The sequence below is a fragment of the Seriola aureovittata genome, chromosome 19 (genome assembly GCF_021018895.1).
Source record: "Seriola aureovittata isolate HTS-2021-v1 ecotype China chromosome 19, ASM2101889v1, whole genome shotgun sequence".
Lineage (NCBI taxonomy): Eukaryota > Metazoa > Chordata > Actinopteri > Carangiformes > Carangidae > Seriola > Seriola aureovittata.
In genome coordinates, this window is record NC_079382.1 from 4,033,877 (window position 1) to 4,298,530 (window position 264,654).

Here is a 264,654-nt window from a genome sequence, read left to right on the forward strand (position 1 = left end):
ACACACACACACACACACACACACACACACACACACACACACACACACACACACACAAAGACACAAAGACACAAAGACACACAGTTCAGCCCCAGTACCCTATGATATCATCACGGGTGACTGCCCAATATGACAAATGTGAGGAGACAGGCTATAATGAGAAACATTGTTGGAAGAGAGGAAAAGATGGACGGAGGAATGTGTGTGTGTGTGTGTGTGTGTGTGTGTGTGTGTGTGTGTGTAAAAAAGAGCAAAAGCACAAGTAGGAAAATAGAAAGTAGGAAAAGAATTACAGGATGAGAAAGTCCCTTACAAATACAAGTGATGGGCTCCTCCTAATGACTTTCTCTTCCCCTCATCTTCTCCCCATGTGCTCATATCAACCCTGTAACTCACCAGAACTAATATCTAGACGACCAGGAGTATTTCTGGGCCCCCTGACTTCCAATTATAAGTCCATTTGGTCATGGATATTTGAGGAGCGAGAGCAGAGAGAGAGGGAGAGGGAGAGGGAGGGAGGGAGGGAGAGATTTGAATATTTGGATATTCTCCGAGTTCGCTCCTTTTCTCCATCATCGCTTGCCACCAATCAATTTCCCATTCCATAACCTTGGAAACTGTTTAGGGTCACGGCGAATCAATGAGTGCTCTCTCATGAAAAACTGAATAATTATCCAAACTCCATGAATCAGAGAGATTGAGGTTGGGTATGATTTATTCATGCGTTTGTTATTTTATTGAGGCAGCGCTGCATAATAGAGCCGTAACGAATGAGATGGATGCTGACGGCTTTAAAAAAATAAAGAGAGTGAGTGAGAGATGAAAGGAGAGGAGAGGCCGCCTGTCAGGATTGATTGAGTCCAATGGACTGATGGGAATGGATGGATGTTCTGTTTTCCGTCTCCCTCTGTACTACAGAGACATGTGACGGAGAAGCCATGAGTCACCCAAGACACTCATTTATTACATCTGCTCTGCTTTAGTTTGTTTATTTTTGATTTGTTTTGTTGTTTTTTGTATTTGAATGTCAGCTGTTAATCTCATAGAAGCCATTTAAAAAAGAAAAAATCACAGTGAAGTAAAAACAAAGCAAAAGTTAAAGTCAAGAGTTTTATTGTATTTAGTCACCAAACTGATCATTGAGAGTGATAGTCTCTTATTTTGAAGGTTATGGCAGTACTGGGGTTGAATATTGTCTTGTGGATTTTAAACTTTTATTACCATTACTTCCTTGATTACCTCAACTGCCCACCATCACTTAACATTGATTTTGAAAAACAGAACATGAGATAATTAATCAGAAAACAGTCTGCATTTAATTTAACAAAGTAATCAACATAATTCCTGATCTTTAGTTTCCTCGGAGTTGAAGGAGAAACCTGGAGGGGTCAATTTCTTACAAACAAATTCAAATAGAGATTTCTCATAGATTCTTGTCAGTATATTATTGATACAGTTAATACAGGTGATTCCATCAAGAATATACATATTTTGCTTTTTCTGCTCAAAATGAGCTTGTGTGTGAGTTCAGCTGAATTCTGTGGGTGCTCTGTAACTGATGTGACAGGCAAGACTCCAATTTTTCTATTTCTCTGGACTCTTTGTCCTTCCAGCAGTCGACACAGAGAGTCTGGCAGCAGCTACTTGTGGCTGGCTAACTCAGACTAGCCCAGACTGTAGCCTTGGCCTATTTACATGAGGCGCATCTGCGGTCATAAATTCCAACAGCAGAGTTTTTAATCAAATAAATACTTATACTACTTCCTGTCCTGTGCACCTGTAGGCTTCATTTCACATTAACATGAGTTGTCATTTTATTGCCAGTACATGTATCTGTGTGTGTTTTTAACGGATGCGAACAGTAGGTGACCTGCCATTGTTGTCACTGTATGTTGCCATGTTGAGTATGTGACTTCCCTTGTTGTGATTGGCTGAACCTGTATAATTGCAGGCTAAAACATGAGCTCAGAGCCAATAAAATAAATGCTACAATAAATGAAGAAATTTCACCTCGTATTGTTACACTCAGTGAAATAGGAGGTTTTTACATGATGTGAATTAATTGCTCTGTAATTCACTCCCTCCGTGTAAAAAGACCTTGACAACAGCCCCTTACATACGCTCTAATACGGTTGACCCAGCAGTGAAACAAAACTACCGATCGTTTTGTCAGAGGCGTCTTCATGGATCCCTGGGGATATCCAGATTTTACTGTTTTACGTCACTTAAAAGCCTTCTGTGCCTTTAACTCCCCCCTCTGTCAGATTTATTTTTTCATGTGTCTTTGTGCTGCTTGGCTTCCACTGACATCAGCAGGAACATGGATCCATGTTCACTGTCCAATAAGTACAAACGGGGAGAAGTGAAGCGGTTTAGTTTCCTCCTGAGGGAACCCATGGATGATCACATCCAATGACTAACACTGACCTATATTGATCACAGTGGAGACAAGACCCTTTAGCACGCTCTTACAGAGAGGAGGGCTTTGTGTGTGTGTGTGTGTGTGTGTGCGCGTTGCCCTGAAAAGATAAAAAAGTCAGTGTCTGCTGCCGACAAACAGTCTGTAAGATATTATTATGGTCTGTTCTCCCTCTTGACAGCTCTTTACAGACAGGACACCGTTACTCTGTACTTCACTGACTCGCATCATGTTCAGATGGGAAGGAGGCACACAAAAGGGGGATAATAGAAGGTATGAATGTGCTGGAGTCGCTATTTGAGCCTGATTTGTGCACCTTTATTGGCTCATTACCACCACACACACACAAACTTGCAAAAGTGACTTACCTGCAGAGAGTTTCTGCCCTTGAGGGGAAACCCAAACATCAAAATTCAAACTCCGAACTCACTGCGGATCAAACAGAAACGCCATTAGGCCATTAGCTCAAATCTAATTCAGAGTCAGTCAAAATGAAAACGTATGAAAACCATGCTGGATACAAAAATAGAGAGATTCAGGTCTGATTGGCTCTGTGGGAAGGCAGTGCTCAAAGTTAACCACCACAGCGAGCTCAAGATGCAGCCTCCCTCCCTCTCTCCATCCCCGCGACACTGTCAGTCATTTGTTCAACTGCTTAAAACAAACCTCACATTTTCAGTGTTTTGTTTTTAACCATGACGATGTCTCATCTCATTTTAGCTTAAACATGCCAATTTCACATATGCTTTCAAACCAAGACGCTGCAGAGTGACAGGACAGGGGAGGCGAATGCTCAGTGACTGATCAACAGTCTAAACTCAATCTCATGCTATGTCCATGCTACTAAGTTTGCATTTTAAAACGCAGAGTTTTTGAGCACTGAAAACTGAGACTTTTGGAAACGCTGCTGGCCCCGTTTAAGACTGAAAACTCCGGGGTTGATTTTGGGACAGGCAAAAACGGAGACCTTTGGAAAAGTATGACGTAGACACTCACGGTCACTACCTGACTGGGTCTTATCAGCCTCCATGACAAGTGGTGAAAGCAACATGGAAAACGAATTACAAAATGAGATGGGCTTGCCGGGCTAGTTTATTAGCAAGCTAACTTCAGTACAAGAGAAGAAGAAGCAAAACAAGAGTTAACACTGGTGTTGCTTTCCACCTCTGGAGACAGCTCTTGGCCAGTAAAGGAATGAAGTTTAATGCTGAACTTCCAACGTTTCCTCTAGACTGGTAAGTAAACGGCTGTTAATGCTAACGTTAGCTATGTAGCAAGAGCAAAAACGTACATGTAGCACCTTTTATCCCCCATAAAGCCCTTTGCAGTTGTGAGGACCGGCCAAAATGTCCTCACAACAATGGTTTCAAACCAAAATTTGTCCACACAACCATAGCAAGACGTACAGACACAGATTCTCTCTCTCTCTCACACGCACGCACACACACGCACACACACACATTATTTTACACGCTGAGGAACCATAATAATGCATCATAAGAGCAAAAGGAGAATTCCCTAAAGCAAACTGAAATGAAAGCCATTGTAGCCGGCACTAAATCATCTGTTGGCTCTGGTATTTTGCCAGACTGTAGAAAAGGAGGGTGTACAGGGAGAAAAGACTTTCATGTTTAATGGAAAAATGGTCCATTCTTGTCTCATACTGTGACAGCTTTGAATGGTATCACTTTATTTTGACGGGCGACTCTTAAATCTCAACAATGTATGTGCTGATGTTCAACAAGCCGAGCGCCAGCACAAAATCTGTCCACGTACATCCACTGATTCCAGTGGGATTTATTTCCAGGCATCTTAGCTGAATGATATTTAAACTTTCTCACCTGTTTTGTCCCTCTGCTGTCATCGCAGTCTGTAACTGTTCTCCCCTTCACCACCAGGATCAAGGGCCCGACTACTGCTCAATAAATTCATCTAAATAACACAAAATAAGCACAGAAATCTCTAAATAAAAACATCTGCTGTCTTGTTCTACTTACAAAACCAGCAAGACAGAAGAAAATCATTCTGTATGCTCAAAATTAAAAATGTAGACATGTATGCACAGTTGTATTGTGTAGACTACAGGGTAAAACTGCACTTTGAAGAAGCAAAAACAAGCTTGAAGCAACATAACTTCTTTAGATATATGGGCTCATTTTCTGTGGCTTCTGAAAGCATGCATGACATGGTAAAATAAAACCTTATTAATACATTAACTGTATTCTTATTCTGTACTATCAAATCAACAGTTGACATGTCTAGTTTTGATGTCAATGTTTGGTTTGTGTGAAGGAATTCAACATCCCTTGGTGTGTTAACTCTTAAGAGATTGTAGATCCTGGTTTGAAGACACGTCATATCAAAAGAGAGAAAACTGTGATCACCTTCAGATGATGAAGAGATCCCCGTTATCGCTTCCGAGAGACGAGAGGGAACGAGGGAGAAAACCTGAAAGGAAAAGAGGGCGGGTTAGATGACACAACGGTACACAAGGAAAACTAGAAAGTAAGATCAGGTGATTATAATTATTGTCTTTGAGAGGAGGGAGGAGAGGAAAGGTGAGAGGAGGAAAATCAATGAAAGATAGATGAAGGGAAGGACAAATGAAGAGTGACAGAAGTGTCGAGGGAGCCTCGTGGAGAGGTGGGTTGACTGGCTCCTGTATGGCCATGGGAGCAGCCCTCCGTACTGCACATGAAAAGGCTGTGTGTGTGTGTGTGTGTGTGTGTGTGTAATTTACAGTATGTTTATGGATTCTACTCATCATGGCTGGAATTCGATTACATTTTCCTCCAGGTAAATTGACTGAACTGCATGAACTTTTCTGGCTGCAAATTACTTTGACTTGTGGCTACGGAGCAGCACTGCTATAATTAGGGATTAAATGGCTTGTTCGCACCTCAACAGTGGCTGCTGAGGTATTGGAGATGTTACACAAGACTGCTTTTTTAAAAAAAAAATGTATTTATTTATTTATTTATTTTAAACGGTGAGGCCAGCACTTCACTACAAAATGCAAATTGTGGATTTCTCATCCACAGTTTCATCATTTTAGCTCGAGCTACAGATCAAAACCAGACAGACCACAGTTAAGATGGTCATGATCAAAAGATATATCAAGTGAAGGGAAACTGGTATAAAGAAATCTGTTTGAAGTAGAGTTGTAAACATTTCTAAGAATTTATTTTCCTTTGTTGTTTAAGATAAGACTGGAACAAGACATCGTTAGCGGTTGCTCTGCTTCTGCTTGATGTTTTAAATCGTCCAGTCCAGGATTTTCACACTGACATAAACCTGTGGTGTTAAAACTTGTTCAACAGAGAGCTAAGGAACGTACAACAAAATACATTGTATGCCATATATGTCCACCAATTTTATCACGTCTGGTGCTACACATTCTTGATATATAGTATAAGCTTCACATGAGTATCTTCTCGGACCAAAAAATACTCACCCATCATTGCATGGATCATCCTGGAGTCAGTTCTTTGCAGCGCATCCTCCAGCCATAGTTGCACATACAATGGTATTGTTCATGGGTGGGAAGCAGGAAAAGGATCTTGACCTGGTAACCTGCACTAGCAACTCCGACTGGTTGAATACTGGTAAAAACATTGGTGAACAGCAGAGCAAATAAAAAAAAAAAAAATGGTGTTTGAAAACTGATAGCATAGAAGCTAAACCGGGGGGCTGGGTATCAAACTTCCATACTGTTATGGACCGACTGAACTGGTTTGATACTATCGAGGAACGAAAAAAAAAGCATATCTCATCAGCGTCAGTGAGCCAATAAGCATGCAGCATTCTTGGTACAACATCTAATAATGATTGGTGAATGGCTGTTTATTAACACGAACACGTTTGAGTGTGTAGAGAACCCAAGCTTAAAAATAAAGCTTAATTAAAACAAAGATTTTTACCGTGATGTGTATTGTAATTTTCTTGCATAGGTAGGTTTTTCTATGTGAGTAAATACAGATGGGCTGAAATGCACCTATCGTTACATCCGCCATTTTGTCAGATATGCGAGAGTAACAGAGTATTAACAGAAATCTTTTATTTACTCTCATGCCCTTGTTGGAGCATTATCTGTAGGGACAGTTTGGCAGTTGGACTGTACTTTTGCAAATCCAGTTTTCTTTTAATCAATTTTTAAAAATAACTTTGGTCTAACTGTTGCTCATGGAATCTTATCCTTTCTTTCATTTATAATCACTATCATTGAATTTTGTTGCCCTGTAAAATTTGCCTTCAGTGAAGACTTCAAAAGCTAACTCACATCTTCATCCGTGTTTAGCCCGCTGCGTCGCTGTGAGAGGAGTCAGTGTTTACAGCGAGACAAAAATGCCACCGATTTGATTCTTTGATCGTTAAATGATGAAAACAACAACAAAGAAAACATTACACTAGGAAAAAGGAAAGGACACGAGTAAGTAAAAATTCAAACTGGAAGCAGGAGAAATAAGACAACAAAGTAAGGAAGAAAAATAGCTGAGACCTGGCCTTTTGTCTTATAACATTACATAACTTTATTTTTTTATTTGCTTCATACAGACAGGAACTGCAGCTGAAAATCTACAATAGTATACAAGAGGCAAACTGCCATTGTCTCTGGCTGTTTTGGGGTAGCAGCTGTCATCTGGCCCGACCCAGAAGCTACACTTTGTCCCATTTGTCCATAATGAGTCTGTTCTGTACATACATAACCACTTCCTTTGACTTTGGACTTTATGAATACAACTGATAAATCATAAATCTCTTGAGCCAACAATATACTGTATACTCCTCTACTGCCAACAGGCCAATATCCATGATAAACATATCTCTTATATATATTTTTTTAAATTCAAAGACAATATATTTTTCAGGTCCTTGTACAGCTGTCGTTTTCAAACCATGCAACACATACTGAATGTCTGTGGTCAGGACCGCCTTGAATGTGTTCAGGTCTTTGCATGTGTGTCCATGCATTCATATTTATGTGTACTGTCACAGATGGCGGGTATGCACAGTTTCTGGCTGTTATCAACCACGCATACTCAATCAGCAGGTTTTTTTTTTTCTCCATAGAAATGCGCAGTTAAATGCCTTATGCTTACCTCCGTGCTTCATCATTTTTATTTCCGATGCATGTGTGTGAGTTTTCCTTTATAGTCTCACAAATGTTTGCATTCATTGTGTGTGTGTGTATTCTTGTCATGACCTCTCAAACAGGAAACACAAGAACACCCCCCCCCCCCCCCCCACACACACACACACACGCACTTTGCCAGCCTCTCTTACTTTCTCTCTCCTGGTCAGTGGTTTGGCGTTCATCCTTGTGCATTCACAGCCTCTCGATGTCCCTGTATTTCTTCCTCAGGATGGAAACCTGGTCCCTGAACAACACAGGGTCCAACCTCATCTGGGAGTGCACCAGGGGCATGAAACCCAGCCAGTGGCTGAAGGCGTTCATGCAGGTCTGACGCTGGGCGAAGTGGTCCGGGTCGGCCCACCGAGAGGCCTTGGAGCCCTTGATTTAGAGAGACAGAGATGGAAAACACGGAGAAGGAGAGGATGAATGTGTCAGAGCGAGTGAGGAAACAGTCAACACAGCTCTGTTGCAGGTAATAATATAATAACAAGGGGATGCTGACAATAATCCTGACTGTGTAACAAATCTCTCTGATAACAGCAATGAAACATTATAAGGTTATTTAACTCAGCATGTCATAATATTGTATGTCAGACCCATCAACTCAAAGTAATCTTACAGTAAAAGGTCAGGTTTTATTTAAGTGCCACACAAAATGAATGAAAATAAAAATAAGGAACTCAATCATACATAAAGGCATGATAAAGGCTCGGTCACAGCAGAAATAATCAGCACATCTTCACAAAATATTTACCTCTACAGGCTTGGTGACGGAGGGACAACAAACAGGGCTAGTTTGTGAGCTGGTGCGCTAACTGCTAACACTGGACATGCTAGCAGTAGTCAATCATTAGCTATAGCTCCCAGAGCTTCTTTCTATCTTCTTTATACCGGGTCATTAAATCCCCCCTGGCATTTTCTTCTCTGTATTTTACATCATGTCATTTAATAAAGAGTTACTAAACGGGAAATAACTGTCTGAGCCAACAAGCTTGTGAACTGGTTGCTAACTCTCAGTTGTTCTCTGTCAAACATCCCTTTCCTTTGGAACTACTTTTTTCAGCTCAGCACTTTTAAATGCCTCCTGTAAGTACTGACGTCTTACTTGCTTTTAATGTATTTAATTTTACATAGTCAGTTTTAACCGTACTGTATATAAAAAGGTTTTAACATGTTAAAAGGTTATTATTTTTATTATTACCGTATTACTACGTACAAGTGCACCTACGCGTTGCTCTGTCTGACTCAAATAGGCTAGTTGATCTGTGGAGTAATACAGCGCACGGCGCTTGTGTGTAATAATACGATAGTTCAACGGTTCACAAACTGTTGTTCCAAAGTACAGTGCTGTTTCACGGCAAGACAAAGCAGTGAAAATATTCACAATAAAGTATAACTACACTTGAAGTGACATCAGTTTTTTTTCTGTGGGTATCTTTTTAAGTGGATAAAACAGGTTTTTGTGGATGGCCCCGTCAACAGCAGCACATCTTCTATTGCCTATTTTAATCATCCATACCCTTCATAAAGACTTATTGCCTGAATATATATTGCCTTTGACATATGCCTACTTATCAGCCACTAACAAGGCTGGGGATTTTCAGCATCCCAGGTGGTGAGGCAAAGGTGTCCCTCCTGATGTCAGTGTGATGGTGCTTGCTGTTGAAGCTCCTCCTTATCGTGGACAGCTTGTCAGGACATGGACAGGAAGTGCTGCTCATAGTAAAACATGTTCCTCACTATTTGTTTTCACCACCTGCTCCTCCGGAAGAATCCGGGTTCATCATACTGACAGAGCTGGCCGACCCGACCAGCTGGTTCACTCAGTGGGAATCCCCCCGTGTAGCTGCTGACACTCCAGCAAACAGCAGCACCGACAGTCAGACACACAAACAAAGTCTCCTGACATGTCGTTAGGAAGTACATCTTATGTTTCCCCCATTTTTTGGCTCTTAACTAGAGGGTTGACTCACTCTGTCACTATGCAAGAGAGTTTTGCAGAGCAAGAAACTGGTTGCAACTGACTACAACCTGTGTGCTTGGTTTGAAGGTTTTGCATGTTTCGTTTCCCAGCCCTTTTTAGAAACAGACAGACTTTGGTGAGAGTTTTATGAGCAGCGACTGCTTTGTTGTAGACATTTAGCTTTAAGTGCTCCACCTGGCACAACACAATAAGTCCAATTTATAAAATGAGACCACTGCACCTAATACAGTGGCTGCTGCATGTAGTATGTTATCCAGTGTAACAACAGGGGATCCATCTGCATCTTTATGAGCTTCCCCCCCCCAGTCTGGATGAGCCTGATTATGTTGCAAAACTGCACACACTTGACTTTCATTATTTCTCCAGTGTTATCCAACTGGGATCAAAAAAAAAAAAAATACTGCTTTGGTTCCAATAAGTCACAGAGATAACGGACGTCTCTGCTTTCACTGGAAAGATGCAGCTGTTGTGTGTTGTTCCCTTCGACAGCTGAAGTATTTCAAGCCTCTTCAAAAGCTAATGGACAACTATCATCTCCTGCTGCTCTGCGTCCTCACCTGGTTATCTGGAGATGGACAACTGAGGGGGGTGGCGAGGGATGAGGGCTAGGCCCCCGGGTGGCTGCAGGGAGATGAATTGAAGAGGGATGGGGGTGGGGGTGGGGGGGGGATGGGCTATATGAGGGCAAGGTGGAGGGCATACTGTGGCATGGGGGCGTGGAGTCGGAGCAGATTCATCCTGTGTGCTGCAGGAGGGAGGCAGCGGGGGGCACTTGGGGTCAGGTAGAATAATGAAGCTCAAAATAAAGTCAAAGAAATTGCTTGGCACTTTGATGAAACATCTCTTCTCTTAAATATAAAATGAGTGGTTATATCTCAATAAAAAATATATATAAGTCACGACTTCTGTTACTTCATCAAAACTTTATTTCACTGGTCAAAGTTTCCCTAAAGTTCCTGCTCCACGTTAAATGCCTATCTGCTTATGCTTGAAGCGGAGTAACAAATCAGGGGTGAGAGATGAGGAGGAGGAGGGAGAAGAGAGACACTCAAAAAGAAAAAGAAAAAAAAGAAGAGAGAACGAGCGAGGGAAGGAGGGAGTAAATCTTGGTTTGCCATGCTGCCTTCACAATTAAGACATTAATCACTGAGTCCATACTGCCGAGTCATCGTCCTGCCTGTGGTCAGGCCATCAATCAGAACCTGACACAGGGCTGGCCACAAGAAGCACACACACTTTCACACACACACACAACATTCACATATAGGGATCTCCCAAAGAGAAGGTCAGGGCTGTGTATTGCCTAAAGCTTCTCCACTGTCGCTTCTCCAACAGTGAGGCTCATCTCCTTTTCCATTTATAAAAAAAAGGGAGCCAGGGAATTCATCTATTATCTCTACAAGCTTCACACCACTGAAGAACCACTGTCTCTTAAAGGTGAAGCACAAATGAAGCAACATTTTGATCATTTTGTTTGTATCTTGCGCTCTGGTAGCTCAAGGACCGGGAGATTGGTGATGCACACGGTTCCTCACACTGATCAGCAGCTGTACCGAGAAATGAAAATGTGCCAACAAAATGCGGCGGGGAAGAAGAAGAAGAACTGTTCAGAAAAGTCAGCTTTGCAAATGTTCTATGGGGAATGAACGGCTTTCGACATGTTTGTTAGATCTCACTGACTTATTGCATTTTGTAAAGAAACATTAAACTCCCCAGGGGACCTTAAAGAGAAGGCTCATCAGGCCACTTCAGTCGCTGCAGATTCACTTAATTTAAGCATAAATTATAATCAAAGAGCAATATTATATAATGCACATAATTATATCATGTGGTGCCTCAGAAGAAATTCATGACTACAGCTGACTTTTTTTTTTGTCTTTTGTGTGTGACGTCATTGGTGGATTTGTTTTTGTAGGTCTTCAACACCAACCCTTCTTTTAGGAGTGATCTGCCTTAAAATATATCTTTTTATATATATTATATTTGATGTTATAACCTTGGGATGATGTAATTTCAAGGATTTATTACACTGTTGACCTGTCTGGCTGCTCTGAAGTTGGGACAATATCATATTTTTAAGGTTTCACTTGCACCTGGATTCAATTTAAAAACAGGACATTGTGTTTGAAAAGAACAGCAAAGACAGAAAAGACCAGACTCTAATCTACTGATACATACAGTATAAGCAATACTGTCCAATCTGCAGCAGGACGACGACTCCAAACAAACAACCAGTCATAAAGAACGATCTCCAGAGACAAGAAGAACAGCTTAGTGGTACTATACATGTTCATATTGACTTCTCATAGGACGCAACAGTTCGTCAAAGGTCTACAGCGTCCTGCTAGCATCCTGCACATGGAGCAGTGGGTGGTGACAAGTTAAAGACATGTAAATAAAAGCGTCATGATCATTTTATTTTTTAATTTCAACATTTACGTAGCTCATCACACTGATGGGTGAGTAAACCCGCTGCCAGCTCACTGTGCCACCCTGTGTGACTGAGAGTGTGAAGACATCCAGACAACCCTACCTGGGTCATCATGGTTTCCTTGTACTGCTTCTTCTGTGTGACTTTGATCGGCGGTTGCTTGGTAACGGCCGAAACCAGGAAGTTCATCAGGATGTCCTCACAGTTGGCCATGCGGTCCACCATGGTCAGCAGGCTGGGCGGGACGTGGTGGGTGAACAGGTAGTGGTAATATCTGACGTACACACACACACAGAGGAGAAAACACAGGTGAGGATGTTCTTCTATTCTGCTCTGTTGTGTATTGTAGCTGTGTTGCATTCTCAGCAGCATGGGAGCACTAGATCACTGTCAACTCTGTTACCTCCCTGCCACGGTGCGATGTCCCTCACACACTTACACTTACACACACACACACACACACACACACACACTTTCCACCTTTCCCTCCTACACTGACTCATTTATTCAGGCTTGCATTGGCATTTAAGATTCTAAATAACAAAAGGACTAAAGAGTTGCATGGAGCGTCCTAACAATAGAACAATGAGAGAGCTGTTTATCTGCATGACAAGATGCTTCAAATCCCCTCAGAGAGCAACACTCGTCTCCGTTCAATTTACGGCTCTGCTTAATACTTTAGGTTTTTTTTTCTTTCGGTGCTAGCTTCATGTTTTTGACAATCATTTTATGAGATAACAGAGAGGTGGAGGAAGATCATATTATCTCATTTCCTGTTCTATTACCTCAGTGAAAGATAAAATGTGACTGGTGAGAAATGACTTTTAATGCGGTTTGTATCGAGTATTTCTTTGAAGTTGGAATAGATCAACCTCACAGCATGTTCAGACTAAAGTGCATGGCACAATAAAACTGAATGGAGGACTTGACTTCAGAGTACATTATCAATTTACATCAAATAGATTCTTATTTTACATTTTCTGTTTTACATTAACTGTGTTACACGTCATTAAACACTCACACTATCCAACGTATCACTAAAGCTACTTCGAAAAAGTAATTCAAACTACTTTGTAAAAAAATAAAGATCAATTTGAAAATATATATATGTAAATACATATACATATATATGAAATTATAACAAAACATAATGAAAAAAAGTCGCATGCCAAAAAAAAAATGCCACTCAGTTGAGTGTATTGTAAAAAGTACCGTCTCGTTCACAGGTCAAACATAAACCAAAAAATAAAAACCCCACGATTCATGGGAAAGCGTAGGAATGTCAGTGTTGGTTTTGTATACAATAACTGCCTACGCATGGTCATAACTATAGTATAAATTCTTATAGTAGAGAAGCAATTTATTTGTAGTTAAAATACTGGTTTAATTACACGCAGTTCCAACACTCCATATAAGGCAGATTTAAATTGAATTGAATTGAAAATCACAAAAGCACATTTATCGTATATTACTCAATAATCTATATACAGTGATAGTGCTACACGTTTTTGGAGTTACATAAAGTCAGGATTTATAAAAAATGGCTCATAACTGCAAGGTATTAATAAGTATCTATTACTATGTATATTAGAAATATTTAAATGCTTCTTCAAACATAAGTCATGGAATCAGCGTCCATACGTTCACTTCATCGTCTCCACGGGAAGTCTTTATGAAAGTCTTACAGTGTAATACAACATTCTCATTGTTGATCACTTGAATGAACAATGTGTGGAATTGAAAAGCAATTTTCTATAATCAGTGAAGCCCTGCAAATGCTTCACTGATTATAGAAAATTGCTTTTCAATTCCACACATTGTTCAGCAGGAGACCACGTGGCTCCTGTTACCTGTGGTAGAAAGCTGCTCCTGTCAGGACCATGGAGTAGTCATTGGTCCACTTGGAGGTGTAGCCCCAGCGGGATCTGGAACTATCCCAGTAGTGGCTCCTCGCTGGATAACCTACGATACGCTCCGGAAAACTTTGCCATACAATGAAGGCAAAATCCACCTGGAGGAGAAGAAATGAAAGAAGAAGAGAAATGAAGAGGAGGCCGATTGAAAATAAAGATAATATAGAAGGACAAGAGGTAAAAAAAAAAAAACAAGAAAGATAAATGGGAAATAGGAAGAGGAGGAGGTGTGGTAAGGGTTAGGAAGGACGGGGAGGGGGGTGAGAGAAATGTAGGCGAGTTTATTCAAAATATACAGGAATTCATTCAGAATTTAAACAGCTTTTTAAACCGAGGAGGTAAACAGATAAAAACAGCATATTTATATTGCTATCGAATGACATTTAACCAGCGAGGACATCTTCTAAACAACAGCCTCTCTGCCTCTTCAAGACCTGACAAAGGACATTTTTAAATGGCATTTTCCTCCCACCTGAAAAGTCACCATCAAATCACATATTATTCAAGCACCTACACAACCAGTTCCTCCTGAAACAGTCTGAAGCAAGCGCTTGGAATGTCTATTTAGTCTCATTTGTGTTCCTCTTTAAACAACAGCATGTGAAATCTATCAGGTGTGCTGTCGAAATATGTAAACAAACAACGTTTCTCGGAATTCAGTTCAGTATAAAAGCCTTCCAATGAAAATGGCAGATTATGGTCTTTATCATAAAGGAGCTTCAGGAAGTGCTGAGTAACAGAGTTAGGTCAGTTTTAACTGAGGTGTATTCCTTACTGATGTTGACTGAAAGCTACGGATGCAGACTGCATATTCTTGCGGTTTGGGTGATCCTGGAATCCTGAATCTTCCAACACACACACTCACGGTAAGACATGTTCTTAGGTACAAGCACTGGTGAGCTGAACTGGCACAGATCCCGCAGCTTATTACTCTCTAATACATTAATGTGCTGAGAGGGCGGTCATCACCTCTGGAGCTGCACATCTTTTCTAGCGGCTACAAGATTGGACCATGTCTCTCTTGCTCTGTCTGCCTCTAAGGCTCCCAACTTCCTCATAAAGAAGAAATTTCATGTGGAGATGTCTGGAGAGTCTGGTGACCTTGAAGAAGCTGGAGCTACCTGAGAAAGATCCTCTTTTGCATTCAAAAACACCACTGAGACGTACGGGCAGACACACCAGAGATTGGGGATCAGCACATACTGAAATACTTGGTAATACATACACCGACACACACACACACACACACACACACACAAACACACACACCTCAGGAGCCCAGGGAGAAAATTAATTACCAGAATAGTAGAGGCAGAGAGAGGAGTTGGGGAGGGGAGCACCGAAAGTGGATGTTCTTTAGCGATACCTCGCGGCTTCTGTCATGAATCGCATGAGCAATTACCGTAAAGCACCGGCGCTAAGCCGAGAGAAAGGTTGGAGCTGCCATTCTCAGTGTAACCCGCGATGAACGGATGTGTTAGCAGTGTGTGTGTGTGTGTGTTTATACTGTATGTGAGATGTGTCAGATGTCTCCACAGCTGTGCTGAAAGGATTAATGATATCATGCAAATATAATTTTGCCTTCAGAGATTAAAAAGCTCTTTATTATGTGAAAGGTGTGTGTGTTTTTGTGTGTGTGTGTGTGTGTGTGTGTGTGTGTCTTTCTTAAGCTACTACTAGGACAAATTTCAGACTAAAGATGAGTTAAGTGGGCACAGCTTGACCAATTGGGAGTTTTTTGGGTCAGTGGTTCAGGTTGGGGTACGGGTTAGGAAAGAAGTGGGTAAGTCTCAGGAAATGAATGTAAATCTCCAAAGACCTATGACAACGTGTGTGTGTGCGTGTGTGTGTGTGTGTATCTGTGTGTGTGTGTACTCATAAATGCTAAATAGTGAGAACCTACCAGCTTCAAAAAGGAGTTTGAGGGTTAAGACTTGGTTTTAGGGCAACCATTAGAATTAGGTTGTGGTTGTGGATGTGGAAGTGGATGTGGATGTGGTTGGGGTAAGGGTAGGGGTAAGGGGTTCGGTGCTCAGTTGTGATGGTTAGGGTAAGGGGTTAGGGAATGAACTGTCAACGAGTGTCCTCACAAAGATAGAAGTAAAAGTACATGTGTGTCTGTGCATCAGTCAGGGATGGAAGTAACAAATCACAACAAATACTCTTGTTCCTGTCCCTGTCGTTTTTTGTGTATTTGTACTTTTTAAGGTATTTCGAAAATTCAGTAATTTCACTCTCAAGTATTTTTAAAGTCAAGTATTTTAATATGATACATTTAAAGTCGAAACAGTAAAAACATGTCACATGATGAATATGAGACTGACCGCGTGAGAACGCAAGAAAGGAAAAGAGTTGAAGGAGGATTTATTACAGCACTACTGTAGTTGTAGCCAGCTGTACCTAATAAACTGCCAACTGAGTATATATTTGTAATTATCAGTTGTATGCACAGGCTGCAAAGTGCCTGACTAGAGTTTATTAGTTACTTTCAATTGGTTCTCACCTAGGAACTGCATGTGTGCATTGAAATACCAATGCATATACATGTACATCTGCATGTATGCCTGGTAGTCTAAAAATCTTCTTTAATTGAATAGTTTTATCATATATTATTACATTATTATACAACAGTTAGTTCTGACCAAGTAATTTGATTGGACGAGAGGCATTCCATGGATGTGATATAGAGTACAACAGAGAGTACAACAGCACTGGGACTTCTAACTACATGTATCACTCCGCTTGTAAGAAACTTTGCAAAGATGAAAATATTCGGGAAGTAACATTTGAATTAAATGATGTCTGGTGATGTTTTACCCCTCCCCTTCCCCAGTCTGAAAGAGTAATACAGTGACATTTACTCAGAGTACATTTTAACTAACTTACCGTGTACTTTCATCCGAGTACATTTAATTCTACTTGAGTAAAATGTCTGGTAAGTAATAGTATTTTTATTTGAGTACAATTTTCGAGCTCCCTATCCACCCCTGGGGTGTGTGATACATACTAATAGATCCTACAAGGCCAAAATTGATCCGAGGAGCAGAGGGTCAATCCAGCAATAGATCTGTTACAAATCTCTCCTGACATTTGGGTTTAACATGTCCAATGTCATGAGATGAAAAGGAGTTACATCATACTTTAGAGCCCTTATCCTCCCTCAGCATGTGGTCTTTTCAAATGCGTCTTGAAAAGTTGTGTTTTCAATCTGTCTTTTTTATTTTGCTCCCCGTGAAGTGATGCCACTGCAGTGCTTTCACTGTCAACTTCCATCTGATTTCAGGGTGATAAAAGTGAGGAAAATGTGTCTTAAACTGAGTTTGTATCCAGCCGCTTTGGAGTGCTGTGGCTTTGATGATGTTTTACCAACAGTCTCAGTGTGAGCCGAGACAACCAGCTGGGGCGCAGGGGTCTACAGTGCGATTACGAGCAGCTATTGCAGGGTTTGCAACATCTTTTGAATTATAGCTCCTCTCACCAGGTACTCTCAGTGGTGCGTCATTACATCTCTACTGGGCAGCTCTTAAAGTGTTCTTTCAGTTCTCTAACACTTAAAAAGAATACTCTGTCCTGTCAAACTGTCAACTTCCCAAAATTATGTGGTGTCAACTTTCCCCAGAGTTTCTTTCACTGATTGCTTATGGCTTCTTTTATGAAAGTTTGAAATAACAGCGTTGGAAAGCAACTCCATACCTCCAAACAGGTCATACTCAACACTAATAATATGCACATTTTGTTTGTGCCATATTTAGGATTCGCATTTATAATTTAGATTACAAGTGTTGAAAGTTTGAGGTTTGTCTTAACAGTAATAAAATCCTTTTTCTACATATCGTGTGTATTGTGTATATTGTATTTATTAGTGTATATTGGTATAATTTTTGTTGTATATTTCCATAGATGTTTTATTCTATAGATGTTTATTTTCTGCTGTGGTAAATGAATTTCCCAGTTGTGGGATAAATAAAGTTAATCTAATCTAATCTTATCTAATCTTTGTCCCTAACTTGAGTAAGAGCTTGGTTTAAAAAAGAAAGAAGAAAGTATGGGCTCAAATAAAGGTCAATACGATTCTGAGTTTGTGAAATGATGTTCTGAAATCATTTTAAGCCTGCAGTGATATGTCACACCTAAAACCTGTGAGAAATACACTGCACTATACTACTATACTGAAGAAATAAGTTTGAACCTGAAGGGGTTCAGAAGACGACTAGATTTGAAACTTCACATGCTGAAACATCAGTATCCCTGTTTTACAGCTGAAAAGGGCCAAAATGAATATTTTGTGTGAGTGTGTGTGTTTGTGTCACACACAGTTCTCCGCTTTGAATTTGATGTTCACAAAAGAAGGTCGTTTTTGTGTGACCATGTGGTGGATATAATGCTATAGTGCTTGAATTCTATTCAGTTTATTCTTATTGTTTTTCTACACTTACAAATATTGTCCATCCATTTAAATATATTGAAATTTCTTATGTATCAGTCTTTTTCTTTTACACTGAGTGATAAAAAACCACTGCTTTGGAATTGAGTTCAAAGTCTTATTAACCCTTATTTAAGCCATAAAAAAACATTTATTAAACATGGCAAGCTTCAGATTTTCATTTATTTATTGTCATTTCATGTAATGTTGCTGAAAGGAGAGAGAAAAAAAGGCTTACTTTCATTGTAATACATTGTGGATTTTAGTAAAATGTTAACTGTACATTAAAATAAGGCAGGTATGTTTGAAAGGCCATTTAGGTAATATCATTATCTTTTGTATGAATTTACGATCACACTGACGGAACGGTTTATGTCCGTGTTGAAAACCCTGCGTGCTGATTAAAGTGATGATTGCTTTAAGGAGTGCCTAAACCCAGTGTCTACACAGTCATTCCTTTAAATGAGAAGAAGATCGCAATTCTGCCGTCGCTGCTGGAGCGCTATTTCCATATCCACCATATTGAAAATGTCTTCCAAAGGGCATAATGCAGCAGCACGCTTGGCCGCCCAATGAGAGACAAAAGCTTTGTCAGGTTTTTCCAGTCGTATTCTCGTGTCTAATCTCTCTTCATGGAATAACCATACATTTAATGAGCCGAAACAATGTCATTATAAAAATTGGCACGGCGAATTCTTCCGCTGAGGTATTATAATACGGAAAGTCCTAATAAAAGTGTAATGTTCGCTCTAGCACATTTTCACTCACTTGACATATTTCATCTCCTTTCAATAAATCCCCTCGCCATGTTAAAAGGGCAATTAGAGCGAGGGGGTTGTGAACACAGCAAAGGTTCCCTCCACTTCCTCTTTATGATCCCTCTCTCTCTCTCCCTCTCTCTCTCTGTGTGACATCTTCTTCCTCTTCCTCTTGTTTAAAAAAACCCCCCCCCCAAAAAAACAAGCCGTGTAGCCCATAAAAGTTTAGTTGCACGTATTGCTGTGCCACAAATTGTAGTGCCATAAAGTGTAATTGTGATCCCATTAGAGTAGAAAAGGTGAACATTGACTTGCTCTGATCAATAAAACATCTCAGAGTTTAAAGATATATTGGATCTCTCGGGCTCATTGGGCCTCACAATCCATTATGGATCGCATCTTTTACTCGCTGAAAATCTGTAGAGAAACACACGCTCGCTATACTTGTGAGAGTCATTACAAGTAGGAGCTCTAATTTAGCATCACACATGAGCTGTTCCTGATCATTTTACTGCCTAAAAATGTGTAAATACGCGACGGGTGCCGCAACATTTTTCAACATATTTTGGGAAGGTGGTGACCGAGTCATTTTAAATGTAGAAACTGTATGAAAATACAATGAATACGGATAAAAAGTAGTTCAATTACCTTAGTAATGTTATGGGATTTGATATTGAGCCTTATCACCTACAATATATGGACTATACTTACTCAGAATATTGCTTGAACAGACTATGAATAGAAAAGATAATGTATTCTTTTGGCAGAAATTATAGTAATAGTCGAACCTTAATTTACTACAGAAGCCACTCTGACTGAAGCAGTGATTTTGGAATGACATTAAAGACTCCATCTGTCTTTTCTGACCATCATCTCCAAGTGCAGCTGTGTTGTCGTTACAGTGGGTTTATATTTAGCATTTTTATTTAGTCCGATGTTTTTTGTGGGTTTTGCACAAAATGTCAGAAAGATTCCTTGATCTCACACGGTGAAGCTTCGATTAAAAAGAAAATAAAAAGCTCTGAAATAAAAAGAAAATACATATATATCAGACGTCATGGACTAATTCGGGGTACATCTGTGCATTTACCTTGAATATAAAATAGCTTTTTTATAGTGTATATCAGTGGTTTTAGAGAGCTTGTGCTGCTACCTTCGCTAACATGTCAAGGTATTGATTAAAAAAGGGGGAATAGAAACATCATTTCCTCTCTTGACAATGCTGTAGACAAACCACTGGTTTGTAATTTGTTCTAAAACGGTGTGTCAGTGAAACAAACCACCTGGGTGTTTCAGATCCTCTCTCTGAAGTAACAAGTGAGATTTTAATCAAACAGGTACCCTGTGTTTTGACAGTGTAATGATACAGACACAGAGGTAATGGCTCTTGTAAACCTCCTCACTGCATGAAAGCCCTTAGTTTTTCATTATACCCTTCTCAATAAGCCTTTATGCTCTCCCTTCCCCGTTTCCTGTAGCCTCGATTTTCCTTTTCCTTTCTGTTCTTTTGTCTGTTTTTTTTCTTTCCTTTTCTTTTACCTTACTTTTTTCCCTCTACATTTTTCCTTTCTTTCTTCTTCATTTTTGTTTCTTTCCCCTTCCCATGCCTGTTTTTCCTTCTCTGATGTCTTCTTCTTCTTCTGATGTTTTCCTATCCTGTCCTTTCTCTCACTCTTCTACCCTCTCTCCATTCCTCCTCTATTTTTCTTATTTTCTCTACTCACTTTTTCCTCTTTTCTTTTTTTTTTCCCTCTCCTTTCTTCTTCATGTTAAATTAAGAGACTGTGATCTTAACATGATCCATCCAAACATCACACATCGCGCAGTAATTTAATTAAGACTGGGCTTTGAGCATCCTCGCTACACAGTAAATCACTGAGCCTCCACAATAATGATGTCTGTAAGCAGAACCCTTTGTTTTGTGTTTGTCTAACTCTGCTGCTATGCCAGACTTCCTCCTCATCCTACTTAGTTTAATTCCATCTGATGAATTTGCAATAGCCCCTCAAAGGCAAAGCACACTTTGCACCTATAGCTCAGTGGCCATTGCAGTTTGGTTGAGTGAGGCAATTCATTTGTAATGAATGGTATTCATGACTCTGCGTGGACTGAATGCCTCATTTCAGCGAGGATCAATACTGTGTTAAGACATCACCACCTTTTGCCACTGGCTGACATAAAACCATGCAGACTGGAGCTGGTTATAAAAACGTTTCCAGAGGTGAGCTTCCACCGGCTGGAGTTGTGCAAAAGCTCCCATGACTTTTCTCACAGTCTGTTGTCCCGTCAGTTGTTTTTAAATGCATTTTAGTTTGGATTTTTGGTCAAGCATCTTGGCACTTATTTCTCACAAAGTAAAGTAAAATGTAGAAATATATGCAAAACTACAAAAATGTATTTCTGTTTTTGTCAAACTGCCACATTCTTTGTTTCATAAACTGTTACTCAGATGATCTTTATTAAATTTGGGAAAGTTTACACTCCAGCAACATTACCCGGGTTAGTTTTCAAAACACACAGGTTTGTCCTTTTTCTACATTTTGTCTTGAAACGATGAATTTAAAAGTGAAAAACATGTTTGAAAATACAAATAACGCATAACTCTAACTTCTGTCTTGCTTGTTCAAGTGTGTAAGTCAAGCGGCCAAACTGTGTTTTCAACCAACTAATGGAGCATGTGTTAGCTTAATTAGCTAGCCAGCTGCAGCTAATAAAATCTGTCAGTGACAGTGTTCAGTTCAGCTGGCAGATTCAAGGACTGCTAGCTATAAATGAGAGGCTGCTTTTGTAAACCTCTGTCTCAAATTAAGGACTCAGTAACTTAGTAACTTAAGTGTGACTTAGCTTAGATTTACCACCGTTATCATTTATACTGTGTCATGCAAGAAGACAGAAAGCTTGGCAGCTGTAGCAGCAGTGACAGTAAGGAGACCAGGGCTCAGCTAACAGTCAATCATTTCAGTGTAAAGGAGGCAAGCAGCCAATGGTGAATCAGTTTCTTTACTTAAGCTGTTTGTTGAGTAATTAAGTAATTTAGATTCAAATCCAGATGTCTGATAACGGTGTTGTGGTGGCCTTGGGTCTCCAGAGTGAAGCTGTCTCACTTCATTTTCTTGATAAAGCGTCAGCGTCTCAGTTCACCAGTTCGCAAAACGTCAGTGTCGTGCCAACTGGTTGATAAGCTATCAGTGAACTCACCTCATTGGTCGAGAGAACCGAGTCTTCATCCAGACTGAGAACAGCATCAGTGATGATGACGTCGTGGGGGAAAAAACGACTGCTCATCGTCTGTACAGGAAGGGACAGAAAGAGGAGACTGATATTATTGGCATTCATTTTTCAGTGCAATTAACCCACTAAATTTAGCATGAATCACATTTTGATGGCAGTGGTGATGGCCATTCCTCAGAGTCAGAGCCATTTCAGGAGAAATGTTAACAAATCTTGTTTGTCTTAAGGAATTATGTTTACTTCAATAAGCATTTTAAGGTTACAGAGTTGGCGCAGAGGTATGAAAAAATCGTGGTAAAATAAACAGCCAATGAGAAAATGTGTTTGTTTACTCCCTGCTGTGTGTCCATCAATCAACGAGCTGACTTAATAGGTTTTGTGTGAGTCTTTACCAATTCACTGCCTCACTGAAAATGTAGCAGACCTTGATCCATTAGCCTAAAGAGGGCTGCTGATGATATTGACTTGTGATTAAAGTGTGAATTATTTAACTTTTTGTGTAGAAAAGGAAAAAAAAAAGATCTTAGCTGTGTGGAAACAAAGTTGAACTGAGGTTTTTAAAAAAAACAAAAAAAACAAACAAAAAAAATCCCTGAAAACATACAAACAGGGCCAAAGCTGAAACAAAGGAAATAAGATATAGTCACATTATGCATTCTCAACAGACAAGCATGAGTTTTGTTGTGATCTCTTGCTGGTTTTGGTGAATTTGAACTTCAGACTTCACCTTTCTCCGACTTTGACCACGTGCTCAGTCGGGCATAAAAACACTGCTGCACGGTTTGGAAATGAAAAATGTATTTTTCTACAATGCTTTATCACAGTAATGCAGTTTACAGTTTACAAACTGCAGTTTGTAGACTTTTACCAGCATCAGAAACGTGACATCACCTCATTTTTCGGGGCTGAAAGTGGGCAGTGTAGTTGCACAGATGGGTAGTGTGAAATTGCTGTCTCTATAATCAAATAAGGAGTAGCTGTTATTTCTGTTGTATCCAGTAGAGGAGCAACCGTACAGGTCAAACCTTGCTTGACTTGGCTACAATAATGTTGCGGGTTTTACTGTAGGTTTTATGGCCCATTGAGTTTTATAAAGTGTCACCAGGCTAATGTCATGTGATTAAAATAGAACTGACATTGCAAAAGTAAAACAGATGTAGAAAGGATGTAAAAAGGTGATTAAACATTAAACACAAACATGATCTTTCAAGGTCAGTTTCCAAGTATTTCTTGGTTGAACCTGGAAGGTCAGCTAACTAACCACGCAATCTTCAGTGCAGCAGAAGAACCTCAGGTTCACATTACCTAAGCTCAGATCTTGACACCTTCACTGGGCTTCATTTGAGTGTTGTTTTGCTTCACCTGTACATACTTGTACAGGTAAAATCCCCACCTGTTAACTAAACTTATCGCAGTCATATATTTTCTCTCTCTCAGTTTCGGTCAACTACTCCGTCAAAGATTTCATGTAATATCTGAAGTAATGTAAATGAAGCCCCATGTTGACTGCTGTCACAGCAGTGACATTTAATTTGGATGCACTGTGTGAAAAAAAGTAGATTGAATTCACACCCCCAGGGGTAATATTAAGAGGCTTATTTTCCGAAGTAACACCACAAATATCTGCAAGGTTAATGTCTGATTCCATCTCAGCTTAATGAGCCAATGGATACTGAGTGCAAAATTCATCAAGAAATTAAGCGTAACATCAAAACGAATGTGAACGCAAATCCCCTGAATTCCTCCCATCGTTTGAGAGTGGCACATTAAAACTGCCTTATATCACTGCTTAAAGTGAGAACTCTTGGCAGAAAATGTATTTTCTTCGGATGGATGCCCCATAATCAGCAGGATGGTAATTACTTCAGTCAGGACGGTGTTCATAATAGTGTAACACTTTCTCAGCTTTCTTTTGAAAACCACCATCACAATGTAATTGGCTGTAGTAAATTAGCCTCATGCCTGATAATCAACTGCATTCATCTTGGACTAATGGTCTGAATGTAATAAATTTATAATATCAAAGATTTGCATGAGTGAGAAGAAACATATGCATAATCACATTCTTGATGCACATATACATTTTGTGATGGGCAAATCTTGCAGGCTCTTGACTAGACTTCACAAAATCTCAAGCATCCTCTAGGTTACCAGTCACTGACCTTGTCAGAAATTGATTTCAATGGGCCCCTTTTTGTTTGCCTCTACTTGCTGTCAGAGTCTCTCTCATTGTGTTACTTTCTTCTTTCATTCTAATTTGAACAAATCTGTGCACATTTCATCAGTATGTTGGTTTGTTAAAATATTCAACCAATCACTGTTCATTACGTAACTGATAAATATTGCATTGTTGGTCTGTAGTAAGCTTCAACCTCGGATTAAACCTAATGTGACTTGGTCCAGATCTTTAGTTGAACTTGACAATTCATTCTTGGTGTTGGGAACTGGAGCTGACAAAACAATCTTAACTCAGGGTCCACTTACTCCCTTGTTTCAGAGCTTTCAACTCTATCTTACAATTTTCATCAGCTGATTGAGTTTGTTTTGTCAGCTCCTGTTTCCAAGGACAAGAATTATCTGTCGAACTCAACTTTTAAGTCAAGACCGATGAGAAGTCCGAGGAGTTTTCAGAATCATGGGATGATTTCCAACACAAATGAGCAAACTCGTCTGCTGATGAGGAATGGTTGAGAGCTCCAGAACAAGCGAGTAAGTGGTGCTTGAGTTGAGATTGTTTTGTTAAAAGCTCCTCTGTACATTTTTGTGTTACTTTGTCTTACATAATGGACCAAAATCTTTCTCTAGCCTCTTTCTTGTAATGGATATTTTTAGCCATGTTAGCGGCGTGGCTCTTTGGATGACAATGTCAGTCACCCTGTCGGTCCAGCTCTTTGGTCCAGACCTGTGACTGTATATAAACATGAACGACACGCCTCCACTTCCTCCCACTGTAGAAAAAAGAAGCCATAATATCCCAGATACAGACGCTGCCATCTTGTGCAGGTGACGTCATTTGGAGCCAGAGGCTGCACAGTAGTGATCGGCCAGTGGAGCCGCAGTACCGAGATCATGCCCATACACCTTCCCAACCCAACCGCCAATCATGATGGCACACTCCTGAATTATAGCATCAAATAGCCGATTAAAACCGAACTTATCAGAAAGATCACCACTTCACCATACAATCATGGTAACAATTACCTAAAATGACATATATCATCTTCTGGGGAGCTGTCATGTCGTCCATCATTATATACAGTCATTGGTCCAGACCAATTTAACTATGGTGTCCAGAGGATAAATTCTAATAACTGGTAATCTCATCACTTTTCCTTCTTGTACCACCAGCAGACCAAAGTTTTCACTTTGGATTAGCGCAAAATTTGGTACAGATATTCATGGTTCCCAGATGATGTATCCTAATATATTTAGTGATCATCTGACTTTTCCACTAGTGCTACCGTGAGGCTGACAGTCGTGAAATCTCTCAACAACAACTGGATGGATATCCTTGAACTGTGATGTAGACATTCATTAGCATCAGCTCAGAGCAATGCTGTGCCTAAATACAGCCTCACAGAGCTGTGATCTTGCCTGTAGACTCTTGTTTATTATGACTTGTCAAGATTGATTCACGTCACATCCATTTTGAAATTAAAACTATCCATCCAGGCAATATTTTTTCCCCTGGTTTTGATAGAATAATGATGCCCCATGATGGATTAAATGCTGTGTCAGATGCTTTTGCACTTATAAAAATATATATTTGGCTTGAAAATGATCAAACTGAAAGGTACTTAATACAGACTTAAAATATCGCCCTTTGGCACTTTCAGTTCAGTATGTGTCAGTATTGGCACTGGCCTTGAAATCCTCATATTGGCTTAACCCAACAGTATGTCTGTCTCTACCTGTCTGTCATTGAACCCCCAACCTTACCCCCCCCCCCCCCCCCCCCCCCCTCTGGCTGGTTTCAATACTTTTCTGCCTCTGGACAGAGATTAGATCCCACTGAGATCTGTGGCAGTTCAATGGTCTGAACCTTATCTTTGTCACTCTCCTTCCACCCATTTACTCTCTTTATATTTGCTATGACTCCTGCTACTTCAAGGGGGGATATCTGGTCTGTCTTTGTGTCACAGATATACCTAGCTGTTTCTAAATTACACTCAAAGGTCAAAGATCACACGGCTATCTGCAACACCAGCATAAATTATGGGCAGCCCCTCTGTCTCTTGATGAACATTTCACTTGTCATTATTGGTGTGAGAAATGATACACTGACACTTGAAAAATGCTCTTCACTTTTTTCAGTCTTTATATGTCAGAGCAGTTCTTCATTCCCAGTTTTCTGATGTATGCTTTACAACAGTTATCTAGATATAAATAAGTAATAAGTCTTACATATACTTCCAGACACAGCTATATCTAAGAAGTGTTACTGTATTATCACGATTAACTTTGAACCAGCATTGTTGCCCTGAAATAAATTGAATATATTGTCTAGTTTCTTGGGCAAAATGCGATGTGCTGTGTGTTAGAGCTGGCATGGATTACAATTAAAGCTGCACACTAATTTTTAGTTTAACAATTAATTAAATTAGTCATTTGTAGGTATGAACCAACAGGAAATTAAAGATATAAAATAGTAGATATAAAAATGTACAAAATAAAGCAGATCTTTACTAAATAGTTCATTTTTATTATATAGGATTATCTTTATAATTATATGAAACAGGTCTGCATGACCAAAAATAATTAATACAAATTTTTCCATTGACTGGATGAAGACTAAAACAGTCTTCCCAGTCTGTTAAAAATTAAATAATAAACCAAAGGATATTTCGAGGACAGTTCTGCTGTGAGTCAGCTGCCCTGACCTCCTGATCAATCAGGTTTCAACATTAGGTCCTACTTGACCTTTGAACCCTTCACTTTTATGCCTCTTTGGTATAATATAAATGCATAGTTAAAGAGTCAGGATCAATGTTGAAGATTAACTTATCAATATATAATTTAGGGTGAGGGGGCAAGACACACAATATTGAAAGGTAATTGATGAAGCTGAGGTATAGTGAACATAGTAGTGGGGAGTCCGTGGATCAGTCCTTTGATAATATTGATGTGTGAGTCATAAATGCTTAGCAAGCAGGACTCTCCCTACAGCAGGAGGAACCTGATTCAACTGATCAAAAGGTCAGTCACACTTTGTGAATTGTTAAAAGTTAAAACTCTTTAAGATCCTATTTGTAATATTTTTGAAGATTTATCACTCGTTTTGAGTGCACAGATTGGAATGTCCTGTTATGACAGGAAACTGATAAAAGCAAGGACACTGACCTTGATAGAATGGTTGAATGTACCACGGACACTGTAATACCAGCAAGAACTGTACACTGCTTTCCAAACAACAAACCCTGGATCACCAGTAACATCAAGACCCTCCTCAACCAGCAAAAAGGAAAAGGAGGCCTTCAGGGATGGAGACAGGGAGAAGCTCAGGTGTGTACAACATGAGCTGAAGAGGAAATTAAAGCAGGCGAAGGAGGACTACAAAAAGCAAGTAGAGAGGAAGCTGCAGCACAACAACACCAGAGAGGTCTGGAAGGGGATAAGGACCATCACTGGCTATAAAGAGAAGAACAGTCAGGCAACATCAGGTGATGTGGACAAGGCCAATGAGTCCAACCTGTTCTACAACAGGTGTGACACAGCCTCACCTGTTCTCTCTCCCACTGCTTCAGCTGCAGCTTCTCCTACAGCATCTCCTCCACAACCTGACACTGCAGCTGCAACTCCCTCCACACTGGGGTCAAGTCTCCTGTCCTTTACAGCAGAGGAGGTGAGGGCGGAGCTCAAGAGGCTACGTCATGGAGAGGCAACAGGCCCGGATGGTGTGTGTCCAAGGCTGTTGAAGGACGGTGCAGCCCAGCTGGCTGCGCCTGTCCAGAGGATCTTTAACTGAAGCCTAAAAACAGGGAGGGTCCCGGTCCTGTGGAAAACATCCTGTCTTGTTCCGGCCCCTAAAGTAGGACGACCAGCTGAGATAAATGACTACAGACCGGTGGCCCTCACATCACACATCATGAAGACCCTGGAGCGGCTGCTTCTCCACCTTCTGGGGCCACAGGTTGAACATGCACTAGACCCCCTACAGTTCGCCTACAAAGAACATATTGGAGTGGATGATGCCGTCCTTTACATGCTCCACCGGCCCATTCTTACTTGGATGAGCCAAGTGGTTACATGAGGATTATGTTCTTTGATTTCTCAAGTGCATTTAACACCATCCAACCCCCCATTCTTAAAGACAAGCTAGAAGGGATGGGGGTGGATCCCTGCTTCATGTCCTGGATTGTGGATTACCTGACAAGACGACCACAGTACGTCAGGCTGGGTAAGTCAGTGGTGGCCAGTGTACTTTTTCATGCTGCAGTCTGCTGGGGCAGCAGCATATCAGACACGAACACAAGGTCTGACTGGTCAAAAAGGCTGGGTCTGGCTTGGCAGGAGTCTGGACTCACTCAGGACTGTTGTGGAAAGACGCATGCAATGTAAGATTGAAGCCATATTGGACAATACCAACCGTCCTCTCCACAACATTCTGGCTGGACAGAGCAGCAGCTACAGGTGCAGCAAACGTCTCATCTCACTGCACTGCAGAACAGAGAGGTTCAGGAGATCCTTTGTTCCCACTGCCATCAGGCTAAACAACACCTCAGCCACAGGAAGTGGACTAATCTAATTATAATTGTTTATTTATTATTAACTGTTATTATTATTATCAACAATGAGCTAATAGACACATGAATTTCCCCCAGGCGATAAATAAAGTATCTATCTATCTATGTTAAAATTATGGTAAGATAAAGCACCTCTGACACAAGCTTTGAACAGCCAATGTTTAAGTTTTCCTGACAAGTAACACGGGTTGGGGTTCAATATCATTTCAATGAACCTGAATCCAGTATCTGAATCCTTTCAAATCCTTTTCAAGTGTCATTAACTTTCAATTTCATATATTTAATTTTTAACTAAAGTTGTAAATACCTACAACTCAAAGATAAACTTAAATCTGAGATCATCTGCTGCTTGTTTTAGTGGCATTCACTAAATTATTCAGCATCAACATTAATTAAGATTAATTAAGAGCGTAATTCTTTTTCAACACCTGTAGCTCCAAACTGAAAATGAAATGGAGCAGCAGAAGACATGAAATATTTATTGCTGATTGTTCTCACACATGCTGAATTTTACTCCTCCCCCTTTTCTCACAAATGAGCTGATCCAAATAATGGAGGAGCGAACTGAGGACCATGAGGTTGATTATTTCAAAATGTTGATTGGATCTGCATAGAAAGCTGAACTGAGACCCTCCTGTGTCTCTCATGCTGCGATCAGCTGATCGTTTCTCTTATCTTTTTTTTGATACAAGGAAACACATGCAACTGAGTTCTCGTTTCAGTATGAGGATTTGTGGGGTATTAATAAAATACAATAAAGAGTAGATACAATATTTTATGAAAAGGTTATTTTTTAGAGTAGTACAGAGGTTGAGGTTGAGGAAAGTGAGGGAGTAAAAGCTTGCTGTGGAGTGTCTCCACTCAGCATTACAGAGTAGATGCACTCATAACCAACTGCAAATTACTGCTCTAGCGAGGCAAATGACAGAGTTTCTGTGTGTGTGTGTGTGTGTGTGTGTTTCTTTTGTTATTACAGTAGCGACAAACACAGCGAGCGATTGGAAGGAAATACACTTAAGAGCATCTGTCTGGGCTGCACGACAATATACCACATGACTAATTATATGACCATGGGCGCCGCTGGGTACTGACACGCACCAGACACACACATACACACATGCATATTACCTCTGAGATGTGGATTATTGTCACCAATGGAAACATTGTTCTTGTATTTCAAGGGGGAAACATTTACATGAAAACAAACAGAAGCAATTAGACCACAAAGGATCGTGGTTAGACAGAGAGAGACGAAAGATAGAGAGGTTGCCAGTGAGCGAGTAAGTGATCAAGTGTACTTTTAGGATGAAGCTGTATCGTTTAAATTGGTGTAAAAATGAGTCAAATTACATGAGACAACCCCCCCCCTTTATGAAATATCACCCAAAAGTGTGGGTTCGTATGTGCGCCTGGGAAGACAGAATATTACTCTTTAACACTACAAATCAGAACAATCCCAGCAAAGTCACACTCGTAGCTTGACTCTTAATAACAAACAATAAAAAATTCACGTCGCTTCAATCTCACCATCAAGAGTCTATCTGAACTGGAACCAGCACTGCATTGCTATTTAATTAACACAGGAAGGGACATTATCCAAAACACTGTCCAACACTTCTTTATCATCCACTCCCTTCTCTGCTCCAGCAGATTTGTCTCTCTATAGCAGTTACCACAGACAGGCTAGTTTGCTTTGATAACCTGTGTTTTTACCTAACTTACTGTGATAATAGCTATGATACAGATGTCTCTGAGTTGGTAGCAGTTCCACCAAAGACACATTTCTCCCATAAACTTCTCACATAGTTTGATTTACATGCACAGACCGCATACAGGACAGCACACCTACCTGGAACTCTCAAACAACAGGTAAGTCTGTTTTTTCACATAGAACCAGGCTGGATTAAAGTTGTTTTGTTTTCAAAATTTAACATCATTGTTCTTTCTCCATATATTAGAAGCTCAGGTGTTTTCACAACTTTTAACCTGTGTTTTTACTTAACGTACTGTGATAATAGCTGTGATACTGTGTGTGCTTTCACAGTTAATAAACAAAAATCTCCTGACTATCATAGTAGAAAAAACCTGGAGACAATAAAAAAGTATTTAAATCAAACTGTAAAACTTTTATTAGCTAATGCCAACAGGCATTTAAAGTTAAACTGCGGCAGCGAGTCTCTCCAAAGTCCACAGGGCCTGTCTGACTCTGGTACATTATTGACTCTGGTTTGGTAACATATAAAAGCAGAGTATAGGTCACTGCAACGTATGCTTTTCCTTTCATATATGTACCGAACTTGCAAAATGATTTGTTCGTTCACAACTAATTTATTCAAGTTAATACAGTCCTGAGCTACATGTACTTGAGTATTGCAAATCTCTGCTCCAATCTGCACTCCACCACATTTTACAGAGAAATGTTTTACTTCTTAATAAAGGTAGTTTCAAACCTTTTCAAAAAAGCTGCTCTCTTGTGGCTCCTAGTCACTTTTCAGATGAGTTTGGATTGTTAACAGTTCCACCAGAGACACATTCCTTCTTACATAGTCAGACTTAAATGAGAACTGTTTGAAAACAATAAAAGAAACTCACATAAACTGGTTGAGACCCAAAGAGGTAACCCAGCGTGACGCATATTAAGGTGAGCTGTACTAATGAATGGATTGTGTTTGTGCCTGTAAAACAACACAGATCTGTTGAGAATCAAACAGTGAAGGCCCGTCTCACTGCTGATATTTTGACTTGTCATAGTCAGCAGATGGTTGCACACCCCCCCCCCAAAAAATGAAATAATGCAGGGTAGACGATAGATGTGCTAGTATGTGACACTGAAAAAGTGACAGCAAAAAAAAAAAAAAAAAAAAAAAAGAGTTTGACACTGAAAAAATGGGTGTTATTTTTCAGTGGAACCTTTTTCAGTGTCGATATTTATTTCAGTGCAAATACAAGTTTTTCCAGTACAACTGTTTCAATGCCAGTGTTTCCTTTTTCAGCTCGGGATTTTATTTTCAAAATTTAACGTCACCGTTCTACCTCCATATTTTAGAAGCTCTGGCCTCCCACACAGGTGTTTTCACATGTTTGAAATGATTTTACCTCTGCTCAGGCTGAGGCACACAGTCGGGTAGATCTGAGTCTAACACACACCCACGCACACACACACACCTGATGAGGGTTAAATCAGCCAAAATAATTGAAAACACCTGTCAAGGTAATCAGGGCCTTTAGAATACACCAACTATGGCTTTTAAAAAGTCAGTAGTTTGCAGCAGATACAACTGATTCTGAAATATGTAGCGTGAGTTTTTAAGCTAAAAGAAAAAAACCTCATAATTGTTTGAATCTCAAAATATTTTATTAGTTTAACTAATATCCTAACCTTGTGGGAGGAATTTTGGTTCAAATTATTCACTATCATTATGTTAGCAAAGGGTTAGCAATGTGATTCATGACAGGCTTCCAAAAACCGGAATCAAGATACTTGCGAGCAGACAACAGTGCCACCTGTGTAGAATTGTCTGGAGCAAACGCACAAGAATGCAAAGCAAATAAGAGCCTTAAAGTTTCATTGACACTTAGAAAAGTTAAACCTGATGCATTTCAGTCTTGATGAGTTCACTCTTGTTTTTCTTTGGGTTATGATATAATTACAACTTACGCAGCTCAGAACATCTGGCATTCTCAGGGTTATTTGCTTGATTTGCTGAATCATTTATCATGAAGTGAAGCTCTGAACGGTGCAGAGTTGCTCCCTCAGCCTAACTGCACATTACAGGAACATTTTAGCTTGAGATGAGCCAGTTGCTCTGGGGGACGTTGAGGTTTTACGATTTAAGATTTTCAGATTTCTCCTAAGGTTAACTTGTGACTACTGTCTGGGTGCTGTCACACTCTTTTTCTACATGGCTGAGAGACAATCTTGGACAACGACTTCAGTGCAGATACATCTCGTTGCCATGTGCAACGTATCTGTACCAGATCAGCTTTTCTTACTATTTTTGATTGTAGTTTATAAGATTTATCATCAAGCATAAAAGCATATAAATAACCAATAATACACACAATTTACTGTATATACATTATGTTCCAGGGGTAACTGAACTATACTGGAGTCTTTTCCTTGTCTTGTTGAAAATAGTTCAAGGTTTTCACTTGATTTTAAAATGTTTTTTTCCTGGGAATGTATCACTCTTTACCCAGTCTTCTTGGATGTTTGATTTTAAAAACAGAACCTCAGATAATTCATCATCAAATTATCTTTCTTATATTTTCTCATTTTATATTTATTCTTTTTAATTTTAAGATTATATGGATAGTTTTTATCTTAATAAACTCACTGTCTTTCAGGTAGAAAAAACAGAAACGAAATGTCAGTCATAATAATATAATCATATGATCCTTTTCAGCATATCCTCTTCCTAGCATTATGTCTGAGTGGGTATATCAGACATAATGAATTGACCTCTCAGACATAATACCATCGTCATGGAGCTAATCTGATGTTATGTTGGGATGGAGGTTTGATTAAGCCGTTGGCTGAACTGTCTGCATAGTTTGTATTTACGGATTTTGTACTGTGCTCGCAGTACAGCTGAGCGGCCATTTTAGCATGAAATATAACAGGAAAAAAAAAACAGTGCAGCTGAAAAGTGGAAGCACATTTTGGCCAGAAGTTCCAGCAAATAACCAGAATGTCAATTCCTAGTATTTAATCTTAGTGCTAGATGACAACACCCACCTTTCTCTTGAAGGATCTACATGTTACACTTTTCTGTCTTCATCTAAGCATCTCTCTAAACATCTTTTGCATGTTTCCACATACTATATGGGATCCTTGCTTCCTTGTGTATTCTAGAAAACAGCTAGAAGCCATTTTAATTTCAGACACAGAACTATTGCCAAAGTACCTTTGAGCAAGGCTTTATTATGAAGGGGAGATAAATGCCTTCACTAATAAGCAACAAAGTATCTTTTAATACACAAGGGATACAAACAGCCAGCAGCTATTACCTTGGCCTGTCCTTCAACGACAGTGAGAGGCACACTGGTGGAGGGCCACTTGTTCCTCGGAGGTAAAGGCTTGTCGCAGTTCCATAAAACCACAATCTGTGTGGGAGAAGCACAGGAAGTCAGCAAATATTATACAAGTATCCATACTGATATATAAAAGTTTCTGCAGCAGTTTCTGAAACACCTGATATCTCCGACAGAATATAAACACACTGTTGACTCTGTCTCTGGATGCGTTTTTCATCTCTAAGAAGCACATTCAGGCCAGCCGGGGTTGTGTGTGAACAGCTGAGTGATGCATCTGTCAGTTCAGTTCAATTCATATATTTCATTCATAAAGTATTTATAGGAAGTCTTCATTGTACTAATTTCATAATGAAGCTCTATGCTGTATGAGGAACAAGGAGTTATGTTTTCACCCGTTTCTGTTTATTTGTCAGCAAAAGGGACTGAACTGATTCACAGTGAACTTGGTGGATGGATGGAACATGGGCCTGGGAAGAACCCATTATATTGATTCATTTACTATGTATATTTTCCCCTGAAATCTGGTGTATGTACAGAATTATTAGGGCTCCATAATTAGTATTGTAGATAATGGCCATTTCCATATATTGCAGAGTATAGGGGCCACCCACTGTTACAAGATTAAAAAAAATCACTTTTCTTTTCTAACATTATTTGTTGTGTGAGAAAAATGGCTGTACCCTCATCCTCAAATTTCATTACCTGAAGGTTCAAATTGTTTCATTATGATGGAAAAAAAAGAAAAGAAAAAGGACGAAGAAGAAGGAAAAATTAGGAAGCGGATGAACGGGAGAATGAGAAGCATAAAAAGGAGGAGAAGAAGAAGAAATCGTTTATACTTTGCTTTGTGTTTAACTGGTAATATTTGTCATACTGTTTTTCATGATTTTTCTTTGTTCACAGTAAAAGTCTGAACACACTTCCCACCTGTGCACAGAACTTGGACTTGGCTACAGCGATGATGAGCTTCACCACAGGGGAGATCTGGGACTGCAGAGGAGTTACCGTATGGATCACAGCTGTGAACTGCTGCGACGGGCTCTTACCTGAACAGACACACACACACACACACACACACACACACACACAAACACACATGCACGCACACATTACAGAAACAGTTGTCATGGGTAAAGTGTATTTAGGTTCCTTAACACAGATTTGTGCAGATGTAGCTCTCCATAAAGCTCCATCACGGTTAACTGGACACACAGTGCTCTGTGTGGTACCCATCATCCATCTCTCTGACAGCACATATACCCCCTGTCCACATGACTGAACATGAGTAAACATGCCTAATCCAAGAGTGAACGGTTTCCTTTGAGTGTCTCTTTTAGTGAATGGTGCTGATTTATTCCTGTAATGAGTAATTCTATTTTCTACAACCTCACACATAAACCAGCTCTTGTTAGTTACTTCATTGCATTTTATCGAGGAAAACAAAACAGGGCAAAAAGAGAAGTCAAGAAGCAGAACCGAACTTTAAATTACTATCTTCGATAGATGATCCCCAGCATACAGTGCAGCGGATAAATAGAGCTGAGTAAGTGCTTCCCCCTGAGGCACTATATGCCAAACAAATGTATCAATATTATGGAGCATTGGCTTCTACAACTGGATTTTATAAATACATTTTCTATTCAATAATAAATGAATCTATTCACATTGTAACTTTGGATGTAAAGAGCTGATATGAATAGCACACAATGCGAATGTTACATGGCATATTCAGCACCATTCAGTGTGTTTACAAGCACGCTGATAGTATGATTACCATCAGATTAAAGTGATGCTCTGACTGTGGAAAATGGGACGTAAATTCCTTGTTTTGATACTGTAAATATCATTTTGTTCATGATCAGTATGGGAATAATGTGATTAGCGCACAATCGTTGCATTTAGATGAAAGAAAAGATCCAAAAAGATCAGACAAAAACAAAAGCGATTATTAATCTGATTATCAAACAAACCATGTAAACTGAGGATACTGGGCGATATCTGGTAACTGTGAACTGTGTAAACACTCTAATTAGACTATTAATCTGTTTTCTCACAATAATCAGGTTGCAGGGTGCATGTTAATGGTGAGATAACATGCCTGAAGGCTCCATCATAGATGGAGTGGGAAGAACCTCTTCTCTCTAACAGTAACCAATGAGAGTCAATGAAATGAAAACTACGGTAGTGCCAACTACTGTGTACACCTGGTGGAGAGAGGCTCTAAGTCACCTGACCCTAGGCGCCTGTAATCACCCCAAAATATCTGAAATCAATTTATGTTAATGTAATGTAACATTTTTAAAAACCATGAGATCTAATAAATTATCTGTGCTTTCAACATTATATACTTGAGCTCCTTAGAAGCCTTTAGACTACTCTACTCTAACAGCCTGTCCTGGACTCAAACCACCATAGCAGCAATCAATCTCTAACAACACAAAGCTTACACAGCAACAGAACAAATAGACATCAAGAAAAGCAACAACAACTCAATGATATGTCTACACGGTATGAAAGCGTGGATGACAGCACCTGGTCTCAGAATCACTAGCATTTATAGACTTCATCATCAATGACAGCGGCCACATGTTATCACACACACAGATCACAGTAGCTGCGCATTTTCTAACAGGTAACAATTACGTTGCTGCGGATTTAAATCCCTGATCCCGCTCCACAAACAGAGAAACCTGTACTCACACATTAGAAGTTCACTCGCCAGGCCTGGCATTCAGCAAAGTCATTCACAACAATGCTCAAGTCCAAACTCCTGGCTTTGCTGGTCTTTATTGAGAGTGTAGCCTATCAAGCTAACGTTAGCTTCCGGCTGCACGTAAACATTGCTAGCATTCAATGAACTCGAAGCACAGTGAGTAAAAAGTTATCTAATGTCTTCAGCTCGGCAGGAAACTCATCATGTTCTCTCCTGTCTTTCCTCTTCCGACGGCTGTTTTTTTTTTTTTTTTGTTCAACATTATGCTGCTAACTGAATCGTCCATTAACTGAAGAAATCTCGCTTCTTGCTAAAAGCTTTAGAAGGAAACTGACGTAACAAATGGCAGGGAGCAAGCTCATTGGTCAGATTAGGATTTCCCAGTAGAATTTCGGAATTTTGGGGAAGAAAGTAACCAAATGAATTGGTGGTGGGTAGTAATAATATTTATTTTTAATAAAACATTTAATTACCACAATTTCAATAAGGGTAATAAAAATATAATAGACTATGACTCAAAACCGTGTGAAGGGCTCTGACAGCTACTGGGCGCGGTGCCGAACACTGCCCACGCCATGAAGTAACGCCATTGATTTAGGAAGCATATCCCAAATCCAGCTTTAGTCAGTCCATATGTTCCTAATAAGCAAAAATCCAACTGAAAATCTAACTAAAAACAATTAAATGCTCCGTTTGAGCAGCAAAGTACAACGGGTTCAGAAACATAGGGGGCAATTGTGGCAACACACATAACATCCAGTACAACTGAAGAAGGCCAGGGTTGCAGGCACATGGCATGCCAAGTGTTGGGTGGGTATGGGAATAGGGGAATAAGCATCCTCATGGATAAGTGGAGCCAGAGTGCTCTTTAGTGTTGCTCTATCCATCTCTCTGACACTGGGCCCCCTGACCAGCCATCTCAGGTGGGTTTAGCGTATTTATGGAAGCACAAGGTCTGCCCTTGTGGGGGGGTCACAGAAACGGGCTCAGTTCTTCTGTTTCCACGGTGCTTTCCTTGAAAGAGCATTACCACTTTAAATTTTATTAAATTACACAGGCTTCTTTTATTAGTGGAATTCCTGCAGGCATTGTTGTACCAATTAGAACAAGTGTAGGTGTTAGTACTTCACTCTAATGAGGATCGAACAGGGTCCTACACTTCCCACAATGCAACTGTGACGGTGCTAAGTGAAAAGCAAATGGACCTGCTTTAGATTCTTAAAGATACTTTGCCTGTGGGGTCCTTAACCTCATGTTGACTGTGGGGAATTTAATCTGCATTTAATCTCATTGGCGCTGTTCCCACCTTGGGAGTAGTCTAAGGTCACATGTGGATCATCAGTCCACCTGGCTGTCATGCTTGAGCTGTTAAAGTCACATGAATCAAGGTGTGAATGGGTCTTAAACTGCCTGGGAGGGAATGCCAGGATGGCATTGTACTATAAGTGGCTGTTAAGTGGTGTTTTTTCTTTTTTTTTTAAAGTTTTGTCAGTAAAAGCTTCAGCACAGTGAGTGGACAGTTTCCTGTTATTCCTGCTGATTCCTAATTCAAGTAGTAGACACACAGTGGATCAGTAAAGAAGAGACATTATTCTGTCAGAACAAGAGCAAAGAATCTACTGTTCTAAAGCAAATTAGTGGAAATGCATGAAACATAAAGCTTTCCTCCCGATCCTTCACTATCATTTTCTCTGGGAAAAGGATTTTCTTTGTGAATTTCACAAAAATTACACATGAAAACGATGCCAAATGTCACTTCACAGGTCAGTTCAGTATGTGTGTGACGCATACACACACACACACACACACACACACACACACATCAGGAGCAAATTGCAGTTCAGTGTTTCGCACTTCTATAAGGGTCAGAGCTGGGGATCGAACCTCCAACCCTACACCCCTTCTATTAACAATATAATAACAAGTATGTACGATATCAACAATGAGTGTGTAGCTTGCAACAGACAACACACTAATTAAACACAGGGGGTCATATAGTAGCTGGCATTGCTCAACAAGTGCAAACAATATTCAGGTTTGGCTTTGGCTATGTCATATACTTACAGTTGAAATTTTTTTTTAAATGGCTTACTGGATGTAAAATTATCAGTATGAAATGCATTGAATTATGTGTGTTTAGCTACATTTATATAAACACAAACGGAGAATTGCCTTAGAAAGCGTCTGATGTTTCAGCACCATGGAGAGAGACACTTGTATGGAACACCAGCACTATGGGGAGAGACACTAGATTGGAATGCTTCAGCACCATGGAGAGAGACACTTGTTTGGAACACCAGCACTATGGAGAGAGACACTAAATTAGAATGCTTCAGCACCATGGAGAGAGACACTGGTTTGGAACACCGCACCATAGATGTTGAGAGATAAACAAGCTGACTGTTTCAGCAACATGGAGAGGGACAGAGAGAGACAGACTACAGTTTTGTCTCAATTCAGGGCCCAGATTTTTTCAGAGGTTTTTCATCTGAGAGTCATGAAGTTTTAAGGCTGAGTTTGTACCTGCTCACCAAATGGTCTTACTTCACAGAGTCCTACACTAATGGTGCAGTTATCTGATCCTTTTAAAATACTTTAAACCAAAAGAAATACATTCTGAGTTTATCACCCAGAGTTAAAGTGATAAATAGCAGCAGTAAACTCTGGTAAGTTTTGTGACACATAAGTATACACTATCAGCTTGGATTTTTCACTTTAACACACAATGGACTAAGTCTATTCAAGTAAAAACAAAGGCATAAAACTTAAATTGTGATTAAAAAACTCATGTTTAAACCATTAAAGAAATTCAAAGTGTTGTGACATGTTTTCAGTTTGAATTCTGATCCTAGCTCAAAATATGACATGAAGTTTTTGGACTTTAAAAAGGGTTATGATTAAAATTAAGTCCTTCCTGCTTTCCATATTATTTTCTATGGAGCTAGAAATGAATCAAAACATAAAAAAAGTATTGCTACCAAAAGCAATAGCTTACTTGTTCTCAGTAAGATACACATTTTAATTTGTGCAGCACACAGTAGTGACATTGTGACTGCTGCTACAGACTTTGATGAAAATCAGATTTCAATGTTTCAACAGGAGACACATTTCAAAGACAGGTATAGTTAATCTCCACTAAATCATGTACAATCTAGATGCAAAATGTTTTGTTAATGTGTTTATAAAATGTAACTTTATCACTGGATTTTTGAGTATTATTACTCACCAGTAAGATTATTGTTGCCTTTGAGCAATGTTTGCATTTCAACTCAAATCTTTCCGCCAGACAATATCTAACAGGTAGCAACAAAGAATGTGTATACAATAATAATATATATTATTTTGAAAGAGAGAGAATTATTATATCTCATATGTTTACTGGTTTCTCCTCTTTTTAATCAGTGGATCCCCACCCTTCATACTCGCCTCTGTGCAGCCGTGTCCTGGACCTGTGCAGTTTTAAAGCCAGTGGAAATGAGGGTTGTTGGGCTGCTAGCGCGCAGGGGTTGCCAACATCTGTGTCTGTGTGCGCCAAACCAACTAGATGCTCAAAAAGAAATATGCTGGAAAGTGAACACAGACACAGATACAGTGGGATCCAAAAGTATGAGACCACTCTCCCATTCAAGGGATGTGGAACTTTTGGACCTCCTGAGGCTGACACACTATATCGCCAACAAGTGTCTATGTTTGTTTAGATCTCATTTTTAGTTTTAAAAATCTTTGTCAGTGGATCTTGGCTGAAAACACGCCTATTGTAAACTAAACTGATCCAGGTACAGACAACATTTTGCCTCCGGTCTGTTTGTTGTTTAACTCTGCAGTACAACTTTTTCACTAAACTAAAGTAAAACTGAAACTTGAGCCATCAAATCAGGATTTTCTTACAGCTTCTGAGGCCACTCCATCTGAGCAGTAAGTCAAACTTTTTCAAACTACCAGGCAGAAGTTGCAAATGCTTTGCCATCAAAAGTTATGGGAAGGTAGCAGAGTGAGACCGTCATACACACAGCACTGACAACAAGTTATTCCCCGAGAGCAGCATTGGAGGTGGCAGCAGCTAAAATAGTGATTTACTGCAGCGGCATAAACCAAACTGCTCAATCTTTCCTTCTATTCCTCAGTCACTCCCCTTCTCTCTTCCTTCTAACCCCTGTGTCCACAATCCCTCAGAGAAAGACAAACATTGATCTGAGTTACAGCCTCAATCTATTGAGAATCGCTCTTGTCTGTATGCATATCTACACACGCCAACGTATATATATACACACACAAACACACACCAGGCCACTTTCCCTTCACTCTCTGCCTGCAGTATTAAGTTTGCTCCTACAGCAGTCGTACACCGCATATATTTGTGTTTACATACATTACTGCACCTTTTTTTTAATACGGCCCTGTTCATAACCAGTGATGCAATCGAAATCGTCAGGTCAGCTTGCACACTTGGTGCTTTTATGTTTGCTCAGCACCAATCTTTGGTCTCTGACATGTTCTGAGAAAAATCCTGTTGAACGTAGAAAATGGTGCAGCTAATGTCCAGCGACAGCGTCCAGGTGAGCAGCTCGCGGCAGAAGGAAAAACTTCTTTTGAATAAATAGAACAAAAACTTGGATCTGTTAATTAAAATGAAGTGTCAACTGAAAATCTAAGGGCGTAGACCCCACAGCATATTGAGTTGGAATTTTTTGGATTGACACTTCAAAACATACACTCTTTCCTTTCCTTTTTTTCCCATGTGGTTGGGCTAAAGCAGGAGTTTTCAAAATCTCTGACAAAATCTATGGCCATCTATCATGATCTAAGTTTAGAATAAATTGTAGGCATTGCTGGATAATGTAGCCATGGAGTCGATTAATTAGCTGTGGGCTACATAACTCCATTTATTAAGCAAATAAGTGTTTATATTATGGTAAATTTTCACCATTTCGAGGTCGAGGCAGATGGCCGCCCACCCAGAGCCGGTTCTGCTCGAGGTTTCTGCCTCTTAAAAAAAAGTTTTTCCTTGCCACTGTCGCCTAGCGCTTGCTCTTGCTGGGAATTGTTGGGTCTCTGTAAATATCATTATAAAGAGAAGGTCTAGACCTGCTCTGTTTGGGAAAACTTTGAGATAACATATGTTGTGAATTAGCGCTATACGAAAAAAAATTGACCCGAACATTTTCATCCTCAGGAAAACTATAAAATGTGAATCTAACAATATGTGTAATAATATGTGTATCATGTCCCCAGTGTTCCCAGTGTTCAATTCCCACTGAGTTATCAGTCAGTGCAAATTTTGATGCTGGAAATCCAGTGCCAATGGTTTAAATACCATAACTGCCTCCATGAGCTGTGTGTCACCGCTACTTGTGCAGCTTCAACTGCTGACTGTGGTGGTAAATGAACCAAATCAGCAGGCTAACTACAATCATTTGAAAACCTCTGAGCTAAAACCTCTAGCTACACTGTGATTGAAGCAGTAGCCATCCACTGAAAATGTCTTTTTTTGGGGGGAGCAAAGGTGTATAGTTGAGTTTATTAATAAAATCAAACCTTTTTTTCATGTATATGTTTTATAAATGTTTCCTCAAGATTTTTGAAGGCATCATTTTTGGACTAAAGAAATTTCAAACAACTCTTCATTTGATGAGACCAGTACTTACCCAGTATGGCATAATAAAAAGGGAACTGGGCAGGGTCAGTTGAGTACTGGGGGAATGCATAGAGACCACCAGGCAGGGAATTCCACAACAACCGGTTTCTGGACACGTGGGAGTCCACACGGTCCTGGATGATCTGGACGAAAGGGAGAACACATGAAATGTTGGAGGTAAAAATAAATATAAAATAAAAAAGAACTTAAACAAAAAAAAACAAGTTGAGTTAAAAAAAAAAAAGAAAGTCAAAATACATGGGCCAAATGAGAAATGCAAGAAAACACAATGACAAAGATAACAGAGAACAGTCAGGAGACAAAAGGAGAGAAAACAGAATCAGGTGCGAGGGAGAATAAGAAGAGAGGAGTGGAGGAAAGGTGTGACAAGATGAAAAGAAAGATGAGGTGATTAGTTCAGTAATCTCCTTGTTTTTCATTATCAGCCGCTACTGTGGAGATGTTTTCACCTTACAAGTCTGTGTGTGTGTGTGTGTGTGTGTGTGTGTGTGTGACATCATGGCAAAATGTGGTCCTGGAGACACCTGCTGTAGCGGGAACTACCGCAGAGCTGGTATTGAGGCTGTGTCACAACTGTGCAAGATAAAGTCATGAAACTTTACAGGTGTGTAGTTGATGAAGGTTTGAATATGAGTGTGGTCCCACACGAGTGTTGAGTACTCCTGTAATAATGTAGTAATGACTACCGAGTACTCATGGGTCGCAACATTAGCATGTTGATGCTCGTCGTGTCTGGTGTGATCCAACATGGTCTCTAGTTTACAATACCATATAATATCATGTCTAAAGAAAACCATGTATCTCCAAATTAGGCAATTAGAATTTTTTTAACACAAGGATTACAATTGGCTTCATGGTTTTGGTAAATTCTCCTATTTTTTTATTTTTATTTTTTTTGGTTAAATAAACCATTTAAATGCACATTGGTTTAATTGATAATTTCATTGGAGATATGTGGTTTTCACTGGACAGTGATGACCATACACACAGATACTTAAAAACACTTTTTGAGGTTGAATTTCAAACCAATTTAGGAATAAAAAAAAAAAAGCTGGCTGACCAATTATTTCACTGTTATATTCATATCTGACTCAGAAACAATAAATTCACTGTATAAGCAGAAGGACACATCATGTAGCTTGTACAGGCTAACACTACCTTTCTCACAACAGCATCTTCACACTGTCGCCCGTTCCTCCAAACATGTAACATTTGGAAATAAAAATAGCCAGCTGTTTATCTGACAGCTGGAGCTTGGGGAACTGTCTCAGAGAGGAAATACTCCACGGAACAGACCCGAGACACTTGAACTCCTTCACTCGGGGCAGTGACGTGCTCCCGACATGAGCAGTCCATTAGTTATTTAGCTGAAATTATCCATCCGGCTTGTAACAAAAGGTCAAGTTAGTTGGTTGAGTGCTGTGAGTGTGAGCTAAGCCTTCTAGGAGCCCTCAAACCGCAACCTGCTCGTGGGAGTCTGAAAGCACAAATGTCTAAAGATTCTTTACTCGAGTAAAAGGATGATATGGACTTACGTAACTTCTTATGTAACATCACATAATAAATGTAATGACAACATTCCTGTTTGCTTGAAATGCTTAGTATCTTTTATTCTAATGTTTGTGGGGATGTGATAAATATAAAAGACTTCTGGAAGGAGGTTAATAATATAATTTCAAAAACCTTATTTGTAATTATTCCTAAAGAACCTAAGGTATTTTAAATTTCTATCTCACTTCTGCCCACCATTTCTTATTGTAAGAGTGAATACATTTACAGGTATGTGTACATTATAAATTCTGAACTGGAAAAAATATGATATAATATAAATATGATTGGAATAAAACAATAACATGCACTTTTAGAGGTGTTTATGAAGAAATTTGGAAATCATCCAATCATTATTTAAAATCTGGTTATGTTGGGAATATTCTCATGAATCATCTTTCATGAGTCATATTTGAATGTAAATGTATTATTGGTACAACTTATAAAATATAATTGAACATTGTAAGGGGTGAAATCTGAAATTGACAATTTTACTTAAAGGTCCCATATAGGCCCCGCCCACCCCGGACCCACAGTCCAGCCTCGCAGGATTCGCTTTCTCAAAGTATTGACCTGAAATCTGCTATATTTCGATTCAGTCACTCAGAAAACAGTCAGCCAATCAGAAGAGAGGCTCAGAGCCTCCTCTCTTAAGTAAAGTACTAAGTAAAGTAAAAGTACTTACTTAATAAGTATTATCAGTGAAATACGCATAAAGCACTGAGAGTACTCAGTGCAGAAAAATATCCCCTGTGAGTTTCATTCTATATTGTGTCACTGAATTATTATTAATCATGTTTACATATGTAATCTGTATTTTAATGTTGTAGTTGGTCACGATGGAGCTACTTTTAAATATTATAAATACTGCTTGATAGTGTCAGTTATAACAATACTTTATAAGATCATCATATTTTTTGTATGTATGTAAGTAAAACTAGTAACTATAGTTGCAAATAAATGTAGTTGAGTAAAAAGTACAATATTTCCATCTGAATGTCAAAGAGAAAAATACCTATCTAAAGTCCAAGTACCTAAATTTCGTATTTGTGCCCAGATTCCCTGTCGTGGCATGAATGGAGACTTACAGTGACACAAGTCAAAATTTAGAGTGACACAAATACACAAACTGCATTTCTAAAGGATGAAAGGAGGCGACTGACACTGTCTGTGGCAGGAGGATGAACTCGTCGGTTCCTGCCTCAGCTGATGCTGAATTAAAAGAAGCTTTTTTTTGGGATGAAGCAAAAAAGCTCACAACTGCTTCTTCTGCTTCCTTCTTTTATTCCTCTCTAATTTGATTCCTCTTCTTTCCACTTGTCGCCAATTCAAGCGATGACTTCAGGTCCCTGCGTGTCTAACCCCAGCAGACTTTCCAAAGGTGTGATGGCGTTATTTACTTGGTGCTAAAGAAGCCGTAAAAGAATGCTTTCTCGAGTTGGCGTATGCACGAGCGTGTGAATACTAGTGTGTTATACTTACAGCATATAAGATTGTCAAGCGTCATTTTCATTTTTGTTTTTATACTGGTGACAGCAGAAGGAACATTTCTGATATAATTTCGTAAGCATGACAGAGTGACATTGAAAATGGTGAAATACTCCACAGTGTTAAAATGAAGCACATAAACAAAAAAATCTATATTTCCAATCCTTAATTAAAAATGTATTCATGCAATTTAAATGTATTGATTTATTGAGATAACCACAAACTAGGGGATTTATTATGAAGGTATGAAGCATTTTAAAGCAACAAAATACCTATTATTTTTTATTTCTCTAATTTTTGATAAATAATTGATATTTACCAGAGGCAAAAGACTACATTACTTAAATACAATATGTTAATAACATTTTCAACTCTACTTTAACATTTATTTATATTCAAATAAACAGTGATACTGAAAACAAAGTATGGAAGAGGACATTCTTAGGCATTTTGTCTTTTGTTTTCAGTCCTGAGCTGTCCACAGATCTGTGGAGAATTGGCTTGGCACTTACACCCAGTTCTTAACACACACACACACACACACACACACACACACACACACACACACACACACACACACACACACACACACACACACACACACACACACACACACACACACACACACACACACACACACACACACACCTCCTGACACCAACTGTCAGGCTCGCAGTATGTGGGACACTACAGTTATCAACAACGCCTCATTTCACCCGTTTAGCCTGGTGGCGTGCTGGCTCTTGAGTTTTTAGCACATCTGGCCAGCAGTGTATGGCTGTCAGTGGGCCTCTGTCTAATTTCATACCCTGCTAGCACTGGGCATTTGGTGGAGTCACTCGGGTCATATTTGTGCTGTAATTTTAAAGGAGAAAAAAAAGTGCTGCAGTTTTGACAAATATAATTATATTATGTTATCAACTTGAACATGAAGGTGAACATAAATCATAACATCAAGAGTTTGGAAGTCAGTCTGTTAAGAGATGGGTTCATATTCATGCTAGCACTTCAGCGTACAGTGCTTTAGTTTGAATATGACACCTTCAGGCAAGAACATCAGGTCCTTATCTTCAGTTCATATGTCACACTTTCATTTTTATGTCTTCAAGCGAGGGGATGTACATTTGGAAATTAGAAACAGTACAGTAGGACTCACTCTGGGGTTTTGCTGTGTAATAGACTCACTGAGAGATTACTGAGCCAGTTTTCTGACTGCATTCATCGTAATCCTGCAATTCACGTCCGGAGTGGTTGGTCTTGATGACCTGCTTCGTCACGTTTACGGGTCTTACCTGTTAACGACTGCGGTCGTATAGTTTATTTCAGTTGTACTTGATAGTGAAATAGGTTCGTGCCAGGACGAGACGGCGATTGGTTGGGCAGTATTGACGCTTGCAGCCGACTGGCTCCTGTCAGACGTCCTCCAAATATGAGGAACAGAGACGGGCTGCGAGAGGAGAGAACTGCATCTACCTCTCCTCCCAGCAGGTCACACCATTGTTCGCCTCAGTTAAACTTTTGCCATCGGCTGCTGTTGCATTTGACCAACTTTTCTCCTTTGGTTTTGTTTATATTTGGGCATATTTTATGTTGGTGTTTGGTTTCCAGATAGATTTGTTTTGTTCGTTATTTTGGCCTCTGTCTACCCTGAAGGTGAAACTCACTCTCAGTTATTAAAAAGTACTTTGGAAATAAATACACTAGTTAATATCCACTAATAATTTGTCCCTGTGGCTACTTGGGACTTGAGGAAGATGGGGTATGTATGTTGTGTCTTGGCCAGCTCTAGACGGGATTTAACATACCTGTGTGTTGAACATTGTTGCCCTTTTTTTTTTGTTGCCGCTGCTCACTGGAGTTGTTTGCCTGGTTTTTGACTCTTGCTCGCCTCAGCACTCTGTAAAAGCCTTGTTCCTTTTTTTGTTTATAATAAATCATTGGACTGAATAAGCTCTGTCTGGGTGTTTACCCCCTGTGTTTTACTATCCTGTTTGCACCAGTTGTGACAAATGCGTTCTGTAAGAAAGATCACGGTGTTTGTACTGATGTTTTTGTGATGATGATGACGACGATGATGCTGCTGCTGATGGCGAGGGTGATAAAGAGGATTATTATCTTTGGTTTCTTTATACAGAGATGTTACAAAGAGCAAATTGTCCCTGAGGACTAAATCAAGGCTGTTAAGAACAACAACAGAGGAGAAAATAAGAGGAGGGAGGCTCTTTTACTAAAATGAGACAACTTCATCTTCTTCTCTTCAGCCAGCGAGGTCATTTAGCGAGGCCAACCTGTAGCTTTCTGGTCTTGAGAGCAGGCATAAACACCCACACACTCGTACCGCAGCCTCTCTAACCTGAGGGCTGCCAGACAGTACAGACCTGCTTCACACTTGGCAGTTCACACTGCCTCTCATGCACACATTGTGTGTAGATTTCCAGTGTATATGTTATACCAAAATCAAACTTACTTTTCTTTGTCAAAGGTGTCAGAGTGCTGTTTGCATCAGTTTCCTCCTTCTTAGTATTTTACCGAAGACGCTGGTTATATTTCATTATATATTCTTGAAAAAAGATCAAATAAATTTAGCACGTAAAGTGTTTTAATATTTAACTTTTCCTTATACTGCATGTCAATATGATTTCTTTCATGTTAAGTCTTGACCCAAAAACACTATATATAAGTTTTCAATCTCAATTTGTAACGTCTCTTTTTACCCTTCATATGTTCACGTAATTAACAATTTTTGTTATACTTCTTTAAATTCTCTTAACACTCTGATAGGAATGAATAAATTACATTCTCTGACTTCTCTGAAGAAAAATCCTCTCCAGCAGTGTGAATATGTGCGTTGTGGGGGAGTGGCTTTGGAGGGATGCCTGAGGGGAGGAGGTGGGAGTTTTTCAGTTGGATACTTTCAAAATTTAGCTAACTGATGCCAACATCTCCTGGATTACCTACCTATTTTAAGCAGTAAACAAAACAGTATAATTTAAAGCTGTACTAATTAATATTTTGTATTAACAATGAGTCAAATGGTGATATGTAATGTGTGAGAGTATTTCTGCATCTTTCAGCTCATTGTTTTGGTTTCACTGGCTGACAGATGTTCAGTGTTCACTGCTGTCATCAAACCCTCTTTGGAAACGCAGCATACAGATGTTTTCAGCTAAAACAACTCCTGATAAACTGACCACATGGCAGACAACCAATGCATTTAGCAGCTGGTGGTAATTGGTGGAGACCAAAGCAGAGGTAAAAGATGAGTTAATGTGGGACTACAAACAAATGAGAACGTTGCTCCGTGTCTGCTGGAAATGTATATGTGCAACAGTGTAGTGCTGAATTGGTAAAATCACTACAAAAGTTTAGCGGCTTAGCTATCCAGCTGTCACAGTGGCAAAACTGAAGTAGACGACTGCCCGTGGCGGGAAGGTGAAGTGGACTCGAAGCGCAGAGGATGTGATGACACTTTATGGATTCTTGTTATCTAGCAGTCGTCTTCACTATTGGAAAAAAAAACATTCAAACACACTAACTGAGTGCAAAAGGTGCATTATATGATGGCCACCACCTTAGCCATGCTGCTGCCCCCTACTAATAAATACCCAAATAACCTCACCCAAAATTAAAAGTTAGGTGTTGTTCCTGTTTTTACTCTTGTTTTTTGGGGGTGTTTAAGTGTGTGTAACGATTTCAGTAAAAGTAGTAAAATAAAATAAACTAAATAAATATGACCCAGTGCTTTTAAAAGAAGTCAAACATCTGAAGCTTGCACTAATCACACACACAGCAACCTCAGATCTGACCGTTCAAGGGCTTACGTGATGTCTTATGAAGTGTTTGAGATGACTATAACTAAAGTTCGTGGGCTAATTGAAGTTAGTTGAAAAAATCAGTTTTGTAATAAAAAAAAAAAAAAAAAACACAAAACAAAAAGCAATAAAAAGCAATACTGAACTCAAAAAACTCCATCAAAAAACTACTTTCAAGGTGCCCTTGAGCAAGACAAAAGCTGCACTCTGTGGTTAATGTTAGACGACTGGCTGTTCTGAGCTTGTTTCTGGGAGTAAATGTATGAATATGAAGCAGCATGGTGCTGGGAAAGACGAGGCACACTCAACTCAAAAAGGTCAAAAACTAACTGACAACTGGAGTAAGATTTTTATTCTCAAAGTTTAGTTTTGGGAGGTGATGCATAGCCAGTGGCAATGTACAGTATAGAACAAGACATATTGGTTTGGTTGATTAAATGAAGCTCTCCTGACAAAACTAAATCCAAAAATCCCATTTAGACCATTTTTTTGCAGGCTTACCTCCAGAGTAGTTAAGACGATTTTGGCTACAGAAGAAAAGTAGGCGTCCCAGAGGAACTGGGTCTGCTGGCGGAGAGCCAAGATCCTGTCACGGCCCACAGACCGAGTAATGGAGGGAACCTGGAGGAAGAGGAGATGAAATGAAGCAAGAGGACAAAAATGACACTGAGATAGATTAAGTTTGATTTTTAAACAACGTTAGGGAAGGGGATGACAAAACGGTGTGGGGTAAAAAAAAGAGTCAGACACTCAGACAGGTGGAGGAAGCAGAAGTAATTCTGCGGACATGCAGAAAAGATTAGAGGAAATTCTTCCGTCCTTGAAGACTCTTCTACCCCCACATCTTACTGTCCACCAACTAGCTTATCCCCAGGGCAGCATGGTAACTACACCAGCTGCTGTCCACCTTTAATATTCACTCACACCTTACATACTATCAAGTATCTATAAGAAAGGGCCATTAAAACACATTCAAATTTACAAATGCCTCAGAGCGGTGGCAAATTTTTTTTATGAGACATATCCCCACAGCCCTATCAGATTCTTAACTTGATGTTATTTAACACTTTCAATGATACAAAAGTGGATATTTTTATAATATTTTAAATTAATTCATCAATTAGTTAGTCTATAAAATATCTAACCCAACGTCACATTTTAAAACATGCTTCAATTGAGTGATCAACACTGCAAAATTAAAGAGAAACTCGAAAAAAAGCGGCAAATCCTCAGATCTGAGGAGCTGGAACCAGCAAATTGTTTGGTATTCTGGCTTGAAAAATGGCTTAAATAATCAATCTGCCATCAAATGTGTCATCAATTCATTTTCAGTTCATCAATTCAATTTTTAGTTGTTATTACCACATCACAAATAACTCAACAAATTTCAGATTCGAGCTTCAGTGAGTCAGCTATTACAACTTTCCATTCATCATATGTTCCAAAAACGTATTAATGATTATTCATTGGTTTTTCTTTGGTTTTTAGCTGCAGCTTGTTCATCTGGTCCAGAGGAGTTCTGCAAACGGCAATGTACAAACAAACTCTGCAAAACCTGCGAGGAGCCCAGAACTCTTGTTCCAGAGGTCCCAGCTCACATTGTCATGGATGACATGAGCAGCTGGCTTGTGGCTCGCAGCAGTAACACCCTCAGGGAGAGGCAGCGGAGGGATGAAATCAAGGGAGATGAGGATCCTGCCAATCTGAGTTAAACATCCTAATATGCCAGGAAGATGGAGGAGGACCCTCTCTTGATGCTCAGTTTGTAGAAAAACAAACCACCTCCTTGATGAGGTTAGACATGACCTTAGCTGCCCTGCTCAGCTTGACGGTGGAGTTGAAAAAGGAATAAGCAGCTTTGCAGCCAGTGTAAGTGAAGAGCCTCATCAGCCCTCAAGAGGTGGTGGTGGATTTGGAGCCCAGGCCCCTTCTGGTGTTCTGGCCACTGCCCTAAAGCCTCTTCACTCAGAGTTACGGCGCCAAACTGTTGGATGTGGCCAGTAAAAAACCCCCACTCTGGTCTGAAAGGGACATAATGACTGATGGTGCTAATATCAGAGGAACCAGATCCTGAAGCACTAGAGAAGGTAGGGGACTTTCCTCAGCTACTTTGATTGTCTTCAACCTGTAGAGCTTCATGAAGTCTAATGAGGCAAAGACAAGTATGTCTTTGATGTTTTTAACATTTCCACTGAAAAATACCCTCAATTCTGAACATAACACATCAGTTTAAAACAGATTTCACCTAAATATTGAATGGGAACTGACCACTGTAGCTTAGTGTGGTAAGGCCACATTCAGACAGACAACAACGCTGCATAAACTGGAGTTCCCACCTTGTGGCAAACCAGTCCAGTTGCAGTTTACATGCATGATTGTCCAAATTCTTGGGATAAATGTAGAGCAGACTGTCACAGTGACCTTGACCTTTGACTTTTGACCGACAAATCCTAATCATCTTTGAGTCCAAGTGAACCTTTGCGCCAAATTTGAAGAAACTACCCCCAAGACGTTCCTGAGACATTGCGTCCACGAGAATGGGACAAATAGACGGACAACCTGAAAACATTAACCTCCAGCCCTGGCTACCGCTGCCATGGAAACATAATAAATGAGCTACTGATTACACACCAATGTGCCACTAAAAACGGATAAAAACAATAAATGTTAAAGAATGGTTCTTGTTAACAGGCAAGCACTGAAGGGCAAGTCATTTTTTTGTTTTGTTTTAACTGTGAAAAAAAAACAAGAGGCAAGTGATTTTTTTTTTCAGAATATTTTGTTTCATATAAGAAACAAAACAAACAAACAAACAAACAAAAAAATTGCGTGGAACGTGTTTTCTTTTGTAAAACTGATTTTGGCCACAAGAGGATGAAGTGCAAAAACATTCATGTTTCCTTCTCGAGGATTTCAGTTTCTCCATGAACTCTAAACCCAAGGTACATACAGTGTGTGTTAGCAAGTTATGTAACATTCAAGTTCCTTCTTTTGGCTGGATATGTTGAGATTTTAATTAGCGAAGGCTTCCTGCCAATGACGCTTTAGGAAGTCAGGTGAGATAGTACAAGAAGGAATGAAGTCCACAAGAGTAATAAGCTGTGATGGATAAAATGTAATACTCTTACTTCAGAGGCCGGGGTTTGAATCTCATTATGTTTATTGATTTAGTTAACTATTCTTTTCAGTTCCTTATTTTTATTTCAAAACCTTGAGAGCACAGAAATGTTTCACTTGCCTTTCAGGGCTTCTCTATGTTATTAAACATATGCAACATAAATCCAACTTTCACCCGGATTTTAGTTTTCTTGATTTTTATTTGATTTTCAAACATTTTTAACTACTTTTTTTTAACGACGACAAACTTCACAGTTTTGGTTGTGAAAACTGAAAATTGAAAATAAATTAAAATCAGTCCAAGAAAAACCTTAAAATCATCACGGAGTGTGAAAACGAAGAGTCTAGGTTTGTTGTGCTGCAGCTGGTGTCGGTGGGATCTGTCGACAGCAGAGCGAACTTTAATTGTTCATCTCTCTGAGGTGGAATATAAACAACACCAATCAAATCAGCTCAATTCTCTTCCCCTCGATTGACTCTAATAGTGTTTATGTTTCTCAGCAGGGGCAGTGTGTGTGTGTGTGTGTGTGTGTGTGTGTTTGGTGCATGTCTCCTCTCCACGGGGGGAATAGAAACTCTACATATTAAACAGCCAGGTATTGCAGTTCTCTGTGATGTAATTGAAAGTAATGAGATTCAACTCTCTCAGCAGGTGTTAGAGCTCCGGAGTTGTGTTGAACACTGAGTCTGTGTGTGTGTGTGTGTGTGTGTGTGTGTGTTCGTGAGACAAAACAGAATGACAAAGAGGGCAAGCATCCAGAATCTGTTCACCAACCAGAAACCTGTCCTTGTTTGTAATTATATTTTTATTATACTATGCAGATGCTGTCGTTTAGCCCAGATAATTAAACGGTTTCTGGATATTTTAATGCTTTTAATTTGCTTTTTCAGGTGTTCAGGTGACTGCGCAATAAATCCTGAGCATGAAGGAGTCTGCTCTGACTCTGACACTGCGTTTCCAGAAACTGATTCCTGCACCATCCCAGTTTTCTCAGCACAGCAGGAAACAGATTAAGAATGTGTCCTCAAATTAGGAGGTATTTTTTTCAATGCCACACCAATTAACCTCCTTGACTTCTAGTGAACTAAAAAAAACAGATGGGAGTTTATCATGTATAAAAAAAAAAAAAAACTGGGGCTGATCGATATGCAAAGAACAAAACAAAAAAATGGAATTCAGATATATATTTGTGTTGATTTTTGCTGGATGTTGTACCAAACAAACATGTTCCCTTACGTCTGTATGGTTTGTTTTGACACATTTTAACTTTATCCAAAAATTGCAGCTCCAGTGATTTGGATATTGAACTTGACCATTTTGCGATTCCGATAATATTTAGATTTTTGGCCAATAGTTTTGTGTAAATTTGCCCATTTGCAGAAATGAATAATTGTGCAATTTTAAGACCCATAAGTTTGATATTTTTCTCTTGACTTACATTATTGATTAATCTATTGGTTACTGTTTGGATTTGAAGTATATAAAACATTAAAGAAAAAAGAATGAAACATGTGAAGCACCATTTTCCAGAGTCCAAGGTTACAACTTAAAATTGTTTGTTTTCTCTGACCAACAGTCTGTAAGATATCCAGTTTATAAAACTGAAAAGCAGAGGGATTTTTTGCATTTTTATTTTGCATTTTTCCTTTTTAAATGAATTGATTATCAAAGTTGTTGTAGATGACCTTTCAGTCAACCGTTAATGGATGAATCAGCTAAATGTTTTAGCTCTAATTTTGTTCCCACATTTGATTTCTTTATTGTACAATTACAGAACCTGAATTCTGTTCTCTGTGTCCTGCCTTCCTTTCCTTTCCTTGCTTCCTCCATGTTATTTCTTGTTAGTGGTATTAAAGGAAGAAAGGAAACAATCTAGGAAAGACTGTGGGAAGAAAACAGTCTTCAACAAACACTCTTCACCAGATTGGAGGGTTAAAATGTGCCAGAGGTTGCATGGTGTGTGTTCAAATGTGACAGGCCACTGAGTGTGTTGTGCACACCATTAGGTGAAAAAAGTATGTGCACAGCCATCATTGTGTGTTTGATGTTATCGTGCTGTGTGTTTACAAATGTCAGGTTTTATCCTGAAAGCTTTGTTTTTCTCCTCGTCTCTCTATTTTTTTTTTTTTATCAATTCTTCATATGCCTGCATCAAGACCAGGCAAATGAATGGAAAAAATGCTTGTTTGGTTCAACCTCTGGAATAAAATGTGAACACCCTCAGTGTTCACACTGTCAAAACATAATACTTGCTTCACACATTATCTCAACCAACAATTAACATGCTTTTAGATAGGCGGTTTTGCTTTGTCAAAGGAGAATAATGCAAACGACAAACATTAGTGCATCATTGTGGGTCTCAGTCATGTGTAATGACAAAAAGGCTGCTTTATTCTATCTAAAAGCCAAGTCTGGGATACTTTTAATGATGGCTTGTCTGCTATTGTTCATAGAGAAAAACTAAATCATCATCGCTAGGTGCTGATAGAAGGCTCGTAGGGAAGCATGGACAAATTAATTAAAGGCAGACACATACTGTCTCCAACACACACACACACACACACACACACACACACACACACACACACACACACACACAAAAAGAAACACACACTTTCCCATCCCTGAGCTGCCGTCCAGGTGGTGGTATAGGTCATGCAGGTGCATGCATCGTAATATAGAGACTAATTAGAGAATGTAAATACGAGATCTGTCCGCTGCCATAATTAAAGGGAACAGAAGGTGATCCAATTCTAGATAAATCTGTCTCAGATAAAAATACTTCCTGGTGGAGGTGTGAATGACGCAGCTGTCATGTCAGAATAGAAAAACCACGTGACTGCAATTAGATTCCCCCACTTTTCTCAGTTGAACTGAACGTCTACAGTTATGGGCTGACAGGTCCCACTTCTTACGACAGTTTGGCCCAGTTTCTCTACATATATTTCTCTCTCTCTCTCTCTCCCTCTCCCTCTCTCTCTCTCTCTCTTTCTCTTTCTATATATATGTATATATTTTAAGTTTTATCCAACTTATTCTTGCTGTGGTTTTTAGAGTTTCCAGAGATACAATGTGATTCTCTGATTCCACTGACAATGTGAGTGCGTTGCTTTGTTTCCATCCTATTTTAGACCTATTGTGGGTTTTAAGAAAACATTGCAAAAAATAAAGAGGTTTTATATCCTCTATTAAATAGATATAATAATATATATTATTATATTATAATAAATCTAAACAAATATATCTAATATAATGATTTTTGCCAAAAGTACAAAATAATAAATGTTCATAGAATATTCTCTTATATGTAACAACCAGGTAAGAAAGCTGGTCTGAAAATAAATGGGAGAAAAGATCAGCATAATTAAATGAGGGCTGGATTTGGGAAATATTTCCATGCATTCTTTGTATAATATACACTGCATGCCATTTACAAATACACAAATAAATACAAATACATGCACACATAAAAAAAAAAACTGAAATTGAAACTGAAATTTCACAGATACAGTGGATGTTAATGACCAATCGACATGTTTTATCAAAAACCTGTCATTGTTAAGTGACAGTGTGTGATAATCCTGGGAGGATCTGATGGACAGATACTGTTTGGCAAACATTTCATTACGTCCAGTAGCAGTAACACTTTTGCACTGACTTTTTTTTTCGTTGCAAACAACTGAGTAAGTCAACGCAGCCGGGGAGTTAGAAAACTCATTCGCACAATCTGTGAGTCCAGGACTCGGATTTTCAGGACTTGTGACTTGTACTCTGACTCTGACTTTTTTTTGTTAATAGTGAATTTATCTGGCTATCGTGGCACAAAGTAAATAGACTTGGGTTCTGACTCAAACACGGGGGACTCGAGACACGACTTGGACACAAGATTTCGTTACTCGACTACAACACCACCCACAATGTCATGATAGCTTATGTACTGGCATTTTCGGTATTTAGAAACCGTTCCACAGCACCTCTCCACCTTAAGATATTTTTGGAGCATATTTCAACAACAAAAAAAATATCAGAAGAAAATGACATACTGTATCTTTAACACAGCAGGATTCATGCTGACCTCCTTAAATATAAATCAAGCTGAATAAACTCTTGTGGCAGTTCTGTTTTATAATAGAAGCCCTATTTTTACATTGTTCCCATATATTTTAAGAGCCATTCCTGATCTGTGTGTTGTACTTCTATGTTTGAATCAGCCCCAGCTGGATCTCTGTGATTGCCCGGGGGGATCTGGAGCCAGAGAAGACAATTACAACTGAGAAGATGTTGGCATTTCACCACCTAGACACTGAATAAGCCCCTGCTGAAAGGGCACACTTTATCTTTTGATGCTTTATGCTGTACAGTGTGAGGGAAGGTTCGGCCCCTTCAGCCAGGGTTACTCACTGGTAGCTTTTACTAACCTCCATGCACGTACCTGCTGGAACTGTGTAATATAATAATTAATAATTAACTCTCTACCCATCCCTCTATATTCTTTCTTTTTGTATTTTATATTCATAGTCGTTTTTCATCCTTCCATTCCCATCCCATATACTCATATCCTTTATCCTTCCATCTCTGCATCGTTTCATTGGATCATGTAGTATTTTTCCATCATTTCTCTGTACCTGCAACAGCAGTCTCTCATCCCCGATGATAGCGGCTTTCCTCCAGTCGATCACTTCAGAGAAAGGAAGCTCCCAGCCGTTGCTCAGAATAACTGGGATGCAGGCGGCCTGTGCAGGAAGAGAGAAGTGAAACAGTGTGACAAATAAGGAAGCAGCAGTTTGACAAGAAATTCTTCTTTTTCAGGACTGGAGTTGTATAACTAATAGTGGGCAGAAAATGATTTTTACATAATGGTCTGTATGTGGGAGGCAGTAGTCAACATAAGATTCACATTAATAATGTAAATCCACTGATTAATGATAATAAGTCAGAAATTATTTTTGCAGATTAATGCTGGAGCTTTTATACAACTCTACATTTCTAGAACCCACGTAAGAAGAAAAAAACCCTTTCAGTGTTTGGATTTTGAAACTTTTAGATGAGAATTCAGCCTTTGGTCTGTGGTCTTCCAGTGGTGTGAAAGGTTCCTGACTGACTGACTGACTGACTGATTGACTGATCATATTTCCAACATTGGTCAGCCAAATGCCGCATGACTGATAGAGATTCTGGTGTACAGGTCCAATTAGGGGGAGCTTTATAGCCTGCAGTGTTGCCAACTTAGCACATTGTGGCTAGATTTAGAGACTTTTTTTCAAACAGACTGCGTATAAACCTGGCTGGACCATGTATGGAAGCCAGGGTTAGGGTTAGGGTTAGGGTAGTCTGTGTCTCCCTGGTTTCCTGGCTGCTCGGGAACTGCAGGAAAGCGGTGGAGCGCTTCCAATACACTGAGCCTCGCCTCCATTATAGCAAATAAACTACTTTCATTACATGTATCACTGTTACTAAAGGAGGCAGAGGAATAACTAAACATAAGACACACTGAGCAGAGAGAGCAGGAGAGAGAGAACTCATTGATTCCTGCTAAAGTAACTAGCAGATCTGAATAGCATATACACAACAGATAATACTCTTACTGCAGCACATCAATAAAAGCCCTGTTAAGAAATGAAGGGTTTCTGCCCACTGAAATGCTAGAAGGCTTTTAAGTTTAAATGATTACAGAAAGTGTTGAGTTTGTATAAACACACAATGCAGTAAGTTTAACACAAATATCAAACTGAGGGAGTTACAAATGAAGATCTGTCTCCAATAAAAGTCTGTCATGTTCTGGAGTTGGAAGTGAATAAAGGCTAAACTCTTGTGGATCCCAGATGGAGGCTGTGAGCTGTGTGAGAGACAAAATAAGTATGAAATTCTGTCTTTTCTAACTTTCTGTCTGAGTGATAATTTCTTAAGTAAATACAGCTGAAATCACAGTGCTGTCTTTGTCTTTAATTTATATGTTTGGTGATTTTGTCAGATGACGCCGCGGTTATAAAATCAGGATTTGTCCATAGGCAGTCCAGCTGTATACTAGGTTTTGACCTAGTCTTGTTTAACCCTGAAGAGAAGGTAGTTGGTGTGATTGTTAATTGAACATCATTTTCAGTTTTCCAGCAAACTGTGTTGTGCATTTTTTCTCTATAAAGAAAATATCTTAAAACTGTTTACACATTTTCACAGCTTGAAGGAAAGAGGAAAAATCCAAGTAACATATAACCAGGAATCCAAAGCAGAGCACTGGGAGGGAGCTGCTTTCCTTACTTCATTGAAGACTTTATCCTCTTACATACTTTCTGTCTGATGAGACACTTTCAACGTGTTCCAATTTGGAGTTTTTCAGAAACAAATGGAGTTGCCAAAAAGATTAAGGAGAAAACAAACACAAAAAAAGTGGTTTTATTCATTTCCCCTGCATGCCTCAATATTTAGAGGAATCATTAATGTGACTTAATTCATCAGGAGCTGTTTTCATTTCCCACAGGAGCTCTACTGTGAATTCATTTCATGTTGAAGCTTTAAACTGTTCATCTTTTGTGGTTAATGGATAGGAGTTGATTGTGCACTCCACTGCACCGTTAAACTGTCTTTAAAGAGAAAATATGTTGTTTCCTGGATAATGTCTTTCATTTCACATATTATATGTCTCATCTATAAGCCTGTGGTGTTGTTTTATTACATTCTCTGGGTAAATTATATAACAGTTGTTAAATTAATGGTTATGAGAATTAACCAAAGCTTGTTTCATACCAAGCAGATTGTATGAAAACTATTGCATTTCACACAGTTGATACGGTCAAAGGACATGAATTGGAAAGAGTTGTACACACACACACACACACACACACACACACACACACACACACATATATATATATATATATATATACACACGTAGATATATATGTACTTTTAGGTGACATATATCAACATTATTCTTGATATAGAGGCATATATGTCATATATTGCATTTATGTGTGTGTATATATATATATATATATATATATAGTGAGCAGTGAACCAGAATTTTGAAGACTCACTTGGACACTTAATCCTGAACACAGTCACATGTCTACCCAACCTACTGATACATATGTTATGACCTTTGTCTCGCTTCATTCGTCCTTGTCTGGAAATGGATTTGAGAAGTTCTCTCTAGGTTATGCTTTATCCTGAATCCTTACCTATAAGACTGTGGTTTCCCCTTACGACGGATGATAGTGGTGTCTCCATCTGGACAGAAGCTAAACAGTGAACCATTGTCTAACACTATGGGGTCTTTATGACCGTCCCTTCTTGGAGAGTCATAGCTGTTGAAAAAAATCCATGTTTGTACGCATTTAAATATGAATAATAAACCATGTGTCTTATGTTTTTGATTTTTTTTTACATGTTAGATGATCCAGGATGTCAGAAGGGTCACTGTTTCACATAAATAACACATGCTATGATTTGTGTATGTGGTCTGAAGAGCAGAGCAGTGACAGAGACGGATGAAAAAAATATTCAATAAGTCTGGTATTTTCATTTAAAGTTCAAGTTCGACTGGATTCTCAATCAAGTGAAGCTGAGAGATTAAAGGAGATTCACAAAATGCCGAGTGCATGATCAGTGACCTGTCTACGCAAATTCTCCCTGCTTTGATTAGTCTGGCTTTGTGAGATGACTTTCTCTTTTTTTCTTATCTTTTTTTTTCAATGTCATCCTTTAACATGTCTTTTTTGTTTTTCTCTCCTCTCCTCTGGAGTCCTCTGATGGGGAACTGCTTCTTTCTTTTCCTCTTTTTTTTTTTTTTTTTTTACCTTTCTCTTCTTTTCCCACCTCTGGCAAACAGGTTGGATTTGCTGAAAAGGCCATTAAAATAATTGCCACAAATTTAAAATGAAAGTGTAATTGGAAGTATTGCCCATTTCATTCTTCCTATTCCTTTGTGCATCTTACCTAAGAAGATCTTTCCTCATGTCACCGGAAAATTCAGCTTCCTGCTCATTACTTAAAAGAGTGATCATTATGTGGCCAAAAAGACTACAGAGAAATTGATGGGGCTAATGTTTTGTGTGCTTCTTTTAATGTGTAACCGGCCCAGGGACTGCTGGGAGAGACTAAATCCATGTTTCGACTAAAAAGGAGCTAAAAGGTTCCTGTGGCCCATTGTTGTCTGCGTTTCCACCGCAGCCTTACGTCCCGGGAAGATTATACAAAATTGACATTACATTATTTACAGCACTCTGAGGACATAACATGAACGAAAATATGGGACAAATTGTGTCTCGTATATATTCAAGGCGCAGCATTTTATTTTTAAACACGAGATGATCCTGTATTATACGTGTCGGATGGCAAACCTACCCACTCCGGTTGATGTAAAAAAAGTACCACCCCCTGACCACGGATTTTTTTGGGGGTCGATCAATTACCCCGGAACTAAATTTACACCTTGTTCCTGCGGTCAGAAACCGCATGGTTCCTCAAAAGGTTCCTGGTTCCTAAGGAAAGTTCCTGCGGTGGAAACACGGCTTAACAAAGCCTGAGTATCTCACTGCTTGTTCATCTTTGGCAGTTTAAAACATAAATATATAACCTTCTAGCAAATGCTCTAGATGAGTCCTGGATGTGGAAACACGTACAACATATTTATTCTTCAGCTTGTTCGCAGTCCAAGGAAAACTAGAATAACCACCTCGTGTTTGTATGCCTCCACCTACCTCCTTCCTGAGTTACAGCACTAAATAATGTCCAGAAGTGTTTTTGCAGAATATTATAAAGTCACAGTGAAGTTGACGTTTGACCACCAAAATCCAATCAGTTCATCCTTGAGTCGTACCCAATCTGAAGGGATTCCCTTGAGGAGCTCCAGAGATATTGCGTTCATAAGACCAAAACCGTGTTTTGTGAGGTCACCCTGACCTTGACCTTTGACCACCAACATCTAAGCAGTTCATCTCTGAGTCAAAGTGAACATCTGTACCAAATTTGAAGAAATTCCTTTGACATGATACTGAGATATCGTGTTTACGAGAATGGGAAGAACCTAGAGACATACGGACGTACGGATGGATGGATGGATAACCCAAAAAACATAATGCATAGCAACAGCCAAAGGCAGACACAGTGCACAGCCAGATACTTAATGTCAAAACAACAGAGATACACGTTAAAACAAGGTGCTAATGAAAGCTGAACACATCTGTGGTCTGAGGCCACGTATAAACGTTTCCGTTCCCTGTGGTGAATCTACAGAAACAGGTCTTTTCTGTGGCAGGAAGATGACAGATTGTCAATAGTAATAAGATCAGCTGTTGGAAAGAAGAGGCCAAGGAGCGGTTTGATTGGTTGCAGTGCCCAGCTGAAGCTCCACAGGCTGTCTGATAAGCCCTTTCCAGTAATCACGAGCATAACAGTGAGTCCATAGTCACTTTAATGTTCCACAGTACCAGTGCCATGTTCATAGGTATTTAATGACCTGAGGAGCTAATATTGTTTAATGTTGTTTGATGGTCTAATGGTGGATTTCAAAGACTGATGCTTAGACTTGTATGAAATGTTTAAAAAAATCATTATAAAAGGGTTATTTATATTTTTATAGGCTATTTCAATTCGTCCACCAGAATACATCTAAACAGTGTAGAGACACATTGCCTTGTTTGCTACAAATCAATTAAACTGAAGCAACATTTAGACCTTCAATTTATGAGATAAAAGTTGCAGGAAAAAATTGATTTCAGTTAAATGAAACAATGAAAATGAAATTTGTTTTTAAATCAAATTGGTGCATATTTAAAATTGTCTTCGGCAGGTAAATTTGGACTCATGGCCCCCTCCTGTCTACAGCCCTAATAGAAACTTCCAAGTGCTCTCTTAAAAACATACCATACATGGCATCATAACTATGCAGTATGCTGTTACCTAAAGAAAACAATGACCTCTGTGCTGTAGTGATGACCACAACCATGTGACATCGCTGTTGGGTGTGGTTCAACAGAGCACATTTATCACCACACTGTCAGTTGTAATGAATAATCCGATAACTTGTTCAGTCATCCAGGCAGAGAGCAGCGAGCAGTGTTGTGCCAGTTCACACTTAAAAAGAACTAGTTCAAAGTTCAGCTCGTACAGATGAAAATGAACTAAGTTCACGTCCATTTGTTCCGTTTTTTTAAATAAATATGCCGCTATTCTTTTTCAATAGAACCTCCTTATACCCATCCATCACCAGCCCCAAATCATTGCCAGATGATGCGGTCATGCGGCGTGCCGAAAAACTGTTGTAATACGTGATGCGTAATACGTAAGCAGGGTTCACTCGCGTTCATCATTTGCTGTTCACAAAAAATATGAACTTGTTCGATGAACGCCGTTCAGGTTTTTCACAACACTGGCGGCAAGATGCAGGAGAGAGACTTTCAGCGAGGGAAGGAGAAGCAGCACAAAATCATGAGACAGGACAGGCTCTGAATTTAAGAGAGATTTGCCGCTGTCATGAAAAGGTGTGTTTCAGTCTGGTCCACTTCTCTTGTCGGTGTAGTAAAGAGATGAATCGCACATTGAGACGGTGGTTTGTGTGTGTGGTGGAGTTGGTTCTTCAGCTCTGCTTGCCTATCTGTAAAAGTCACCGCACAACACCGGTATGCAATGACATTATCCACACCAGCAGAAACCCACGGTTACTGTACCTGCAAGGCCTCCAGGAAGCGAAAGGATCCCAGACGTCGGCCCCGGGGCACCAGGCAGAAGCTGGAGTTATGGAGCAGCTCCTGGTAGTCAAACCTACACAAACAGAGAAATAAAAATAAAAAATGGTAAGAAATTAAGAGACCAATAGCAAGTAAAAGAAAAAAAAACAAAGAAACTTAACAAAAGGGTTGGTTGCATGAAACAACATTTTTTTCAATGTACAGCTTCATCTAATTGGCTGCACTATAATGTACTGTACTGTAGTTCAGAGAAAGAAGTGAGGCGAAATTAAGTTGAAACACTGACTTCACAAATAAACAACACCATGATTAGACATGAAGAGCAACTGGGGGGGGGGCATTGATCAAAATCAGACAACCTGGCACAAATTGCATGAACAATTTTCACCTAACAACCTCAAACATGAACAAAAGAAATGTACCATCCTTGACTCAACTATCAGAAATAATCAGAACCAACAACCCATCTACAGTGGAAGGATCAAAAACAGCATATAAACAGTGAAATCTGGCATGTGGACCTGACAGCATCAGGATGCTGAGACAGGACCTGCTTCAGTTGTTCAATCTCGTTCTTCAGTCAGGTTTTCTATCCTGAGTTCTGGAGCCAGGGGCTTATTTCTCCAATATATGAGAGTGGAGATATATTAAACCCTAAAAATTACTGAGGCATTGGTGTGAGCATTAATCTGGGGGAGCTGTTTTGCAGCATTGTAAATGACTGGATGCTGGCCTTCCTCATGGAACCCAATGCCCTGAGCAAAGGGCAAACTGGCACTGCTGATTACATTTACACACATTTACAATCACCGCATACACCAAAAGAAAAAGAAGAAGAAGAAGAAGAAGAAAAAAACAAGTTTAAAATTTTGGGATGTTTTATTGATTCTTTAACTCTCAAAAGAGTCTCTTCTGTCAGCTGGTCCTGAGACTTACTCATCAAGAGACCAGCACTGGTTTACAATGACTAATCAGAGTAAAGCAAATTATTAAATTAGCGATTGGATGAATCAAACCAAAGTGCAAAATAAGCTAAACTGGTATCTGGCTGAAAACCATTAATATAAATTGAGTACCTCTTGACTGTCAGAGGAACAAAGCAGAGACGGCGCCTGACCAAATACAGACTCAGTGACCGCAGTCCGGCAAGAAGTCCTGGCTATCAACAGAGGAAAGAGTCTGTGGTCACTGCACAACATGTGAGGTCAACACAGAGATGCACTTCCTCATAAATATATAATATTATCAAATCATAGTGGAACACTTAAAGAAATTGGTTTGCTAATCCCAAACTTCACAGAGCGAGATGACAGTAGATTTTTTATGATGTTCTCTTCCTTTTTTATCCATCTATTCAAATAATTACATTGCTTTTTTCTCATCTCATTATTGAATTGTATTATTTACGCTTTGGCAGTTGTTCACATGACATTCATGCTGATAAAGCATATACTGAATTGAATTGAACTGAATTGGACAGAGGCTAATTCAACAACTTCTAAGAAAACACAAAGCCGTCAAGTGTTTGTCATTTCTGAGGATCCAGAAGGTGAGGGCATCTTCAGGACGTTTCTTGGCGACAATAAGGTCCACAGAGCCGAAAGAAACAAGAGAACAAAGTGAAAAACAACTGTCAAACCTTGAATCTATGTTGCCACTTCACTTCTCCGTATCCGCAACCCATCAATTTCACATAACAATCAAACGTGGCTTACTTCTAAATGGCTAGCAAAGACTTTTTCAAGGACTTGATCTTTTTCATGAAACGTGTTCTTGTAGAAGGCAGAGTGGTACTGTGGCTCCCGCACATCAAAAGATCCACAGCTGTTATATAATCAAACAGCAGTGGCCTTTAACACGTTTCATCTGATCAAGACATGTAAAGAAAGAATCCTCCATGCAGGGTACCTCTACTGGAGGTTTGGCTCGGCTCTGTAGGGGAAAGCTATTGATCTGACAGCATGGTGCAACTTGTCTGTCAGGTGAGATCAATCAGAGTGTTTGAAGGCCGATACTAATATCTCACTGATGAAATTCATTTAGTGTGAGTTAGCCGCCCCTCAGGACGGGGGGAGGTTGATCTTTAGAGATGCTAATATGACTGCAGCGCTACGAGGAATCTGCCAAAAATCAGTTTTCAGTGCAAAACAGCCACTTCCTGCAGCTTGTAATCAGCCTCAATTTGCAGATGTTAAGTCAAGACTTGTGGATAGAAACTCCTGATACCACTCAAATATTGAGGTAGAAGTAACATCTACTTCCTGTCAATGCTAGAGTCCCATTAAACATGCGTCTAATTTAGTTATAGCTTTTTGAATCTATTTTATTGTATCTCACAGCTTTCTTACTACGTTTGTCCTTTTCATTTTAGCATTTTAGCATTATGAAAAGTGCTAGCTTTACAAGTAAAGTTTGATTGATTGATTGATTGATTGATTGATTGAGTGATTGATTGATTGACTTTGGGTTCCACTTTCAATTTCAATTTAAACGTTTCCTGAAAACCTGCCATTAGTCTCCTCTGTAAATATGACCTTGCCATTGTTAGCCTCCTGTAACTCACTTCTCCGCCTTCGATCTGAACGTTCACACTGTTTCTCCACAACAGAACGAAATACACTACTTCACCACGTTGCCCTGTGCCTCCTTACAGCGCCACAGTTGCAACAAAAGTGGGTTGTGTAGCAATTTATTGGTGAAGCACATGTTGTCTGAAATATATACCTACACATACAGACCAACACACACTCTGGATTGCCATTAGAATCCATTGTAATTCCCATTAATTCAAGCTAACAGCTGCTATTATCAGCAAAAGATCAAGGTCAGGTGTTCAGTCACCTGCTCAGGTCCAACTACTTTGGCTACAAACTAAAACAACATCCATGACAGCAGATCACAGGAAAGGATAGCTTCCTCTGAACTGGAGCACACTGGTTTCCACTACTCTGCACCTTACTGGAATGAACTGCAAAAGAAATTGAGACACTAATTTCTCTGAGGGGCTTTAATGTTTGGTGACTGTTCTGTGTGACTGAATCATCGTTGTGATCTTGTAAGTATGTAATATGTCCTCAGGTCCCTCTTGCATATGAGATCGTGATCTCAATGAGACCTGCAGAATAAATAGAGCTGAACTAAGTCTCTACCATCATCCACAGGCTGCTAGTGTTACTTGCTGACCTTATTGTTATGTTGCTCTAATCAGGCCAATATTTTCCATGGTAGCTACCCAATATTGATCTATTTACACTCACAATACACATAATTTCACTAGTTAAAATGAAAATGTTAATACACAGATAACAGCACTCCTCTGATGCTTGCTCTCTTTCAGAATCGCCTCAAAACTGGTAAGTTTTTCCAACTAGCAAGTTACTTCTGTCTGTCCAAAGTCTGCGACTTTAAAGCTGTGTGTGTGTGTGTGTGTGTGTGTGTGTGTGTGTGTGTGTGTGTATGTACACATGATCTCAGGGCTGGCCGGAGGAGATTTTAGATTGAAACCTAATCTGTCTGGGGATCAACTGTCCCCACAACCTCACCACTAGACACCTATGTTTGTGTGTGTGTGTGTGTGTGTGTGTCCACCTGCCAGGAAAATCTGCCTCTATAATGTGTGTGTATGATAAGTCTTCATGATGAGAGAGTGTCTGGCATGTCAGTTACTGTCACTGCACCTTGTGTGTGTGTGTGTGTGTGTGTGTGTGTGTGTGTGTGTCTTGATGCATTATTGTGTTTTTGTGTGGAAGAGGAAAAGAACAAAATAAGATGTCGGGTGTCCAGTTTGTCAGCCAAAGACAAGGGCACTGTGACTGCCGCTGAGAGATACATGCAGACAGAGACAGCCCGTCACATCTGAAGATGGTGATTTGGGAATAAGAGGTCACACGGTTTGGCTACAATTAAATCTCACGTCACCACACAGCTCCTCTGTTTCATGGTTTCATATCAGAACCTCATTCTCGTGACCTTGGTTCAATTCCTGCACGACTGCTTTTTTTTTTTTTGTGGTGTCGTCATTCTTTGGAAAAGTCAGTAATGTCCATCGTTCCTACAGCTTCTCCCTTCTTTTTCCAGAGGCTTTATCTCTGATGAAAGAGCCCAGGAACTGGTCTTATTATAAGCCCGGTTTGAACAATAACATGGTTGTCCTGAGCTGAGGCTCAATCTTTAGACCTGTCAATGAAAAAAAAAGGGAAAAGAAAGAAAAAGAAAGAAAGAAAAGCTAAATTTCATCAAATGTCAATTTCCCATTGGCTTCAATAAGACTAGAGCTGCCACTGTTACACAAGACGGTGGTTAATTGTGGCACCTACAGATTAAACCACCATGTGTTTGGTATCGCAAATTAAAAGGCCTAAATTAAAATAAAGTGTCTTTGATTTGCATATTGTAGATGCATGTAGACTCAAAAACAAAATCACAGTGAAATAGTCTGAATTAACTTATAAGGATATATTGCTGAATATTCATTTTGTCTCCAACTTAAAGCTACAACATGCAAGTTCTGGAAATCAAGCTAACGTTAGCATCAGGCTCAAAAGCAAAGCACTCTTCCCACCCCTCCCTGCAGTCTGCTACGACAACAAATCTTACCTTTCATGACCTTGTATCAGCCAGCATTAGTTTTAGCTAGGTGCCCTGGCGGTGAGTGTATGTTTTTGTACAGACGCATCAATTATACATCAGGATTGGGACCGCACCAAGCAGCTATTCATAAATCTATCAGTAAGTCTGTGCATAAAGTCCTTGACAACTCCTTGGTCACTACAACCTAGTTTCAAACTAATGATTTACTAAATCAGGTTGCATCGTCGAGACTTGAGAAAAGTTTTTAGCAAGAAAATATTTTAGCAAACTTTAGCACCATAACAAAATAACCGTCTAAAGAGGGTGAGCAATACATCAACATTAACTGCCAATCATTTGTTTTATTTAGATATGCATACATAATGAAATATGTTTGTAGTATTCTGGGGAATTAACAACTATATTCTAAACTTGCTGGTGTTATTGAGCAAATAGTTTAACATTACTGGCATGATGCTGTGTAATTTGAGATATATATTATTTTTGAGAAATGTAATTTAAATTTACATCATTATTAAACAGCATTTTATCTGGTGTCAGGTCAGATGTTCTGACTGTATTCCACGTGACTTCTTTCACCCTTTAGACAGGGCACACAGTAGCAAGCTAGCATTACTTGTTGTCAGGTAGCTGGTTCAGTTAGCCCAGCAAAAGTTGCACTTGACAATTACTGGATATAAATATTGTGTAACACATATTCTGTATATAAGAAGTAGTTTGTGAGATGCATAATAATATTATTATCTGTGTTTACTTAGTTTGAACTGGTGCAACCGACTCATGGCTACTGGTTCTCACTGGCAAGAGATTGCTTACTGCCGTCGCTTGCATCATCATCATCATCATCATCATCATCATCAGTGGCAGGCGTCCCCTACAAGCAATGCAAACATATGATAAAACCAGCCAGGTAGGCCAGGTGAGTCGAGGGGAGCTGATGTTTGCCAGGTAACTTCAAGGATGTCCATTAATGTATCTGTTGTCATTGAAGTATTGCTTATGAATTTAAGGGAACCCAAAGAAGAGTAGCCATTGTTATAACACAGTGGCTAATGGGGATCTAACTAACTGAACAAAAAAATAAATAACTAAATACTGCAACATTTTTAATTTCTGTACTTTTTGTCATTTATTTTGTAAAACTTTAACCAAAACATTGATCTCTAAACTTTATTATTCGGTTTTCATTTACAGATCCGATGGGATCAGTCAGAAAATGGTTCTCAAAGCCTGTTAACCAAGCGATACTGTTCTAGTAACAGCTAGGGAGCTAACAGCAGAGTTTTAGAGGCAGGCATCACCTGCAGCATGTTGTTTCAACAGAGACAAGGAGGAACATCTGAGGCCAGAATGGCTGACTGAATTTGTTGACCGACCCTGTCAGTGCAGACAGCTGCACTGCAACCTCTGTATGCTCTTTGCCTCTGCTTTTTCGCTGTCCACTCAATCTCCACACACTGTGTTTACAATTGAAAAGCTCAGTGGTCAAGGACAAGGACTGCTCATTGCTCGTGCTCACGGAGTGACACCCCCCCACACACACACACACACCTTCATGCCTACTCTTCCCCACCACTCCGGGCTTGATACACTGCGAGTGGATCCCCTGAGGAACTAGGACAATGCAGCTTGTCGAGGAAGGAACCCGAGGACGTCTCAAGAGAAGATGGAGACACTTAGTAAAGAGAAAGGACATCTGGGCTGCTCTGCATGATGTGGTGCCACCATGACCCTGACCTAGTTAAGCACCTTGGAAGAGCACAGTCGACACAACAGGTAAGACTGGTTCACCAATAAACCTTTTGGACCGGATTCCTTTCAGCACTAAAAACTGCTCCGCGGACCAAGGAATAATAGACCTGCAGCTCGAGTCTTAGGAGTCTTAGTCCCCCTCTCATTGGCTGGTTGATCCTCTCCGAGCACATTTTCTCAACTCATTACTCTGTCATTATGCTTCACCTCACCCACCTGCTTCACTGTTTGCAGTGGGGGAAGTGGAGGGTGTTTCCCCAGCCTGCTCTTACACCTGTGTGTTTTTCTTACTGCGGGTAGTGCAACTGTAATTGCTGCATGTGTGAGTGTTTTCCTGCGATGTTTTTCCTTAAAGGGGGTTCAGGTGTTTAAGTTTAAAAAACGATTTTAATTCTTGATTTCCGTGCTTTTATCTCTGGTTTCTAGTTTTGTATTTTACTTTTGGTTTTATTTTCTTTTGTCTTTTTTTATTTGTAATTCTCCCTATTATACATTTGTTTGCCTCTCTTCTCTGTGTCTTTCAATGCTTTGTTGTGTTTTTATCGATGTATGTATGCAGCAATTTGTAACTCTGTTTGAAAAGTGCTATATAAATAAAGTTATTATATTATTAATATCAATGTGTCAAAGTAAATGTGTAGTTTGTATGTTTGTGAATTTTAGCATTCAATTGCATATTCCACATTTTCTTTTGCCGGTACTCAGTATCAGTATCTGACTGCAGCAGGACACACAACTTTTGTTTTCATGGGGACTAAAAACCTGTGTGAAAAATTAGCTTCAACTAATCTGTTCTTTTGACAAAATATCTGGTGTTTTTAGTGAGAGGGAATACAGAAAAACACAGGCCTTGTTAATATACAGCACTAGTATGAGTGTGGAACAATGCATGAATTTTGAGTATTTTTCTCTGTGTGTGCTTGAAAGAAACAGAGAGGCAGACAAGAGAAAGGCAGAATTGGATGATAGCTAGTAAGAGGGAATGAAAAATCAATATGTGCCACAGAGAATCACTCAGAACATTTTAGCTGAAAAACAAAAGAAACAGTGTTTTGTTCACTATAAAGTAAAACGGTTCTCTCAGCAGAAGACACTAAATATTTTCAGGAGTGATGGATCAATATGAGGCCTTACAGAGCAGACCCCGAGGTCTGGTTTACACCAGAAAAATGTCTGTTTTCATATCTGAAGAAAATCCACAAGACAACATTCTCCACACAGGAGGAGAGCCCTCTGCAACTAGGCAAAAATCTTTTTTATTTGGTAATTACATGACTGACAGCTAAGTGTGACAATGTGTTGCTCATTGTCTGAATGAGAAAATACCGCAAAGGTTTGTCTTTCGGACGGAAACGGTCTCAACACAGTTTGTAGAAAATAGATACGGATGATGCTGGTTAGTCAAGTTTAGAAGTGATTATGTAATACTTCATAAACCTGCTGACACTGATCACATGGGTGAAGGCTGTGGTGGCAGCAGTAGGGCTCGAGTTGAGCTGCTAGATTTGAGTCTGGTTATCAAACCTTAAAATACTGTTTTTGACTAAAGGTAGGGCTACGGAACTTTTCCTTTTTTTTTTTTTAAGGTTATTTTTCAGGCTTTTTATGCCTTTATTCTAGATACAGTGAAAGAGAGACAGAAAAGTTGGGGGGGGAGGAAATGCATTTACTGTATTTGTTAGGCCTAAAGGAAACACACAATGCGTTTTGGTGATAGACATTGAAAATAAACAGAAACTTTGTTTGTTTACAAGAGAAATATCCACAGGTCTCCTTGAACAAATTGTGGGGAAAGACAGAAATGTGTCCTTGTATCAAAAACAACAAACAACAACAAACCAGAGAGCATCTTGGGATGGCATCACACCAGCCATGAGTGCTCAGTAGTTATTACCACATGATTACAGGAGTATTCAGTCAGCTACACACCTGTAAATGTTCTTCACTGTATGTTGCAGAGACGCTATCTATCTGTCACACAGACATATAAAACACCTGCCGAAGTCCTCAACACACACACACACACACACACACACACACACACACACACACACACACAGGCGCGCACACACTCACACACTCACAAGGTGAAAACAACACCAGCAACACTGTCAAAGCTGGCAATAACTAAAAAGTGGCGTCCAAGGTTTGGTCAGATTCGAAATCGAAAGCGCTTTGCACCTTTTGTCCAGTTGATCCCAGACCAGCTCGATGGGGATCACGTGTGGAGACTCTGCTGAAGTACTCCTTACTTTGAAGCAAAGCTTTTAGTCAGAGGAATGAATGTTCTTTTATTTTGAAAAATGTGATAGACCATACAGAAAAACCAATCACTGCCAACTCCTACACTGTCAGTCACGTTGTGTTGCTGCATTGTTGAACAGCTCGGTCTGAACATGGCGGTGGCCTAATGATTCCTTGTTAGACAAAGAGGAGGCAGGACATTCTTCAGGAGAGCACCCATCGCCTTATCTTACTTCCATATTTGAAGGTTTAGAAACAAAGAAAGATTCCTTTCATTTTAAATGTTTGCAGTGTTTACTACCACACTTCATCAATGCCTACAAACATGAAAGATGAAAACAACACTGGTTTCTTTTGTTGATTCAATTGTGTCTTTATGTCCATTCTCCAGGCTTTGTGGCATATTCTACAGTCCATTTATTCTACATGTTCAACACTCAGTCAGTTCATTCAGCAGGTTGTCATCGGGTTCTGTAAATGGGAAATCAATAGAACAATGCATTGACTTAAAAATGTACTTTTAAATACTTAAAGTTACTTTTATTTTTTACTTATTAGTTATTTTTAAAATAACAAGTTTGACTCGACAAAACTTCACTCGTATTGGAGTAAAACTGACCGGGAGCATCTGTACTTTTACTCCAGTCATGGAGCTGCGTACTTTGTCAACCTCAGTATACGTTATCTCAAGGCACTTTACAGGGTAAGGTCCGTACATTATTATACAGTACTACTTCCTGCAGTACTGTAGTGTCCTAATGATGCATAAGAGGGCGAAATTACACTGTTTAGTCCAACACTGCTTTTGTTCAGACGGAAGGTTTCTAAGTAAGTAATAAAAGTTGCATAATTAATAATAATAACAATTATTATAAAAGCAGTGCAAAAATCCTGTTTCCTTCTTCAGATAGCTAGCGTTACCATGACTGTAACCAGGAACATTCATCTGGCTTTACAGTAACTCTGGGGATTCCAGCTCCAAACATTTATCATTATTACTGCAGTGCACTATTTAGACTATAAATGGCATCACCAGTAATTACTACAAACAGGCACCTCACTAGTACAAACACACACATAAAAGACAAAGAGGAACTGAAGGCTTGTCTTACAGAGAGACTAGTGGTCCCTCTAGGTGTAATTGTTCAGTGTGTGTGAGGCCTCACGCACATTGTGTGGACCCATTAATTATGAAGCAGAGACACTCACAGGGATGTCCTTGAAAGGAAAACAAACAACCTTTGTTCATAAAAGAGTGAGCGGAGCTAAAATGTTGCTCACTCGTGCAATTTAAAGGACAATGGAAATAAATTGAACAACTTGAACCCTACAGTGGAAAATGTTTTCTTTATAACCCCTGTGAAAAGGGGAAAGAAAAATCAGCATGAAAACTGAATGTACAGCGAGCGGCCGGGAGAGGAAGATGATCTCTTGGAAGGGCTAATCTGGTCAGACGATCAGGCACCAAGGTCTTTAAACACACAGTTCAAGCACTGGAGCGACTCTCTTTCCACACTCGCACTGCAGAAATGCTATTTATCTATTCATTCATTCATTCATGTATCTTACAGGAAAAGCTGGTGAACAGTTGAAGACTGATTTACCTCAATTAGTGCTGTTGCATCTGTGCTCAATCAGATGTAAAACTAGAATAAGCACCTCGAGTTACAGCACTGAATAACAATAATAACATGATGATGTCACAGTGAAGTTGACCTTTGACCATTGATATAAAATGTCATCACTTGATTTCATCTTTATAGACATTTGAGTTTAATGTGTCATAATTAGCTGAATGAATTTGTGAGTCATGGCCCAAAAATGTATTCTGTGAGGTCAAAGTGACCTTTGAACTTTGACCACCAAATTCTAATCAGTTCATCCTTGAGTCCAAATGAGTGTTGGTTCCAAATTTGAAAATCCTTCAAGGCGTATTGTGGTCACAAGTGTGGGATGGACGGATGGACGGACGGACGGATGGACAACCTGAAAACATAATGACTCCGGCTCTGGCTGTTGCCGATGTGGAGGCATAGAAAAACAGCAGAGTAGTAGTTAAATCTAACTGCAGAGATCTATAGCAGATCTAAAGGTGCCATATCAAAAGAAAGTGCCAATTGGCTCTAACAGAAGTTGTCTGAAGTTGTCTTACATGGTTGCACATGCACAGTCAGCCAATAAATGAGTTCAGTGAAGTCAAATTTGATACATTCAGGGCCCGTACGTCATTAGATTACAGCAACATGGAGTGTTACATTAGGAACATGGAGCAAAGAAACATAATAACATCCGAACACAATCTTTAAAATGAATTTCCACTTTAATTTCAGCTCTGTAAAGATATAAAATAATTCTAATAAAATAAAAAGGGAGATATAAACAATATCATGACTTTCTGTTTCAGTCCCTCAATATACGTGCAGCTCCATGACGTGTCACAGTTTGTGTGTGAGTGTGTGAGTGTGTGTGCATTCAGGCAATGAACAGTCACATTAAATTTGCACCATTCTCCTCGCTGCCTTCCCAAAAACGTCGTCTCCTCTTCAGCAGACCGAACGTACTCTCGCACCTCAGAGTAGAAGACAGAGATTGGGGTGGGAGTGGGGGGGTGGGGGGGAGTGCGTGGCTTGATAAATTTGTTTCAAAATGGGAGTCACAAGGAGAGGCATCCTCAGCGGCACGACATGTGAAACTATTTGTGATTTGCAAAGTCAGGCCGGAGCTGAGAGGTTTTGTGTGTCTTTGTGTGTGTATGTGTCTGTGTCTGTGTCTGTGTGTGTGTGTGTGTGTTAAAACACACAGCTGCACTAATCACATTTCCATGGATCCGGTGCATGTGTGTCACATGGAGGGTGTCCCTTGTATTGACAAACCTAGAGAGAATTATCACCAACTTCCTTCCGCTCTAAAGAGCATTTTATCATCTTTCAGCCATTGTTTTGGTTTTATGGCCCACAGCTGTTTTGCCTGACTCTGGTCACTGGCATCAACCCCGTGTCCAGCTGCAGCAGGAAACTGTTCTTGTGTTGCTCTGTTTCTGATGGATGTGTATGTAAGCGGCTGTTTGGTAAGACACTCACCACATTACCTTTATAAGGTGGTAATATGCTCGCGTTACATTTACAGGATGTTCAGCTGCTTTCAGCTGCTTAATGCAGCTTTAATAACACAGCTTTCACTTCTCCATACAGCAATTAGTTACATAAGATTAGAGACTATCAAATTAAAAGCACAACATTTGTGTGACATAAGCGAGACTAGCTTAAAGGAACAGCAGCATCTTTCATTTCCTTTGAAGACAATGTAAACTGCATTTGACATTACCAGCCATATTGCTTCAGCATGCATTTTGTAATGGCGATTTCAAATTATTTAGCATTGTAACATAAGTATTGATTGATTGATTAATTGATTGATTGACTCTTAGCCACTATGTAGCAGAAAACATCTAAACAAGCTGACAGAAACACAATCGACACAACTTTCCCATGTGTATAAAGTTCATGCCTGAGACAGATAGGATTTTATTACAGCTCTAATTTTGGTCAAACAATTACTGGAAGTTCTTATTTTTTTTGGTTGACAAGATCTAATTAAATAAAAAAATTTGTCTTTTGCTCCTACAGTGTTTTTATTAACATCAACCCCGCTGTCACATTTCAAGTGTGCAGCCTTTTTACATATTTTTTTTTTGTCTACTTGTTTTCTTGAGAAGAACCAGCTGTGAGTTTGAAATAAAGGAGTAGGTGTTAATAAAGAAACACATGAGAGAAACTGAGTCTAAATATTCTAATTTGCTGTGATTTTTTTCATTCTCCCTTGTCAATCACCTGCCACTGAGGATTGAGTCCAACTAAATCAATCTAGACAAGTCAGATGGGAGATGGGTTGTGAGAAGGGTTTGACATTTGGTTCACGTGTTTTTTTTTTTTCCCATGAAGTGAAAATAAACCCACGCCACTATAAGATTATTTTATTAATTCAGTAATTAGATCTAATCTGTTAGAGCCACACATCTAAAAGGTAGCACAAGAGTTGACGTCAATTAAAACGCAAAGTACAGTAGTTTAAATGCTCCACAGTTCAGTACAGTGAAGAACACTTAAATACACAAAAGTCTTATCTGTTCCTACGGGTGGTTTTAAGGGAGAAGTTATCATAAATCAGGAAACTGCAGGGAAAGGAGTCTCAGTTTAAGTTGTTAAAACAATTCAAAGGACACACCTGAACGTCAGTCTCAATAACACCATGAAGAAAACTGTGGTCAAGGCTAAAAAAAAAACAACTGAGGGACGTGCGTGTGTGTGAGCAGCTACAACATCACAGCCGAGCCTATCAGCACCTGGCTGATGGCTCTGGAGTCTGTTGGAAGCTGTTTAAAAACTCATCAAAGCATCAACAAGCTATTTAGTCCGCCATTGCAGAGCGTGGCGGGGAATGTGTGTGTGAGAACGAGCTGATGCTTTCTGGCACAGTTAGTTTACTAAAATGCGTGTGTGCCCACATTAGTGCGGAGGCGTGCTCATGCATTTAAAAGCATATGCCATTGTCTCCAATCTCACATAATTTAGGGGCCATATGGAAAATGTTTTATACTTTAATGGCTAATGCTGCAAACAAAAGGAATAAATGGGTGTTCGGTTGAGTGGAGAGAGAATTAGTACGTTGAAGCTTTATAGTTTGTCTCTACAGAGATAGAAAGAAGTGGAGGAATCTCAAAAGAAGAAGAAGAATTCAATCGACCAAAGAACATTTAGGCTCCGGGTTCCAGACATTTTTAAACTATGTAAAAATCCTCTGCAATGATTAATATTTAGTTTAACATGGTTAAGAAACTGAGGCCGGAGAATCATCTGCTCTTACTTCCTCATTGTGTATCAAGATGGTGAGAGGAGGAAACATCAGAGAGATTCAGCCACGTTTGAACCTCAGTCAGACCCAGACCCAGGTGAGGAGTCTGAGACCAGAACCAGAGACTAGCAGACGGATCAGAACGGTTAGCACAGTTAGCATCTTTTATCTGTTAATGCCGTTTGTCGGCTCTGAACTGGCAGTGGCTGACACAGTGTTAGTGGTTGTGGTAATGCAAACTCTAACTCTCTGTTCTGACAAGGTCTCAGGTTTATTTAGCCCCGCCCCCCGTCCCTGTGAGGTGACAGGATTGGTTCCTTAGGTTATATGACGTATAAGACTGTTGTTGGTTCACTGGAGTTCCAAGGTGGAAATACAGTCATGGCGTTGACTGCTTTGTATTATATAAAAAAGGGGTTATGAACTTGATTTTCATCAGAGTTTCAAACAAACTGCTTGTTGAATTGTCAAACAGCCAGAAAGCCCCTTCCCCAACACCTGTCACGATATCCTAATTCTCCTAAGAGCAGTAGTAGATGATGCTTTTATTTTTGTCTTCTTTTTCCATAAAAATGTTCCTGCTCCCTGTCATGTTCACTTCTGCCTGTCTGTACAATGTTCTCCGTAGTTGGACTGTCCATCGGAACTACCAGGACAAATCCCAGTGGGCCGCTACGTCATTGAGCCGGTGAACCGTAAAAAAAAGAAAATCCATAAACTGTGTGTGCCTGTCATTTGAGTGCGCATGAGAGCATGTGTGCATGTATAGCATACTCCAGGACTGGGCTCACTTCATATCCAAACATACCCAGAGGTCTCAGGGAGGGCAGGGCAGGCAGAGGAGTCCCAGAGGAGGTTCCTCAAAGTTTATGTTACATCCCGTCAGCATTGAAGGGAAAATACTGTCATTATAGAAGGTCTGCTCCCGTCTAGTTCCACGCAAATACCTGAAGATAGATGGCACAGCTTCACAGAAACACCTTAGCTTCAAGTGTGTGTGTGTGCGCGTGTGTGGGAGACTCATTTGCATGTTCATTGCTGTGTCGGTGTGTCTTTGAAACAGAGAGAAATTTCCATATTTATCACTCTATGTGTGCGTGTGTGTCTGTGTCTATGTGTTTGTGTGTGTGTTTGTGTGTGTGTTTGTGTGTGTGCGTAAACATCACAGTTGAGACTGTTCCATCTCTGGCTGACTTGAAACACAGGTCTCTGGGCTGTATTAAAGCTTAATGTTGCAGACTGGTCTGGCGCAGAATATTAATGCACACTCACTAATACACACGACCACACAAACACAAACACACACACACACACACACACACACACACACAGGAAGAGCTAATATACAGTTCAGAGGACACATAAAAGGTCTGTATGGTTGGAAGACAAAACAGGTTCATGAACAAAGTTGGGTAGTTGCAACAACAGCTTTGGGTCTGAAGTGAGACGTTTACTCCCTTGTTCTTTATTAAACTACAACAATCCTCTTATTTATGACGACACTGATCCAAGTACTGAAGCACAGGAGTCAATCTTTTTTTTCCTAATACCAGTTCAGATCATCAGTGCTTTCTTTCCCAAAGTCATAATCTATGCATTTCAGTGTGTGGACCTCACTGGATTTATTTTGGTGTGAGGTAACTTTGTCGTGGCCCTGAACCTGACTGAATGCACGTGACTGATACAGGGAACACTGAATGCCGTAATGACTGCATTTAAAGGATGAGGACAATTACTGCGCCACAACTGATGACTATTTTCATTATTGATTCATCTGTTGATTATTTTCTTGAATTGTTTCGTGTGTAAAATATCAGAAAAGAGTCTTAAAGGCCTGTTAGAATTTCCCAAGGTAAACTATGTTGATAGATGGTTAAAAATCCCAAAATATTCAGGCTCATTTGGGAAACTGGAACTATCTCGTTAAAAACACTGAAACCAGCAATAAACTTATCCTAACAAGTATTGCCTGATTATTCCAGAGCTCCGTTACTGTCCAAAAACTATTAAAATCACATCAGTGAGACACACTGAGTTGTACTAGGTGACATGTTGGTTGTAGGCACTGTAGTTTAGTTTGTGTAAATCCCTTTCCTGCTGCTAGAAATATTCACTAGTGCAATGTGTCAGTGGTTGAAAAATGGCCCCAACAAATTCACTTTTTTACTTTGGTTTTATTTTACTTACCAACATCTGAAATAGAATAAAAAATGCTGCTCATAACGTAGATCTGTGACCACACCAGCAGCCTTTTGAAGCTGTAAAGCTCTGTTTAAGAAATAACTTACTACTAGTGTTGGATTGACCAGCTATAGTCCATTCTGCAGGCGTAAAGATTTGAGATTCTAAAGAAGCCTCTCTCAAAAATATTTAGATGCAACTATTATCATTATCACAATGAAGAAATAATTATGCGTTTGGGGAAAATGGAAATCTTCATGTTGGTAAATAGTTTTAAAGACTTTAAAAGCCTGCAGGGAAAATGGTTTTAATGATACATTTAAACAGAACCTAATTAATTAATTAATCCAAGATTTGTAAGAGTAGAGCTGGAATAAACTCTATTAAAAGTTATTAGGGGTTATTTTATTATGATGAAGGACTTTGCACAAACAACCTCATATTCACTTTTGTGGCAAATATATTTTTACTGCTTACATTTAAAGTTTAAGGATCGTCCAACAACAGTTTCTCTGAGCTCCTTTCTCTTTCGGCCGTTTTCATCGACTTCAAGTCTTTTTAATTCGATGGAGCAGCAGACAGTGTGCCGCAATAACAAGAGACCGTTTGCTCTTGGACACATATACAAAGAATTTAGTGGTGTCCAATCTCATTCAAGTGCGCTGAACAAGAGGTGTTGTAGGACAAACATTCCTGCACCAAACAAGTGAAAGTTTTTTCCTGTTGACCAATCAACTGTGACCTTTCAGGGTCGACATCGTCTTGCTCCACCACGCCACCGCAGACTAAAAAAAAATCCCTTCAAAGAGGAGAAATAAAAAAGTTGCAAACAATGCATCTTTATTTTGTTGGGGTTTTTTTTTTCCAAGCACAGGCTGACATTTCCAAATCACAGAGGTAGACTGTGTGTTATCATCAGGTATTGTCTGAGATTATGTGTGTGTGTGTGTGTGTGTGTGTGTGTGTGTGTGTGTGTGTGTGTGTGTGTGTGTGTTGTCGGTAGTGAGCAGATTGCATAGCGCAGTATTTTTTGTGTAGACCGGGATAGGTTGTCTGATTTCTGATTGGACTTGAAAGGGTTAAAAAAAAAATCTAAATAAAGGGATTTCTATTTGTAAGTTCTCTCTGAATATCAGCACAAAATACCCACTGAATCCACCCAGCGAAAGAAATTTATGGAGTCTGTTGTTTTTTACAAGTGGGTCTTTGTTTTGTTTGCATTGTCAACCCTGAAATTGTGTTTGTATAAAACTTTTGCAACAGTAAATATGTTTTGTAGTAAATGTAATGCCGCTCTAATACTATTTATATAATGAGGAAATGTTGTATTTATTTGTTTTTTCCCCCGCTTTTATTTATCTGTTCTTGCAATACAATATTTGCTTGTACCAACTAAAGCATTGTCAAATTTCATTCTGGTTATGTTTGGGTGACTCACAGCGCTTGGTTAAGGTTGGTTAATCCAGGGTTGCTATTGTTTCTATCTATTTATCTGTCTGTTCCTCTCACTGCCTGTTAGCTAACCAGTTGCCTTTCATGAATAATGCTTCGCTGAGACACGCACACACCCTGAGGTAGTTTGTGGATGTGTGTGTGTGTGTGTCTGTGCTGTGAGGCACCATTAGCACCCTCCCTGTGCCCCTGCAGGTTTCAGAGGGCCAGGATGTGCAGCAGTGTGTGTGTGTGTGTGTGTGTGTGTGTGTGTGTGTGTTAAAGCACTTCACACATCAGTCTCGCTCCTTAGTCCTCTGTTAATCTGTGGTCTTTTCTCCTCTCCGCTGCTTTCTGAGAAACAGTAGGCCTATTAAGTGGGAGTATATGGAACAAGAGCTGAAAATATTATGAGTTCAACAAATTGACAGTCGCACCTCCTTTTCAACGGGAGGTTTGTCGTTTAATAAAATGGAGAGAATAATATTCACATAACAACTACAGAATACACAGTTAGCATATCGACTCTACCAAGGACACAAAAGACAAAGAACAAAGGTGATCAATTTGGTTTTTAGTTTGACGCGGCAACACTATATGTACAGTATATGGCTAAAAGTATGTGGACACCCAATCATAACAACCATAGGTGATTGATGAACATCTGCTTTCAAAACCATGGGCATTAAACGACTGCTATAAAAGCCTGCACTCTTCTGGGGAGGCTGTAACGATGATTTGATTAACTGCACTGAGGGGCTGCTACTGTGGAAGGTTTTATTGTGACATACAATTCCAGTGAAATGCTCCACAAGTCAATCAACAAAAGTCGAATTCAAATAACTTTAACTGCTCCACAGATAGTTCAAAACGACATGTATGGGCACAAACACAGGCAATGGGGCCTGGGAAAGGTCAAAACCTGTGTAACTCTGTAATGTAGCTTGAGGCCGGGCCCCGGCGTGCTTTAAAAGTGATCAGTAAAATCTTAAAATCAATTCTAAAAACAGACAGGGAGCTAATGGAGTGAAGCGAGGATTGATGTGATGTGATGTCGTCCGTTTAAACCAGTGAAAAGACTAGCTGCTGTATTCTGAATTAGTTGCAGGTGGGAGAGTGACTTTTGATTTATGCCAGAGAGGAGGGAGCTGCAGTAATCCTGTCCTGAGAAGATGAATGCGTGAACGACTTTTACCAGATTGGGTTGTGAAATGATGGGTTTGATTTTGGAGCTGGATCTTAATTGGAGGAAGCAGGGCTGGACAACTTTTTTGATGTGGTGGTCAAAGGTAAGGGGTGAATCAAATAATACTCCAAGATTTCTGGCAACGGGTAGAACATTTGTGGACCAAGGGCATTTTAAAGGAACTGACAGGGTTAGGTAGATTAAACACATTAATTCAGATTTTGTTGAGTTGTAGGAAGTTTTGGGCCATCCGGCACATATAGCTGTTGAGACAATCTAAAACAGCAGCTAGGCTTTCTGGGTTATCAGGTAAGAGGAGAATCACTGAGGTTGGCCACTGAGGTTGGGTGACAAGACCTGGATCGCATTGTGCGTCTAAATTAACCCAAGAATGTTGGATGGAGTTGAGGTCAGGACATTGGGCACAGGCGTGGTCCTTGACTCTGTGGGGCACCAGGCAAAGAGACACATCGAAGAACCCCCCCCACTCCCCATGCAGACTGTTGGTAGAAGCTACAATTTACAGATGTTTGCTGATTGCCTCAAATTCAGGTTTGGGGCAGACAGCTTGCTTTTGGCCATAGTGTTTTTATGGGAGGTTTAAGGGAGTTATCTAATATTTATCACTGAAAATTGTGCCAATATCAGGGGCCATTGGGGGCTCCAAACATTTGCCCTGTTTGCCTCTCCTGATGGTGAAGTAAAGTTCTTCAGAACAAAACTTGAAACAAAATTTCATATGGAAATCAGTTTTGCAGTTTGGGTCTTTCCCAAGCTGTTGGACAAGATTGGAACAAAACTAGTGCAGGTTGCCACTGATGATCAAGTAATTCTAATGCAGTCTATACAACAGTCCTGGAATAAATCCTTATGAAGTTTATAAAGTTCACTTTTTGTTGAAACTGCTTTAGAGAGGTGTTTATTCAACTTTATGGTTATTGTGGAGGCTGCAGTTTGTGGTGCATTTGAATTATATTGCACCATACAGAAAGGTGTTTCTGTTATTTACTCTACCCTAACTGATATAAATGGGTTGGACATAATATTAGAAGCAGAGTATGATGCAATATAATTCAACACCACCACAAACTACAGACTCCAACTTTATAACATTTACAAACAGATGACTGAGTGTATAAAATGTCAGAAAATGATGAAAATGAAAATTTCCCAGAGCCAAGAGATGTCTTTAAGTGTCTTGTTTTATCTGGCAAACAGTCCAAAAGCTGTTCAGTTTACATTTAATAAAACACGGAAAAAAGTAAATCCTCATATTGGACATGCTGGAACCAGATAAATATTTGGTATTTCTGCTTGAAATTTGCCTAAACCATCAACAGGTTATCAAAAATATTGGCAGATTCTTTTTCAGTCGATTGACTGATTCAATGACGAATCATTTGAGGTCTACATGAGAGTATGTTCTAGACTCATAGCAGATGTCAATGATGAATTCCTCGACGAAATCATTGAAATTCAGCAGAGCCAGGTTCAACAGCAACTCTTCAGAACAACAACGCTCTCAACGTTTTGGTGTCGACAAATGAACAAGTATCCAGTTATTGTTAAAAAAGCCCTGGATTTTTTTATACCATTTGTTACAACATATCTTTGTGAGCAATCCTTTTCGAGGATGCTGGACATAAAAACGAAGAAAAGGAACAGACTTTGCTGTGAAAATGACATGAGAGTGGCACTTGCCAAGGTGAAGCCACGCATATCTGAACTGGTCTCTCAAAGGCAACAGCAGAAGTCACACTGATTTGCAGGTATGTAATTTGTTGTGAGTTTATGCATTGTGTTGGTTTTTTTTCTTTGAACAAGGTGATGTTCATGCACGGCTCATTTTGTGTACCAGTAAAAAACATATCTATGTCTTGAATTTGAAAAAAATCATATTTTATTTTTCACTAAAGAGGGGTTCGGTGAATGCGCATATGAAACTGGTGGGGTTCGGTACCTCCAACAAGGTTAAGAACCACTGTTCTAGAGTATGTTCATACATGAACTGTATGTTGTATTTTTATCTTTCACAATTCCCAAAATTGGAACCAATTAGTTTGTAGTCTATGAAACCAAAACTGTGCAGATATATGAGGACAGGGGTATCTACATACTTTTGGCCATATAGTGGAACATATATAGGTATATGGATATATATGTGTGTAGACTGTGAGGATAGAAGACAAAAGCAAAGCATCACTAACACCTTCTTCAACTTCTCCACTTCTCTTCATCTTATAATCTGTCATGTGAACTGTATCATATGGATTAAACCTCAAAGCTTCAGTTTTATTCAGCATGGCAGGCTCCAGTCTGTACATGGAGATCCACTGATGGCCACAGACACACACTTTTCACACTCACACATGGTGGAAAATAAACTTGTGAGGTTACCCCCAGTGCAAGAAGCCAGAAATCAATAATTCTGAATACAGGCCACTTAACTCTCACCCACTCTGCTTCTAACTCAACGTCTCTCTCATTGGAGAAAAGAGGAAAAGAAGAACAACAGACGAGTCAAAGTCACCGCCCCTCCACCTCCATCCCACCTCCCCATATACTGAACACTTCCAAGTCCGCCCTGTTTCCGAAGATAGCGGCAGGCATTAAACAACATCAGGCAGGAAATCAGAGATGAAACAACGTCTTCTTCCTGCTGCTGAATAATTGAACACTACAAAAGGTAGCTAACGCGAACACACACACACACTTAAATACACAAACACACACTAATATGGGATTTCATGCTGATATACTGATGATGACTTTGATAAGAGATGGCCCAGACAGCATGTTACTATATTTTTCATTAACCTCACCTCTCTGTCTCAGCATTAGGATTACAGCCCTGCTCTGGCGATTTCTACCTCAACAGCAGTGGAGAGTTGATTTCGCAGCAAATATATCTATTTTACTTTTTTAAAATCATGTTTCATATATATTTCCCATATAGCAGAGTATATACACTAAATAAAACGATGATGTCTCTAGGACATGTGACTTCACACCCGTACAATGGCAGTAAATGGATGTGTGGTGCTCAAAGCATTAAAAATGATATTAAAAAAAAATTTCTTTGTACAATCAGTGTCTCAGCTACATGAGGTATTCCAAGGACGATGCTGTAAAAAATTCAACACGGACTATTTTTTTGGGTCAAAATTATAGTCCCACTAATTAATTGAATAACTGTTTATAGTGAGGTTTGTGGATTATCCATGGGACATTAATGCTTGAGAGAGGAAGAAATCTAAGAGTAAGATATTTGAAAAAGTATATCTTCATGGTTAAATACCATTGTAAGTGAGTGAACACGCTAACCAGCTAGCTCCGGTCCGCATCAGCCCGTCTTGTCACTTTCTTATAGCGACTCACGCTAGCCTCCAATCTGTCCTGAAGGTGTAGCGCTGCTCAGACGGCGTATTGTAAAAACAACAATGGCTGAAGCTGTTGTCAAGCTGCAATCACCCCCACCTGCTCCTGGCAGGAAACCACGGTCAGCAGCAGAGAAAACTTACAAATAGCCCCTTTCAGCCATCATGTACTTATCTTCCCTGCGCTTCCTTCCTTCCTGTTTTGCTAGTGTGTTCATGAATTGTTTAGTTAACGTCCCAGGCACACCACAGTGTTCATCAACATGTCCACTCAAATTAGATAGTGCCAGACATTTTGTGACATGAGAGCTATCAGCAGGGATAGCTGGTGGCTGACTTGCTATCAGCTAACACAGTACCCAGCTGGGAACATGCTAGCGCTACCCAGTCATAACCATGGTTACGATAGCTCTCTAGCTAACGCATTTATACAATAGTAGCGTTCATTTTATGGTGTTGAAAAATCTGAATGATACAGACTGTCAACCTGTGCAAAACACCCCCAACGGAAAGAAGTCAGGTGACACGGTATAAAGAGCGACAAAGTCCATGTTTGAAGGGTTAACTGCATGTTTATTATCGTAACCATGACGAAGGAGATCCTCTAACCTTAATGAAGTGCTTGATTTAACCCAAACCACAATCTGTTCTGAAACCTAACCTTTCTGTGTTGAAAACCTATCAACTGTTCCACAACCTTAACCATCCACCTATTATTGTTACCATGACGATTACTATTGTTTTCACTCAGCAAGCTCTCATTCAAAAACATGCATCATGCTGTCTTTGTAAATGTATTATCACAGCTGTCTATAGGTCACACACTATTGATGCTGCCAAATAACAATACACATTTTCTCCTATTCACTCATTTTTTTTTTTTTTTTTGCAATCTCATGATGATCATTACTCATTATCGACGGATGGGAAACAGAGATGGTGAAGCCCAGGGCGTGAGATTGAAGGCTGTGCTCTTGTTGGCCGTAGAGTGATTTATACTCAGTCAGTGTTTGTATACAGTGTGTGTGTGTGTGTGTGTGTGTGTGTGTGCGAGCGTCTGTGTCGCCTCTAGACAGACCAGTTCCTCAGTGAGGAATGAAAGGCTCGGGACATCATCAGTTCCCATATTGATTTTCCTGCTCACATGCTTAATTGAAGTTGTTGGGGTATACATAATTGAAGTTGGTTCTCTCAGTTACTCTCTCTCTCACTCTCTTTTTCTCAAACATTAAAAAGAAAAAAGCCATACCTCTTCCTACTCTACATCCTTTTCTCATTTCTTTTCAAGAGACAAGTGTTAATGGGGAGGCCTGTGGCTATGTAGTTTTGATGGAGTGTTAGGCTGCATACGTGCGTGTGTGCGTGTGTGTGTGTGTGTGTGTCTGAAGACTTTGTGTGGACATGTAAGACTGTGTGTGAACTGAAAAACTCACCCGAGTGAAAAGAAAGGAGGAGGCCACAGGTTATTAATGAAATTGTACTATATATATATATATATATATATATATACACACACACACACAAACACACACACATATATATATATATATATATATATCCAGTTAATGATTCATCTCTTCTTGGATAACCACAATCTGGATGACTGAGAATCTTCATAGATAAATTATTGTATTCTATATACCACTGGTTGTCAAACCTTTTCACATCAAAGACCCCTAAACTGACAAATTAGATCCCAGACCCCCATCTGAAAAGATTTTGGCTTTTAGCTGCTTTTAGCTTTTATTACAGAAAGTGTTTGAACCCCATGACTGAAATAGTCATCCATACTGTCATTGTGTCACTTATGGATGGAATCATAGAGGGTCAAAGTGAGGTACAGTATTTGACAACCACTGCTATATACAATGTCAAAAAACAAACCTACCTACTGGTGGTGTTAGGGGAAAACCATGGGGTTTGTCCTCTGGGCACCACGAATGTCTATACAAAATTTCATAGCAATCTATCCAGTGGTTATTGAGATATTTCAGTCTTTCAATACAAATAATTACCAATTAATCCACAAAGTGTTTCACTTCTACCAATGATATGGGTATTTAATGTTGTTTTCAAAGGACATATTCTTTCATTTCATGCTGCAGGTTTTGTGTACTATGTGTTTGAAATAAGTGTTATCCCTTAGATTCACAGTGTGTTGCTGATTCATAAACCATGAATCAAATCAAAAAGGATAATGAAGAATTGAAAAATATATTTTGGGATTAAATTCACAGATAATATCACTGATTGGCAGGCCGTTTGTTACGTTTCTTTCCCAGCCTTTGATCACTGGGTTATAGTTTCAAACGCTTTCACGATTCCCACAGTATGAAAAAACAATGAAAACGATAAATGGAGTTGACACCGTCTAAGATGAGACTCTGTTAACGAGAAAAAGAAAAACCTCTCATGAAACTTCAGCAACCACAGCTGTGGTCAGAGACTACAGCCCAGTAATAAATAGATGTATCTAAATATTTTATTGTGCATGAAGAATCACAAGTGTTTGCTCTGATAAGAAAAAGCCGACATAATTAAATGAGTAGTCACTTCTATAATTACACAGAGGAAAGTGAGCAATAAACCTGCCAGGTGTAATGTATCACAACAGAAGAGACCTGGTTTAATACAGATCATCATTTAGAGGAATATCAGCGGCACAGTTTGACATAAACATGGACAGAAGCTGAAATGGGACCTGTCCACAGTGATGAGGATTATGGGATGGCTTTTGTCGTGTTGGATAATTGGTCGTCTTTTTTCGGACCGGTCCTTTCTTTTCCTCGGATTCTCGTTCTTTGAGATAATCTTCCTCCTCATCTTCGCAGATCTTGTGCCTCCCGTTCCACTTTGATCTGCTGTCCTCTCTCCCCGTTAGATCTCGCCTCGTCCTCCTGAAATATCTTCTTCCTCATCCTCCACAGAGATTTTTTTTTCTTTTTTCTTACTTCTGCCCGCTCCTTTGACATTATCCGTCTCCTTTTAGAGGACTCAAAGATCCTCTTCTCTGCCTTCCAGCTTTTGTCTCGGACAGAAATGGTAAATGTTTTCTCAGATTAAATATTAAAATGTTCTTTCTAGGTCAACCAAGGTAATTTTATTAATTATCTTTGTTTCAGTATAGTTTAAATTTCGCCGTACTGTACTTGTCAGAGTTGCACATCATTTCATTCAAGAAAGAGGAACTGAGGAGTTGAGAAAATCTCTCACTTACCCTACTTATAAGTTAGCGGCTTGTTAGCTCAGGACTATAACTTTGTTAATACAACTGACTTTATCTCACAAACCATTCCTTTTTATGGAGCTGTTCACAGTCAAGCAGACGAGGTTAAATAAAAGTGGATGGTGAAACATGGCTAATAGAGTGCTGCAGGGATGATGTCTTTTTGTAGGCCAACTCGGATGTTAGCGTCAACCTGGTTCCCTTGATGAAAAGCAAATGGGATTTTTACATGGGCTTTTGGATTACTGACAAAAACAAGAACATTTAAAAAACAAAAAGTTTATGATACAGGTTTTGTTCAGCAAGATAATCCTCACAAATGAACACCACGTTATGATTTTTAAAGGCTAAATACGATCAGCAGAAGTAAAAAGCTACTGTTAGTGTAGTTTGCAAAAGTGTGAGTATGAACACAAGGATGTAAAGGTGGACTGGTGAGTAGATCGGTTTTCATGTTTGGTGTGATGGCGTTTAATATCTCACTCTCATTTAGCCACTTGTCAGCAACCAGCCTTTTTTTAAGAGACTTAAGAGAAAGCTTAAATAAATCACTGTAGGGGTATTTATTTTATTCATAGAATAAAATGGGAAAAATCTCTAGAGCTGGTGTTAACCACAGACCTTATTTTAGCCAAAAAACCCATAGACTTCGGTTCGAGGGAACTTAGCACTCTATTATCTATGATATCTTTCTCTATGTTGGACTTTCTGTCTTCCTGTCCCCTCAAAGGTCAACGCATTTTGTCATGAAATGTTGCACTTCTCAAACAAATTATTGTATTTCCCCAAAATGTCAAACTATTCCTTTAACACAGCCACATGGGGATAGTGCTGACTGTGTTTCCTTCTGTCACCTACTCTGTATACAGATACAGTGCATGACACAATACAAAACACAATACCTCAATGTGAAGATTCTGTCTGCCGCTAGAGAAAAGAAAACCAAAAAAACACTCACAACCTATACTGTCGCTCGTGTGTTTCAAATTTTTTAGTATCTTGTTATTTTCGAACCTCTCATTCTTGCGACTAATGGTTAGATATGTGCTGATTACCCATGGGGAAAAAAGATGAGGCCTCCACATCGTGTTTATTTTATCTCGGCGCTGACCTCCTGCTGGTCTAATTCATTAAGAATTCATTCATTAAGGGGAAAGAAGAACTGCAATCATGATTACAAGCCTGGATAGCTGTTGTTGCCATGGTTTTCATTTATTAATTTCTAAACAAGGCTGGTATAAAATGAGGATCCAGAGAGCCATCTGAGATCACACTGCCAGTCAATTTTTCCTCATTTTATTGTAAGGCTTCCACTAAAAGCAGCTGTAATGTCTGATATATAGCAGATAAATCTGCTCTGTACTTGAATTTTATTGAATGTTGGATATGAGCTAATGATGCCATCCACCTCAGATGTGATGGAGGTTCCTCTCTGACCACAGCAACATTAAAACAATTTTTCCTTTTTTCACAGTGGTAATATTTATTATTTCCAACACGTGAAGCTGTAAAGGTGGTGGTCTACATGCTGTTTCACACAGACAGAGTTTTAATCCTTTCGGGGACATTCAGTATCACTAAAATAAAGGAGGAAATTCTTCATTTGTGACTGAAAAAGTATTAGTTAATTGGCATGAAAGTAATCAACAACATCTTTGAAAACAGATTAATATTTTTGGCAATTTAGTTAGAAAAAAATATCAAACATTTGCTGGTTTCAGCTACTTAAGAAGATGCTGTTTGCGGTTCTGTTTCATTGCAAATGAAGTATCATTAGGTTTTGACAAAAGGAATTTGACGACGGAACCCTGAGCTCTGGGAAGTTGACTGCGAGAACATTAGCTGTTTTTGACCCCATTTATTTTGAGTGAACTCTTACTGACTCATTGAATTTGTTTATTAGTTGCTTTGAGGCAAACGGCCGGAACATGAAAAATAAGTAAGACCAAGAAAGAAGAGAGATTAAGAAATTATGATGACTATATTGCACGTTTATAAAAAAAAGAAAAGAAAAAAAAAGGACACCTAACAAGCTTCCATCATGTAACTGTCTCCTAGGAAAAGGTTGACTTTTCTCAAGAGGTTTAACCCAATTACTCTGCAGTGCATGCTGGGAATGCATGCTAAAAAGCTGACAACGTTTCTAAACAACGGTAAGTAAACAATAAGAGTTAATGATAAATGATTTTACAGTGTATGTACTGTGGTATTTTCTGTCACTTTAAACTTGTAAAATCTACAAACAGTGACTTGCAGGCCTGCAGACCTCCTCCTCCATCCTACACACTGCTCCTTTAAGGATTTAAAGATCAGTTATGTTGGCATGATTGAATGAGGAGTGAATCTTCATTGCTTCTTCTTCTTCTCTGCGGTAAAGAGTGCGCCCAGGACCGGATTAATTGCTCCAGGTGTTAATTTGCTGCCCACCCCCTGAACTCCACATGTCTCCATTGATTAAGATTAGCTTGTGTTCTGTAGCTGCTCTTTGCTCATTTAACAGGGTAATTGATGGGGCTGGTTGCCTTGTCGTCTGTCCTGCATTCCTTTTTATCCTTCCTTTTCTGCTTTTTTTTCTCTTTCCTTCTCTCCTAAACACTCCTGTTTGCCAGTGGCCAAGCTCCTACATCATGCTGTTTGCAAGCTGTCTCCTCAGGCAAGAGAGTGCGTGTGGATGTGTGTGCTTGTGTTTTTGTGTTCACTCTCCTGCTCTGAGTACCCATTTCACACGCTAACATTACTGCCTGTCAGTGTTTTGGTTTGGTTTATTAATCCCGACTGTTATATAGGTCAATATAACATGTTACAAATAGGAAAATAATAAGGTGCTGGTGTTCCCTGCAGAGCTTCAGCGGCCTTGCACTGCTGTTGATTTATCTAGATGTGTCCTGCAATTTCATGTAGAATGGGACATTTCGTAGGCATGCTCAGGCGTCGAGGGGACAGCTCCTGCCATTTTTGTCACATCTGCCCTTCGCGGATTTGAACACCAGCGCTATGGAAGCATCACTGGCACGGATCGTCAAAACATCTATGAGCTGAAAGAAGGTTACAATCACTCTGAGGGGCATTTCTCCTGCAGTATTTCCTCCATGCTGCACCCCGACATTATGCTGTCAACCTTTTATGTAAGCACGTGACAAAAAGGTAAAAGTTCAAGTTTCAATCAAACCAATTGCGAAGCAGGAAGCAAGTATTACGGCCTAATGACCCACGGAATTTCCTCAACATAATACATTTCACTTAGGCTACATATAGTATTTTATCTGAAGTGCTGATGACAAACACAACACTGCATTTAGGAGTCTGAAGTTACTGGTTTGTCTTCAACCCCTGGAAAGCCTTGGCTGCTATTGTTTTCAATTATAGATCACACACTGTTGCCCGGGAGACTGTGACAGTCTTGAAATTACAACAGAAAAGCAAGTTTTCTTCCAGAAGACAAAAGAAAAGCAAAAGAGTTTTTGATGGCCAGAAATGGAGTTGATTGGTTGGATACTATCAAAGTATTTGTTGTTGCTCCCGTGTCAATTTTTTTTTTTATAGTCACCAGCTGTTTCTATCAGCTGTTTTGTATTGCATGTCTGTGAGTGCTCTGAACTAAGACAGTGTAACAGCAGAGCCAGATTAAAACAGACAGCTCTTAGTGTGAGGAGAGGGCCCAGATTCAGTCCATTACAGTTAGCTTAGCAGGCCTATCCATCAGCAGCTTTTGACCACGTAGAGAACCACGAGCATTTCCCTGCACCTCAGACAGCTCAGCAGCAGAGGGATTAATGAAGCAGGCCATGACGCCTGTGCATCAAACAGACATGGGAAATGTCTCGACTACGTCTGCAACATGCTGAGCTCTGACAGCTCAGTCTGTGTTTTCTCTTAATCCTGAATAGGGGCTGCCACTGTTGACGTGGTTAAGAAATTAATAGATAGATGATTAAAGCGAGGGACAGATCGCGGTTAGGCTTTATAATATTGTGAAGGAGACTGGTCTGGTCACTGTAGCCGCACCCATACTGGCTTTTTGAGGCCAATAGTGTCATTTGTTAAAACATAAAACACATAAAAAAGAAGTATGGGGTTGGGAGAGATATGGATTCTTTAGATTTTTTTTTTTTTTTTAAGAATTGTGAGCAGGAGACCTCTGGCTGGTCAGTGCTCTCTGGTAGACTAACTGTGTAAAGGTGACAATTTTAAAAGTACCTCAGACCTAGTTTGCCATTTCTGTACATTTCTGTACTGTAATTCTGTGTTATTTACCAGAACAGATGTTTTTATAGGTTGCGAGGAAAAGTCTTTGCAACTCTAGTGGTTGCATCACTTTCCTGATGCAACTACAAAACTGGTATCACATTCTCTCCGAGATCGACAATATCACTCTTCCCGCTCTTGCTCACAAGAAAGAGATCTGAACAAAATAAACAAAAAAAAAGCTACATGTTTCATTTATATATTGTATTCAACTCAACAATTATGTTCAACATTTATCGAGTCATTGTTTGGTTTTGTAAAAATTCAAAGAATAATGCAAAAATGCCTCCACGAGTACGGCACAGCCAGACCGATCCCATCTGTACCAGTAACTCACACACACACACACACACACACACACACACACACTCACTCACGTATGTCAGCCCCCAGAGCACCGCTGCAAGCCCCCTCCCACGACACACCTCGGCTCTCATAAACTACCTTTGAAGCAGAATAGGTCAACAAAGGAACAGCAAAGCATGTGCAGCACATTTCTGATTCACATTAAAATAAATGAACACACTTTATTGAATAACACGTTTGTTTGTTTGTTTGTTTTGTTTCCGTTATTGTTGTTTGTACTGTGCATGTTGTGCTTATTTTAATGTTGTATTTATTGTGGACAATAAAGATAATTATTATCATTATTATTATCATTATTATTAATTAAAAATCAAAAACTGAAATCTCTCATAAGTAATGTTATAAATGACTAACACATGTTAGTACCAGCTGGAAATGGGCTCACAGTGCAAAATGCAGAACAGATAACATCAGTCACAGATTGAACAGAACGGAGGTGACTGTAAGGATGAAGGGAGGCAGCGATGAGGGTATTGCGAGTACAATGAGGAGGAAAGAGGCGAGGAGGCGGAGGAGGAGGATATTAGAGATTAGACCAGAGGGTAGACGATAAAGAATGGAGAGCTTGTGGAGGCGAGAGTGGACTGAGTAAAGTCAGGGCCAGCACATTAGTCACACTTCCAGCGAGCCATAGCGACACACACTTAGTGCTGTGACATGCACTCTGTTAGGGCAACAGTCACCTACGAGAGAAACCGCTATGGCCAAAAAAACCCCCAAAAAAACGCTGTAAAATAAAATCAAAAACCCACAACTACGTCTAACACAGTGTAAGGAGAATGGTGCTGAATCTGAATTTGAGTTATTTAAGACGCAGACTCTGTTTCAGCTCATGATTTGTACAAAAAAAACTTTATTGCATGGGCACCAGCTCAGACAGTCTGTGTTGTGCTTTTTTCATTTATACATGAGCTCTGTCAAAGACAGAAAGTTTCCATTGCCTTCTGATGGAAAACAAACTAAAGAAGACCCTGGATCTGATCTCTTTGGGGTGTTTGTCACTCCGAAATGAGAAGCGCACCACGACAGTTGTTAAATTTCTTTTTGAGCCACAACTCAGCACACAAAAAGTTTTTATGCATCCACAAGAGAATGCAGCATTTTTTATGTAACTCCACTTCTTGATTCCCTTCCCAGCAGGACGCCACTCAGGCTGTTACTTCTTAAAACTATGAAGTCAGAGGAAATGAGAGCTGCTGCGTAATTTGTTCAAATTAATTCCAGGAGTAACTGTCATTGTTCATTTCAGGCCTCTCCACTGCTTCACTTCGATAACAGTTGGCGTGTGACTTGTGGGAATGTAAAGCTGTGAGACTGTGGCAGTTGCATTTTTCCCAAATTCTTTCCATTTGTGGTGCAGAAATCTAAAATTCTTCCACATATTACTTAGTGGATGGTTTGATGTCTCAATTTTGTGTTGCTGAAAGGGCAACAGGAAATAGAGCCCCCCCCCCCGCTTGAGAGCAAGGAAGGATGTGTTGTGCTTAAACGCTCTGAATTTTTGATTTACAGATCATCAAGTGAAGTATTTTGTATTATTTCTGTGTTTGACTGGAGGTTGGTAATATTGATTTCCCCTTTGAGGTCTTCCCTTTGACAACTGTGGACCAGCTGTGTTTTTTGTAATAACTAAGTTTTATTCAATTAAGGGACAAAAATGAGCAGGCAATGTCCAATTTCACCCGGGGGGGGGGGGGGGGTTCCTCTGAATCCAGACGACTTGTTCACCTGCAGCTTCTGCTACAACATCCAGGTGGCTTAGCTGTGTGTTTAGCTTCAGGCTAACAACAGCACGAGCCAGGAGCTGAGCTGTGAGCATGCTAAAGTATTTAAGGACAGTGTTGAGTAAAACATAAAGATTACATCATCTCGCCTTGGGCAGTATAATGCTATATGCAGACTTTTTTATGGCTTTGAGTTGTATATAAATATATATTTGTCAGTGTGTGTGTGTGTGTGTGTGTGTGTGTGTGCGCCACACAGGCTTTGCTGGCAGACGCTCTGGTCTTTGAAATGCTTGCCATTCACCAGGGAAGAACTTTAATATTCCAACAGTAGCACTGACACACACACATCCACACACTCGTTTGTACTTCTATCTTTGTGAGGACACTCATTGACATGATGCATTCCCCAGCCCCTAACCCTAACCTTAACCATCACAACTAAATGCCTAAACCTAAACCTCGACCTGAACGTAATTCAAACCTGAACCTTGAAACCAAATCACATCAAACAGCCCTTTGAAGATGTGAGGACCGGTCAAAATGTCCTCACAACGGCGGTATCAAAACAAAATTTGTGCACACGGTGATAGAAAGACACACCCACCCTCACACACATGATCACGTACACAGACAGTTGGTGGAAGGGTGGCCTGTTCATATGCTGCCTCCAGCTTCAACAGCGGCGGCGCCTCACAGGGCCAGACAGGGAGAGAATCACACTCTCTGGAAACAGAAATGAGTCTCTCTGCATCAAATTCATCAGCAATTCACCCACTTTTAAAAAGCGTGCTGTGTTTTAAAATGTTCACTGCAGCTAGAACTGACTGTACTCACATCTCCACTGGAACATCGCCTCCTCGTGTGACACTGTAAAATGGTTTTGAAGGAACGTAGACGGTGATTTTCCCTGCAAACAGGGGGACTGTTGGAATGTCCACTATGAGTCTCATTCAGGTGTTTGCATGAAGTCAGACTGTTGAGATAACGATGGAGTTCAATGGCACAAAGTCTTACACTGTAAACTATCTGCCTCTGCTAACAATATTTGTTAGCGGGATAATTTGGTTGGTTTTAGTGATAAAAATAAAAGGTTCTTCAGTTTTTTAGTATCAACACTTTCTTGTCTTTTCTTCTTTCCCTCAATAAATGATCCTCACTGCGTCTTCTAATTCAGTGCTGAAAATCTGACACTTCAAAGCCACAAATCTGCTTATTCACTAGAACAGACACCACATTCTTTTTTCTTTTTCCTGGAGAGTTCCCAAAACATGGATCCACATATAAAGCCAACACACTTTCCAAAGACTGTCAGCAGTATAATGGATTGGCAAACAAGGGGCAAAGTAATGTAATATGTCAGACAGGCTCACACAATGATGCAGACTGACAACTGAGTTGTTGGAGCTGTCAAAACACACCAGGAAAGTTGAATATATGAATTTTTACCTCACAGTTAAAACTGTTTGGAGAGTGTTCAATTAATAGAAATAAAGAAAATTGACTCAATGTTTATTAGTACTTTTATTTTAGCTGTTAGGAGAACTTTTGATGATGCCCACCCTTTGCTACCACAAGCCTGACTCACAGTGAAGTTAGCTGCCTTTTAAATTCATCTGTGTGTACATGTGTATTTGCATGTGTACTAAGTATGCGCAGATTTACATTTGCATTTTTGCCTGTATTTTCATACCAGTATAAAGTGTGCAACAATATGTTAGTGATCGTTTTTAATCTCCATGTATTTATTTTTTTCTATTACAAAGGCTCTGTGTTTATTGCTATATATGTATCTGGGTAGACGTTCATGTCCCTGCCCGTGTGTACGCTCTTGTATTTCTACTTTTGCAAGGACAATTTTGTGTTTTAAACTTATGGTGTCAGGACATTTTTGGAACAAGACCTGGTAAATAGCTAGAGTCCCCCACCCCCAGTACAGGGTGGAGTCTCTCCTCATGGAGACACATACGGGAATATGATCATACACAACTAAACAAAAGGTCAAATGTTAATTTAACGTACCAGAAAGAAATCCCCCCTTCAGCACCATGGACAGCCACACTCAGCCAGGCATGCCAAAACACTCTTCATGAACATCAATATTAAATAGAATATATCTTTAAATGCCATAGCACAACGTACTGTCAACATAAAAATAAAAAGGCTATTGTCACAGGCGCGTGACAGTGAAAGTCAACTCCTGATTTTATTGTTGTTTGCACTATTGACTATTCCACAGTCGGACTGGCCATCAGAAGCACCGGTAGAAATCCCAGTGGGCCAGTCACAAAAATCCATAATGTTTTTGCAGGTTCTTTCTGTGTGCCTGTCATTCGTTCATTGAGAGTGTCCTGCTTGTGTGTTCCCTGACTGGGCTCACACATGTAATCAACCCTCACTGACTCGCCCAAGCCACCATCACCGCCATTACTACTTTGGGGGGAGGGGTAACATTTTGTCTCCACCAGAAATAATAAATGTTTTGCAGAGACAGAATATAAACTCCTGGTGCCTGTCATATAATGTTCATGCCAGTTAAGCCTAATGTCCATTTCTACCATGTTAATTAAATAAATTCAACAATATAATAATTCTACTGTCACCACTTTGTTGGCACAGCGGTGGTGTGAACGGTCGGCTTATGGCAAATGGGAAAAATCCAATTCTCAGTCGACAAATGGTGTAACGTCATTCCTCAACTCTATCACTCAGTCAGTCAGTCACTGACATTTGCCCCGCTGTTGCAGTCCAGCCAAAAAAAAAAAAAAAGAGATAATAGAGTCCAAACCTCACTCCTTCAAAGACCTGTCAGAGGCTTAAGACCTGGATTTAAGTTTGATGTAATAATTAGGTTTAAGTCAACTTCAATGTGAGGGCTTATACAAAATAGAATTCCATCAGTGAGAGTCTTCACAAGTATAGCAGTACAAAATTGTGTGTGTGTGTGTGTTGTTGTTGTTGTGTGTGTTTTTCATTTGGCCTGCCGCCAGCAGTTCACTCAGCTGGTCTGAAGTGAAACAAGGAGACAAGCGGAGCGTGCTGGTGGCAACATTCAGCTGTCACTCTCAATATCCCAGTCACACACAAACAACACACACACACTCATTTGCACACACACTGAGAACTGCTCTCGTATTTCTCACACACAATGCTCTGCCTAATTAGGGTTGTAATGTGAACAAAGGCAGCAGTCCTATCTGCCACAGCAGACCTCTGAGTGCTCAAGTTCAGACAGGAAACCTCTTAGTGAAGTCATGTGGGGCCCTTCATTTGTCTCTCTGTCTCACACCCACACACAAACACACACATAAGTGCAGATGGTTTACCAACACACAGTTCAAAAAAGACAGATACTAACTGGGACCTGAAGCTGACGTCACCCCCTCACGTGTCATGGCCCCTTCACACACACAGACATGTCGCTCAGGATCAATGCCTCTGAACCAAACATCTACTTCAGCGGAAGATGCAGCTTGAAGTTTTCTGACAGGGTGGGGCAGCGCTGCATTTTTGGATGAAGCATGAGATGACAGTTGAAGCTGAAAGTAGTTCAACTTTTGAGGAAGTGCAGGAATTACTGTTTGCCACGGTTCCATAGGACTCAATCAAATCACTATTTCATGGTCATTCATCATAGGTTTGCCTGTGTTAAAATACAGTACAGGTGACCACAGACAGCAGGAGGACATGGTGGTTTAACCCATCGTAGACTCAGCAGAGTAACAAGTTCACAGTCAGTGCCATGTGTGTTAGAAACTGTTCATTCCAGTGCAATAACATGTGCTACCCCCCTGCAGTGCACAGAAAAAATAACACATGTGGATACACATGCAATATATACAGTATGCACACACACACACCCCTGTGTGTGTATATAACACGTGCACATCAACGCAAACACACCTGCATTCATACAGCTGTACCTCACCAGATGTTGGCTGTGAAGCACATTTGTGGTGTTTGTTGAAACATAGAAAATTATCTGTTTAAGGAGTTTAGTTCAAAATAAGATATCTGAGAAAATGGCCTGAAAAAACACTGTTTGGATTCAAGCCTGATCTTTACCCCTGAACTAACTTTAGAATTGGACCAAAAATTCTCCCAGACCGGTTGTTATTTGACGTTCCTCGATGACGCTCTCAGGCGATCGATTTGGACTGTTGTCTTACAGTCGGTCTGACTCCTCACATGGCTGCTGTCAAAAGATCTGGATTGTAGAACTGTACTACGTTTGTATAAAAATCACAGGAACTAACTTTGCTGAATGACTGACTTAAACATGTAGTGTGACTTAACACAACATACAAGCTTCACTTGGTGCCACCTATTAAGAAATTCTACTGTTTCACCCACCAGGGCGCATTAAGCCTGATGGTGAAGAGATGGAAATATAGTTCAGTACAGTAACTTAATAATGTGTTTTATTCTGCAGCAGCTCGTGTGTCTGTGGATGCCAGAAAATGATTCTCAGTGCAATCTATTGCTTTGTTTACGTGATATAAAATGTAGAATGGAAAAGTGAATGAGTTTCTAATAAACCAGTGGGATGGGCTTGGTTAACGTTTTTGGCTCACACACATATAGATAGGAAAACACACATCCACACACACACACACAAACACACACACACACTAAAATCTCTCTCTCTCTCTCACACACACACACACATACCACACACAGTCCCTCTCCTCCTGCCAGTAATGAAGCAGATAATAAGCTGCTTCACGCTCTGCTGTAGCAAAACCAAAATCAAAACACTGTTGATTTAAGAATCAAAATGCGTACACTCATGGGTTTTTCATCTTCCATGCTCAGTGGCAATGATGAGGTAGAGTTTCAGTGTGTGTGTGTGTTTGTGTGTGTGTGTGTGTGTGTGTGTGTGTGTGTGTGTGTTCAAGCTGTATATCAAAAGCCTGAGGAGCAGTGGGTTTGCTTGGTGGCGTTGAGAATCCATTCCTCGTGCTTCCCACCTCATTTCAGCTCTCCGTATTTTCAAGAAATGATTCTTTGACTTTGACAGTGATGTCGTCACTGAAAGAGGTTTGTTTTTCTTTTTTCTTTTTTGGGAAATTTTCAGAAGTTGTCAAGGAAAGAAACAGAGGACAACAAACCATGCAAACATTTTTTGATACTGGAAAGAGACCAACAACCTGCAGAAATTAAGTATTAATGAAAACTGTGGCTACACCAGGGACCTGAAGAGAAAATGTTAGTTTTCTGTTGTTGTTCTCATGTGCAGATGTTACATTAATGACCACAAATGAGTTTCTTTGATATGTTTCATGTATTTAAATTAACAAAATAACCACAGCTCTGTACATTAAACTCACTTAAAAGAAACATTTAAATATATTTTTGTAAACGTCTGTGTTTCAACTGGTGGCCCAGAAAAATATATGTTAAATTTCAGGAAGGAGGTTTGTTACTCTCCAGTCTTTGGTATCAGGATCCCTCCTGCGTTTGTTCCTGCTGTTCTCTCAGTGACAGCAGTAAAGGTATAATGGAAAAACACATGGAAGTTGTTTTGGATGACCCCATTTGAAATAAAGAAATATCCAGGTTTACTCACTCTGTCCCACATTGTAGCAAGTGACAATAGAAAAAGAAGAAACATTTGAGAGCAACGTACTTTCACATGAAGCAACAAAAATGTCTTATGTGTTTCTGTTGGATCTAAGTATCTGCCTTTGGCCTGGCAGCCCATCAAGCCTGCAAACAGTCACAGACACATCATATGCTCTATATATGCTCTCTTTCTCTCTCTCTCTCTCTCTCTATATATATATATATATATATATATATATAATTTTCCATGTCATTGATATGTCTGTTTGTTGGGGTTCTGTTTATTATTCCTGACTTGGTTTTATTTCACTCTCCGCAGAGTTTCTTGTGTGTTGATTTATTTGAGGAGCATCCTCTTGAACCAGTTACGCTGCTTCCATAACTAAAATGTTTTTATATGAAAATCCACTGTGGTTTAATAGACTATTGTGGTGTGATAAAAAATATTAAAGCTTGTTCAAATTCTCATTTTGAGACCTCCCCATGCAGTTCAGCTGAGTCATAAAGATAAATATGTGTGTTTTCACGGAGGTACACCACACAATGTCATGGCCAGGTTCATTCTCATAAATACTAGTTTGTAGATGGTTTGTCTTCTTCTTTTGTGTACATACAGTACGGTAAATCCACCAATAGACACTTTACCATAGCCAGAAACAGAATACGAGGTGCAACTCTTCTACAACACCAGAAGAACCTGTAGGACCCATATCAACAGGAAAGCCTCTAAACATTCACAGCACACCAACGCTCACACTGTATATGCTTCTCACTGGCAACACAACACAACAACTCCTCCAACCTGAACAACCATATAGGACTGACAGCGGCGTACCTTTGTCACCATGGTTACTATAATAACGATCATGTCTTTGTTAGCTGAAGGCACTAAAACTGCTCGGTTAGGTTTTGGAAAAGATTGTGATTTGGGTTGAAATAAGTACTTCCTCGACATTGATGGCCCATTGTCACGGTTACAATATAAACAGGTGGTTTCATATGTGAATCCAACACCGCTCTCCTGTGTTTTGTTGACCCATCCATCCATCCCAACCTTTGTCTTTATACGTCACCGCACTTCTCCCTTTGCACCTGTCATAATTACTACGGCCACTAGATGTCGCCTAGCAACAAAACATAACTATGGGTCATAATGCTGCACAAACTACACAGAGCTGTGTATTAATCCATTAACAAAACAAATATGAAGGCTTGTTTTAAAAGACAAAAAGGATACAAAGGAACATTACTCAAGGTCCCCTATTTTACATGTTTTATTGAAAGTTTTGATATCCATAAGAAGATATATTTTTGGTTCAAGCAACAAAAGCTATCTCAGTGTAGTTTTACATCTCCTCTCTCTCACTTATTTCTAGAGCTCTACTTAGACCAGGTTGGTCTGTTTTCTGAGTGACCACTGTATCTTGGTAAAAGCCACCGGTGATGGTGATGGTCAGTCAGTGCTGAACTGAGCCGAACAGACGGTCAAATTCGGACTAAAATGCTCCAGCTAGATTAAGTTGATGTTAAGGCGAGTGCATGGAAGGACGGACATCTACAGCAGCACATATGGGGAGATTATGGGGAGAAATATGCTTTGCCTGGGCAGAAGCTAAGGAGACAAAGCCGTCAAGCAGCTCCAGGAGGTGGAGTAAGTACTTCCTTAACTGTGAGTAAGCAAGTTTGCAGTCCACACACACTGCCATAATAATAGTTGGTTTTCAGTCCAAGTGTAAAAACACAATGGGTAAAATGGGAAACTTAAAACAGCAAGATAAAAACAACGATGAGTAGAAGAAGCTGGACAAAACACTAATAAGAATCCTTAATTGAGATTGAGTAAAAATATCGTAGATTTCAGGTAAACACTCAGAGAAACCAAAATCCTGCAAAGTTGGATGGTGGGTCCAGGTGGGTGGGGCTGCTGTTTCATTGTGACATCATAAAGTTACGGAATACAGGCTGTGTGCATTTCTCTGTGGACTGAGCGCTCTGATACTTTCACAGTATCGATATAGAACCTGGACCTGCTTCATAATCAAAAACGCACACAATATGGGACCTTAAATAATAAGAATTAGACGGATACAGGACACTGGACTGTCTCATGTGCTGTAGGGACACACTGAAGTTTGTGATTGTGTGATGTAACGAGGTGCAAATTACAATTTGTCAGAGGTTTGTCTCTGAACATCATGAAATACTGTCATGAGCAAGATACGACAGAAAAACGTAACTAATTCTATGATTTGGTGCTGAATGGAAAAACAATTTGAGTTGGTATTAAGTACTATACATTATATCATAGAACATTTCCATAATACCACGTTTAAATAAATGCTTCCAAACAGATACAGACTAAGAAACTATGCCAGTGGTCAAAACAAGATGAAAATGTGCTTCATTTGTATCTAAATGGAGCTCCCTCATTATCTTGGCAACAACAGAAACACTGATCCTCAGACTTCTCCCCACTCCAATTCACTTAGACAATTAGACAGGATTTAGCTGAGATTGTGATTCTTTTTTTTTTCTACCTCCATGATGCGCACTGGCACATTTTTGTATCACAAAACACTATGTGCAGTCCACTAACAATCAGGATTAACAGGCAGTTTGTCCACATCCTGTATATTGTAACCAACACTTTTAATTGGCATCATCTAAGACTCTGCAGCCACTTAGTCAAACTTGTGTTATATCATGTAAAATTAACTGTACGACTCCACATTATAAACCTTAATACGTCCTCAAATCAGTGCCACCGTGAGCAGGAAAATCCCTGTTTTAAATGCTGCATCCTGATTTCCTTGACACTTGCGTTATTATCCGGTTCCGGTATGTTGTTGGACGAGTGACTCAAGTCTGGCTGCATTAACCCAGGAGTGTATGTGTGCGTGTGTTTTGCGCCACTCGTCTGTCTCCAGCGAGGGTTTAAAGAGGGATTGAATTAGAGGAAGGATAGCTTTCAAGTAGGGATTAGGCTAAAGCTGGGTCTCTCAGGGTTATTATTCAATAGCCGGTGAGTGGCATCAGGACCCCTAAAACCCAGCAGAGAGCAGGCTGAGAGTGGCTACTCCATCAGTATTGAATGCAAGAGAGCTCTGGAGTGTGTTTGTGTGTGTGTGTGTGTGTGCTGAATACTGCATTGTTTTGGAATAGTTTGGGATAATAACAGCAATAACTTTGAAAAACTTTCTTTGGGTGACAGAGAAATTGGCAGCCAGTCCACTTAGGAGCGCATAATGTCTCTCCCATCTGGTATCTCCAAGTCTAGATGTTTGGTTATCAGGCCGGACCCAACAAGCTGATTTGCCCAGTTATAATGTACAATATAAAATACAAGCTGACCTCAAAGAACTAACGACGACCAGGGCTGACAGATCAAATATCTGACTCTCCTCATGCATTCTCCAAAATGCATGAGAGGAAACAACTCTTCATCCCTGGAGATTGGTAAATGTCTGTGTAGACTTAGATTTTCAAACCAGTGTAAAAGAACTTGCCCGAAAATGACGTTTTGTTTTACGTGATAAATGAAATGTTGAGATATATTTTAGACTTTTTACGTCCATGGTCGTTACTTATGCGTTTTTTTATTACTCATGCCAGAGTAAGCTTTTCTTCTCCGACTTCATTAAATTGTAACTGCTCGTGACACGTAGCAGCAGTGGATTATTCGGAACATGTCATTCGACACGCCTGTGGCTGTTACTGGAGCTTTCTGGTGCATCTGGTTCAGTGTAGCCGAGGCCTGGCCACTGCTCGGATTAGTCATTAGCTCTGTGCTGAAGAGTAAGAGTAGAGAAGAGGGCAGATAGGAAGTGCTTCACCTGCAGATGATATGTGCTAATGTCAATTTTCCCCATTATACCATTGCATCACCTTCAATAAGTAATAAAATAACCTGCTCTGACTGTGACAAGCTGCAATACTGTCGCAAAATTAAGCAAAAACATCTTCCAAGACCATCAGTTGATTAGCATCCACTTTGCAGCTCCTTAAAAGGTATTGCTGAACGTTGCTTTCCTTCTGTTTAGTCTACACAACTAAAACTTAAAGCGCTCATTTGTTTCTGTACCCGATTGCACAATATTTCTTTACCATTTTAGCTGTGGTTTTGATGTTTGTTTTCTCAGGAAAAAATGCTGACTCATGTTCCACTGTGCTGACTTCTGCATATTATATTCACACTATAGATTTTCTGACTTTGGAGATGAAGTGTCAGAAGCTTAAACCAACAGTTGATTTTATCAAATCTATTTTTTTTTTTTTAACTGCACTGGTGTATATTTTACACATTGCAAACTTGTGAAACACTGTGAACACAAGCTTCAAGCTTTTACACAATTAACCGTCCAACAGCCAAATTCAGTCCATATGAAGCAGACATTTCTCATAAAACAACAAAAAAAAAAAACATGTTGGACAGAAGAAATAAACCAGGAAAGAATAAAACAAAGTGCAGAGAGCTGAAGATGGTTGAGTGCATCTATTTTAGCTGATGCTGTGAATTTGCGTCCATTGGAGAATTTTAGCGCTACAGTGCCACTTGACTGAGCCGGCAGAGAGAGGCTTACATGCGGATCAAACACAAACCCTGAGCTCGTGGCTCCCGATTGTCTGTTGGTGCGTCAGGATCATCCTGAGATGCCGGTTCCACGGCATCGGCGATCACATGCCTCTGATATCTCACTGTCACACAGTTCAGACGTTTGCCAGGAGTCGAGCCGTACGAAGGTTCAGATGAACCTCAATGTGAAAATTACATTTCTGTTTTATCACACATATGGTTCGGTCCTTGTGTGATGATGTGGAGAGATTTTAGTTGAAAATGTCTCCATTAAACAAAATCAATATGGCGTATTGGTTTGTGCCATTTATAGCTGAGCAGAAAGGTTTCATCCTACACAGTTTGCTCTCGTATGTTTAGCTCATTTAGGAACCTGCTGAGCGGGGACACCTTTCATTTTTCACCAGGACTTCAACCTAAGGGAACGACAGCCGTGACTGATACTCAAGCATTATTCATGTGCTGTTAATGGGTGAAAGTTAGAGAAGGGGAACTGCCATATGATGGAGGTGACATGATAAAAAAGAAAAATGGAGATGTGAGCAGTGAAAAACTATTGATCATTAAGATAATATCTATATTATCCCTATATATATTATGCTGAGTTACAATTTGTTTTTAAAGTGCATTGGTCATACACACATGCTGTAAAACTACCTGAACAACACCTGATTCCACTGCTTCCACTGCACTGTGCATGTTTCTTTGTGCTGTACATTTTTATTTGTCCACTGTGCAGACCAGGCAGGAAGTCATTTCGCAAACTTTTGTAAGGAGGCCTAATGGTAAAACTAAGGTGGCCGAAGTAGCATGTGATCATTGATAACAGTATAGATATAATGTAAGATATCATGTAAGGGGGTTGCTTATAAATATATTTGATACATGAGCATTTCATGAAAGGTTTTTACATTTGCTCTTTTTAACACAAAATGTCACGTAGCTCCACAAAGATCCTCATTTATACTTGAACATTTCTGACAGAACTTGGACACACTAACAGCAATATCCGCTGTGGCTGAATATATAAAGAGATGAACACAAGCTGCAGAACATTCAAAGAAAAAAACATCAGTTTTTCGCCACCTGCTTGATTGACAAGTGGCCTCTGGAAAGTGCAGGACAAAAACACAGCAGTGGTGAACAGCAAAGATGGATGGAAACTGAAAACCCACTGATTATCACCTCGAATGTGGGGATTTTATAATGTGGAAATTAAATAATGTTCTCAAATGGCATATCTTTGAATAAAAAGTCCAAAAATAACTCAGTAAAAACCATTTACTTATCTCTGTTGCCTGACTTTGAATTTTTTCATATGTGGTTCCTCTAAGTGGCATGAGAAGAGGAAACAGAGCATGAGGAAGTGATAAGATAATAATGAAGCTGTTAACACTGATACAGCAAGGACTTTGCATTGTCATTGCCCCGTTCGGATCAATAGATACCACAGGAATCACACATGTGATCCCCCATGTCCCCTTCACAGTCACACATTCACACATGCACACGCTTGTTAGAAAAAAAAAAAAAAGAAAACAGTAGTAGAAGTGCTGCCAGACTATATGGGAAAATATATGAAATTATACCACAATCAAAATATTTCCCTGATTCTTCATCATATTATGGCAATAACATGTCAAAAACTGTCCAACAGACACGGTTTGTTTGAACCTTGAGTCAGGTTTCAATGAAGCTAAACAGCCTGTTTCTTCCTCTCTATAATGGCATGTACTGGAATCACAGGGGGCAATGTCCGTGTAATAACCATGATACGGTCTGATTTCTAAACCACCATATGTAAACAACTGTTTATCTTCATGTGGGCACCCATGAGTGGAGGCTGGTGTGTAAACATGTAGTGAATGACAATATAGTAAAACACAGTTGCGATACTATAATAATCATATAGAAATTATAATTGCTGACAAATGCTGAACATTAATAAACACGTGCATTGCGTGATTTGTGGAAAATCAGTGAGAAAAAATGACTTGAATTCATTTTCAACCTTAAGACTAAAAAGTGGTGAAAGGAGTGAGTACTGGGTGGAACGGCTTCAGTGTCCCTGTCAAGATTAAATCAGCATAATAACAGTGCATTAAAATATGCATAGTCTGTTTGGTCTGCATCTACTTCCTATATTGCAAAATATTAACCAAAGAATGACGAAATGAATGCATCAATTGCTATATAAAGAGAGTGTATCTCTGAGTGGGTAGATAGGCATCTATCCACTCAGCGATTTGTCTTGTCTTTGACATCAGTTTTTTGACTCTTGACTCAGTCATCAGGAAGGTATGGACTAAATATTTTGTCTTGAAGCTTGCATTGTAAAAAAACAACAACTTAACACTTTATTCAAGAACCATTGAATCGAGGGCAACTGGACTTCTCTCATCCAGAAGGCTTCTTCAGTTCTTCAGCTCACTTCTCAGAACTGAAGAAGCCTCTTGGATGAAAGGTGATGAAAGGTGAAATGTCTTCAAGTATCTAAAACCGAGTGCGGGTTCCCTCGATTCAACCCTTCTTGGATGACCATGACTTGGACGAGGCTTCACAGACCACTGTACACTTTGTTTTTTTAAAGTCAGTGGAACTGTGGCTATGTAATTGTGGCCTCTGTGATGTACTTGTGCTTGTTTTCAGGATGAAGTTCATCGCCCTGTTTCTTGTGTTGTCACTGGTCGTCCTCATGGCTGAACCTGGGGAAGGTTTTTTTCACCACATTCTCTCGGGAATTTTTCACGGTAAAAAGGGTTTTTTATATTTCAACAAAAGCACAATTTTAGTATCAATTATCAAACCGAGGCATTAAAACCAGTTTCTGGTTTTAATGTTGTATATAGGTGTGGAGTCCATTATTGAACATTTTGACATGGGATCAAAACATTGTCTACTACTAAATGATTTTGGAGTCAGTGTTCTTGCTATTTCCAATAGGGGTTGCGTATTATGAGTATTATGTTTCAATGCATTTTTGGTATTGCTGGTATTGACAACATATTGAAATCTGTCAGGGTTATTCTCATTCTTTGACCTAATCATTTAGACACTGATGCATTTGAGAGGTTTGATGTTTTTTTTATAAACGGGGTTTTTGTAGAAAAGTAATATTATGTATCACTTTTGGGTTTTCTATATTATTACACTATGCACTGTTATACTACGCACGAGCATGTGTTTAAAATCTTTATTTATAAGGCCTGAGGACTCATGATGTCAGAGTTAATGTAATTTTTTTCCTCTCCTTTCTGTTTTTGTTTAGTTGGCAAAATGATCCACGGGTGAGGACCTTTTACTATGGTTATCATTTCCACAAACATTTCAGTTACTACAGATAATATTTCAAAGAAATAATATGTGTGTGTGTGTGTTGACATATGTACATATGGTCAATTCTATCTCCCTTCAATAGCGCGATCCAAAGGAGGAGACATGGCATGACAGAGCTAGAGCAGGAGCAGTTTGACCGAGATCGGGCTGATTTTGCCTAGACCTCCTATGACCTATAGTGGTTCACCTGAAGGAGTCACTGTGAAGCAATTCACACACAATTGTCTAATGGTGCTATTCTTGGGTTCTTTGGAAAAATATAATTCATCAATTCAAATAAAATTGCATTTTAAAGAGTTATCCCATTGTCTTTATTTGGCTGTAATATTTATAGTCTTGTACATTGTATCTAATATGCTACTTTAATATAATCTAATTTAATACTTTAATCACATTTTACTTTCATCCTGTGGGTTTTAATAGATGTGCTATGCAAACACAACAAAATCTCCTGCATAGTCCTTAAATCTGCCAGTATAAAAGAGAGCATCATCATCAAAAAGCTTGACTCAGCTTCCACCGTTCTGAGAGCTGCACAGATGTGTGTGGAAACTGTGGTTGCACATAATAAAATTTTACTTCAACAGTCTTACCTTACTAAGCATTAATAGACAGCAGTAGTAAGTAAATAAGCAAATTTCACTGATTTATCATCTGAAGTGGCTATAAATTGTTTTACTAATCACCTTGAGGTGTGTTAGATGACTAACAAAGAGGAGTTAAGGTGTAATGTGGAGCAGCTTTTTAGTAACTCCTTTTGCAAGGACAGCTTCCACAGAGCTGATTGACGTCATTGTTAGTTAATGGTAAATATTTTGAAGATTACCATAGAAGTAATTTCTAGATATTTTTCCTCTATACTGCAGATTTGACATGCTTACTGTCAGTTCAAATGAATAATCCTAATAAACAAAAGGAAGCTACTGAGCTTACTTCAGGCACATTTGCACAGGGCCAAGGATATAATGAAAATGCCTTTATTGTGTTAGCGCATATCAGAGTAATATATATAACAAGAAAATCCCAAAAAGGGCTATGGTTATGGGAGCATCGTGATTCCTCATATAAAGAGATTTCACCGGGATTACAAGTAGGCTATATTGGGACCCACTTAACTTAGCAGTGCTTCTGTTGGAGCCTGATGAGTGGCGTCTGATGACTCCATCCTTTATGTTTGGTGTTGGAAACCAACTGTTATACAATAATGAAAGGAGGGTTGGTTGTTGTTGTTCTTTTTTTTTTCTACAAAGCATGCCTTCTTCCTCTCTTTCTGTCCAACCACTGCAGTTCCTCTTTTCACTGACCAAAGTAAAGACAAAGTAAGATATTAATCACCATCATGATTATGTTCAATTAAAATGAGCAGTCAAAGGATACCAACCATTTTCTAAACAATATTGAGATGGTGTAAACCAGTTTACAAGAAGACTTATATATATAACTCTGAGTGTGTTACTCTGATATCAAGATGAGTCTTACTTGCTGGTTACAGCGAGGAGTCAGGATGACACAGCATGAGAAGGAATAAAGCCGACATACAATGCAAACCTTAACTGAGGAACAAGAGACAACACTGCTATCTATAGGTGTAATTTGACATTAACTCTCTATGTCAATATCCACTGTAATTGCCAATGATTGTCTGCATTACCTCTGAAATGGCTTTGCAAAGGGGATTTTCTTATGACAACAATATTTTAGACAAGCTTCTAGCTTTTAACAAATGAGAGTAGCTTTGTACAGACGACACCATATGCTTTAGATTAACCTCCTGTGGGTTCTGAGCATGAGGCAGACTTGTATAACTCTGTGGTAAAGTATTGTTACAGTCAACAGAACCAAATGATCATCAAAGAGAGTTGTTAATTATCAGACTGCAGCACATGCAGAGGTTTTGGCCTTTTCCCTTCACAAAATAACAGTGACATTAATTATTACCACTAACATATTTGCAGACAACAGTGCAGTGCACTGTCAAGTCCAGACTATTCAGAAAGGGTGGAAGAATAAATCAAGCACCCCTTGTCTTTCGTTCTCTCTCTCTCTCTCTGTCTCTCTCTCTCTCTTACATGCAAAACTTTACAGTTCAACCAGAGGGAAAGTCTGAACGTGTGAAACTCGCATTTAGTTCTTGACCAGGCCTCTGGGTGTATGGGTCTGAGTTGCAGTAATGACTTGGTTCCAAGATAATGTTTCTTACGATGCACCAGTTAAAGCATGCGCACAAAAGTTATTTAAAATGGACAACAAATTGTTTGCACAAGCACTCCACATCTGCTGTGTGCTGGGCCTCAGACATTTCCCGGTCCCTGCCTGTTAGAGAAAACACTCATTCTGCCTCTGGACCTACACGACGCCTGGTTCCGAAGGGAGCATCCTACTGAGAGGGAAGACATCCTGAGTCTTTCACCTACAAATGCTTCCATGAAAATAAACAAGCAAGAATATATAGTATAATAAATGACAACACATGATAAACACAGGAGTCATATGACCTCCAAGAGCACTTGAATTTGATTGGCTGCTGAGAGGGTGGTACTTTCATGTTAACTGCAAAGCTCTGATAAAAGTACACCGCAATTCCTCTTGGTGGAGTAGTGTGTAATAGATAATTTAGTGCATTCATTTGGTTAAAACACATTTAATGTCTCCATCTGGGTCTCTTCCACATTCCCACATATAAATTATTTTGCACATTAATGAATAGAATCACAACCCACCAGTAAATACACAGTCATTGGTCTAATTAGCAGAATTGGATAGAAATGATTGAGAGTTTAGCTCAGTGTTTAGACTACAGTATGTAAGTGATAAGCCAAGACAGGGTGTCCAGGTTTTTCACAACAGACAACGGACGCAACGAAGAGAGAGAAATGAGGGAAAAAAAAAGAAGTAAACTTGATGCAACTAGTAAAATGCAGAAAGCAAACAAAACAATAAGATAATAGCCCCAAATTCAAATTGGATGCAGGACCCAAACGGCAACCCTGCCTCCTAGTAAATTACATTTATACACACCTAAACTGGTATAATAATGATATTATATATTGTATTGTGTGATGGTTAATTGAGTATCAGGAACAGGTTTGCAAGCAGCATGCTGTGAAGACAAAACAGGCAACTGCTGACCTCACAGAGAAGACACTGAGAGCAGCAGCGGTGTCAAGTCAAGATAAAACAGACGACAAGACGACAGCTGCGATGTAATAACGTGAAGAAGACAAACAAGATGAGGTAGACCCTGTAATAGTTTGTTAAACAGAAAAGACCTGGTCCACATACAGCTACATTAAACACAACCCTCCCACAGAGAAAAGATGGCAACAGCAGGTTAGCATGCCCCTTCCTCTCTTATGTGTGCTGTAAAGACACAGGACTGTTATTAGATGAGAGTCTGTGAATAAGAAACTCTTCCTCTTCCTCAAACTATGTGGTGCCATGTACAATTCTATGATCATCACTGTCTGAAAGCACTAGAATACACAGCTGCAGTGACAATGAATTTCGTGGATGTATTTAATGTCATTCATTAGTGTTATCTAATTATTTTTCTGTGATTAAAGGCTCAACAATTAGTTAATAAAAGTAACTGATTACTTTATTTTCCAAGGAAAAGGTTTGTTCGATGTAACAGGTCATCTAACCACATCAGCTTGGACTGTGGGACACTATAACAGCTGTGGTGATATCTCAGTGATGCCTTGGGGGAATTTCTTCAAACTTGGCGCTATTTGATTTTGGTGGTCAAAGGTCACAAAACATGGCGTCTTGAATGTGATCTCAACACCTACCACAAATTTTGCACAAACATTCACGTAGTGTAAAAGATGACCTGATTAGACTTTGGCATTCAAAGATGAAGATCACTATGACCTCGTGACCTCTGACAAAACACGTTTCTGGCCTGTTGAACGCGATATCTCAGTCTGGAGGGAATTTCTTCCAAATTTGGCTCAAACTTTGACTTGAACTGAAACTCATGAACTAATTAGAAAAACACTTTAAGGTTTTTTATGGCAAAGAAGTTAAACAAACTGGAGTAAAAGCAGATGTTTTTAATCAACAATGTTCCTACAATGTGGCAAAAAGTGCTTTTAAAGACTTTACTGAAAGAAGTTGTAGGTACAATGGAATACTGAAAATCAAAGACTTTAAAGAAGTGAAATAAACTTGTTTAATTTTGTTCTTCAAGAAACACATCCATGGCTGATGAAGCCCTGAGGACACATTTAACAAAGCATGACACTGTTAGAGTTTAAAGTTTAGACTAGCTCGACTTATAGTAGAGGTCTCGAACGACATACATTTAATTTTTTCTTCGTAAACATTTTGTGAGTGTAGCATGATTTTCTGCTGTGTTTCCTCCCTCGGACTGGTTGAAACATTTTCTTGCACAACTCTGATCAAAGAAAAGAACGACAGTGCACTGTAGCTTCGAATGAACCATTACTACCTCTTTCCATGGGTGTCTCTCTAGGTGTTACATGTCAAAACATTCATCAGCATCAATGTGTTGATCGCTGATAAAAACGTTCTTGCACAATAACAATGACTTGACATTAATATGACCCCCCCCCTCTGCCATCTTCCTTTATATTTCAGGATGGTGTGACAGCATGTGGAGAGCACTCTCACGGCTTCTTTGTGCTACACTCAGTAGAGTTAGACATATTTAGCTTTATTTTTATGCTTTGGTTGAATGACTCAAGTATAGGTGGCCATTCATGTCATATTATTTGAAGCCAGATTTTCCTACATTCCCCCTCTGACTCAGTATTTCACAAATCGTGCAAAAGCATGCCTGCGTCAACTGTGATGAATAACCGGCACCTGATATTTACTGCGGAAGGGAACACAGTGTTTGTTTCTATTTCTTTCACGCAACACCAGGAGACAACAGAGCAGGAAGGCTTCACTCGCTTGCTTCTTATCCCCATGTAAGACCTACTGAAGTATGAAGGCTTACCAGGCGCATATTGATGTTTAATGTTTGGTGAATGTTTCCCACTTTATGTCAAAATTATGACAAATGTGCTATTTGCACAGCACATTTGATTACAGGGAAGGTTATTGAGGTTCACGGTAAAAAAACAGAGAAATGCAATGTATCTATTAATGCAAAAGTGTCAGAGGAACACAAGAAAAGACAAAGAAAAAAAAGTTCAATGGGTTGGATGGTGAAGAAAAGAAAATGACATAGTAAAAGTCACATAAAAGAAATATTTGGCCGAACTCTCGCAACATACATTTGTGTTTTACTCAAGAGATCATCTGCAAACTCGCTCAACAACAGGATCCCTCCAGCTGTTTTCCATGACTCTTCATTAATGTGTTCCTGTTCATTGGAGCTGATTGTACACTTGTGTGATCAGGCTCAAGACACAAATCCAGACATGGGATTTTTTTTCTAATTTGTTTCAGTGCAGTTGAAAATGAGCAGATCATCAAATTGTTGTTTTTAGTTTTAATTCCAACGTATGTTCTGTTGTTATGTCACAAACTTGAAAGTTGAAAAAAATGTAATTAAATTAAGACCACAATGAGGATGTTGTAAGTTTCACCTCACTGTTTTATCTTCAAAATGCCTCAGTCAAACTGGTTTCACAACATTTGGCTGATTAAAAAAAGCCACCTCATCATGCATCATCAGTTTAATGCATTGGTGATATTTAGCAAAGCCATACAGGCCAGACTTAACAGCCACTTCAGGCCACTTGATATAGATGTGAAAGTCCAACAATATGTGACATTAATGCACATTTCTATCAAATGGTTGTTGTACAGTTTATTAGCTGCAGCTCAATTTAATGCAGAGGGGCAATATACTCTATATACTGATGACCTAATACACAGACATTTCTTAACCAACAATAAATCAGATATTCCCGAGTGGAAAAAATAGAAATTCACTTCTTCAAATTCATTAAACACTGCTAACAGGCTACATCGGTCAGTCATGCACTAAGCACCAGTATGGGCAGGCTGGACAGAGCTATGCAGGGAATTGCATGCTGTTACTAATAGGCCTTTTTTCCCCCCAGCAGGCATTTTGACTCGTCATAGTAGTAATAGTACAGGTGTGACTAATGACATTAATACCAATACTCTGAAACTGAAGCAGCTAAATGGAGTTCATTCATTATTTACACCTGTGCTTTATTACATGGATGTTTCAAAAAAATGTCTTCTGCGAAAAAGTCCTAAAAAGAAACATTAAAGTTTGGGATGTTTCATCCTAAAAACTATAGTCACCCAAGTCTTTGCAAATGCACACAGTCCTGAGTATGCTAACACCTGTTTGCATGGACCATCAGTGTTTAGGAAAAATACAAATTTCCTAATTTTGGAAAATACAGTTAAGATGAACAGACCGATAGCACTCTGTGAAGCTACTGCTTGCAGTGAGTTAGCATTAGCTTAGCACAAAGACAGGAAACAGAAGGTAATGGCTCCTTCAAATGGGAACAAAATCCATTTACCAGTTCATCAATTCACAACGTAAACTGCATATCTTTTGTTTAATCTGTACAAAGACGGAAATGCTGCCCCGTTTTTGATGCCCGTGAATGATATTCTTTTTTTTTTGTGTGTAGGTTAGACTATAATTTCTCTGATGGTTTATCATAAACTGTGTCAACTCAAGAGTTTCCAAAGTCTGAACTCAAAGAAGGGAAGCATTTCAAACTCAACATTACTTCATTTATGTAAAAGCGTCGGTGCAAACACAACACAGTCGGTAAAAACGAAAAACACAGAGTAGATGACAAACAGGTACAGCTCAGCTGGTGGAAAAGAGTTTAAAATAGTAAATGTGCTTAAAATAATCCAAACATAAACAGTAGTAGGTGAGTGGGGTCAGTAAGGTCAAGCCCCAGGCTAATACAGACATTAATGAGTGTGATGGATGTGTTCTCTGTATTTTTGGTCAGTGTTAACGACATTCTTTGAGCTAACATAGGTAAAGACATATGAGCTGCTGACAGGAGTTTGAGAAAATGAAGACCTGACTGAAAACACCTGTACTGACATCACTGATGAGTGTGTGGTTAGAGGTTCATCGTGTTGGAAAGTTCACACCCCAAATCATCAGGAATGTCCAGGTATTTCCACAGTTGTTTGCAGATTTTGCTGAAGTGTGAGCTATGTGTCTAGACTGTCCTAATTACTATTCTGCTACATCTAGCCATAAATTACATAACATTTACTTCTCCTTATGCAAATTTGAGTCTAACCACTTTCTCATGACTTGAAGAACTCGCCCTTGTGAAAATAGAAACTGAATTCAGATTAACACCTACTGGGCGTAAAAGACAACGATTCTGCTGAATACCACACGGGTACTGAGGAACCCACTTCAGCCCCACCCACTGAAAGGCACAGTTTATCACCACAGTTCAATCTCATATCAGCTATAGATCTCACAGCTGCCCTCTCTGACACATCGATTAACTCTGACTATCAATCTGAGGACAGGTAAACAATATACATTGTATTTCTGTTTTATTTATTTAATGCAAATAATTTACGATGTGATGATGATTTAGATAAATTGATGAAGAAATTGATGAAATAATGAAGTGAATGAAGAGATCTGTCACAGTTAAGACGAGATATTACTTATCTAGAGTAACTGATGGCATGGAATACAAATGGGCAGCAGTTATAATGTTATAGAACAGACTCTTAATGTGTTACACTGCTGTTTTACAGGATGAAGTTTGTTATGATCTTTCTCGTGTTGTCGCTGGTCGTCCTCATGGCTGAACCTGGGGAGTGTTTCTTTAAACACCTGAAAACCATATGGTCAGGTGCCAAGGCCATATTCAGAGGTGCCAGGGCGGGATGGAGAGGTAAATCATAACTGAATGCACAAGATGTGTCAACAAATATAAACGATTTGTCCACTCACTGCACTAACCAACTACATATAAGTTGATTTAAGTTAGCAGCTGAATTCGTTATGTACTGATTTTTTTTTCATGTCCGGTAATTTTTAATTTTTTTTTTTTATCTCTTTGCTTTTTATAGGACACAGAAACTCACGCAGAATGGCTGCGATAAGGTGAGAACGCCTGATGAGTATTTTTAGTAGTTAGAAATGAGTAAAAACCTGCATGACATTCTCAAGCTTATAAAACCTTTTAACAAACTTAATAAGAAACACCTACTGAATCAAGTTCAAACTAAATCAAATGTGCATCTTAATTAGTGCTATAGTTGACCATTATTTAGATTATATAAAGATTAACTACTTTTACTACTAATACTACTTTCAGCCCTAACCTTAATTCCTTCCTCTAACTAGGTACAGAAGTGCATGGGCAAATTGCATGCGGTACCAGCAAGGCGGTTATAACCAAAATCGGCGGCCTTATGGGAAGTGAACCTGTTCATTTTAAAGAGTTTGAGCTGCAACTTTCTGCTTTGCAATGCCACAAAGAAATGGATCACAAAACTCAAGAGCGCAAAACAGTGGTCTTGTGTTTGAATAAAGGGCTTGAGATGCAGTGATTTTTTTGCCACAGCTTGAAATGATTTGGAAAAATGTTGCTTGATCAATGTTTAATCAATGCTTGATTTTGCGTTTCAATTAATAAAACTGTAGAACAAAAATGTCAATGCTGCTTTGTGGTATTATTTAAGTAAATAAATTCATTTAAAGTGCGTATTGTTGTTATTACTTTTAAAAATAATTCCTCTTCCATTGTGTTTCTGAGTTTAAGTGTTGTTGTCCATTATATTTCCCAAGAGCCCAAGGTGATGTAAAATGTCTTCTTTTGTTTGGCCAACGGTCCAAAGGTCAAAGATATTCAATATACTAAAATGTAAGAGCAGGAAAAGTGGCTAATTCTTATATTTGAGAAACTGGAACCAATAACTGCTGCTTTATAATGACTTAAAATTATAGTAATCAACTGTCAAAACAGTTTCCAAAGAATTTTCTATCAACAGTCTAATATATGAATCGTGGTAATTCTAGCACAGATGACATTCTCTCAAAGGCTCTAGACATCTAGACCAGTATCTACAATTACTAATGAATAATTAGAGTCAGGTGTAAATTGTGTGAAGCTACACTGCGACTTACATGATGTCAGTAAACTCAACGTATAATAACGGGATAAAGTGTCCTGCCCAAACAGGTAGAACGAAACTAAGTCGAGTGCTGTTTGTAGGTGCCAACACTGTACGGAGAAAAGATCTAATTATACAACGTTAATGTTTTTTTTTTACATGACTAGATAATTAGCGATCTGCAAACTGATATTACCCATACACTTTAAGGACATGGTGCAGGATGACACATACTTTATATTGAATGAGCTACAGGAGAAAGCTTGTTGTTCAGAATGTGTGTTTCAGGCCACAGCGTCATCGTCAGCCTGAGACATATGGTGATGTTTAAAATCAGATGACTTGGTTGGCAGTATGCTAAACAAAAGTTCTGTTTACATGGACGGGGAATCAGTGACATTCTGATTTGATGTTTCTGGGTGAAAAAAAGAGCAGAGGCCAAGTACAGCAATTTAGCTGTAGAAGAAGACCCATATGTTTCCCATATGTGCCTGTTCTTGTAATGTACAGTATTTCATCCAGGTGGCACAAGAGCGTGTAGTCTAAGATGTTTCACAAATGACCAAGACTGAAATCCAACAGCGCCACGCGCCACAGAGAGTGACAGTGACAATGTGAAGAATCTTATTCACCCAAGGCACTTTTAGCACCATTACCCAATGCTGTGTTTTTCATTTCATGTTTCCCTCTACCTTTCTCAAATATCTTGTTCATACTGGTTTCATAACGTTTTGCTAATAAGGTAAATTTCTCTCAAACACTGGCCAGTGCCTGAAAGAAAGTAAATAATAAATAAATAAATAAAGGCTGCTCCACCGGGTCGTCTCCTTAGGCGTGTGATTGACAGTCGTTATTAGTCATTAGTCTGTTTGGGTGTATTTGAATGCACCACTTCTGCTCTGGCTGCCTGAAGTCTGGCCTCTTCAATTACAGTGCAAAATACATGGGAAAACCATGTTCACATTTTAGTTACTTGTTTGGTTGGATCATCGAGCTGAGTCATAACACAAGTTGAGATGAGGTCAACAACTTCCGCCTACACAACTTGATATTGCAAAATACAATGAGAACCACAAAATTACAAAGTCTTGTAGTTGGTTGAGAAATTCATCCCTGACCTTATAAAAAAAGACAGGTGCTCCACAACATTAGACTCAGACTCTCTCATCACCTGGAGATCTCGCACTACTCTCTTCTGTCTTCGACAATAGTCTTCTGTCTCTGACAGTCAATCTGTTGAAAGGTAAGACGCACAATTTCATCTTCACTAATAAATGCAAAGTCTTTGGGATATGTGATGACAATTGGTCCTGGATGTATATCATGACTGGATATGACCGATAAGATACTGTGTATTTTTTGTTTTTCAGGATGCGGTGTGTGATGATCTTTCTGGTGTTGACGCTGGTCGTCCTCATGGCTGAACCCAAGAATATTTTTAAAAAATTCGGAAAGGCAATGAAAGGAAAAGGTAAATAATCTCACCATATTTAGTTTCAACTTGAATAAGTTGAAACACAGTCGGTGTAAACAGGCTACACTCAGTTGTGAACAAAGCAAGATGTGGCCTTGAAATCTATTTTTTTGCAAAAGTTGTCAATAATATTTGGCTATGAGAGTTTGGCTGGAAGTCTGGGAACCCCAGGTGGTTCCCTGCTTTACTAGTTGGTAACATATCCTTGGCTACAGCATATTTTTCAGCTCCATACACCACTTCTCCTGTGTTCTTCTTTAAGAAAAAAAAGAAACCAAAAGAGAGAAAGGACGTTTTATATTTTTTGTTTGTTGTTGTTGTTTGCATTAATATTAATACATTTTTAAATATTTATATACTGAGTGCTAAATATGAGGACTTATTATTTTAAACCATTATTTCAAACATTACTAAACAATCGTTAGTAATGACATAATAATGACTATTATGCTGTTTTGATGTTATTTCATTTTTATCTCGTCTGTTTCACAGGCCAGTATTCCAAAACGTAAGTACTCTTAATTGCTACTTATAACAATAGTAAGTACAGTATTAAAAAAAACAACACCGATTGAAGATTAAACAAAAATATATGATGTATACATTAAGAGCACTTGGTGAATCTGACAAACTCATATCCGTATCTCAATTCCTTACTTCCCATAGACTTGGAAAGGCATTCGCTGGAGCCATTGGTCAAGCCATTGGTCAAGCCATTGGTCAAGGCTACGGTCAAGGCTACGGTCAAGGCTATGGTCAAATCAATGGTCAAGGCTATGGGCAAGGTTACGGTCAAGTCAATGGTCAAGCAGCAGATTTTCATGGATGAAAGTTCATGGAGATGTTCTACTTGGCCTGGCACAAGAATAAATGCAACTTCAATGCAACGCTTTGCAATGAAAAAATAAATGGATCAACAAACAAACGAGTTGTGTCACATTTCTGTAATCATGTAAAGATCATTTAGGGAGTGTTGTCACAGCTTCCAGTGGTTTTAAAAATGTGAAATGGCTTGCTATTAACTGCCCTGATGAATAAAACTGCAATACAAAAAGTAAAAACTGAACATGGTGTTTTAACTAGAGTGAATATGAAGGATGCACAAATCCAATACACTAGTTTGGTATTGACGTTGTATTAGAACTGACCTTATTAAATGGATTGGGCATCAGCCGTGATGTAAGAGATCCACGTTAAATAGTTTTTTGTCATTAAAGAACAAATTACACAGTGATGACATTACCCCACCTTACAACACCTCACATAAAATTTATTTCAATCAATTCTAAACCTTGAGCTGTACAGATTTTAAATAAAAAGAATCTAGTATTACACTCACAGTCGTTTATCTCCATCAACCAGCCAAGTTGCAGGAAATATTGTCACAATCTCCACTTCCTGAGTTACAGTGTTTAATAATGGCCAGAAGGGTTTTTGCAGAACATTATGATTTCACAGAAAAGTCCCGACCTTTGACCTTATGGATATGAAATGTCATCACTTAATTTAATCTTTATAGACATTTGAGTTAAATTGTGCCGTTGTGGCCAAAAACGTGTTTTGTGAGGTCACAGTGACCTTTGAACTTTGACCTTTAACCAAAAAAATCTAATAAATTCTTCCTTGAGTCCAAATAAATGTTTGTGCTGAATCTGAAGAAATTCCCTCAAGGTGTTATTGAGATATCGCCTTCATGAGAATGGGACAGACGGACAACCCTAAAGAAAATATGCCTCTGGCCTCGGCTGTCGTTGGTGTAGAGCAGGGGTCCCCAAACTTTTTCCTGTGAGGGCCACATAACTTTTCCCTTCTCTGATGGGGGGCCGGGTTCAGTTTGTAACAGAAAAAGTGTGACGATCGCAGGGGTGCCTAAACGTAAAAATTTATTGTTTTATAGAAAGCCACACATAACCAAATAACCCTTTCCGGGTTCTTCACAGAAAAAAAAGTCAGGAAATAAATAATAACACTATTAATGAAATAAATAATAATAGTTCAGGGGGCCGGGCCAAATGTGGGGGCGGGCCGTATCCGGCCCGCGGGCCTTAGTTTGGGGACCACTGGTGTAGAGGCATAAAAAGAGTGCAGTGGTATTGGAGTGGCACTGGAGTTGAGCTGAGTTTTCATTAAGTCCTTCTACCTTAACTTTAATGTTGTCATTTACGGGTTCAGTTGCCGTTTAACTATTTATTACAGAGAGAAATGGGTCCAGATAAGGAACACTGCTCCATCTCCTTTGTTGTGTGATTGAAGGTCGATTGTGCCATCAGTTTTGACAGGAGTTGCTTCTCAACCTCTGTGTTGGACAGTGCAGGACTATTATAGGTGACACAAACATCTGGAGGATTTTTCACTATAAAACCTCCAACAAACCAACCTGTGGCAAACAATAGTGTGTTTGTGGCAATATGATACATTACTAATTATTTCTATCAATTAATTATTGTCTTAATACTTTTATTCGTTTCGACAAAAAGATAACATACAGAAGCTTCAGGACATTATCCTCGTGTCACTCTGTGTTTTGTCACTGTTGGCGAGATGTGATTGCAACACCAAGACCACTGTCTCAAAGCTAAAAAGTGCATCTCCTACTTTTTAAACATCTTTTCTTTTCTTTTTTTTATGGTATTAACATTTATTGTGTTAATTTGCTATCGTATGTTGATAGACTTGAGAGAGAGCATAATTAAAACACCTGGAAAAACCGAGCATTTGAGTGCGCTCAGGAGTGTATCTGTGCTTCTTATGTAGCTGAAGAAAGCACTTATGTATTTGAGGGGATTACACACAGGATGATTATGTAGCAAATTACTGAAGAAAAATTAAAATAAAAAGCTCCCAAATATCAACTTGGGCTCTGGAATAAGATAAGAATTCTATTTCTCTGTGGTCAGTACGTGTTTTGGAGGTGATAACATTTAATGTTGAGGTAAGATGTAAGTTATTGACATGACCAGATCCTTAAAGAAATCCTGGAGCTATTGGAAGAATTTACATTTACAGTTTCCAAACAGATGTTAATAGAGTGGAATCACTTCCTGATTGAAAAACTGTTATATTTTGAGGTTAGAACTTACATACATGACATATATACGTGACATTGCAAAACACAATGACTAATACGATGATGCTAAATAGTATCTATAACAATGTGAGGGAACCATTTTCACTGTTAAAGGTCCCATATTATATAAAGAGATTTCAATGTCTGTGTTGCTTATAAAGCAGGTCTAGGTTATATATCCATACTGTGAAAGTATCAAAGCGCTCAGTCCACAGAGAAACGCACACAGCCTGTACTCAGAAACTGAGCCTTGAAACCAGCCGTCAGGACTTCTGGAACTGTTTGATGTCACAACAAAGCAGTCACTGCTCTCAGCCAAGCCCCACCCACCTGGACCAACCGCCAAACCTTCCAAATCTTGCAGGATTTGGTTTATCTGAGCGTTTACCTGAAATCTGCTATATTTTTATTCGATCACTCAGGAAACAGTCAGCCAATCAGAAGAGAGGCTCAGAGCTTCCTCTCAAAGATAATATATGTTCAGCTGTGTTTAAAGTCAGGAGCTTCTTGTTGGTTAAAACAGCCAGGTCGCCCCGTCCTCCTCTGATGCTTTTATTTTTGTCCTCACAAAATGAAAATAAATAAATAAACAAACAGGGGGCGACTTCTTTCCTTTACAGAAACCTAGCTGGTCTGAATCTTTATTGATGATATAGTGCTTTAAGTGAGACAAGAGGCCACCGAGGTGAGACATTACTTCACCAACCACATCTCCAAACACTGATAATGGATGATTCTGCAAAACCTAGATTTACAGTTAATGCGTAGTATTTGCAAGATCATTACAATGTTTTAAAAAATGTATATGACTACAATATCTGTGCATTTGTAAAATAAGGTGTGGGTAATGTTGTGCAGCTAAAATACTCATATATCGTATGGTATCTTCCAGGATGATTCATATTATCTGCGACATTGAGCTTTTTAAGGTTCTCTAAAACTGAAACACAAGTGTGTAATAGCTTTGTCCAGAAACGGCTAAACAAACCAATGTCAGATTATTTGCACGTCATATTCTTTGATATATAGCATAAAAATATGAGCCTGCCCGCTTATGTCACTTCAGGCTGTGTGTGTTCACCCTCTCAGAAGTCACAATCTTTTTTTTTTATTAACAGTTTTAAGCTGATAACACATTGCTACAACAGCACAGTAGCGAATCTTATGATGTATCAGCGGGACTGAATGAAATATTAAACATATATTACGTGGCGTATAAACTGAATGAAGTTCTGTCCTGGTTACAGAAGTTTTCTGGTTGTTATGTCACTTGATTCTGAAACTGAAGAGCCAATCTCTCAAGCAACACACCGCCAGGAAATGTCATCTTTAATATTAATAATGTCTTTATATTACCACTCCTGTGGGTTGTGTGCGAAAATGTATAATTGTTTTTGTTTTTCTATACCTCATAGATTCTCTTTATAAATTGTGGAGGCTACAGGACCACAGCAAAAGACGTTGCTCTCCACTCTTAAGAGAGGAAGTGAAAGCAAAATAGTACATGCTAAGTGGTAAAAAAAAAAAAAAAAAAAATTGTGCTTTACCGTGGAATTATGCAAGAAAATAGGACAATGACCCTGTATGAAATGTATGAATTCATAATATATCTGTGACTATAACCTTAATAGCAAAGAAATAAGAAAATGTAATTTCTTCTGTTGCCTCAATGAGAGAATTTAAGCAGATAATTATGTCCGATAATGCAGAACCTCTTTACAGGCAGACCACTTTATATCTGGTTCTGAATGGGGATTTTCTTTCTTTCTTTCTGTCTCTGGCATTGAAAGAGAGCAGCAGACAATAAAGTTTTAGAAATCACAGAAAAACGACCCTCCAGAATTTGACTGAGAATCAGCAGATTTTTAAGTTTTCTTCAGTATGAGAGGAAATCCAGTGATAGTTGTCGGTACATCACAAAGAAACTTATAAGAGCTAATTAAAGGTCCCATATTTTACATGTTTCCAGGGTTTTATTTGAAGTGTTGATCCATAAGTAGTTTTAAATAACAAAAACCATCTCTATGTAGTTTTAAATCTCATGTCATGCTTCTCTCTGGAGCTCTAGATTTCAGGTAAACACTCAGAGAAACCAAATCCTGCAAGGTTTGGATGGTGGGTCCAGGTGGGCGGGACTTGGAGCATCACAAAGTTACAGAAGTCGTGACGGCTGGTTTTAAGGCTCAGTTTCTGAATACAGGCTGTGTGCATTTCTCTGTGGACTGAGCGCTTTGATACTTTCACAGTATTAATATAGAACCTAGACCTGCTTTATGATTAAAACAGACATGGACATCTACCTTTATACAATATGGGACCTTTAAGCACATTTTTTATAGTGCCAGTTTCACAAAAAACTAGTGTGCTGTGTTGTCCGGACAGGCCAAAACAGTGAGGCTGCAGGCTGTAAAACCAAAACAATGAGCTGAAAGATGCTAAAATCTCTGTGGAGTGCTGCTGGTGTTTCTGTATCCCACCAATGGGGGTGCATCTTTGGAAATGCCGAAGATCCATCATATTATTTAGACATTATTACTTGTTAAATCAAACAATTAGCTCTAAAATTACTCTACCATCCCGGCTTTTTTGCATGTCAGTAAACCCTCCTGCTTCTATCCAATCCCACACCAGCTAATGTGGCTTCAGAGAGAGGAGCCCATGCAGGCTGAGGTGTCAAAGATAGGGATGATGGCTCTCTTTCACTGTCGCCTGAAGACAACTTAAAGGGCATCATGGAGCGACACTGAAATTGACACCTGCATCCCCCATAAAATAAGACAAACACACACCGACCCGGCAAGCAAAGTTTGTTTAGGGGCTTCGCTTAAAACATATCGATCGGAAATGTGATGTGGTCAGAGGAGGGATGAGGTTAGAAAGAAATGTGTGTGTGTGTGTGTGTCTGAGGGTCACCTGTGTCATTGGCAGTGGTTGTTTACCTAAAGGCGATTGCTGGCCTCACACACACACAAGTCCTTCCCAGACAGAGACGCGTGGTAAATAATAGAAGAGCTATGACAGAGGGCAGACACACACAAACACAGATGAGCAGCAAGGTTAAAGATGGGTGTGGGTGTAATGGGAGAGCTCTTTATCGACACGTTATTAATACATGAGGAGGGTTCACCAAAGCAGGGAGGAGAGAGACAGTCAGGTAGTCAGTGTGGATCCTGACATCTGCATATCAAATGCATGAGAGGTCTGTATGTCTCAATGACAGTTCAGTCAATATGAATTCCGCCGCATCGGAGAGTCAGGTGGCTCCCACTTCACTTACTCACATTACAGACTCTCGCCATTCATAAGCTGTTGACCCAGCGGGCGAAGATCAGGTGTAATAATAATAATGATAATAATCATGTGGTTTTTAAAAACCCTCCACAGACAGTCTTCTTCCTTTAAAGGATGCTGTTCAAGCATTTTTCAAGAGGGACAATCCTGCACAGCGTAGTAATTAAAACATAAAGCCACAGCCGAAGTCATCCACTCTTCCGAAAAATCTTTTAAAAAACACGTGTTGAATTTCAAATGAACACTTAGAAATCTACCTATAAAAATGAAGGCGGAACAAACATATTAAAAGACTGTTTATGACAAACCTTCTTTTGCATGAAAGTCGACTTGATTAATCGAACTGGTTTACTGAAGGAAAATGAATGGTTTAAGGCATTTTTCTATTTTCCATCTTATTAAATCTAAGGATTGATGCTACTATTCTTTGGGGTTTGGAGTGCCGGTCCACTGCAAATGTAAAATAGCTATTTTTTTTTCCATCTATTTATAGAGAAAATAACAGATTAATCAACTGAAAATAATGTTGAATTATTTTTTCAAAATCCTGCATTTAAACAAGCCAAATTCAAAATTTTTAATCGTGATGGAGAAGGAAAACTTATGAAAATGTAATGGTAGGGAAGGAATCTGAAAAAAAAAAAGAAAAAAGTCTATTTCTTTTTCTCTGTCCTGGAGTGGCCTTTTAATACAAGCCTGCTGTGAGCAGCCAGACAGGGCAAACACGAAAAGAAGGGGACAAATATGTCATCAATCATAAAAGCTTTAGGACAGAGACACAACAGCACAATCACTCCAGTTATCTCTCCCCTTTTTCATTCTTCTTCCCTCTGTCCTCTCCCCCTCCTCTCTTACTCACTCCAAAAAAAAGTAATTAACCCCTAAACAGCCAACAAACAACCAGATGTCTACTGATAAGATTCAACACTACCAACAAAATGACAATAGTTCGGAAATGTCATCCTGTGCCCACTGGATAAAAAACAGTCACGCTTGACTTGTGTACAGTTTAACTAAATGCACATTTATTTGATTTAATCCAGAAAAGATGGTTTACAGATCATAAACCATAAAGATCATAAAGAACATAAATGACAGAAACAGTGAATGTGGAAAGTGAAGATCTGTCCCAAAGAAAAATATGGAAAGATGAAGATGTGAGGAAGATGAGGACGAGGGAAAGAGGAACAGAGGAACAACAAAGCTTACCATGTTTAAAGTGGGTGTGAGGCTATGGGATCATGTTGTACTCTACCAGCATGGATGTGTTTGTGTGTGCGTGTGTGTATTTGTGTGTTGGTGTTAAATGCATTGATCAATATGGTGGATGTCACCAATCTCCCCAGTAGTGGTCGAATGTGGATACAATCCCCAGGAGCTATTACTGTTCTCTCTCACTCTCTCTCTCTCTCTCTCTGCCCCCCACCCTCCCCCTCACTCGCCCTCCTCTCCCTTGTCTTTCTCCTTCAGTCATTGTTTCTCACCCTCGTTTGCTCGCTCTCATTTTTCTGCTCCTCGCTCGCCTCGACACCCAACGGCAGAGAAATAGACGGTTTGACAGCTAGACAGCTGAGCCTGACATATTAAACACAGACAGGAAAACAGGCAGGAAGATAGGCAGATATACACGGTGGATATCAATAAACTTATCAAAATAACTTCATGGCCTTTCAAATTTTCTGTTATTCCGCTGCCTTAAAGACTGGAATAAAAATCCCTCACTTTACTATTTGCTTTTATAATAACATAATAACGGTAATAATAAGCTTTATTCGTGTAGCACCTTTCTCAACAAAGTTAAAGAACGATAAAACAACAATAAAACAAACTGCACTGGACTGCACAAAAAGCACGATAGCCCTTGGTCACCAATCAGGCTTCTGGGAATGACAAGAAATCCACTACCAACTGATATGAGATGGCGTCAAACTCATTTAGGGTTAGTAGATCGTGGATATAGTTAGGGGTCAGATTGTGGAAAGCCTTGGAAGTCAACAATAACATTTTGAAATCAATGTGAAAATGAACAGGAAGCAGATGCAAGGAGGCAAGGATTGTTACAATATGATCTTGTGTTCTTGAGCCTGTGATGATGCTAGAAGCAGAATTTTGAACCTACTGAGGGAGATGGAAGGAAGTCTGAGTAATACCTGTGTAGAGGGCAAGTATGGACAACCTTGTGTAAATCCTCAAAAGATAAGATTGGACCCGTTTACACACACATTTCTTGCAGCTGGTTTAATGTTATTAGATAGCAAACACAAATTTCCTGTTTGAAACAAGTAGGCTACGTTAAATGAACAAAGCAAGGGAATATCTACAGGACACAACTTCAAGCTGCATTTTGCTTTTTGAGTAAATATTCATGCACAGCAAACAAACTTATGCTGACAGTTGTTTGATGCACTGTGGCAAAAGCGGTGGCAATATTAAGTCCACTGACAAATAGACTCATTCTTGCACTGCTGTGTTATGTCCACCCTCAAAAAGCCTCAAATTACCAGTGACATACAGATATAAACACACACACACCACCACCCCCCACCCCCCTGCTGAGTAAATCCATTAAAAGTTGAAAGAAGGTTTTGATTCTGCTCTCTGGTTTGACTGAGCTCCATAATATCTCTGCAGGAGGCCAGAGCACAACTCTGCCATTCTCAGCTGTCAGCTCCATACATGACCCGGTGAGGAGCCATCAGAGAGCTGTGTATAGCTTCATGTGTATGTGCATTTTTATGTGTATTTACCACCAACACACCAGCAGTGCAACAGCAATAGCTGCAGTTCTCCAGTGTTTTACACTGGATGCAACTGAGGGAAAATGACTTGGAATATAAAAATGCAGCCAGAGTATACAGTTCCATTGAATAAAACAAAAGCATGGACACCACAATGACATCAGGACTTAACAACAGCCTTGGAAACTCTAAAATACTGCTGAATCCATTGTTGCTTAAGTAAATGAACAGAAAAATTAGCAACAATAAATTAGCTTTTTAAATCATTTATCAAGTAAAAATACTGAGCACTTGAACATTTCAGCCTCTAGTTGAGGCTGAAATGTAGAGCCTCTAGCCTCTAGTTCTCAACCTTTTCCACCTCATGGCCCACAAACCACATCCAACCCATAACAATACGGAGGCCACATAATACACTCTCAGAGCATTTTAAATTTCAATGATAACAATTGAACATTGAAAAAACATTAATGTTTTCCATTCATTTTTTTTTAAAGATCATTATGTTTTAAAACAATTAAAAACATTATTTACATTTTTATTTTTTAGAATCAAAAATGAATCCTAAAAAAAGATAATAAATAATAAAAAAATAAAATCTTTTCACCATAATTGTTCAGATTTGCAAATGATTTGTCGGCCCACTTGAAATACCTTCGCGGCCCACAGGTTGGGAACCACTGATTTAGACAAAGAGATTAATGAAAATTATTGTTAGTTGTAGCCCTGACATACTGAGGAAACAGAAGAAGACCGCAAGACACACGAGCAGATACACACAAGCACAAGGCAACAGTTCAAACAGAGTAAAACAGTATTACCAAGAATTTCTGCTCAGCTTCTCTTAAATGGCCCCATTTAAATGTCGAAGCGCGAGAGCACAACATTAAGAGAGACACACTGAGCCGAGAGAAAGGACAAGACTGACTCCTTTTCCTCTGTCAAGCCACGAAAATCCATACAGAGAGAGGACAGACTGTCAGATGAACAAAGACTAACAGAGGAAAGAAGCTTGGTAACAGGAAAAGCTCTGATCCCGGTGTCATGCAGCCTGATCTTATTACAAACCTCATTACGTGCAGCAAACGTCACATGGCAGATGTTTTAATCAAAAGCTCATAAAAATGAGAGACAGTCGCTAAATCGGGGTTAAGACCTGCTACTTCACACCGCAGGATTAAACCTATGAAGCGTGGCAGTCATAACATGACCGCCCCCTTGTTAAATTAAAACAATCTCACTCGTTCATTTACCCCACTCGATTAAAAGCTACTCAGGAGGGAGTCTACTGCCGAACTGAAGGGCTCTCCAGTGACCTACATATCATATGATGCTTTTAAAAGTAGTAACGAAATAAAGTAATGAAGGTATTTAAAAATTCAGTGTGGCAGAGTGTAAAACTTTGTTCACTGCTGTGTAGAGGATTTGTGTACATAAAGTTGAGTGAGACAATATATACAAGTGCAGAAAGACTGATGCGCAGAATGAATGGAGAAAATGTTCAGAGGCCTAAAAAAGACATGATGGGTGTCTGACACTCTGGCTTGATGTTTTCAGAGTGCCGTCTCTAAATGGGAGAGTGCCTATGCTTTGAACTGGCAACATGGTGGTTTACTGGTGCAAACACAGGGATGCTTGTTGTGATGCATCCAAGCAACATGCTTTATTCAACAATATCTGTCCGTGTGAAGACATCAAGGGGTAGGACAGGATGATCCTTTCAAGCTAAAGCAAAAGGTGCAAACACGGAGATACTTTGTATTTGACTCAGATCATCAGTGACAAGTTATAGACAACCAAAAGCAAGTATGCAAACCACACCACAGAGCAGTGGAAACAAACAGAGGAGACACCTCAAACTAATCAAGCAGCTCAAAGACAGGCACCCAGATCTGAACACAGAAGTCGGGGTGAGTGACTTTCATTGGTTAACTTTATATTGATGTCGTCAACATTTTCATGTCCTGAAATGTTATTTGTTAGTGAATTGCGACAGCTGAGATCTGTTGCAGCGTAACTCGACACACAACGTTCACACAAGCTGGGTGCTCGCAGCAGGCTGCAGTCATTACCGTTCAGGCTGTCAATATAATGTTTGACTTTGAATGAATATTTTCACACCACTGGTCTGTCACCTTGTTTATTTGAACTACTGCACGCGCACACTGTATGGAGGTGTGTGCAAGTATGTTAGGCACACTGTGTCTGCAGCAGCCTCTGTTGTTTTCAGTTTTTTTTTGCTGCGATATTGAATTTTGGAATCCAGAACCATGAAATATAATTGGTATTGGTGCCAAAACCTCATTTCTAGTATGGTGACATCCTTACTCTGGTCCAGATTTTATCTTGAGGTTTGGTGCACATAACCCCAGTGAGAGGATTTTACTGTAGACCCATCTAAAAATAGGCAGAGATATATTTCAGACAGTATCCATTAGTGTAATTAGAGCTACTCCACAGACAGTTAAGTGAGGCTATTTTCTTGCTGTTTCCTTGACTTGGCATCACAAAATGCCTTCTTTTTTTTTCTTTTTTTTTCTTTGTTATTTGATATACATAACTGTGGAAGTGATGTCTAACCATCTGTCAGAATAAAACCTGTGGAACAACTATGTTTGTCACTTCTGTTTTTGTTCTTTTTCACACTTTGCTCCATATGGTCCAGAAAAAACACTGATTCGAGCTTCAGCTGTGAGAAAAAACATGTTATCATTTGACTTCTTTAAATGGTAAAAATAAATTGTAATGCAATAATAATCAAAGTTCACATTCAAAAGCTAAAGAAATTTATCTAACAGAATTCAGGTAACATAATATATATATTTTTTTAAGCAAAAATAATTGAAAGAGCATTAACTAATCACATTTAACCCTAAAAATCCAGCCAATAAAATAATAATTCAAAGCAATTTGCCTTTGTTTGTTTTAAATTTACATCTAATTTTACTTGCAAAATCCTAAAACGGTAATTGCCAGAGGTTGGGATTTAATGAACGAATTAACACCCCGATGAAATCCTATCCACGTACATTCAGCGTGAGGTGAGGGATCACCACTAATAAGCCAGCTATTAAACACTTAACACAATGAAAACTTGTATTTAGCAGATTTTATTTTGCTCTCTTCTTCTTCTTCTTCGTCTCCTCTCCAACACCCCCCTCCCCCACAGTGTGCGGAGACCTGTGGGTTGTGGGGGCCAATATTAGTTAAGTATTTATTTACAGATCCTGGCAGAGCTGTCCTGTGAATAATTCATCTTCCATGCTTGGAGGAGTCTGTTGACAAGACAGCCTGACGCAGGAGAAAGGAAATCAATGCAGCTATGATGGGCAGCAGACTCCAGCATATCTGCTTCTGACCTGAACACAGCTATAGGGGTGTGTGTGGGTGTGTGTGTGGGTGTGTGTGTGTGTGTGTGTGTGTGTGTGTGTAGTTACAGTAGTTACAATGCAGCCCTATGTAAAGTGATCAGGTCTTGATCTGCTGATCGGAGCGAAACAGTGTCCGTCGAGGGCAGACAGGCCACAGGGAAATGTCATCTCCATGTTCCTCCTGTTCTACGCTGTAGATGGTAACTCTAGTGCGCTGCTACACCTGAACCCTCCATTACAGACAGCAGAAAGCTGCTGTGGTGTACAAACTACTTAACTGTAAAACCAATGGATCTGCACAGCTGCCTGGAGCCGTCACTTTTTTCAAGAAGTCAAGTTCAAACAAATTTGAAAAACCAAAACATCATTCGGCTCCGTAATAGTCGTCAGTGGACGTGACTCACAGATCTGGGACCAGGGTTTGGAATTTACAACCAAAGACTTCACCACATTTCACTCACAACTGTCATCCTTCATCTCAGACGCTGCCTCAAGGCAGCAAACAGCCTCACCGTTGGTAGAGTTTTCCATCGACGGTGAAGAAGCCCGATTCTTCACCGCACTGCTTCTCAGAGGCGTCGGTGTCATGATTATCTGATCAGTACGGCTTTGCTCACCACTGTCCTCCATTTTATCTCCTGGCTTAGTTTACTGATAGGTCATGAAATCTGCTGACCACAAGGTGAACTACTTCAAATATTCTGTCAATACAGCTTGGATTTCATTTTTAGCAGCAGACTTTAGACTAATGAACTAATCTTTATGGGTAAAATAATCAACTCCTTTTCAGCAGTTACCACATCTCAGGTGTTAACTTGGAGTGTACAAGCTTATCACTGAGAGAAAACATTACCAAACCAACAAAAAGAAGTTGTAATGAAGCAGAATTGTGGGTTGGAGTGAATCTTTACGTCCGACATGTCCCACCCTGAGCAGCTTAGCAGCTTGAAGCGGGTGTCTGAATCCTCTTGTTTTCATCCAGATAACTGCTGTAATCTTCCATTGTCTGAACTGCGACTTTTAAAAATAAAACTTTTTTTTGCGGCTAAAACAGCCCAAAAAAAAAAGAAACGAAACACATTTCCCCATCCGGTCGTAAAGGGGGGAAGCATGAAGACGTCGCATCCGGTTTTAATGGGTGAAAAGCCCTACACAGCCAGACTGTACGTAGGCCTGTGTACCTTATTTATGATATGCGGTATTTTTAGTCCGTCATACAAACAGCACTTTTCCTGTGAAACAGTACAGTGAAAAGACAGTTTTGATGTTTTCAGTGCCTCATCTGTTTTTTTGTTTTTTTTTCTGCCCACACTCTGTCCTCCTCACTTTACTCCCTCATTGCATCTGTAACCACTTCTTTCCACTCCTGTTTCCTATTTATCATCGCTCAGTCAACGTCATCCTCTCTCTCTTCCCTCTCTCCCTCCATCCTTTAAATTTCCTCAAGTAGAATGAAGACAAACTACGAAGAGATAATTGAACACTAACATGAGCCAGAGCGAGATGAATGAAGATGGATGACAAAGCCTTTTTTTTTTTTTTTTTTTTTTGAGGACGTCGTTGTTCTTCACAGGCAAATTCAACAATGCAGTGAGTGAGATGCCACTGGGTTTTCAGTTCACTGATTTCAGTAACAACAGTAAAGACCTAAATTGAGGCCCGTCTCTTTATTCTACTTAAATACACACAAAGCCTCTCTTCTCTACTTAGCAATGTATTGTGCCCTGTGCTTGTTCTTTACCAGCTTGCTTTCAAATATGCGGTTGCTCTTGACAGTTTGCGTTTTCCCCTGCTCTGGTTGAGTCTGCTCAAAGCCAGCACACATGAAGTTACATGTTTTGAAACTGTGTTTTTCTTTTCTCGTATCAAAGCCAAGGACAAGCCCAGTAGTATCACACTTCACTGGATGGTATTTCTTTTAAGGTTTGAAAAGGCTGATTGAAATAATCAGCATGCTTCCACACAACCGCTCCATAACAACTCTGAAATGATGCTCCGAATACAGCAAAGATTCCAATTACCTCTCACTGCTGGAGAGGTAGCGCCATTAGCATTCAGATAGCATCGTTACGTGCGCTTAAAATATTTATACAAGGTGTAAAAGGGTCTTGAGGATAACATATCATCAATGCTTGAGGACATTTACTACAGATAGGTCATTATTATGATATATGTTATTATGTTAAGGGTCCCATGTTGTATAAAGGCAGATGTCCATGTGTTGTTTGATTATAAAGCAGGTCTAGGTTCTATATTAATACTGTAAAAGTATCAAAGCGCTCAGTCCACAGAGAAATGCACACAGTCTGTATTTAGGAATTTAGCCTTAAAACCAGCCGTCAGGACTTCTGGAACTTTGTGATGTCACAAAAAAAGCAGTCACTGCTCTAAGCCATGCCCCAAGCTCCGCCCAGCCCAGGATTTTCTGGAGTGTTTACCTGAAATCTGCTATATTTCTATTTGATCAGTCACCTGTTGTTACTCGAGCTCAAAGAGAAGCCTGAGAGAGGAGAAAAACTACATTGAACTGGGTTTTGATTCTTAAAACCACAAATGTATCTTCTTATGGATCAAAAGTGTAAAATATGGACCTTTAAGACATAAACAAAGAAGGAGGATATTGCAAGAATGTAAAGGGCTGCACAGATGCCAGAATGTTTTTATCAAAAAGATATATCTTCAGGGCATCCATGAAACAGAGCACAGGATCTTTATGGTGAGTTTTATATGAATCTTTTGTTAAATTTCCCTCACATAAGAGTCAACTGTCCTCTAAAACTTCAGCGATCCTACTCAGAATTTATAAAAAAAAAGCCCCAAGGGTACGCTCAGTGGTCCCAGAAAGAGCTGGTGTATTTCTACAAGAACTAAAGGAAATACAATAATAATCACAAGGACGCACAGTAACTGATAATCAATAATTTACAAGTGACAACTCTCTATATCATTCTCTTATTTCCTTATTTCTCCCTCCCTCTGTAGTTGAGTTTCCATCCATTAAAATGACTTCCACTTAACCACTGCAGAAGAAGAAGATGCGACGAGATGACATAATTAAGAGATCTAATGTTTTCGTTGGTCACTATTTTTTTGGTTCTCCACAGCAATGGACGGTACATCATGATTTGTTTGCTAACTCTTTCGATTGCACCTCATCACATTTTGCTTTTATCGATAGACCGACTCACCCACCTCAGTAAAGTAGAAAAACTTTTTTTTTTCCATATGTCCAGTTCTTCCACTCAAATGAAAATGTGTATAACAACAAGTGGATGAAAATAGCTTGTCGATCAGTCTCTCAAACACACACACTCACACACACACAACCCCATGAGGTATATCCAATGTGTGATGTGCCTGTGAAGTGTTTATTAGATTAACCCTAATCCTCTTGAGAGGGGCGGAAAGCCTGTCATCTCCACCTGATCGCAAGGGAAGCTTGTTCATCTCACACACACACACACACACACACACACACACACACACACACACACACACACACACACACACACACACACAGACACACACAGACACGCATGTACACAGATCATATTGGCACAGATTATTACGGTGCCACAAGCATGCATCAATTTGAGCATCTCCTCCATGAATGATTCACTGAAGCTCAAATATGTTCCCAGAATCTGCAACAGCGTTAGAACCACTAACTTTCTCTTTCGTCCATGTTTTTTTTTCCTCCCTCAACCTCCAAACAAACATGACAACAGCCTCTGGATTATCTGGAAATTTGTGCCCTGAATTACTAAGAACAAGTCCAACTCTAGACTGCGTCTCCCCCTCCAGAGTCAGGGGTTAGATAAATGCAAAACAGCTCCAGTCACTGACCAGAAAACTGGACTCCACAATGGCATCAATAAAACACAGCGTCCCTTTCAGCCAGAATCTAAAGGAATTATGCTTCGTTTTGGGAAATACTGCTTAATAAAGTTTAGCACAAAGACTTGAAAAGGGGAAGCAGCTAATCTGGGTCTGATCACAAAATCCCAACACCAGCACCTCTAAAGCTCACTAATGAACACGTTATATCCTTTTTGTTTTATCAGTACAAATATCGAAGTTGCTGCAGTAGAGTTGTGTATCCGACTATCAATCAGTCCCTCCAACCATCACTTTAACATGAACCTTCTTTCTCATTTTCCTTTTCCTGCTTACATTTTCCATCCGAGCCTCCGCTCTGCAGTTTGTCAGCCTAAAATCACGCTGAGAAAGCATGTGACATGCATGCATGTTGTCTTTATTCTCCATCTGTATAAAGTGTGTAGTGTGTGACATGTGTATGTTGCTCAGAAGAGACAGCGACGGAAGAACAAATGAGACAACTGTCACCACCAGCCTCTAAGATCCAACAGTTCAGACATGAAAAAACAGCAAGAAACCTGAAAGAGAATGGGATAAAAAAAGAAAAAAAAGAAATGAGATTACGCAGCTGAAAGATAAAGACTGATGGAACTGGCAGGTGACATATAGAAGATGAATGAAAAGACTATAAGGGATTCCTGAGGAAAATGACAAGAATTAGGAATGAGGCAGGAGGAGGGAGAGACGACAGAAGAGACAGACTATAATCTTTTCCAATCCCTGTTCCACCTATGTTGTGTTCTGAGGAGACGCTCACAGGGATACGGATACCTGAAGATTAAGGTTTTTTTTCACTGTTTTAGAAATCAAAATAAATGAGCAGCACATCACATGGGACAAACATGGGAGATACATAAAAATTAACCCCCTGTACAGTTGTCACAAAGGAGGAAATTAGCTACACATACCAAAACTGTTTTTTGTACCAGGCTGTAAACATGTTTATTTCTGCTGGAAAGTCAGGCATTTTAACATGGGAGTCGATGGTGGTTGACTCAATGTTGGAGCCATTCGAGGACCTGCAGGTGCTTCCATGTTGGCTTCATTTTTCAGCCTCGGAGGTTGCCGTTTGATTAAAAGCACAAGGTTGTTGATATTCTTTCAAAAATGTTCTTTTTGTGGCTTAGATAAGTAGATTGACACTACTCTTATGTCTGTACGTTAAATATGAAGCACAGTACAGTACAGTTGGCCAATTAGTTTACCTAAGCACAAAGACTGGAAACAGTGGTGAAACAGCTAGCCTGGCTATTTCTATTCTTTTAACATCTGATTTCCACCTCAGCTGGTTCTAGACGTCTGAATCGCTGCATAGTTGTTCATAGTTTGTTCAGCGATAGGTCTGGTGTTGTGGCTGTTATTTCTGCTGGTTGGAGGAACAACGGACCAATCAGATCTTTTCAGGGAATCAAGTGCGGCTCTCCTTTTATCAACAGTATTAGCTGCTGACGGTCTGATGCGCTCATAGAGACCGCAGCTTACATTTCGAACAGGTCATTACAGCTTGAATATGAACTATTCACCCCACGTTCAAACGAATGTTCGAATTTTGAATAAAAAGTGACAGCCCTAATACGTTGCCATTACATGTTCTACAACAGAACACTTTTATACAGTTCAGCAACTGTAACCACTCTCAATAGATACTGCAAGTGTTTTTATCACAACGATAAAACGATATGGTCACCAGAGCAAAAACATTCACTATAAGGGAAAGGCAACGTGCGTGATGGTCTATAAAGAAGTCCACTAGCCGTTCATGCTAACACCCGCCATTGCCACAGTCGCTCGCCTCTCCCTCCCCACTCCAGCAGGTGCTACAGAAGCACCTCACTGTATGTACCGTCTGTCGGCTGTCATTGGTCAAAAGTCAGTGGCCTGTGGGCTGAATGACTTCAGCCCAAATGATCAGCAAAGTCAAGGGGGCCTGACACGACACTTGACACTCAAACACTGTGAAGATGAATGGAAGATGATGCTACTGTATAAAAAATAAGCCTGTTCAAATATAAGAATGAGGACGTTATCTTCCTTTTAACTTCCGCGCCACACTCATGAAATAATAAGGGAAAAATTGAAAGTTGCAACCGATACTGCAGCTTCTACATAGACTGAACAGGAGGTGGGCGATATGGATACATCACTTACTACTGATTACGGCAACACAAAACAAAACAGCTTCCTCTCCAACTGTTAGCATTCAGCTAACATAAACACAATATCAGGCCGATTGAATGAAGTGAAATGCAACGGAAATTGAGTCTGATTATAGGCCAATATCCGCCTGGACTTTCTCCGAATTTTGTTAACGCAAATATTGCATTGCATGGTTTTCATCAGATTTTCACCTACTGTTCGATATTCACCACATACACTCAGGAATAATGGGTCCCATTTGTGAAGTGAAGCGGATAAGCACGGACTGAAAGGATCTCACTTCATATCTGGTGGCACTGGGTCAAAGTCAGTCTGCTTCTGCGACCCTCCGACTGCCATTCAGCACATGTTGGATAGAGATTTCTTTAAACCATTTTTGAAGACAAACTGAATGCTGAGGTCATAAGTTAATATTTTTCAGCTGCTACTTTTCAACATCAAGCCATGCCATAGTTCAAATGAGTTGAGCGAGTGTAGCATACACATTAAAGAGAGAAAAAAAAAAGCATTGTATAGAAATGCACAAAGTGATGTGGAAAACTAAGATGTGTTGTGGAAAATGCAGGTCGGCGGAAGCAAGAAAGAACTCCCTAAAAAGGAAGCAGAAAAAGCAGTGAGTGTGCACGAGCTGGAATAGGCATTTTCAATTATCTTCTGAAGTATGCAGTTGGAGTAGACAGAGGAACTAAAGGGGAGAATAGAGACAATCCATCAAACAGACAGTCTGCACAGTCGGAGCAAAAGAAGAAAAAAAAAAAAAAAAAATCGAAGAAAGTGAAAGTACCTCATACGAGGCTGAACACCTTGCTACAAGCAGATCTTAATATGTTAAAATCTGTCACAACACACGAGGAGAACAATGGAAACTGCTCTGTAACGTATGGCGAGACGCCGCACAAGAACACGTATCCTTTCATACTTCTCAACATCAATCACTTTTAAATCACTTTTCTACAATCATCAGCAGAGGTAAGTTCTTAAATTACTTTTTCTTGTTACATCTCCATCGTACTGCTATGTATTGATTGATCCCTGCTCACAACAATTACCCAGTTCTTATTTCTTTTATGTGTTTAAAAAATAAAACTTGAAGAAAACACATCCCTTTCTCTACAGCAGATGGTTTTTTTTTACAGACATTTCAATATAAAACAAAGTCAGGAAGTATTGTTTTGTGCCTGAAAACAGTTAAGATTTCCACTTTTTGTGTTATGAAGTTTTTCTTGAGTTGTAAATAAGGAAACATTTCTCCAGTGTTTTCTTCAAAAAGCAGAACATTTACATTATTTTGTCACACACGCCTTCATGGGAGTTCAGCAGCGGTCAACCAGTAAGACTAACGTCTCTGGAGATGTAAAAGCAATATAAAACTTTTTTCTGTTTTCTCTTCTAAATAAAAATCACAAAATAAATACATTTTTTTTATGATTTTCTGGAGTAACGCTGTACTTTTCAAGACTGACATATTTCTTAATCAACATTAATTTCATACAGTGGGAAAGTGGTCTCAGACTTTTGGACCCCACTGTATCGTGTACAGTATTGTCAAAGGTTTTAGTCACTTTATCCATCCATCACACAGCATCATCAGAGAAGCGTCTGATTGGGCCTAAATTCATTCAGCAGCAAGTCTTGCAACATATGGTCTGGTGATGTCTACATGAAGTCTACATGACAATGAGACAGACTAAATCCACAGAGGTGGAGCAGTTCGTCCAATCATCACAAGGCTAGCAGCTCAATCCCCACCTGTCCTTGGGAAGGAACCAAACCCCTGTTGATCCCGATGGTCAGGTCAGCACCTTCCACGGTGGCTTATGGCCACCGGTGTGTGAATGTATTTTTGACTTAAAGTAAATAAACATTTGAATTGAAGTAAATACAAGGAAAACTGTAAAGTGTTTTGGATAAAAGCAGCTGTTTACCACTTAATTTAGTTTTACTCATTTCACCGTTTAGATTAGTTTAATAATAATTGTTTGGTCTATGGCTGAACGACATGCAAAAAAATGTATGTTGTGATTATTTTGACAGATATTGCGAATACGATACGAGTCACGATTTCAGTTGGAATGATCATTTTTTTCATTTCATTTTCACTGAAAAACAAATATGAAAATGATGATCATATGATTTTTGTTGGGGCTTGTACCAAACAAGTGTGTTCCTTTACATCTTGAGAATGTGATTTGTAGGCCACAATGATTAATTTATCGTCTGTTCTGACACATTTTACCTTGGTCCAAAAATTCCAGCGCTCTGTCTCACGATTTGGATATTGCACTTGGCCATATTATGATTTTGACAATATTTTGATCAACTGTTCAGCCCTGGTTTGGCCTATAAAATGTCAGGAAACAGTGGAAAGCAGACACAACATCCAAAACAATCACTCCTCATTAACAAGGAGAACATCTGGTGCCTCTGTTGTGGTGCGTTGAACAGCTTATAATCAGTGCGACAGTGTGTGTTGTCACATTTTACATAAGGTGGAACACACGACTTTAAAAGTCATGTCATGTTTTGCCTTGTACAGCTTCTTACAAACACACAGATCATGTGCCAGGGTCCTGATCATGCTGGGACAAAAAGAAAAAAAGCCGGCTGGAACACAGAGAGGGATCAAGTCTGGTGGAAAGGACACATAATCTGATTTTAAGTGAAAAATGAAAAATGTCCTCATTAGGGGCAAAATTCTTAAATATAGAATCCAAAGCTGACCGACTCCCAGAGGGGAGTTCAATTAGTTTCCCCTGTAGTTGTTAGCTGTTACCCTTTCCAACAACATGCAAATCACTGGCCTAATTCTCTGGCTACAGTTTGGAAATAGCAGCTCTATTAATCTGTTTGGTAGTACCATCAATCATCAGAGCTCCTTTATAACAGAGCTGCACAGGTCAGCTCTGCAGCCCCAACAACATGATGTATTAATTACTGAAGTTTACCAGCAAACTTCTCGGATGCTTCCCTCTCACCCGTCACAGTCTCTCTTCAATTACTTGACATTATAGACTGTATCTGCGTGTAGGGGTGTGGGTGTCAACGTTTAGCTGAAGGTGATGCTTTTGTAGTCTTACAGTAAGTGGCCTTTAGAAGCATACATACTATGTGGTATAAATTTATTGTTTTATTTATCTTATTCTTGTTTTAATGGTATTTATTCTGTACATTTGCCCATTTAATCTTATTCTATCTGTACTTCATTTTTTACTATTGCTCACATTTTTATTTATTATGTAAAGCCAGTGACGGTTAACAACATCTGAGATATCAAGTTACAACAACAAAATTAATTACCTTGAGGGGCTGTCACTTTTTCAAAAAATCTAAATCAAACAAATTCAAAATGACCCACAATTTGTTCGAATTAATTTGAATGAGTCCCCCTCCCCCGTACACTCGCAGCCACTCCCCAAAAAACACCACAACAGATCATTATATTCATTACTTTATCAACTTTACAGTCAGTCGAACATCACGGTCTCACCATTCTTCCAGCAATCAAATGTTACATTTTTTACGGCTGTACTAACTCATTGTTTTCTTTATGCCTGTCACTTTATACTTTGCTCTCAATAAAAACAACATTTAAAAAAAAATAAATAAAAAATTCCGCACTTTTCATTCCGTGAATGTCATAGCCTCAAAGTGCTAGAGTTACATGGAACACACAGTACGACGCAAAAGCCTCCCCAGAATAAAAGATGTCACATCACAGACAACAAGCGGGAAGCTCCGACAGCTTTGAACTAAAGATGCAGCGAGGTAAAACATGGAACGGATCATCTAGCCAAACGCTCCAACCTAGTTTCTAATCATTATTTGCCAGAAACATAAGTCCATCAACATGATCCGGATCAAGTGCGGCTCTCCTTTTACCAACAGTATTAGCTGCTGACGGTCTGATGCGCTCATAGAGACCGCAGCTTACATTTCGAACAGGTCATTACAGCTTCAATATGAACTTTTCACCCCACGTTCAAACGAATGTTCGAATTTTGAATAAAAAGTGACAGCCCTAATACGTTGCCAATACATGTTCTACAACAGAACACTTTTATACAGTTCAGCAACTGTAACCACTCTCAATAGATACTGCAAGTGTTTTTATCACAACCGATAAAACGATATGGTCACCAGAGCAAAAACATTCACTATAAGGGAAAGGCAACGTGCGTGATGATCTATAAAGAAGTCCACTAGCCGTTCATGCTAACACCTTCATGCTAACACCTGCCATTGCCACAGTCGCTCGCCTCTCCCTCCCCACTCCAGCAGGTGCTACAGAAGAACCTCACTGTATGTACCGTCTGTCGGCTGTCATTGGTCAAAAGTCAGTGGCCTGTGGGCTGAAAGACTTTAGCCCAAATGATCAGCAAAGTCAAGGGGGCCTGACACGACACTTGACACTCAAACACTGTGAAGATGAATGGAAGTTGATGCTACTGTATAAAAAATAAGTCTGTTCAAATATAGCCGGTGTTTTTCTTCTGACTATTTGATGCTGTTGCTGCTCTAGTTTCCACCAAAAGAACATTGTTCTCATGTTTAAAACTAAAGATCAGGACTGTTAGACCATTTATACCAGCTCTCCGTGTGTAAAGCATTATTATTTTACCCTATTTCCACATCTCCATTCATTTATGATCATTTTCTTGTTATTCCTTTTTAAATAGTTGTAGCTTCATTGTTGTCACGTCTGTTTTAGGGCTGCAACTAACATGATCAATACATTTGCAGATAGTTTTCTGACTTAAATAATTGTGTGGTTTATAACAGTGAAAATTAGCTTTTACAATTCCCCAGAGTTTAAGGACCAACAGTGTAAAACCAAAAGGTTCAGGCTAAGTAAAATAATCACATCTGAGAAGGAGAAAACTACATTTTTAGCATTTCTGCTTAAAAAATAAGAAAAATCATCAAAATTGTTTCTGAATACATATCTTTCAGACCACTATTATTTGACTAAACAGCAAAAAGCAAACTCTACCACATGTACAAAGTAGTCTTCAAAGTCAATGTGTTCTGATATTCTGTTTTTCTCAGCAGAGCATCTAAACTTTAAAGTCCTGTTTTAGTTTTCATGTACAGCCCAGGACAAGGTGAATTTGTATTTGTGAATTTTGATATTTATATGTCTTAAATGTTAATGGCACACTCGAGATAAACTACAAATTTATAAGACAACAACAATTGTCATGTACACACAAAAATGATCTACAAAAGGTAAATACCACGTTAACTCAACAAAAAAGTAATAAATCTGACTTTATTTCTCACAGAATTACAGAAAGTAAACATTATGAAGGAAGTAAGGAAAGTGGCGGTGTTTGTACACTTTCATGCATGAACTTCCATCACAGCAGCAGCTGTCAAAATGCCAGACAAACTGCATTTATTGAACATTTTAAATCAAATTAATATTCTGGAAAATCTATTGTGGTGGCAGTTATGTGAATACGAGGACGTTAAAAACAATATCTGCGTATTCTGTCTGCAGTGAGTCAAAAATGCTATTTTAAGATGGTGATATAGCCTTGTGAACAGAAAGACAATAGTTCTGATCCATCATACATGGTACCAATTGTATGGACTGTATCTGAACTATAATGTCCTCTAGCAATGCAGGGACACATTGGTTTGAGCGGTCCAGGGAGGGCGAACATGTTGGAGGGGACAGGGCCATCAATCAGCACATAATCTGAGAAGCCACACTGTCAATGACAAAAGAGAAATAAACAAGACAGCCGAGATAATACAGCAAATATGCTTCAATAAACCGGAACAACAGCAGGACTGTGCGATGAATCTGCTCAGCTGATATTTTCAGCTGCTACATCACCATTCAAACATTAGTGGACGCCATCAGTGCGGTCGGCGGTTTGTGACCAAGTTAATTGTGACCTGAAAGACGCGAGAGTGACGGAAATAAAGAGCCGGAGAGGTCGCAAGGACAAAGAAAATGGAAAAATGAGGCTTAACTAACCTGAGGGGACATGCGACCTTCGGCAATTCTATTTAAAACAGACAGACAGCAGCTGCTGCTGTTTAGTCATTACTGTGAAAGTGGGATCGTGCCTGTCATTCACAGCTGACTCACAAAATGTATCTGTATATACAACTGTCATTACCTTGATATGTTTTGGAGAAAATGTAATTCCCCAAACCCCAGATTTCTTATTTTAAAGGTCCCATATTATAAGAAGGTAGATGTCCATGTGTTGTTTGATGATAAAGCAGATATACCTTCTATATTAATACTGTGAAAGTATCAAAGCCTCAGTCCACAGAGAAACGCACACAGCCTGTATTCAGAAACTGAGCCTTAAAACCAGCCGTCAGGACTTCTGGAACTTTGTGATGTCACAACAAAGCAGTCACTACTCTCAGCAATGCCCCAAACACCGCCCACCTGGACCCACCATCCAAGCTTCCACGATTTTGTTTACCTGAAATATGTTATATTTTTATTAGATCACTTAGGACCCATAATATAATTATGTGAATTACTTTCTTGCAACACAAAGGGATCCTGAGATAACACAATGCTAGCAACAGTAGTAACAATAACACAGAGCTAACAGGCAGATGAAACCACTTTGCGTAAAGTTAGGATTAAAGTTCGGACTAGGTTTAAGTATGTACAACTTTGGTTGTTAAAGAAGTTAGACAAGTAAAGGAATGTAACTTCAGGATAAAAATTTTGGTCATATAAAATAAGAGAAACTTTTTGTGGAAATGAAAAAAACTGCACTCCCAGAATTAAAACTTCTTTTCATAAGTTGAAAACTTCACTGGCAAGTAAAACTGAGCCAGCACTGCCACTTACTTCCAAAACTTTAGTGAGAGGATGTGTTCATGTGCCCATTTGGAAAACCTTAACACTGAAATGAGCAAAAAAAAAAAAAAAAAAAAAATTACCTGAGTGAATTTGTCTTATCTTCATTTTAAAGCAACAAGGGAGCGAGAGATTTATGCACAAAGGTTCTCAAACCTGGACACTGCCCAGTACAACCAGCTTCAAATTGTTGGCAGCGGAGCAGCTCTGCTGAGGTGCGGATTAAATATCTTGCATGAATGCACACTCATATTGCAGAATTTGTGCAGGAAGTGACCCATTTCCCCCGCTCAGCTTCTCCCAACTGGAAAGAATTTGAACCAGCGACTTTCCGGTCTTAAGATCACATGTCTAGACTTTAGATCTCTGCTGCTCATTATCAATCTGCAATCGATCCTCTCGAACGGGTGGGCAAAGATGGTGGCCGTCTGAACCTTCCAACTGTGCGGTATTTTCTTCTTCTTCCTCTCAAACTGCGCTGGCAGGAGTGGATGTTGACTTTCAGATGTACTGAAGCGTGGAATGGGTATAAAAGAAAGTAATGATGACCAGAGGGCCGTTATCTTTTAAGCTCTACATCCGGAGTAGGCCGAACACTCTTTTAATTAAAGAGCATAAATTAAGATACAGGTCAGATGTAAAAATGCATATTTACTTGCTTTTACTTAAGCTCCAACATTTTTCCATCTCTGTTATATTCTGCCATAAAAAAAAATAACAACTGACACTCAAACTCCTCGACTCCAGAGTGTGTTTGTATACATCAATATATGCAAACTGTGTCCCACAAGAGAACAGTGTACCCAAATAACCTCCCTCCATCGCCACATCCAGGCGTACTGAGTTTAAGACTAATCTAATAAAAGCTGACTTTGTCATTAAACAATAATCAAATACCTTTTCAGTCAATGCCCCCCAAGTGATTTAAGTCTCTGAGAATTGGAAGAGATATATCCTTGGCAGAGTGTCCTATCTCATATTTGCAAGTGTGGCTGGCAGCTCTGAATGAGCACTGATAGCAGTCGTTCTAAAAGTGATCCCGCTGTGCAGAGTCTTTGAGGTTGTGGGCCTTAAAAAAAAAAAAAGGGGGTGAATGTATTTATGGGACAATGATTATGAAGCTGACATTGCCAAGTGTTGGGAAAACAGCGAGTTCCCAACCAGCGTTGATGCAATGGGAAGTTTTCTAACACCACAACCGGGTCCCCTGCCAATTTAATACGCTTGAAAAGAGATTTCAATTGTTTAAAGATTTCAGGGGGCATTTTTGCTTAATTTCTTTTTATATTTTACGAGTTATGAAGTTCGTTTCGGAAGAATACTTTCTCATCTCTTCTTTATTCCTTCATTCATCACTCATTTTAAGTCATGTGTCTTGGCTTCCATCCATCACTTCATTACCCTTTGTCTAGAATTTGAAAGGAAAAACTTCTTTACCTTCTTATCCATATAACGCTTGTAGCTGCACTGATCAGTATTTTTATATCAACAACAGATTCAATTACACAAAATTGTGCAGTCAAATTCTAAACACATTTACTGTAAAAAACCTTTTTCACATGGCAGATATCAGCTGTTGGACATACAAAAAATATTCCTGTGTAAGAAAAGCTTTACATCAGAATAAAAAAAGCATTGCTTTCTATAGGCTTCTCACCATGGGATAAATAGTGTCACATAACCGACATGATGGATAGTTTCCACAGCAATGAAATTCTAATTAAAAGAGAAAAAGGCTGTATCTTTTGATATAAATATCCCAATCTTTCTGACAACTCATTCTCTTTCACGTGTTTTTTCATATTTGTATTTGTTAAAATAAACTCTAGGACATGTGGGCATATAAATGTGACTTTCCCTGTAATTCTAACACAAGTTAGCATTGATTATATGCTGGCACACAGCAGCGGTGCACCTGGGAGTTCTGTCAGGTGTCACTGCTAACTTTATGTGTATGTGTCTGCACACACTATGGCTGTGCTGCCACAACTACTGTGGAGCAGATGGTGTTTTTGCTCACAAATTGGCTGTCATGAAAATGGCGGTTGAGATAACAGCAAATCAATTTGCTGATTATTGAATAAAATATGGAAGGAAGAATTAAGACTGAGTGGTTAAAGGTACAAAGAGAACGTCATCAACCTTTGTTCTGACATTTTCTCAGAACAGTTTGTGATGTGTGTGTTTACACCACGACACACATCTGTTCCGTTAAACCTTTTCTTTTACACGTTTCGAGGGAGGAATGGTACAAACTCTAGCACATACTGTTCAAAGTATGCATATAAAAATAAAAGTTAGGTTTTTATATTTGTGTGCATAGCCAGGGCTACGTCTGACAAAGCTTGGTTGAGATTGCTTTGTTCATATTCTTTCCTTCAAAAGGCGCAGATCAGGGCCGCTTTACTTGATGTCCCTTAACACACAACTTAACATGCAGCACTTACAGAGGTTCCAATGGTAAATGTAATTTCCGACCATGGCAACAGGATTACTGTGTAGTAGAAGTTCTTTTCTTTTCTTTTTATTCTGTTTTAGAATACTGAATAGGAATTATTGGACCCCATCAAAAAGGTCAAGGTCGGGGCTTAGGAAGGATGATAATTGTTGGGAGATGCAACAAAAACAGGGGTTCACTGTTTCACAAGCTATGCAAATGCTGCATAACTTCTGGTTAGACATAGTTAATTGTATTAATAACATACTGGAGACAGATTTCAGTGTGAATCCAGCATTATGCATATTGGGTATTTTGCCAACGGAAGTTAATCTGCTCCTCAGAGGTGTGTTCCTGGGTGAAACTAGCCTTGGAAGCAGAACAGTGTTGATGCAATGGAAGTCAAAAGAGCGTGTCAGTTTTAATGAATGGACAGACGAGCTGTGTAGGATGGCTTCTTTTGAGCAGCTAATCCAGAGTTAATAACAGTCTAGATGTATTCAGGAAGATATGAGCAGGCAGTAATATGTGGAGATGATCGCCAAGACAACTGATATTCACGTATCCCATCCCTCATATGATTGTGTATATTCGATGGATGACCATGAAGTGTAATGTTGAAGTCCAATACTCTGTGTCATACACTGAGGAACGTGCATGTGCTTTTTTTATCTTTATCTTTTTATTTTCTGCATTTTTTCACCACCTTTTATTTCAGATAATTTGTCTGTTTAATAAATGTTTGTATACCAAAAGAAGGTAATAAAGAGTTTTAATCACAAAAAATAATTAAAAAAACAAATTTCCATGTTGGTTGTTGTTTGCTCAGTGACCGCTGCTGACCTTACTTAACACGCTGCTATATTTTCCCCTCAGTTTTCGCACTTATTTGCATCTTGTAGACACGGAAGTACACAACCCACACTATTAGAACGCAACCAACATGCGGCATCGTCAAGCAAGTGACTGATCACTCGTACTTAAAAATAAAAGGTTTATATACTGTATGAATAACATTTTTACACTAAATTGAGGTACTAATGTTACTTTATTTTTGTCAAGCCCAATAAAAACTCCTCGCTGAGATCGTGAGATAAGCTTCTTTCAGCACAGATAAAGGAATGATCAAGTTAGTGTCAGTATTTAACCACAGAATAATAAAACTAGCCATTTAAATGAGAAACTACATATTTTATAGTCTGTTCGCTCAGGAATAAATCTTAGAAATATGTTGCTGCTCTTTGTTAAACCACCAAGTGTTGTTGTTTCGTTAAATTAACAGTGTCTATCGATTATATTCTTGTCTTTACTTTCTTGTTTCTGTAACTAAGGCATTTATATTGCATGGTATTTCAACGAAACAGCTTATTTGCTGTAGAGCATTGTGCAGAAATTGATAAAAACATAAACCTATCATTGATTTTCTCTCTCCAACTAATAAAAACGCACTAATAGACATCACAGGTTAAAAAAAAATACCACAACTACAACTTGCAGAGACAGCAAACCGCCGCCATCACATTGGACTTGTTGAAAAGTTCTACCACTGTTATTCTAGATGAAGACTTTGCTGTATATTTATGTCCTGAAAACAGGTGTTTGATTTAGCGTCTGTGCTGCTCTGTCTTTACGTGTTTGTACAGCATCCGGACTGAGTGTGGCTGGAAGACAAGAAGTCAAAATCTCTGTCGCAGAGTTGAAGCTGATAAAAACAGGCACGTAGATCAGTCACAGTCAAGACTGATACCAAGACTCAATAAACATCATCTACCATGTCACCGAGAATTTCCATATCTGTCTCGTCTTCATTTGCCAAGCTCTCCCACATTACCACTGAAGCCAACTTCTCTTTCAATACAGCTTCTATCACACACACCCATTAAACACTGAAGTGACGATTCTCTTGGTGAAAATCTGTCTCCTCCAAGTTTCCAAACGCAGAAAACTGAAGTTTATCAGAACGTATTTTCTGAATTTCTTAATTCTTATCTTATTGTATACTTGTGGTTTTAAGAACCAAAAACCATCTCAATGTAGTTGGAGCTCTAGTAACAACAGGTCGGTGAGCCAATCAGAAGAGAGGAGCCTCTGAGCCTCTCTTCTGATTGGCTGACAGTTTTCTGGGTGATCAAATAAAAATATAGCAGATATCATGTAAACACTCAGAGAAACCAAATCCTGCAAGGCTAGAAGGTGGGTCCAGGTGGGGCATGATTGCTTTTGGCATGATTGCTTTGTTGTAACATCACAAAGTTACAAAAGTCCTGACAGCTCATTTTAAGGCTCAGTGTCTGAATTCATGCAGTGTGCATTTCTCTGTGGAATAAAATAATCAGAAAAGACCTGGAAATCTTTATACAATATGGGATCTTTGATGTTATGTAAAAAATCAGAAGTACTATCCAAGCAAACTTAACCCTTAAATCAAAATATGATTGTTCCCATGATTTGATTCAGAGGAGTGTTTTGTTTTTTTTAAATGAAAAAGGTATTTAAGTCATTCATTCATACAAGGACAGAAATCTGAATAAACAACAGAGATATTAGATAGGAAAAAAAAAACATAACTTTCTGTTATTCCACAGCAATATCTCCAACGCTGCTGGCTTTATTAACAGCTATTATTTAAATATGGTGAGAGCTCGCTGTGCCAACCAGAATTACGTTAAAGGCATTTTATCCATCTGGGAGGGAGACGCATTAACCTTAAACTGATATTTAAATGTCACGACAGTATATGTGTGTGTACCGGGAGCATATAGAGAGTGTAATTCAATAAAGGCCTACCCTTTCCAGCTGCATATTAAATCGGATTATGCAGTCACAGATGACTGATTGCTGGGGCCAATGTTTTCATCAATTAGGACAAATTACCAAACAGCTCCGGTTGCACACGACCTCTACCTTCTCAGCCATGTTGTGCATCTCACAGGTGACGGTGAGATTTTTCAGGGCTGTTTGGTAAGAATGTGTGCAAGTAAAAAAAAAAAGAGAGAGGGAGATTGTGAGTGTGCGCACATGCAGATGTTCATATGATGTTTGCATGTTCATTAAATTCCAGGCGAACATGTACAGAGAGAAGGGCTGTAGAATGCAATCTAAATCAATATTAAATAAATACAGCTATGAAATAAATCCTGAAATAAATAAGAGTAAAGTTATAAATGTAGAAATATATGCATAAATGTAAATATAAATACATAAGTCAATAATTCACATACAATACATAGCCATCAGAAAAAAATAAATAAATAAATTGCTTTTTATTCTAAAAATTCTGTTTTTATTTAATTGTGGGAACTTTTATTTTAAATAACCACAGTGCCACATTTATTTCCCAGCTATATTTATTTCCATCTATTTTATTCAAATGAGGGGACGTGGTTATCACACAGATTCAGACCATAGCTATATTCATTTATGTATTTATTTATTTAATATTGATTCAGATGCCGTTCCATAAAGTGCAGCCCTGCAAGTGAAAAACATAACCTGAATTCAACTCATTTTTATCCTTCTGAGATTTAAAGAAGATTGTCGTTTTGTTTCAACTCCAGCCGCTCCTGTGCTTCTCAAAGACTCACAGCTGTAAGAGAACAAGATATTCCTCTATCACCCGCTGTGACAGCGTGGCTGCTATTGTTTTCACCTTGTGAGTCTGGGTGTGTGTGTCATTATGGCAAAATGTGGTCCTGCAGTGGGAACTACCGCAGAGGCGGTTTTGAAAACTTTGGCAGTTGATTATTTGCACACGTCTTTCCGCTAGCGTCACAGCCGTGCGAGATTTTGTGGAATTTCTTCGTGTAATTGCAGATCTGTTTTATATTTGCAAGATGTTCTTGTGAGTTTCTGTATTTGTGGAATGTGTTTCATATTTACAGATTACACATTTACACTCAGATTTGTCGCTCTGTTCACACAAATAATATTGAGACGAATCTTATCCAATGAAAGGGGACATCTTCAAATGTCTTGTTTTGTCAAACCAAGAGTCAAAAACTCAAAGATATTCAGTTTATAATTAAAGAAACCAACAATAATCAGACAATATTCACAATGCAGAAGATGGAGATTTATTTCTTTCTTTTAATAAGATGACTCAATCAATTAATCCATTATCAAAGGAGTTGCCAATTTTTTTTTCCTTTGTGACCTCAGGAACTCTGGTACTGTGCTCTATTTCTTTAGTATTGTTACTTTTATTGATTACTTTCATTATGATTGTGATTCTTATGTCATTGCTATGATAGTTTTTCCCTGTGTGTGCCAAGAGAACAGTTGGCAGGTTAACTGCTTGTGTGTGCTCATGTGAGTGAACACAGGTCCAGATGAGTGGTCCGGACCCCTCCAGTCAGCGAAACCATCTGGACCTCCAGATGGTCACTGGGAGTACTGGGAGCAGACCAGGTTAAATCGTCCAAATGCTGAACCCTGCGCTGGGTCGTGGGATTGTTTGTTTACTTCACTCTGTCCAAAACTACAAACTATTGAGCATATCCACATCCATCTTAATAATTTGGTCAAATGACTCATTCACTGCAAATGCACTGACAGAGCAACGAGGTAGTGGGTCCTGGTTGGTTCAGCAGTCTGTGTGCAATTTCCGTGTTCCTCTCATGTTTGGGGGTATGCGGCAGCTCAGAAACTACCAAGTGTGTTGTGCAGAAGTGATAACTCCAGGTTCCTCAGACCCAACAAAAACATATACTGTGAAATCTGTGGCAATACATGGGGAATTGGCACCAGGTTGTTTTTTTTTGGCAGTTTAAAGTCAGTCAGGCACTTGAGTTACAGCAAAATAAATATTTGGGGAAGTTGGAAAGTAACTTATCACTAGGCTGTAAAGCAGTGTTTCATTGTCCTCACTGGTTGACAGTTTCATATACTGTATGTTGCACCTCTGAACACACCAAGAATCTTTCATGGACGTGGTTAGATGTGGTCAGAAGTCTACTCTCTTGCATCTGTAAACACCTGCACCAAACAGTGATGTCACAGCATCCTGAAGCACATGTCTACATCATCATCTCGCAAGGGAGGAAGTTAAACCACTGCATGTCAGCAAGTCATGTCAAGCTCCGTTACATCTTTTGTCCGTCAGAGAGCAACAGCAACTGGAAAATTTCCCACTCAGTATATGTAACAAATTATTGATTTCAGTATCAGCCCCAAAAGTCCAGAACTGCTCTGGCTCTGAACACAAACGCAGCTTTCTGATTACACCATGTTCTGCTGCAACGCAGTGACGCAGACTGCGGATCAAACAGACAACCCAGCCTTCCCCTGGAAAACACTGGCAATCACTGACGGAAGGTGACGTTGGCCCAAAAATCTAAATCACACAATGTTTGTACCAAAGGTCTGTAAGGCCTGGAGTCATTCAACACACCCATACAAACATCTTATGTCATTAAAGAATGTTATTTTCTGATTCTGTCATTACAGGAGAGGGCACTAAGTGCAGTTGGGATTGAAGTCTTATCTTTTCCAAGGTTAAGATCTTAACAGAAATCTCTTCTCTAAAAACAGGACACACACATTCGAAGACACGCAGTGGTTTTTAACATCCACTAGAAACACACCCACTCTGAGCAGGTATTGATACAGCTCAAGCTTTACATTAAAGATGAACACAAGGACAAGGACAAGGGCTGTATATTCCTACTTTAAATCATTCATTGTTTGCTAATTTGCAATGATAGAAGGTCTCTGTGTGGCGCCCAGTAGAAATCATGTCAAATATCGTGATAAACTTCTAATAAATTGAAGAATAAAATGTCTCTTAAGATTCACCACCTTCTTCTGCTAATGAAAATCTTTAATAACAAATTGGTTTATCTCAAAATGCACAAAACTTATGAAATAAATATGGCAGTTTGGATTGTTTTTTCCAGAACAATGATATTATATACTGTATGTTCAATACAAATGCAAGTGATAAATGTATAACTGCAGCTCATCTATAATTCAACCTAAAAACCACACATTAGAGGAAGATGTTATTGAAGTGACAATCAGTGCAGATGCCATGAGGGTCTGCTCATTCAGCAAACATGACTGTATCAACTCACCAACTACAATCAAGACACCATCTAAGGCAACATCTAAGAAGTTCATAGAGCTCGAATCAGGTCATAGTGAGAGGGAATCACTGCTGAAAGGACGCAGGCTTCTTTGCACCAGAAAGACTCAACATGAAAGAAAACTGTTTATTAAAAATGGGAAATATTAAGAAAATAACCAAAAACTCAAAAATCCTAACTACTGACCCAAACTGGGTTTTTACACCAAATTTGGAAAACATGATAAAAGGTGTAGCAATAGTCCATTTGGGTAAAACCCTGCAGAGCCACAGTGAAATATTCAGGCAGCTGCACTAATCCAGTGCCCATCCTGTGAGCCGGCATGGACTCGTTGTGGGAAAAAGATTCCCCGCTTCCCCTCTGCAGCTGCAGCCAGCGGTAACACCAGCAACAAAAAGGTATCGCAAATGTTCCTCCATGCTTCACTTGCCAACAGCTCTGCATGGGCAGAATCCATTACTGAAGCCGGCGCATTTAGACACACAGCGGCAAGGCATTATTCAGAACAAAGGCCTGCTGGAGAGGTGATTGTCTTACTATCCATAGATGAAACTCATCTTTCTTACACATAAATAGATCGATTTTTCCTATAGATTTCTTTCGCAGGCCAGTGGGAAAACCACAGTCGACATATTGAGCTGCATTGATATTGTATTAGATCACACAAGAGCTGGTTTGAAACATGCTGAATCTGATAATGTGTCTCAGGTGTATCTTTGATTTTGATTTGCAACGCGTATGGAAACAGTGAGAGTTAATAGACAAAGCAAAGAAATCAAAGCTCTGTATTGTGTGTGTGTGTGTGTGTGTGTGTGTGTGTGTGTGTGTGTGTGTGTGTGTGTGTGTGTGTGTGTCTTATCTTTAACCTGATGCACACATTTACAGCTGTACACCGAAATCAAAGGAAAGCGCTGCAGCTGATGCTGTCAGTTTTCGGATTAATCAACACGCTCCCCAGTTCACTCACTGTGGTTGTTTGTGTGTTTTGTATAAGACAACACTAGTTCTCTTTTTCAAGTTAAGTTCATGTGTATTGTATGGTACATGCAGTGTGTCCAACTGTGTTACGAGCTAAGTAGTGCATTATGCCCAAAATATATGCAAATTATTCATTCATATTATTTGAAGTTTTGAAGTATTTCTATTTAGTCATCACTCATAAATATAAACAATATGAACACTGCAAAACAAAGCTAACAGTTTATGTATTAAGCGTGTATAAAGCAGCTTTTAATTCTTGATTTCATTGCTTTTATCTTTGGTTTCTACTTTTGTTTTTTACTTTTGGTTTTATTATCTTTTGTCTGTTTTATTGATTTTTTAGCTGTAACATATATATTTGTAATTCTCCCCATTATATCTGCTTTGCTAATGGACACTTTGCCTCTCTGTGTCTTTGAATGCTTTGCTTTGTTTTTATGTATGTACAGCACTTTGTAACTGCTTTGAAAAGTGCTCTATAAATGTTATTAATTATTATTATTATTAAGTAGCGACTGAACAGGTTCAGGCGGAAGCAAAATGCCTATATATGCCTATCACTTTAAGACCGAAAAAGATACTTGTAACCTTCAAAATTAGCTCTGCAAACCATTCTTTTGAAAGCCAAAATCAAATTACACATTTTTAAATTTATGTTCACATTTTTTGCAAATTTATATTAGTATTATCTTAACATAAGAAGAAGAAGAACTGTCAGATTCAGAATCATTTCTCTCATATTGTGTTGTCATTTGACAACATTATGCTGTTTGAAAATGTAAATGACGACTCCAAGAAAACTATAGTTAAAAACAAAAAGGAGTTTAAGTTTTAGTTTTTTTGTTCTGAGTTCTGGTTGATGTAAAGGCCTTATAGTGGACCACAGTGAACCGGCATCAATTTTTCATATCATTACCAGGTTGTGATCAATATCTGACAAATGTTCTTATCAATATCTTTACAGTGATTTCAAAACATATCATCCACATCCAACTATAGCAGGTAATAAAGTGCATTCAGTTATGATCATTGATCAGTAAATCGATAGACAAGAAATTAAGCTGAATGGAAAAATATAATGAATGTAAACGTGATAGAACAATATCATGGAGGTAAACTGGTAAATTACAACTATTTTTTTTATTACTGAAGACAGTTGTGGCAGGCATGAATAAATGTAAGTAAAAGTATGCTACTGTAAATTGTAAACTGTCACATCCCACTGACAAACAGATGGCTAGGAAGTTTGTGTGTCTGCATATTTGTGTGTGTGTGTGTGTGTGTGTGTGTGTGTGTGTGTGTGTGTGTGTGTGTGTGTGTGTGTGTGTGTGTGTGTGTGTGTGTGTGTGCATTTCAGAAGTGTGAGCTCAGCAGGTTACTTGCTGTCTGGCGGTCGGCACCCAAGGGTTTGACAAATAGGATCTGGCCCAGTGGTGCCGCTTATTAGCAACATTTGTATGGGACCTCACCTGTGCATATGTATGTATGCGAGTGTGTGTGTGTATCGCTTAACATTTGAATGTGATCTAGGGAGCTCACCTTTGCTAGACTTGCAGTCAGCATTTCTTACATGCAGACACACTCCTCAGGTTGGCGAGCAGCTAATGTTCCCTTAATACCTGCGACTGCTGCACTCCTCACAGTGATAAGTAACTTCTCTCTAGATCAGCGTTTCATGATGACGGAAGAAATGTTGAATATACCTTGAGGATGGTGCTGAGGAGAGGCAGACACAGTAGAGTTTGAAATTAAATGTGGATAATAGTTTGCTGGAATATCCTGAAACTTGCAGTAAACTGTTGAAGACCTGAATACAGAAGTACATTGTAGATACTGGGCCTTAAAACCTCCTCCTATTAAAGACTTAGAATACTAAAAACATGAGGATGGATGGATGGATCATGCACCATCACCAGAAGACTGCCATGACGGGAATTTACATGTTTGAATTTGCAAAATATGATTGTTGATTGTTCAATTTTTTATCTAAACATACTTAAGTGAAGGAGCCTGAGGGTCATGACCATTTCAATTTATACTTGTAAAGTAACTAGGATATAATGTTAGCATGTCCATTTTAAACCTGCCTCCTGACATCTCTTTCTCAGATTAAATCGAAGGCAACTGGACTTGTATTTGTCTGTGGAAGACGTTTCACCTCTTATCCAAGCGGCTTCATCAGTTCTTATGTATTGGTCTCTCTAGTCCGCACTAGTCCGTCTGCGGACTAGAGAGACCAATACATAAGAACTGATGAAGCCGCTTGGATAAGAGGTGAAACGTCTTCCACAGACAAATACAAGTCCAGTTGCCTTCGATTTAATCTGAGAAAGAGATAAAAATGACCTGGACGAATGAGAACTTGCACAGACAGACTGCCTCCTGACAGGAAGTTGAATCAACCAATCAGCTCGTTTAGTCGTACGGCCACACAATGTGGCGTTGTCTTCCCTTCCTACGTCGTCAGGGATGTTTCCATGTAAAGTACATTAAATAAAGTATAGTTCCATATTTGGTTGGAACAGCAAAGCAGCATTAAGAAAGATGACGATCGTTCAAGGTATGGATGGGTGATCATACTTTGGTGGATTATCCACTTTTCAGATGAATCGTACAGATCACGTCATTAAAAAAGTGCTATACTTAGGTATACCAGTCCACTGTTAACTGTTAGCACGCTAAATGCAGCTGGCCACAGCAGTCCTCGATCTGCTCTGCAGCCTTAGTGAGCTTAGTGTAGCAGCACATGTACCAGTTCTCCACCAGAGCAGAACGAGAACAAACGTCAGCAGCTGCAGTCCCAGACGGTGGAGTCACAGTCCACCCACAGGATGAGAGACCTGCTGCAGGCAGATACACATGAAGCAGGACGAGCCAGGGCTAGCTGGTTAGCAACGACTTCACTTTCACCATAAATAAATAACAGCGCTGTTGAAACAAATACTCCATATGAACTAAGCAAAAAGTGCGATTTGTTGTGACGCAGTTCGTAAGCAGACGACAGCATTGTGGGCAAACATCCGAAGAAAGCATCGAAGCAGGGGAAACATATGAATCACAACTCCCGGTCAGGCCTTTCAGAATAACATCTGAGCAGAAAGAGGATGCAGATATTGGTGAGTTGGGCAGCAATATGCACAACGAATCATGTGATCACAGCAGATCACTAAACCTGTGGAGATACTTCAGATCGTGGATTGCAATTCTACCCCAAAAGATTGTCACATGATCTTCTGGCCAGATCACCCAGTCCTGATTCAAGGAATAAAAAACACTGGCAGAGATAGAAATAGTATTAAGTGGGTTTACCAGCTCTTCATTTTCATTTACTATTAACATTTGATATTCTACTGAATTGCATACAGTACCACTACTTTATCTGGTTATTTGTTTTGTTTGCCAGCTGTACTATCTGTCCACTAGACCAGGCCAAACTATTGATTGTAGTCGCTGCTAGTAGTCATAAGTTAATGTAGTTAAGTTTAGTCTCTTTGCTGGAGTACTGGCTGATTAACTAATGAAGTCAAAACACTTTCTCAACTTTAAGCTTGTTCTTCTACATCTGAAGAGGAAAATAAGTTATTTTGGAAGAGAAATTACAACTTAAAACTAGTTTTGAAGCACAGTTACCTGTAATTTCCCTTAACAAAATGCTTACCTAAATAATCTCTTTTGCGTGATTCAGCAATAATTATTTAATGTTAAGCCTGTAAGCGCAACTAGGTTTCCATAGCACCAATGATATCAGCTACACACGCTCAGACATCTGTGACACAAACAGCCCGGTCACAAAGAAATGATCAATCCACAGCCATTCTTTTCAAACATTTACCTAGCTGCAGATGTGGTGTTTCACACTGCGGGTCTGCTTATCTTTAGGAAGAAAAAATAAATAAATAAATAAAGCAGAAATTAAATCATCAGCTGAGGCAGAGGCTGGAGAGAGAGAGAGAGAGACAGAGAGAGAGAGAGAGAGAGAGAGAGAGAGAGAGAGAGAGAGAGAGAGAGAGAGAGAGAGAGAGAAAGAGAGAAAGAGAGAGAGAGAGAGAGAGAGAGAGAGAGAGAGGCAGCTGAATGCAGCCCACCATTAGGTTAATGAGCTATGAAATGAAATGTATTTCTCAGCCTGCAGGCCACATCCTCCTAAATATCAGCTAACATGGCTAATGAACTTTACACTGCCATCAATTACCTGTATCCATCATGGCCTGCTAGGATATTAATATGGAAGGTGAGGTGAAAGAAATTTTGAATTAGTGTTGACTTTACAGACACTGACTTGAGACAGCAGGGGGAACTAAGACAGGCTGAGAAATGTAAAGGAGGGAGGAAGAGCATGGAAATATCACATGCGTTCACCACAACTTTATTCAGCTTCAAATCACTGTTTCAATAAATGTTACATTTGTCTTCAGAGTTTAAAGTTGCTGCTGTTAAAAATATCATCACTATGCGTCAACTGTAACTGAATCTGTTTCTATAGTCGGCTTCTGTTTCCTCTATAGCAATGCGCCTTGTGGGAAGCGTTTGCATCACTTCCAACAGTCCTAGCTATCAGACAGTCAACACATTACAGAGCTTGTCACAGTGCTGTTCTTGTACTGATAAATGGGGGTCAGGTTTTGACATGACATTTTGTCATGAAGAGTTTCTCCACTGCTTGTTAGTTTCAGCTGGCTTCAGAAAGTGCCTGCGGAAAAACAACATGGTGTAATTTGATTTTATTTAAAAAACAGTTTAATCTTTAAAGCTGCACCAGCTAACGCTTAAATATCAGTAATCATTACAGTATATTACGGTTACATCAGAAAAGGAGAAAGGCTGAATGGAAAAATTATGTGGAATTTACCGATTTCTCAAATACAAGGGATGCAACAATGCAAGTGTTTGTCTGCATCTTTTAAATACTATACACAAGCCAGGTGCAATGTATTTGTATTTCCTAAGAGTTAATGGTGGGTTGCCATTTATCAGTAACACTTATGTAAATGTTAATGTTATTGTTGATAAAATGGATCTAAAATTCTACAGGGAAATACAGGAGGCTACAAAAACTGAGGAAAACATACAGGAGTGAAAACAGTGCCATTAACAAGAATTTAGATAATGAAATCTCACTTGTTTTTCATCTTGGTAACAGTTAATATAAGTTGATGTGTTAGCTTAAGCTATTTTGTGTATCAACCCTTTTATATTGGACATTTATCGAGTTTGATGAGGTAAAGAGATAATCAAATACGCAGAATGTGGTTCAACGTTTCCTTAGTCTTCTGGGCATGCTTTGTTTCGCATTCACAAATATACACACACACACACACACACACACACACACAAAAATGCATAAAATACTGTAAATACAGAAGATGCACAGAAAGCCCAGATGGACGTAAGACAGACTGTTAAAATCATTAAATGTTTGTCTCTCAGGCAGAGTTTGCTCTCAATCATTTTTTAAGGAGTTACAAAGTAGTAAAAAAAACCCATGTGCAAAACAAGGATTTGGCAACAGTTCACACACAGAAACAGTTATGGGATTTCAGAGATTAAATTTAACCACACACATCAACACTCACCTTACTTTTCACTCTGTAACTCACCCCCTGCACTTTGTTTTCCTCACCCGTCTGTTTTAACTCCCTGCTCTCTCTTCTCCTCCTCTCTTCCACTTTGACACTAATGAGCAGTGAAAACTGTTGTGCGCTGGAGTCCTATACAATCAACAGTCATCTCAAATAAAATCATACGACCTCAGCTGTGCTATCTTTACACACGAAACCTGTCGTTTTCACACACACAGCCACCAGAAAATGGACACAAAGCGCTTTTGAAAAGTGCGTAGTGATGACACCCCTCCTCCTGCTGAAATCCACTAAGAGATAACACCATAGGCTTGAATGGACCTCTTCAGGAACTCTGTGGATCGCCAAATGGTGGAGAGGCCGATGTTCTGATATGATAATGAAATAAACAGCAGGTATGAACCCACTTTACGACCTTTTGGGGTCGTCCTTATCAGATCCCAAGAGGAGGACAAGACAAGGTAAAAACGCTCCTGGAACAGAGACTGATGTTTCACTAAACAAACTGAAATATATTTCACATCGGAAAATCCGAGATTAAAAACTCAGCAGGCTCCAGTAATGATTTGCAGATGTATAAAACTGACATTCCTCCTTGATTAAGCACATGTCTGGAGTTAACATGAATTAGTTGTCCAACTATTCAGGGATCTAGTTAATATGACTCAGCAAGTGTTTATGAAAATTGGTTCAACTCCCACGTCTGTGTGATGTGAAACGGCTGAGATCTGAAATACAAAATGTAATGTATCACCACGGAGAGTTTGGCCTCTGTAAGCTTTGATTGCAAGTGTATAATCATTATACTAGACTGTAGACTTACTCGCTCACTCGAGGCGAGTTGCAATTCGGGTGTGAAACGCCAGTTCTCTGCCCATAATGCACACTTAGACCTGCCGGTTGAGAAAAAGCACAGACTGACCTTGGCACCTTCACTCTCTTTCTTTTAGCAGTTCTTCTTTCTTTACTTTTGTCTCGTCTTCGGCTCACCAAGCCTCCTCTCCAGACGTATTTTACCTCTTCTAGACCGGTAGACTTCCTTAAGCTGTGCACATATTAAGCTGAAACAAGCCTCAGTTTGTCACCCTTTTATATAATATATATATAATATTTTCGTGCCGCAGTAAATCTCTCTTTGATAGTACTTTGCAAGTTTGTCAGCCGGCCAACAGGATTATTTTCAAGACCATTCAAGTTGAGTTACTGAAAGTGAGAGCAGCAGAATTCTAACAGCCTACAATCGCAACAGACCTGCACCATCTACCAACCTCTGCCTGCTCGCAAGAATCAACCTCAGCCTTAACTCTACTCCATCAACCCTGGAGTGAGATCACCAAGTTCAGCTGACAAGCCCATTATCTGACCCTCACTTCTTGGAGCGCCACCTCACTAGGAGAGCCGAGAGGGAAGTCAGCACCGAAACTTCGTGTGCAGCAGCTGAGAGGGTCCAACTCAGAGATCACCCAGAAAAAGTCAATCACTTCCGATGTCGCTGATAAAAAGTTGATGTTGCACAGAGTTGTGGATTCTGCCGTTCCACCGTTCTCCGGTGACTCTGAACCACATGCTTCATTTCACTATTGCCAAACTAAGTGATCAGTTAATTTTCTCATTCAAAGATCAACTTCATCTATTTGATTCCAACCTCTTTCTTATGTGTTCATTATTAATGCCTCATTAATTCAGTTGCTCGTAGTCTTTTAGCTATAAATAAATCCTCACTCATCGCCAAGTCGCGGTCTTGTGGATTCCTTTAAAGCAGAGACAGATACTTCTGATTATAACACTGATTAATGTCAGTTGTGCTGATACACCTTTTGCATTTCTCAGTGACGGCTAACCTGACATTAGCCAGCCAGTTTTTGGACCAGTCAGTAAACTTGGCTTATTGAGATTTCATTTCTGCAAACTGCAATGTAATGTAATCTAACTTAACTCTAACTCATTTTTGCTTCCCTTTTTTTTTTTTTTTACCAACACGCTTTACCAAAAAACTAAATAGAACATATTCGTCTTCAAATACAAGTGGACCAGTGAAAGACCCTGTGCTCCCTGTCTTGGTGCAGAAGCTACTTGTACACAGAAATCTGTTCTCAAGCACAAGATGAACCTTCGGTGAGTGAGAGTATAAAGGTAGCACCTTCAGAGCCGCTGACCGTCCAGTGCCATCTGATACAGATAAGGTGAGGACAGATTGGTGAGCAGAGCTTCTGGTCAGATAGAGTCAGATTTCCTTTTCCCCAAAAAGGGGGCTTAGGGGGACAACACCACCTTTACTCCTACAGAAAATGTCTCAATGTAGAGGAGCTGAAAAAAAAAAAAAAAAAAAAAAACTGTGGTTTATCTCATTTTGATAAGTAGAAGAGTGGGTGACTGGAAATGTGATGAGAATAGAAAACTCCTCCAAAAGTCCTGGAAAGAAGTGGAAACTTGCCGCAAAAATAATAGACGAAGCAGAAATAGCACTAAGTGAGGGAGGAAGAAGAGGTGGCGTGACGTCCTGACAGGGTCGGTAGACATTATACAATCACTGCTGTCAGAGGAACCACAGACACACTTCACCTGCCAAATAGCAACAACTCTTTTTTTAAAAAGAAGTGGAACATACTCAGGTGTCACTGAAACCTGGTATTCATTAAATACCATTCATAATAAACTAATTAACTGCAAGAGCTGGAGGACTATGGGCACATGGTCTAATATAATATCAAGCTATAAAGCACATTTTCCTGGGAAAGATGCACTGAAATCTGAGTGCTACGGTATGACGTAAAAGCCCTCATGAATTCAGAATCAGAATATATAATGGTAGCATGTGTTTTTGAAAATGACACTGATGATAGTCAAACCTGAGGACTCGAGGGCCTACGGCTGTTTGTCTTTTCACAAACTTCTCTTTTGTTCTCTACAGGGACTCTTCTCAAGGTCTCATTGTATATGTGCCTGGGTAACATAGCAAATCCCTATGACAGACACTCACACACACAAACACACACAAGTGCGCGCACACACACACACGGACACAAAGCGCTCCCTGAGCAGTTGACTCTCAGGCCAAACGCGATTGTTAGAGGCAGAGCGATGGGAACAACTGTTTGGACAGTGTGTTGAGATATAATCCCTTCATCTGGACCCTCTCTCCCTCTGTCTTTTCATCTCTCATGCACTCACACACAAAGCTACACCCCCCCCACACACACACACACACACACACACAAAAAAACACACTCCCTCACTCTTCCTTTGCCGAGCATGGCAAAAGAAAAAAAAAAAAAAGTGTGTAACTCTCTGTCACCTTCCCTTATTTACAGCCTTTCTTGACAGCTCGTCTCTCACTGCCTGGTCTCCACTCATCATCAGATCAGTCCGGGAAAAAAAACAAAGACAATGAAGCCCACTGATGGACCACTGCTTCCACTGACTTGACTGGGCAAGTGTGACAAGCTACATTTCTATTACTAAGGTGCAATTTGTGAGATTGTCATTTTTGATGATGTATTTATAACACAGCCATGACAGATTTATATACAGCTTAAACGCTTAAAAGCTTTATACGGAGGCAGGAAATTATAGAAATTGTGTTTTTTCATGATTTCAGCAGAAAACACAAAGAGCACCATGATGACTGATTGAATCTCCCTCATATTTCAAGTTTACGTCAATGCTTGCATTTGGCTGATTAGCACTTGGCATATAAATTTTGCAGCCACTTCTTGTAAATTCTTCACATCGGACATGTAACCGAACAACAGAAGGTTGCTGCTGTGACAGAGAAAAAGCAACACGATCAAGCTTTACATCCAGGTAAGTGGCATCTTTGTTTCACTGCGCGCCTGGAAACCCAATCCCAGAGCGACACGAGGACAAGTCATACCTGAGGACAATAAGACCTAATACAATGCGGTCAACCTCACCTGAGGGACGCTAATGGAGAGAGTATCAACACTGGCAGCTGAATGATGAGCCACTAATCAACAAGTAACAGCTGTCAAGAAAGAGTAGAAATAAATGTTATTTTCCTGTGCACTTCACATTCTCCATCTCGCTTCAAAAATCAAATTTTTTCCGTAAGAATGAAAATAACACAGACCAAGCCTGACTCAGGACCAAGTCCCTGATACTGGAAAAGAAAAACAACATAATCAAGCTGTTTTGTAGCCTCTATATTAGAAAAGAGAATCCACAAGAAGAGGTTTCGGTTAAACAATCGTCTGTCTCATGTGGTTTCTCCGCAATATGAGAATTAAGATTTGCAACAATTATTTTTAATATCATCATATTATTTTCTTGTTTAACAAATGAATCATTCAGTCTATAAAATGGCAGAAAACAGTGAAAAATATCCATAGCATTTTCCAACAGCCCAAGGTGATTATTTCAAACGTCTTGTTTTGTTCTAGCAAGAGTCCAAAACCCACAGAGATTCAATTTACAACGATGGAAAACAAAAACCCATATTAAGCTACAACCAGCAAATGTTTGGCATTTTTCTTGACATGTAACACAAACAATTAAATTACTTTCTGTCAGGCAACTAAAGGCAACAAATATGTGTCAGAAACAATTTAGATTACAAGTGTTTTTAGCGGTACACACTAAAATCCAGCCTAATATTCACACTAAATGAACATTTTCACCACCACTCTGAATTCATGGCTTTCCTGTTAACCATTCGCTTTTGGAGGACCATTTGGTTTTGCCTTAACAGATCACTAGCGACACATATGAGCCCTTTTCAGTGGTTGCACACATGTAACAGTGGATGCAAAATAAATTAATTCACTGTCTTTACATTTCAAAATAAATTGTTGATCTCTTACTTGGTATCTGACTTATGATTACAGTTTTCCTACAAAGACTGCCATATGATTTACTGTATACCTTCTGCCCTACATGCTGTGCACTCGGCTCAGTAACTCTTAAAAGCAGATGAGGGCAGAGGAATACTCCATGATGTTCTGTATCCATGTGACATGATGCTACATCACGACGTCTCCATCTAAAATAGCACACAGCTTCTCGCTATTGGTGTTCATTATGTGGGAGAAACCTGTTTTCTGGTTTAATGAGATGTGTGTGTGTGTGTGTGTGTGTGTGTGTGTGTGTGTGTGTGAGAGAGAGAGAGTGAGTGAGTGAGTGAGTGAGTGAGTGAGTGAGTGAGTGAAAGAGAGAGAGCAAAGTGTATGAATCCAGAGAGCAGATGGAAGGACATAACAGTAGGAGGCAACAAAAAAAAAAACACACACACACACACACACACACACACACACACACACACACACACACACACACACACACACCTGTGTTCAGTGTATAAAGGAGTAAATGATATGGCCCATAAGCTCAAACCTCAGGTCAGAGAGAGTTGGTAGTATGGTGTAACAACCCAGCGACAAACACACGCACACACACATACATACACACACTTAGTCCCTAAATGAAATGTCATTGTCAGCCTGTGTGTGCGCTGCTGAATGGCTTGACAGTCAGCCATCCCATCGCTGTGTAGCAGAGGCGGCTGCTGCATTGTCTGCCATACAATAGTGATTAGGAGGGCGACAGAGACAGAAGGAAAGCAAGTGAATCTTATTGTGTGTGATACAATGGCATTTTAGAAGAATGCAAGAGAGAGAAAAGGAGATAAAAAGAGGTTTTATTGTCTGTTGTATAAAAGCGTTTAGTGGGATGAGCTCAGAGGAGCAGAGAAGAAAAGAGAGATTTAACAGGAGATTGACTGGATCTGTTCAACGTCATTTCAAAGCAGGGCATGGCATACATACACTTAGGCAACATGTGAGGACTCCTTGAATTTCTAAACATATAAATACAGCTTATTATCAAATTATGATTTTTTTTGGCACTGACCAAAATTGGTTTTGTAGAATGTGGGCTGAATTCAGGCTAAAAAAATACTAAATTGCCACATCTGTAGATGAAGCAAATCTTCTGTTTGTGCAGATGAAATCCTGGTGTCTGCTGCAGCAAAATCTTCTCATCACAAAGGAAGTGACATCTCCAAGATTAAGCTGTAAAGTGGCATCGGGAAGTATTCAGACCGCTTTTTTATGTTGTAGATTTCATTTCAAATAGATAGAATTGCCCTTTCCCCGTCAATCTACACACTTTAGAAATTTTAGCAAATTTAGCAAAAGGTAAAACTGAAATGTCTTATTTACAAAAGTATGTTGACCCTCTGCTGTGTCTCCAAACTGCGGTCATGTGCATCCTCTGCTTTACTTATCCTTGACATGTATCTATAGTCCACCTGAGGCAAATGCAGTTAACTGGACATAATTTAGAAAGGCACACACCTGTGTATATAAGGTCCCACAATTCACAATGCATGTCAAGACAAAAGCCATAACTTGAAGTCCAAGGAATTCTGTGTTAGACCTGTGTGGTAAAATTGTGGCGAGGTGATTGTTGTCTGACAAAATCACCAAACACATCATGTAAAGACAGAGACTAAGACTGTTCTTAATGCAGTACTGCATTAAGCAGGTGCGGCTTTGCTCGTCATCAGCCTCCAACATTACTGTCTTTTTGACTCTGGAATGTGATGAGCATTTTTTACTGCAGTCATGACTGATACACTCTACTGAAAAACACCTGATATATATATATATCACAGGTTAACAAATTGTCAGCTGAGGGTGTAAGATTGAACTTTGCCTTCTCTGATTTCCTCCATTCTTTGACCTAAAGTAAGAGTCTGTGAACCAACAACATTAACAGTTTATTGCATAAACAAGTCTTCGAGTTGCGACCCAAGACATTTACTTGCTTGGAATTTGCTTTGCTGTAAAGGTCAAATGTCATCTGGTTTGTCCATGTTAATCTCAGAAAGTCCCTGGTTGACTGTGGAAGGTCGTTAGCTAATTCAGAGCACCTGGGCTCTTGGCTGTAAAGCTGAAATCCACCCTGCTTCTGATTTTGCACCTTCAACACTGTCACAGCACCATAGTCATTCATGCATTGCTTCCATTGCCTCCATCTACACAACCTACTCTTCATTTTTAGTTACTCTCAGCTAGGGCTCGGCGATATGGCCACATGACATGTGGTCATTTCGCCTTATTTGCTTACTCCATTCCCAAATTCAAGCCGGTCAACCACTGCGTGCGTCTTTAAGTAATATCACATGCTGGCCTGCATTTATACCTCACTCGCTCATCTATTTATTGCAAAGCATGATGTTTTACGCTCCTTCCAATTCATCGTGTATTCACTTCTTAGTTGAAATACAAGATAGAAAAAGATGGCTGATAGATAATAAGCACACCAAGTGTCTGAACTATAGTAGAAAACTAACTTGAAAAGGCATAATTAAAACAAGGTTTCTGTGATCAGAGCTGAGAGTGACTATGCTTGGATTCCCTCAGCTATTAGGCATATTGACACACAGTCCTGAAACCTGCAGGAATAGACCGGGATCCTGCCCAACCCAATTAGTCTGAACAAAAACCTAAAAGTGAATATTTATACCTGGTGGTCAGGTGAACAGAAACTGAGAGGACCCATTAAGATCTCTAAACCAGGAGGCCACTTAAGCGACCCAGGCGCGTGGCGAAATGTAACCCTCACTACACAGAGAACAGACGCCACTTTTCATTTTCACTTCTGCTCCCATATCACCTGCCGCCAAAGTCACTTAAAGAAAATTCCATCACTGTCGAGGAAATAAGGGTCACAGAGGAAGATCAGAACCGCGGTGCGAGGTCTGGTGATAGCTGTCGTGTGACAGTTTTCATATCTCCTCCGTGGTAAACTGGCAGAAGGTCAGGGATATTGAACACATAGGTTGCCAGAAGTTTGGCTTAGAGGATTCCCTGGGATCTCAGTTTGGCTCTTGTCAACGAGCCTATTTATAGGCATTCCAAGTTCCTCTGATACTAATCTCCGTTGGTCTGTGAAAATTAAACCCTCAACCTTTTTTCCAATTCTTTTCATACTCCAGAATGAAGCACAGGGATGATCGGCAGTTAAGAGGGGGATTGGGTTATTAAATAAGAATGGATCCCAATCTGTTTCAGATTGATTCTCTTAACTTGCTGTTCTTGGCCACTTTGTCAGTTATTCTTTTCTCCTGATATATCCTCCTACAGAGGCCAGAACACAATATAGGAGCAAGCTGTGAAAGAATGTGAAGTTCAGGAGTTAAAGCTACTCCACTTATGTGAAGTAATGGCTCTAAGGTTTCATTAGGATGCCATAAACAATGTCAACAAGTAAAGAAAAACACAATAAGACCACTGAAAGTTTTATATGGAAAATAAAGTATGATTTGATAAAACCAAAATGCAAAGCTCATAGAGAGACCTGAGAGCTTTTCCTTTATGCAGTTTGCATATTCTCATGCATCCCCCACCCAAAAGACAAACCAGGTATCAGGGGTATTCCCGCCATTGTTCATCAGCAAGGTAGTAGAATCAGAACTGGGACTTTTGAACTTCTGTACAAAAGTTTGGGCCAGTACATCTAGTAGATGCTGTGTTATTTCATTAGATAAGTAAAAAACTTTGATCTGCTTGTGGTACTAAAAAAGTCAGAGGATGACCAAAGCTGTTGGGGATTCATTCTCAGAGGATCCTGGACAATGGATAATATATATGTATAAAACAATTCCTGGAAAGCCATCTAATAGTTGTTGAGTTATTTCAGTCATTGCTGAACCCCTACATATTATGGGCAATTTCTGAAATTGGCATAATTATAATCAATGCAGCATTATTCAGGATATTGGGTCATCCATTGTTTTTTTTATCAACTCATTTACAGCAATCATTTGAAATTCAGATAAACTGATATTATATTAGTTAAAATGATTCACACACACCATCGGCTGGAGTTCAGAGTCTCTGTTACATTAAGCCAAAACTGTTGAACTAATGAGTGAGAGATCACCAGTGTCATTTTACCAAAATGTTTTGCAGTAATGAGGACTCAACCCTTCTGTGTTTTTCAGGGACTAATGTGTTTGTTAATGTGTGTATATGCATGTCTGCCTAGATGCCTGTGGTTACTATTTTTTCTTGGTGTGTTTAAGTGTGTGTGTTTGTGTGTCTGTCTGGCCCTTTTCTAAAGGTTAATGAGTGGGGAGTCACCACATTGTAACACAGAGGTGTCTCTGCCGCCTTGAGCTAATTGGGACACTCTTTAACTTTATGGTTAATGATGTCAGACACCACACTTGACATGGGGTGCGTGCACTGTGTGTGTGAATGTGTGTGCATGTGTTTGTGCCACAGTTCCTTTCAGCCTGCCTTGCAAGGTTAGATAAATGAAGTCCAAAAAATTTGTCTGAACTGAGTCAAGTAATAAAAAGACCATTTCACATACAGGTGAAACACACTCGTAACATATGATGCAATATAAAACAACAACCCTCCAAGAAGTACATTTGTGAAGCTCCTAATGTTCACAATTTTTGAAACTGTACCAGTTTGCATTTACAGATTTTTCTCTTTTAGTTTGTGCATTGTGTTACTCTATATTGGGTTATATTGTTAGGCGTCTCAGGTTGTTTCTCCCTCAGCTGGAAAACATGATAGAAACACCACAGTATCTTATTGTTTGGTCTGTTAAGTAAAACCTAAAGCATGTCAAAAGCATGAGAGCGTGGCAACTCTGCATTGATATAAAAGATTTGATTTCATAAAAATAACTTCAAGTCTTGGTTACATACCTAATACTATAAACAGAGCAAGACAGAGCAACAATATCAGATCAAAACCTCATCAAGTAGCTTTAAGCATTAAAAAAACCTACCACACATTCAACCTCAACTCTGCATTTACTGCCCATCTGTTTGACATGAAGCACCGCTGTCTGTCTGTTATTATTCACTGCAACTGAAGATAACTAACGTGCTCAGCCAGGCAGAGTTAACCAAAGAGAAGCACAAACAAACAGCGTGACTAGAATTAAAGAGGGAAAACAAGATCACAGGCAGACAAAACAAAAGAAAAAAGCAAGTTTTGATTTTTAAATAAAACCAAAGTTCAGAGTAAAACCAGCCGGCTCAGGGACTAAATCTGCTTCAATCCAAATATGATTTGTTTTTTTTATCCTAAAATATTAGTTCATACTAAAAGAGTAGCTTTCAGCCTTAAATCATTTATACTTTCAATTTTGCTTAATCACTCCTATATATAAATAAGTCAAGGACATACTGTATAGTATGACTACAGATGAGTTATGTGTTTCATACTTGATATTATTTATACTGTACGAATGCAAATATCTAGGGAAAGTCAGATTTTATTCACCTATCTTCTAACAAAACTAATCAGGGAAACTTAAATTATTAATAATCTGTGAGAAAACAGTCTAGGTCAGTCAACAAAAGAACAGGTTAAGGTGACTCTGATTTAATGCTGAGGGAGTCGACTTATTGCAGCAGTGAAGCGAAAGAGTGTAAAATATAAAGTACAAGAAAAAGAGAACAGAGTAATTAAATATGGGCCAACTGACACAGCACTAGGACCTGTCATGAGTGAATGAATTGATGAGGGTATGACAGACAGCTTTATACACCTCATTGCATTTGTACATTTGTTTATGTTTGAGTGTGAGTGTGTGTGTGTGTGTGTGTGTGTGTGTGTGTGTGTGTGTGTGTGTGTGTGTGTGTGTGTGTGTGTGTGTGTGTGTGTGTGTGTGTGTGTGTATATAGGAGAGCTGAATTGTCAGCGGTGCAGTGTGATTTACACCAGGCCTTTACGGTAAAGCACCATGAAGAACATTAGACAAATGACACTGAGACCAGGAAAGATTGATTATTGGCAGATAGGCGAAGGTTGGGAGGGTGAGGGAGGCGGTGGAGGAAGGACTTACACACACACACAGACACACACACTAATATGCAGTGAAGACGAACTATCAGGGCTGAAATGATCTGTAACAGAAACTCATCCTAATGGGTGAGTTTAGCTGGAAAGCGTACCCTGTTAAATATGCGCAATATTCAGCAAAGTCATGTAGTGCAGCCGCAGGGAGTCACTGAGGGATCAGATTGAACCTGCTCTTAGACATGGGGAAAATCCTACACATAACTTCAGCTATGATGAGAATGAAACTTTAATGGTCCTACTGGGGAAAGTGGGTCATTGCCACAGAGAAACAGTAACATGATACAACAAAAGCTTGATGGAATTTAGTTAAGAATAGAACAAAGAGGAGGAAAGTGAAACCAAACAACTGCTGCATTACAAACTGTTCAGTGGAGACACACGACTAAAGAGTAACGAAATATCAAAATTATACAAAGCAATAACAAACGGAGACAAAGGTAATGTATGAGCATTTAAAATTGTATTAAAACTATCAAATTCATGCAGTGTGAAGGTTTTTCCAAAATATATATCAATTATATGAAAAAGGAGACAATATGAGAGAATGATACCTACACTAAATTTTACATAATATAGTGATTTCTTTTATGGTTGATGCAAAAATGGTTTGGCAACTATGTTGCCAAATAATTAAATAATTAAGCCAATTTTAAGCATAACTGTCAAACGTGACTTTACAACTGTGTATGTTGTTGTTGTTCTTTGTCTAATGTAAAAATAAACTGAAAGGATCATCTTGGGTTTTAGAAAATTGTGACAGGTATTTTTCAAACTTTTTTTTTTTTTAGATTTTATAGACATAAAAAATAAATAAGAAAATCGATCAACACATCAAATCGATAATGAAAATGAACAGTCGGCCCCCTAAAGTTTTAGAAACATCATTATTTCAGATTGAGCATTGCTGGTTTCAAAGCCATATCCTGAGTTTTGGAAAGTTTCTCAAAGTGATAATGACAACCAAAACACGTCTTACATAAGCATCATATAAGCCACATTTCTAAAATTAAGATAAAGGAGAAACATTCACTCTCCAGTGACCAATCTCAGCTGATTCAGACTGACGGTACACAACTTTAAGTTTAGTTTTAAAAATAAACTTCCAAAAACTTCCAAAACTCATACAGTTCTTTGGTTGGAAGTTATTAGTAGTAAATTAGCACATCAAGGTTCTCATGAGGAACATGGAGGCATAACAAGTCTGCGGCTGCTTGTGTGCACGCTCAGCTGTTTAACTCACCGTTGTGTCACTGCAGAGCGACCCCAAACTGTCACAACTTTTCTGCTGCATCTCCTACTTTAGGATGAAATCACTAAAGTTAGAGTTTCAAGTGAACCTGCAACAAGGCATTATATATGAGACGGTAAGCCTCTCATCTCGTTTCCCTACGTACGACTCTCATCTTGATTCCTCGATTAAGTAGCAGGGCACCATTCACTCAGGGTCTGTTTGTTTGTACTCATTTGTGGTTTTGTCCGCAAAGTTGGTGGTCTTCATACAAACATGGTAAGAAAACCTCTAAACGGATATCTTTGTGTTTTGGACTGTTGGTCAAAAAAAAAAAAAAAAAATCATCTAAAGTCGTAATCTTGATCCATTTTCAAACATATTATAAGCAACACAATTACACAAAATAATCAGAAGACTCTAAGCAGGGAAAAATTATTTGAGGCACTAGTTAGTTTTGGATTCAAGTTTCAAGAATTACCACCTCACAGTTGTTTGCCTCCACCAACCAGTTGCAGGAAATATGGTCACAATCTCCCCTACTGTTCCTAAGTTACAGCATGAGTGTTTTTTACAGATCATGATGTCACAGTGACCTTTGACCTTTGACCATACAAAATCAAATCAGTTCCTCCTTGAGTCAAAGGGGACATTTGTGCCAAATTGTAAGAAGGTCCCTCAAGGCGTTACTGACATATCGCATTCACGAGAATAGGACGGACGGACGGACGGACGGACGGACGGACAACCCGCTGGTATGGAGGAATGAAAGAATTTCATTTTAAGGTCCACTTCCTTTGTCTTTATGGAACTTGGTGTTCCTTAGCGGATGGAGGTTGCTCACTTGTCATGGAGATGGTTTGGTTAGTATCACCTGACCTAAGTGTGGAAATTCCGTAACAGGTGACATCCGGTACCAGTATGTGGACTTTCACCAACTGCCTTGTGGTTTACAGACGTGGTGTAAAAACCTTGTGAAAATATTGTTTTTTTTTTCTTGTCAAACTGCAATTTCTAAAGTCAAGAAGTCAAGCTCAAGTTTAAGTTGATTTAGCAACTGAAACAATAGATTCAGAGCAATTAACCATTAAATGATGAGGACACATCTCTAAAATGAAGTGCTAAGTCACTCAGTAGTAGTTAGCCAAGTTTATACTATTTTTCTTTTTTGTTTTTAAATCACATCAAACCAGCTTGCCTGTTGCAGCTTTCAAGTAGCCTAATCCCCTCTACATGAGTGATGATTTTATTTCAATTAGAAATGTGGGAATATTTTTTTCAGGAGCAATAAGCAGCCTCCTGTCCTGCTACAATTAAATACAACTAGTAAAACTTTGAGTCGTGACTCTCCTTTACCACAACATCTTCATCACAGCATAATTGCCCTTTCAGAAATGAGAAAATACAGAGGTTTAGAAAGTGACTCATGGATCTGGTGCGGCACAGCAGCATACTTAATGGAAATAAGAAATTGAGGATTTGCAGATAGCTGTGACAGCACTGAGTAATGTACAGAATAGCGGGGAGAAAAACCCTTTTCTTTGAATACAAAAGCTTCCGCCTGATGTCACCAGCCCTTGTCATTACACTGAGAAAATGGTGGCGCTTTACTCGAAATGATGCTCGTATGACACAAAAAGCACACAGTGAGAGCATGGTAATTATTATGATTCCAACCAGGATATACTGTACTAGCATTAGATGGTTTGTAAGTGAAGCCTGCCTTTGCTTCCAGTGGGCTTAGGCACCGATGTCCTTGAAATATATCTCATCACTTCAAGAGAACAATTTTTTTTTTTTTTAAACATTTGTGTTGCAGAATAAAATAAATCCAGACACAGCTGGTGCAGTAGAAAATGCAGTTGTTAAGCAGGTGCAGTCGGCAATTCAGCAGCAGGAAGAGAACAGACAGCATCCATTCTTTAGGAAAGCCCTAAGGGGGCTGCCGAGGATAGCCAAGGGCCGTCACACACACCACACACACACACACACACACACAATCCAAAATGCCGACTTGAATGTACTCAGATCCAGTCGCACTGGGATTCATATTTCTGTGGTCATTTTGTTGTTCTTAAAGGCATCGTTGACTCTTCTGGCCTGCAGCAAAGGAGAGGCTATGACCAAAACCTTGATCTGTGGCAAAGCTGCCCAAAGGCAAGACCACCACGCACACACAGACAGACGCACACACACATACACACACACAACAACAACACATGAGAGCCTCTGCCTCAGTGTGTAACCATAAAAAAGCTGTCCAACCGTCTGTAAACTTTTCACTTTCCACTGCCCTCAGTTCGCTCAGCCTTCACCCTTTTCCACTGGACACACACACACACACACACACACACACACACACACACACACACACACACTCAAACAAATACACAAATTGACCGCATTCTTGACAGACACGTGCATGCACCGTTAGCAGGAGCACAATGCTTGGTTGGCCATGCATTTCCTCTCACGCCCAGTTACACTCTGTCAGTCATTCAAACACGAGATAGAGCAAAGTTAGAGAATGATTGACTGCCTGGCCCAGTGGCTGAAAACCCAATATAGCAAAGTGCTCCAGATTGACTTAAACAGTAGTCTGTGACTATAGCGTGACTTTTTTCATAATTGCTACAACTTTGAAATGAGCCATATTCTGCAGAAAGTTTTTTTTACAAGCAAACAGGAAGCCAAGTGAGGAACTGGAATAACCCCAACAAGCAGGGCAGGGCTGGATTTATAAACCTAAAAGGTGTGTGGCAAAATAAAAACCAGTAAAAGCTTTGCATTTTCGCTTGAAAAAAAAAATCAGCCATCAAGACTGTTGGTGATCCTTCTAATCCTTGTAATCATTTTAATATTGGGTTTGGTTCTACTACAGTTTCAGAGGAGCAAAAGTTGGGGAAATTTAACTCCTAGCATGATAATATGATGGAGACTGACGGGCTACTCAGTCAGCTGACTGGAACCTCCATGTGTTTTTAACAGGCTGATTCCACTCTTTGTGTACAGGCATTCTCCCCCAGCTGGCTGACATGTCATCTGAGTCCTTGGCGACCCCATAAATGTCAAGTCATTTCAACGTCACTTCAACATCTACTCTGGTGCAAAGAGGACGTTTTCTCTGGCGGACCTGTCAGCTTTATAAGGCTGTTAAAATGATCAAAGTCCCTTTTAGAAACCTGGAGAGAGAGAGAGAGAGAGAGAAGGAGAAAGAAAGAGAGAGAAGATGGAGTGCAGACAAACATGCAGACGGACAGACAGACAGGAGGCAGTAGGGTATAAACACAAAAGCAGAGGGAGAGTTGAAGAGCTTCAGAATGCAATGAGAGGACATATTAGTCCTTTAAGAATGTCATGACATTGTTATCAAGTCAGGCCCTACACTCCTGCTTTTGGCAATAACTACACTTTATAGTGAATCTCCAGCCTTACACTCACAGTGATAATGAGCAGTGTTGAAGCAAACATGATGTAATCTGTGAGCCAGAGCTGGTAATGCCAAAGAAGGAGAGGAAGCTGGTGAAGGAGCAGCTCAATGAATGAAAGAGCAATAGCTCAGTGTGCATAAGCAGTATGGTGACTGATATTAATTAAACTAATTAACTGTTCAGCACAGTTTCGGCCTGGATGCCCAACTTTTACAAGAACCAATCACCAGCAAATTGCTCTGTAACGTAGCATTTAAGAGCCATATTCAGGCTGTGCAACTGGCCATGGGAAAATCAGAAACTCAAGCCTGTTATTTGTTGGGCAGATAAAGAGTAGTCAAAACTGAATTCATGTGGAAATTAAACTTACATCTGCCATGATTTGATATTTCAGATGTGTCAGTACTAGAGCATTTTTGATAATTGATGTCATATCAGTTAAATAGTATATTAATAATCAGCATTTTTCAAGCAACAATGCCAAATATTTTCTGGCTTCAGCTTTTTACTTCATGATTGATTGATTAATTGTTAAATGAATCTCTTTTGGTTTCTGACTGTGAAAATGATTAACTGATAAATCATTCATATAACTGCCAGATTAATCAATAATGAAAATACCAAGTCAGGATCTCTGCCATACTGACAACACCTTAATTCTGCTTTGTCTTCATGAGATATTTTTATGGGTCAGGCATTTGACCAGTTCAGGCAAACTCTGCAGAAAGACAGCCTCGTTTTCAGTTGTCAGCTGCACACTGATTACAGGATGGAGGTGGGGGCTGGCAGCATTTGCCCACTTGTTTTGCTTCAGAGTTAGTGCAATTTTCAAAGTTGAAGTGGTCGCATTTTGGCAGAAATAATGTAGTTTTGGGTCATTTGTTTTCTACAGTAGCTCCACATATTGGCACACACAATATGGAATCCCCCAGTTTACATGGGCTACTGTGATGTAGTGATGTATAGCCTAACATAGATTATGCAACAACAAATTTGATCACGTGAATAACTTCTATAAAAATGTATTTAGAAAGATGCATGACATGCAACAAGTGTCCCTGACTGGATCGGAATCAGGAATGCTGCTGTTACATCCTCTTCAAAATGGAAATACAATAAGATTTTTTTGTAGATATTAATACTTGCTGCATCTTTTGCAACATTTTAAATTGCTGCAATAATCCAATTTACCTGTGCAGCTCATTAAAATCTAACACCAGCTAATCTACTGAAATCTGATCCAATTAAACTAATGTTTTTCACAAGAGATGAAGGGAGGTGCTCATCACAAAGAAGCAAGAGGAACAAGCAAGAGATGACACCTGCTTTAATTATTAGTTCCTTCTGATGCTATCTACTTTATGTCCATGTGATGAATTAACAGAGTTCAGACAGACTAGTCAATAAATTACGAGCTTCTGTCCTGTCTTTGGTTCAGAGATACCATCCTGTCTTGCAGCACATTTCCAGGACTTCATGGAGGACTCCTTGTGTACTCTTTGATTTTGTTGTGCAATAAGGACTATCTGAGGACCACTGGTTTGATAGAGGTGGACAACATCTACATCATCACCTATGGTACATATATAATTGGTATACAGGACAGTACACTTATTCTTCTTGTTTGTTTGCAACCCAGATAAATGCCAAAAAAAGAGCAAGTTGAATAACATCCTATACAATGTTCAAATGCAAACAGTAGATTAAAATTACTCTACTCATAAAGTCATTTAATGTCCAAATTTCTATTGCTTCCTTACACTATATCCTTGGTTATTGTGAGCAAACATGAAACCCCTAAAACAATGACAACAACCGCAGGATGTGTGCTGCAAAAACCAGCCCATAATACACTCATTGTAATCAAAGTATTCAGATTTTACCACTGTGCAAATAAACAGCGCCATAGAACCACAATTCACATACCAAAAAAGAAAAATAAGCTCAGCCACGACAAGAAATTAAATCATATGCAAGAAATTAAAACCAAAGTTAACAACGCACAGAAGTCAGAAACACAACAGCAAATATTAGCCAAGAGTAGAGCATAAGAGCAGCCTCAGAAACTGAAACGCCATTTGAAATGAACATAACTGATAACTTACCTTGATGAATTGAAAGGGTGAAGCGCAGCATCCCAGAAAAAATCCTCTGAAGAAAGCAAAAATAAACTTTAAGCTAGTTGTTTGTGACCTCGGCATTCACGGAGCTAATGTGACGGTTAGCAACGCACAAAAAACACAGCAACAACTTCTGCCTTAGCTAGCTGAGCCTAACTCTCACTGCCCGTCACTACGTTAATTACACCTGTTCCAGACTGTCCACGTCACAATCCTGGGTGACTGCCAGAGGAAACATTTTACTCACTCAGGGTTCATGAAGTCCGTCATGGGAATGTTGTTTAAAAGAGCAACAAATGATGGTTCCTTCGTGAATGAACTGACCCGGAAGTATCTGAGCGGCCGGTGAGAGCTGATTGAATTCTCTAAATGATAATGAAAGGAGCTTCAATGCTTCCTATCTTATCTACTTTAGCATCGGAAACACTGGACCGTCCTTTATAAATTCCACCAATTGCCTCCCGCCGCCGCAACTTTTAAACTTGTAAAATCCAAGATGGAGGATTTCTTCCTCGGCCAGACGCTAGAGTGCTGCTTAGGATTTAGGTTAGTGCAGTTAAGGTGGCCATAAATATAAACATGTATGCATCAAAATCAATGTTGTTGCTAATCATTGACATATCCAAGACTGTGCTGATCCAAAAGGAAAAATAAAATCGACTTAATATTTAATATATGGAAAATAATTATTTTATTTTTCATAAAAAACAAAAACAAATGAAAGAAAAATGTAAACAAACTGGCAAGTTAAGGGTTAAAATCCTGGAAATCAATATTGTTAGTTATGATCAGACCAGGACTATTGTTGAATAAAAAACAACTTGAAAGTGTAAAATAATGTGAATGTATAATATTTTTATTGCTGTTTTTTGAAGCAGACATTTTTGTCCTAAGGTTTGGAATACATCAAAATCAAGGTTGTTGCTAATCATTGACATATCCCAGACTATGCTGATCATAATATTTTCATATCAGTTCTCTGATGCAGATAAATGTTAGTTACTTTCTACTACTACCAGCACAGCACCTACCTGCAAATACATGTAAACAGTTCATTCTATGTGGAGGTTATCACTGGGCACTATCAGCAGTATATTGTACCTTTAGTTATCTCTCTATCCATCTATCTATCTGTCAATCAAAATCTGAATTTATTATTGATACTATTGCTCCTCAAACTCTGACCACAGTTCCCATAAACCCCTCTGCTCGCTGCTCTCTGTCCCTGCCTCCCCTGCCACCTTTGCCTTCGCTTAAATACCTCTTGTCATTTTAATTTATTGCTTAGCTATACATAACCACAGTTGCAGTGAGTCAGTTCCGTTAACGTTATTAATGGGAAGCAAAAAAAGAAACAAAGTCCATTATATTAGCAAGAAAATAATCTTATCGCTAACAAATTGCTTAGGAGGCAAAGAGCCCAAGATATTTTCAGTTATTAATACAATAAATGATGTGCTATACTAATGCTACCCAAAATGATGACAAATCGAATCATTGAATCTGGACGACACAACTGCAGCATATGAAATCATGACTCACCAAACCAGATTAAACTGTTGAGAAGCTGAAGAAAAGACATGACATCAAGCACTCAATATATGTGGAACTTTGAGAGAATAATCTGTTGTTGCTTTGATTTCCTCCTGTCTTTCTTTCTTCCTTTTTGGACATCAATCAAGTTGGCTCTCTTGGACTTGAAAATCATCCAATGTGAGGAGCATGATGGACAGTGCAGGCTGCTGTCTGTGTTTAAGAATTAATATTTTCTGTTAACATCTTACAAACAGTACGCCGGACCAGAAGCCACATGTAGCAGTAAAACAAAAGTGATCCCCTGGAGGAGCTTCTTCTCTCTTTTTTTTTTTTCCAGGGTTCAAGTACTAGCAGGAAACTCTGTACGCTTCCTCTCATTTGTATCCCTCCATAATCCTTGCCTCTGCTGTTGAGGCCAGTAAATAAGGCTGTCAGGGAGGAAGAATAGGCAGGGGAGTGAAACTGTTCACTTTCAATGAGGAGAAGCACTGCCCATAGTGGTTAAGCCAACACTGAATTGCTGCTTGAAGTTTTTGGTTGCCAGTGTGAGCGGGGTGAGGAGAGAGAGACAGAGAGACAGTAAACATCAACAAAGAGCGAACATCAGCCTGATATGCATGAACAAAGCCCCCCCACAAAAAAATCCTATCTGTGAAATATGAATTATGAATTAACATGAATTATGGCCCTGCAGAACTGCGGTGTCTGCTCATTAATCAGTGTGTTTTCAGCGGAGAGGGAGATATATACCAAATTTCCACTATGTTAATTCATAGAACAGGTAGGCACACATACAAATATGCAGAAACATGAATCTGTACAAACACAAACAAAAAAGAAAATTACATTTGGACTCAATGAAAGACTTAAAATCAGTGCAGTCAGTTACCTGATTAAACTGTTATTATTGAGGGTTTTTTTTTTCTTTTGTGAGTGAGGAAAACTGAAAATGTTCACAACATAGGATCACAGCAGTAAAGATATTAAGAGTTTTGAAAACACTTATTCATATGGGATTCTTCATCACTCACTGCAGATTTATAGGCAAGGTTGGATCACCAGGAAAGGGGGCAACTGCCCTGGCTCCCCTGAGGATTTGGGCAGTTGCTGCAGAATATTCATGTTAATTTGATTAATTGCAATTTTTTTTTTTTTTCGTTTGTCTGGGAAGATGCATCAATTTTAACACAAAATGAGCTTCTTGTGATATCTGCACATGGTAACTACAGCACATGGAAATATAGTGGTTACAAATAATAAAGTATGCTTTACATATGGTTAGGCTTAGATAACCAAAACAAGGGATCAAGGTTAGGGAGAAATCATGTTTATCGCTTTAAATACTGCAAACACTGCAGACCTGTGGTAGGTGTCCTGCATTCAAGTCACACGATTTCCACACTATTCATTTCTGCCTCACACTGTACAGTATAAGCTTTGATACTTCAAGCATTGCCATTTAACATTGGCTTTCAACATATCGGTAGGTGCAGAATCATCAAATATGGATGTACTGGGCTTTGATTTTGTCCCTAATCTTGATGCCCTGTCTTGTTGAGGGTCATCATATCTAAATGTTATTTAACATCTTATTATTCAGGATATATTGCTAACATAGTGTAGCCGATATTCCTAAATAAAACTGTGTTTAATCAAACTTCACTGATCAGTACTCCTGTACCTAATAGGTACTTAGAGGCAACACAATGCAGGTACAATGCAAAGAAAGCGTTGAGAAGATCGATGGGGTCCCACGACTCAATTCAATTCCTGTGGCGCAGATTAATCTAGCTATGTATTTAAGACTCAACTGGGCTCCTTTACAGATGTGTCTTTTAGTCTAAGTGTTGTGGCTCAGTATGTTCACATGCATTTTTCTTGTGTAAGGGTCATGGAAACACATCATCAGTCATCCTTTTAAAATTTCCTGTTATCCTAACATCAGAGTGTGTGAGGTTTTGTAGAGCCTGGTACCTGAGAGAGCTCCCAGTATACAGAGAGACTGAAAGTGTGCGATCACAGCTGTTAAACACCTTTATTTTGGGCCTGAGACACAGTCAGAGATTGCCGTCACAACCACTAATAAAGTTAAGTCCTACTTAATGATGTTGACAGAAGCAACTTTAATTGTCTCCCGTGATAATGAGAGAAGTGGCACCTGATCACAAGAACATAAACGGACAAGAAAACAAACTGATTTCCAAAGATAAAGTTGTGCTCTGATGACAAAAAGTCAGCGACATGGTGCGTGTATGATGTTATATACAATGTCTCGACACAGCCGATGAAGCCCTGACCCTTTCGGATTAAATGTTTCCCACATTGCAGGAATGCTTTACAGAGCTAAAGAGACATTTGAAATGATAGCACTCTCCTCCTGACTGGCTGACCTGCGATTTGCTTTGCCGTGACCAAACTGACGCTGAAAAAAGTTCAGTTAAGTACAAATAATAATATGCAGCATTTCTAACTAAATAAATGAAAGAACCGTTTTGCAGCCGTATTTAAGAACATCACAAAAAGCATTTGCTACTTCAGACACTGGCCCTGTTTCATGAGTCATGAGTCCTTTTTGCCCTGACATACACTCACAGACTTTCCCTTTAGCTCCTCTCCTCAGGAGAATCCCTGCTGCTGTCTTAAGTGCTCTTCCATTACCCTCAGGTGAACTTCCCAAAATAGACCCTTCTAGCACCAAGAGGGAGTCAACAATGATGTCAGCTCCAGGAGCTCCATTTTGTCCAGAATTCTTTGTGATCGTGAATCATTACCTGAGCAACAACACGCTCCGGCCGGGACAAGCAATGCATAAAAAATATTTAGAGCACTGCGAGTAGCAAATACTGTGTCCTCTGTAAACCCAGTAAGTCGCATGATGTGTGGCTTTGTGAGCAGGTGTAGAGGGAAGAAGAGGGAGAAGGGTCGGTGGAAAACATTGATGAGATGAGGATGAGGTTGATGATAAGTTAGTTAGTTTTACACCTCTGGTTTGTTTCCTAAAAATAGAAAAAGAGCTTGTCTACACATAAACTATTTCAACAGTGTTTTGCAGTCGTCCGTCTGATGGAACAGATACACTCCTTTTTCAATCAGTCCAGCTGTCTACACAGGCCCCATTACACCTCGCAATTTATTTGCGCCGTATGCCCATAAATGCGAGCTGAAGCTTTTATGCTTCAAGTCTATTTTCCTGCACTTTACGCACATAACCACGGTGATTGTGTACAGGGCTCTGAGCCTCCTGTAGACATACGAGGGGCTACCACACTGCTCATGTGCACTGTTCGCCCATGTAGTGAAAGCCACAACAGTTTAGAAAAGGACAGTGGTGTGGTTGAAGCCATTAGGGTTGAACAGAGAACTATCTCCGATAACCCAATTCTTTCTTGACCGCATTTACACCTGATGTTAATGCAGTTTGTATCTGGATCTCGATGGTGGGACAAGCTACTGAATGCTATCAGAGCAGGGGCGTTCTGAATGCACCTCCTCTCCTAACACCCTAACATGCTTCACTTACTATGCACTTTCAGTGCACTTCTCTACTTGATCTCCTTGCACTTATTAAATAGATGTAGCACTTAGTACTTTTGCCAAGGTCTCCCATTGCACTGAAGCTTTAGTGTTGTCCCTCACTTGTACGTTGCTCTGGATAAAAGCCGCTGTGCTAATGAGTAAATGTGAATGTAGTAGTAGCAGCTAGCTAGCTGGCTAATCTTCTCTTGCAAAAACTGATTTGAAAATGAATTTGACCCAGGACACGTCCTCCTGCCTGTCTAACTAATTTGGATATTGAGATCCGATCACAATGAAGTTGAAACAAGAAAACTTATTAAAACTAAAGGTAAGTGTAAAGGCTAGTGCAGATACAAGAAAAACACTAAATACTAACACTTTCCAGAAAGTATAGTGCTGGAACATCACAGCACTACACATCTCTTCATAAAGATTTCAGAAAAACAATGGGAAACACACACAAACTTAGAAGATCCTAAATTTAAAGCTCAGTTTGGGCAACAACCATTAAAATAACCCAAATGAATTTGCCTTAAGCCCTCAATACTTTGCATTGCTCCATTTCAACATCCCTTAAATAATCCAATAGTGCTAATGTGAGTCTTTGCTTGTTCCATTGCTCCTCCTTTGACTGGGAACATTGTTCACCACAGATGCAGCAGGTACCTGCAGAGAGCAGCAGCAGGCTCTGCACAACGCCCAGCTCCATGTGGCACAGAGATGGATGGAGGGAACGGGATGAAGGGAAGAACTGGAGGAAGACAGAGGTGAGAGGTGGACGGAAAGCGTTAGAGGTGGATGAAGGGAGGACAGGCGGAGGTGGGGGTGGGTGGGGGGGGTGGACAGGTGGGCTGACAGCACTGGCTGCATTGCTGCTGCAGCTGTAATAGGCTCACATCACAGTCCTGCCATCTTCACCGTGTCTCCTCGTGTCTATCCCAACTGTCTTCTTGCCTGTCGCTTCTCATCAGAGATGGAGAAGGAGCAAAAGAAACAAAGGCAGTGAAGAAGAGCAGTGGAGAGAGAGAGAGAGAGAGAGAGAGAAAGAGAGAGTGAGAGTGGTTAGGTTTTGTTAAAGTCAAATAACAAAAAGTCTGGAGGATGGCAGGGTCCGTTTGCTGCAGCAAGGGCTGCATTTAGATGAGTCAAACTGTCCTGTACACAGCATGTACAATATTCAACGTAGTCCAACTTCCTGTAGGTTTAACTACTGACATAGCATAACATAGCATTGATTTGTATCCCAAATGATACATAGTCAGGGCCCAGTCACACCAGAAAGCGCACGGCCAAATTCATCTGTACGTCTTTGCAAAATATGTGTTTTAGAGCCACATATTGAGCTTCTTTCTATTTTGTCTATGCCGTGTACGGCCCCGTGGAACTCTGTTCTCAGGGTCGTACATTACGTCCTTCAATAAAGGGCTGTTGGATTCTCTCCGCTCTCTGTTCCCCCCCAAAAAAAGTCAGCACTGTCAGGATGACTTGGTGTCGGTCAAGATGTCAACTTTAACAAAAGATGAACCAGACACAAAGCTTGGCAACAAACAAAAGCAAACTCATTACCCATGATTCCATTGAAATGTATTCATTCTGCCGCAATATCGTGCAGTTTTTAAAAGCTTGTGCGAACACGCCTTTGGTTGGGAGGTTTGGATAGTGGGGCATACAAGCTGTCTAACATCCACACCAGAGACCAAATTTCATGCACTGTTCCCTACCCGACTGTCAGTGTTGGTTTTATTTAACCAAGACAAGAATAAAAGTAAAGATATCTAAAAATCTGGCAGCGGTGTCAGTGAGGAAAAAAGCTCAAATGAGTCATCTTCAGGAAGGTTATGTGGCTCTTTTGAATGGCACTGACCACTTTTTTAAAATTTAGGTATGAGGGCCTGCTTTGTCATTTGTGTGTTTTTCTCTCTGGTGAAGAAAAAAAAAAGAAAAGAAAAAAGAACAATGTTGAGGGAGGAAGCAAGAGAAAATCAATTCAGTGCCCCAACAGGGAGCCATGAAGAAGCAGAGCTTACAGATGGATGTTGGGTGTGAATGAACCGGCAGCGGCGGCAGCAGCACAGAACGAGCAGCGAGCCTGACAGCTTAAACAGACTGCCCCAATATGAGACGGCAATTACACGAGGTCAGCTGAAACACCAGCTACTCTGGTGCTACTCGAACTGTCTGCCCGGAGCAGCCTTAACAAGCATCACTCCGTAAGGACTCTGTAGTGACATCATTTGACTTAATAAAGTTAGTTTTTCTATTATTATCATTGGAATTTTAAAAGAAATCAGATTTTAAAAAATATTCACTCTGCTCTCAGCCCCTGTGCTAATAAATGGTGGGTGTGATTTGAGGAAAGTTTTGGGGAAAATAAAAAGTGTCCGCCGCTGTGTTGTCACTTTCTGTGGTCGGGACACTTCTTTTTTTACTTCAGGCTGAGGGTAACGGCCATGATTAACACCCATGAGGGAAAAAAGTTCATGTTGTAATTTATGTAGCGCATTGTGTCGAGGACATCTTTACATCGTGAAGCATGTATCCGGAACAGTTCCTTCCCCTGAGCTGGCTGTGGGCGTTCAGTCATTCAGACAGCCCGGCTGTAAAGACGCTGCTGACAAGCACAGTTTCAAATAAAATTGCTCTTGGCACTAACAACTTTATCTGGATGTTTTGCCCTTTGGATATACTCCAAACCAAAATGCCTCAGTTACTGTCACCATCTGTCAGCTCTTCAACGCAGAGATTTATTCCAGTGACAGACAGTCAAACCCGGCAAGGCCAGACCCTGAATCCCCTCAGATGACGACAACCAAGGACTGGGGCATGACAGTTTAATCAGCAGCACTAAAGATGTTGGTGAGGCTCTTTGTCTCTATCCAATACAATCTCTTACTCTCTTATGAAAATTCTCATCTCTCTCTCTCTCTCTCCCTCTATCTCTCTCTCCATAGATGTCCATTTATCAACTCTGTACCACATCTCAATGAAATCTTAATCTCTCCCTCTGATATCTTTTTAACAGTACTCTAGATTTTCTCAAGATCATGCACCAGTACAGAAAATGTCCATTATCTTGTATTTCAGTCAGTTTTTTATACTATTAAATATAAAGTATAAATATAAGTCCATAACCAGTTCTTTGTTTTGTGTTTAACTCTCCTATTTTGTATTTCAGTCTTTCATATTGTGTATCAGCCTGTCACAGTGTTGTAGTCGATAATATCGACTACAACATCGTCGATCAATAAACCTCGAGTCCGAGTCGAGTCTTGAGTCCCCGTTACCTGTGTCCGAGTCCGAGTCATCAACTTTGAGACCGAGTCGAGTTCCAAGATGTTCTCCGGTGCTCCACTGTGGCACAGTCAAAGAGCAGACGTACAAATAAAAAAAAGTCTACATCAAACACAAACCATTTCACAGGGAGTTGATTTACTGTGTGTGACACAATGGCCACAACACATGCACGTGCACACACTACAACTGACAAGAAAAGTCAGAGTCCTCGTCTCCTACTTCCGAGTCCGATGCCGTCAGTGCTCGAATCCAAGTCCAAGTTATCAGTACCCAAGTCCGAGTTAAGTCACATGTGACTCAAAGTCAGGACTGGAGTCAGACCGGAGACCGAGTGCTGGACTCAAGGACAACACTGGTTTGTTATAAACAGTGGCAAGAAAAGGTTTGGAATTATCTGCATTTTTGTATGAATTTGTCTTAAAGTAACAGATGTTCATCTAAGTTAAAGTTATGAACAAACACAATCTATTTTCACTAATGACACACAATCATTGTATTGTTCTTGTCCATATTGAATACGTCTTTTTCTGTTCTTTCGTATATCAGTCAACACTGTTATTTTGCGTATCAGTTCAGTGTGTATCCGTCCATTATTTGGTGTATCCATCATTTGTTTAGTGTATTAGCATCATCTCCAAGTGTGTCTTTACATATAACATGGACAGAAGTTTTGTTGCTATGGTTACCTGCAGTAACATGTGCTCGCCTTTCATCCAATTTTAACCTGCCAGCCAATCAGAAGCAAATATTTTAAGTAGCCATGATATAAAGTTAAAGTAAGAGAAACAGAGGACGCCACAAAATCCACAGCTGTTAACCTCGGTTGACTGTGTCCACGCACGGTGAGATATTTGTGGCAGCAGGGACAACGCAGGAGGTGAACCAGCGTGGCCCTGTTCCCGTGTCACTAATTCAACATGAAGGCTGGTTAATATTATGGCATGAGGGGTTGGCGATGTAAATAAAACAGTGGCTGAGTGCTCTTGGCTGTGTCCGGGGATTTTGACAGTACAGTAGGGCTGTTCTGCTGTCAGTTACATCTCCGCAATGTTAGGAAGCGTCCCCCCCCCCGCTATCCCCACGCTATCCCCACGCTATTCCCACGCACGCCTGTCTGATCCGATCGTGATGTAAAGCTCAGAAGGACGGAGTGGGACAGCTGGTCTCTGCGTTAGGAATCCACAAACTGCACACCGTCACTGGCAGTGATTTTAGCACTTTAAATCATTAGTTTCATGACTGGGTTGCAAAAAAAAGGAGAAAAACCTTTTCATTGCAGTCACCAGAAATTCTTAAAATTGTATGTTTTACATGTATAATTTAAAAAAAACTGCTGCCACAGCTGCAAGTCAAATATAACATCCCATTCCTTTGTTGTGCCTTTGGTGCTACAACATGTTAGCGGAGACTCCCTGAGATAAATGAGAGGAGATTTGATTTAAAGACGATGAAAAGTTGCTTAAAGACAGTGATGGTGATAAATTTGCTCATAAAATCGAATCTTGCTCCCATAAAAATGCAAATGATCTTTGTTAGAACACATTTAATAAACTGATAAACTTCCAGATGAGCACTCGTTGGTTAACGTGTTGAAAATCTTGGCGAGAGATCTTCTAAATCTCACATTTCAATAACACAATCAACCTTGGAGACTATTTTAAATTCCTTTCATCTGCTGCAGCCTTGATATGCAGTGAGTAATGAAAGAGAAGGAAACAAAAAGTCACAGCAAACGGCGGTGGTGGTTCGGCCTCTGGGAGCTCACAGTCAGCACAGTTAAGAGAGTTGCTGAAGTTTTGTGCCAGTGTGGCTTTTGACTGGCACACGTGTGATTTCAAATCCTAAATGCTCACGCCAGCGCAAGAGTGACAAAACAAATAGAGGCCGAAAAAAAAAAAAGTGAGGCCTGTTCAAGCGGCCCCCACCTACATCAAAACCAGTGAGCTGTGCGGAAGTTGTATTTATGTACTAAGGGGACTAATTGAAGCGATAGAGGGAAAAAAGAAGTTTGTTTGCTGCCTCAGAGCGGCTCTTACACAAGGTTACGATGTTGGTGGAGGAAGCAAAGTTTTGACAGCTGAGATGCAACAGAACTTTCTTCCCTGTCAAAGAGGATTTAGTCTGAAGTGTGAGGATGCTTTTGGAAGAGTTTGTGCTTTCTTTCTCTGATTATCTGGATGATAATGTAAAGCGTGTATATATTTCACAAAGATAATGGTGATAGGAAATGCTACTGAGGGATGGGTGGATGGGTAGTTACAGACAAGAGAGCGGTTAGAACATACAGGCCTGAGAAGCAGACGTACAGCTGGTTTGATTATTATTATACTGCCTCTGTATGTATTTAGCAACTCTGACCAAATCAGTTCTTCTTCTTTGGATAATAAAGTTCAACACACTATAAGCGGATATAAAAAGAGTAAATAATGTCCAGTATTTGTCAACAATTACAAATTCTCTCATGAAATATATGAATACAAACTAACCAATCAGACTATAAGCTATAATCAACCAATCAGAATACAGCTACAAACTGGCCAATCAACACGCAGCTTCAAATCCACCAATCAGAATACAGATCATGCTACATAATACAAATCCAGCTCTCCTGTATTATCCATTTACACACCAGCTTCACCTAAAGAGAGCGCACCGGAGGAGTTACAGTTGTTAGATAGACACTTATATTTGTTTACAACTACATCACAGTGTAACGTGTTATAAAGCATTTATTACATGTTTATATATTGTTTATAAAAGGTAAATAAAGGCACTTTAAGTACAGTAAAGTGTCCCTGATAAATGTGATTTAATTCAATTAGATTTTTGTTGAAGAATGGTAGTAGTGTTTCCTCTTTGGCTTGATGTGCAGCTTACTTATTTTTTTTATTTTTTTTTTTAGATTTTAATTGATGTTGCTTTTACGTATTTGACGGTAAATTACTGCTTCTCATTGACAAGTGACTTATGTGTTAAACATCTGCTTGCAGACCAAATTTCATTTGGATAATGACGGACTTGAAGTATTATGTCTAGACCTTAAAATGACAGTCCCTTCAAGCAAAATGTGACTTGTGAAATTAGTCAGATCTGCTTTGTCTGAACAAACAATTGCAGTTTCAGATCATTTTTAGAAAGAAAGTGATATATTACTCCATAACGATGACAAGCAGTCACATAGTGTAGGTCTGTTTCCCCATTTTAAATAGCAACCTGAGTTCTGTTCTCTTCTGTTCTATTCTACCCTGTTTGTCGAAGCTGTAGGTTATACGTCTTCTTGTCTCCCCCCACTTATCCAGTAACAAGGAGTTTGAAGCTTCGCCTCATTAGCTACCATGCAAACGAGATCACTATTGATATCTCTTAACGAACTGCCACCTCATCAGTTCGATTTCCTGTTAACTCACTCCAGACACTGAAAATCAACATCCAGCAATTAGTTCCAGGGCTGGGGGGGAATCGCAGGGCTCAGATACGGTGTAGATATTCATTACACTAAATGGGGCCTTTCTCACTGCTGCTCACTGGTTCAGTGCTGTCACTCGTCTGATTGGACGTAATGGTCCTCGAGGGCTGGTCTGAAGACGTCTGCAGAGGATACATGCCTGAGGGCTGAGTCTTTACTTTGCTGCAAACTCTGGCTCCTCCATGAAGAACTCCACATGTAAAACATAGTGAGAGTCAGTGTGCTTAAGGAGGGAGCTCACATGATAGGACGTGATTTCTTTTCAACAACTACAATATACAGAAATGTCTTTATTATCAGAAGTTACCCAGTTAAAAATGTGGGAAAACATAAGCATTCTTTCTGACTCTTCAATTTATTTCAATAATAATAATAATAATAATAATAATAATAATAACAGTTATCATAATACGGGTAAGTGGTTTGTATTTAGTTCTAATAATACACATTACATGTATTATATGTGAATTTGATTATACAAAATATATTTTTTTATGTTTTTATGAAATTGAAAAATAAAATTGTCTACGATCTGATGCTTTAACATTTTTTTTTTTTTTTTTTTTAAAGGCTTATAAGTTTATAGGAGTGATTCAAAAGGTGTTACAGCTTCTACAAGCCGCATGGTCACTGCAAGTATATTATATAAATAATAGTTTCCAGGTCAGATCACAAACTCTAGAGATTTACAGTGTTACTAGAAAATGAGCTAGAAGAACGCGATCACAAGCTGCAAATTTGGTGAAACAGGCTCCTCAAAGGCAGGAAATAATTCTCAACCCCTCAGTTATGCTTTGGAAAATAATGAGGAATACATACAATTTGTAGTTAATGAATTATAATGGTTGAAAGCAGCAGTTTGCTCTGTTCATTGTGCTTCTAAAATCAGCTTGTTGTCCTAAAATCATCCTCAACATCAAATCAGATCAATTGATATTTGTTAACTTCCTTGCTGACAGTTAGATGAGACAATCAACACTGCTGTAAGGGCTGAACACTCCGTTAAACTCTGAGCAAGAAACTGTCTTTTCCACGCTGTTGAACTATGATGTACGGCACGATCCGATTTACATTTAACTCAAGTCACTATACGCTCACCCCGTCTCAGTGTGGACCCTCCGTAACAAACTCCCATCCTCCTCCCGTGGTGTAACGGTGTAATATTCATGACACGCCTCTCCCTTTTAGCAGCACTTCCTCCCTTTATGTCATGTTCTTTCTCATTATGGTGCTGAGGTGGAAATGACAAGGTACAAGAGCCAAGACCTTTTTTCATATCAATGTATCTTCCCTTCCTTGTTCAAATGAGAAGGAGAGGAGGCTGAAACACAGACCTTTGAGAGCTGTATCCACTGATAATGAACAACACGCTGTAGCAACTAATGGAAGTTTTGTCAAGTATGACCTCCTCCTTCTTTGTTAAAAAGAAGCCATATTGGACAATTCATACACCTGGACTATTATCACATCAGTTTGCTTTTTTCATGCTGAAAAACAGGTCATTTCTTTTCTTTTGTTCTTTTTTAAATTACATCTTTATCGAAAAGCTGAAGTAGAGGAGGGAGGGAAAAGAAGGCCTAAAACCGGTTTACACCCGGTCATAATAATAACAATAAAAATAATAATAATAATCTCCTTCTGTCCCAAACACACAGGCCTCAGCAGAGAAAGCAACAGAGAGATAGGGAGAAAAAACGTTTAATAAACAGGCTCTGAGCAGAAACTCAGACTATCAGTGCATTAATTAGAGTGCCATTAGCTGGACGGCTGTTTTTTATGCTCTGCCTCACCCCCTCCCACACACACACACACACACACACACACACACACACACACACACACACACGGGCCCATACCCAAACACACTCACCCACATCTCACACTCACACAGCCATTTCCATTACTGTGGCTGGGGTCGATTGCATGTGGTGGGTCGATGCAGGACCATGGACGCCGGCTCAGAGACGCTAAAGCAGAGCAGTTTATCAACCGGGGCTGGGACCAGGGGCGGGGCAGTTAGACACCGTCTTAAAATGTGTAAATGTATTAAAAATCACAATATATGACTATATCATTATTATTCGGTGTAATGTAAATGTCAAATAAAGAGCATTATTCTCGTATGACATAATCTGCTGCACAGACAGCAAGGCTTCCCTGGTTGTTTTTCACCTCCTTGTCATTTTGCATCTCTTTGTGGTCGACCTGTGTCTCCTGGCTTTGTTTTGCGTCTCTATTTAGTCATTTTGCATCTGTGGTTTTTTTTCATGTCTTTTGATTGTTTTTCATCTCTGCTGTATTTCTGATCATTTTGCATCTCTTCGTGGTTGTTGTTCATGTATTTGCTGCCGTTTCTTGTCTCTTTTGTGGTGATTTTGGGGTCACTACCCTCTGAACCGGTCCCATCTGGACACTCCTTTCTCCCTCTCCTCCGCTCTGCCTTTCTTTCTTTGTATCCAACAAACGCGAAAGGAAAAAAAAGGGGAAATGGAATATTGAAAGAATGAGGGCAGTGTATTTGTCATGGTGGAATTGAAATACGGTACAATACCACAGCTGAATAAATCTTTTCACACGGTGAGGGAAAACCTCTCAGCGTTTAGAAAACAATGTTGAGGCTCATTGGCCGGGAGCCACTCTCCCCGAAAAAGCTCAAACCAACACTGAACAGATCTGACTGCAACAACTCTTGTGCAAATCAACTTACTCTGAGCAAATATGTGTCGACCCCATTACTGCGCGCCATATAATGTTAAATGTGGTGGATAAACCGTTGTTAAATGATTGATCCGACAGTTATTTTACCTTTCACATAATCTATTCAACTAGGATTCCACAGAGATCACCGATCTCATTTACAAGAGGCATCAACGTGTCTCACAGACAGCAGAGCACACAACAATATATGTCACAAAAAATATAAAACAAGTTAAAAAAGGTACCAACTTCCTTTTCTAAAAGAGACATTCCAAAGATATTTTAAAACAGTGACACTTTCCATCATATAAAATATGTGAACGTGTATTAAAGGTCCATTAAGTAGCTGTTCTGGAGCATTCGTTCACATCACAGCATCTTAATCTTGTTGTCAAATTTCTATTGTTCCTCTGCACTTTTTCGTCCACATTGGCATAAAAGCTGAAGTTTTCTAGTTCACAAGATCCATTTGTTCTGAAGCTTTCGATCATTTCACATGATCTTCATCTTGCAGTGAGATTGTTTTCCCAACAGCTGTTTCTTTCTTTAATTGTAATTTAGAGCCAAATTAAAATACTTAGCCCTTGACATTTTCAATTTTGTGACTTCGCTCTTGGTAAAAATGTGAGATATACTTAAGACAATTAAAAAAAAAAAAAAAAAAAATATATATATATACTTCCGAGAGTAGGTACATTTTCAATGTTCAACATGTGATCAAAAACACTCGTGCACTGAATGCTGATATCTCAAACCAACAACTCTTCCTCTTGGTAGAGGTTTGTTAGGTTCAGGGAAAGGTTTAAAATAAGTACTACGATAAGGTTGGAGGACGTTTTGTCGTCATGGTTACAATATTAAACATGTGGTGAAGGTTAGGGAACAATCATGGTCACGGTGAACAGGAACAACGTGGATAATCCGGTGTTTTGTCAGACGCCAGGCGGCTCGGGGTCGTTCTCATGAGCAGACCGTCTTTCAAATAACAACAGTTTCACCTTGAGGCAGCAAAGTGAAGTGCAAGTTCAAAAGTCCCGATGCCGACATTCCTCACGCGTCTCCAAGCCTAAACGAACGACCATAAACCGTGACTAACAGCACACAGGAGGCAGCTGCGAGTGGCTTTCACTTTCCAGACGGTTCCAGGAACATTCAGTTTTGCTGCTCCTGTTTGTTTACCCCCCAGTTTTCTTTTGTTGTTGTTTTTCTGGCTTTTTCTTCTCTGTGGCCGCCGGGTTCACCTTGTTATACATGACCCGCACCATCACTAGCCCACAGCAGACTGTATATGTCTATATGCTCCAAAGCTTCCCAACATCACTGAAAAGCCTGTCTGCAAACAAAGCATTTACACACATAAAGACAAGGTCACAAACAGAAACTCTGTCCTGTTTATTGGTTGTTTTATGAAATGAAAAGGGGCATGATGCTGTTTTTAATATGGTACCTGGCTGATGGACCAGTTTGTCCTGTCCTACGGAGATTTGATTATGATCAATAAAGAAAGGTGGATTTCTATCCATCCTATCTACCAAGTGAGCCAGAGTGAGCGATACTGAAGTCAGCAGCAGTTTGACTTTACAACTAAAAGCAGCTACATGCAGTTTACTGTCATATCAGGAGAGTGATTTACAAGCTAAATGGATCATTAACAGGCTACTATTACTATTATTTACCAAACATTAAGCATTTCTTTTGACTAATTTCTTCTTTAACTTCTTAATCACATGTACGTTAATGCACAAAAAAAAGGTTTTAAATGGTAGAAAACAAATGTTTGCTCCATGAACTCTCTGAACTTACAGATGATAGTTTGATGCATGTGCACTCTGGAAAATGTCCATCAGACCAGATATGTGATCATATATAACTGAGTGGGCAGCAAAGCGTGTTTGTCTGTGTATTGTATATCTGTAGTAGTGTATTGTGACTTGTAAATGCGTTTTGTTTTGTGTTACCTGCCAAGAGACAACAGATATGAATTACCATTTTTACAGTCTGGCATGTTTACATTGTGTATTGTGTACTGATGTTCATGAACATAGATTGTCCCTACCAGATAGATAAATAAATAAATAAATAAATAAATAAATAAAGGTCCTTTTTTTCAACCCTCCGATACAACCCATAGGAGTGTCTCCTGAAATAGGGCCCCCATGGCGGCAGGCGTACCACTTGTCATGGTTACAATAATAACGAGGAGGGCACTGACCGCGGCGTACCTACTACCGTCACCATGGTTACTATAATAACGGTCATGGCTTGGTTACGTTTAGGAAAAGATCACGATTTGTTTTAAAATAAGTGCCTCCTCAACATCAGACAATCTCTGTTGTCATGGTTACAGAAATAACCATGTCGAATGGTCATGGATTATAGAAACATCATCAGCTGCTGCATTCACACAGGAATCAAACAACACCACCTCCTCCCAACGCGGGTTAGTCCCTCTTATACTATGTCACTTTTCACTTTGCTCCTGTTTGTGACGGCAGCGAGATGTCGCCTAACAACAAGACGTAACTACGGGTCCCAACAACCTGCTGCACAAACAACAGGAGGTCTCAGTTTAATATAAGACACAACTTCTATTAACGCTAGTATGGATACTCAAAACAAGCTTAATATCAGTAGTATTGATACTTTAAGTCTTGATCTTCTAACGGTTCACCAGCTCCACTCACTCCTGCAGTAGTTATTCTGAGGTTATGACCTCCTGTTTACACAATAAGAGTCCATGGTGTTGGCTACAAATGAAGCTGGAATAAATGTGGCTTGTTCATACATGAAATATTCATCAAGCTGTAATGAATGACTCATGCTGTAGTATTAAAGTCAGTAACAGCAGCAGTCTTTATCCTCTCCTTACACAAGAACAGGCATCGGCAGTTCCATTTTCAACAATCATTATTTCAGCCATTAGCTACTGTATTAGCTACCGGAGGCATTTCTAAATCAGCTACATATAGATTTACAAACACACACACACACACACACACATCACTGAGTCCATTAGGGCTCCTACATACAAATCAAGCAGGAAATACAAACCCTTGTACTCCATCACTGAAAATGAATATATGCAAAGCAATGAGCTGCTCCGGCTTTTAAAACATCAATCGCATAATAGTCCCGAATTAAGAAATGGGATACAGGAGACAGGGCACGATGCCAACAGGTAAACAGAGACAGCAAAGACAGCAACAGAAGAAAGTCAAGGTCAGACATCCTCAAACACAGTCGCACGCTTCAGAGTTTGTAATCAGGAATGGAAAGTTAAATTTAGTTTATAGGACAAAATCCTGTAACTCGTTTATAGTCACTGTTCTGTTGATAAATGACAACTCTTTAAATTACATCAACCTTTCATGTTTCCAAAGGCAAAAACAACCCAAAATTATACACACGCTTCATACTGTATGCACTTTAAATGCACACATACCTTTTTTTCATTTGAGCTTGGCTTTACGAGACGCTATACTCTCGACAGATATTCCTGACACTCTGTGGCTGAGCAATGTTTGGAAACTCCCGCAAGGCATCGGTTTCTCCTTTTGTCTGTCTTCTCATCTCTGTCTCTTTCCCTCTCTCAGGACATAAAAGTAGTACCTTCGCTTTCAGGCAACTCTTAGAAACCCTGTTAGGTATCTGACTAGACACAGCCGAGTCAAAGAAAAAGGAGAGAGGAGAAAGACGGATCTGAATAAATGAACTTCAGAGACTATCGGCATCACGGGGAAAGACAGGGAAAGTGAGGGCTGAAGCCAGACATGGGGAGCCTGCAGGATAGAGGGAGGCTAAAATAAGACAAAGGTGGGGGTGTTGGATGGTGAGAGGAAGACAACCAGACAGAGCTGCCTCGTTCTCCAATCCTCACCTTTTAACCTCCTCTCCTTCACTCTCACAATCACACTTTCTCTCCTCTCAATACAGAGTTTTTTTATTGGTTATTGCCGAGTCTGGACATTCAAAGTTTTATCTAAACTGAGATTCTGCTACAGCATAATATCTGTTATCATTATTTGTATGTTCGAGTCTGGACTGCTCCAAGGACCTGGCAGTTCTCATTCAAAAACATCATTGCAAAAGGCAAAAGAAAGGAAATAAATAGGAAAGAAGGAACGGGAAGAAATATTGATGGACCAGAGTCTGATGTTAATAGATTAAGTTGAGAGACCTTTCTTGTAGAAATCTTCTGTGACCATCATCTGAGGGTGCATTCATGTCAAGAGTGTCTGAAGTGGTTTATTCAGTTTTCAATGTGACTATTCAGTAGAAAATGCTTCCCAGTAAAAGCTGTTCAAAGTGAAATACGCAGATCACCTATGCAGCAACTGGATACATGTTGTTCCTTAAAAATCCAACCAACAATGTTCATTTCAGGAAATGACAAGTCGATCCGTCAGATTCTACTGGCTTCTATTGATCCTGTGACTTTCCATCGAGGTTAAAGTTTCCATTCATCCAGCGAAATATCTCATGGTGCCCAGACAATGTGACGTAATCACTTTGGTGATAATTTGCCTTTTCCTCTAAGCGCAGACATGAGCTTGACTTCTACGGTCAAGACGATAAGGTCTGGTATACACATGCGCTATTTGTAAGTTTTGCTATTGCTACGTAGCCAGCGTTAGCATTAACAGCTGTTTACTTACCAGTCTAGATGAAATGTTGTGAGAACGTTAACTCTTGTCGCTTCGTTCATCTTTTCCTCTTCTGACGTTAGCAATTTAACCAGCTAGCCCAACCCCTCTCGTCACTTTCCGTATTATAACCTCTTGTGTTATAAAAACAAAGATAGTCAAGCAAGAAACCATGTTCGGTGGCTGAGAAAACTTACAAATAGCTCCTTTAATGGAAATAACAGACTTTTCATCTAGCACCATCATCAGGTCAAAAGTTCACTTTGTCCAGTTTTTTGTTTTATGACCCAACTCCTATAAAACTAATGACATTCCCATCAGCCTCTGCTGTACTTTTTGTGTTGCGCTAGTTAGCAAATGTAAGTATTGCTAACACTACGCTTGCTAAACATCAACATGTTAGAATCGTCTTTTAGAGCGTGGTGGCGAGCTAATGTTAGCATGTGGCTCAAAGCACCACTGTTCCTGTCAGTAAGTGCAGCCTGACGAAGCTGCACACGCAGCATCTGAAGCTAATGCCCTCAGACTGAAGGCATCTGCACAGCTGCAATCTTTACTGCTGGTAGTAAGTGGGAAAATATGAGTTTCTTTTATAATTTGGGTGAACTGGTCCTTTAAAATAAAGTCTCGGGCAGCGTCTGCCTGATTGGCTTGTGGCTAAAGCGGATTTTATACTCAATCCAAACAGCATGTCAGCTTCAGAAACCCCCTCTGTATTCATGACTGGGCAGTTGTGCATAGGTGAGATAGGAGCCAGGCTTTGTACTTCTCGCTATAGCTCTTTATTCATTTTCACAACTATTTGTTTACACTGTCCATGTGCAAAACTTTTTTTTTTTTAAACATCACGTTTCACCCTCTGTGACAGCCAGCTTTTTCACTCCGCCTTTGAGTGTAGCCGTTTGGAACAAGCATAAACTCATTTGATTTCCAATGTGGCCGGACAGCACATCTTTCTAATCAGTTCTGAGAGATGATAAATGAGGCATAAGCCTGCCAGAGTCAGCCAATTATTTGTCCCACCACATCCTCACCTTGGTGTAGTTACCTTTTCTTTTTTCTTTTTTTTTTTTAACTCAACCACAAACAGCATCACAAACACAAGAAAAAAAAAACCTCCCCAATTCCCTCCACACAGCAGGGAAACAACCAAACCAACAGAAAGCTCAACAAAGATGCAGCAAAGAGAAACAGGCTTCCTCCCTTTGACCATATTTGGATTTCCTGACTCCAATAATTCATGAACGCAGCAGGGAGCATGAGAGACACCTCAAAAGCAAATTAAGATTGTAAGCAAAGTGCTCCCATATTTGACACGTCTTCAATAATGAATAAACATTTTGATTCATAAAAAACAGTAAAAGCCAATTTCCACTGGTTATTTTGCATTTGATTTGTAGCACTGAATATTTATTAGCTGATTTAAAAAGTTATAATCCAATCAAAATAAGCAGCTGTGCTGTTATAGTACTGGGGATGTAAACAGCCCACCTGGGTGGCCCATTAAGAAACCGCTGTATCATAAACTAATGTTGTCTACGGAGGCAATCCGCTCAGATGGCGAGCTTTAAGAACATTACAGACTTTAGCTTCAGGCAAAAAAATGATGCTGTTGGTGAGGCTGAGACACACAGACACAGACAAACACACACACACACACATTTGCACCTTTGCTGCAGTTCGCACTTGGCGAAATCATTAATTTAAACAGTTACTTACAGAGTGGAGCTTCCATTAGAGGATAGTGAATATTCTCAGCCACAGTGAGTGTTAAGCCTATTTACTGCAGAGTCCTCTATCTTTTGTGAAATTATAGGCTGTGGGTAGAGGGATGTTACAGTCGCTTGTATTTTCTGTACTCTAAAATGGTCTCCTGGCAGATTAGAAACTAACTTTCTGCTATTATCTGGTCTAACTGATTTATGTGATTTATAAACCCTTTAGTCAGCAGGCTATCCCAATGCTTTTTATAGAGTTTACTTGCCTTTGTAGAGGCCCTCACACTGAACACTTTCAAAAGAAGGCTAGGAACCTGACTTTTCAAAGCAGTCTAAAGCTAGGTTCTTAGTGTGTGATTGTGTGTTTTGTATATCTGCACTGATTTATATATAAGTGAACACACACTGATGCAGATTTATTTTCAGCACTTGCACTTCTATGCAATTGTATCGTCCCTTTCTGTAAAGCACACTGTGTTGCCCTGTGTATGAGATGTGCTTTAGACTAAAGGCCTGGGAGATATAAAATGAAGTAAACAAAGAAGGCTTTAGCAATTAGCAATAAGTGCTGTCTAAGGCGGGATTTCCCACATGAACAAAAAATGAGTAAGCAGAGCTCATGATGAGGGTGTCGGGTGAAAGTGGCTGAGCTCGTCAGGGTAGCATCAGTTCTTTACCTAAAGAGCTTACCTGTTACTTTTTTTTTTTTCTGCCCCACATTGTTGTGATGATGCAGCCGCTCTGTGCACAGAGGATCATTTACTTGTGGATCATTTTTCTCAAGTGTTTACATTTTCATAGAGCAGGGCCGAGGCAAATCTGTGCACACACCTTTTGGCATCAAATCAGCTTGACTTTCGGTGTGAGCAGGTCTTCATGAACGCGCTTCCTGGATTACGGCGCTGTGTTTTTTTTTTTTGTTTTTTTTTTGTGCTATGTTTGCTAGTTTGCTAGCTCTGAAATTTGGTTTACAGTGTATCACAGAGACACAGTTTGGAGACGAATAAAATGAGGAGTGTTTTCTGAAGGGAGCAAGATGAGCCGGTTGACCGGTAGAGAGGAAGATTGTGAGGGAAGATTGCGAACACGCAACAATGATCCGAGCTCAGATTTTCATTCAGGAAACATGATGCTTACAGGCCTTAAACCCCGGAGCCGCCACGATTCCTCCAAAAGGATTTTAATGTTCATGTTTCTTTATTGCATCCCAGAGTAAATACAGAGAAGACAAACCAGAAATTTGCCTGATGTAGAATAATGCCTCACATTTCCATTCTGTCTTATTCGAGACATTATCAGAAGGAGTGAGTGGTTGTAAATACAAGCAGTGGACGACTGATACGAACAAATTAAAAAAAGGTGCAGATAACTGCATTCGGCATCTTTGACCATCACATGACAGTAACTATCTTTTAATAATGAAATGATTTCAGTTGGGTCAGCAGTTCTTTAAGGCAGGGAGAGATACATTTGGCTGAGACCGGAGGGTAAAATCCAAACAAACAACGCTGCAACGACCTTCAATACCGAAATACTGGACCAGTAAAGTAAGACACAGCAGCACACTGACAGGGCAACAACTGGTTTTCAAGTCCAATGACGTACTCAATACTTTGAACTGATGAAACATCTCTTTGATAACACCTTGCTCTTGTTTGTGTTCAGAAAAAAAAAAAAAAGGGCGAAGCTCGAGTTTCAGACGCTGCATTTGAATCGTCTTTTAAATATAAGTCAGCAAAGCAAGAAAAACAAAACATTGTCATTTCTCATGAGCAAAAGCCTTGACTAAGCCTTTCTCTTTCCATACTACACACACACACACACACACACACACACACACACACACACACACACACACACACACACACACACACACACGCAATAAAAGTGAACACACACACTGGTGTCCTTGGCTGCTGTTATTAATCACAGGAATGTTCAAATTGCTGTTAAATTGTCCGTGGTGCAAAGTAAACCTTGAGGCAGAAAGAGAGACAGGGACGACGCTGGGTTTAAGCTCTGCGCTCTTTCTTTATCTATCAGGAAGTGATTGTATGTGTTGGAGCGTCTGAGGATGTTTTATCGTCTCTGAGACTCGCGGTCGCTTCCTCGCAGAGCTCTTATTAATTATACAATATCCAACCTCTTAATGTTCGCTTTGTTAAACTCGCTCCTGCTCTCCTTCCGTTTCTCTTAACCTCTCTTGATCTCCTCCTCCTCCTCTCCACTGAACTCTGATCCTGTGTTTTGGATCAGGGGAGACGATTTGCTGAATCCAGCATGAAAAGACACAATAATTGTTCCTCCTTTTTTGCCTGTTTTTTACTGCTGAACGTCACATTTTACTGTTTTCAACCTTTTCAACGGGAGGTAAATTTAAAGTTTACATGACAGAACAAAAGGGAAGTAAGTGTTTTCCTCTTTTGTTTTCAAAGTAACCCCCATGTTAAAATGATTGGGTGAGTCAGGTTTGTGGGAACTGCCCTGTGTGTGTTTGTAAAACACACAAATTCATTCATTCATTCATACAGCCATACCGTACCCGCTCATCCTTTTAGGCTCACGGGGGCCTGCAGCCAATCACAGCTGACACTGCGTGAGGGCGGGGTACACCCCGGACAGGTCGCCAGTCTGTCACAGGACTGACTCATGGACACAAACAACCACTAACGCTCACATTCACACCTACAGGCCCTTTAGAGTCGCCCAGAATCCTCTTGCTCCGCGACAGCAGCGCTCACCGCTGCGCTGCCGAGGCACATGCCGCCTGGGTTGTGTTCATTGGCCACTTTTCTTGTTTGAGATTTGTCTCTGGCATCAAAGTCCTCAGTGTGACCAAAATCCACAATGTTTTTTTTTTCCTCCAAATATTAACAATATGTTTTAGGAGCCTGAGTCTGACAGCACTTGGTTAAGTTTTGGAAACTCCTCATAACTTGCACCGGCTGCCAGTGTGTTAATGTTGGCTGTTAAATCCACTAGGACGGGTGTACAGTCTGTTTCTGAGAATAAAAAAAAATGATCCCGTGTCTGGTGTTATGTTTATAGAAAATTTGCTATTTGCTTAAACCAACTAGAGTTTTGAGACATAAAGTAGTTATTAAAATATGGACAGTATTAACGATAATGCCAATGAGACTAAATGTGAGTGTGTGTGTTACTACATCTCTTTTTTTCCTGAGAACCAGTCAGAGAGGCAGAACTTTGAAGACTTGACATTTGAGTTAAATGGAATAAATCGAGATGGTCCATCATTTTACAAAGAGCTAATTTCGAGTCACAACTTGGACTTTTAGATGAATAACATTTACAGAAGAAATGCCATTATTGTTTTACTTGACTTTGCTCATAAAGTGGGTTTAACACACCAGAATATTTTTTATTATCACATCTTCTGTTTGTGCCAGTATCTGTGTCTAATCTAAGGTTTAGTTCTTGCTAAACTTTAAGCTGTGGTTTATGTTAGAGTTAACATTTGGGCTCAGTGTAAGATTACAGCTAAAACCAGCCTTCAAATTTTACAGGCTGCACAAAGCCAGTGGAAGGTCCTCATTTGTGTAGTAACACAAAGCCGCCGTGTGTATTTGAGTGTGTGTGCCGTCGGACTGATCCCTTTCACTCGGTTAATGTTACTCTTGTCCTTGAGCTACAAATGCAAATGACAGCTAGCTCCATTTTCCCCAATGCACAGCTGGAGAGGCATTTCAAAGCATCACTCTTCACCTCCTCTCACCTCCTCCATCATCCCCAAACACACACACACACACACACACACACACACTCACACACACACTCACACACCACTGACACTGTAAACGTGTGTCTGGCGTGTTTGGCAACAACAACGAACAGCTCACATGCATCAAGAAAAAGTTTCCACCTCTAGCCCTCGCGCTGCAGACGGGTGTCATTTTCACACAGGAAGGCCACAACATTGACTTGATTTATTTACCTCTCTTCACCGACTTCTGCTCCTCTAGTGTCCCTTTTTTTCTGTCTACGTGTGTGTGTGTGTGTGTGTGTGTGTGTGTGTGTGTGTGTGTGTGTGTGTGTGTGTGTGTGTGTGTGTGTGTGTCTCACTCCCTGTCTCTTTATGGGTAAGAAAACAGTCCTTGCTTTTAGGGGTGTTTAGAAAGTCGGCCTGGCGAGTGGTGAGAGGGACGATCTTTACTCTGACACCGAACAAAACTCTACAGAAACCCTGATGGATGGTCCTGACCTCGCACTGCTGGGAATGACGGTAATGTGTGTATGTGTGTGTGTGTGTGTGTGTGTGCGCTCACATAAGCGACCTTTTGCAGCAGCATGACAAGGCCATTGATCCTGGCCTGTAATTGGACAGCATCACCGCAGACACATCACGAGCAGCAGCAGCAGCAGCAGTGTGTGTGTGTGTGTGTGTGTGTGTTTGTGTTTGTGTTTGTGTGTGTGTGTGTGTGTGTGCGCACGACTTTGTGTATTTATGTGTTTATATGTGCACGTGTTTTCAAATCTTTCATTATTTCAACAGGGAAGTTTCACTGATCTTCACACTAAATGAAGCTGATTTGAAAGTTTTTCCTGCAGAGGGAGCGTTCAGCAACATATGAGCACAGGAGCCTCCTGGACAGTGTGATAACACTGTATGGTCAGACTGCAGTGATCGGTTAAAGGAATAAGTCTACAGTTATGGGCAGTCAACAAGAGTTTGATGAGACGATTGATGCCACTTCCATGTCTGTGTGTTAACGACAGTGTCAGCCAGGAGGCCATTAGTTTAATCAGTACACTGAGAGTTACATACTGTGGTTTTTAAACGATTTTTTTGAACCATGTTAAGATTCCAGCTAATTGTATGAGATTGATATTAGCAGATATTGCGACTGCTATATGTGATGTGCAGGGGGGGCAGGAGCATCTCTGCAGCACCACAATCCTTCATTTATGCTTTATTGTGACACATTTGACCTTTATCAAAAAAAAAAGTTTGGATATTTCATATTTCGATTTTGATAATATTTTGATAAATTGTTCAGCTCCTGTTGTGATTTTTCTAAATACTGGGGTATAGAATTCCTGCACTATAAACATGGAGCACAGAGTTTGAAAGATGTGAGGTGCTTACCGGTCACAAAGTTGCACTATGGGATGCATACGAGAAGCAGAATAGAAGTCAAAATATCTTTGGCTTTGCTGCATCATTTTCCTTTTTTTAATCTGATTGTTGTGAGTCAAAGTGCGATATGAATCACTGAAAAAAAAAAAAAGACCACCATGTCATATTTCCTGTACAGAAAACGGGCTGGGGTTTTACTTTCTTACAGCTGGACTCCTGCTCAGTACAACCAGACTCTTCCACTGGTAGCAGCTCTCAGATAATGCTATATTTGTCCTCTGTAGGAAAGTATAGATACAAGGCGAAACCCACCTCCGGGCTGTTTGTGCCGTATGAGTATGCTCATTTAAATATGATCCCACTGCTGACATTGACACTTTCCACTTTCTCATTCTATGCCGTCGTACTTCCCTGCAGCATTTCACAATTTCTAAGCGGCTAAACCTTGGTATCTGCGAAACCACAGGGTCAGACTGCGCACTCACAGCTCATATCAACAGAGGAGGAACGGCAGAGAGTCACAGAATTTAAAGTTAGTCTGTATCCCATTTGATTCCCATTCGGTGATTTCATAAGTTAAACCTGGGACGTGCAGGAGGATGACTCAGATGATGTGAACATATTTAGAGTTCAGGAATCCATGATCTGAAGCTCAGCTGGCAGACTTGGCACCAATGTTCATCCATCTGGTAGTAAAAAGTTTCCAGGACGAAAAGACTCAGAGTCAAGTCGTATCAGACACATCTGCTATTTACATCGGTGCAGGTTAGACTGCTGAGTTTGTGTGTGTGTGTGTGTGTGTGTGTGTGTGTGTGTGTGGGTGTGTGTGTGTCAGATCGCTGGGTCAACATGGTGAGGCTGATGTTGTGTGTGCAGGGTATATGATGATATGAGTGTTTGCATAGATCACACTATCCAGCAGAGAGACATGACTTTTCCTCACTTCAAAGCTACGTTAACAAAGAAAACTGTAGGAGGCCTCACGTGAGTCCTCATGGACTCAATTTCCTATAATCCTCCACTTAGCATTTACAGTAATGATCAGCGACCCGTGAAATATTCTTATCAATAAAACTGAAAGTCACACTGAATTCTTTGCCTCTCTGCTGCGCCAGAAAGATACGGCTTCTCCTGCAGAACAAAGGACCAAGAACAAAGGACCGCGTTTTCTCACATTACCACTGGCCCTGGTTTTGTCGTTAAGATAACCCAGTCTTATTTATCTGCTAATTAGCTGTAGTAAGCAGTTAATTTTTACTGCAAGCCCTGCAGTTTCAATCGATTCCCTTTTATTCCTAAACTTCGACGCCTCTCTGGAATCCCTGCATCGCTCCATATTTGTTGGAATTCGCTAGAGACGCAAGGCCCAACCCCCGCTGGTGAGCTATGGAAAAAAAAAAAAAAAACGGGGCCGCTGGATCTGCTTGACGCTTTTCTGCAGAAAAGACGGACAAACTAATGTAGTTGCCTGGAAGCGTAATTACCAAGTAAGGCTGACAACTGGGCAAAGTAAGTCACAGGATTATTATATTAATAAATGCTAAATGACTGCATGTTAATGCTGGAATCTTAGTGGGTTTATATTGTATTGTATTTATTTTATTTTTTAATCAGGTCTTTGACCAACTAGATTCTCTGTTCATTGCATCATTAGATCTTGCATGCTCTCTCTCTCTCTCCTTTTTCTACCTAACATACCACACACATCCACACATCAACATGTTAGTAGAAAGTTAATATAGAATTATTTGCTTAAAAGCCGAGTTGGAAACTTGAGTCTCTCACTTTAGGCTCAGAATCCTTTGTTTTGCTCACTCTCACTGTAGACTGTAAATAAAGATGGACGTAGCTTTTGAGACATCATCCACTGGTTTCTGAAGAGCGGTTTTGAAGCTCAGAGAGAGCTGCTCCGCCGTCGCCATCTTGGCAGTGCCTGATTTCCACACCCCCAGAACTTTAAGTTTTAATAACAGGTGAGTTATATAGAAATTCATCTGTACAGTTGTCATGAAGGAAGACATTATCTATGGAGACCAAAACTGTTTTTTTGCCACAGGCTGTAAACATGTTTATATCTGCTGTAAGGTTAGACATTTTAACATGGGAGTCTATGGGGATTGACTCAGCCTGAAGTGGTCATTCGAGGAACTGCAGTTTTTGGCACTTCCTTGTTGGCGTCATACAGACATACAGCGTTATGACCAAATATGGGCATCAGACGCAACAATAGGTCGTCTGATCACCTACAGTTTATCATAGTGGACGGCAACCGATGCCACACCTTCTCTCACCTAGCAACTTCCACGATGTGTTGAGTGACCTTGACCAAAAGGAGCACAGCGCACTCTTGCGGGCACACGTGTAAACATGGCAAAGCAATAGAGGAATGATGATGCTGCCATTCATGCTGCTAGGTGGAACTGTGAAACAGAGGAAAAGTTTGTGGAGTCATGGCAACAGTATTTTGGACAATCAGCCAACATCATACACACCGCTTCGGACCCCTTTCTGCGTTTACATTCCTGTTACCCTCCAATGACATCATGCAAATCGTTAGAGATGGCAAGTTATGATTGGACGGATACCAACGATGTAGTCTGTTGCCAAGTCACAGAAAGAATTTATGACTCTATAATCGTCTAATTTGACGCAGTGACCATCTCCTCAGAGAAAAATATTGTGTTGTGTGAAACCAGTGTCCCCAAACACCACAGCTGTGTGGGTGCTAAACACAGAAAATAACAGCCCTACATAAAAAACAAAGCTCTGAAAGTTCCCTGAGCACTAGTCATAGTTTCAACACTGAACTGAATGCCTCCTGTTAGTGTGAAAACGTTTCCAGTCTTGGTGATCCCACTGAGAAACAGCAGTGTGGCCTGCAGCTCCGTTCAGCTTTCAGCTCATTGTTTTGGTTCTCCACACCATCTGGTTGAGGCTCCCACCAGTTCTCCCACAGGAAACTGTGGGCAGCAGCTCCCAACACTCAAACCGATGACTGACTGTGCACTTTCTGCTCAGAGCTGAATGGCAACGAACCGAGGTAAACAAGTGTCTGTGTAGAGGTGTAGACGTCAGGTGGACCCAAACAACAGCTAAAATCCAGGAAATACCAGACTGCATATTTGTTTAATCATCCCAACATACCACCAAGCTGGTACCAGACCTTCGTTGTCGTGGTAACGATAATAAACATGTGGTTAAGGTTGTGGAACAGCCATGGTTTGGTTAGGCTTAGACACAACAGCTACCTACTTCAATTCAGGAAAGCACTGTGATTTGAGTTGGAATACGCACCTCGTTAAGGTTAGAGGACCTTCATCGTCATGGTTACAATAGCAAACATGAAGTTAAAGTTGTGGAAAGGTATGGAGGTAGATTTGTTTCAATATTATTTGTGATTGAAATTCCGTGCGTAAATTTGTAATCTATAAATATAAAACACCTTCCGCAAATACAAAAAATGAACTTGCAAATTCACAAAAATATCTTTCAAATATAAAATGGATTTGAAAACACACAAACAAATTCCACAACTATTAACAGCTACTGGTTTGTAGGAGGTGTTGTCAGGCTTCTGACCTCTGAGGCCTTAAGACAAACAAAGGTTTTGTACAGCACTATAATCTTCACACCACTTTTTGAAGCCTAAATACAATTACTGAAAGTAAAAAGCTACTGTTAGGCTATAAACGAACTAGAAGAGACGTCAAAGCTTAAAAAATAAAATGTGAAAATGCTTTGAGATGGTGTTGACCACAGGAATGAGCCCTAAAACCCAGAAATTAGTTAGCAATTTAACTGGTTCCTCGTCCCAAAGTCTAGGGGTTTTTTTGGTGGATGCCAGTAATAGCAACTAGAGGATAAAAGACAAAATTACAAAATGGAACAAATGCAGTTGTAGGAAATATGGTCACAAAACATCCTTCTGTTCCTGAGTTACAGCTTTAAATAATGGCCAGGAAATTGTGTTTGCAGAACATTGTGATGTCACAGTGAAGTTGACCTTTCACTTCACTTCATCACTTTATCCTATTAGACATTTGTGTGAAATTATGTCGTAGTTAGTGCATACATTCTTGAGTTATGTGAGGTCACGGTGACTTTTGACCTTTGACCACCAAAATCTATTGAATCCATCTTAGAGTCCAAGTGAACATTTGTATCGAATTTCAAGAAACTCAGTCAATTATCTGTATTTCACCTCGTCTCTGTGGTGAACAGGACACTACTTGTTTGTGATGACCTGACAAACTATATCTTTGAGTAAAAGCAACAAGTAAATTCACTGAAAATGCATTTTAAGTATTCAGTAGAAAGGAAACCCAACCAGTGTGAGTGTGTGACAGTGCAGATGTGACAGGAGTGGAGATGAACACCACTCTGAGCTGTCAAAGCCCATCTGACACATACACACCCACACCCACACCCACACCCCCACACCCCCCCACACACACACACACACACACACACACACACACACACACACACACACACACCACACACACACACACACACACATACCCCACAGTTAGAAGGAGAAGTAGGAGGTAATAAGAATGGAGATTAGACTTTCGATTAAACTGCTTTCTTATTCTTCAGACCTCCAACAGCTTTGACACAGAGCGTCTGAGAAGCAGCCGCGGCCAATCCGCCTTCAGCGTTTACAAACAGAAACGACTTTGAACGCGCACTTCTGACAGTGTGTCTGAGCTTCCAATCGGCAGCCATAGCACTCAAAGGGGGAATGTGTCATCGCTTGTGCTGCGGGAGGGAAAAACTGCATTAGTGTGTGTGTGTTTGCTCATGCATATGCATATGGAACAAATACATGGCGACGTGAAATAAACAAAACAACAAGGAAGCTGTCAGCAGATAGCAGACGGGGTCACAGGAGACGGTGCTGATCGGGCGCGCATGCTCACACACACACACACACACACACACACACACACAGAAACTCACACAGTGAAATGCGCAGGCAAGCACACACAAAGCAGGTCAGGACTAAAAACAGAAGTTAGTAGGAAGACAAACTGCTGTCATCACATCACAGACACGGCGCTCGGTGAACAGAGAGAAGTCTGAGATTCACACGCTTGCTTTCAAAACAATTGCCAGAAATTTACCACAAAAGATACCGCCACGTTTTCACTGACATGTTTTCAGCTGGAGATGTGCGGAGGAAGGATTTGTGGAAAGCTTCTGGTTCTGGGTGGGCAGCCTGTGGCAAACTTAGATCATGTTCAGTCCACTGGTTGGAACAGGTTTGTCACTCATTATAAATTTTTACAAGGTTCTCAAGGCCTTTTTCCACTATACAGGAACTTAAGGACTTTTAATCTGGAGCTTCCCATAACCTGACCTTGTAAGAACCTGAAAAGCAGGGCTGAACGATACCAACAGTGGCGATTGCTCTAAGACTGCAAGGGAAGCTCAGCTTCCCCTAAAATGTCAACAAAATAAGTGGTCAAATATGTACTGTTGTGTGTACATTTCATTGACTAAATATGCGCTAGAACACGTTCATCTTTTGTTCAGAATCAGCTGCTTATCACAGGTAACCGACACGACTTCCTCCTCATTCATCCCCGCAGCGCCACAGAGCTTTACACAGTGTAGACGCCGAGCGTCTCCTGACTTCAATGGGGAAGCAGAGAGTGGGTTGTTCCACTGCAGCGAAACTAGACGGTCATTGGATAAATGCTGGGCTTTGTCCCGCCCATCGGACGCTCAGCGTCTCTGGGGGTCTATGCGACAGTGGGCTGGCCCGGACGCTCGGCTTCTGCATGATGATTGGATGATCTGCCTGAGGCTGAGTCCCTTTTTGATTGACAGCGAAATGAGCGAATCAGCGATCTTGAAGTATAAGCATCCACCAGAGCATTTTTCAAGTTTTTCATTCCGTTGTTCGGAGTTGATCTGGAGACGTTACTGATCCTCAGCGACTTTGTCTCTTTAAAAACGACTAGTTTTGTGTTTGGCGACTCTCTTCTGTCACTCTCCGAATTTACATTTATATAAACGGACACATTTTATGATGTAAGCCGAAAATGAGCTTCCCCTCCTTATAAGACCAGCAGCCGCCACAGAATCTCTTAAAATGTGAGAAAAGAAGTTAAATATCAGACATTTTAAAGTCATAAAGTTCTACTGTTTCCATGGAGACTGTTGATTTGCTGGCATTAGCTTGTGACACCCGTTATCACTTTTGGGAAGCCGGTAACATTGAAGGAGTGCGCTGCTTTCTGATCCTCCTGTTGCTTTGACCACAACTCCCCCATGTTGCAGTTAAGACAGAGTCACAGGTACCTTTAGTTCTTCTCCTTACTTTGGTCACTAAGGTCTTTTGTGCAACGGTTTAACTGACTTTAAGTCATTCCTGAAGTATAAGCTCAAGTTAAGGAAAAAACCTTAAATATGCTGTAAGTGAACATTTGGAGAAGACTTAAGGTTGTTTTGTGCAAATTTGTGAAAATCTGATCATACAGTGTTTTGTGCAACCGACCCGAGGAGCCCACACACAGAGCAGACCGACCACAGTGGAAACAGCACACACACCAGAGGAAGTGCATATAAGCAGGTTTTTTATTTTATTTTAATCTTTTTTTTTTTTTTTTTTTTTTAATAGACGTGGGTAAACCCGTTTTGACACCAGCAGACGAGTTTGCCTTTCTGTACGGTCACAGACACACACCTGCAGGGAGCAACGTTATAACATGCATTTACGCAGTGCGCGCACGCACACACACACACACACACACACACACACACACACACACACACACACACGCACACAGAAGAAAGAGTGAGCAGCTACACGCTGTGCAAACTAGTAAAATGGCTCTGCCGCATCTCATCCCCGGGCTGGTGCTCCCGTCAGTGTCAGCGCCTTCGTGCGAGACGCTTCGATTGGTGATTGTGTGTTTTTAAAAAACTTTATTTCAGGGCTGCAGCTTCACTCTTTCCTCCCTGAGCGCAGTTCAGCCACAGTGTTTCTGGTTTAACAGCACCGTGCTGGGCAGGTGACAGGTGTGTTCGCAGCAGTTGTGTTCGCAGCGTTTCGGCTCTGAAAGACGTCACAACGCGGAAAAAGGGCCAAAAATTTGCACGTTCACCCGGGGTGTCTTCTGTACATCACAGCTGATTGGCCCTTGAGCCGATAAATATCCACGAGCAGTGCAAGTCATTTGACCCGGGAGTGAATGTCAATTGTACCGTTTTACACTGAACATGATGTTCGAAGGTCTTAACGGGTTTTTTTTAACCTTTCACACATCGTATAATTCTGAAACTGGAATGAAAGTATGTTTGTAGGCTTGGTGATACTACGTTGCTGCATGTGTCGACACTTTTTAATCTTTATAAATAGACAGTGTAGCGCTGACCGTGTTTCAGATGGACAGCTGGTATTGATATAGATAAAGTGACGCACTGATGCTCATTTAGTCTCATTTATTCATCTTATTCCTGAGTTGTGCTTCATTGAGCTGTAAATGTCTCGTTTATTCTGTAGTTATTCTTTTTTTACTGTTGGAGATGGAGTCTTTATTCATTTCTTCTGTGTGAACAGTGAGAACGCGGAGAGAGAGAGAGAAAGAGAGAGAAGTGAGAGGGAAAATAAAAGTTGAGCTTCACAACTTCAGTCTGAGAATTAGCCGCCGACACAAAACATCCAGAGGAAAATCTTGACAGGGCGTCAAACGGCGGCAGCGCAGTTTGTGTGTGCGATGCGAGTGTCTGAGTGAGCCACAGTCAGCAGGAACAACATATGGCTCCATTAAAAATAACACAATTCAATTACTAGAACAGGTTAAATCTGCCAACACAGCAGCGCAGCCACCGACAGGAATACTTTACTTTTATGAGTCAGTGTGCAGAAGAGAGATCAAGCTAGACTGAAACGGACCGTACAATAAATCCTGATGCAAATAAAGGAATATTAGGCTGTTTGTCTCTGACTAGAGCAAAACTAAATATTCTGTACTTTTATTAAGGTTTTTCTTCTATCCATCATGACTCATGGTGTCTATTTTCCACTAAGCTTTAGCTATTCTTGTAACTCATTTGTCAGAAACACAGAAATTGGACATCATAAACTTAATAACAAGAGCTAATTCATAGAGTCCTGAGGCGATGCTAAGGATCTGTATCAAGGCAGATCTGTGAATATTGGCTAAAATAAATCCAGTCAGATGCAGTTCCTTTCTCACTGTGTTTTGCTCACTTTAACCTGCATATTATCTGAATAGTTTTGAAGTAGAACCTTTAGTAGTTAGTAGAGATGTCCCACGCTGATCCTAAGGATTGCTATCTGGGCCAATCTGACTTTGATATTAAAGGCTTCAGATCAGGAGCGGGGCCAAAAAGCTCAACTGACACATCCCTGGTATTAAGATAAACTCTGTCTTGAAAAGTAAGGTGTGCCACATTTAGTACACTACATATATTGATGTTAACCAACACTGCATATATTCTGCTCATATGTACGTATATGGCTGCGTGTTTAAAGGCACAAAAATTCAACTGAATTTGTATCTATTTTATCTCAAATTTCCATGTTCAGGTTGTGGCTTTAGTAAGCAGCTGGTCATTTAGGTAAAGTATTAAATCACACTCAGTATCGGAAGTTATGAAACTACAGAGAAATAGACCTAGAAACTGCAGCTACTTTGTTTTAGTTCATCTCTTCTCTAACTTGCACTTCTGAGTGTTTAAGTCATCATCTTGTTGTCTACCTGGTTGTGTATCTTAATGGATTTATGAATGCATTTAAATATACCCTCTGATCGCTGTTTATATAAGACACACCTGTCTACTTGTTTGTATGAATACATATCTGCATGTATATTTCTGCTATTTATATTTCTTTTTGTGATGTATTTTATGTTTCTGTACTCCGGTCTCTCTCGTAAATGAGATCTTAATCTCAGTGTGACTGCCTGATTAAATAAAGTATAAATAGAATAAAAATAAAATTCCAAATTAATGATAAAGTTGCTCTGTAACTGCTGGATGTTCATTAACAAGTTTTCCATCTCAAATTAAAAGTTTGTTCTCAAAACCTGTTTCTGACACCCCAAGTGGCTAAAAACTGTTATTGCAGGTTTAAACAAATCCAACCAGGAGTCAGAAGAATCTGAAATAAAACTTAATCTCTACTAATTGATATATTGCTTGAATGTCTTGGGGTTTTTTTTTTTCCTTTTCTGCAGCAATAGGAATATACTGCAAGTAAATGAAATCATACAAAAGGGTCTATGAAAGAGGTTTGTGCACATTTTATCACCGTTTCAATGAGAATACGTGTTGGCATTTCATTATAAAGCTTTCAGACTCTTGTTCTCCCGATTTAACAAAGATGGATGTAAAAATCAGCCACAACACAAAAAAAAAGAAGAAAAAAACAAACTGGGCCACTGGAGCATCGAAATGAATAGGTAACAGCTACAAAATCCATAATAAATAATATAGAACAAAGGAGGAGGATTTTAACATTATACTACAGGTATTTACTACATTACAACATACACATCACATCACATAGAGAAGACCAGAGACGGTCTGTTACAATTCTGCTGTCAGGAGTCAAAGGCCCTCGAAGCATTTTCACCTCACCAACCCTGAGGCTATTTCTGCTCTGTATTTATGACTCTGTGTGTGTGTGTGTGTGTGTGTGTGTGTAGGCAGCTCTCGCTTCAGGCACATCAAACTCTCAGCATGTAAGGATGAACCAACAGGCATCAAGCAGACACAGACACACACACACAGACACACAGACACACAGACACACAGACACACAGACACACACACACACACACACACACACACACACACACACACACACACACACACACACACACACACACAATCATCACACGGCCCTATTTTCGGTCTGATCCCAACCTTGAAACGACCCGCTCTCAACCCGCTGTCACGCTACAAGACCGACACCGGACCTCACACTGTGACGGAGATGTGAGGAATAACTGAGAGGAGACAGAAACAAATGAGCAGGTGAGGAAATGAGGAGGAGAACGAAAGAAACGAGGGAGGGAGACGGGGACAGAGTAGGACAAGACAGGAGGGAGGAAAAGTTTGGAAAGAGGAAGAGAGAGGTGGATGAAGGAAATAAAAGATGAGGTGGAGAGGGAAGAGTAAGATGAGAGAGGTGAGGAGATGAAAAGGAAGAGGAGGTGAGGTAACAGAGGAAAAGGGGAATGAGGAAAGGAAAGGTAAGGAAGAGGAAATGAGGAATGACAAGACAGGAAAGGATTATATGAAAGGAAATGAAAAAGGAAAAGAAGGACGAAGGAAAGGGGGGACAAGGAGAAAGATGAACAGAAAAGGAAACAAGGAGAGGAGGAGAGGAGAAAAGAGGTGAAAGGAAAGGACAGAAAAGAAAGGTATGAGGGGAAAAGATGAGAGTGGAACAGTGAAGGAGAGAAGAGGGGAAACAAGGAAAAGAGAAGGAATGGAGACAAAATGAATCAGAAGTGAGAAGGAAAGGAGAGAGATTTAAGAGGAAAATAAAAGGAGGGAGGCAGGAGAGGAGAAGATGGATGAGAAAGGAAAGGAATTACAAAAAGAAAGAGTTGAGGAAACAAGGTGAGGAGATGAGGAATGTGGAGGAGAGGAGATGAGAAGAGGAAAGCAAAGGCAGAAGGAAGAAGGAGGGAAGGAAAGAAGGAAAGGAAGAAGAAAAGGAGGAGAGTAAATGAGGAATGATGAAAAGGAAATAAGTCAAGGAGAGGAGGAATTAGGAGAGGAGAGGTAAAAGGAGAGGAGAAGTGGAAATGAGGAAAGACAGGATGAGAAAAGCAGGAAGGAAAGAAAAGGAGAAAAAAGAGAAGGGAAACAACTTAAGAAAAGAGGAGGAAAATACGAGGAAGTATAGATGGAGGTGAGAAGGTAACGAGGATGAGCAGGAGAGGAGAGAGAGAGAGAGGGAGGAGGAAGAGGAGAGGAGGATGGAGGGAGCAGACTGCTGGCTTGTTGAGTGTGTAAGCATGTGATAAGCAGCACGATCTGCCTCTATCTGCCTGAGGAGCCAAACGGATAAGAGCTAATCTATTCATATTTACACACACAAACACACACTTTAAAGGATACACTGCTGGTTTTCAACGTTATGTCCAAAGTGTTAGTCATATCAGCGTGTCATCACTCTGCTGTCTGTAATAAAGCCTAAATATGCCCATTTCAATTATTCATTTTTCACAATAAAACGTCATAAATTTGCTGGTTCCAACTTCTGCTTTTGATATCAGATTGAATATTTTTTTGAAAACAAGCTAGAGTCAACAGTTAATCAATAATTTAATTGTAGAGTGGCTCACCTGGTAGAGCATTTAGGCTTAGTCCTAAACACAGTGGCCAGGGTTCAAGTCCAACCCATGGCCCTTTGCTGCATCCCCTCATCCCCCCTCCCACTCTTTCATTGTCGCTATCAGAATACAGGGCAGGGGAAAATATATATATATATAAATATATATATATATATATATATATATATGGCCATTATTTGCAACCTGACATGTCTGTGAAGTCCACATTTTTTGCCAGAATGACGATCTAACTGGAAGTTTGGTGAGTCAAAGTTCACCCAAAATCTTTTAAATATCAAACACTGTAGACTTAAACCTTTAATAAACTGATTTTTTTTCTGTTTCTTGACAAATCATCAGCTTTTAAGTTGCTATGACAAACTTTTACCCGACATGACGCCTAAACAAGGAGCTAAAACCGAAGCTTGGTAAAGCCGAGGGAAGCTGAAGATTCAGGTGATTATTCTCTGAAGGTTCATCACTATGAGCAACACCATTGTTTTCTCTGTCATTTGATACATTGCCATCACAAAAATAGTGATTATAGCATCTTGAAAATTGTAGCTAGCTCCTCCATGGTGAGCAGCAGCAGCAGCAGCAGCAGCAGCAGCAGCAGCTTGGATTCACTGGGTTTTGTAGCGAATCATATTATCAACATGTCTACTGAGACTTTCTCAATCACTTTTACCAACATAATCCACTTCTCTGCTGTCCATGTGTGTGTATTGAACAATAATATTAAAGTGTGACTATATTAAATACACATGCTCCATTTTAATCATGATGTATGACCGTGAAGCTCACAGACCAGTGTATGGCTCGATCCCATTTCCCCCTTGCCCCTACCACTTAGCCCCTCCCCTCCGCTTTGTGCGTTCCCGTTTAGGCGCAGGGTGTCCCGATTCTTGTTGAGATAGGGGGGGTAGGGTGAAGTGTAAGGGCTAATGGGCCCTTCAAACAAAGATTTTTGAGGGGCACACTTCAAACGGAGTGTTATGAAGTATTTCCCAGAATGCCTTGCGAATCACCGGCGAGATAGCATGCAGAACCGTTCAAAGAAACTTGCAAAAGTAAAAATATTCTCTGTTTATAAAGATTTAAAAATTACGACAACCGTTGCATTGTCTTAGTTTAATGTTGTTTCAATGAATTATGGTCTGCTTCTTCATAAAAGCCACAAAAAAAAAAAAAAAAAAATCACTAGTAGTATGCTGATGTCTTGGTAGCTATCTAGCTAACGTTAACATTACATCTTTATTACTGATTTGTGCATTGCAGTCCCGCATTTTGGCATATTTTAATGCTGCACTCCCCATTTGATGGCATATAACAACCGAAATTTAACTGACGTCTCTGGCAAAAACGCGTCATGTCTGCATAAGTAAAGCCGTCGGAGACTACTGCTTTAACTATCAGTCTAGAAAACCGCTCTGTGTCCTGTTCTTCAAACCTAAAGACCCTGTGCTCATACAACTGCATAATAACATAAGGAGTATTATATATATTAATAATATTATTAGTGTTCTGTATGATCTATGTTCTGGAGACAAAGTGTGTTGAAGCGTCTAGATACAACATGGTAAACTAATGTGGGTGTGTCCACCTCTGTGGACCTGCGGGAAGAGGAGGCTGCCGGCTCCGTCTCCCTCCATCTCTAAACCATGACACTGCAGAAGTCCACAGGCCAAGAATAGCCCGAGGGTTTCAAGTGTAATATCACATTTTCATAATGAGAGCCAATGAGCTGTAAATCCCTGCTGACAGAGTTATGGAGCGAGAAGAGCTTATGGTGGCGATACTGAGACTATTAAGGAGTCGCCTCCCTCCAGCACGAGGTGCCGTTTGCGTGTGTGTGTGTGTGTGTGTGTGTGTGTGTGTGTGTGTGTGTGTCTGTGTGTGTGTGTGTGTGTGTGTGTGTCTGTGTGTGTGTGTCTTTAAACATACATTGTATTTGTGTATGTGTGTTTGTGAGCTTTAACAAGAAACAGCTGCATGAGGCGGTGAGCTGCCAAACTCCCATCGTGACACTGAGATTCTCCTGGCTTACAAATTTGTTTTTTTTTTTTATTTAAGAAGATCCCATATTGCCATTGTGTGTGCGTGTGCGTGTGTGTGTGTGTGTGTGTGTGTGTGTGTGTGTGTGTGTGTCTCAAGTCAAGTCAATTTTTATTTGTATAGCGCCAATTCACAACATAAGTTATCTCAAGGCACTTTCCAAATAGAGCAGGTCTAGACCTTCTATGTATAATACATTTACAGAGAGCAACACTAGGCGACAGTGGCAAGGAAAAATACATTTTTGAGAGGCAGAAACCTCGAGCAGAACCAGCGTGTGTGTGTGTGTGTGTGTGTGTTTCCCTCTCATACAAACCTATTCATAGCAGATTTGTTTATGGGATAATTCAACTACTGTAATTCAACTGGTTTTTTTTAATTTTTATTGTTTTATTCTTAATAAGATGTTTTTCATGGATAAAACTTCAGTGACAGTATCTTCTGATTGTGTGCAATCACACTGCACTGCAGCAGTTTACATGAACACACATTAAAAAAGACAACACAGGCAAAAAACATCAAATAAAAGGAAAAGATGATTTCAGAAGTACAATTATTCAAATTGTTCAAATCATTTCTTTCCAGTTGTGAATGTCTGAGCATGATTTCTGTAACTGCCACACGTTTCAAAGCAGAGATCTGTAAAAAATAAATAAATAAATAGAAAAAAATTCACTAAATATGTATTAATCTTAAAATGAGTTTTTGTTGTTCCAGGTAAAATAAATTCTGCATCTAAAACAAGACACTCTGAGACACACACCTTAATATTCATCATTCCTATCTTACGTAATAGGGTTTTTTAATTCAAATTCATGCGCCTGGAATTCCTTGAAAAATGAAAATGCAACAGGGAATAAACTGAATTATCCATGAGAATGAGACTGATTGACCAAATGTTGCAGCAAATTTGTGAAAACTAATAACAGAAATAAGAAGACTGTGATTTTTAATTGATCCTTGTGAGGAACTGTAATGTCATCTTCTACAGGAGGGTCAGAGGTCAGCTGAGCAGAACCTCTGGTCGGCGTTTTGCACTTCAGCACATCTCAGTTTGGTTTTTTTTTGGGTGGGGATTTTTACTGCAGGCCACATTTTCAAAGCTCAACTCAAAGAAAAGTAGAATAAATGTAGCTGCTAAAAACAGATTAATTGCAAAGAGACTCTCAGCTCTCACCGGTCACGCCTGCAGGAGTGGATCTTGTGTGTGTGTGTGTGTGTGTGTGTGTGTGTGTCTGTATGTTGTGCGTTTCACATTTTGACCCTAAATCCAGAGATATCATTGGTGTTTGTCTTACACCCCTCTTTTCAGCAACTACCCACAGACACACACACACACACACACACACACACACACACTTTTAGACATTTAATTTACTGACATTGATTCTCAACCATCTTCCTCTAAGCTTAAACACCAGACGGTAACCAAACCTTCACCTTGAAAGCAGCCGCAGTGAAAATGACATCAATAACTGGCATGTTGTCTCCAGTCAAATCCCCACACATGATACAGCTGAGATAAAAATCCAACACAGCATGCAGTAATCACCCCAACAAGAGCCGTCCATGTTGTTTCTCTCCACTTTATCACACAACATAAAACGCTTTAATCACAGCAGTTTCTCTGCCAACTTCTCAGTCACCAGAGGAAAACAAGCACAGTTTCTATTTCCTGCACCGGAGTCCAGAGCCAAACCAGATCCTAGTCCCTGATACTGCTTTTCAGTCCATACAGGAGTATGTCACCATAGAACTGAGGCCATCCATATCACATACTGATTAAACTACAGTGTGACTGTCACTACTTAAGTCTCAGTAAATATGGTCTCAGTCTCTCCCTCCTGACTTACAGCATTGAATAATGGTCAGAGTATTTTCTTTTTGCAGAACATTATGATGTCACAGTGAAGTTGACCTTTGACCTTTATATCATTATATATAAAACTTCATCTTTCATTTTATCCTTGTAGATATTCGAGTTAAACTGCGTCACAATTAGCATGTGAATTTATGAGATATGACCGAAAATACGTTTTCCCGAGGTCACGGTGACCTCGACTTTTGACCTTTGACCACCAAATTCTCATCAGTTCATCCTGGAGTCAGACGTTACTGAGATATCACATTCACGAGAATGGGACAGATATGAATACAGCAGTTATAGCAGCTTACACACAATTATCCAGGAATATGCATGTTAACATACATACAGGTGGCGTTATGTATCTACATACAGTACAAGTCATATTCCATGTCGCTGTGTGGCTCCCACCTTACTCTCTAGCAACCATGAACTCTACAGTTATAAATCATAATTAACTGTTAATAAATGGGTTTGGGGTTCAGGTTGTCTGCAGCGCTTTTCTACGACTAAGTGGTCAAACTGTCTGGCAACCCACGATTTGTTCTCATAAATGATCCATAATGCATTAGAAGATGATTTATTAACCCTTAATAAAGCCATTAGTTACAACTTCTGAGCTCTGTATAAAAGCTCTCTCTCTCTCTCTCGCTCTCTTTCTGTGCAATGTTTCCCCCTGCACACTCAAATGGGAGGGTGTTTCACCGTATGATGGTTTGGGGAGTGAACGATACAACAAGAGGACAGATCATCCAATACTAACTCGACTACAGTTAAGCCTGGAAAAAAAAAAAAAAAAAAAAAAAAGGTGAAAACTTCTTTCATGAAAAAAGTTTGAGAAACGCCACTTAAAGAAAATGACTATCTTTCTGCTTTCTGGAGCATTTCTCTCAGCTCGAGAGAGACAAACACACACATAGACATGTAGCAAATGAAAAGCCATGCAGGAACATCTCTCTCTCTCTCTCTCTCTCTCTCTCTCTCTCTCTCTCTCTCTCTCTCTCCTCTCTCTCTCTCTCTCTCTCTCCTCTCTCTCCTCTCTCTCTCTCTCTCTCTCTCTCTCTCTCTCTTCTCTCTCTCTCTCTCTCTCTCTCTCTCTCTCTCTCTCTCTCTTCTCTCTCTCTCTCTCTCTCTCTCTCTCTCTCTCTCTCTCTCTCTCTCTCTCTCTCTCTCTCTCTCTCTCTCTCAGGAACTAAAGAGAGCTTCCCGTGAAACGTGATGGATTCGCACTGCAATCCGTCCTGCCACACCGTGTTTCCACTCTTTTACCGCCTCTCTAATTCTGTCCTCGCTGTCGCTCTCGGCGAGGATGGATGGCAAACATCCCGGAGCGACCCGCGCACCTTTACTTCAACTCAGCTGATCATCGGCTCTCGACTAACAAATGGATGGAGATGGGGGGGGGGGGCCGACGAAGAAAGACAACAAAGAAATTAGAGTGAGGTGGGCAAAGAGGTGGAAATGAGACGGCGGCGGAGAAGGAAGGAGGAAAATGATTGAGTTGAATTGTGTTCCTGGGGAGAGTGATGTGCGGCTGAGGGAGAAGGCCGGCGACGCTTCGTGCTGCTGCAGAAAATGACAACCTTTCTTCAGACAGACACGTTGTTCTCCCAGACAATGAGATTGTTCTTCCAGTGCGCGCTGTTGCAGCTGGCTGTCTTGAGGAATGGGCACTCACCATTTCTTTGGGAGAAAGGATTGGAAATGTGAGATTATATTCTGATACGAGCGGCAAAGATCAAGCAAAGTTACAGAACAGGCCTCATGAGTCGAGCATTCAGGTGACCCAGGAGGAGAGAGAGAGAGAGAGAGAGAGGAGAGTTTGATCATCTACAGCTCCATGGCAACTGAGCAAAACACATCTGTTGATGCAGCTCTTAGAAATAACATTTTGTTTTATAAATACATTTAAAAAGGAAAAGTAGTTGCTTTTCCAGTGAAATAAGGGTCAGGTTTTATTCCACACAGAAGCTGCAGGGAGTCGAGGTGGATAGGACCGGAACCGACAGCAGAGCACCTACTACCATTGTCGGCCTATCAATAAGGGTCATGGCTTGGTTAGGTTTAGGCGCTAAAACTACTTTGGTTAGGTTCGTCATGGTTACAATATAAACTGCTACTTGCACATGGGAATCAAACACATCACTCTCCTGTGTCATATTCCTGTGTTTTGTTGACCCATCCATCCACCACAACCTCCTCCTGACACAGACTTTGCCTCTCTTTATACGTTGCCGCACTTTTTCCTTTGCTCCTGTCATAACTACTACGACCACTAGATGTCGCCTAGCAACAATACTTAACTATGGGCCGTAATAACCTCCTGCACAGACGACCTATGGGCTCTGTGTAGCAGACCTGAACTGCCCAACCTGTGGTGAAGTTTACTCAACAAAAGCCTTTTAGTTACGTCTCACACTTGAAGCAACTTTATCTATATTAAACCAAGAGCGTGATCTTTCCCTAACCTGAAACAAGAGCTACAGGCGCCTGAACATGATCATGAAGAGGTTTAACAATGCTGTAGCTCCAACCAGTTCATATCGTGAAGAGAAAATGAAATATATTATGGAATGGTACACAAATGTGATGTGATCAAATGCTCCAAACCTTCAGTTGAGGCTATTTTGTGGCTGAACCATTTTCTTTGTTTTTTTTTCTTTTTTTGGCGGAGAAAATGCAAAAGCAAATTTTCCTTCTTGAGTCCTGATTTGTACAAATTTAAAACAGAAAATAAAAAGTAATGTCAGTTAAAATAAAGGAAAGAAATGGTTAAACAAGTTGTGTTTCAGCTGTAAATTTAATTTTGTAAATTATATATTATATAAAGTGATTGGTTTGGTTTGGAATTTATTTTATTTGAAAATGAGCCAAGATCATTCTGGTCCTTGTGTTGACTAAGCAGTCAGTTCTAAACATTTTCTGCTCTGACCGCATCAGATAATCTTTCAGTTGAGGTTGACTTCATCCCTTCAACACTGATGTGAGCAGCTTCACAGGATCTGGTGGCAAATATCTTCTTAACATACAGTAGTTTGGGATTCATCAAATGAACACCTCCATTTGTTCTGTACTATTTGAAGACAAAAAAGTTCATCCAATCAATCAATCCAACAAATGTCTGGAGGCACTCTGCGATGTTCACAGTGACTGCTCGGCCTCTGATACATTAACGTCTTTCTCCCGATAACACTGACAGATGGTCAGCTAAAATTAATGCCAAGGCCTCGTTGCACTAAATGCCAATCTATGTTTGGCTTTCACACACCCACAACGACCATTATCCTCTATTCATCTGCTTATTGGCCACAGTGGTCGAGTCAAACTTGATCAATAAGAGCTTCTTTTTACCCCCCCCCCCCCACCACCACCACCCCCCCAAAACCAGCCTTGGCAGAAACCTTCGATGTATTGATGAGTTCAACTGCTGTCTTCTGCTGGTGCTAAAAGGCCACTAAGAAACACACACACACACACACACACACACACACACACACACACACACACACACACACACACACACACACACACACACACACACACACACAGAAACACACACACACACACACACACACACACACACCAGAGACACTCAAAGGTAATCTTTTTATGAGTCAGAGTCGAGCCTTAAGTTTGTAATGAGCGGTCTATCACCTGCTGCATGCCACCCGGTCTGCTTCGAACACAAAGCATGTCCCGTATTATCATCACTCCTTCATCTATAAAGTTATGCATTATAATAAGGGCGGCAATGACATTCAGCTTGTCAAGACATTTCTTTAATGTTAATCCACCAAAAACATCAAAAAATAGAAGATGTGCTCAGTAGAGCGCAGAGCTCCGCCAAGCCCAATGTCAAACAACAAACAGCAGAGGAGGAGTGGGAAGGAAATTTAAAAAGTCAGCCCAGGACTTTTGACTTGGACTGGCCCACTAAAACCCATCCGGAGACCCCATACATGAACAATGCACGAAACAGAACAGGCTCATTAAACTGTTTTTCTTTTTTCTCACCTTAGCGTTTGTTACAGCTCCACGGCTCTTGTTCGTCTAAGTAATGGATCAGTTGGGAATGTTTGTCACTGTCGGATTTATTAATTACATCAGTGTGATTAACACGTAATGATTGTTAACTGTACGTTCTGACAACTTTTATATTAATGTCTTATTACTTTTTATTTGGCTTGGTTTGACTACGTTTGCAGCTCGTTCTTTTCGGCTTCCTGCAGCTCAGCACTGTTGGATGAGAAGAAATATGCAAGGAGAAAAAGGAAGTGAGCTCAGTAGTAATGTAATCAATATGGCTTGCAATACAAAAGGCAAAATTATTTTTTATCTTAAAGCACTTAAAATTTATATACATTTCAAGGATTATGCGAACTGTGGAGATTTTATTTCATCACTTGGATGGAGTGATAAAAAGTTCCTGCACCTTGTTTTATATGTTCATATACTCAAGGTTAACGCAGTATTTGGTATATTCATTAAATGTACACTGATGCAATATTTCCTTTGTCTCAAGAGCTAAAATCCTTTTCCTCCACTGCACAAGTGCAGTTTTACAAACAGGCTGGTATAGCCTGCTTTTTGTTTCTCTAATTAGGTTCTTAAATCGGTCACACATCAAAGTTCTTTAAAAGTCCTGAATCTGGCTCTCTGAAACTGGCAGACTCTGTTATTATTCCTCGTGGTGCTCTTCATCATGACTTGCATCAAAGATGCACAGAGACAGCAGCAAAACCTTTTCCACGGTTTAGTTTAGCTCGGCAGGCGGGAGGGGGGAGGAGGGGGGAATGGAAAGAGGACGGGCGGAGAAGAAAGAGGATGAGGACAGATAGGGGGAAAGAAGAAGAGAGTAGGAGAGAATGGAAGGAGGAGGAGGAGAGGATGAGGAGAAGAAGGAGAGGGATGAAGGTGAACTGAGGAGGAAGAGGGAGTGAGAGAGATAAGCGCCAACAAGGAAAGAGGACATTGACTTTTGATGTACTTTAAAAGAACATCTCACAACAAGGCCAGGAAGAACGAACAACACACACACACACACACACACACACACACACACACACACACACAGGCACACACACACACTGCGCCGGCCCCCCATATGGCCACAGCTGACATTTAAATTAATACAGTCAGACCCTTTTCTCCCGACATACATATTGAATTCTGCAGCTGCCAAACATCCACAGATGTGACAGCAGCTGTGTTTCCATCTGAGTATTTTTATGTGTACTGGGACGCATCAAATCAGAAACGCTGAGCGGAGAGAGCACATTATAACTAATTCATTCAGTGTCTTTACGTGCTTATCATCAAACAGTGATGGAAACAATTATATTGAATAATGACAAAGTTACACTTGAGTGTAAAAATACCCATCCATCACCATCATCATCTTTCAGATATGTTGTGTTTGGATTATACATCATGTCCTGTTAATACAATTAAGGGCGACACACACACACACACACACACACACACACACACACACCAGCAGCACTGACGCACCTCAGTGTGTCGGAATACACCAGTGTCCTATTTCCCAGCAGGGAAACACGCCAAAGCTCCAGAAAAGCTAGAACTGTATTATAGTCTCTTCCCCTGGATGTGTGTTCGGTGCACGCAGTGTGTGCACAGCACTCAGAGCTGCCGTAGCTCATCATGCTCCAGTCATTTTTTTTGAAGTGATGATTCTTAAATATTTTTTGTGATTGTATTATTCGAGCTGTCGGACAAATCATTTCATTTGAACTCCACTCCTCAGTATCTTTTATGATTCTTGAAGGCAGGACCCTGCAAGGTTTCACTATTACACGACAAATTCTACAGCTAAGAGCGGGTCGTCCGCTAATCAGAAGGTCGGTGGTTCGATCTCCAGCTCCTCCAGTCCGTGTGGTGAAGTGTCATTGGGCAAGATACTGAACTCCAAATTGCCTCTGATGGCATTTCCATCAGTGTATGAGAGTGTGTGTGTGTGTGTGTGTGTGTGTGTATGTGGTAGAAGCACTATGTGTAGAAAGAAGGCCCTTTATGAATGTGCGTATGAATGGGTGAATGTGGCCTGAGTGTAAAGCGCTTTAAGTGGTCGATAAGACACTATATATAGGTGCAGTCCACTTACCATTCAATGATAGTGCTTATACAGTAAATCAGGAAACAGTGGGATTACATTAACAAGAGTCAAACCAATGTACAGTGGAGAAACAAGATAGTTGCACTGCGTCTCATGCCAGGAAAAAAACAAACAAAACAAGTATCACAAGAACAACATTAAATCCCCACAGGAAGTAGAACACAATTATCTAGTAACAATCACCTAGAGCAGTGGTTCCCAACCTGTGGGCCAACACATCATTTGCAAAACTGCAAAACTGCGAAATTACAAAAAAATGTTTTAAAAACCTCTCATTGTTTTTCACGGACCACATCATACACTTGTTGGCTGTCTCGGTCTGATCGCAGGCGCTGAAACATTACATCCACAGCGAAAACTGGAGAATCGAAATATCAGCTGATCACATAAACTGGATATCAGCTGGTTATCAACGGGAAGAATTAAAAGGGAAAGAGAGTCAAGAGACAGATGGTGAATCGACAAGTGATCTGTCCCCATGAAACACAAAAGAAAACTCGGAGGTTCCTACACGTTTCCCCTGCTTTCATATCGTTACGGGGTCAGATGTGGGTCACCAACATTTTTGAGATTTTCAAGTGGGCCATGAGTTGGTTGGGAACCTAGTGTTCATAAGGGTAACAGTAAAAAGAGTGAAATACATAACAATAGCCCGACAGTAATTAACGGGGTTTTTTTTTTCCAATTCTCAATTCCGATTGGCTAGAAGTTGTGGATTAACCTGAAGCTAGCAACACAAACGACAAATATCCTGAGGCTTTATTTTATGATATGTTCAATTTCTCAGAACCATACAGGCAAGAATTCAGGAAGAGTTTTTGATCTCTCGCTTACATCAAGTATATTTCAAGAACTACTTTCTCTCAGCTACCGGACTACGGCCTGTTTTAATCCCAATTCAGGCGTTGAAATCCATGAAATGCGCTCTTCTACCTGGCCTTCCCCGTTACATTTGGTGCAATGTGCAGTTGCCAAAGTCCATGTGAGATGTGACGAGTGTGATCGTATTACCCCCCCGCCCTAATGTCGCTGCAACCACAGAAGCAGGTGGAGACCGAAGCAGAGCTCAGAGCAGAGGGAATATTAGGGAACACAGGAGCACAATGCTAGTGTTGCTTCATGTCTGCTGGATGTGTAAACAGACTGCTTACCGTAGTAGCCGAAACTTTAACTACTATTAAAATGTCAGAGGTGTGTATGTTTTAACTTTTAATGGACTTCTTCTGCCAAGTGGCCCAAAAAAAAAAAATCAGTTGATCATCGTTCATCATCATTAGGGTGTTTAATTGCTCTAGTAACATGGGCTGGTGGAAAGAGCAGTGGTGCTATGTGCTAAGCTGCTGGTAACAAAACTGAAAAAGGTTGGAGCCAATTAAAACTAATCTATGTACCAGGCCAGTGTGAATCCTATCCAGAGGCTCTGCAGACCACAGGTGAGAGGCCGGTCTACCTGCTGTCTGCCGCAGGTGCCGCCACAGCAGTCAACACACCGAGTCTGTGACGTATGTCAGTGAGAAGAAGAGCGGACACGGCCGCAGTGTTATTGGCCATTACTGCCAGTTTATCATGAATGAAGGCTAATCGCTAACACCATCCTTTGCTGCAGCTAGGATCACTGCCAGCAACAGTGACGGTTTACGCAGTGCCGTTTTCTGCTCTTCACACGACGCGGCAGATCTGTTTCATTTGCTTTAACGGCCTCGATAAAAGTGTATTTAAATCACACGCTGTCTTTGTGAAATGCATCCAAAGCTTTCTTGTCAAAAAGAAGGAAGATGAAGGGAAATGTTTATGGATTTACTGTACAGTCAGCACGACACCTCTCATCACATCTGACCATCATCCACGCTCCTCTTTCTTCTTCACCCCTTCGTCTCTCTTGACCATGAAAGCCGCCTTGAAAGACGTGACAGCGATCTGAATTAAGCATTTTATCTGCCGCTCTACAAATTCAGCCCTCAGCCACTGATATCAAACATTCTTCAGGGAGACACGTCTGAGCAGCGAGGCTCTAATTGGTTTAGCCAGCTGTTATCTATGTACAGTAAAACACTTCAATCCAGCGCCGCTCAGTGGGAGGTGAGATTTCTATCTATCCCCTTCATTCACAGCTTAATTCAATTGGAGGGCAATTATCGACCACCCCGAGGCTTCAAGATCCTTGTTGGTTTCTGTTCCCATCAGGGAGCCTCGCAGCAGGCTTCCCGATCCCTCTCCACTGCACCGGGTGATGTCTGTATCGATGTGCCGAGTGTAAAACACCAGAACAGGCAGCTGCAAATAGGCACGACGGCTTTCTCAGCCCCCACCACCACCATGCCACCCCCCCCACCCCACCCCCCCCACCCCCCACCCTCAAGATTCAAAAGATTGTGAAGCTGTGTAAGTTTAGCCATGAAACTGATTCCCTCAGTCAGATAGCAGATTGTTTTTCTGTATAATGACCAGTTACTCACAGATGATGTTTGGCTTCAAGCATTCAAACCAAATGTGATAGTCATTACAAAAAGTTGCAGACCCTCTGATTCCAATCAGAAATCTTCATGTGACCTTTGGGAATTCTGGTGGCATTTTGCCCTAAAGTAACAAACAGCCTGAGTTAAACTCCTATTGATATTCAACACACAGTGAAGATCACACAATGACTTATTTTTGAACTTGGCTTGACACATCCGTACGAACGGATCTTCTTCTTGAGCTTTGTGTCAAAACACCTCGTTTAGTATCTGATTATCCTGCAAGACCCATAGTGACACACACACACACGCACACACACCTCTAAGTGGTTATTTAAATAATTTACTTCACTAATTATGTAAAAGGGAAAATAATTAGTTACATTACTTTTGTTACTGCACAAATCCTCTCCACCAACATGTACCATTTTTTAATATTTAACACCTGTAGAAACACGAAACAAGACATTATTTATTATAATAATAATTTAATTATTATTGCTAATTATTTATAATTAACTATTAATATTATTAATAATAAATAAGGGGATGAATAAAGTATCTACCCCATCTATCTATCATGGTTTAACAAGTAGTCAGTCTATATTTTCCCCATGAACAGCAGGGTGGGGTTCACACACACACACACACACACACACACACACACACACACACAGAGAGAGGCTCTGAACAACAGCTGATTCCTGAAAGCAGGATTACTGTTGTATTTACACAACATGTAGATACAACAGCTTAACATAGACATACAACTAGAGTTACCGGGCATCACACATCTGCTCATTTAGCCTCTACACACACCTCCAGCCCTGGCTCCATGCTCACACATGCTGGGACAGCCGGACAGAAACCCCCCCCCCAGACTGGGATTACTCACTGTAAGAAAGTAATCACATTACTACAGCGCTTTGTCCAACACCGATGGTGACTATCTATACTGGGGGGAGTGAAGTTGTCCCAGCAACCATTTCACCAAAATTTGTCTTTTGTCTCTTCAACTCTTTTTCAATAACTGCAGCTTAAAATGAGAAACATAAGCTGTTTATTCAAGAATATCTGTTGTGTGTTCTCATATTTCAACATGGGCTTCTTTAATGACTCACAAGATGAAATTGTGCGGTGCAAATGCTTTGTGGAAATTAGTCATTAAAGTCACCAAATCACCTCTCCCAACCACAACTAGCACCAGCGGGAGACAATCAATCATCATGTTTGTTGTTAGACCCTTTGCTAAAATCCAGCATCACTCAGTTTGTTTGAAGCACTGACTTGTTTGTCTCTCCACTTCTTCACAAACGTCTGTTTAACCACTGATATCAAACAATTGCTGTTATTTTATTTTTTATTTTTTTTTTTTTTAATAGTTGATCAGCTCCAGAAAGGATTTTCTAAAAAGTGAGGCGGTTTGCAACCTTCAAAGTCCCTTGAAACAAGTCGTTAAGTAAAATGATTCTATTCAGTGACAAATGGGGACGAGAGAGCAGACAGGAATGAGAAATCAAAGCACTGCTCAGAGTTAAACTCAGTTCCACCGCCAGAATAAGCTCTTTGATTTCAGTATTGGATATCAGACAATGCCAGACTGAGACAGACAATGGAATAATGCACTATTTATTTGGTAAAGGAGCCTCTTAAGCCCTTTCACCCTTTGTTTTATGCAGCAGGCAGTGTACACTGGTGGATTTGCTTCTTTTTTTTTCAGTTCTACAAATAACACCTTTTACAGGAATTATGTAACCTACCTGAGACTAAAACCATTTGTTTTTCTTCTCTACAAAAGCTGCTATCACCGCCTCTGAAAACCACCAGGTTTTACCCAATGCATTTATGAATGAAATCATTCCCATGCACTCCAACATCCTGTTAATATACAGTTAAAGAAAGGCTTCCTTACGTTGTTGTTCCCGCCATAATGATCTGATTTGCTGTCACCAGACTCACTTTAATAGCGACAGACCTCTCTCACCACAACACACAGCAGACAACGTGCAGAAACCATTTCCTTTTTGTCACTTACTGTAAAATTGCATAAATATTTTACAGATTTATTTTCCTCTGCATTGTGGAGAAGTGTATTCTCTGCATGTGAGCTGCAACTCCTGAAGTCTCGGTATGAGCATGTGCAGCAAAGAGATAGAAACTGATGCACCTGTGACTCTGTGTTTGCACAGCAGGAGGACGTGTTTTTACTGCGGCCGCTTTAACTCCACGACGTTTGAAATGAAACGACGACTGCGGAGTGTAAGTGCCGTCTTTTATCTTACATCCGCATCTTCTTTACACACAGCCCCGCAAACCAAGAGGAACCAGAACAAAATGAGTTTACCACATTAAAATCAATTTTTAATAAACTCGTATCAAACTTGGTTGAAAATCATTTGCAGCAGAGACAGCTGAAACAAAGGGCACCGCTGCTACTGTCAGAAGAAATTATTACACTTATAGTATTACAGTAAATATAAAATCAACCTTAATTAACCTTGATGACAAGATGACGTGTGTGTGTGTGGATCTGTCTGATTCCACTCAGCAGGTGGTGATGATGAGTCGCACCGACTCTGCAGCAATTAAACAGAGCAGTTAAGTCATTGACAGTGTGTGGTATTCTTTATAGTCCAGAGCTTTTACAAGGGATCAGCAGAGGATCTGTAAGGACTGGACACGCGTCGTATCAAAGATCTGGATCAAGTTGAAATGAGTTTATCAGTTGGGCTCATATTTTCTCATATTTCAACCAGTTTCTCGGGGGAAACCCCTGGATTGGTTTCCAGCTCTTGGTAACATGTTATCTTCCCCATGCTCTGCCAGGCCCACATGTAGCCACCGTCACTTCCGGCTTGTTTTTGGGGGACTCAGATTGAGGTTAGTGAAGTCAACATTCAACCGTTTTACGTTGTGTACGTTTGGGTTCCTTGTCCTGCTGCATCGGCCCTGAGACTGGAGGACTGAGAATAAAAAAGTGTTTCACTGTTCACTCCACGGATGAGAACACCCTCATCAGTTAAACTGTTAAAGCTGAAAGTCAGCAGTTTAACCTCACAGTCATTGTTTCGCTTCACTTATAATGTGCTCGAACGGGAGCCAGCAGAAATGAAAAATGTGTCACTGTCCTAATATTTGCAGAGACTGCACTGTATGCAGATGCTCGGTGTAAAACCTCAGGTGTTCGGTTCAGCTGCAGCTTTAGCAGGTTTCTGGATCCACTGTGGGTTTTTTTTTTTTTTTTTTCCTTTGGGCCTCTGCGATTTCTGAACCTAAAATATGCAACAGATGACACTCGGGGGGGAACACATCCAGGAAAAAGTGAGAGAAGTTGAGGATGTTGTTCCACATTTCATTCCTCATGCAGTGGTTGCCCTTCTTTCAGCTGTCAGCTCCCGCTACTGTTTTCAAAAGGTGAACTCTTCCCGACTCAGATCACTTTTCTATCAACCAACTGCTGAGCTGACAAAACTTTCCTCCTCTCTGCTCCCCTGCTCCTCTCTTTCTCTCTCTCTCTCACACACACACACACACACACACACACACACACACACACACACACACAACAACAACGCAAACACACACCCTGCATGTTTGGAGCATTTTGTCTCAGGAGCACAGCAACAGTGAAGCTCAACTCCCCTGACAATTGTGAGATATGTACATGAAAGCATCAAACCTGTTTCGCTCAAATACAAGACCAGGCGCTTCACGCACAGCAGCTACACTCCCCAACGCTCTCAAGCAGGAGAGCCAATAAACCAAATTTGTAATGATAAACAACAGTAACACACACACACACACACTGTGCACACAAACACAACACACACTTGTGAACAGCTATAATGATGCACCAACACACTGCAGTCGAAATAACCGACAGCAAATCAGACCTGATAAGGAGATAACTAACGCAGTGTCTGCTAAAGAGTGTCGGCCCTCCGCTCCATTTTGCAGAACAGAAACCCAGTAACAAGCAACTCTGCAGTGACAAACACACCAGTGGGAAAATAAAAAAAAATGTCTCGTGTTAACTGTGTGATGATCTTTTCAGATAGAAATAATAAGCAGCAAAAAAGAAGGTGAAGAGATGAAAAAAGAAAGTGTGTCTTACTTTGAGTATTCTTCATTATCTCTGTCACAGCGAGAGTCCTTGTGTTTCTCCCAGTCTTTGCCGTGTTTACACGTGGTCAGCAGGATAATATCTTCCCCATTGTGGATGTGATATAGAGCGTTCCTCGTCTCTGAGCCGATGCCAGTTAGGTAGCGCTTCCCTTTGAAAACCAGCAGGTACTTCCTGGAAGGCGGCGCGTCATTGAGTGTCAGATAACCTATCCCCCCTCCTTTCAGCGGGTGATCCTTGGAGAACAGAGGGATGGAAATATCAAAGTTTGGTCGGAAGTTGACCACATCGGCGCTGGCCTTGGCCAGCATGGCCTGGCCCACCTCGAAGCCCAGATCCTCTGTGTAGTCCGGCCAGGTGCCCGAGTACAGGTTGAAGATGAGGTGGTTCCTGCCATCGCTCCACGTCGGCAGGCTCTGGATGCGGGACCTCACGTTCTGGACGTACTGTGCGGAGAGCTGGTCCCGGTCCAGCGTGTCCACTGCCAGAATGAACAGACAGGCCCTTGAAGGGTCTGTGGTGTGGAAGCGGGACTCTTCGATGGATGACAGGATCTTCTGGTAGGTCTCTGAGATCTCGTCCCCTCTCTGGGGAGGGTAGATGTAAACCCTGAAGCCCGACTGACAGCGAGCAAAGTCAAAGCAGGTTTCCATGCGGCAGCGCTTGTTTTTGTAGATGTTGTCGCGGATCGCCCGGCGTTCACGAGGGGAGGTGTGCTGGTGGTGGAGCTGAGGGGTGTCCTCCTGTAAACACACACACACACACACACACGTTATCACCACCTACCCACAACTAAATGAAATCTATTAACACAATTCAATTCAAGATTATGTTTTCAAAGCGAGTATTGTCTTCTTGTGAATTTCTAACTGTGTATTTCTATGTATCTCGACATCACTGCAACTGAGGGAAACCTCAATGATCTTCAAGGCTTAAATCAGTAAATGAGCCATACCTACAATATGATACAGATGAAAGCATTAAAACCAATTTCAAAACTTTATCCGAGAGATAAATGCATGAGTCGCCTGCTTTCTTTTCCTGAGGCCACTGATGACACCTGACTGGATTTCTGAAAAGGTGAGTTTTTTTTTCACCCCAAGTTATTGAATTCACTTTAGCCACAGCTTGTAGGTAAAGTGCTTCTCTGTAAATACTGACCCGGGGTTTCACTGATGTGTTGCATCACTGAGCTACAGCAGTTCCTATAACCATTCTGGATGAGTATGTGAATGTGGATTGCATTTGAATCCCCTAAAAACAGTGGTACTCAACCCACTTTGGCTTGGGACCGTTTAAAGCAAAGTCATTTCAGCTCATGGCTCCGTGTCGTGGCCTGTGGACGTCTGCGGTTGTGTTCAGACAGCGCTGCATCAGGGCGCCCTTGTAGCCTAATGGCTAAGATGCACCGAGTTAACTGCAAACATCCATTGCTCAACTCCTGGACGGGGGGACCTTTGTTGCATCACATGTCTCTCTCTCTCTCTCTCTCTCTCTCCCCCCCCATGTCCCCAGTCTTTGTGCACTGACTATCAACAAAACAGACAGCACTGCATGAGAAAACTCACTGAGGCACAGTGGGGCTGCTGACAAGGGCTTCAGCAACAACAACAAAAAACCAAAAACAAAACACAGGGTTGTTCTCAAGAGAGTTGAAACCGTCTCAACTTTCACTGCAACACAATGTAATCTGGCAAGAAGCTGCATCGGCCAATCAAACGTGTGGAAGAACATGTTCCTGATGCATTATTTTGTATTATTCATTTCTATTTGCATCAACAGAAAAACTGATCGCCGCTGTGATAACTTTTCAGAGTTGTAAATCACTTCTTCATGGTGGGTGTGTGTGTGTGTGTGTGTGTTGGTGTCTCATAATCCTTGGAGCTCATGGATCCGTCTCTCACGCAGAGCTTCCTGGATCGCATGTCACTGTCTAACTGGTACCTGAATAAAACACACCTCTGCCCACCTGTGTCTGCACGCTTCAACCAAGAGATGCCTCTTTCTCATATTTAGAGGCCTGAAGAGGTAAAACTCTCATTTTACAAGAAAAATAAATAAAAAGCAAAGACCAGAGAAAAGTCAGAAAAAATAAACACAATTTGTACAGCAGAAAGGCAGCAGGTTTTTTTCCCCTGTTATAACCTGTCTCTTTAACCATCTAATGAATCATCTTGTGACCGCTGCCCTAAAGCTTTGAATCCAGCTACCAACACATGATTCATCTTTAAAACCACTTTTTAAACTGGGCTTTATGAAGGTTTTATTTACTTGAGCTAGTGTATAATATGAAAATGAATAGTCCTCCTCTGATCATTTAAAATAACATTAAGTAAGGAACCTACTTTATAATGATGAGAAGTACATTTTTGCTGTGGATTTGAATGAAGGACTTTGACTTGTAATTGAGCTTTCTTATATCCTGCTGTTTTAAGTGAGCCACTGAGGTTTCCTCATCATTTTTTTTTTGGTTGAGCTAATGAAGCAGGTGACAAGGTTCTCCACTGCTTCTCTCCCTTTACATCGGTGCAGTCTACCTCCTGCTCTCCCCCCTCCAGGTACGGCTCCAGCAGCTCAGTCAACTCGGGCCAGTGCCTGGGCGGTCTGGACGGACTTCTCTGGGGCAGCGGCTGGGGCTGGGGCTGGTACACGTCCTGATTCTGGTGGAAGTACTGGTACTCCTGCTGATGGTACTGGTGATACTGGGGGTACTGGGGTAACTGGCGATATTGGTACGGCTGCTGCTGGAACTCCCCGATTTGCAGACCCCACAGGTAGACGAGGAAGAGAAGACCGGCCCCCACAGACACGAGCAGGTACCGCTTCTTGGCCTGCATGTGTGCTGTGGGGGGGAGGGAGAGGAGGAGGTGGTGGGTTCAGGGGACAGGCGAAGAGAATGAGCGAAGGAGAGAGGATAGGAGGGAAGGAAACGACAACAAGAGGAGAAGGTGAGGCAGGAGAGGGTGAGGAGCAGACAGCGATGGGTGGTAAAAAAAAAAGGGGGGGAGGTAAGAGGTGGAGAAAAGCAGTAAGGTGGAGGATAAAGGGTTGAAGAGGGGGAATATTAATAAAAAGGAGAAAAGGAAAAGAGGAAAAAAGGAGGATGAGGAAGTAGGAAATGAGGAGAGGGGGGTGCAGGGAGGTAGACACAGGTCAGCTTGACCCACAGGGCAGCCTCTCTATCCACAGCTCGGCATTTTGGGATCTGGAGTCACTACAAGAACAAGAAATAAAACATTTACGGCATTTATGGCAAGCACTTTGAAGTGAAACTTTACTTATTGACACACCATAAAGTTAAAGCTATCATTGTATTATAAAGATGATACATTTATGGCTCCTCTAATGCCATTATGGGATGTCACATCTGATCACCTTTTTGTCACCTGACAACAGACAGATAAACGCATTAAAAGACTCCACGTGCATTTAGTTAAGCCTCAACTTCAGGTTTCACTCTGTCATCTGTAACAAAAGACTTGTTCTTACTTGGTCGTCGCTTAAACCTTCAAATGTGATGGTATTCCTTCACTTAACATCAGTTTTATAAATCCTGTCAGTCATCAGTCGTTGCCAGAGTGAGGAGACGAAACTCTCCTATAAATTCACCTTTTAACGACGTGCATCATTTACAAATTTGGCAATTAAACATTTTTGTTTTTTTCCTTTTAGCACAGATATGCATCAAATACAACATGACTGGAGACACTTCTCAAATCACAATTTTTAAGTTTGCAAATTCTGCATGGGCTGTGCAGCACTTTGTTTCTCCAAAGTAGGAACTTTCTTTTTCAAACCGCTCACAGTTCCCCGGGGTTAACCGGATAAAAGTGTTTTGAGAATGAAAGAGTGTCAGCGGGAGATTTATGAGAGAAAGACCTTAGATCCTGTTCGATAAGCTATGCAGCACTAAACCGCAGGTTTTCTGTCCCAGTTTGGAGCACATGGGAAACCGACACGTGGGCACTTTTTTTTTTTTGCCTTTTTGTAGCCTAATCGTCGCTCTTGCAAATACCATTAAGATTATTCAAATGTGATCATCTCTCTATTGTTTTCACGGTGTCACGAATCCATGATTGGAGAGCTTTCATCAGAGTCTAAACCTACCTGTTTACACGGAACACCTGTCGTCCCAGGAAGGGACTGGGGTGTCCGCCGCTCTCCCCTCCGGCCAGAGCACGAATCCACACTTTGGATACACATTCTCCAGTTAATCCTCCAAACACTGAATCACAAACCCATCCACAAATTATCAAAATCTATTCAAACCACTTTTACAGGGGGAAAAGGAGGGGGGGGATGGGGGCGCATTCAGTGAGCGCAGAGTCCGCGGGGAAGCCGAACAAGGTGCGCTGCCTTCATCCTCCGCCGCGTCCCAGTCACAAACTTTCCCCGGGAAAGGACCGAGGAGTGATTTTCACGTGAGCGAGACTCCGAGCGGGCGAACGCGCAGCGATCCGTCAGCACGGCAGGTATCCACGGTGTGAATTTAGACACACACTCATCTGCCAGAACAGCCGCGGTAACATTGACAGCATCCATCCAGAATTAACTGATGTGTTAAACAAGGCGTGTACATCTCCAATCTGCAACTGCCATCTCCTTTAAAAAAAAAATGAAGGAAAAAAAAAAATCCAGAAAAGAGAATCCAAAGTTTGGGATTTAAATCCTCTCCCACCTGTGCGCTGCGGCTCACACTGAGAAATAAGCAGAAATCATCACCGCAGGTAAGTTAGGGAAATGCCGGCGCACCTGATCCGAAGAGACGCGCATCAGTAAAATCCTATTGCAAAGCGACTTCACGGTCCGCTGAGTGGCAGGCAGCGGCGCTTTTTCTCAATAGGGTTAAACTAATGGATCAAATAAACATCATGAGTGCGTACTGGGGCTCTTCTGGGTTATTCCACCCCAATTGCAGGCTTCCAACAGACCCGTTGTCTTCACGTTTCCATCCTCAAATCCTCAGTTGGATCTGGGCTGCGCCACCGTGCAGCATCCAGCAGCATCAGCAGCAGCAGCGCTGATAAGCCAGACAGCAGCAGGCTGGCAGACTCGGGGGGGATCGGAGCATGCATGGGGCGTCAGTTGGCTCTGATGATATGGGAGGTCGCCATAATTCAGCATCTCTCAGTTTTGCATTTGTGGCTTTGTTTCGTGTGGGTTTAATGGAGAGTAGAAAGACAAGAAAAGTACCAAGAGATTTCTTTGATCGCTGAGAGGAGAAGTCCTACAGTAGCATTAAAGATATTTAAATTGGCTTTGTGTCGTGGCTGTTTTCAATTTGCAAACCTAACTCCATTCAGAAATCTGCAAATTTAGGGTTCCTGTGCGCTTAAATAAGTTGCATAAGTTGCATTGATTTACTAACACGTCAGGCCTTTTAGGATCCATCTGCAACATATAGGCTATTTGTTTCCTGATGATTTGAACTTCTTCCCACCAAAGTTAACAAATCTCCTGTTTTATTCTCATGAAGTGCTGCTTGGTGCATCACGTGTAGTGAATGGATGTACATTTAAATCTAAATGTGCGAACAGTTGTTTTATCAGCCAAGTTATTTTGCCTATAATGAAGAAGATTTCTGATGGAGTTTGGCGTTTTATTTTCCGAAGTTTATAAAACGGAATTAAGCTGCACTTTGGGGACTGCAGAGTCTGGTGATCATCATGTAATTTGTGACATTTGCTGAGCCCATGGTCCCCTTAAGGTTATGATGATTTGTTGGCAAATGATGTTAAAGGGATTTGTCACAGCTCAGGGTTTAGTGAACTGACTCTTTTGAAACCTATGCACTTTTAATTAAGTCTCAGCTCATTAAATCTCTTAATGATTCGAATATTTGGTCCAGTAAATTAACTTTGACCGTGAGGACCACTGATCTTCCCATCTCCCCTGCACTCTCTCCCATTCATGTTGCTGTTATTTGCATAGATGCCAGTGACTGAATAAAATTAATCTGACCATGATTTAAGCAGATGTCATTATCTCATAAATTACAGAGGGAGTTTACAAACATACACAAACACACACACACACACACACACACACACACACAGGCACATCATGCATCAAACAGCACCATCTTGTGGCTAATTTTTATAGCCCACACAAGTAACTGTAGCTCCAGTTTAATTTTCAGAGAATGATCTAAACCTCTCAACTGCTTGTGTTAACCGATTGCAGTGGTTTCCTAATTACAGCTTGTGATCAGACAATGTAGGCTTCAGAGTGGATGTGGTCCAGACAACTAGAAGAAGAACTGAATTTTGGGTAAAATTGTAATTTTATTGTAAAGATGTACCAAAGTGAAGCTCTTCTTCTGGTGCTGGTTCATGTTTCTGAGACATCGGAAATCAAAACCAACCCACAATATTTTTTATACTGCTGTAAAATCCTTTCAAAGTAACACAAACCATCGTGGCACTAGCACAGAGGGCGCAGGTGTGCCAGGTCTGCTGATGAGCCCAGGTACTGACAACCCTTTGCAACACCCACCTCTAATACCTGTAAAAGGAAGCAGCCACTCACAGGAAGCAACAGGTACACAGGTGGAGAGGGTTGCCACAGAATCATTAAGTGATCTCCCATTTAATCAAAAGACTAACCTCTCAGTAACTGCAGAAGTTTTCTTATTTCTAAAGCTGTACTTTCACATGCTGGCAAAATGTGCCTGTCTGACAAATCATTTAAGGTGAGATCAGCAAACACATTAATATTCATTAATCCAGTCAGCCTGTGATGCTTTAAAGCTGCATGATGACAGAGTCATTTATGTACAAGTTTTGGCAGAGCAGTTTTACTCCATGGTGCAACAGCGATGGAACAGTCTTGCATCTATGATGTAGACTGAATATTAAAAAAAGAAAAAGCTAATACCTGAAAAAAGTATATATTGATTGAATCTGACATCTGCAGCAACCTTACAATCTGCAGCTAACAGCCCAAATTATGATCATTTCTGTAAACTTTCATGAGATACTCTTCGCATATTTTAGGTCTATATAAGCTGCTCTAACCAGCTGTTAGATGCAAACCCGGGGCAGAATTTACAAATGTTATGCAGTCAGTAATTATAGGTCTGGCTTGATCTCAATGCCACTGATTGTCTAACAGTCTGGTCTTGATTTTCTTCTCAAGAGCCTGTAAAATGTAGCTGTAAACCTTGTTGCTGGTGTAGTTTTATGTATATATGCTGCTCCGGTGCCAAAACAGGATCTTTAAAGGTTCTGTAAAAGAGATTTTAAACAATCGTATGGCGAAAAATAACTATTTTCTATGGAAAGCGTAATGGTTCGTTGTCTAGGTATCTGGTCTGCCAGCATGCGCATGTGAGTGCATGTGAAATCACGTATTCATCTATAAAAGCCTCCAACAACCATCAAAACGTTTTTTACCAATCAGTGTCATTTGTACAGCTGGTCCAAGTGGACGAGTCCAAGGCTGAATTTCTTTCCCACTCTGACCGTGGAGCCAACACTGGACTGGTTTTACCAAGATTGTTGGTTTGTTGTTTGTTGCTCTGCTTGATTGTTTAGCTATTACCGCTTTGCCTCCTATATACTGTTTTTATCTTGCATGCTTGTCTTGCTGCATGTGTATGCTATATTTACCTGATGTTGTCGTCTGTTAGCCACTTACCCATGCGTAACTTTAGACTGTCTGTCTTTTATGTAATGTTTGTTCTGTGTGTTGCTGTCTTTTAACTTTATACCCTTTTAGTCCCTACCTCCTTTTCCTCATGAGGCTCTTGCCAAGCCACCATTGTAAATTGTTCTTAATGTCTTGCCTGGCTAAATAAAGGTAGAAAAAAAAGACAGGCTACAGTAGGCAAGCTAACTAGCTAACTTGCTTTTACCAATGTTATGATTTTGCTATGATGCAACAAACAGAGGCTGCAGGTGTGGCCGAAAAAGCATTTGTTTTGGTCTGAGATGCTTGTGGTCCAATGAGTTGTAAACCAATAAATCAAACCAGTAAGCCAATAAAGGTTCTGGATTTATTTGAGCTCTTGAAAAACAATGCTTGAGGTTTCTAATCTCCAGCTGTAAAGATGCAGCATAAATCTTTGAACATAACTTTGTATTGTAGAAGTGCACAGTCCAACATTTGCCACAACACCACCAGATCTCTACCAGTCTGCTCTGCACACCAACAGAAGTTTTACTCTGATTTACCTGTACTGTGATAACTCTGAAGGATTGGCTGGTGTTGATGACTTCATGGATGATTAGGAGATGATAAATCTGCAAAGGTCCTGTTGGTGCTCACAGGGCATTGGAGAGAGCGCCAACTGTCATCTGTTTCCAGTCTCAGCCCATCGCTTCACTTCCTCATTTCCACCATCAATCTGGAAGCTTAAGGGACAGTTTGGCAGCGCTGAAGTCCATCTCCTCTCCTGTACCTGCTCTTCAGATGAGATAGTGATCAAATGATTTTGTATTCAGATTATGTCCTATGCTTGACTTTACTGGATTACATTACATAGGTTTCTCTTTTAGGATTGGATTATTCAATAAATGTGCTGTTTTGCTTAATTTCACCTCAGCCTTTCTCCTTTATCTATTTTGTTATTCAGGCTGCTGATTTCTATGTTTAATGTGGTTCTACTTGTGGGCCTCTATTAATGCACTAATCATACTTAAAATTTTATGAAGTTTCTCTGATAGAAACCCGATCCCTTCTTGTTTGCTACATTACTACAGTATGCCTAAACAATTAGGATACAGATTTAAGAAACATACAGAGAAGTTGAAAACACTTTTTTCAACCCTGAGTACTGTCTGCAGGGATTTGTTTCAGGCTGCATACAGCCACAGTAACCTTTATCAGTAAGGTATTGTAGACTGACTGTAGCTGTCAACACTCACACCACTAACTGCTGCTGTACTGCTCTGATGTATTATGATATATGATTTATATTGCTCTTTATAATAACTTCAGGCGACTCAAATGAGAATATCAATATTTTTATCAACTCAGACCTTGTCTCATCTGGACTACGGTGGCTGGTCAGTAAGAGGACAACATTTAGAGAGAAAATCAACCTGAAACAATAAAAGTTGAGCGAGGTAAAACGACTACTTCATCTGCTTTACTCTTTGATTATTTCTGTTCGTGCTTCGTCCTTCTGCCTGATGTGTGTCTAATCACCTCCAGAGGTGGTCCGGGTGATTGGATCTTCAGCGGGTCTTTGTGGCTTAACACCTTGCTTTGATGTGATTTGGGTCTATCCAATTACAATCTGATTTCCCAGGATGAAAGTTAATGTGCGTGGAGGTCTTAGTCTTCTACTAGGCGCTCGTTCTGATGCCCTTGGTGGAAGATTGAAACCCCCTCCAGCCCCTGTTCACTAGGACTCTGGTCTGGCTTTTCCTGATACACATCACGGTGGCTAGAGCCTCATTTTGAGTCTCAGTGGTACTCCAGGTTGATCTCTGTTGGAAGTAGTTTGGCTGCTGTCACACCAAGTTCATTAACCTCATGCAACAGGCAATACATTGCATTTAAACTAAAACCTATTAAAACAACAGAAAAGTAATAACAAATTTGATATTAAAATAATTTCAGTGAGCATCAAATAATGAATCATAGGTTCCAGTTTCTCCAATGTGAAATCAACAGAACTTTAGCTATAACAGACTAAAATGAGGGTTTAAAGTGCTTAAGAGATGGACCTGTTTGATATGATAGGCTAAAAGCTGAAATTTGTTTTTGCAATTAGACTCCAGGGTGTTCGACCATGAGCCATATGGGAATGTCCTCACTATGGAGTCTGGACTATGATGGTGGAGGAGTGAAGGACAGCCAGCTTAAACTCTAGCTTTCTTTTCTTCCCATCACCACCACCAGCACCACCAGTGTCTAGATCCCAGCGGCCTCTCCCCCCTTTTCAAATATGATGAGATCACGATGGGGTCTAATCACCAAAGCCTCTTATAGCCCTCACTTTTCTTCTCTTGTTTATTGTTCACTCAGAATGAAACCGGATTGAAATACCGTCGTCTTCCTGATTAAACTTCTGCTAAGCTTCATTAGATGAGGAAGTTACAACCCAGAGCAGTTCATCTGGGTTCCTTTCTTCAAAGTTCATTGTTGAACAATTTTACAATGCTTAATTAATTTTAAAGATGTACTCATTCAGGATTTTAACAAAAAACACATGGCGCCAAACTGGAATTTAATACTAGATAAACAACAAGCACAGAAGTTTCACGTCTTACTACAAAGAGAGTGAGGTGAAACAAAAAGTTGGAATGGTTCTCAGAGATGATCAGCGGCCCGAGAAGTGATTCCTGAGTGAGAGAAAAATGATTTGACTCTGTCTAAATCTTTGTTCAGTATGCCATGTGGAGGAGTTGTCATCTAAATGCTAACGATGTTGACTGAGTCACATCGTCGGCTTGGAGCGCATGACGATCCCCCCGCCCCATCCCCCGCCCCGTCCCAACACACTCCAACACACACACAAAAATATAAAATCAATGGCTCTGTCCTGGCTTGTGATTGTTTGTTTCATCTAATGACTTGAGCTAGCTCATAATGTAACACACACACACACACACACACACACACACACACACACACACACAGAAAGCCAGCTGCGCCACTAGCTGCTATAATCTAGTCCTGTGCTGTTCAGATGCTCCAGCTCGGAATTTGAGGCTGCAATGCAATTTTCAAACAGTCCACATTTTCTGGCCATCTGGTGCCGTGCAGAACACAAAGAGAGGCCGCGCTGCTGTAATTATCCTCCATATGAGAATCATAACTATCCACCAGAACAACTAAAAGCCGCGTCTAGAGAAGTGCACGAAGTGACACATGGTTGGACGAGTAGCTGCTTTCTTCATGGTGGAATCAATTTGAAATCAATTCCAAATGAAAATTTGAAAAAACCTTCACAAACCAACGTCTGTATAGATGAGTTCATGAGTGGGAGAGCGCGTCATGGGCGGGAAGATTAGATTTACTGGGGTAAAGATCTAGAGTCCAGCCCTGCAGTCTTAGTTTTCATTCAGTGGACCTTCATCGGTGCTTTGACATAAGCTGACAATGACATCAGATAAAGCACAGCTATGCTTTCTCATACACAGCGGTGGTGTAGCTGTGGGTGGGCCTGGGGCCTTCAATCAAACAGGAGCACATTTATTCAGTCCTCCAACCTGAACAACCATACAAGTCCTTTTTTTTTTTTAATCCCTCTGATACGACCCATAGGAGTGTCTCCTGACACAGCGTCCCTACAGTGGCATACGTACTGTGCCTCAGTTGTCATGGTTACCATAACAAACACTCTACCGAGAGCGGCGTACCGATTGGCACCATGGTTACTATGATGACGGTCATGGCTTGGTTAGGTTTAGGCACAGAAGCTACTTGGTTAGATTTTGTCAAAGACGGTGATTTGGGTTAAAATAATTACTTCCTCAACATAAGAAGATCTTCGTTGTCATGGTTACAATGATAACAACATGGTTAACTTTGTCGAACGGTCATGGATAACAGAAACAACATAAACTTCCGGTTTCACATGGGAATTTGAACACCGCTCTCCTGTGTCATATTCCTGTCCTGTGTTTGACCCGTCCATCCACCACAACCGTCGTCCATCTTGAAAATCTACTGTGCTACACCTTTCAGGATCTGCAGTGGAGATGTTTACAAAAAGACAGCTGACTGTAGGCATGTTATCCTTTTAATGAACATTGTCGTTTCATCAAATGCCAAAAAGTAACGAGTGGCTGTAGGTTTCATGACTTATTGTCGGGAGCGAAGCCTGAAATGGTGCGACGTTAAGGAGCAACAATGTCCAGAGAGGATGAGGTAGACAAAAAAAGATGGACTTTAACGCATGAGATTGCTGTTTGTTTCCAAGTCAGCAGTAGTTTCTTGTAACTTACTTTTACTATGACGTATCATTCCCTTACCATAACCAAATAGCTATTACTGTAACTTTAAGTGTTAAGTCCCTTAATAATTTTAACCATAACTAGTATCATCTCTCGAACCAAGTCTAGACCTAGTCAAACTTTAACCAAAGCAACGTGAAACCAGTGTGAGATTTTATTTTTGCAACATTTTGCAGCATTTGTTCTTGAAGGCACAGACAAATGATGTCATGACACGTCATTCTGGAGGAAAATAAAAAACAGCTATTTGCATCCTAAAGCTCCAGCATATTGGAATTTGATGGAATAAGTGGTTCAGTCTCAAAAGACCAATTTAATCTTTCAGCTTGGAAACAGCAGAAGCTTTCGAGCAAATGTTTTCATCGGCAGGTGGAGTTGGCTCAGCTGTCAAACTTTCTATTATTGTTTTTACGACTTCTTGTGCGTGTTACTTTAAAAGTTCAGTTTGACGGTTTTATTCTTGACTTTGGAAAGATCAGTTAAACTGTATGACACTTTGCTTGTCTTTTCTCGCCATGTATTTGCATTTTGATGCCGTCAGTGTGAGGCCATTAGCTGGTGAGTTCAGTTCAAACTTAGACGTGGAACAAATGCCACTGAAACAATGAGCGCTGGTGTGCAGCTACTCTGTTCAACCTCCATTCATTTCCTCAGCCGGCTGTTGTATATCAGAGTAAATAAATGTTTCAAATGAAGACTCTGTGCTGACAGTAATGGCACTGTTAAGACTTTATGGCGTTATCAGCCATTACTTTTCCAAACTCAAGTAGCTATAGATACAGGCAGAAAGAGCCAAAAAGACAACATAATGACATCCTGTCACGCACTCTGGAGACAGCAGCGACGCGGCTGCAACACTGCTACAATGTAGCAGTGAGAAACAAAGAATGATAAAGTGAATAGTCATATAAAGTCAGTAATACTTAATATTTACAGCTCCTCCTCCTCAACAATCAGCTCTGTGATATTAAAAAGTAAATTCACCCAATTAAAAAAACAAAACAAAAACTGTTTTCCCACTCACCCCAGTTGTATCCACGTTGCTTACCATTTAATTGAATGTAAATGTTTTAGTGTTTTGGCCACCGCAAGTGTGATTCCATTCACCACATGACAATATGAATCTCTCACCAACCTGATTTTACTCTCAGTGATGTTCAGTACAACTGGTTCAACCAAGGTCCGGTGCAGACGTCTCAGATTTTAACAGTTTATACTGAAATTAATTCAGATAAATAAACAAATAGTGACCCAGCATAAAAGAAAAAATGTAAATGCATTGATGCATTAAAAAAATGTTCTTACACCTTTTGTTATTGGGATATAGATGCAATTTATGCCTTTACACATTAGATGAATCATCTAATCCTGGTGTGAAAGAAAATAAGTTTGTATGTAATTTGTGTAAAGTGACCCTTGAACAATACATACACACATAGACACATAGAGGTTCTCCCCAGATTCATATACATAGAGTTTTATCTGTCTTCGTCTGTTTTAACAACTCATTTATTTGGCTCTTTTAATAGGTTCAAAAGCCCAAGGACTGATCTGAATTAGCTTTAGCTCAACTTCCTGTACACATCAGATCTGTTGCTTTGCTTATCTGTATCTTCCCCAGAGAAATAAAAACAAATTATACACATTATACAAAGAACAAACCACGGAAGAGGAGACAGGAAATAAGACAAGGGAAACTCTACCAATACACCAAACTTATGTTTCCCCATAAAACAGCTGTCAGCTTTGAGTTGCTCTACATGGGTCACTTTAGATAACATCTTTACCTTCTTTATAGCTTAACCTTACAAGTCAGTCTGAGACTCACAGAGAGCTGTGAGGTGAGTGTATCTCCGTGCAGCACACCCAATGCATCTGCAGTGCAAATTGATTTTTCATGTCACCACCACTCACTGGCAGCATGTTTGTGTGTGCGCGCGTGTGTGTGTGTGCGTGCGCAGAGGAGGAGCATGTAAAAGAACTTACCAACATATTAGGGTCAATCAATAACCTCTGACCCCCTCCTCCTGCTCTCTCTCCACTTCTTCCACTTTTTCTTCTTTAGCCCGGGACTCGCGACCTTTTGCCCAAACTGTAAAATGTCAGAGGATGCTTGTAATGTCACAACAGCTCATCGGGTGAAGATGGGCCGTTGTCATGGAGATCGTATCACACCCACAAGTTTGGTGTGACTTCTCCAGCTCAGAGAGAAACAACTGGCCATCATTGTCTAACCCTTTATTTCCTGTGTGTTGGTGCAGTTGTTCCCTAAGACGGTGCTGCACATTTTTCTTTAAGCATGTATTTATGTTTTATCATCTTGAAAAAGAGGCAACACTGACATTAACTACATTTTATGTTACGTTCTCAAAACATCTAAAGTAAGCTAAAGAATCAACGCATAATGTCTGATCTGTGCATGAAAGTAAAATACTAATTCTACCTTTGATCAACATGATAAAAATACATTCAAACATTGAGTACTTAATGTTTAACTACTGTTTATTTTGTTTAGTTCAGTACACTCTGTACTTGCACATCTCCACAGAAACATCACTTTTTCTGAAACACTGAAAATACGCCTCTATTATTTCACTGAATACTGGTTTTAGTTTATGTATTTATATGTCATGTATTCATTGTTAATGTCAAGTTATCTGTTTAATCAGTGCACTGAAACAATTCTCATAAAAGGTCCATGGTGTAAAAATCCCACTGAAGGGGTGCCATGGTATAAAACCGTTTATAAACCACTGTGTTAGTGTGTAAATGGGGTTTTTACACATTTTTTTTTTTTTTACACAAAATAACTGACAAACTTGCACTTTAGTTTGGTTAATGAAGCCAAGGGACACGGATCTGGAGCTGTAATCTTGACTGACTTGATTAAATACCATTTTTAAGTCCTGTTGGCTGCTCTGCTCCGTCTAAAAAAACCCAACCTGTTCACAGCCTATCTTAAATTGAAATTCTTATTATGTTCTTTCAAGTAAAGGGGAATCCTATTTGACCACTGGAACAAGATGACTTGTAATAGACTGAAGAGATGACTTCCCCCTGTGGGCATTCATTTCTACCATCCTCTTTCCCACGACAGCATTTTTTTTTTTCACACGGTGCTCTGCAGAGATGATATAACTCATATAAGTGATAAGAGCAGGTCTGTTGTGTTCCCTGAGAAAAATGAAATAAAATTTGCTGGGGTGGCAGTCGGATATCGTTCAGGAATGAACACCAGCACTCTGTGTGTGACTCTGCTGTCCTCTGTCACATTGCTTTTCCTTCTGCGTTGCCTGCTTTGTCTCTTTGATTATTTCCTCGTCTATTTTCTTCACCTTTTTCTGTCTGTCTTTCTTCATAAACACAAACAGAATGTGGGTGAATCTCTCCATGCCACCGCAAAACAATTTAATTCTCTTTGTGGATTAGAGACACTCTTTTATGTTTATGTGTCCCAGACATACGTCAGGGAGATACACACAAAGACAGAGATAGAGGGTCATGACTCTGACAAACTATGGCCGAAAGAATGTAGATTCCCTGATCACAAACTTCTGTGGTCTGGGGCTGTTCATCACAGTTTTCCTCCTCAGTTTCAGTCGAGGAAAATGTTGGTGCTACAGCCTACAAAAGTAGATTTCCTCCGAGAGGTTTCTGGGCTCAGCTGTAGAGATAGGGTGAGGATCCAGTTGAGGTGCTTCGGGCATCTGATTAGGATGCCTCCAGGGCGCCTTAGGTTCTCCGGGCATGTCCAACTGGGAGCAGACCCCGGGGTAGACCCAGAACCCACTGGAGGGATAACATATCAAACCTGGCCTGGCAACGCCTCAGGATCCCCGAGGAAGAGCTGCAAAACGTTGCTGGAGCGAGGGATGTCTGGAATACCCTGCTTAGCCTCCTGCCGTCGCCACCCGACCCTGGATAAACAGAAGAACATGGATGGATTGGTACAGCCTACAATATCAATATTACACTATATGACTAAAATAACACTTTTTTTTTCTACTGTAACATTTAGACAATGTAAACTCTAGAGTAAAAATATGCTTCCAACATGACATGGCCCCTTTGCACAAAGCTTGGTCCGTAAAGAATAATATGGAAAAAGAGTAGAAAGCCCACACAGAGCCCTGACCAAATCCCCATCCAACACCTTTGTAATGTTTGACAAAATAACTTTGAGGGAATACTTTGACATTTAGGGATGTAAGTTTATTTGCTTTCATGGAAAGATTGATAATAATGACAACTCTTGGCTTGGGCCGATATTCGATAATATTGTATATCGCGATATTTGGGCTGGACTGTATCGAGATATTAAATTGAGGATATCACCCAAACCTAATGACAAGTGGTCAACTGGGAAACAGAATATAGGCTTTTCACTTTTAACTAAATCACGGTCCTTATCAGTGGACTGAGTTTGCTTCATTATCATGGAGATTTGGCCTTGTGATAACTACTGGGTGTAGATTGGGTTGAGATCAAAACAGCTGTCACTCTCCAATTTACGGATGAAATGGCCTCCTCGGCCGTTCTCCAGCCGTCCTGGTTGCTGAATTTGAACCCTTTCATGGTTTCAGTTTGTTGCTCTGGTTTCAGTTTTCATTCAGTGTTTTGTCCAGTGTCTCTGGATTGTCCCTGGAGCTGTTGTATGTGATGACCTTTGCCCCTTTGACAGTCGTTAGGATGATGGTTTGGGAAGCTGTCTGTAATCCTGCAGCCTGGTTCTAAAAACTTGTGGAAATCCTTCTCAAACGAGTGGAGGCTGTTACAGCAGCACATCAATGTCCTTGTTCTTGGAGTGAGGTGTTCAACAATCACATATGGATTTAATGCTTGGGTGTTCTCAAATTATGAAATTTATCAAACACAGATCTACAGTATGTATTTACCTTAAGCATTTTCTTATGCATTTATAATTTTTAAATAACCCACAGTATATTATATTTTTCACTTTTTACACCCAGTGCACTCTCTTGAAAAATAACCTTACAAGTATTTTTGTCAAGACCACTTTCTATCCCTAGGAGAAAGTATTTGGTGCAGAAGAATTAGAGACTGTAATGGCACAGGTGAAATTAATCCGTGCTGCCCATTGCTGCCTTTTTTTTTTTTTCTATCGACGTGTGTCGAAAGGCAGTGAGACCTTGTTTCTGTCAACTTCCAGATGACTGGTTTATTCACTCAGATAAATAAATTCCCTCGCAGCTTCCTCATAAAATATTTTCAGCATTAATGGCTTGTGATGGAAGCTGTAAATTCATGTTAAAATGAAGCAGCCATCTTGAGGTTTTGGCATTTCAATTATCCACAACACCCTGCGCAGTACACTCTGTCATTCTGTCAACTTTAATGTTTTAATATTCCGTTTTAAAAGCCCGCTCACAAAACACACACGCAATACATACATATAGAGCAAATACACATACGCAAGTTTTGATTTATAGTCAGAGCTATGCCTCAGTGACTAACCAGTGTGAAATATTTATGTGAAGCCAAATGAATGACGTTCTCATACATTTTCAAGTGAGTCTGTGAAGAGGGATAATTTAGGAGGTAATCCATTTGAGGAGCAAGCAGGCATTGAGGAAAGCATACATCATGACGTTGATGTTGACTGTAATATGTGATTATCTTGAATAACATGACACAGCATCCACTCTATTTACATTTCACTCTAATTACGTACATTGAAATTGTAAGTGTATTATTTAAGTCATGTTTCTTTTATCTCTAATGCTGCTGTTTTTTGCAGACTATGTGTACATGTTTTCATTTTTTAAATGCAGTTTTTATACTTTTCATGCAGCTGTCAGATGTTTTGTGTTTAAATAATGAACCACTTGCTCTATTTATATCTGGTGTATCTTGCTGTGATGTATTTGTTGCTGCCCATCAGAAGTCCTGTTAAATTTTCATACATGTTTTTTTTTTTAAAGAGCTAATTTAAAACATTTAAAGGGTGTTTTCAAATTATTTCTGTTTTTATTATTATTTTTTTTTTTAGCGATCATTTCTACACATCACTCATCATCAAAGTGGTGAGTGATCAGACTACTATAAGACATCAGACGGACTTGTAAACAAGGCAACCTAGATATCAAAATGAATCCCTCTGACCCAGGATACGCCCGGTTCCACAGCCCGAGTCTGGCCCAAATACAGCATGACTGTAAGATGCTACTTTCACATCTTGACCAATTCTGGTGCACAGGATAACAGCCAGACACTGCCCGGATGTGAAAGTATATGGGCCAGACACGGGCCAAGGAACCAGGCATATGTTGGGCCAGAACAGTTTAGCCAGATTAAGTAATTAAGTGATTTATTTTGGGGCTTGCATGATTGTCTGACTGCTTGTTTTTCAGACTTATTTTTACGTTCCAAGATCTCTGCAACAGTGAGTCCAACAATATCATATGGAATAATGGAGGAATAACGGCCAGCTATAACAGCAGTGGCAGATGTACTCAGGTCTTTTACTTCAATAAAAGTAGCAATGCATCAGTGTAGAAACACTCCTGCATTCTGGTAACTAAATCAAGTACACTGAAAAAGTAAATCAAACAAATGTAGTGAAATAAAAAGTGCAATATTTCTCCCTGAAATGTAGTAAAGTAAAGTACTAGTTACTTTTCAGTTCTGCCAGAGCTGCAGTAATAAGACCCTATTAAACCACGACAGAGTTCATTTACACCACGGCTCCTGTGATTTGGATTAGTTTCAGTGATTAACAATACAGCTCGGACACTGGCCTCACAACAGTATGACCACAGGCTCCACTGTTTGTCACTGATATCACACATGAAGAAAAACTCTGCATTTATTTATGTGAATTCATGCATCACAGCCATAGTTACCTTTTGATTAAATTCATTCTGCAAATGCAATTAAAATGAGAAAAGAAGAACAAGTATTGATCGATGAGCAGAACAAAGCAACGACTCGCTGCAGAGCCAGAGGAGGTGTGCAGACAAAAAAAACACAATACATCTCCACCCTCGGCCCCTCCAACTCTCATTTCACTAAAACTCCCCATAATTGGCTTCCTCTTCTCTCATTTCCCCTCTCTCATCCCTCGACGTCCCTCTCTTCTACCAAACTTTGCAGTATGTTTCAAGAAAATATGGTTCACAGAAGTTCTGTTCACCACTTTTCAAAGTGAAAAGACTGGAGGCTTCTTTACTGATGTTTTACTTATAGTGGGCAAATACATTTTATTCACTGAGGCTTTTCAAGATGTTCAAAGATGCTTCACAAAGCAAGTAAAAAAAAAAACACCTTTACACTAAGATGTAAACAGAAGTACATAAAGATCAGAAAAGGGACTGTACTATAATTCAAGATGCAGATACTTGTAATTCATTATGTTGCACAGCTTTCACTCAGGAGTCCCGTCTTTTGTAGAGTTTGAGGGGATGTCGGGACTTCTGCGCAGATGTGTGCGGTCACTGAGGGGACGCTAGCAGCTGATTCGTCAGTAAATCCTTCTGAATTGCTGCTGGTTAAACACAAATGCGTCATTTTTTATTTCTACATGTGTAAAATACAGAGGATGCGACGTGTGGGTGTGGACAATTTGAGGCTGTTTAAAGGCGCCTCTGACGAAGCTACAGCTGAGTAACAAAAGTAAAGTAATGCGTAATGTAATACATTACTTTTGTTTCTGAGTAATTGGTAAAGTAATTACTTTTTATCTGAGTAATGTATAATGAGTTATGCATCATAACTTGCCCTTCACTGTCTGTGAATGAAAGGTCAGTCCCTCCTCTCTCTAACTGGAGAACCTCATGATTTTGAAACATCACACAGGAAGTGAATTCCTGACTGGAAGTGAAATGAATAGAAATGAATAGGAAGTGATTTTTTTTTTTATTCCACCATCAGGCAACATAAACAGAGGTATACTTTCGTAACAGTTGTAAACAGGTTTGGATGAGAACTTCTCTTTGGCTTTCATGACCATGAACAATGTTGCCTGTGTTTTTATTCACCTGTTTTATGCATATTTTCCATTTGTGCATAAAAACAACCTGAGTGGAAAAGAAAATTCAAAAAGATCTTGAAATATTGCAAAGGAAAAAAGTAAAGAGTTGGTGTATCAGTAAAAGTTAAGTGCAGTGGAAACAAACGTATCAAATAAAGTGTGTTTTTCGCTGTTTGACATTTTAATTACATCATCTACTTACACCCTCTTCCTCCTCCTAGTTGTAATGGCACCTGACTGGGAAAATTACCACAACCAACTATTTATCTCAACAAACTCCTGATATGTAAAGTACTGTTTGGAAAAATCTCATTTTCTTTTGCCGATATTCTCAGGATTTGGTTAAATTTTGTGCAAAATTTGGATAGAAACAAAACTATAGATGCTCAGCCAGAGGGACAGGGTCATCACTCTGACACAATCTTTTTGCCTAAAAATTGTCAGAGCCACAAAAATCCAACCATGTGCGTGCAGCGGGAAGTGCAAACGTAAATGAACTGCTCTCCTGTGTAAGTGACACTCCTGCTCCTTCCTTTCTGCCCATGTTGAGTAACTAAAATACCAACTGAACACACGCGAGAAAATAATGTGCAGTGAAAATGCTGTTCGGACAACGAAATGCACGGCCACCATCGGCTGTCCTGAGAGCAGAGCTTGTTTGACTGTTTGGAGTTGTCGAGATGCCACGATTGGAAAAGTTCACCTTATAACTTATATGCACTCAACGAAACATTTGAGCTGTTTTAGTGTTTTCTTCCCACCGGACTTAAAGGCAGCAGGAGCCCATCTTCCCCACCTTATTGCTCTCTCCTCTTCTCACTCCATTGCTTCCAATACAGGGAAGATAAATCAAGTGCCATGAGTCCATTGATGTGAGGGGAAATAGATGGGCCATTTGTTGGCAAAACTCATTTTCTCACTTCCAGGTAATAAAGTACACTGTGTTGTTGTTTTTTCTTCTTCTTTTTGGCTGTAGCTGGAGGTTTGGCACCCCATCCACCTTCCTTCCCGTGTCACTCGTTTGTCTTGACAAATGGGTGTGTTTTTTTAGCAGACAGTCATAGTGATTGGACTAGTGCACACACACACACACACACACACACACACACACACACACGTATCCACACATTTACACTCGGATTGGCCTTGTATGCGAGAGGCACCTGCTTTAGCTGGCGAACAGGTGCGCTCTGCTAATAAACTCAGCAGGAGGACCAAATTTGCTTTTATTTTGGCGTCTCTATTATCCATCTCCCTCGTCTCTCTAGCTTCTCTTTCGCCCCTGTTTCCTCCCTAACTAGGTGTGCGAGTTCACCAAACCGTGAGCCAAAAATTTGCATCAAATACAATTTAAATCCAAAAGTTTCAAACTGGCAGAAAATGAAAGATGACACAGATAACGATACAGAGAAAAAGCTGTAAGCAAGCTGCAATTCCCACCCATGTGATTAGATTAGACATTTGCATCCGTCATTGTCAACACACAAGGCAAACATTAGAAGCGTTATCCTGCTCCTCCATCCTGTATTAAACACTTTGGTTTTTTTTATCCATACATATCTCTTCTCACCTGGAGGGATACTTTGACTGAATGTGTGGACAGTTTGCCGGTTACGCCACATTGATCACTGCTGAAATGAAGAGTCCCGAGAGGGGAAAGCTTCAGGTGATTGGATTTCTCTCTTTCAGCTGTAGTTTGATTGCTGAGATCCAGTGTGGATGTAGCTGGAAACATTAAATCACACAGAGGATTTTGAACCATATAGAGCAATAAAGTGAAATATTTTGAGTATGAAAAGTTAAAATGTATAAAACGGTAAAGGTGATTTATAGAAAATGGAGAGCAGGTTCACAGCAAGTAAAGTGAGGTAGATGTAAACTGATCTACTTTTTTTAGTAAATTATATCCCAATAAAAGTACCGGTGTAGCTCTTGTTTTAAAATGTCCTTATATTATCTAACGTCCTTACTGAAGTCAAGCTTTAAAAAGTCTCTTTTTTACTTCCATGGGTTTCTCTGCACCAGCAGCAGCCAGAGCCGGAGGCATTTCGTTTTCATGTAGTTCCTCCATCCGTCCGTCCGTCTGGTACCAACGTACAAACATACATCTCAGTGTTCTGAAAACAATATCTAACTAACACTTTGAGGGATTTTCTTCCAATTTGGCAAAAACATTCACTTGGACTCGAGGATGAACTGATGAGATTTTGGTGGTCAAAGGTCAAAGGTCAGTGTGTAGCCTGAAACTAGTCTGAGCGGCAGATGCATAAAACCGTGAGGCAGGAATTTATTCATGAAGTTTTATCTGTTATTGTGCTTAATTCATACAGAGACAGATTAAACCTACATTAATCTGTCTGCAATTTCCATGAGTATAGGTCAGTGGCAATTTTTTTCCTGCTTCACTTCTAACTTTAGGACCACAAAATTGGCGAATATAAACTTCATAATCAAATTCTCTATAAACTTTTAATAAAAGTATAAATGTTTTAATTTTTCCTTTATACTGAGTAATGAAAAGTGCTCATGCAGAAAAATTGTCGAATAAATGCAGTCCATTTACACTGACTGATGACAATTTATGTTCATTAGCCATTTTCTCCAGACTGCGCTGAAATAATGTAATACAATATATTGTAATAATGAAATATTCTTAGTTAGCTTTCTTGCTAAGAGTTAGGTGAGAAGACGTGTAGTTACCTATAGCTGTACTGTGTGTGTCTTCTATTAGACCCAGTCACCTTACTCTTGTAGCTGGCAGAAATTCTGAGTTTTTGCTCAGGAACTCTACACAAGGATTTGACAGCTGCATGAGCTGAGACTCGATTCTCTAAAATCACTCCACCACCTACACGTTCTGCATCTTGACCCAACAAAGGCAGCAAATAAATATATGTTTGAAAGCAGATATTTGTCAGGCGCCGTGTTTCACACTTTGTGGCTCTGCAGATGGTTACCTGCACAGACTGGGCACAGGCCAGGAGTGATTTTAAAAGCAAACACAGACTCAGGGACAATTTTATAAATGCGATGTGGTGTTTGGTTGCTCTCAAGTGACTGTTTCACTCACAAAATGCTTCCCTGCACATAGGCACAGAAAGATGTATGGATGCAAGCACAAATTTGAGGTTAGCATACATTTATTCTTCAAAGAGACACATTATTATAAACACAGTGGAGTGTGTGAGCTGCAAAGCTGTGTATGGGTGTTGTAAATGCTGTTCTGCCACATCTCAGCAGAGAAACAGGAAATCAATATGTGTTATTGCGCACATGAAACCATTCAAATACAGTTCTTTTATGTTGTTGAATTTTTTTTCACAGGGGAATAATACAATCTTATTGTATTTAAAAGAGTAATTACACCCAGAAAATTTAATTGGTAGTCTCCACTGTGAATTTTATGTATTAACTATCTGTTTTATTTCATTTTTGGGCAACACCCTTCTCTGGTGTGCAATCCACCCATAGGGGATCCCCACTTGTAATCCACAGCTGGTTTAAATAAGAATATCATTAGCATTTTTCATCTTAATACATGGAAATTGAATAGCCCTGGGAGTCAGAGGGTGACTCAAATTAACACAAAAACATAAAACACCAATTCCTTGATTAAACCTCCAAGGGAAACGATTTCTTAATGATCAATCCAATAAAAACTCTCACTCATACGTTATGTTAGCTTTGTTAACAGACGTTTACCATCATGACATGTTCAAGTCATGTGGGAGGAAAGGTAACTCTCAGAAAGATTCCCATGTTTACAACTTCCAAGCGTTCATGTCAGTGGACGAATCAAGATAGCAGCTGTCAGGCTTCTTGACACACTGCTTCTCTCTCAATAGATTCCAGCTTTCTCAATCAATCAACAAAAGAAAATTCAAAGATACAAACATTAGCTATGTTTCTGCAAAGAACATCTTACTAACTAGCCAGCAAATTGTCTGCTAAGAAAACTACGGCTACTTTACTCTAAGAGTGTAATTTGACATTAACATTGAGTGATGGTTTCCTTACTGCAGAGTTGGACATGTGAGGGTTAAAATGGAGTGGATCAAATGTGTGAGGCCCATAAGGGCAGATTTTGTGGAAGTATTGAATGATTGACTCTATAATGTTTTGTTTGTTTGTTTTTTTTTCTCTGACCTCGTTGTTTATTTTATTTTGCTTGGTTTATTATATTTTCTTCCAGGTGCCCCTGACACATGCTTTCCTTTGTTCCTGTGTGCACACTTTACCTCTCCCAAACTGTACAAAGTTCTTAAATTTTGGAAAACTGTGGACGGCATAAGAAAATAAGGTATAATTTCCTATTGTATGATTTGTAATATAAAATGCTTCCGAAAAATAACCAACCATACTTTTTAGCGCCAAGTCAGATAGTTTGACTTTCTCTGTCGTACATTTGGCTGTTGATGTGAACACTATTTACAAGTGGAAACTGGTAACCATGGTAAATCCAGTAGCCTCTGTAAAGTTATATTTATTATGCCCTGATTGTTTACGTTGGGTCATTAGCCTTAATCATGTTAGCGCCATTCCCTGTTAGCAGACACTCTTGTTATGATCACTTTGTGCCCTATTAGCTGACATTTCCCAAAAGCTAGCCTCATCAATATTAGCTTTGTGCCATGTTAGCTAACATTAGACAGTTGGTAGCTTAGCCCTGCCTGTGTTAGCATTATATCCTGTTAGCGCACATTAGCATATTGGTAGTTAATGCTATGTTCATGTCATACATAGCATAAGCAGGAAGTGTCGGCACCCAAGTATCAGAGTATCAGAGTCGAAGATATTGGAAGCCTTTGACAACTATATCTCCCAGTTAGCAAAAAGGCAAAAGTGTTGATAAACCAGTAGCAAAATGGCTGCAAATCCACTATTGCTAGCAGAATATCTATGATTAAGAACAATGCAATCTTTTGAGCCTATTGAAAATGGGGTATTTGTTTGCAAAATTCTACTTATTATATTAATGTATATAATATTAATTATATCAATGTATATAAACCAATATAAATACGTAATGAATCTATCTATCTAGGTTGAATTTCGATTTTTGAGTGTGTCAACAAGATTAGCAATGAGGTAACCATCTAAGAATAATGTGTAAATGTAAATAATGTGCTAAAGCTAACAGTAGGCTAGGAGGGTTTTTCTGTTTGTGTTTTTCATTCAGCCAACATATAATTGTAATGTTAGCCATGCCAGTATTATGTTAGCTTTGTACCCTGTTGCGTTAGCTTGCCAGCAGCTCCACTACAATAACTTGTCCTGTTTGCTGACATTTGCAAACTAGCAAGCCAGGAATGCAAATAAATCACTCTCTAATCCCCGTCACCGCCAGCAGTTTTCACAGAGGAAGAAACAGGCTCATGTTGCTGGAAGCCAACAGCCAATTTTCAAGGTGTAACAGAAACATAATGTGACAAATTACTGCTCCCAGGGAGTCATAATTAGAGCTGATAATGTTACTTTTTTAATTACTGCTGTTAGTAGCCCGGCACCGCTGTAGAGTGAAGTGAGCAGCAGATTCCAGGCATGGCCTCCTCAACTTTCACATCCCCTCTGAACTCATGGTGACCTTCTCTCTTCTTCCTCCCTGCTTAGTGGCCTGACGCTAACTAATTTTTCTTTCAGAAACTATTGATCTTTCTCTCCCTGGTGCATCTATGAATAAATCACAAACAAAGTGACAAAGAGGCTGCCGCGGCCGCAAGACGCTGAAGGACTGAGGGGGAGGAGGAGGAGGCTCTCAGCTGACTTTCAGCTGGCCTGCTTGAAACACAGCCTTGGCTTGGTTGGTTTGAGCGATGGAAAAAGATATATTTTTCATGGCTGTGCTCGTATGTGGATTTCTCTGAACAGTAATTTTAAGCTTTTCTTTCTAAGCTGATCTTTGTCCCATCAGCCAAATCCGTTTATGTATGTTTGCCTGTCCATTTTACAGGAATAAGTGGTTAGATGATAAGATTGAAATATGACTTGAAAATATGCAATACATACATACTGCAAATATCTACTAAATCCATAAAAAGTGAACAAAAAAACATGTTAATGTTTAAGTGTCTGGGCTGCATCAACATCCTGTAGTACTGTAAAATAAAGCATGAACTTTAAATGAATGAACTTTAAAAAAACTTGATGAATGATATGGATATTTAGAGCATATTAGATTAGACATACAAAATTGTTTTATTTATGCTCAAAAAAGCAAATATGCATATTTTATTTATTTGAATTGACCATTTTTAATAAATTGGAATTAACTGAATTTGCATCTGTTTATGTAGCGTCAGACTTTCCATTTTGGCTCCGTCGTCAGGGTCACTGGTGTTTTTCATCATCCCCTTCACTCTATCAGTGAGGTGGATTTACGTTTGTGCTGAGTAAACGCTTCCCCCAGCCACGCCACGCCAAATCAAATGTCACACCATCTCCTGGGGTATTAATCACACTTACACACACACACACCCAAATGCACACAATCAGGGCCAGAAACAGAAGGAAAAAGACAGAAAAGGTCACTTGATAGGAAGTTTGGTATTCTGGAAACATGTATATAATTGTAAACATGCATTCTGAATCTCTCACACACAGCAGCAGCTTGTTACGTTTTCATAAGCATGTTGCCCTTAAGAGCAGCACGCCTGTTCCTCTTTGCATTTCTGGGTGTAAGATAGAAAATCTTTTGTGCATAATTGTATTATGTTTCCATGGAGCTCAAACAAATTTTTTGGTATAATAAAGGCTCTTTTTCCTTGCTTTTATGTTTCTCTCACTGACCCACCGGTAGGTCAGCCACAAACTCACCATGTGAAGCCAAACATTATTCAAACTCGCAGAACTTTATTTTAAATTCTAGCAGAGAACCAAATATTTGGAGCGATATCAAATACAATACGCTTAATTTGGGGGAAATGTGAATCTATTTGTTTGAATATTTTTTAAAAAAGCTGTCATATAGCAACAATGAAGGGCTACAACAAGCTGAAAATAGACTTTAATTGATAGTAAAAGACAAGCTGTTGTTACAGTGAAGCTGACCTTTGACCATTTGGATATGATATCCACTGATGTCACTTCATCATTTTATTTTTTTTAAGATATTTGTGATAAATTGTGTCCTAGTTAGCATAAACATTTTCGAGTTATGTGAGGTCACAGTGATCTTGACCTCTGACCACCAAATTCCTATCCGTTCATCCTTGAGTCTAAGTGAATGTTTCCAAGCACAACCTGCTGACAAGTGTTTTAAGACAGACTGGAAAAAATGTGAACCTAATATAAGAAATTGATTCATTTGTTTCGGAACTTCACCTTCACTGGACAATAAATTTGTAAAGAAAGGCACGAAAACATCACAAAATCTGGGCTGTAACTGTTGGACACAGTGTCTTAGAACGACCAGCCCCTTCACACAGTTTTACATTTCCTCATTAGTGTCAACAAAAGGTAATTTCTTTCAAAACTGGCAAATAGCTTTTAAAAAAAAAAAAACTTCTGTGTGGTGGTGCAACTGTTGAATTACAGTCAGGCTGATATACGGCTGATGCCATGGATGTGATGCAGTTTGATTACATTTTTATTGCGTAGTTCATCAACATTACACTTGCTGTAGCCTGCAGTCTGTGACATGATGATCTGGGCTGCGCACAAGTATGCATTAGTGTTTTTATTATTATGACCTTTAGTTTTAGGAGTCCTAGATCTTTCACAGTGGTCTACCTCTGACACTCCTCCAGCCAGATGGGGAGAGGGTCGCAGAGCAAATACTGAATGCTGTATGTATGAGAGGCTGCAGCTGTAAAAGCAGAAAGATGACAAACAAATGACTGATGATTACACTGACGTAGAACAAGTGGAGTCTGTCTGCCAACGAGACAGATGACTTAAAGAGAAAACAGAAGAAAGAAAACTGCAGACGCGGTGTTGTTGCCAAGGCAGCACTTTTAATTCAGCTGACCATACTGTAGCAGTGCCATGACAAAATGCTCGGAAATAGACATGACCTTTTATGTAATACAGATGCAGTAACATTGATGATATAGTTCACACAAAAAGGAGGCCAACATCATAAATAAAGGAAACAGGGAATTATATTTTTAAAAAAAAGAGTGTCAGAAAATTGTAGGACCACTTGTATCAACCAGAACATATCAAGCTAGAATTACGGCCTTGTTGCAGTTTATATGTTTGTCCAGACTCATGTAATATATGTAGTGAGGACTGTGAAGGAATCTAATAAAAGGTGTTAAGTGTATTTTATCATAATTAGTATATGAATTCTTGCGTTACGGCCAAGTTCAGGTCACAGTAACCTTGACGTTTGGCCGCCAAAATCGAATCCGTTCATCGTTGAGTTCAATTGAACGTTTGTACCATTCTAGGACATGAGAATGGGCGGACGGACAGACGGACAGATGGACAACCCGAAAACCCAAAATGCTGTCAACAGCAAGAGGATAAAAAAAATGGCATCAAACCCAGACAACATCAGTGGATTTTTTCACGTCACAAAAAATAACACATTGTTTGTGGCTCATCAGTCAAAAATACAGAGACAAATAAAAACAGCAGATTCAAACCAGCAGCTGGATTGTGTGAGCGAAGAGCAGACAGACAGTAGCAGAAAGTTACTGTTTGGATTCAGCTTTTCTTATCTTGACACACTGAAATGTTTAAAGGGGAAAACTCACCACTTTCCCTTCGTCTTTCTGCGTCTTCCTGTAATCCCCCTGTTTTCCTGAGAGTTAAATTACTGCTGCAGGAGAGGAACTATCACTCAGGATACATGTGAGGTCACACCCTACTACTTCTACAAACCTTTTCTGGTTATTTTCAGACCTTCTTTTGATTTCATTTAACTAATTATCCCTTCCACAGTTTAGTAGAAGTGTCTGATTTAGGTGTGACCTTGTTTAACTAGTAGGTGTCATAGGTTACATAACTGACCGCTAATTGTCCTGATATTTTGAGATCGGCATGAAAAAAATGTGATCACAGCATTATCTGTTGTCGGAAATACAATAGAAGCTGTTATTCTGAGTAGTTAACAACTGTAAGGGGACTAATGGATTCTCAATATTCAGTACATTGAATACAATATTTTATAATACTACATTGGAATAAAAACCCACTATAGAGAGAAAAAAGACAGAGACTAATGGACAGTGAGGCTCAGAAAAAGACAGACAGAAACTAATCTCATCCGTCCGCGCAGATCAGATTTCATACAGGAAATAGGTTTCTTTCTCGTCATTCCTCATCGATTCTTCTTTCTCTTCACCTTCTCTCCGTGTTTTCTGTCACTCCCACATTTCTCTCTCCTTCAAACGGATGAATGGATGGAAGGGAAATAATAAATAAAAAAATAAAAAAGTAAGCTTCAATTCCTCTGAAGATTTATTCTCTGCTATGGAGCAAAACAGTCTGGAGAGGAGAAAAGAGCACGAATAAAACACAAGTTTGAAAGCCAGTTTCTCTTCTTGAACATAAAAAGCTACACAACAATTAAATGTTTGACTGTTTTGGGGGATTTGGTGACATGTTTTTTTTTTTTTTTAAACTATAAGTGTGAGTTTGATTGAAAATAAAATGTGTTTTGACTGCGAGGGGAAGAAACCTGCTGGAAAAGCTTTTCCTGTGTATCCGTGCATGGTTTCTTGTGAATACCTGTGCATACTCAAACATGGAAATGACGGTCCACACCAACACCAATGAAAACTACCTGCACTTACTATGCAGAGTTGCTTTCAGAGTGCAGAGTCGTCAAAAAAAAAAAACTTTCTTACTACAGCTGTATCAGTTTGTATCTCAGCTGCAGCCTGAAGACAGAGTCATTTGGCATTCTCACCAGAGCAGATGTCACTGAGTTCATTGATTTCCTCCTGAACTCTGAGGAGGAGGAGGTCCTGCAAGATTTCCTGCTGCTGCTCCTCAGCTTCCACCCCGAGAAGCTCCAGGTGATGATCCTTTAATCTCAGCAATGCACGGCCTGCAAATTCATTCACAAGCGCGGTGTGTGTCGAGCGTAACTCAGGAGTACTCAAAGTAAACTAAACTAAAACCCATAGTACATTCAGGGCTGAATTTTCAACATTCGCTTCAACAAAACTTTAAAAATAAATTCTATATACAAACTGCAGACAAAAGTTATCGTCTCGTACCAGTGAAACAAGCTGAATTTAAAAGCACGAGTTGTACCTGATATGGCGTGTTTAATGATGGCTTTCTGGAGGGTGCTCATCTGGGTTGGATACTGCTCCTGCACCCACTCCAATACTTCCTCCACCGTCCACGACGACACTCGCTTTGACAGGCCCATCACCCCACAACCACATCAGAGACACCCTGAAAAAAAACAGAACCAGCGTGATGGAGAGGGACATTTTCAGCCTCTTGAATGTTTGTCTTCCAGTGCCACTCTTGTAAGCTCCTTCTTATCAGGTAAAAACTTAAAAATGCAACACATTATATCATACAACATCTCTCTCTCTCTTTTTTACCACTTTGTTCGGTTGTGTCTTCATGCTCAGCTTGTGTTTTTAAAGACACAATCCAGTTTGATTACAACCTGCATCTTATTTTTGGGCCATTATTCCTGTTAGGAATGATGCCACTGAACTCAACCAGTTAATGATATGACCAAAAACAGGACGAAACACGAGCGGTTAGAGAGTCAGACAGGTTTTAGACGACTATCATGTTAGCAAAAACTAATTTGGAGATAAAGACGAAGGTAAACTGAAATCATAACCCAAACTGTCTGTTGTAAACATCCATCACGGTTTGCAGACTGATATCCTGCTCCAACTTTGACCTACTGTACTGACTGTTTGTGTCTGGAATTAAAGCAAGTTTAAAATGGTGATTTGCCCAAACTCCAAATAAAGATGTTTAGATAATCCGGCTAAACTGTTGGTTTATGTCGGCATTAACTCAGTATTATGATAACTAATAGATATAATGACCAAAGTTCAGAAGATAAAACCATAACTTAATAATCCATAGTTTCCTTTAATATTTCGATAGTACAAGTCAGCATGAGAGTTTGTCAGGAGTCTGGGACACTTCACTTCCTATGCGCAGCACTGCAACTGATTCTCATTTTTATTACTGATGATTCTATATATGATTTTTCCATTTAATCAGTTAATAGTTTACTCCAATCCTCACCGTCATAATTTCACAGGACCCAAGTCGTCCTAAAAGTGCTTGTTTTTTCAAACCAACAAAAATCTGTTTACAATGATATAAAACAGAGAAAATGAGAACATACTAGCATGTAACAAGCAAGTATTTGGCTTTTTTTTTTTTTTTTTTGCCTGATGAATGACTAAAATTGTTTTGTCATTCCATTAATTGACTAAATTTCAGATCAAATCAGCACTACATGTGTACCAGGAGATTTTTATCCCAGGAAAAAAACAAAAAAATAACCAAATGTTCTGCATAGGAAGAAGAAAATCTCGTTATTATCATCATCTAATTGTTGATTAAAAAAAAAAAACATGCAAAATGTGCCTATGATCATTAGAGTTCACCAGAGCAGAATTTGAGCTCAGCCGCTATCCGCTGCAGCAGCGAATGTGAGCGCATTAGCCGAGGACACTGTTGCCTGTGGTAGAGCCTCAAACGTGAGGAAATGTCATATTCTCCTGATATTTAATGCTTTGGATTAAATTTCCTTCTCATGTGGTGTCACCTACTTACTCGCTATAAGCCTGTTTTCCAGTGATTAATTTGACAACCTCCTGAACATGATGACAAATAGCTGAGCATGGCTTCTATGCCTGCACTTCACTTGGCTCTCCTCCCAGCCGTATCCTCATGGGCCGAACCGCTATAGGGCGAAAACTGTTGATGTGACCTTTTCAGCGGCCAGTCTACTTATTGGGTTATAAATATAAGAATGTAATTTCCTGTGTTAATTAAGGGAGCGGCGTGATTGGCCGGAGCAGTAACTAGGTCCCAGCGGGGTAACTGACATACAAAGAGTGAAGACCTTAACACCGGGGCAAAGAGACAGAGGAAACGTCCCTTCAGAGTCGGTGCGAGCTTCTTACTGTAGGTTTTATGCGCGAGGGCAGCATTTCTTGAACTATACAGCTCCCAAACTTGGCTCCCAGTGGGTCTATATCTACAGGGGGAATAAAGCGACTGGTATACAGCTTGTCTTCTTTGCTCTGAACCATTTCCTTTTACATCCACTCTGGCCCAGTTACAGCTGAATCAGGCCTTGTAAACAAAAGTAATATGCAGTAACAAGCAGGGTGGAAAATTGGCTCTTTGTAACCACTCACTGCCACTCCTTGCTTTATTGAACTGCAACTTATTAACTTACTCTGAACAATTAATCCCAAACTGATGTGTTTAAATCCAAGTTAAACACCTTTAGCAGCTGAACTGTGCTTTAAGTGATGATAATCTGACTGAAATGTGAGCCTGATGTCTTCTTCACCTGCTGCAACACTCCACTTCTCTTCATACCTGTTCCTGCCTCCATCTCCTCCTCCTCTGACTGTTTTATGGAGCTTCAGGGTGGCAAAGTGGAAGCGAACATGTGGGCAGTTCTGTTTGTTTTCTCACCAGCTTGATTTCATTGACAACAAATGAAACTATAATTCAAGCATGACACCATGGGGCGGTCAAAAAAAAAAAAGTGTCTGATGTTGTAAACAGAAGCCAGTGCATTAATATCACTATGGGAGCTTCATAAAAGGCTTTTTAAAAACATTTTTATCACCTATAACTTAAAACTGCTACGTTAGGTGGGTGTGGGTGTTTTTCTCCAGGCGTGAGTGTGACTTCAGTCTTAATATCTGGTGTGGGGGTGGGTGTAATTCATCTATAGTGTCAATACAGAACCTGAGTTCTGATACTGATAGCAAAGCAATATGTTTTTGATACTTTATTTGAGAAATATAAACATGTGTCTTGACAGAACCCCCTTTTCATAAAGATGTTGTTGTCTAATTCTGGCAAAATGATGATTTAAATCAGAAAATGTCTGATCAAAGAACAGTAGAATACAAGTATGAACAAGCATATCAGACTTATTTGGAAACACAGATATATTTTTAGTGTGTGCCAAATTTGTTGTTTAATATTTCCAGCCTTAATATTGTGATTTTCAATTTACATCCCTCAAGAAAAAAGATGAATATTAGCATCTTGATACAAACATACATCCAAGTAAAACCTCAGACAGCCATCATGTCTTGTGGCTTGTTTAAATCTTTCTCTTTTTCATAGGACTACAGATACAAAGATGTAATCCTACCACCTTGTGGTCTCTTGCAGAAGTACAGCAACTCTTGAGCAAGATTTTAAAATACTAGCTTTTATGTGAGCAGTTATTCAAGAGGCCCAACTTTGTTAAGAGCCAAGGCTTGGTCCCTAATCAGCTTTTCTCCATATGACATGATGCAATCAGGCCTTGATGCACTCTCTCTCCTATGGTAGAAGGTTTAGGCCAATTTCTGTTCATAATTTGAACAATTACAGCTTGACTTTGTTTTTCTTTTCAGCAAATAGCAAAACATGAACTCACCAAACGTGTGTGAGAACGTGTTGGGGTTTTCCATAACATCTCATACATTCATAATTACCTCACATCACACTGGTTAATGCTGTAACAGCTGTATGTAAAAACTCAGAAGGAGCTGATAAAAATGGCTGTAAATGTTGACAATTTGACTAGTTAAGGTATGTTCTTGTAGACATGCCATTGCCGAATTGAAGCAATCACTCTCAAATGTCTTTACTGGGCTAAAACATGTGTGTACCCGCGCTTATAAATTACCCCTCGTTAAAATATCAGAATTTTGAATGGAATTTGGCGTGCCACTGTGTGAACATCTGAAGACGGGCCCGCCCCGCGGTTTACAGTACCCCAGCGGTGTACAGTAAAAAAATCTTTCAACATATAACATTCAAAATCGTCTGCAGGTTTTAAAACACAATGTCAGCTTCACAAACTTTGTGCAGGTGTTCAATCAAAAGTTGTATCTACCTCAAGCCCGGTCCGTTTGGTATTGATAAAACATTAACGGCGGCCCTTGTCTGTACCTGTCCAGTCCATGAAGTGTTACAATAGGTACATTCTTTCGTTTTCCCAGCTCCACCCACCACAGAGCCCACTCCCGCTGTAGGCTACAAGTGCGCGTGATGCATTCAATTCCTGTTAGAAATATTGGCATCTATGTGGAACTTTCAAATTAACAAAGGTTCAATTCTACATATATATAGCCTATATATCTTGTTGAATTATATCCAATGTGATCATATCATCATAGGACAAACGAGTACATGTACTTTGCTGAGCTATGTCTATATGTAAAGTTGTTCTTGATAACTTTTTAAAGTTATATTTTCAGGGCACCAGGTAAGAGTACGGAAGCCTAGATATTTTTGATAATACGGAATAATTATCCCATTATCTCGAGAAAACAACGCTCTCGAGTTCAACCATGAGCATTTTCAATCAAC

The 264,654-nt window shown here is 39.9% G+C and overlaps 4 protein-coding genes and 1 long non-coding RNA gene across 5 annotated transcripts; 2 read left to right on the forward strand and 3 right to left on the reverse strand.

The window, feature by feature from the left end:
* Positions 1 to 6,929: 6,929 nt before the first annotated feature.
* On the reverse strand, positions 6,930 to 235,337 carry LOC130187729 (exostosin-1). Its single transcript, XM_056405585.1, has 13 exons — positions 234,370 to 235,337; positions 232,800 to 233,476; positions 230,254 to 231,005; positions 63,073 to 63,166; positions 57,034 to 57,141; positions 49,792 to 49,911; positions 42,432 to 42,564; positions 35,001 to 35,119; positions 34,047 to 34,142; positions 22,261 to 22,350; positions 13,819 to 13,979; positions 12,071 to 12,242; positions 6,930 to 7,931 (listed from the first exon to the last, which is right to left on the reverse strand). Exons 2-13 carry the CDS (start codon positions 233,097 to 233,099, stop codon positions 7,746 to 7,748), a joined length of 2,331 nt encoding a protein of 776 aa, XP_056261560.1. The 5' UTR covers positions 233,100 to 233,476; positions 234,370 to 235,337; the 3' UTR covers positions 6,930 to 7,745.
* LOC130187731 (pteroicidin-alpha-like) lies at positions 106,598 to 108,040 on the forward strand. Its single transcript, XM_056405588.1, has 4 exons — positions 106,598 to 106,702; positions 107,054 to 107,154; positions 107,673 to 107,691; positions 107,823 to 108,040. Exons 2-4 carry the CDS (start codon positions 107,055 to 107,057, stop codon positions 107,899 to 107,901), a joined length of 198 nt encoding a protein of 65 aa, XP_056261563.1. The 5' UTR covers positions 106,598 to 106,702; position 107,054; the 3' UTR covers positions 107,902 to 108,040.
* On the forward strand, positions 117,977 to 119,309 carry LOC130187730 (keratin-associated protein 6-2-like). The gene is made up of 4 exons (XM_056405586.1): positions 117,977 to 118,058; positions 118,186 to 118,286; positions 118,782 to 118,797; positions 118,956 to 119,309. The coding sequence occupies exons 2-4, from the start codon at positions 118,187 to 118,189 to the stop codon at positions 119,116 to 119,118; spliced, it is 279 nt and encodes a 92-aa protein (XP_056261561.1). The 5' UTR covers positions 117,977 to 118,058; position 118,186; the 3' UTR covers positions 119,119 to 119,309.
* On the reverse strand, positions 157,598 to 176,843 carry LOC130187732 (uncharacterized). The gene is made up of 3 exons (XR_008830495.1): positions 176,587 to 176,843; positions 176,325 to 176,370; positions 157,598 to 157,821 (listed from the first exon to the last, which is right to left on the reverse strand). It is a non-coding gene; the product is annotated as an uncharacterized LOC130187732 (long non-coding RNA).
* Positions 235,338 to 258,093: 22,756 nt separating the features above from the next.
* On the reverse strand, positions 258,094 to 264,282 carry LOC130187712 (sterile alpha motif domain-containing protein 12-like). The gene is made up of 4 exons (XM_056405555.1): positions 264,179 to 264,282; positions 260,368 to 260,514; positions 260,018 to 260,158; positions 258,094 to 259,593 (listed from the first exon to the last, which is right to left on the reverse strand). The coding sequence occupies exons 2-4, from the start codon at positions 260,486 to 260,488 to the stop codon at positions 259,577 to 259,579; spliced, it is 279 nt and encodes a 92-aa protein (XP_056261530.1). The 5' UTR covers positions 260,489 to 260,514; positions 264,179 to 264,282; the 3' UTR covers positions 258,094 to 259,576.
* Between the last annotated feature and the right edge of the window lie 372 nt (positions 264,283 to 264,654).

Bases quoted from the DNA above. Each gene is read 5' to 3' on its own strand.
- LOC130187729 (XM_056405585.1), bottom strand. From the start codon at position 233,099: ATGCAGGCCAAGAAGCGGTACCTGCTCGTGTCTGTGGGGGCCGGTCTT. The intron at 63,167-230,253 runs GTAAGACACACT...CTGTTTGTGTAG, and splicing joins GATAATGAAGAATACTCAAA to GTTTGACTACCAGGAGCTGC. The intron at 34,143-35,000 runs GTGGGAAGTGTG...TCTCCCACACAG, and splicing joins AGTCCAAGTTCTGTGCACAG to ATTGTGGTTTTATGGAACTG.
- LOC130187730 (XM_056405586.1), top strand. From the start codon at position 118,187: ATGCGGTGTGTGATGATCTTTCTGGTGTTGACGCTGGTCGTCCTCATG.
- LOC130187731 (XM_056405588.1), top strand. From the start codon at position 107,055: ATGAAGTTCATCGCCCTGTTTCTTGTGTTGTCACTGGTCGTCCTCATG.
- LOC130187712 (XM_056405555.1), bottom strand. From the start codon at position 260,488: ATGGGCCTGTCAAAGCGAGTGTCGTCGTGGACGGTGGAGGAAGTATTG. The intron at 260,159-260,367 runs GTACAACTCGTG...ATGAATTTGCAG, and splicing joins CATTAAACACGCCATATCAG to GCCGTGCATTGCTGAGATTA.